The sequence below is a fragment of the Carcharodon carcharias genome, chromosome 16 (assembly GCF_017639515.1).
Source record: "Carcharodon carcharias isolate sCarCar2 chromosome 16, sCarCar2.pri, whole genome shotgun sequence".
NCBI lineage: Eukaryota > Metazoa > Chordata > Chondrichthyes > Lamniformes > Lamnidae > Carcharodon > Carcharodon carcharias.
This window is the reverse complement of record NC_054482.1, coordinates 39,272,067-39,560,424: the sequence shown is the minus strand read 5'-3', so window position 1 is coordinate 39,560,424 and position 288,358 is coordinate 39,272,067. Positions and strand designations below refer to the sequence as shown.

The window sequence follows — 288,358 nt, the reverse complement described above, 5'->3', positions numbered from 1 at the left end:
TCCCTATACCGGCCGTGAATCCCTATCACTGTCCCAGCAGCTAGTTCCTGTACCTGTACCTGTCCCGGCCCGGAGTCCTTGTCCCTTACCCAGTCCCAGCCGTGAGTCCCTGTCCCTGTCCAGGCTACAAGTCCCTGTCCCTGTGCTGGCCGCGAGTCCCTGTCTCTTTCCCGGCCGCAAATCCTATCCCTATCCCGGCCAAAAGACCCTGTTCCCTTTCCGGCCGTAATAATACATGTCTCTGTCCCAGCCCTGGGTCCCTGTCCGTGACCCGGACACGAGCCCATGTCCCTGTCCCTGAGACATCCATGAGTCCCTTTTGCTGGCCTGGCCGTGAGTCCTGTCACTGTCCCGGCCCCAAGTACCTGTCACTATCCCAGCCGTGACTCCCTGTCCCTGTCCCGGCTGCAAGTCCCTGTCACTGTCCCAGACCCATGACCCTGTCCCTGTCCTGGCCACAAGTCCCTGTCTCTCTCACGGCCACAAGTCTCTGTGTGTGTCCCGGACATGAGTCACTGTCTTTGTCTTGGCCGCGAGTCCCTGTCCCGACCATGAGTCCCTGTCCCTGTCCCGGCCGTGAGTCCATGTCCCTGTCCCTATCATAGCCCCGAGCACCTGTCCCTGGCCCAGCACCATGTCCCTGATCTCGTCCCGGCCGTGAGTCCCTTTCTTGTCCCGGCTTTGATTACCTGTCCTGGTCATGAGTCCCTGTCCCTGTCTGGCCCCTGAGTCCCTGTCTCTGTCCCTGTCCCGGCCCCGAGTCCTTGTTGCTGCCCCTAACATGGCCATGAGTCCCTGTCCCTGTGATGGCCACGAGTCATTGTTCCTGTCCCGGCCATGAATCGCTATCTCTGTCCTGGCCCCAAGACCCTGCTGCTGTCCTGGCCGCACGTTCCTTTCACTTCCCCAGCCACGAGTCCATGTCTCTGTCCCAGCCCTGGGTCCCTGTCCCTGTCCCTGTCCCGGACGTGAGTTCCTGTCCCTTTCACAGCCCCGAGTTCCTGTCCCTGACCTGGACAAGAGTCCATGTCCCTGTCCCTAAAACGTCCATGAGTCCCTGTCACTATCCCGGATGCAAGTCCCTGTCCCTTTCCTTCCCCAAGTCCCTATCCCTATTCCGGCCGTAGGTCCCTGTCCCTGTACCAGCCCCAAGTCCCTGTAGCTGTCCCAGACCTGTGTCCCAGACCCTGTCCTGGCGCCGAGTCCCTGTCCCTGTCCCAGCCATGAGTCCCTGTCTCTGTCCCAGCCACAAGTCTCTGTGTTTGTCCCGGCCATGAAACACTGTGCCTGTCTTAGCCACGAGTCCCTGCCCCTGTCCCTGTCCCTGTCCCGGCCATGAGTCCCTGTCCCTTTCCCTGTCTTGGCCCCGAGTCCCTGTCCCTGTCCCGGCACCATGTCCCTGTCCCTGTCCCAGACATGAGTTGCTGTCACCATCCCGGCCATGAGGCCCTGTCCCTGTCCCAGGCGGGAGACCCTGTCCCTGTCCAGGCTGAGAGTCCATGTAACAGTATTGGCCATGAATCCCTGTCCCTGTCCCAGCTGCGTGTCCCTGTTCCTGTCCTGGCCGCGAGTCCCTGCCTCTGTGCTGGCCGCAAATCCCTGTCCCTGTCCCGGCCAAAAGACCCTGTCCCTATACCGGCCGTGAATCCCTATCACTGTCCCAGCAGCTAGTTCCTGTCCCTGTCCCTGTCCCGGCCCAGAGTCCTTGTCCCTGACCCAGTCCCAGCCGCGAGTCCCTGTCCCTGTCCCGGCCGCAGTTCCCTGTCCCTTTCCTGGCCCCAAGACCCTGCCCCTGTTCCGGCCGCACTTTCCTGTCCCTTTCCTGCCGCGAGTCCATGTCTCTGTTCCAGCCTTGGGTCTCTGTCTCTGTCCTGGACGGGAGTTCCTGTCCCTTTCATGGCTCCAAGTCCCTGTCCCTGACCCAGACACGAGTCCATGTCCCTGTCCCTAAAATGTCCATGAGTCCCTGTCCCTGTCCCAGCCGCGAGTCCCTGTCCCTGTCCTGGCCCCGAGTCTCTGCCTCTGTGCTGGCCGCGAATCCCTGTCCCTGTCCCGGCCAAAAGACCCTGTCCCTATAACGGCCGTGAATCCCTAACACTGTCCCAGCAGCTAGTTCCTGTACCTGTACCTGTCCCGGCCCAGAGTCCTTGTCCCTGACCCAGTCCCAGCCGCGAGTCCCTGTCCCTGTCCCGGCCCCAAGTCCCCGTCTCTGTCCCGGACCCGAGTCCCGATAGCTTTCACGGCCCCGAGTCTCTCCCTCTCTCCCGGCCATGACTCCCTGTCCCTGTCCTGGCCCCGAGTCCCTGTCTTTCCCCAGCACTGAGTCCCTGTCCCTGTCCCGGCCATGAGTCACAGTCCCTGTCCCGCCCCTGAGTCCATGTCTCTCTTCAGGCCACGCACCTTGTCCCTTTCCAAGCCACAATTCCCTGTCCCTGTCTCGGCCCCGAGTCCATGTCAATGTCCCGGCCACGAGTCCCTGTCTCACTCCCGGCCCCGAGTGCGTGCCCCTGGTCCGGCTGTGAGTCCCTGTCCCTCTCCCAGCCGCAAGTCCCTGACTCTGTCCCGCCCATGAGTCCCTGTTACTGTCCCGACGCCGATTCCATGTCTCTGCCCCGGCCACGATTCCCTGTCCATGTCCCAGCCACGAGTCCATGTCCTGGTCGTGAGTCCCTTTCCCTGTCCAGGCCCCAAGTCCGTGTCCCCGTCCCTGTTCCAGACGCGATTCCCTGTCCATGTCATGAATCCATATCCCTTTCCGGGCCCCAATTCCCTGTCCCTGTCCATGTCCCTGTCCCGGCCATGAGTCCATGACACTGTCCCGGCCGTGAGTCCCTGTCTCTGTCCCGGCCATGAGTCACTGGCCCTGAAATGGCTGCAACTCCATGTCCCTCTCCTGTCCGCGATTCCCTGTCCTTTTCCCTGTCCCAGCCATGATTACCTGTTCCAGTCATTAGTCCCTGTCTCTGTCTGGGCCCTGAGTCCCTGTCCCTGTCCCTGTCCCTGTCCCGGCCATGAGTCTATGTCACTGCCACTAACATGGCCACGAGTCCCTGTCCCTGTCCCGGCTGCAGTTCCCTGTCCCTTTCCTGGCCCCAAGACCCTGCCGCTGTCCTGGCCGCACATTCCTGTCCCTTTCCAGCCGCGAGTCCATGTCTCTGTCCCAGCCTTGGGTCTCCGTCCCTGTCCTGGATGGGAGCTCCTGTCCCTTTCATGGCTCCAAGTCCCTGTCCTTAATCCAGACACGAGTCCATGTCCCTGTCCCTAAAATGTCCATGAGTCCCTGTCCCTGTCCTGACCGTGATCCCTGTCACTGTCCCGGACGCAAGTCCCTGTCCCTTTCCGGGCTCCAAGTCCATCTCCCTGTCCTGGCCACGAGTACCTGTCACTGTCCCAGCCGTTGGTCCCTGACCCTGTCCTGGCCATGAGGCCCTGAAACTATGCCGGCCGCGAGTCCCTGTCCCTGTCCCGGCCCCAAGTCCCTGTCACTGTCCCGGCCCCGTGTCCCTGTCCCTGTCCCGGCGTGAGTCCCTATCCCTGTCCTTGCCACGAGTCTCTGTGGGTCTCCCGGCCACGAGTCCCTGTCACTGTCCCAGCCCTCGGTCCCTGTCCCTGTCCCGGATGCGAGTTCCTGTCCCTTTCACAGACCCAAGTCCCTTTCCCTGACACAGATACGAGTCCATGAACCTGTCTCTAAAACTTCCATGCGTCCCTGTCACTCTCCTGGACATGGCTCCCTGTGACTGTCCAGGACACAAGTCTCTGTCCCTTTCCCAGCCCCAAGTCCCTTTCCCTATCCCGGCCGTGAGTCCCTGTCTCTGTCCCGGCCCCAAGTCCCTTTCGCTCTCCCAGACCTGTGTGCCTGTCCCTATCCTGGCGCTGAGTCCCTGTCCCTGTCCCGGCCACGACTACCTGTCTCTGTCCTGGCCACAAGTCTCTGTGTGTGTCCCGGCCATGAGTCACTGTCCTTGTCTTGGCCGCGAGTCCGTGTCCCTATCCCTGTCCCGACCGTGAGTCCCTGTCCCTGTCCCGGCCATGAGTACCTGGCACTGTCCCTGTCCCGGCCCCGAGTCCCTGCCCCTGTCCCGGCACCATGTCCCTGTCACTGTCCCGGACAAGAGTTGCTGTCACTATCCTGGCCATGAGGTACTTTACCTCTCCCAGCCGCGACTCCCTGTCCCTGTCCAGGCTACGAGTTCCTGTCCCTGTCCCGGCCATGAGTCCCTGTCTCTGTCCCGGCCATGAGTCACTGTCCCTGAAATGGCTGCGACTCCATGTCCCTCTCCTGCCCGCGATTCCCTGTCCTTTTCCCTGTCCCAGCCACGATTACCTGTTCCAGTCATTAGTCCCTGTCCCTGTCTGGGCCCTGAGTCCCTGTCCCTGTCCCTGTCCCAGCCATGAGTCCATGTCGCTGCCCCTAACACGGCCACGAGTCCCTGTCCCTGTCCCGGCCGCAGTTCCCTGTCCCTTTCCTGGCCCCAAGACCCTGCCGCTGTCCCGGCCACACATTCCTGTCCCTTTCCCGCCGCGAGTCCATGTCTCTGTCCCAGCCTTGGTTCTCTGTCCCTGTCCCGGACGGGAGTTCCTGTCCCTTTCATGTCCCCAAGTCCCTGTCCCTAACCCAGACACGAGTCCAGGTCCCTGTCCCTAAAATGTCCATGAGTCCCTGTCCCTGTCCTGGCCGTGAGTCCCTGTCACTGTCCCGGATGCAAGTCCCTGTCCATTTCCCGGCTCCAAGTCCATCTCCCTGTCCTGGCCACGAGTACCTGTCACTGTCCCAGCCGTGGGTCCCTGACCCTGTCCTGGCCACGAGGCCCTGAAACTATGCCGGCCGCGAGTCCCTGTCCCTGTCCCGGCCCTGCGTCCCTGTCACTGTCCCGGCCCCGCGTCCCTGTCCCTGTCCAGGCCCCGAGTCCATGTCCCTGTCCCGGCGTGAGTCCCTATCCCTGTCCTTGCCACGATTCTCTGTGGGTCTCCTAGCCACGAGTCCCTGTCACTGTCCCAGCCCTCGGTCCCTGTCCCTGTCCCGGACACAAGTTCCTGTCCCTTTCACAGCCCCAAGTCCCTGTCCCTGACCCAGATACGAGTCCATAAACCTGTCTCTAAAACTTCCATGCGTCCTTGTCACTCTCCTGGCCGTGACTCCCTGTCACTGTCCAGGACGCAAGTCTCTGTCCCTTTCCCAGCCCCAAGTCCCTTTCCCTATCACGGCCGTGAGTCCCTGTCTCTGTCCCGGCCCCAAGTCCCTTTCGCTCTCCCAGACCTGTGTGCCTGTCCCTATCCTGGCGCCGAGTCCCTGTCCCTGTTCCGGCCACGACTACCTGTCTCTGTCCTGGCCACAAGTCTCTGTGTGTGTCCCGGCCATGAGTCACTGTCCCTGTCTTGGCCGCGAGTCCGTTTCCCTATCCCTGTCCCGACCGTGAGTCCCTGTCCCTGTCCCGGCCATGAGTACCTGGCACTGTCCCTGTCCCGGCCCCGAGTCCCTGTCCCTGTCCCGGCACCATGTCCCTGTCACTATCCCGGACATGAGTTGCTGTCACTATCCTGGCCATGAGGTACTTTACCTCTCCCAGCCGCGAGTCCCTGTCCCTGTCCAGGCTACGAGTTCCTGTCCCTGTCCTGGCCGCGAGTCCCTGTCTCTTTCCCGTCCGCGGGTCCCTTTCCCTGTCCCGGCCATGATTATCTGTCCTGGTCATGGGTCCCTGTCCCTGTCCGTGCCCTGAGTCCCTGTCCCTGTTCCTGTCCCAGCCATGAGTCCATGTTGCTAAGCCTAACATGGCCACGTGTCCCTGTCCCTGTCCCGGCAATGATTCCCTGTCCCCGTCCTGGCCCCAAGACCCTGCTGCTGTCCCGGCCGTACGTTCCTTTCCCTTTGCCAGCCGCGAGTCCATGTCTCTGTCCCAGCCCTGGGTCCCTGTCCCCGTCTCTGCCCCGGACCCGAGTCCCTCTCTCTGTCCCGGCCGTGAGTCTCTGTCCCTGTCCTGTTACCGAGTGTCTGTCCCTCTCCCGGTGCTGAGTCCCTGTCCCTGTCCCTGTCCCGGCCATGAGTCACTCTACCTGTCCCACCCCCGAGTCCATGTCTCTCTCCAGGCCGTGCTCCTTGTCCCTGTCCAGGCCGCAAGTCCTTGTCCCTGTCTCGGCCCCGAGTCCATGTCTCTGTCCTGGCCACAAGTTGCTGTCCCTCTCCCGGCCCCGAGTGCGTTTCCCTTGTCCGGCTGTGAGTCCCTGTCCCTCTCCCAACCATGGGTCCCTGACTCCGTCCCACCCATGAGTCCCTGTTGCTGTCCCAGAGCCGCTTCCAAGTCTCTGCCCACGCTGCGATTCCCTGTCCCTATCCCGGCCACGAGTCCCTGTCTCGTCACAAATCCCTGTTCCTGTCCGGGTTCTGAATCCCTGTCCATGTCACTGTCCCGGCCGTGAGTCCCTGTCTGTGACCCGGCCATGAGTCAATGTCCCTGTCTTGGCTGCGACTCCATGTCCCTCTCCTGTCTGCAATTCCCTGTCCCTTTCCCTGTCCCAGCCGCGATTACCTGTCCCAGTTATTAGTCCCTGTCCCTGTCCTGGTCCTGGCCAGGAGTCCATGTCACTGCCCCTAACAAGGCCACAGGTCCCTATCCCTGTCCCAGCCACGATTCCCTGTCTCTGTTCCGGCCCCAAGACCCTGCCGCTGTCCCGGCCGCACGTTCCTGTCCCTTTCCTGGCCGCGAATCCATGTCTCTGTCCCAGCCCTGGGTTCCTGTCCCTGTCCCGGACGCGAGTTCCTGTTCCTATCATGACTCCGAGTCCCTGTCCCTGACCCGGACACGAGTCCATGTCCCTGTCCCTAAAACATCCATGAGTCTCTGTCCCTGTCCTGGCTGCGAGCCCCTGTCATTCTCCCTGATGCAAGACCCTGTCCTTTTCCCGGCCCCAAGTCCCTGTCCCTGTCCCGGCCATGAGTACCTTTCACTGTCCCGGCCCCGTGTCACTGTTGCTGTCCTGGCTCCGTGTCCCTGTCCCAGTCCCGGCCCCGAGTCCCTGTCCCTGTCCCGGCGTGAGTCCCTGTCCCTTTCCTGGCCACAGGTCTCTGTGTGTCCCCCAGCCACGAGACCCGGTCCCTGTCCTGGCCACGAGTCCCTGTCCCTGTCCCGACCGTGAGTCCCTGTCCCTATTTCAGCCGTGAGTCCCTGTATTTGTCCCTGTCCCTGTCCCGGCCCTGAGTCCCTGTCCCTGGCCCGGCACTATGTCCCTGACCTCGTCCCAGGCGTGAGTCCCTTTCATGTCCCGGCCGTGATTACATGTCCCGCTCATGACTCCCTGGCCCTGTCTAGCCCCTGAGTCCCTGTCTCTGTCCCTGTCCCGGCCACGAGTCCTTGTTGCTGCCCCTAACATGGCCACGATTCCCTGTACCTCTCTTGGCCGTGAGTCCCTGTCACTGTCCCGGACGCAAGTCCCTGTCCCTTTCTCAGCTCCAAGTCCCTCTCCCTGTCCCGGCCACGATTACCTGTCACTGTCCCAGCCGTGAGTCCCGGTCCCTGTCCCGGCCCCAAGTCCCTGTCACTGTCCCGGCCCCATGTCCCTGTCCCTGTCCCAGCCCCGAGTCCCTGTCCCTGTCCCGGCCAGACGTACCTTTCCCTCTCACAGCTGCATGTCCATGTCTCTGTCCCAGCCCTGGGTCCCTGTCCCTGTCCCGGACGCGAATTCCTGTCCCTTTCACAGCCACAGGTTCCTGTCCCTGACCCAGATACAAGTCCATGTCCCTGTCTCTAAAACGTCCATGCGTCCCTGTCCCTCTCCTGGCCGCGAGTCGCTGTCACTGTCCCGGACGCAAGTCTCTGTCCCTTTCCCAGACCCAAATCCCTTTCCCTATCCCGGCCGTGAGACCCTGTCTCTTTCCCGGCCCCAAGTCACTTTCACTATCCCAGACCTGTGTGCCTGTCCCTGTCCTGGTGAGGATTCCCTGTCCCTGTTACGGCCATGACTCCCTGTCTCTGTCCTGGCCACAAGTCTCTGTGTGTGTCCTGGCCATGAGTCACTGTCCCTGTCTTGGCCGCGAGACCCTCTCCATGTCCCTGTCCCGACCGTGAGTCCCTGTCCCTGTCCAGGCATTGAGTACCTGGCCCGGTCCCTGGCCAGGCCCTGAGTTCCTGTCCTTGTCCCGGCACCATGTCCCTGTCATTGTCCCAGACATGAGTTGCTGTCACTATCCCGGCCATGCGGCCCTGTCTATGTCCCAGCCGCAAGTCCCTGTCCCTGTCTTTGTCCCGACCCCAAGTCCCTGTCCCTGTCCTGGCACCATGTCCCTGTCAGAGTCCCGGACATGACCTGCTGTCACTATCCCTGCCATGAGGCCCTGTCCATGTCACAGCCCTGAGTCACTGTCCCTGTCCCTGTCTTGGCCCCATTCCCTCTCCCTGTCCCGGCACCATGTCCCTGTCACAGTCCCGGTCATGAGTTGCTGTCACTACCCTGGACATGAGGCCCTGTCCCTGTCCCAGCCGCGAGTCTCTGTCCTTGTCCAGGCTACAAGACCCTGTCCCTGTCCTGGCCGTGAGTCCCTGTCTCTTTCATGGCGGCGAATCCCTGTCCCTGTCCCGGACAAATGACACTGTCCCTGTCCCGGACGCGAGTTTCTGTCCCTTTCACGGTCCCGAGTCCCTGTCCGTGACCCGGACATGAGCCCATGTCCCTGTCCCTGACACATACATGAGTCCCTTTCGCTGGCCTGGCCGCGAGTCCTGTCACTATCCCGGCCCCAAGTCCCTCTCCCTATCCCGGCCGTGACTCCCTGTCCCTCTCCCAGCCGCAAGTCCCTGTCACTTTCCCAGACCCGGTTCCCTGTCCCTGTCCCGGCCACAAGTCCCTGTCTCTGTCACGGCCACATGTCTCTGTGTGTGTCCTGGACATGAGTCACTGTCTTTGTCTTGGCCGCGAGTCCCTGCCCCTGTCTGTACTGACCGTGAGTCCCAGTCCCTGTCCCGGCCGTGAGTCATTGTCCCTTTCCCTGTCCTGGCCCCGAGTCCCTGTCCCTGTCCTGGCACCATTTCCCTGTCCTTGTCCCAGACACGAGTTGCTGTCACTATCCCGGCCATGAGGCCCTGTCCCTGTCCCAGCCGCGAGTCCCTGTCCCTGTCCTGGCAGCGAGTCCCTGCCTCTGTGCTGGCTGCGAATCCCTGTCCCTGTCCCGGCCAAATGACCCTGTCCCTATACCGGCCGTGAATCCCTATCACTGTCCCAGCAGCTAGTTCCTGTACCTGTACCTGTCCGGGCCCATAGTCCTTGTCCCTGACCCAGTCCCAGCCGCGAGTCCCTGTCCCTGTCCCGGCCCCGAGTCCCCGTCTCTGTCCCGGACCTGAGTCCCGATAGCTTTCACGGCCCCGAGTCTCTGTCTCTCTCCCGGCCATGAGTCCCTGTCCCTGTCCTGGCCCCGAGTCCCTGTCTTTCCCCCAACACTGAGTCCCTGTCCCTGTCCCTGTCCCGGCCATGAGTCACAGTCCCTGTCCCGCCCCCGAGTCCATGTCTCTCTCCAGGCCACGCACCTTGTCCCTGAACAAGCCGCAATTCCCTGTCCCTGTCTCGGCCCCGAGTCCATGTCTCTGTCCCGGCCACAAGTCCCTGTATCACTCCCGGCCCCGAGTGCGTGTCCCTGGTCCGGCTGTGAGTCCCTGTCCTTCTCCCAGCCGCGAGTCCCTGACTCTGTCCCGCCCATGAGTCCCTGTTGCTGTCCCGGCGCCGATTCCATGTCTCTGCCCCGGCTGCGATTCCCTGTCAATGTCTGAGCCACGAGTCCATGTCCTGGTCACGAGTCCCTTTCCCTGTCCAGGCCCCGAGTCCATATCCCTGTCTGTGTCCCTGTCCCGGCCATGAGTCCATGTCACTGTCCCGGCCGTGAGTCCCTGTCTCTTACCGGCCATGAGTCACTCTCCCTGTTTTGGCTGCAACTCCATTTCCCTCTCCTGTCCGCGAGTCCCTGTCCCTGTCCCTGTCCCTGCCGCGATTACCTGTTCCAGTCATTAGTCCCTGTCCCTGACTGGGCCCTGCATCCCTGTCCCTGTCCCTGACCCGGACACAAGTCCATGTCCCTGTCCCTAAAACATCAATGAGTCTCTGTCCCTTTGCTGGCTTCGAGCCTCTGTCATTCTCCCTGAAGCTAGTTCCTGTACTTTTCCCGGCTCCAAGTCCCTGTCCCTTTCCCAGCCATGAGTACCTTTCACTGTCCTGGCTGCGAGTCCCTGTCCCTGTCCCGGCCCCGTGTCCCTGTCACTGTCCCGGGCCCGAATCCCTGTCCCTGTCCCGGCGCGAGTCCCTGTCCATTTCCTGGCCACGAGTCTCTGTGTGTCTCCCGGCCACGGGTCCTGGTCCCTGTCCTGGCCACAAGTCCCTGTCCCTGTCCTGGCCCCAAGACCCTGCCTCTGTCCCGGCCATACGTTCCTTTCCCTTTCCTGGCCACGACTCCATGTCTCTGTCCGAGCCCTGGGTCCCTGTCCCTGTCCCGAACGCGAATTCCTGTCCCTTTCACAGCCCCGAGTCCCTGTCTCTGACCCAGACATGAGTCCATGTCCCTGTTTCTAAAACATCCATGTGTCCCTGTCACTGTCCTGGCTGCAAGTCCCTGTCACTGTCCCGGAAGCAAGTCCCTGTCACTTTGCCGGCCCCAAGACCCTGTCCCTATCCCGGCCGTGAGTCCCTATCTCTGTCCCGGCCCCAAGTCCCTGTCGCTGTCCTTGACCCGTCTCCCTGTCCCGGCCCTGGCACTGAGTCCCTGTCCCTGTCCCGGCTGTGAGACCCTGTCTCTGTCCCAGCCACAAGTCTGTGTGTGTGTCCCGGCCATGAGTCACTGTCCCTGTCTTGGCCACGAGTCTCTGTCCCTGTCCCGACCGTGAGTCCCTGTCCCTATCCCAGCCATGAGTCCCTGTACTTGTCCCTGTCCCTGTCCCGTCCCCGAGTCCCTGTCCCTGTCCTGGCACCATGTTCCTGTCACTTTCCCGAACATGAGCTGCTGTCACTGTCCCGGCCATGAGGTCCTATACCTGTCCCAGCCGCGAGACCCTGTCCCTGTCCAGGCTACGAGTTCCTGTCCCTGTCCTGGCCGCGAGTCCCTGTCTCTTTCCCGTCCGCGGGTCCCTTTCCCTGTCCCGGCCATGATTATCTGTCCCGGTAATGCGTCCCTGTCCCTGTCTGTGCCCTGAGTCCCTGTCCCTGTCCCTGAACCAGCAATGAGTCCATGTTGCAGCCCCTAACATGGCCACGAGTCCCTGTCCCTGTCGCGGCAATGATTCCCTGTCGCTGTCCTGGCCCCAAGACCCTGCTGCTGTCCCGGCCGCACGTTCCTTTCCTTTTGCCAGCCGCGAGTCCATGTATCTGTCCCAGCCCTGGGTCCATGTCCCCGTCTCTGTCCCGGACCCGAGTCCCTCTCTCTGTCCCGGCCGTGAGTCTCTGTCCCCGTCCTTGTACCGAGTGTCTGGCTCTCTCCCGGTGCTGAGTCCCTGTCCCTGTCTCTGTCCCGGCTATGAGTCACTCTACCTGTCCCGCCCCCGAGTCCATGTCTCTGGAGGCCGTGCTCCTTGTCCGTGTCCAGGCCGCAAGTCCCTGTCCCTGTCTCGGCCCCGAGTCCATGTCTCTGTCCCGGCCACAAGTCGCTGTCCCTCTCCCAGCCCCGAGTGAGTGTCCCTGGTATGGCTGTGAGTCCCTGTCCCTCTCCCAGCCACGGGTCCCTGAGTCCGTCCCACCCATGAGTCCCTGTTGCTGTCCCAGCACCGATTCCATGTCTCTGCCCACGCCACGATTCCCTGTCCCTGTCCCGGCCATGAGTCCCTGTCTCGGTCGCGAGTCCCTTTCCCTCTCCGGACAACCAGTCCCTTTCCCGGCCGCGATTCCCTGTCTCAGTCACAAATCCCTGTTCCTCTCTGGTTTCTGAGTTCTTGTCCGTCTCCCTGTCCCGGCCATGAGTCCATGTCACTTTCCCGGCCGTGAGTCCCTGTCTGTGTCCCGGCCATGTGTCACTGTCCCTGTCTTGGCTGCGACTCCATGACCCTCTCCTGTCTGCGATTCCCGACCATTTCCCTATCCCAGCTGCGATTACCTCTCCCAGTTATTAGTCCCTGTCCCTCTCCCGGTCCTGGCCAGGAGTCCATGTCGCGGGCCCCTAACAGCCACGAGTCCCTCTCCCTGACCCAGCCACGATTCCCTGTCTCTGTCCTGCCCCCAAGACCCTGCCCCTGTCCCGGCCACACGTTCCTGTCTCTTTCCTGGCCGCGAGTCCATGTCTCTGTCCCAGACCTGGGTTCCTGTCCCTGTCCCGGACGCGAGTTCCTGTCCCTTTCACGACCCCGAGTCCCTGTCCCTGACCCGGACACAAGTCTATGTTCCTGTCTCTAAAACTTCCATGAGTCTCTGTCCCTGTCCTGGATGCAAGCCCCTGTCATTCTCCCGGACGCAAGTCCCTGTCTTTTTCCCGGCCCCAAGTCCCTGTCCCTGTCCCGGCAACGAGTACCTTTCACTGTCCTGATGGCGAGTCCCTCTCCTGTCCTGGCCCCAATTCATGTCACTGTCCCGGCCCCATGTCCCTGTCCCTGTCCCGGCGTGAGTCCCTGTCCCTGTCCTGGCCACGAGTCTCTGTGTGTCTCCCGGCCACGAGTCCCTGTCCCTGTCACAGCCACGATTCCCTGTCCCTGTCCTGGCCCCAAGACCCTGCCGCTGTCCCGGCCGCACGTTCCTTTCCCTCTTACAGCTGCATGTCCATGTCTCTGTCCCAGCCCTGGGTCCCTGTCCCTGTCCCGGACGCGAGTTCCTGTCCCTTTCACAGCCACAAGTTCCTGTCCCTGACCCAGATACAAGTCCATGTCCCTGTCTCTAAAACGTCCATGCGTCCCTGTCCCTCTCCTGGCCGCGAGTCGCTGTCACTGTCCCGGACGCAAGTCTCTGTCCCTTTCCCAGACCCAAGTCCCTTTCCCTATCACGGCCGTGAGTCTCTGTCTCTGTCCCGGCCCCAAGTCACTTTCGCTCTCCCAGACCTGTGTGCCTGTCCCTATCCTGGTGCTGAGTCCCTTACCCTGTCACGGCCATGACTACCTGTCTCTGTCCTGGCCACAAGTCTCTGTGTGTGTCCCGGCCATGAGTCACTGTCCCTGTCTTGGCTGTGAGACCCTGTCCATGTCCCTGTCCCGACCGTGAGTCCCTGTCCATGTCCAGGTATTGAGTACCTGGCCCTGTCCCTGTCCAGGCCCTGAGTCCCTGTCCCTGTCCCGGCACCATGTCCCTGTCATTGTCCCAGACATGAGTAGCTGTCACTATCCCAGCCATGAGGTCCTGTACCTGTCCCAGCCGCGAGTCCCTGTCGCTGTCCAGGCTACGAGTTCCTGTCCCTGTCCTGGCCGTGAGTCCCTGTCTCTTTCCCGGCCGCGAGTCCCTTTCCCTGTCCCGGCCATGATTATCTGTCCCGGTCACAAGTCCCTGTCCCTGTCTGTGCCCAGAGTCCCTGTCCCTGTCCCTGTCCCAGCCATGAGTCCATGTTGCTGCCCCTAACATGGCCACAAGTCCCTGTCTCTGTCCCGGCCACTAGTCTCTGTGTGTGTCTCAGCCATGAGTCCCTGTCCCTGTCTGTGCCCTGAGTCCCTGTCCCTGTCCCTGTCCGAGCCATGAGTCCATGTTGCTGCCCCTAACACGGCCACGAGTTCCTGTCTCTGTCCCGGCAATGATTCCCTGTCCCCTGTCCTGGCCCCAAGACCCTGCTGCTGTCCCGGCCGCACATTCATTTCCCTTTGCCAAACGCGAGTCCATTTCTCAGTCCCAGCCCTGTGTCCCTGTCCCCGTCTCTGTCCTGGACCCGAGACCCTCTCTCTGTCCCAGCCGTGAGTCTCTGTCCCTGTCCCTGTCCCGGCCATGAGTCCATGTCTCTCTCCAGGCCGTGCTCCTTGTCCCTGTCCAGGCCGCAAGTCCCTGTCCCTGTCTCGGCCCCGAGTCCATGTCTCTGTCCTGGCCACGTCGCTGTCCTTCTCCCAGCCCTGAGTGCGTGTCCCTGGTCCGGCTGTGAGACCCTGTCCCTCTCCCAGCCACGGGTCCCTGACTCCGTCCCACCCATGAGTCCCTGTTGCTGTCCCAGTGCAGATTCCATGTCTCTATCAAGGCCACGATTCCCTGTCCCTGTCCCGGCCACGAGTCCCTGTCCCAGCCGCGATTCCCTGTCTCAGTCATAAATCCCTGTTCGTGTGTGGGTTCTGAGTCCCTATCCCTGGCCCGATCCCGGCCAGGATTCCATGTCGCTGCCCCTAACACGGCCAAAAGACCCTGTCCCAGTCCCAGCCATGATTCCCTGTCGCTGTCCTGGCCCCAAGACCCTGCCGCTGTCCCGGCCGCACGTTCCTGTCCCTTTCCTGGCCGCGAGTCCATGTATCTGTCCCAGCCCTGGGTCCCTGTCCCCGTCTCTGTCCCGGAACCGAGTCCCTCTCTCTGTCCCTGCCGTGAGTCTCTGTCCCTGTCCTGTTACCGAGTGTCTGTCCCTCTCCCGGTGCTGAGTCCCTGTCCCTGTCCCTGTCCCGGCCATGAGTCACTCTACCTGTCCCACCCCCGAGTCCATGTCTCTGGAGGCCGTGCTCCTTGTCCGTGTCCAGGCCGCAAATCCCTGTCCCTGTCTCGGCCCCGAGTCCATGTCTCTGTCCCGGCCACAAGTCGCTGTCCCTCTCCCAGCCCCGAGTGAGTGTCCCTGGTCTGGCTGTGAGTCCCTGTCCCTCTCCCAGCCACGGGTCCCTGAGTCCGTCCCACCCATGAGCCCCTGTTCCTGTCCCAGCGCTGATTCCATGGCTCTGCCCACGCCACGATTCCCTGTCCCTGTCCCGGCCATGAGTCCCTGTCTCGGTCGCGAGTCCCTTTCCCTCTCCGGACAACCAGTCCCTTTCCTGGCCGCGATTCCCTGTCTCAGTCACAAATCCCTGTTCCTCTCCGGTTTCTGAGTTCTTGTCCGTCTCCCTGTCCCGGCCATGAGTCCATGTCACTTTCCCGGCCATGAGTCCCTGTCTGTGTCCCGGCCATGTGTCACTGTCCCTGTCTTGGCTGCGACTCCATGACCCTCTCCTGTCTGCGATTCCCGACCATTTCCCTATCCCAGCTGCGATTACCTCTCCCAGTTATTAGTCCCTGTCCCTCTCCCGGTCCTGGCCAGGAGTCCATGTCGCGGGCCCCTAACACAGCCACGAGTCCCTCTCCCTGTCCAAGCCACGATTCCCTGTCTCTGTCCTGCCTCCAAGACCCTGCCGCTGTCCCGGCCACACGTTCCTGTCCCTTTCCTGGCCGCGAGTCCATGTCTCTGTCCCAGACCTGGGTTCCTGTCCCTGTCCCGGACGCGAGTTCCTGTCCCTTTCACGACCCCGAGTCCCTGTCCCTGAACCGGACACAAGTCTATGTTCCTGTCCCTACAACTTCCATGAGTCTCTGTCCCTGTCCTGGCTGCGAGCCCCTGTCATTCTCCCGGACGCAAGTCCCTGTCTTTTTCCCGGCCCCAAGTCCCTGACCCTGTCCCGGCAACGAGTACCTTTCACTGTCCTGACGGCGAGTCACTGTCCTGTCCTGGCCCCAATTCATGTCACTGTCCCGGCCCCATGTCCCTGTCCCTGTCCTGGCCCCGAGTCCCTGTCCCTGTCCCGGCGTGAGTCCCTGTCCCTTTCCTGGCCACAATTCTCTGTGTGTCTCCCGGCCACGAGACACGGTCCCTGTCCTGTCTACGAGTCCCTGTCCCTGTCCTGGCCCCAAGACCCTGCCGCTGTCCTGGCCGCAAGTTCCTTTCCCTTTCCCTGCCACGACTCCATGTCTCTGTCCGAGCCCAGGGTCCCTGTCTCTGTCCCGAATGCGAGTTCCTGTCCCTTTCACAGCCGCGAGTCCCTGTCTCTGACCCAGACACGAGTCCATGTCCCTGTCTCTAAAACATCCACGTGTCCCTGTCGCTGTCCTGGCTGCAAGTCCCTGTCACTGTCCCGGACGCAAATCCCTGGCCCTTTGCCGGCCCCAAGACCCTGTCCCTATCCCAGCCGTGAGTCCCTATCTCTGTCCCGGCCCCAAGTCCCTGTCGCTGTCCCAGACCCGTCTCCCTGTCCCAGCCCTGGCCCTGAGTCCTTGTCCTTGTCCCGGCTGCGAGTCCCTGTCTCTTTCCCGGCCACAGGCCTCTGTGTGTGTCCCGGCCATGAGTCAATGTCCCTGTCTTGGCCGCGAGTCCCTGTCCCTGTCCCGACTGTGAGTCCCTGTCCCTATCCCAGCCGTGAGTCCCTGTACTTGTCCCTGTCCCTGTCCCGTCCCTGAGTCCCTGTCCCTGGCCCGGCACTATGTCCCTGACCTCGTCCCAGGAGTGAGTCCCTTTCATGTCCCGGCTGTGATTAAATGTCCCGGTCATGACTCCCTGTCCCTGTCTAGCCCCTGAGTCCCTGTCTCTGTCCCTGTCTCGGCCACGAGTTCTTGTTGCTGCCGCTAAAATGGCCACAAGTCCCTGCCCCTGTCCTGGCCGTGAGTCCCTGTCACTGTCCCGGACGCAAGTCACTGACCCTTTCCCAGCTCCAAGTCCCTCTCCCTGTCCCGGCCACGAGTACCTGTCAATGTCCCAGCCACGAGTCCCGGTCCCTGTCCTGGCCACGAGGCCCTGTCCCTATGCCGGCCGCGAGTCCCGGTCCCTGTCCCGGCCCCAAGTCCCTGTCACTGTCCCGGCCCCATGTCCCTGTCCCTGTCCCAGCCCCAAGTCCCTGTCCCTGTCCCGGCATGAGTCCCTGTCCTTGTCCTGGCCACGAGTCTCTGTGTGTCTCCCGGCCACGAGTCCCTGTCCCTGTCACAGCCATGATTCCCTGTCCCTGTCCTGGCCCCAATACCCTGCCACTGTCCCGGCCAGACATTCCTTTCCCACTTACGGCTGCATGTCCATGTCTCTGTCCCAGCCCTGGGTCCCTGTCCCTGTCCTGGACGCGAGTTCCTGTCCCTTTCACAGCCACATGTTCCTGACCCTGACCCAGATACGAGTCCATGTCCCTGTCTCTAAAACGTCCATGCATCCCTTTCCCTATCCCGGCCATGAGTCCCTGTCTCTGTCCCGGCCCCAAGTCACATTCGCTCTCCCAGACCTGTGTGCCTCTCCCTGTCCTGGTGCTGAGACCCTGTCCCTGTCACGGCCATGACTACCTGTCTCTGTCCTGGCCACAAGTCTCTGTGTGTGTCCCGGCCATGAGTCACTGTCCCTGTCTTGGCCGCGAGACCCTGTCCATGTCCCTGTCCCGACCGTGAGTCCCTGTCCCTGTCCAGGCATTGAGTACCTGGCCCTGTCCCTGGCCAGGCCCTGAGTCCCTGTCCCTGTCCCGGCACCATGTCCCTGTCATTGTCCCAGACATGAGTAGCTGTCACTATCCCAGCCATGAGGTCCTGTACCTGTCCCAGCCGCGAGTCCCTGTCGCTGTCCAGGCTACAAGTTCCTGTCCCTGTCCTGGCCACGAATCCCTGTCTCTTTCCCGACCGCGAGTCCCTTTCCCTGTCCCGGCCATGATTATCTGTCCCGGTCACAAGTCCCTGTCCCTGTCTGTGCCCAGAGTCCCTGTCCCTGTCCCTGTCCCAGCCATGAGTCCATGTTGCTGCCCCTAACACGGCCACGAGTTCCTGTCTCTGTCCCAGCAATGATTCCCTGTCCCCTGTCCTGGCCCCAAGACCCTGCCGCTCTCCCTGCCAGACATTCCTTTCCCTCTCCCGGCTGCATGTCCATTCCTCTGCCCCAGCCCTCGGTCCCTGTCCCTGTCCTGGACGCGAGTTCCTGTCCCTTTCACAGCCACAAGTTCCTGACCCTGACCCACATACGAGTCCATGTCCCTGTCTCTAAAACGTCCATGCATCCCTGTCCCTCTCCCGGCCGCGAGTCCCTGTCACTGTCCTGGACACAAGTCTCTGTCCCTTTCCCAGACCCAAGTCCCTTTCCCTATCACGACCGTGATTCCCTGTCTCTGTCCTGGCCCCAAGTCACATTCGCTCTCCCAGACCTGTGTGCCTCTCCCTGTCCTGGTGCAGAGTCCCTGTCGCTGTCGCGGCCATGACTACCTGTCTCTGTCCTGGCCACAAGTCTCTGTGTGTGTCTCGGCCATGAGTCACTGTCCCTGTCTTGGCCGCGAGACCCTGTCCATGTCCCTGTTCCGAATGCAAGTTCGTGTCCCTTTCATAGCCCCGAGACCCTGTCACTGACCCAGACATGCGTCCATGTCCCTGTCTCTAAAACGTCCATGTGTCCCTGTCGCTGTCCTGGTCGCAAGTCTCTGTCACTGTCCCGGACGCAAGTCCCTGTCCCTTTGCCGGCCCCAAGACCCTGTCCCTATCCAAGCCGTGAGTCCCTATCTCTGTCCCGGCCCCAAGTCCCTGTCCCTATCCCGGCCGTGACTCCCTGTCCCTCTCCCGGCCGCAAGTCCCTGTCGCTGTCCCAGACCTGGTTCCCTGTCCCTGTCCTGGCCCCGAGTCCCTGTCCATGTCCCGGCCACAAGTCCCTGTCTCTGTCACGGCCACATGTCTCTGTGTGTGTCCCGGACATGAGTCACTGTCTTTGTCTTGGCCGCGAGTCCCTGTCCCGACCATGAGTCCCTGTCCCTGTCCAGGCTGTGAGTCCCTGTCCCTGTCCCTCTCCCTGCCCTGAGTCCCTGTCCCTGGCCCAGCACCATGTCCCTGACCTCGTCGCGGCCGTGAGTCCCTTTCATGTCCCGGCCGTGATTACCTGTCCCGGTCATGAGTCCCTGTCACTGTCTGGCCCCTGAGTCTCTGTCTCTGTCCCTGTCCTGGCCACGAGTCCTTGTTGCTGCCCCTAACATGGCCATGAGTCCCTGTCCCTGTCCTGGCCACGAGTCATTGTCCCTGTCCAGGCCATGATTCCCTATCCCTGTCCTGGCCCCAAGACCCTGCCGCTGTACCAGCCGCACGTTCCTTTCACTTCCACAGCCGCGAGTCCATGTTTCTTCCCAGCCCTGGGTCCCTGTCCCTGTCCCTGTCCCGGACGTGAGTTCCTGTCCCTTTCACAGCACCGAGTTCCTGTCCCTGACCTGGACACGAGTCCATGTCCCTGTCCCTAAAATGTCCATGAGTCCCTGTCCCTTTCCCATCCCCTTGTCCCTGTCCCTGTCGCGGCACGAGTCCCTGTCCCTGTCCTGACCACGCGTCTCTGTTTGTCTCCCGGCCACGAGTCCTGGTCCCTGTCCTGTACTCAAGACCCTGCCGCTGTCCCGGCCACATTTTCCTTTCCCTTTCCCGGCCGCGACTCCATGTCTCTGTCCGAGCCCTGGGTCCCTGTCCCTGTCCCGAATGTGAGTTCCTGTCCCTTTCATAGCCCCGAGTCCCTGTCACTGACCCAGACATGAGTCCATGTCGCTGTCTCTAAAACGTCCATGTGTCCCTGTCGCTGTCCTGGCCACAAGTCCGTGTCACAGTCCCGGACGCAAGGCCCTGTCACTTTGCCGGCCCCAAGACCCTGTCCCTATCCAAGCCGTGAGTCCCTATCTCTGTCCCGGCCCCAAGTCCCTGTCCCTATCCCGGCCGTGACTCCCTGTCCCTCTCCCGGCCGCAAGTCCCTGTCGCTGTCCCAGACCTGGTTCCCTGTCCCTGTCCTGGCCCCGAGTCCCTGTCCCTGTCCCGGCCACAAGTCCCTGTCTCTGTCACGGCCACATGTCTCTGTGTGTGTTCCAGACATGAGTCACTGTCTTTGTCTTGGCCGCGAGTCCCTGTCCCGACCATGAGTCCCTGTCCCTGTCCAGGCTGTGAGTCCCTGTCCCTGTCCCTCTCCCTGCCCTGAGTCCCTGTCCCTGGCCCAGCACCATGTCCCTGACCTCGTCGCGGCCGTGAGTCCCTTTCATGTCCCGGCCGTGATTACCTGTCCCAGTCATGAGTCCCTGTCACTGTCTGGCCCCTGAGTCTCTGTCTCTGTCCCTGTCCTAGCCACGAGTCCTTGTTGCTGCCCCTAACATGGCCATGAGTCCCTGTCCCTGTCCTGGCCATGATTCCCTATCCCTGTCCTGGCCCCAAGACCCTGCCGCTGTACCGGCCGCAAGTTCCTTTCACTTCCCCAGCCGCGAGTCCATGTTTCTGTCCCAGCCCTGGGTCCCTGTCCCTGTCCCTGTCCCGGACGTGAGTTCCTGTCCCTTTCCCAGCCCCAAGTCCCTGTCCCTATCCCGGCCGTGAGTCCCTGTCCCTGTCCCGGCCCCAAGTCCCTGTCGCTGTCCAAGACCTGTGTCCCTGTCCCTGTCCTGGCGCCGAGTCCTTGTCCATGTCCCGGCCACGAGTCCCTGTCTCTGTCCCAGCCACAGGTCTCTGTGTGTGTCCTGGCCATTAGTCACTGTCCCTGTCTGGGCCGCGAGTCCCTGTCCCTGTCCCTGTACTGACCGTGAGTCCCAGACCCTGTCCCGGCCGTGAGTCATTGTCCCTTTCCCTGTCCCGGCCCCGAGTCCCTGTCCCTGTCCCGGCACCATGGCCCTGTCCTTGTCCCAGACACGAGTGGCTGTCACTATCCCGGCCATGAGGCCCTGTCCCTGTCCCAGTTGGGAGTCCCTGTCCCTGTCCCGGCTGCGAGACCCTGTAATATTCTTGGCCATGAGTCCCTGTCCCTGTCCCAGCCGCGAGTCCCTGTCCCTGTCCTGGCAGCGAGTCCCTGCCTCTGTGCTGGCTGCAAATCCCTGGCCCTGTCCCGGCCAAATGACCCTGTCCCTATACCGGCCGTGAATCCCTATCACTGTCCCAGCAGCTAGTTCCTGTACCTGTACCGACCGTGAGTCCCAGTCCCTGTCCCGGCCGTGAGTCATTGTCCCTTTCCCTGTCCCGGCCCCGAGTCCCTGTCCCTGTCCCGGCACCATGTCCCTGTCCTTGTCCCAGACACGAGTTGCTGTCACCATCCCGGCCACGAGTCCCTGTCCCTTTCCCAGCCGCGAGTCCCTGTCCCTGTCCAGGCGGCGAGTCCCTGCCTCTGTGCTGACTGCGAATCCCTGTCCCTGTCCCGGCCAAATGACCCTGTCCCTATAACGGCCGTGAATCCCTATCACTGTCCCAGCAGCTAGTTCCTGTACCTGTACCTGTCCGGGCCCAGAGTCCTTGTCCCTGACCCAGTCCCAGCCGCGAGTCCCTGTCCCTGTCCCGGCACCGAGTCCCTGTCTCTGTCCCAGACCCGAGTCCCGATAGCTTTCACGGCCCCGAGTCTCTCTCTCTCTCCCGGCCATGAGTCCCTATCCCTGTCCTGGCCCCGAGTCCCTGTCTTTCCCCCAGCACTGAGTCCCTGTCCCTGTCCCTGTCCCGGCTATGAGTCACAGTCCCTGGCCCGCCCCCGAGTCCATGTCTCTCTCCAGGCCACGCACCTTGTCCCTGAACAAGCCGCAATTCCCTGTACCTGTCTAGGCTCCGAGTCCATGTCTCGGCCCCGGCGTGAGTCCCTGTCCCTGTCCTGGCCACGAGTCTCTGTGTGTCTCCCGGCCACGAGTCCCTGTCCCTGCCACAGCCACGATTCCCTGTCCCTGTCCTGGCCCCAAGACCCTGTCGCTGTCCAGGCCAGACATTACTTTCCCTCTCACGGCTGCATGTCCATGACTCTGTCCCAGCCCTGTGTCCCTGTCCCTGTCCCGGACGCGAGTTCCTGTGCCTTTCACAGTCACAAGTTCCTGTCCCTGACCCAGACATGAGTCCATGTCGCTGTCTCTAAAACGTCCATGTGTCCCTGTCGCTGTCCTGGCCACAAGTCCGTGTCACAGTCCCGGACGCAAGGCCCTGTCACTTTGCCGGCCCCAAGACCCTGTCCCTATCCCGGCCGTGAGTCCCTATCTCTGTCCCGGCCCCAAGTCCCTGTCCCTATCCCGGCCGTGACTCCCTGTCCCTCTCCCGGCCGCAAGTCCCTGTCCCTGTCCTTGCCCCGAGTCCCTGTCCCTGTCCCGGCCACAAGTCCCTGTCTCTGTCACGGCCACATGTCTCTGTGTGTGTCCCGGACATGAGTCACTGTCTTTGTCTTGGCCGCGAGTCCCTGTCCCGACCATGAGTCCCTGTCCCTGTCCAGGCTGTGAGTCCCTGTCCCTGTCCCTATCATAGCCCCGAGCACCTGTCCCTGGCCCAGCACCATGTCCCTGACCTCGTCGCGGCCGTGAGTCCCTTTCATGTCCCGGCCGTGATTACCTGTCCCAGTCATGAGTCCCTGTCACTGTCTGGCCCCTGAGTCTCTGTCTCTGTCCCTGTCCTGGCCACGAGTCCTTGTTGCTGCTCCTAACATGGCCATGAGTCCCTGTCCCTGTCCTGGCCACGAGTCATTGTCCCTGTCCCGGCCATGATTCCCTATCCCTGTCCTGGCCCCAAGACCCTGCCGCTGTACCGGCCGCACGTTCCTTTCACTTCCCCAGCCGCGAGTCCATGCTTCTGTCCCAGCCCTGGGTCCCTGTCCCTGTCCCGGTCCGGGACGTGAGTTCCTGTCCCTTTCACAGTGCCGAGTTCCTGTCCCTGACCTGGACACGAGTCCATGTTCCTGTCCCTAAAACGTCCATGGTTCCCTATCCCTTTCCCAGCCCCAAGTCCCTGTCCCTATCCCGGCCGTGAGTCCCTGTCCCTTTCCCGGCCCCAAGTCCCTGTCGCTGTCCAAGACCTGTGTCCCTGTCCCTGTCCTGGCGCCGAATCCCTGTCCATGTCCCGGCCATGAGTCCCTGTCTCTGTCCCAGCCACAGGTCTCTGTGTGTGTCCTGGCCATTAGTCACTGTCCCTGTCCTGGCCCCGAGTCCCTGTCCCTGTCCCGGCCACAAGTCCCTGTCTCTGTCACGGCCACATGTCTCTGTGTGTGTCCCGGACATGAGTCACTGTCTTTGTCTTGGCCGCGAGTCCCTGTCCCGACCATGAGTCCCTGTCCCTATCATAGCCCCGAGCACCTGTCCCTGGCCCAGCACCATGTCCCTGACCTCGTCGCGGCCGTGAGTCCCTTTCATGTCCCGGCCGTGATTACCTGTCCCGGTCATGAGTCCCTGTCACTGTCTGGCCCCTGAGTCTCTGTCTCTGTCCCTGTCATGGCCACGAGTCCTTGTTGCTGCCCCTAACATGGCCATGAGTCCCTGTCCCTGTCCTGGCCACGAGTCATTGTCCCTGTCCCGGCCATGATTCCCTATCCCTGTCCTGGCCCCAAGACCCTGCCGCTGTACCAGCCGCACGTTCCTTTCACTTCCCCAGCCGCGAGTCCATGCTTCTGTCCCAGCCCTGTGTCCCTGTCCCTGTCCCGGTCCGGGACTTGAGTTCCTGTCCCTTTCACAGTGCCGAGTTCCTGTCCCTGACCTGGACACGAGTCCATGTCCCTGTCCCTAAAATGTCCATGTGTCCCTGTCCCTTTCCCAGCCGCAAGTCCCTCTCCCTATCCCGGCCGTGAGTCCCTGTCCCTGTCCCAGCCCCAAGTCCCTGTCGCTGTCCAAGACCTGTGTCCCTGTCCCTGTCCTGGCGCCGAGTCCCTGTCCATGTCCCAGCCACGAGTCCCTGTCTCTGTCCCAGCCACAGGTCTCTGTGTGTGTCCTGGCCATTAGTCACTGTCCCTGTCTTGGCCGCGAGTCCCTGTCCCTGTCCCTGTACTGACCGTGAGTCCCAGACCCTGTCCCGGCCGTGAGTCATTGTCCCTTTCCCTGTCCCGGCCCCGAGTCCCTGTCCCTGTCCCGGCACCATGGCCCTGTCCTTGTCCCAGACACGAGTTGCTGTCACTATCCCGGCCATGAGGCCCTGTCCCTGTCCCAGTTGGGAGTCCCTGTCACTGTCCCAGCTGCGAGACCCTGTAATATTCTTGGCCATGAGTCCCTGTCCATGTCCCAGCCGCGAGTCCCTGTCCCTGTCCTGGCAGCGAGTCCCTGCCTCTGTGCTGGCTGCAAATCCCTGGCCCTGTCCCGGCCAAATGACCCTGTCCCTATACCGGCCGTGAATCCCTATCACTGTCCCAGCAGCTAGTTCCTGTACCTGTACCGACCGTGAGTCCCAGTCCCTGTCCCGGCCGTGAGTCATTGTCCCTTTCCCTGTCCCGGCCCCGAGTCCCTGTCCCTGTCCCGGCACCATGTCCCTGTCCTTGTCCCAGACACGAGTTGCTGTCACCATCCCGGCCACGAGTCCCTGTCCCTTTCCCAGCCGCGAGTCCCTGTCCCTGTCCAGGCGGCGAGTCCCTGCCTCTGTGCTGGCTGCGAATCCCTGTCCCTGTCCCGGCCAAATGACCCTGTCCCTATAATGGCCGTGAATCCCTATCACTGTCCCATCAGCTAGTTCCTGTACCTGTACCTGTCCGGGCCCAGAGTCCTTGTCCCTGACCCAGTCCCAGCCACGAGTCCCTGTCCCTGTCCCGGCCCCGAGTCCCCGTCTCTGTCCCGGACCTGATTCCCGATAGCTTTCACGGCCCCGAGTCTCTCTCTCTCTCCCGGCCATGAGTCCCTGTCCCTGTCCTGGCCTCGAATCCCTGTCTTTCCCCCAGTACTGAGTCCCTGTCCCTGTCCCTGTCCCGGCCATGAGTCACACTTCCTGTCCCGCCCCCGAGTCCATGTCTCTCTCCAGGCCACGCACCTTGTCCCTGAACAAGCCGCAATTCCCTGTACCTGTCTCGGCCCCGAGTCCATGTCTCGGCCCCGGCGTGAGTCCCTGTCCCTGTCCTGGCCACGAGTCTCTGTGTGTCTCCCGGCCACAAGTCCCTGTCCCTGCCACAGCCACGATTCCCTGTCCCTGTCCTGGCCCCAAGACCCTGTCGCTGTCCAGGCCAGACGTTACTTTCCCTCTCACGGCTGCATGTCCATGACTCTGTCCCAGCCCTGTGTCCCTGTCCCTGTCCCGGACGCGAGTTCCTGTCCCTTTCACAGCCAAAAGTTCCTGTCCCTGACCCAGGTATGATTCCATGTCCCTTTCTCTAAAACGTCCACGTGTCCCTGTCACTGTCCTGGCCGCAAGTCCCTGTCACAGTCCCGGATGCAAGTCCCTGTCCCTTTGCCGGCCCCAATACCCTGTTCCTATCCCGGCCTTGAGTCCCTATCTCTGTCCCGGCCCCAAGTCCCTGTCGCTGTCCCAGACCCGTCTCCCTGTCCTGGCCCTGGCCCTGAGTCCCTGTCCCTGTCCCGGCTGCGAGTCCCTGTCTCTGTCCCAGCCACAAGTCTCTGTATGTGTACCGGACATGAGTCACTGTCCCTGTCTTGGCAGCAAGTCCCTGTCCCTGTCCCGACCGTGAATCCCTGTCCCTATTGCAGCCATGAGTCCCTGTACTTGTCACTGTCCCTCCCCCAGCCCCGAGTCCCTGTCCCTGGCCCGGCACCATGTCCCTGTCACTGTCCCGGACATGACCTGCTGTCACTATCCCGGCCATGAGGCCCTGTCCATGTCCCAGCCGTGAGTCCCTGTCCCTGTCTTGGCCCCATTCCCTCTCCCTGTCCCGGCACCATGTCCCTGTCACAGTCCTGGTCATGAGTTGCTGTCACTACCCTGGACATGAGGCCCTGTCCCTGTCCCAGCCGTGAGTCTTTGTCCTTGTCCAGGCTACAAGTCCCTGTCCCTGTCCTGGCCGTGAGTCCCTGTCTCTTTCATGGCGGCGAATCCCTGTCCCTGTCCCGGACGCGAGTTTCTGTCCCTTTCACAGTCCCGAGTCCCTGTCTGTGACCCGGACATGAGTCCATGTCCCTGTCCCTGACACATCCACGAGTCCCTTTCGCTGGCCTGGCCGCGAGTCCTGTCACTATCCCGGCCCCAAGTCCCTCTCCCTATCCCGGCCGTGACTCCCTGTCCCTCTCCCGGCTGCAAGTCCCTGTCGCTGTCCCAGACCCGGTTCCCTGTCCTTGTCCTGGCCCCGAGTCCCTGTCCTTGTCCCAGCCACAAGTCCCTGTCTCTGTCACGGCCACATGTCTCTGTGTGTGTCCCGGACATGAGTCACTGTCTTTGTCTTGGCCGCGAGTCCCTGTCCCGACCATGAGTCCCTGTCCCTGTCCAGGCTGTGAGTCCCTGTCCCTGTCCCTATCATAGCCCCGAGCACCTGTCCCTGGCCCAGCACCATGTCCCTGACCTCGTCGCGGCCGTGAGTCCCTTTCATGTCCCGGCCGTGATTACCTGTCCCAGTCATGAGTCCCTGTCACTGTCTGGCCCCTGAGTCTCTGTCTCTGTCCTTGTCCTGGCCACGAGTCCTTGTTGCTGCCCCTAACATGGCCATGAGTCCCTGTCCCTGTCCTGGCCACGAGTCATTGTCCCTGTCCAGGCCATGATTCCCTATCCCTGTCCTGGCCCCAAGACCCTGCCGCTGTACCGGCCGCACGTTCCTTTCACTTCCCCAGCCGCGAGTCCATGCTTCTGTCCCAGCCCTGGGTCCCTGTCCCTGTCCCGATCCGGGACGTGAGTTCCTGTCCCTTTCACAGTGCCGAGTTCCTGTCCCTGACCTGGACACGAGTCCATGTTCCTGTCCCTAAAACGTCCATGATTCCCTATCCCTTTCCCAGCCCCAAGTCCCTGTCCATATCCCGGCCGTGAGTCCCTGTCCCTTTCCCGGCCCCAAGTCCCTGTCGCTGTCCAAGACCTGTGTCCCTGTCCCTGTCCTGGCGCCGAGTCCCTGTCCATGTCCCGGCCATGAGTCCCTGTCTCTGTCCCAGCCACAGGTCTCTGTGTGTGTCCTGGCCATTAGTCCCAGTCCCTGTCCCGGCCGTGAGTCATTGTCCCTTTCCCTGTCCCGGCCCCGAGTCCCTGTCCCTGTCCCGGCACCATGTCCCTGTCCTTGTCCCAGTCACGAGTTGCTGTCACCATCCCGGCCACGAGTCCCTGTCCCTTTCCCAGCCGCGAGTCCCTGTCCCTGTCCAGGCGGCGAGTCCCTGCCTCTGTGCTGGCTGCGAATCCCTGTCCCTGTCCCGGCCAAATGACCCTGTCCCTATAACGGCCGTGAATCCCTATCACTGTCCTATCAGCTAGTTCCTGCACCTGGTCCTGTCCGGGCCCAGAGTCCTTGTCCCTGACCCAGTCCCAGCCGCGAGTCCCTGTCCCTGTCCTGGCCCCGAGTCCCCGTCTCTGTCCCGGACCTGAGTCCCGATAGCTTTCACGGCCCTGAGTCTCTCTCTCTCCCGGCCATGACTCCCTGTCCCTGTCCTGGCCCTGAGTCCCTGAACCCTCTCCCAGCACTGAGTCCCTGTCCCTGTCCCTGTCCCGGCCATGAGTCACACTCCCTGTCCCGCCCCCGAGTCCATGTCTCTCTCCAGGCCACGCACCTTGTCCCTGAACAAGCCGCAATTCCCTGTACCTGTCTCGGCCCCGAGTCCATGTCTCTGTCCCTGCCACGAGTCCCTGTCTCACTCATGGCCCCGAGTTCGTGTCCCTGGTCCAGCTCTGAGTCCCTGTCCTTCTCCCAGCCGCGAGTCCCTGACTCTGTCCCGCCCATGAGTCCCTGTTGCTGTCCCGGCGCCGATTCCATGTCTCTGCCCCGGCCACGAATCCCTGTCCATGTCTGAGCCACGAGTCCATGTCATGATACCCTTTCCCTGTCCAGGCCCCCAGTCCGTGTCCCTGTCCCTGTCCCTGTCCCGGCCATGAGTCCATGTCACTGTCCCTGCCGTGAGTCCCTGTCTCTTCCCGGCCATGAGTCACTGTCCCTGTCTTGGCTGCGACTCCATTTCCTTCACCGGTCCATGAGTCTCTGTCCCTGTCCCTGTCCTTGCCGCGATTCCCTTTCCATTTCCTGTCCCAGCCATGATTACCTGTTCCAGTCATTAGTCTCTGTCCCTGACTGGGCCCTGAGTCCCTGTCCCTGTACCTTTCCCGTCCATGAGTCCATGTCGCTGCCCCTAACACGGCCACAAGTCCCTGTCCCTGTCCCGGCCGCGATTCTCTGTCTCTGTCCTGGCCCCAAGACCCTGCCGCTGTCCCGGCCGCATGTTCCTGTCCCTTTCCCGCCACGATTCCATGTCTATGTCCCAGCCCTGGGTCTCCGTCCCTGTCCCGGACGGGAGTTCCTGTCCCTTTCATGTCCCCAAGTCGCTGTCCCTGACCCGGACACGAGTCCATGTCCCTGTCCCTAAAATGTCTATGAGTCCCTGTCCCTGTCCTGGCCATGAGTCCCTGTCACTCTCCCGGACGCAAGTCCCTGTCCTTTTCCCGGCTCCAAGTCCCTCTCCTGTCCCGGCCATGAGTACCTGTCACTGTCCCAGCCGCAAGTCCCTGTCCCTATGCCGGCCGCGAGTCCCTGTCACTGTCCCGGCCCCAAGTCCCTGTCACTGTCCCGGCCCCGTGTCCCTGTTGCTGTCCCGGCCCCGAGTCCCTGTCCCTGTCCCGGCGTGAGTCCCTGTACCTGTCCTGCCCACGAGTCTCTGTGTGTCTCCCGGCCACAATTCCCTGTCCCTGTTCTGGCCCCAAGACCCTGCCACTGTCCCGGCCAGATGTTCCTTTCCCTCTCCCAGCCGTGAGTCCATGTCTCTGTCCCAGCCCTGGGTCCCAGTTCCTGTCCCGGACGTTTGTTCCTGTCCCTTTCACAGCCCCAAGTCTGTGTCCCTGACCCAGATACGAGTCCATGTCCCTGTCTCCAAAACGTCCATGAGTTCCTGTCCCTCTGCTGGCCATGAGTCCCTGTCACTGTCCCGTACGCAAATCTCTGTCCCTTTCCCAGACCCAAGTCCCTGTCCCTATCCCAGCCTTGAATCCCTGTCTCTCCTGGCCCCAAGTCCCTTTCACTATCCCAGACCTGTGTGCCTGTCCCTGTCCAGGCGCCAAGTCCCTGTCCCTGTCCCGGCCATGACTCCCTGTCTCTGTCCTGGCCACAAGTCTCTGTGTGTGTCCCGGCCATGAGTCACTGTCCCTGTCTTGGCCGTGAGTCCCTGTCCCTGTCCCTGTCCCGGCACCGAGTCCCTGTCCCTCTCCCGCACCATGTCCCTGTCACTGTCCCGGACATGAGTTGCTGCCACTATCCCAGCCATGAGGTCCTGTACCTTTCCCAGCCTCGAGTTCCTGTCCCTGTCCAGGCTACAAGTTCCTGTCCCTGTCCTGGCCACGAGTCCCTGTCTCTTTCCCGGCCGCGAGTGCCTTTCCCTGTCCCGGCCAAGATTATCTGTCCCGGTCATGAGTCCCTGTTCCTGTCTGTGCCCTGATTCCCTGTCCCTGTCCCTGTCCCAGCCATGAGTCCATGTTGCTGCCCCTAACATGGCCACAAGTCCCTGTCTCTGTCCCGGCCACAAGTCTCTGTGTGTGTCTCAGCCATGAGTCACTATCCCTGTCTTGGCCGTGAGTCCCTGTCCCTGTTTGTGTCCCGACCGTGAGCCCTGTCCCTGTCCCGGCCATGAGTCCATGTCCCTGTCCCTGTCCCGGCACCATGTTCCTGTCCCTATCCCGGACATGAGTTGCTCTCACTATCCCGGCCATGAGACCCTGTCCCTGTCCCAGTCACGAGTCCCTGTCCCTGTCCAGGCTGTGAGTTCCTTTAACAGTCTCAGCCGCGAGTCCCTGTCCCTGTCCCAGCCGCGAGTCCCTTTCCCTGTCCCAGCCGCGAGTCCCTGTCCCTGTCCCAGTCCGTGTCCCTGTCCCTGTCCCTGCCCCAAGTACCTATCCCTGGCCCTGTCCCGGACCTGATTCCCAGTCCCTGTCCCGCCCCCGAGTCCATGTCTTTCTCCAGGCTGTGAGTCCTAGTCCCTGTTGTGGCCGAGAGTACCTGTCCCTGTTGTGGCCGAGAGTACCTGTCCCTGTCCTGGCTGCGAGTCCCTATCGCTGTCCATGTCCCACTCGCGAGTCCCTGTCCTAGCCATGATTCCCTGTTCCCACAGTGAGTCTCTTACCCTTTCCCTGTCCCGGCCGCGAGTCCCAGTCCCTGTGCCAGCCCTGAGTCCCTATCCCTGTCCCGGTCCTGAGTCCATGCCCCTGTCCCACCCGTGAGTCCCTTTCCTAGCCGTGAGCCCCTGTCCCTGTCCTGGCAGTGAGTCCCTGTCCCTGTACCAGTCACGAGTCCCTGTCTCGGCTGCAAATCCCTGTCCCTGTCACGACCACGATTCACTGTCTCCTTCCGCCCGCGTGTCCCTGTTCCTGTCACGGCCGTGAGACCCTGTCCCTGTCCTGGCCTTGAACCCCTGTCCCTGTCCCGGCCACGAGTCCCTGTCCCTGTCCCTGTCCCTGTCCCAGCCGCAATTCCCTGTCCCTGTCCTGGCCATGGCTCCCTGTCCCTGTCCCTGTCCCAGCCGCGAGGGCCTGTCCTTGTCCCGGCCGCGAGTCCCTATCCCTGTCCCTGTCTCTGTCCCGGCCATGAGACCCTTTCCCTATCCCAGCCACGAGTCCCTGTCCCTGTCCCAGAAGCGAGTCCGTGTTCCTGTCTCGGCAGTGAGTTGTTGTCCCTGTCCCTGTCTCTGTCCTGGCCCCAAGTCCTTGTCCCGGCCGAGAGTCCCTGTCCAGGCAGTGATCTCTGTCCCTTTCCTGGCCATGAGTCCCTGTCCCTGTCGGTGTCCTGCCCGCGAGGGCCTGTCCTAGCCTCAAGTCCCTGTCCCGGCAATGAGACCCTGTCCCTCCCTCTATCCCATCCCCGAGCCCCTGTCCCTGTCCTGGCCGTGAGCCCCTGCCCCTGTCCCGGCTGCAAGCCACTATCCCTGTCCCAGCCGTGAGTCCCGTTCCTTGTCCCGCCCCCGTGTCCGTGTCTTTCTCCAGGCTGCGAGTCCCTGTCCCTGTCCTGGCCGCGAATCCCTGTCCCAGCAGCGAACTCTGTCCCTGTCCTGGCCGTGAGTCCTTGTCTGTGTACCACCCATGTGTCCCTGTCCTAGCCACGAGTCCATGTCCCAGCAGTGTGTCCCTATCCCTGTCCCGGCTGCGAGTCACAGTTTGTGTCCCGGCCGCGAGTCCCTGTCCCTGTCCCAGCCCCGAGTCCCTATCGGTGTGCCTGCCCCGAGTCCCTGTCACTGTCTCTGCCCCGAGTCCCTGCCCCTGTCCCTGTAGCGCCATCGAGTCCCTTCCTAGCCGCGAGTCCCTGTCCCTGTTCCGGCAGTGAGTCCCTGTCCCTGTACCGGCCACAAGTCCCTGTCTCTCCCTGGGCCGTGAGTCCTTTTCCCTGTCCCGGCCGTGAGCCCCTGTCCCTATCCCAGCCTTGAGTCCTGATCCTTGTCCCGCCCCCAAGTCTGTGTCTCTCTCCAGGCTGTGAGTCCTTATCCCTGTCCTGGCTGTGAGTTGCTGTCCGTGTCCCACCCACGAGTCCCTGTCCTAGCCGTGAGTCCCTGCCCCGGCAGTGAGGCCCTGACCCTGCCTCTGTCCCAGCGGCGAGTCACTGTCTGTGCCCCGGCCGCGAGTCCCTGTCCCTGTCCCAGCTTCGAGTTCCTCTCCCTGTCCTGGCCCCGTGTTCCTGTCCCTGTCCCTGTGTCCGCCCCGAGTCCCTGTCACTTTCCTGGCCCCGAGACCCATTCCCTGTCCCGGCCGTGAGTCCCTGTCAGTGTCACGGCCACGGGTCCCTGTCACAGCCGTGAGTGTCTGTCCCTGCCCCGACCGCGATTCCATGTCCCTGTCCCAGCTGTGAGTCCCTGTCCGTGTCCCTGTCACAGGTTCGATTCCCTGTCACTTTCCCTGTTCCGGCCATGAGTCCCTGTTCCTGACCCGGCTGCAAATCCCTGTCCCTGTCCCTGTCACTGTCCCAGCCCCGATTCCCTGTCCCTGTCCCGGCCATTGGTCACTGTCCCTGTCCCTGTCCCGGCAGTGAGGGCCTGTCCCTGTCCCGGCCGTAAGTCCCTATCCCTGTCCCTCTCCCTATCCCAGCCCCGATTCCCTGTCCTTGTCCCAGCTGTGGGTCCCTGTCCCTGTCCCTGTCCCAGTCGCGAGTCCCTGTCCATGTCCTGGCCTCGAGACCTGGTCCCTATACTGGACATGTGTCCCTTTCCCTGTCCCAGCATCGAGTTCCTGTCCCTGTCCCTGTCCCGGCCACTAGACCATGTCCTTGATCCTGTCCGTGAGTCCCTGTCCCTGTACATTTCCCAGACCTGAGTCCCTGTCCCTGACCCTGTCCCGGTCCCTGTCCTGAGACGCTGTCACTGTCCTGGCCGTGAGTCCCTGTCCCTGTCCCTGTCCCGAGACTCTGTCCCTGTCATGGCTGTGAGTCCCTGTCCCTGTCCCAGCCCCAAGTCCCTATCCCTGTCGCGGCTGTGAGTCCCTGTCCCTGTACCTGTCCTGGCCCCGAGTCCATTTCCCTGTCCTGGCCACGAGTCCCAGTCCCTGTCCTGGCTGTGAGACCCTGTCCCTGTCCTGGACGCGATTCCCTTCCCTCTCCCGTCCGCGAATCCCGGTCCCTGTCCCGGACACGAGTCCGTGTCTTTGTCCCAGTTGCGAGTCCCTTTCACTGTGGAGGCCGCTTGTCCCTGTCAAAGTCCGGGCCACAAGTCCGTGTCCCTGTCCCGGACCCGTGTGCCTGTCGCTGTCCCGGCCATGAATCCCTGTCCCTGTCCCAGCCGCGAGTCCCTGTTGCTGCAGCAGCCACGAGTACCTGTCCCTCTTCTGGCCCCGAGAACCTATCCCTGTCTCGGCCCCGAGTCCCTGTCCCTGTCCTGGCAGCAACTCCCTTTCCCGGTCCCTGCCCCGGCCACTAGTCCCTGTGCCTGTCCATGTACTGGCCACGAGTCCCAGTCCCTGTCCCTGTCCCGGCCATGAGTCCCTGTCCCTGTCCCTGTCCCAGCCATGAGTCCGTGTTCCTGTCCCGGCCCCGAGTCCCTAACCCTTTCCTGGCCCTCAATCCCTCTCTGTTTCCCGGTTGTGTGTCCCTGTCCCTGTCGCTGTTCCTGTCCTCTCCCGGAGTCCCTGTCCCTGTCCCGGCCACGAGACCCTGTCCCTGTCCCAGCCGTGAGAACCTGCCCCTGACCTGGCTGCCATTCCCTTCCCTCTCCCGGCTGTGAATCCTGGTCACTGTCTCAGCCACGAGTCCGTGTCCTTGTCCCGGCTGCGGGTCCCTGTCACAATCCCGGCCGCGAGTCCCTGTCTCTGACACGGCCGTGTGTCCCTGTCCCAGTCATGGCTCCAAGTCCCTGTCACTGTATCGGTAACAAGACCCTGTCCCTGGCCCGGACCCAAGTACCTATCTTGGCAATGAGTCTCTGTCTCTGTCCCGGCCATGAGTCCCTGTCTCTGTCCCAGCAGCGAGTCACTTTCCCTGTCCCTGTCCCAGCCACGAATCCCGTTACCTGTCCCTCACCCGGCCACTAAGCCCTGTCCCTGTCACAGCTGCTAGTCCCTCTCCCAGTCTCGACGCGAGTTCCTGTCCCTGTCCCTGTCCCTGCCCCGAGTACTTGTCCCTGTCCCTGTCCCGCCCCCGAGTCCGTGTCTCTCTCCAGGCTGCGAATACCTGTCCCTGTCCCTGCCCTGAGTACCTATCCCTGTCCCTGTCCCGGACATGAGTCCCAGTCCCTGTCCTGCCCCCGAGTACATGTCTCTCTCCAGGCTGCGAGTCCTTGTCCCTGTCATGGCAGCGAGTACCTGTCCCTGTCCCGGCAGCGATCTCTGTCCCTGTTCTGGCCGTGAGTCCCTATCCCTGTCCGTGTCCCACTCGCAAGTCCCTGTCCTAGTCACGATTCCCTGTTCCCACCTTGAGTCCCTTTCCCTTTCCCTGTCCCGGCCATGAGTCCCAGTCCCTGTTCCAGTCCCGATTCCCTATCCCTGTCCCGGTCATGAGTCCATGCCCCTGTCCCACCAGTGAGTCCCTTTCCTAGCCGTGAGCCCCTGTCCCTGTCCTGGCAGTAAGTCCCTGTCCCTGTACCAGTCACGACCACGATTCACTGTCTCCTTCCACCCGCGTGTCCCTGTTCCTGTCACGGCCGTGAGACCCTGTCCCTTTCCCGGCCTTGAACACCTGTCCCTGTCCCGGCCACGAGTCCCTGTCCCTGTCCCTGTCCCAGCCGCGAGGGCCTGTCCCTGTCCCTGTCCCTGTCCCAGCCCCAATTCCCTGTCCCTGTCCCGGCCATGGGTCCCTGTTCCTGTCCCTGTCCCAGTCGCGAGGGCCTGTCCTTGTCCCGGCCGTGAGTCCCTGTCCCTATCCCAGCCACGCATCCCTGTCCCTGTCCCAGAAACGAGTCCGTGTCCCTGTCTCGGCAGCGAGTTGCTGTCCCTGTCCCTGTCTCTGTCCCGGCCCCGAGTCCTTGTCCCGGCCGCGAGTCCCTGTCCCGGCAGTGATCTCTGTCCCTGTCCTGGCCATGAGTCCCTGTCCCTGTCGGTGTCCTGCCCGCGAGGGCCTGTCCTAGCCGCGAGTCCCTGTCCCGGCAATGAGACCCTGTCCCTGCCCCTGTCCCATCCCAGAGCCTCTGTCCCTGTTTTGGCAGCGAGCCCCTGCCCCTGTCCCGGCTGCAAGCCCCTGTCCCTGTCCCAACCGTGAGTCCCTTTCCTTGTCCCGCCCCCGTGTCCGAGTCTTTCTCCAGGCTGCGAGTCCTTGCCCCTGTCACTTCCGCGAGTCCCTGTCCCTGTCCCGGCCGCGAATCCCTATCCCGGCAGCGAAACCTGTCCCTGTCCCGGCTGTGAGCCCCTGTCCCTGTCCCAGCCACGAGTCCCTCTCCTATTCTTGACCCAAGTTCCTGTTGAAATCCCTGTCGCTGTCCCAGCTGTGAGTCCCTGTCCCTGTCTCGGCCACGAGTCCCTGTTGCTGTACAAGCCACAAGTTCCTGTCCCTCTCCCGGCCCCAAGTACCTGTCCCAGTCCCGGCCCCGCACCCCTGGCCCTGTCCCGGCCATGAGTCATTTCCCTGTCCTGGCCCCTAGTCTCTTTCCCTGTCCCTGGCCCAAGTACCTGTCCCTGTCCCTGTCCCAGAAATGAGTCCCAGTCCCTGTCCCGCACCTGAGTCCGTGTCTCTCTGCAGGCTGCCAGTCCTTGTCCCTTTCCCAGCCGTGAGTCCCTGTTGCTGTACCAGCCACGAGTACCTGTCCCTCTCCCGGTCTCGAGTACCTGTCCCTGTCCCGGCCGCAAGCCCGTGACCCTGTCCCAGCTGCGAGTCCCTCTCCTAATCTCGACCCAAGTTCCTGTTCAAATCCCTGTCTCTGTCCTGGCTGTGAGTCCCTGTCCCTGTCCCACCCCCGAGTCCGTGTCTCTCTGCCGGCTGCGAGTCCTTGTCTCTGTCACGGCTGCGAGTACCTGTCCCTGTCCCGGCCACGAGTACCTCTCCCGGCAGCAATCTCTGTCCCTGTCCAGGCCATGAGCCCCTGTCCCTGTCCGTGTTCCACTCACGAGTCCCTGTCCTAGCCGCAAGTCCCTTTCCCGGCAGTGAGTCCCTTTCCCTGTCCCTGTCCCGGCCGCGAGTCACTCTGTGTCCCGGCCCCGAGTCCAAGTCTCTGTGCCAGCACCGAGATCCTATCGCTGTCCTGGTCCCGAGTCCACGCCCCTGTCCCGCCCGTGAGTCCCTTTCCTAGCCGCGAGTCCCTGTCCCTGTCCTGGCAGTGAGTCTTTGTCACTGTCCCTGTACCAGTCGCGAGACTCTGTCTCTATCTCAGCTGCGAGTCCCTGTCCCTGTCATGGCCGTGATACCCTGTCTCTGTCCCGGCCTTGAACCCCTGTCCCTGTCCCGGCCATGAGACCCTGTCCCTGTCCCCTTCCCTGTCACGAGGGCCTGTCCCTGTCCCTGTCCCAGCACTGAGCCCCTGCCCCGGACGCGAGTCCCTGTCCCGGCAGTGATCTCTGACCCTGTCCTGGCCATGAGTCCCTGTCCCTGTCCGTGTCCCGCCCGCGAGTCCCTGTCCTGGCAATGAGACCCTGTACCGGCCCCTGTCCCATCCCCAAGCCCCTGTCCCTGTCCCGGCTCTGAGTCCCTCTCCCTTTCCCGACCTCGAGTACCTGTCCCTGTCCTGGCTGCAAGCCCCTGTCCCTGACCCAGCCATGAGTCCTGGTCCTTGTCCCACCCCCAAGTCCATGTCTTTCTCCATGCTGTGAGTCCTTTTCCCTGTCACGTCCGTGAGTCCCTGTCCCTGTCCCGGCTGCGAGTCCCAGTCCCGGCAGCAAAACCCTGTCCCGGCAGCGATATCTGTCCCTGTCCTGGCCGTGAGTCCCTGTCCATGTCCCACCCGCGAGTCCCTGTCCTAGCCGCGAGTCCCTGTCCCGGCAGTGAGTCCCTGTCCCTGTCACATCCGCCAGTCACTGTTTGTGTCCCGGCCGCGATTCCCTGTCCCTGTCCCAGCCCCGAGTCCCTGTCGCTGTCCCAGCCCCGAGTCCCTGCCCCTGTCCCTGACCCGCCTACGAGTCCCTTTCCTAGCCTCGAGTCCCTGTCCCTGTCCCTGTACCGGCCGCGAGTCCCTGTCTCTGTCTGGGTCACGAGTCCTTTTCCCTGTCCCAGCCGTGAGCCCCTGTCCCTATCCCAGCTGTGAGTCCAGATGCTTGTCCTGCCCCCGAGTCCATGTCTCTCTCCAGGCTGCGAGTCCTTGTCCCTGTCCTGGCCGTTTGACGCTGTCTGTGTCCCACCCATGAGTCCCTCTCCTAGCCGTGATTCCCTGCCCCGGCAATGAGTCCCTGACCCTGTCCCTGTATCGGCCTCGACTCCCTCTCCCTGTCTCGGCCCCGAGTTCCTGTCACTTTCCTGGCCCCGAGACCCTTTCCCTGTCCAGGCCGGGAATCCTTTTCGGTGTCCAGGCCACGTGTCCCTGTCCCAGCCGTGAGTGCCTGTCCCTGGCCCGAATGCCATTCCATGTCCCTGTCCCAGCTGTGAGTCCCTGTTCCTGTCCCGGCCGTGAGCCCCAGCCCTTTTCCCTGTCCCGGCCGTGAGTCCCTGTTCTTGTCCCAGCCTCAAATCCCTGTCCCTGTCCCTGTCCCACACCCGATTCCCTGTCCCTGTCCCGGCCATTGGTCCCTGTCCCTGTCACGGTCCCAGCCACAAGGGCCTGTCCCTGTCCCATCCCGTGAGTCCCTATTCCTGTCCCTGTGCCAGCCTCGATTCCCTGTCCCTGTCCCAGCCGTGGGGCCCTGTCCCTGTCCCTGTTCCGGTCGCGAGTCCATGTCCATGTCCCGGCCACGAGACCCAGTCCCTGTACTGGACTTGAGTCCCTGTCCCTGTCCCAGCAGCGAGTTCCTTTCCCTGCCCCAGTCCCAGCCATGAGACCACGTCCTTGATCCTGAACCTGAGTCCCTGTCCCTGTCCCGAGAAGTTGTCCCTTTCCTGGCCTTGAATCCCTGTCCCTGTCCTTGCCCCAACTACCTGTCCCTGTCACTGTCCCGTCCATCAGTCCCGGTCCATGTCCCACCCCCGAGTCCGTGCCTCTCTCTAGGCTGCGAATCCATGTCTCTGTCACGGGCGCGAATCATTGTCCATTCAGCGATCTCTGTCCCTGTCCTGGCCGTGAGTCCCTGCCCCTGTCCGTGTCCCACCCGCGAGTCCCTGTCCTAGATGCGGGTCCCTGTCACGGCCGTGAGTCCCTGTCTCTGACCCGGCCGCAAGCACCTGTCCCTGTCCCAGCCTTGAGTCCCTCTCCCTGTCCCGGCCCCGAGTTCCTGTCCCTCTCCCTATCTCAGCCCCGAGTCCCTGTCACTTTCCTGGCAACGAGACCCTGTCCCTTTCCCGGCGGCATGTCCCTGTCATTCTGCTGGCCACAAGTCCCTGTCCACGTCACTGTCCTAGACCCGATTCCCTGGCCCTGTCCCGCCTGTGAGACATGTTTCCATTTCCCTGACCCATCCGTGAGTCCCTGTCCCTGTCCCAGCCGCGTGTCCCTGTCTATGTCCCGGTCGTGAGTCCCTGTCCATGTCCCAGCCTCGAGACCCACTCCCTATACTGGCCGTGAGTCCCAGTCCCTGGCCCAGCACGAGGTCCTGCCCTTGTCCTGTCCTGGACATGAGTCCATGTCCTTGATCCTGTCCCTTTCCCAGCCCTGGGTCCCTGTTACTGTCCCTGTCCCGGCCGTGAGTTCTGGTCCCTGTCCCGACCCTGCATCCCTGTCCATGTCCCGGACCCAAGTCTCTGTCGTTGTCCCATCCGTGAGTCCCAGTTGCTCTACCAGCCACGATTACCCTTCCCTCTTCCGGCACAGAGACCTTGTTCGTCTCCCGGCCCCGAAACCCTGTCCCTGTCCTGGCCGTGAGTCCCTTTCCTTGTCCCTGTCCCGGCCATGAGACCCTTTCCCTATCCCAGCCACGAGTCCCTGTCCCTATCACGGACACGAGTCCCTGTCCCTGTCCCAGAAACGAGTCTGTGTCCCTGTCTCGGCAGTGAGTGGCTGTTCCTGTCCCGGCCCCGCGAATCTGTCCCTGTCCCGACCGCGAGTCCCTGTCACTGGCCCGGCCAGAAGTCCCTGTGCCTGTACCTGTCCCAGCTGCGAATGCCTGTTCCTGTCACGGCCGAAAGTCCCTGTCCCTGTCCTAGCCCCAATTCCCTGGCCCTGTCCCGGCTGTGAGACACATTTCCATCTCGCTGTCCCGGCCGTGAGTCTTTGACCCTGTCCCGGTCCCGAGACCCTGTCCCTGTCCCTGTCCCAGTCCCTGTCCTGAGACACTGTCACTGTCCTGGCCGTGAGTCACTGCCCCTTTCCCTGTCCCGAGACTCTGTCCCTGTCACGGCCGTGAGTCCCTGTCCCTGTGCCGGCCCCAAGTCCCTATCCCTGTCGAGGCCGTGAGTCTCTGTCCTTGTCCCGGCCCCAAGTCCCTATCCCTGTCGCGGCCCTGAATCCCTGTCCCTGTCCCTGCCGCAAGTCCCTGTTGCTGCAGCAGCCACGAGTACCTGTCCCTCTTCTGGCCCTGAGAAGCTATCCCTGTCTCAGCCCTGATTCCCTGTCCATGTCCCAGCTGTGAGTTCCTTTCCCGGTCCCTGTCCCGGCCACTAGTCCTGTGCCTTTTCATTGTCCTGGCCAGGAGTCCTTGTCCTTGTCCCTGTCCCGGCCATGAGTCCCTGTCCCAGTCCCTCTCACAGCCGCGAGTGCCTATCCCTGTTCTGGCCGTGAGTCCCTGTCCCTTTCCCATCCCCGAGTACCTGTCCCTGTCCTGGCACTGAGTCCCTGCCCCTGTCCCTGTCCCGCCTGTGAGTCCCTTTCCTAGCCACGAGTCTCTGTCTCTGTCCTGGCAGTGAGTCCATGTCCCTGTCACTGTACCGTCCGCGAGTCCCTTTCTCTGTCTCGGCTGCGAGTCCCTGTCTCTGACCCGGCCATGAGCCCCTGTCCTTGTCCCAGCCCCGAGTCCCTGTCCTGTCCCAGCCCCGAGACCCTTTCCCTGCCCCGGCCGCGAGTCCCTGTCACTCTCCCGGCCACAAATCCCTGTCCCTGTCCCTATCCCAGACCCGATTCCCTGGCCCTGTTCTGGCTGTGAGACACGTTTCCATTTCCCTGACCCGGCCGTGAGTCCCTGTCCCTGTCCCGGCCACGAGTCCCTATCTCTGTCCCGGTCGTGAGTCCCTGTCCATGTCCTGGCCACGAGACCCGCTCCCTATCCTGGCCGTGAGTCCCTGTCCCTGTCCCAGCAGGGAGGTCCTGTCCCTGTCCTGTCCCGGCCATGAGTCCATGTCTTTGATCCTGTCCCGTTCCCAGCCCTGGGTCCCGGTCCCTGTCCCTGTCACGGCTGTGATTTCCGCTCCATGTCCCAGCCGTGAGTCCCTATCCCTATCCCGGACCCAAGTCCCTATCCCTCTCGCGGCCATGAGTCCCTGTCCCTGTCCCGGCACCAAGTCCCTATCCCTGTCGCAGCTGTGAGTCCCTGTACCTGTCCTGGCCCCCAGTCCCTTTCCCTGTCCTGGCCACGAGTCCCTGTCCCTGTCCCGGTTGTGAAATCCTGTCCCTGTCCTGGCCGCGATTCCTTTCCCTCTCCCGTCCCCGAATGCCAGTCCCTGTCCCGGACACGAGTCCGTGTCCTTGTCCCGGCTGTGAGTCCCTTTCACTGTGGAGGCCACTTGTCCCTGTCAAAGTCCCGGCCACAAGTCCCTGTCCCGGACCCGCGTGCCTGTCGCTGTCCCGGCCGTGAATCCCTGTCCCTGTCCCGGTCGCGAGTCCCTGTTGCTGCAGCAGCCATGAGTACCTGTCCCTCTTCTGGCCCCGAGAAGCTATCCCTGTCTACGGCCCTGAGTCCCTGTCCATGTCCCGGCTGTGAGTCCCTTTCCTGGTCCCTGTCCCGGCCACTAGTCCCTGTGCCTGTCCATGTACTGGCCACGAGTCGCTGTCCCTGTCATTGTCCTGGCCACGAGTCCCTGTCCTTTTCCCTGTCCCGGCCACGAGTCCCTGTCCCAGCCGCAAGTGCCTGTCCCTGTCCTGGCCGTGAGTCCCTGTCCCTTTCCCATCCCCGAGTCCCTGCCCCTGTCCCTGTCCCGCCTGTGAGTCCCTTTCCTAGCCACGAGTCTCTGTCTCTGTCCCAGCAGTGAGTCCATGTCCCTGTCACTGTACCGTCCGCGAGTCCCTTTCTCTGTCTCGGTTGAGAGTCCCTGTCTCTGACCCGGCCACGAGCCCCTGTCCCTGTCCCGGCCTTGAGTCCTTCTCCCTGTCCTGGCCCCGAGTTCCTGTCCCTGTCCCTGTCCCGGCCACGAGTCCCTTTCCCTGTCCCTGTCCAGGCAATGAATCCCTTTCCCTGTCCCAGGCCCGCCCATGAGTCCCTGTCCGTGTCCATGAACCGGCCACGAGACCCTCTCCCTTTCCCTATCCCAGCCACGAGACCCTTTCCCTATCCCAGAAGTGAGTTTGTGTCCCAGTCTCGGCAACGAGTTGCTGTCCCTGTCCCTGTCACTGTCCCGGCCCCGATTCCTTGTCCCAGTCGCGTGTCCCTGTTCCGGCAGTGATATCTGTCGCTGTCCTGGCCATGAGACCTGTCCCTGTCGGTGTCCTGCTCGCGAGTCCCTTACCTAGCCGCAAGTCCCTGTTCCGGCAATGAGACCCTGTCACTGCTCCTGTCCCGGCTGCGAGCCCCTGTGCCTGTCCCAGGCGCGAGCGCCTGTTCCTGTCCCTGTCCCAGCTGTGAGTCCCTGTCCCTATCCAAGCCTCGAGTCCCTGTCCCTGTCCCTGTCCCTGTCCCTGTCCCTGTCCCGGCCCTGAGTCCCTGCCCCTGTCGCACTTCTGCCCGCGAGTCCCTTTCCTAGCCATGAGTCCCTGTCCCTGTACCATCCACGAGTCCCTGTCTCTGACTGGGCCATGAGTCCTTTTCCCTGTCCCGGCCTCGAGTCCCTCTCCCTACCTCGGGCCCGTGTTCCTGTCCTTGTCCCAGTCTCGGCCACGAGCCCCTGTCCCTGCCCAGGCCGCGAGTTCCTGTCCCTGTCCTTGTCCCGGCCCGGTTTCCCTGTTACTGTCCCAGCCATGAGACCCTATCCCTGTCCCAGCTGCAAGTCCCTGTTACTGTCCCGGCTGCAAGTCCCTGTCACTGTCCCGGCCGCAAGTCCCTGTGCTTGTCCCTGTTCCAGCTGCGGGTGCCTGTTTCTGTCCCAGCCGAAAGCCCCTGTCCCTGTCCCAGCCACGATTCCCTGGCCCTGTCCCGGCTGTGAGACACAGTTCCATCTCCCTGTCCCGGCCGTGAGTCCTTGTCCCTGTCCCGGCCGCGAGTCCCTTTCTCTGTCCCGGTCGCGAGTCCCTGTCCATGGCTCGGCCTCGAGACCCGCTATCTATACTGGCCGTGAGTCCCTGTCCCTGTCCCAGCAGCAAGGTCCTATCCCTGTCCTGTCCCGGCCATGAGTCCATGTCCTTGATCCTATTCCTTTCCCAACCCCGGGACCCTATCCCTGTCCCTGTCCCGGCCGTGAGTTCCAGTCCATGTCCCGGCACTGAGTCCCGGTCTCAGTCCTGGCCGCAATTCCCTGTCCCTGTCCCGGTCGTGTGTCCCTGTCCTTGTCACGGCGCTGAGTCCCTTTCCCTATACGGGCCAGAAGCCACTGTCCCTGTCCTGGACCCAAGTCCCTGGCCCTGTCCCAGCCGTGAGTCCTAGTTGCTGTACCAGCCATGATTAGCTGTTCCTCTCCCGGCACAGAGACCTTGTTCATGTTCCGGCCCCGAGTCCCTGTCCCTGTCCCGGCCACGAGTCCCTTTCCTTGTCCCTGTCCCGGCCATGAATCCCTTTCCCTGTCCCTGTCCCGGCCACTAGACCCTGTCCCTATCCCAGCCTCGAGTCCCTGTCCCTGTCCCAGAAGCAAGTCCATCTCCCTGTCTCGGCAGTGAGTTGCTGTCCTTGTTCCTGTCTCTGTCCCGGCCCCGAGTCCTTGTCCCGGCCGCGAGACCCTGTCAGGGCAGTGATCTCTATCCCTGTCCTGGCCATGAGTCCCTGTTCCCGTCCGTGTCCCGCCCGCGAGTCCCTGTCCCAGCCATGAGTCCCGGCCCTTGTCCCGCCCCCAGTCCATGTCTTTCTCCAGGCTGCGAGTCCTTGTCCCTGTCACGGCCGTGAGTCCCTGTCCCTGTCAGTGTCCCAGGCTTTATTCCCTGTCCCTGTCCCAGCCGCGAGTACCTGTCTCTGACCCAGCCCCAAGTCCCTAACAATTTCGCGGACCTGAGACCCTCTCTATTTCCCGGCTGTGAGTCCCTGCCCCTGTCGCTCTCCCTGTCCCAGTCCCGGCCTTGTGTCCCTGTCCCTGTACCTGTCCCGGCCTCAAGTACCTGCCCCTGTCCTGCCCGCGATTCCCTGTCACTGTCCCGAACTTGAGTTCCTGTTCCTGTTCCTGTCCCTGTCCCAGCCCCGAGTCCCTGCCCCTGTCCCTTTCCCTGTCCCACCTGTGAGTCCCTTTCCTAGCCACGAGTCTCTGTCTCTGTCCCGGCAGTGAGTCCATGTCCCTGTCACTGTACCAGCCGTGAGTCCCTTTCTCTGTCTCGGCCGCGAGCCCCTGTCCCTGTCCCGGCCTTGAGTCCCTCTCCCTGTCCAGGCCCCGAGTTCCTGTCCCTGTCCTTTCCGGCCCCGAGACCCTGTCCCTGTCCCGGCCGCGAGTCTCTGTCACTGCCCCGGCCACAAGACCCTGTCCCTGTCCCTGTCCCAGGCCCGATTCCCTGGCCCTGTCCCGGCTGTGAGACTCTTTTCCATTTCCCTGACCCAGCCGTGATTCCCTATCTCTGTCCCGGTCGCGAGTCCCTGTCCATGTCCTGGCCACGAGACCCGCTGCCTATACTGGCCATGAGTCCATGTCCATGTCCCAGCAGCAAGGTCCTGTCCCTGTCCTGTCCCGGCCATGAGTCCATGTCCCTGATCCTGTCCCTTTCCCAGCCCCGGGTCCCTGTCCCTGTCCCTCTCCCGGCCGTGGGTCCCGGTCGCTGTCCCGGCCGTGAGTCAATGTCCCTTTCCCGGACCCAAGTCCCTGTCGCTGTCCTGTCTGTGAGTCCCAGTTGCTCTACCAGCCACGATTACCTGTCCCTCTTCCAGCACAGGGACCTTGTTCATGTCCCGGCCGTGAGTCCCTTTCCCTCCCCCTGTCCCAGCTGTGAGACCCTTTTCCTATCCCAGCCACAATTCCCTGTCCTTATCACGGCCATGAGTCCCTGTCCCTGTCCCAGAAGCGAGTCCGTGTCTCTGTCTCGGCAGTGAGTTGCTGTCCCTGTCCCTGTTCTGTCCCGGCCGAATGTCCCTGTCCCTGTCCCAGCCCCGATTCCCTGGCCCTGTCCCAGCTGTGAGACACATTTCCATCTCCCTGTCCCGGACGTGAGCCCTCTCCGTGTCCCGGCCGCGAGTTCCTGTCTCTGTCCCGGTCACGAGTCCCTGTCCATGTCCCGGCCTCGAGACCCGCTCCCTATACAGGCCAAGAGTCCCTGCCCCTGTCCCAGCAGCGAGGTCTTATCCCTGTCCTGTCCTGGCCATGGGACCATGTCCTTGATCCAGTCCCTTTCCCTACCACGGGTCCCTATCCCTGTCCCTGTCCCGGCCGTGAGTTCCGGTCCCAGTCCCGGCCCTGAGTCCCAGTCCCAGTCACGGCCCCAAGTCCCTTTCCCTATACTGGCCAGATGCCCCTGTCCCTGTCCCGGACCCAAGTCCCTGTCCCTGTCCCGGCCGCGAGTCCCTTTCCCTGTCCCTGTCCCGGCAATGAATCCCTTTCCCTGTCCCAGTCCCGGCCACTAGACCCTGTCCCTGTCCATGTACCGACCACGAGACCCAGTCCCGGTCCCTTACCATGTTCCGGCCATGAAGCCCTGTCCGTGTCCATGTACCGGCCACGAGACCCTGTCCGTTTCCCTATCCCAGCCACGAGTCCCTTTCCCTATCCCAGAAATGAGTTCGTGTCCCAGTCTCGGCAACGAGTTGCTGTCCCTATCTCTGTCACTGTCCCGGCCCCGATTCCTTGTCCCATTTCCGTGTCCCTGTTCCAGCAGTGATCTCTGTCCCTGTCCTGGCCATGAGCCCTGTCCCTGTTGGTGTCCTGCCAGCGAGTCCCTGACCTAGCCGCGAGTTCCTGTCCCGGCAATGAGACCCTGTTCCTGTCCCTGTCCCAGCTGTGAGTCCCTGTCCCTGTCCAAGCCCTGAGCCCCTGTCCCTGTCCCAGCCACGAGTCCCTGTCCCTGTCCCTGTCCCTGTCCCGGCCCTGAGTCCCTGCCCCTGTCGCTCTTCTGCCCGCGAGTCCCTTTCCTAGCCATGAGTCCCTGTCCCTGTCCCGGCAGTGAGTCCCTGTCCCTGTCCCTGTACCATCCACGAGTCCCTGTCTCTGACTGGGCCGCGAGTACTTTTCACTGTCCCGGCCTCGAGTTCCTCTCCCTGCCTTGGGCCCAAGTTCCTGTCCTTGTCCCAGACTCAGCCACGAGCCCCTGTCCCTGCCCCGGCCCCGAGATCCTGTCCCTGTCCTTGTCCCAGCCCGGTTTCCCTGTCCTGTCCTGGCCCCGAGACCCTATCCCTGTCCCGGCTGCAAGTCCCTGTTACTGTCCCAGCCACAAGTCCCTGTCGCTGTCCCGGCCGCAAGTCTCTGTCACTGTCACCGCCACAATCCCTGTCCCTGTCCCTGTCCCAGCCCCGATTCCCTGGCCCTGTCCCGGCTGCAAGACACGTTTCCATTTCTCTGACCCGGCCCCAATTCCCTGTCCTGTCCCGGCCGCGAGTCCCTTTCCTGGTCCCTGTCCCGGCCACGAGACCCTTTCCCTATCCCAGCCATGAGTCCCTGGCCCTATCACGGCCACGAGTCCCTGTCCCTGTCCCAGAAGTGAGTCCGTGTCCCTGTCTCGGCAGCAAGTTGCTGTCCCTGTCCCTGTCCTGTCCCAACCCCGAGACCCTGTCCCTGTCCCGGACGTGAGTCCCTGTCACTGGCCCGGCCACAAGTCCCTGTGCTTTTCCCTGTCCCAGCTGCGGGTGCCTGTTTCTGTCCCGGCCGAAAGTCCCTGTCCCTGTCCCAGCCACGATTCCCTGGCCCTGTCCCGTCTGTGAGACACATTTCCATCTCACTGTCCCGGCCGTGAGTCCTTGTCCCAGTCCCGGCCGCGAGTCCCTTTCTCTGTCTCGGTCGCGAGTCCCTGTCCATGTCCCGACCTCGAGACCCACTATCTATACTGGCCATGAGTCCCTGTCCCTGTCCCGGCAGTGAGGTCCTATCCCTGTCCTGTCCCGGCCATGAGTCCATGTCTTTGATCCTATTCCTTTCCAAACCCCGGGACCCTATCCCTGTTCCTGTCCCGGCCGTGAGTTCCAGTCCATGTCCCGGTCCTGAGTCCCGGTCCCAGTCCTGGCCGCAAGTCCCTGTCCCTGTCCCGGTCGTGTGTCCCTGTCCTTGTCACGGCGCTGAGTCCCTTTCCCTATACGGGCCAGAAGCCACTGTCCCTGTCCTGGACCCAAGTCCCTGGCCTGTCCCGGCCGTGAGTCCCCGTTGCTGTACCAGCCACGATTACCTGTTCCTCTCCCGGCACAGAGACTTTGTTCGTGTTCCGGCCCCGAGTCCCTGTCCCTGTCCCAAACACGAGTCCCTTTCCTTGTCCCTGTCCCGGCCATGAATCCCTTTCCCTGTCCCAGTCCCGGCCACTAGACCCTGTCCCTGTCCATGTACCGGCCACGAGACCCTTTCCCTATCCCAGCCACGAGTCCCTGTCCCTGTCCCAGAAGCAAGTCAATCTCCCTGTCTCAGCAGTGAGTTGCTGTCCTTGTTCCTGTCTCTGTCCCGGTCCCGAGTCCTTTTCCCGGCCGCGAGACCCTGTCCCGGCAGTGATCTCTATCCCTGTCCTGGCCATGAGTCCCTGTTCCCGTCCGTGTCCCGCCCGTGAGTCCCTGTCCTAGCCACGAGTCCCTGTGCTGGCAATGAGACCCTGTCCCTGCCCCTGTCCCATCCCAGAGTCCCTGCCCCTATCCCGACCTCGAGTATCTGTCCCAGTCCCGGCCACGAGCCCCTGTCCCTGTCCCAGCCGTGAGTCCCGGCCCTTGGCCCGCCCCCGAGTCCATGTCTTTCTCCAGGCCGCGAATCCCTGTCCCTGTCCCAGCCCCGAGTCCCTGTCCCTGTCCCAGCCATAAGTCCCTGTCCCTGTCCCTGTCCCTGTCCCGGCCGTGAGTCCCTGTCCCTGTCCCAGCAGCGAGTTCCTGTCCCTGACCCTGTCCCGGCCAGCAGTCCATGCCCTTGATCCTGACTCTTTCCCAGCCCCGGGTCGCTGTCCCTGTCCCTGTCCCAGCCGCGAGTACCTGTCTCTGACCCAGCCCCAAGTCCCTAACACTTTCGTGGACCTGAGACCCTCTCTATTTCCCGGCTGTGAGTCCCTGCCCCTGTCCCTGTCCCTGTCCCGGCCTTGTGTCCCTGTCCCTGTACCTGTCCCGGCCTCGAGTACCTGCCCCTGTCCTGCCCGCGATTCCCTGTCACTGTCCCGGACTTGAGTTCCTGTTCCTGTTCCTGTCCAAGCCCCGAGTCCCTGTCCCTGTCCTGGCCCTGAGTCCCTGTCCCTGTCCTGGCCCTGAGTCCCTGTCCGTGTCCCGGCCCTGAGTCCCTGCCCCTGTCCCTGTCCCGCCTGTGAATCCCTTTCCTAGCCACGAGTCTCTGTCTCTGTCCCGGCAGTGAGTCCATGTCCCTGTCACTGTACCGTCCGCGAGTCCCTTTCTCTGTCTCAGCTGTGAGTCCCTGTCTCTGACCCGGCTGTGAGACATATTTCCATATCCCTGTCCCGGCCGTGAGTCCTTGTCCCTGTCCCGGCCGCGAGTCCCTTTCTCTGTCTAGGTCGCGAGTCCCTGTCCATGTCCTGGCCACGAGACCCGATCCCTATACTGGCCGTGAGTCCCTGTCCCAGTCCCAGCAGCGAGGTCCTGTCCCTGTCCTGTCCCGGCCATGAGTCCATGTGCTTGAACCTGTCCCTTTCCCAGGTCTGGGTCCCTGTCCCTGTCCCTGTCCCGGCCATGAGTTCCGGTCCCTGTCCCGGCCGTGAGTCCCGGTAACTGTCCCGGCTGTGAGTCCCTGTCCCTTTCCCGGATCCAAGTCCCTGTCACTGTCCTGTCTGTGAGTCCCAGTTGCTCTACCAGCCACGATTACCTGTCCCTCTCCCGGCACAGAGACCTTGTTCGTCTCCCAGCCCCAAGTCCCTGTCCCTGTCCCAGCCGCGAGTCCTTTTCCCTGTCCCTGTCCCAGCCGTGAGTCCCTTTTCCTATTCCAGCCACGACTCCCTGTCCCTATTATGGCCACGAGACCCTGTCCTGTCCCAGAAGCGAGTCCTTGTCTCTGTCTCGGCAGCGAGTTGCTGTCCCTGTCCCTGTCCCAGCCCCGATTCCCTGGCCCTTCCCAGCTGTGAGACACATTTCCATCTCCCTGTCCCAGCCGTGAGTCCTTCTCCGTGTCCCGGCTGCGGGTTCCTGTCTCTGTCCCGGTCACGAGTCCCTGTCCATGTCCCGGCCTTGAGACCCGCTCCCTATACAGGCCAAGAGTCCCTGCCCCTGTCCCAGCAGCGAGGTCTTATCCCTGTCCTGTCCTGGCCATGGGACCATATCCTTGATCCAGTCCCTTTCCCAGCCCCGGGTCCCTATCCCTGTCCCTGTCCCGGCCGTGAGTTCCGGTCCCTGTCCCGGCCCTGAGTCCCAGTCCCAGTCCTGGCCATGAGTCCCTGTCCCTGTCCCAGCAGCGAGGTCTTATCCCTGTCCTGTCCCGGCCATGGGACCATGTCCTTGATCCAGTCCCTTTCCCAGCCCGGGTCCCTATCCCTGACCCTGTCCTGGCCGTCAGTTCCGGTCCCTGTCCCGGCCCTGAGTACCAGTCCCAGTCACGGCCCTGAGTCCCTTTCCCTATACTGGCCAGAAGCCCCTGACCCTGTCCCGGACCCAAGTCCCTGGCGCTGTCCCGGCCGTGAGACCCAGTTGCTGTACCAGCCATGATTTCCTGTTCCTCTCCCGGCACAGAGACCTTGTTCGTGTTCTGACCCCGAGTCCCTGTCCCTGTCCCGGCCACGAGTCCCTTTCCTTGTCCCTGTCCCAGCCATGAATCCCTTTCACTGTCCCAGTCCCGGCCCCTAGACCGTGTCCCTGTCCCTGTCCCAGCCACGAGACCCTTGTCCTATCCTAGACACGAGTCCCTGTCCCTGTCCCAGAAGCAAGTCCATCTCCCTGTCTCAGCAGCGAGTTGCTGTCCCTGTCCCTGTCTCTGTCCCGTCCCCGAGTCCCTGTCGTGGCAGTGATCTCTGTCCCTGTCCTGGCCATGAGGCCCTGTCCCCGTCTGTGTCCCGCCCTCGAGTCCCTGTCCTAGCCGCGAGTCCCTGTGCCGACAATGAGACCCTGTCCCTTCCCCTGTACCGTCCCCGAGTCCCTGTCCCTATCCCGACCTCGAGCATCTGTCCCCATCCCAGCCGCGAGCTCCTGTCCCTGTCCTAGCCGTGAGTCCCAGCCCTTGTCCCGCCCCCGAGTCCGTGTCTTTCTCCAGGCTGCGAGTCCTTGTCCCTGTCATGGCCGCGTGTCCCTGTCCCTGTCCCTGTCCCAGCCACGAGTCCCTGTCCCTGTCTCGGCCACGAGTCCCTGTTGCTGTACAAGCCACGAGTCCTTTTCCCTCTCCCGGCCGTGATCCCCTGTCCCTGTCCCGGCCTCGAGTCCCTCTCCCTGTCCCGGCCTCGAGTTCCTGACCCTGTCCCTGTCTCGGCCCCGAGTCCCTGTCACTTTCCTGGCCCCAAGACCCTTTCCCTGTCCTGGCCACGAATACCTATCGTTGTCGCGGACACGAGTCCCTGTCCCAGCCTTGAGTGCCTGTCCCTCTCCCGACCGCGATTCCCTGTCCCTGTCCCTGTCCTGGCCGTAAGCTCCTGTCCCTTTCCCTGTCCCGGCCGTGTGTCCCTGTTCCTGTCCCGGCTGCAAATCCCTGTCCCTGTCCCTGTTCCAGACCTGGTTCCCTGTCCCTGTCCCAGCCATGAGTCCCTGTCCCTGTCCCTGTCCCAGCCGTGAGTCCCTGTCCCTGTCCCTGTCCCAGCCGTGAGTCCCTGTCCCTGTCCCAGCTGCAAGTCCGGCAACCTGCCCCTGTCCCGGCCACGAGTCCCTGTCCCTCTCCCGGCCCCGACTCCGTGTCCCTTTTCTGGCCTCGGGTTCCTATCCCTAACCCAGCTGCGAGTCGCTATCCCTGTCCCAACCACGAGTCCCTGTCCCTGTCCCGCCCACGAGTCACTGTCGCTGTCCCGGTGCCGATACCATGTCTCTGCCCCGGCCACGATTCCCTGTACTTGTCGCGGCAAAGAGTCCCTGTCCCTGTCGCGAGTCACTGTCCCTGTCTGGGCTCCAATTCCCTGTCCCTGTCCCTGTCCCAGAGGCCTGTCCCTGTCCCAGCCCCGAGTCCCTGTCGCTGTCCTGGACCCGAGCCCCTGCCCCTGTCCCTCTCCCGCCAGCGAGTCCCTCTCCTAGCCGTGAGTATCTTACCTGTCCCGGAAACGAGTCACTGTTTGTGTCTCGGCCGCGAGACCCTGTCCCTGTCCCAGCCCCAAGTCCCTGTCGCTGTCGCGGCCCCGAGTCCCTGACCCTGTCCCTCTCCCGCCCACAAGTCCCTCTCCTGGCCGTGAGTATCTGTCCCTGTCCCGGCCGCGAGTCGATGTTTGTGTCTCAGCCGCGAGACCCTGTCCCTGTCCCAGCCCCAAGTCCCTGCCACTGTCCCTGCCCTGAGTCCCTGTCCCTGTCCCTGTCCCTGTACACGCCACACGTCCCTGTCTCTGTCTGGGCTGCAAGTCCTTTTCCCTGTCCCGGCCGTGAGCCCCTGTCCCTATCCCAGTCATGAGTCCCGATCCTTGTCCCGCCACCGAGTCCATGTCTCTCTCCAGCCTGTGACTCCTTGTCACTGTCCTGGCTGTGTGACGCTGTCCGTGTCCCACCCGTGAGTCCCTCTCCTAGCCGTGAGTCCCTGCCCCGGCAGTGAGACCTTGACTCTGTCCCTGTCCCGGCTGCGTGTCACTGTCTGTTTCCTGGCCTCGAGACCCTGTCCCTGTCCCGGCTGCGAGTCCCTGTCGGTGTCGCGGCCATGAGTCCCTGTCCCAGCCGTGAGTGCCTGTCCCTGTCCTGACCGCGATTCCCTGCCCCTGTCCCAGCCACGAGCCCGTATCCCTGTCCCTGTCCCAGACACGAGTGCCTGTCCCTTTCCCAACCCCGAGTACCTGTCCCTATCGCGGCCACCAGCCCCTGACCCTGTCCAGGCTGCGAGTCCCTCTCCCTGTCCCGGTCTCGATTTCGAGTTCCTGTCCCTGTCCCTGTCTCGGCCCCGAGTCCCTGTCACTTTCCTGGCCCCAAGACCCTTTCCCTGTCCTGGCCATGAATCCCTGTCGGTGTCCCGGACACGAGTCCCTGTCCCAGCCTTGAGTGCCTGTCCCTGTCCCGACCGTGATTCTCTGTCCCTGCCCCGGCCATGAGTCTCTGTCCCTGTCAGTGTCCCAGGCTCTATTCACGGCCATGAGCTCCTGTCCCTTTCCTTGTCCCGGCCTTGTGTCCTTGTTCCTGTCTGGGCTGCAAATCCCTGTCCCTGTTCCACACCTGGTTCCCTGTCCCTGTCCCAGCCATGATTCCCTGACCCTGTCCCTCTCCCGCCCACAATTCCCTCTCATAGCCGTATCTGTCCCTGTCCCGGCCGCGAGTCACTGTTTGTGTCTCAGCCGCGAGACCCTGTCCCTGTCCCAGCCCCAAGTCCCTGGCACTGCCCCTGCCCTGAGTCCCTGTCCCTGTCCCTGTACCAGCCACATGTCCCTGTCTCTGTCTGGGCCGCGAGTCCTTTTCCCTGTCCTGGCCACAATCCCCTGTCCCTATCCCAGCCATGAGTCCCGATCCTTGTCCCACCACTGAGTCCATATCTCTCTCCAGCCTGCGACTCCTTGTCCCTGTCCTGGCCGTGTGACGCTGTCCGTGTCCCACCCGTGAGTCCCTCTCCTAGCCGTGATTCCCTGCCCCGGCAGTGAGAACTTGACCCTGTCCCTGTCTCGGCTGCGTGTCACTGTCTGTTTCCCGGCCTCAAGACCCTGTCCCTGTCCTGGCCTCGAGTCCATCTCCCTGTCCCGGCCCCAAGTTCCTGTCCCTGTCCCTGTCTCGGCCCCGAGTCCCTGTCACTTTCCTGGCCCCGAAACCCTTTCCCTGTCCCGGCCACGAGTCCCTGTCGGTGTTACGGCCATGAGTCCCTGTCCCAGCTGTGAGTGCCTGTCCCTGTCCCGACCACGATTCCCTGTCCCTGTCCCAGCTACGAGCTCATATCCCTGTCCCTGTCCCAGCCACGAGCTCATATCCCTGTCCCTGTCCCAGACACGAGTGCCTGTCCCTTTCCCAACCCCGAGTACCTGTCCCTATCGCGGCCACCAGCCCCTGACCCTGTCCAGGCTGCGAGTCCCTCTCCCTGTCCTGGCCTCGATTTCGAGTTCCTGTCCCTGTCCCTGTCACTTTCCTGGCCCCAAGACACTTTCCCTGTCCTGGCCGCGAATCCCTGTTGGTGTCCCGGACACGAGTCCCTGTCCCAGCCGTGAGTGCCTGTCCCTGTCCCGACCATGATTCCCTGTCCCTGTCCCGGCCATGAGTCCCTGTCCCTGTCAGTGTCCCAGGCTCTATTCCCGGCCGTGAGCTCCTGTCCCTTTCCCTGTCCTGGCCGTGTGTCCCTGTTCCTGTTCCGGCTGCAAATCCCTGTCCCTGTCCCTTTTCCAGTCCTGGTTCCCTGTCCCTGTCCCGGCCGCGAGTCACTGTTTGTGTCTCAGCCGCGAGACCCTGTCCCTGTCCCAGCCCCAAGTCCCTGGCACAGTCCCTGCCCTGAGTCCCTGTCCTTGTCCCTGTACCAGCCTCGCGGCCCTGTCTCTGTCTGGGCTGCGAGTCCTTTTCCCTGTCCTGGCCGCGATCCCCTGTCCCTATCCCAGCCATGAGTCTCGATCCTTGTCCCACCACCGAGTCCATGTCTCTCTCCAGCCTGCGACTCCTTGTCCCTGTCCTGGCCGTGTGACGCTGTCCGTGTCCCACCCGTGAGTCCCTCTCCTAGCCGTGAGTCCCTGCCCCAGCAGTGAGACCTTGACCCTGTCCCTGTCCTGGCTGCTTGTCATTGTCTGTTTCCCGGCCTCGAGACCCTGTCCCTTTCCCGGCCTCGAGTCCATCTCCCTGTCCTGGCCCCAAGTTCCTGTCCCTGTCCCTGTCTCGGCCCCGAGTCCCTGTCACTTTCCTGGCCTGAAACCCTTTCCCTGTCCCGGCCGCGAGTCCCTGTCACTTTCCTGGCCCCAAGACCCTTTCCCTGTCCTGGCCGCGAATCCCTATCAGTGTCCCGGACCCGTGTCCCTGTCCCAGCCGTGAGTGCCTGTCCCTGTCCCGACCACGATTCCTTGTCCCTGTCCCGGCCATGACTCCCTGTCCCTGTCAGTGTCCCAGGCTCTATTCCCAGCCGTGAGCTCCTGTCCCTTTCCCTATTCTGGCCGTGTGTCCCTTTTCCTGTTCCGGCTGCAAATCCCTGTCCCTGTTCCTGTTCCAGACCTGGTTCCCTGTCCCTGTCCCAGCCATGAGATCCTGTCCCTGACCCTGTCCCGGCCAGCAGTCCATGTCCTTGTTCCTGTCCCTTTCCCAGCCCCAAGTCCCTGTCCCTGTCCCAGCCCCGAGTCCCTGTCCCTGTCCTGGCCGTGAGTCCCTGTCCTTGTCCCAGCCCCGAGTCCCTGTCCCTGTCCCTGTCCCGGCGGCGAGTCCCTGTCCCTGTCCCAGTCCCGAGTCCCTGTCCCTGTCCTGGCCGTGAGTACCTGTCCCTGTCCCGGCCATGAGTCCCTGTCCTTTCCCTGTCCCAGCCACGAGTGCATGTCCCTTTCCTGACCCCAAGTATCTGTCCCTGTCGCGGCCACGAGCCACTGTCCCTGTCCAGGCCACGAGTCCCTCTTCCTGTCCCGGCCCCCTGTTCCATTCCCTGTCCCTGTCCCGTCCCCGAATCCCTGTCCCTGTCCCGGCCCCGAGTCCCTGTCCCTGTCCCGGCCCCGAATCCCTGTCCCTGTCCCGGCCCCGAGTCCCTGTCCCTGTCCCGGCCCCGAATCCCTGTCCCTGTCCCGGCCCCGAGTCCCTGTCCCTGTCCCAGCCCCGAGTCCCTGTCCTGGCCGTGAGTCCCCGTCCTTGTCCCGGCCCCGAGTCCCTGACCCTGTCCCTGTCCCGGCCGCGAGTACCTGTCCCTGTCCTGGCCATTATTCCCTGTCCTTGTCCCGGCCCCTAGTCCCTGTCCCTTTCCCTGTCCTGGCCGCAAGTCCCTGTCCCTGTCCCAGCTCCGTGTTCCGTTCCCTGTCCCTGTCCTGTCCCCGAATCCCTGTCCCTGTCACGGCCCAGAGTCGCTATCCCTGCCCCGCCCACGAGTCACTGTCACTGTCACGGTGCCGATACCATGTCTCTGCCCCGGCCGTGATTCCCTGTACCTGTCGCGGCAATGAGTCCATGTCCCGGTCGTGAGTCACTGTCCCTGTCCCTGTCTGGGCTCCAAGTCCCTGTCCCTGTCCCTGTCCCTGTCCCTGTCCTGGCCATGAGTCCGTCAACCTGTCCCTGTCCTGGCCATGAGTCCATGTCCCTGTTCCTGCCGCAAGTCCCTGACTCTGTCCCAGCAACGAGTCTCAGTCTCTGTCCCGGCCGCGAGTCCCTGTCTATGTCCTGGCCGCGAGTCCTTGTCCCTGTCCCGGCCGCGATTCCCTCTCCCTTTTCCCGACCCCGCGTACCTGTCCCTGTCCTGGCCGCGAGCCCCTGTTCATGTCCCAGCCGCAAGTCCTTTTCACTGTGCCGGCCACGAGCCCCTGTCCCTCTCCCAGACCCAAGTCCATGCCCCTGTTCCGGCCGTGATCCCTATCCCTAACCCAGCTGCGAGTCGCTATCCCTGCCCTGCCCACGAGTCCCTGTCACTGTCCCAGCGCCGATTCCATGTCTCTGCCCCGGCCGCGAATCCCTGTACCTGTCCCGGCAACGAGTCCCTGTCCCGGTCGCGAGTCACTGTCCCTGTCTGGGTCCCAAGTCCCTGTCCCTGTCCCATTCGCGAGTCACTGTCCCTGTCCGGGCCCCGAATCCATGTCCCTGTCCCTTTCCCGGCCACGATTCCCTGTCCGGGCCCTGGGTCCATGTTCCTGTCTCTGTCCCAGCCACGAGTCTCCGTCTCTGTCCCGGCCACGAGTCACTGTCCCTGTCTTGACTGCAAGTCCTGTCCTTGTCCTGGCCACGAGACCCTGTCCCTGTCTCGGCCATGATTCCCTGCCCCTGTCCCTGTCCCGGCCCTGAGTCCCTGTCCTTGTCCCTGTGCCAGCCAGGAGTCCATGTCCCTGTCCCGGCCGTGGGTCTCTGTCTCTGTCCTGGCCACGAGTCCCTGTCCCTGTCCCTGCAATGAGTCCCTGTCCCGGTCGCGAGTCACTGTCCCTGTCCAGGCCCCAAGTCCCTGACCTGTCCTTGTCCCAGCCGCGAGTCCCTGTCTCTATCCCGGCCATGAGTCTCTGTCTCTGTCCCAGCCACGAGTCACTGTCCCTGTCTTGGCCGCGAGTCCCTGTCCTTGTCCTGGCCGTGAGACCCTGCCCCTGTCTCAGCCGTGATTCCCTGTCACTGTCCCTGTCCCAGCCCCTGAGTCCCTGTCCCTGTCGCAGCCGCGATTCCCTGTCCTGGGCACGAGTCACTGTCCCTGTCCGGGCCCCCAAGTCCCTGTCCCTGTCCCTGGCCCAGACATGAGTCCATGTCCCTGTCCCTAACACGGTCACAAGTCCCTGTCACTGTCCTGGGCGCGAGTCCCTGTCCCTGTCCTGGCCGCGAGTTCCTTTCCCTGTCCCTGTCCTGGCCCCAAGACCCTGTCACTGTAACGGCCGCAAGTCCCTGTCCCTGTCCATGTACTGGCCACGAGTTGCTGTCCCTGTCCTTGTCCCGGCCACGATTCCCTGTCCCTTTCTCTGTCGCTTTCTCGGCCATGATTGCCTGACCCCCATCCCAGCCACGAGTCCCTGTCCCTGTCCCGGCCATGAGTCCCTGTCCATGTCCCAGACGTGAGTGCCTGTGCCTGTCTTTGCAGCGAGTTCCTGTCCCTGTCGCTTTCCCTGTCCCGGCCCAGAGTCCCTGTTTCAGCCGCGAGTCCCTGTCCCGGCAGCGATCTCTGTCCCTGTCCTGGCAGTGAGTCCCTGTTCCTGTCCCTGTACCACCCGTAAGTCCCTGTTCTAGCCGGGAGTTCCTGTCCCAGCAGTGAGTCCATGTCCCTGTCCCTGTCCCTGCTCCGGCCCCGAGGCCCTGTCCCTGTCCCGGCAGCGAGTCCCTCTCCCTTTCCCTGAAACCACGTACCTGTCCCTGTCCTGGCCGCGAGCCCCTGTCCATGTACCAGCCGCAAGTCCCTTTCCCTGTGCCGGCCACGGGTCTGTATCCGTGCCCCTGTTCCAGCCATGATCCCTATCCCTAACCCAACTGCGAGTCGCTATCCCTGTCCCAGCCACGAGTCCCCGTTGCTGTCCCGGCGTCGATTCCCTGTACCTGTCCCGGCAATGAGTCCCTGTCCCATTCGCGAGTCACTGTCACTGTCCGGGCCCCGAATCCATGTCCCTGTCCCTTTCTCGGCCGCGATTCCCTGTCCGGGCCCTGGGTCCATGTCCCTGTCCCTGTCCCGGCCCCGAGTCCCTGTCTCTGTCCTCGCCGCGAGTCCCTGTCTCTGTCCCGGCCACAAGTCTCTGTCTCTATCCCGGCCATGAGTCACGGTCCCTGTCTTGGTTGCGTGTCCCTGTCATTGTCCTGGCCGCGAGTCCCTGTCCGTGTCTCGGCCCCGAGTCCCTGTCCCTGTCCCGGCCGCGAGTCTCTGTCCCCGTATCGGCCCCGAGTCCCTGTCCCTGTCCCGGCCGCGATTCCCTGTCCCGGGCACAAGTCCCTGTCCGGGCCCCAAGTCCCTGTCCCTGTCCCTGTCCCGGACACGAGTCCAGGTCCCTGTCCCTAACACGGTCATGAGTCCCTGTCCCTGTTCTGGGCGTGAGACCATTTCCCTGTCCCGGACGCGAGTCCCTTTCCCTTTCCCTGTCCTGGCCCCAAACCCTGACCCTGTATTGGCCACTAGTCCCTGTCCTTGTCCATGTACCGGCCACGAGTTGCTGTCCCTGTGGGTGTTCTGGCCGCGAGTCCCTGTCCCTTTCCCTGTCCCTTTCCAGGCCACGATTGCCTGACCCCCAATCCCAGCCATGAGTCCCTGTCCCTATCCCGGCCATGAGTCCCTGATGGTGTCCCAGATGCGAGTCTCTGTGCCTGTCTTGGCAGCAAGTTCCTGTCCCTGTCCCGGCCCCGAGTTCCTGTCCCAGCCTTGAGTCCCTGTACCAACAGCGATCTCTGTCCCTGTCCTGGCCTCGAGTCCATGTCCCTGTCCATGTCCCGCCCGTGAGTCCCTGTTCTAGCCGCCAGTTCCTGTCCCGGCAGTGAGTCCCTGTCCCTGTCCCTGTACCAGCCCCGAGTCCCTGTCTCTCCCGGCCATGAGTCCCTGTCCCTTTCCAGGCCGCGAGTTACTGTCCCTGTCCTGGCCCTGATTCCCTGTACTTGTAATGGCCCCAAGTCCCTGTCCTTGACACGGGCGCGAGTCCCTGTCCCTGTCCCAGCCATGAGTTCCTGTCCCTGTCCCGGCACCGAGTGCCTGTCCCTGTCCCAGCTGCGAGTCCCTGTCCCTGTCCCTGTCCCAGCCCCGATTCCCTGTCCCTGTCCCAGCCATGAGTTCCTGTCCCTGTCACGGCTGCGAGTCCCTTGTCTCTTTCCCGGCCATGAGTGCCTGTCCCTGTCCCAGCCATGAGTCCCTGTCCCTGTCCCGGCCGTGATTCCCTGTCCCTGTCCCTGTTTTGGCCCCGAGTTCCTTTCTCTGTCCTGGCCGTGAGTCCCTGTCCCTGCCTCAGCCAAGAGAGCCTGTCCATATATCAGCCGCGAGTCCCTGTCCCTGTCCCAGCAGCGAGTTTCTGTTCCTGTACCTGTTCTGGCCCCGAGTCCCCTTCTCTGTCCCGGACCTGAGTCCCTATCCCTTTCCCGGCCCCGAGTCATTCTCTCTGTCCCGGCCGTGAATCCCTGTCCCTGTCTCAGCCCCGAGTCCAGGTCCCTGTCCCTAACACGGTCATGAGTCCCTGTCCCTGTTCTGGGCGTGAGACCCTTTCCCTGTCCCGGACGCGAGTCCCTTTCCCTGTCCCTGTCCTGGCCCCAAGACCCTGACCCTGTATTGGCCATTAGTCCCTGTCCCTGTCCATGTACCGACCACAAGTTGCTGTCCCTGTCCTTGTCCTGGCCGCGAGTCCCTGTCCCTTTCCCTGTCCCTTTCCAGACCATGATTGCCTGACCCCCAATCCCAGCCATGAGTCCCTGTCCCTGTCCCGACCATGAGTCCCTGATGGTGTCCCAGATGCTAGTCCCTGTGCCTGTCTTGGCAGCAAGTTCCTGTCCCTGTCGCTGTCCCTGCCGCCGGTCCCTGTCCCACCCCCGAGTCCGTGTCTCTCTTCAGGCAACGAGTCTTTGTCCCTGTCCATGCCGTGAGTCCCTGTCCCTCTCCCAGCCCCAAGTCCCTGTCCCTGTCCTGGCCCCTTGTCCCTGTCTCTGTCCCTGCCCCGAGTCCCTGTCCCTGTCCCTGCCCCGGCCGCGAGTACCTCTCCCTGTCCCGGCTGCAAGACCCTGTCTCTTTCTGGGCCCTGAGTCCCTCTCCCTGTCCATCTCCCTGTCCCTGTCCCGGCCCCGAGTCCCTTTCCTTGTCTTAGCCCCTTATCCCTGTTCCTGACCCGGCTGCAATTTCCTCTCCCTGTCCCAGCAGCGAATAGCTGTCCCTGACCCTTTCCCAGCCATGAGTCCCTGTCCCTGTCCTGGCCAAGAGTCGATGTCCCTGTCCCAGCCGCAAAGCCCTGTCCCTGTACCAGCCACGAGTCCCTATCCCTGACATGGCCATGAGACCCTGTACCAGCCCAGAGTTCATGACACTGTCCCTGTACCTGTTCTTGTCCAGGCCATGAGTCCTTGTCCCTGTCCCGGCCACGAGTCCCTGTGCCTGTCCTGGCCACGAGTCCCTGTCCCTGTCCTTGTCTCTGTGCCGTCCGTTAGTCCCTGTCCCTGTCTCTGTGCCGGCTGTGAGTCCCTGTCCCTGTCCCAGCCACGAGTCCCTGTCCCTGTCCCTTTCCCGGCCCCAAGTTTCTGTCCCTGTCCCGGCCCCGAGTCCCTGTCCATGTCCCTTTCCCTGTCCCAGACGCGATTCCCTTTCCCTGTCCCGGCCAAAAGTCCCTGTCACCTTCACGGCCCTGAGTACCTGTCCCTGTCGTGGCCACGCTTCCCTGTCCAAGTCCCGGCCACAAGTCCCTGTCCCTGTCCTGGCCCCAAGTCCCTGTCAATGTCCCGGTCCTGAGTCCCTGTCCCAGCTGCGCGTCCCTGTACTTGTCCCGGCCCCGAGTCCCTGTCACTGACCCGGCCGCCAGTTAATCTCCCTTTCCCAGCCAAGAGTCCCTGTGCCGGCCATGAGTCCCTGTCTTGGTCGCGAGTACCTGTCCCTGTCACGGCACTGAGTCCCTGTCCCTGTCCCGGCCCCGAGTTCCTGTCCCTGTCCCTGTCCAGGACGCAAGTCCCTATCCCTGTCCCGGCCACAAGTCCTTATCCCTGTCCCTCTCCCTGTCCAGGCCGCGAGTACCGGTCCCTGTCCCGACCCGAATCCCTGTCCCTGTCCCGGCCATGAGTCCATGTCCCTGTCAGCTCCGTGAGTCCCTTTCCCTGTCCTGACAAGAGTCCCTGTCCTGGTCCCGGCCGCAAGTCCCTGTCCCCTTCACGGCCCCGAGTACCTGTCCCTGTCGTGAACATGTTTCCCTGTCCAAGTCCCAGTCCTGAGTCCCTGTCCCGGCCCTGAGTCCCTGTCCCTGTCCCTGTCCCGACCACAAGTCCTTGTCTCCTTCGCGGCCCTGAGTTCCTGTCCCTGTCGCGAACACGTTTCCCTGTCCAAGTCCCAGCCCTGAGTCCCTGTCCCAGCTGGGAGTACCTGTCCCTGTCCCTGTCACCATCTGTATCTCCTTCAGCACTCCCAGGTACCAGTCCACCACTGCAACTAGATGGCTGGTTAATAGAGACAAGGGCTGTTCATTAAGAGGTGGCTCATAATGTCGACCATTGGCAGATGGAGGGTACAGTCTGAGCCATGCTTCCAACAGGGGGACTGGAGATTCTGCTCCAAAAGAGATGCTTTTGGCCTGACTGATCAGGTGGCACAGTATAGTCTGCACAGGCTTGTGTCTCCCTGATCACTGCTGTTTGCTGTGTGCCCCACACCTTGCCCTCGCAGGTGGAGGAGGAACTGGCAGGTGAGGACATCATGGATTGCCATGAGGGTCCAGAGCAGCATGCCGAGCACTACAGTGGGCAGAGGGTGGTACCATGGAGGTGAGGGAGACCCTGATAATGATGCATTTGAGTTAACAGTTTGGAGGCCTCTTGAGGCAACGTATGGAGACACAATCTGATGCCCATCCACTCCATGGAATAAACACTTCCCAGATCCAAGAGGCTCATGACAACATACCTCTGTTTGTCAGGAATTCCATCAGGAAAGGTCATGTCATTGCCTTCCCCATTCCTATGCGGAGGCTTTGGAACCCCTCCTAATGGTGTCACAGTCAGAAAGGGTGACAATCATTTTGTAAAGTGTGAGAACAATGGAACAGTCAGGATTACACACCCAGTGATAACCTGTGTGTGTTGGGACTTCTCCATCTGTTCCTATGTGCTGCAGTGTGGCTCTCTCCCATCCCAGCCAGCTGTACTAGGAGCTGCCTGTTCACCTCCATGTCACAATGGCCCGGCTAAACTTGGCGTGGTCACAGCTTCACTTGAGCCCATGAGATGCCAGGCATTGTGCAGGACTCCTGCCCAATGTCCTGTCACTGTGGCACCCTGAGGCACTGATGCCACTAGCAGAGCAGTGGAAGAGACTCTGCCACCATTAAGGTTTCCCTGAGTGGAGCCGCCACACAGACAGCTGTGGCTCAGCCTCGGCCCTAAGGTCCAATTGGCCAGAATTGATCAAGGAGCTGGTATAGACTCCAGGGTCTTTGTCCATCTCTCGCATTGGCAGCTCCAACCTGAGGTCATTGACAATGTGATGGCTTTAGGTCTGAACATATAACTAGAAGCCGCTGGGGTGTTACTGTGTGAGTATAAGCCACTCTGTCAATGGAGGAAGCCATGCGAACAGGAGAGAGGGAGACAGAAAGGGCTTATGGTTTGGATGGACTACTTGGTCATTGCCAGGATGAGCACACTGTCTGCAATCTCCACCCGATCTTTACAGACCTCCCATTGAGCAACCAACTCCCACCCACCTCACTGCACTGTCCACTGTCTCACCCCTACCCTTCTCATCATCTTGCCCACGTCCTGCCCACTGTCTCGCCCCCACCCTGCCCACTGTCTTGCCCCTGCCCTGCCCACTGTCTCGCCTCCACCCTGCCCACAGTCTCAACCCCAACCTGCCCACTGTCTTGCCCCCGCCCTGCCCACTGTCTCACCCCCACCCTGCCCACAGTCTCAACCCCAACCTGCCCACTGTCTCACCTCCGCCCTGCCCACTGTCTCACCCCCACCGTGCCCACAGTCTCACCCTCAACCTGCCCACTGTCTCGCCCCATCTCCAACCTCACTCTTGCCCCGACTGCGGCCTTGGGTTTGTTTTTTTCTTGCTGGAAATATGGAAGAGTTTCACTGGGGATCAGATAGGGAAAGAATCGATGGGTAGTGGAGCTATCCTAGAAGAGATTCCATGGGAGTTATGAAACCATGCGGGTGTCTGTGACTGTGTCTGTGTTATTGCTGATGGTTGGATAGTCTGGTTGCCTTCCTGCTGCCCTTGTAGTTTGTTAAGATCGTTCTCCAGTGAGCAGTGTTTCTGGTCAGCTAAGGAGTACTAGGGTTGTCAGGATCCCAATAGCCCCTCTGCCAGCAGCTGACCAACTGGACTGCACTCTGCCCCTCTCCCCCAGACCCTTCCCTTGTGCAAACTGCTGATGTCCCTTTAACCCATTGCCAGCAGCAACTTCACCTGGACCCCCACTAGGCAGCCTGGCACTGAGACCACGGGACTGGGCAGGAGCAGACGAGCCTCCCACTTCCACTTGCACCCACGCCACCTGCCCCCACAACATAAAATCCAGCCCAGAAAGAGGAACATAGATGGACAGTGAGAAAGATCAGAATTAAACAGACTGTGAGAGGGAGACAGAGAAACAGAGACAGAGAGAGAGGAACGAAGAGAGTGAGTCCCTGTCCCTGTCCTGGCCAGGAGTCCCTGTATATGTCCCGGCCACGAGTCCCTGTACATGTCCCGGCCACAAATCCCTGTCCCTGTCCCTTTCCCGACCCCAAGTCCCTTTCTCTGTCTCGGCTGTGAGTCCCTGTCCCTGTCCCAGCCGCGAGTCCCTGTCCCTGTCCCGGCCGCGAGTCCCTGTCCCGGTCCCGGCCCCGAGTCCCTTTCCCTGTTCCGGCCGCGACTCCCTGTCCCAGTCCCAGCCCTGAGTCCATGTCCCTGTCCCGGCCATGAGTCCCTGTCCAGGCTTTGAGTCCCTATCCCCGTCCCAATCCGAATCCCTGTCCCTGTCCCGGCCGCGAGTCCATCTCCCTGTCACGGCCTCAAGTCCCTGTCCCTGTCCTGGCCACGAGTCCATGTCCCTGTCACGGTTGCGAGTCCCCTTCCCTGTCCCGACATGTGTCCCTGTCCCTTCCCGGCTGCAAGTCCCTATCTCCTTTGTGGGCCATACTCCCTGTCCATGTCGCGGCCACAATTCCCTGTCCCTGTTCCGGCCGTGAATCCATGTCCCTGTCAAGGCCGCGAGTTCCTTTCCCTGTCTCGACACGTGTCCCTGTCCCCTTGGTGGCCCCTAGTCACTGTTCATGTCATGGCCACGATTCCCTATCCCTGTCCCAGCCCTGAATCCCTGTCCTAGCCGGGGGTCCCTGTCCCTGTCCCTGTCCCTGTCCCAGCCATGAGCCCCTGTCCCTGTCCCGGCCACAAGTCCCTGTCCCAGCCCCGAGTCCCTGTCCCTCCCATTGGGCATCCAACTCCCGCCAATCTCACTGCCCTGCCTGCTGTCTCACCCCTACCCTTCTCACTGTTTCGCCCATGTCCTGCCCACTGTCTCGCCCCCGCCCTGCCTACTGTCTCACCCCCACCCTGCCCACAGTCTCACCCCCACTCTGCCCAATTGTGTCGCCTCCGCCCTGCCCACTCTCTCGCCCCTGCCCTGCCCACTGACTCGCCCCCACCCTGCACAATATCTTGCCCCCTCTCCGCCTTCACCCTTGCCCCGATCGCGGCCTTGGGTTTGTTTTTTCCTTGCTGGAAATATGGTAGAGTTTCACTGGGGATCAGATGGGGAAAGAATCGATGGGTAGTGGAGAAGAGATTCCATGGGAGTCATGAAACCATGCGGGTGTCTGTGACTATGTCTGTGTTATTGCTCATGGTTGGATAGTCTGGTTGCCTTCCTGCTGCCCTTGCAGTTTGTTAAGATCATTCTCCAATGAGCAGTGTATCTGGTCAGCTAAGGAGTACTAGGGTTGTCAGGATCCCAATAGCCTCTCTGCCAGCAGCTGACCAACTGGACTGCACTCTGCCCCTCTCCCCCAGACCCTTCCCTTGTGCAAACTGCTGATGTCCCTTTAACCCATTGCCAGCAGCAACTTCACCTGGACCCCCACCAGGTAGCCTGGCACTGAGACCACGGAACTGGGCAGGAGCAGGCGAGCCTCCCAATTCCACTTGCACCCATGTCACCTGCCCCTACAACATAAAATCCAGCGCTGAGAGAGAAACATAGATGGACAGTGAGAAAGATCAAAATTAAACAGACTGTGAGAGGGAAACAGAGAAACAGAGACAGAGAGAGAAGAACAATGAGAGTGAGTGAGATAGGGACACAGAGAAACAGAGGGCGAGAATAAATAGAGAGACACAGGGAACCAGTGTGACAGAGAGAGAGAGAGATGCAGAGAGAGACTAAATACAGAGAGAGTGAGAGAGGGATTGAGAGAGTGGGAGAGATTGGATGCTTTGGGCTTCGTGTTTGGAGCCCACCCTCAGAGAGTGCTGATGTTGTTTGGATTGAGGTGCTGGTGGTTTTAGAGAAATTCGGACCAGTTGCTGCTGACTGCAAATCCCAGCATGACTGATGGCGAGAAGTGAAGATGACACCTGAACAAGCAAGCTGCAGGATTATGTAAAATGTAAATTGGGTGGGGGATATGCTGCAGGAAGGGCAGTCACTCACCTTGGCCCAACCCAGCTGGACTGCTGTGGCCTGGCCTGGTCTGCTGTGGCCTGGCCTGGTCTGCTGTGGCCTGGCCTGGTCTGCTATGGCCCGGCCTGGTCTCTTTGGACTAGTCTGGGCTGCTTGGCCTAGCCTGGTCTGCTGTGGCCTGGCCTGGTCTCCTTGGCCTGGACTGGTCTGCTTGGCCTGGCCTGGTCTGCTTGGCCCGGCCTGGTCTGACTGGCCTGCTGTGGCCTGGCCTGGTCTCCTTGCCCTAGCCTGGTCTGCTGTGGCCTGGCCTGGCCTGCTGTCACCTCGTGTGGCCTGGCCTTGTCTTATGTGGCCTGGCCCGGCTTGGTCTGGTCTGCTGTGGCCTGACCTGGCTTGGTCTGGTCTGCTGTGGCCTGTCCTGGCCTGGTCTGGTCTGGTCCGCTGTGGCCTGGCCTGGCCTGCTCTGGTTTGGTCTGCTGTGGCCTGGCCTGGTCTGGTCTGGTCTGCTGTGGCCTGGCCTGGTCTGCTCTGGTTTGGTCTGCTGTGGCCTGGCCTGGCCTGCTCTGGTTTGGTCTGCTGTGGCCTGGCCTGGCCTGCTGTCACCTGGTGTGGCCTGGCCTTGTCTGCTGTGGCCTGACCTGGCTTGGTCTGGTTTGCTGTGACCTGGCCTGGCTTGGTCTATTCTGCTGTGGCGTGGCCTGGCCTGGCCTGGTCTGGTCTGCTGTGGCCTGTCCTGGCCTGGTCTGGTCTGGTCTGCTGTGGCCTGGCCTGGCCTGGTCTGGTTTGCCTTGGCCTGTCTGGTCTGGTCTGTTGTGTCCTGGCCTGGCCTGTACTGTTGTGGCCTGGCCTGGCCTGGCCTGCTGTGGCCTGGCCTGGTCTCCTTGCCCTAGCCTGGTCTGCTGTGGCCTGGCCTGGCCTGCTGTCACCTCGTGTGGCCTGGCCTTGTCTTCTGTGGCCTGGCCCGGCTTGATCTGGTTTGCTGTGGCCTGGCCTGGCCTGGTCTGGTCTGCTGTGGCCTGACGTAGCTTGGTCTGGTCGCTGTGGCCTGGCCGGCTCTGGTCTGGTCTGCTGTGGCCTGACGTAGCTTGGTCTGGTCTGCTGTGGCCTGTCCTGGCCTGCTCTGGCCTGGTCTGCTGTGGCCTGGCCTGGCCTGCTTTGGTTTGGTCTGCTGTGGCCTGGCCTGGCCTGCTATCACCTGGTGTGGCCTGGCCTTGTCTGCTGTGGCCTGACCTGGCTTGGTCTGGTTTGCTGTGACCTGGCCTGGCTTTTTCTGGTCTGCTGTGGCCTGGCTTGACCTGGTCTGGTCTGGTCTGCTGTGGCCTAGCCTGGTCTGGTCTGTTGTGTCCTGGCCTGGCCTCTACTGTTGTGGCCTGGCCTGGTCTGCTGTGGCCTGGCCTGGCCTGCTATCACCTGGTGTGGCCTGGCCTTGTCTGCTGTGGCCTGACCCGGCTTGGTCTGGTTTGCTGTGACCTGGCCTGGCTTTTTCTGGTCTGCTGTGGCCTGGCTTGACCTGGTCTGGTCTGGTCTGCTGTGGCCTAGCCTGGTCTGGTCTGTTGTGTCCTGGCCTGGCCTCTACTGCTGTGGCCTGGCCTGGTCTGCTGTGGCCTGGCCTGGTCTGCTGTGGCCTGGCTAAGTGGTTCCACTCCAGAATGAGCCAAGTGTAATGCTGTGCTCTGTAAACGGTGAAGCCAGGATGTGTGGGTGACCTGTGAATTCTCCCCATCTACATGTTCTGAAGATATTCCAAATGGCGTGAATTGAAAGTTGCAATAAGGACCTTTTTCTTGGCATGCTGAATGCCAGCTGTCCTGCAGGGGTTAACACAGGACGGGGAGTTAAAACTGCAGCCAAGAGAAACCAGAACACAGCACCTCCCAATCCCCAGAACAGGCAGGCTTCAACTCGTCAACTACTTGGTGTCTCACAACATACCAATACATCAGAAACTGGCACTCAGGACCTTAACCTCTAACGGAATGACACCATCAATACTCCAACAGAGACTTCAACAGATAATCCAGAAAGATGCTCTCAATAGATTATATAGTGTGCTGCACTGATGGAGGGCCACTACTGAAGGAGTGCTACACTGTCAGAGGGTCAGTACTGAGGGAGAGCTGTACTGTCGGTGGCTCAGTATTGAGGGATTGCTCAATTTCTGGTGATAGACTGTCCACCAACATTCATTACAAGCCTACCGACTCCCACAGCTACCTCGACTACAGCTCCTCACACCCCGCTTCCTGTAAGGACTCCATCCCATTCTCTCAGTTCCTTAACCTCCATCGCATCTGTTCCGATGATGCCACTTTCCAAAACAGTGCTTTTGACATGTCCTCCTTCATTCTTAAGTGATGTTTCCCACCCACGGTGGTTGACAGAGCCCTCTACCGTGTCTGACCCAACTCCCGTGCCTCTATCCTCACACCTTCCTCTTCCTCCCAGAACTATGATAGGGTCTCCCTTGTCCTCACCTTTCACCCCACCAGCCTCCACATTCAAAGGAACATCCTCTGCCATTTCCGCCAATTCCAGCATGATGCCACCACCAAACACAGCTTCCCTTCACCAGTCTTGTCGGCATTCCGCAGGCATCGTTCCCTCTGGGACACCTTGGTCCATTCCTCCATCACTCCTATACCTCAAACCCCTCCCATAGTACCTTCCTATGCAACCGCAGAAGGTGCAACACCTGCCCCTTTACTTCCCCCCTCCTCACTGTCCAAGGGCCCAAACATTCCTTTCAAGTGAAGCAGCATTTCATTTGCACTTCGCACAATTTAGTCTACTGCATTCGTTGCTCCCAAAGCGGTCTCCTCAACATTGGAGAGACCAAACACAGACTGGGTGACCACTTTGTGGAACACCTTCGGTCTGTTCGCAAGAATGACCCAAATCTCCCTGTCGCTTGCCATTTCAACACACCACCCTGCTCTCTTGCCCACATGTCTGTCCTTGGCTTGCTGCAGTGTTCCAGTAAAGCTCAACGCAAAATGGAGGAACAGTACCTCATCATCCCACTAGGCACTTTATAACCTTCTAGACTGAATACTGAATTCAACAACTTTAGAGCATGAACTCTCTCCTCCATCCTCACCCCATTTTGATCCCTTTTTTTCAAAAATTTATTTTTGAATTTTTATATATATATTAATTTTTTCCCACCTTTTTTTATCATTATTATTTTAAAAATGTATTTCCAGTCATCGTTTTATCCCCACCTTTTAACCTATTTTGATCTTTTCTCCCACACCGTACCCCCTCCCCAACCACCCTCCCCACCACCGCAGTGCCATCTGTCACTTGCTCATCCTGCTTTCTACTATTAATGTCACCATTAGCACCTCCTTTAGCCAGTATCACAACCATCAACACCCCTTTCACCTTTTGTTCATGAAGTCTTTGGCAATTTCTCCTTTGCCTCCACCTATCACTGGCCTTCCATCCAGCTTCACCTGTCCCAATGCCCCCACCTTAAACAGTATATATTTCACAACATTTCTACCTCTCTTTAGTTTGGAAGAAGAGTCATACCAGACTTGAAACGTTAACTCTGTCCTTCTCTCCACAGATGCTGTCAGATCTGCTGACTTTTTCCAGCAATCTTTGCTTTTGTTGTAGGGGGTGCTAGACTGTCAGAGGGTCAGTACTGAGAGAGTGCTGCACCATCAGAGGATCAGTGCTAAGGGAGTATTGCACTGTCAGAGGGTCAGTACTCAGGGAATGCTACACTGTCAGAGGGTCAGTACTGAGAGAGTGCTGCACTGGCAAAGCATCAGTACTGAGGGAGTGCTGCACTGTCAGAGGGTCAGTACTGAGGGAGTGCTGCACTGACAGAGGGCCAGTGCCGAGGGAGTGCTGCACTATCAGAGGGTCCTGCTGAGGGAGTGTTGCATTGTCGGAGGGTTAGTATTGAAGGAGTGCTGCATTGTCAGACAGTCAGTACTGAGGGATTGCTGCACTGTCAGAGGGTCAGTACTGAGGGAGTGCTGCACTGTCTGAGGGCCAGTACTGAAGGAGTACTGCACTGTTTGGGAGGGTCAGTACTAAGGGAGTGCTGCACTGTCGGAGGGTCTGTACTGAGTGAGTGCTGCACTATCAGAGGGTCGTCCTGAGGGAGTGTTGCACTGTTGGAGGGTTAGTACTGAGGGAGTGCTGCACTGTCAGAGGGTCAGTACTGAAGGATGGCTGCACTCTCAGAGGGTCAGTACTGAGGGAGTACTGCACTGTCGAATGGTCAGTGCTGAGGGAGTGCTGCACTGTCGGAGAGTCAGTACTGAGGTAGTGTTGCACTGTCGGAGGGTCAGTACTGAGGGAGTGCTGCACGGTGAGAGGGTCAGTACTGAGAGAGTGCTGCACTGTCAGAGCATCAGTACTGAGGGAGTGCTGCACTGTCAGAGGGTCAGTACTGAGGGAGTGCTGCACTGACAGAGGGCCAGTGCCGAGGGAGTGCTGCACTATCAGAGGGTCCTGATGAGGGAGTGTTGCACTGTCGGAGGGTTAGTATTGAGGGAGTGCTGCACTGTCAGACAGTCAGTACTGAGGGATTGCTGCACTGTCAGAGGGTCAGTATTGAGGGAGTGCTGCACTGTCAGACAGTCAGTACTGAGGGATTGCTGCACTGTCAGAGGGTCAGTATTGAGGGAGTGCTGCACTGTCAGACAGTCAGTACTGAGGGATTGCTGCACTGTCAGAGGGTCAGTACTGAGGGTTTGCTGCACTGTCAGAGGGTCAGTACTGAGAGAGTGCTGCACTGTCAGAGCATCAGTACTGAGGGAGTGCTGCACTGTCAGAGGGTCAGTACTGAGGGAGTGCTGCACTGACAGAGGGCCAGTGCCGAGGGAGTGCTGCACTATCAGAGGGTCCTGATGAGGGAGTGTTGCACTGTTGGAGAGTTAGTACTGAGGGAGTGCTGCACTGTCAGAGGGTTGGTACTGAGGGAGTGCTGCACTGTCAGAGGGTCAGTACTGAAGGATTACTGCACTGTCAGAGGGTCAGTACTGAGGGAGTGCTGCACTGTCGGAGGGTCAGTACTGAGGGAGTGCTGCACTGTGTCGGAGGGTCAGACCTGAGGGAGTGCTGCACTGTCAGAGGGTCAGTACTGAGGGAGTGCTGCACTGTCGGAGGGTCAGTATTGAGGGAGTGCTGCACTGTCAGACAGTCAGTACTGAGGGATTGCTGCACTGTCAGAGGGTCAGTACTGAGGGATTGCTGCACTGTCGGAGGGTCTGTACTGAGGGAGTGCTGCACTATCAGAGGGTCGTCCTGAGGGAGTGTTGCACTGTTGCAGGGTTAGTACTGAGGGAGTGCTGCACTGTTGGAGGGTCAGTACTGAAGGATTGCTAAACTGTCAGAGGGTCAGTACTGAGGGAGTGCTGCACTGTCGGCGGGTCAGTGCTGAGGGAGTGCTGCACTGTCGGAGGGTCAGTACTGAGGAAGTGCTGCACTGTCGGAGGGTCAGTACTGAGGGAGTGCTGCACTGTCAGAGGGTCAGTACTGAGGGAGTGCTGCACTGTCAGAGAGTCATGCTGGAGGAATGTTGCACTGTCGGAGGGTCAGTACTGAGGGAGTGCTGCACTGTCAGAGGGTCAGTACTGAAGGATTGCTGCAATGTGTCGGAGGGTCAGACCTGAGGGAGGGCTGCACTATCAGAGAGTTGTGCTAAGGGAGTGTTGCATTGTCGGACCGTCAGTACTGAGGAAGTGCTGCACTGTCAGAGGGTCAGTACTGAGAGAGTGCTGCACTGTCAGAGGGTCAGTACTGAGGGAGTGCTGCACTGACAGAGGGCCAGTGCCGAGGGAGTGCTGCACTATCAGAGAGTCCTGCTGAGGGAGTGTTGCACTGTCGGAGGGTTAGTATTGAGGGAGTGCTGCACTGTCAGACAGTCAGTACTGAGGGATTGCTGCACTGTCAGAGGGTCAGTATTGAGGGAGTGCTGCACTGTCAGACAGTCAGTACTGAGGGATTGCTGCACTTTCAGAGGGTCAGTACTGAGGGTTTGCTGCACTGTCAGAGGGTCAGTACTGAGTGAGTGCTGCACTGTCAGAGGGTCAGTACTGAAGGATTGCTGCACTGTCAGAGGGTCAGTACTGAGGGAGTGCTGCACTGTCAGAGGGTCAGTACTGAAGGATTGCTGCACTATCAGAGGGTCAGTGCTGAGGGAGTGCTGCACTGTCGGAGGGTCAGTGCTGAGGGAGTGCTGCACTGTCGGAGGGTCCTGCTGAGGGAGTGTTGCATTGTCGGAGGGTTAGTATTGAAGGAGTGCTGCATTGTCAGACAGTCAGTACTGAGGGATTGCTGCACTGTCAGAGGGTCAGTAATGAGGGAGTGCTGCACTGTCTGAGGGCCAGTACTGAAGGAGTACTGCACTGTTTGGGAGGGTCAGTACTAAGGGAGTGCTGCACTGTCGGAGGGTCTGTACTGAGTGAGTGCTGCACTATCAGAGGGTCGTCCTGAGGGAGTGTTGCACTGTTGGAGGGTTAGTACTGAGGGAGTGCTGCACTGTCAGAGGGTCAGTACTGAAGGATGGCTGCACTCTCAGAGGGTCAGTACTGAGGGAGTACTGCACTGTCGAATGGTCAGTGCTGAGGGAGTGCTGCACTGTCGGAGGGTCAGTACTGAGGTAGTGTTGCACTGTCGGAGGGTCAGTACTGAGGGAGTGCTGCACGGTGAGAGGGTCAGTACTGAGAGAGTGCTGCACTGTCAGAGCATCAGTACTGAGGGAGTGCTGCACTGTCAGAGGGTCAGTACTGAGGGAGTGCTGCACTGACAGAGGGCCAGTGCCGAGGGAGTGCTGCACTATCAGAGGGTCCTGATGAGGGAGTGTTGCACTGTTGGAGAGTTAGTACTGAGGGAGTGCTGCACTGTCAGAGGGTTGGTACTGAGGGAGTGCTGCACTGTCAGAGGGTCAGTACTGAAGGATTACTGCACTGTCAGAGGGTCAGTACTGAGGGAGTGCTGCACTGTCGGAGGGTCAGTACTGAGGGAGTGCTGCACTGTGTCGGAGGGTCAGACCTGAGGGAGTGCTGCACTGTCAGAGGGTCAGTACTGAGGGAGTGCTGCACTGTCGGAGGGTCAGTATTGAGGGAGTGCTGCACTGTCAGACAGTCAGTACTGAGGGATTGCTGCACTGTCAGAGGGTCAGTACTGAGGGATTGCTGCACTGTCGGAGGGTCTGTACTGAGGGAGTGCTGCACTATCAGAGGGTCGTCCTGAGGGAGTGTTGCACTGTTGCAGGGTTAGTACTGAGGGAGTGCTGCACTGTTGGAGGGTCAGTACTGAAGGATTGCTGCACTGTCAGAGGGTCAGTACTGAGGGAGTGCTGCACTGTCGGCGGGTCAGTGCTGAGGGAGTGCTGCACTGTCAGAGAGTCATGCTGGAGGAATGTTGCACTGTCGGAGGGTCAGTACTGAGGGAGTGCTGCACTGTCAGAGGGTCAGTACTGAAGGATTGCTGCAATGTGTCGGAGGGTCAGACCTGAGGGAGGGCTGCACTATCAGAGAGTTGTGCTAAGGGAGTGTTGCATTGTCGGACCGTCAGTACTGAGGAAGTGCTGCACTGTCAGAGGGTCAGTACTGAGAGAGTGCTGCACTGTCAGAGGGTCAGTACTGAGGGAGTGCTGCACTGACAGAGGGCCAGTGCCGAGGGAGTGCTGCACTATCAGAGAGTCCTGCTGAGGGAGTGTTGCACTGTCGGAGGGTTAGTATTGAGGGAGTGCTGCACTGTCAGACAGTCAGTACTGAGGGATTGCTGCACTGTCAGAGGGTCAGTATTGAGGGAGTGCTGCACTGTCAGACAGTCAGTACTGAGGGATTGCTGCACTGTCAGAGGGTCAGTACTGAGGGTTTGCTGCACTGTCAGAGGGTCAGTACTGAGTGAGTGCTGCACTGTCGGAGGGTCTGTACTGAGGGAGTGCTGCACTATCAGAGGGTCGTCCTGAGGGAGTGTTGCACTGTTGGAGGGTTAGTACTGAGAGAGTGCTGCACTGTCAGAGGGTCAGTACTGAAGGATTGCTGCACTGTCAGAGGGTCAGTACTGAGGGAGTGCTGCACTGTCAGAGGGTCAGTACTGAAGGATTGCTGCACTATCAGAGGGTCAGTGCTGAGAGAGTGCTGCACTGTCAGTGGGTCAGTACTGAAGGATTGCTGCACTGTCAGAGGGTCAGTACTGAGGGAGTGCTGCACTGTCAGAGGTTCAGTACTGATGGATTGCTGCACTATCAGAGGGTCAGTGCTGAGGGAGTGCTGCACTGTCGGAGGGTCAGTGCTGAGGGAGTGCTGCACTGTCGGAGGGTCAGTACTGAGGGAGTGCTGCACTGTCAGAGGGTCAGTACTGAGAGAGTGCTGCACTGTCAGAGGATCAGTACTGAGAGAGTGCTGCACTGTCCAGGCTCAGTACTGAGGGAGTGCTGCACTGTCAGAGGGTCAGTACTAAGGGAGTGCTGCACTGACAGAGGGCCAGTGCCGAGGGAGTGCTGCACTATCAGAGGCTCCTGCTGAGGGAGTGTTGCACTGTCGTAGGGTTAGTATTGAGGGAGTGCTGCACTGTCAGACAGTCAGTACTGAGGGATTGCTGCACTGTCGGAGGGTCAGTACTGAGGGAGTGCTGTACTGTCAGGGAGTCATGCTGAAGGAATGTTGCACTGTCGGATGGTCAGTACTGAGGGAGTGCTGCACTGTCAGATGGTCAGTACTGAAGGATTACTGCACTGTGTCGGAGGGTCAGACCTGAGGGAGGGCTGCACTATCAGAGGGTCGTGCTAAGGGTGTGTTGCATTGTCGGAGTGTCAGTACTGAGGAAGTGCTGCACTGTTGGAGGGTCAGTGCTGAGGGAGTGCTGCACTGTCGGAGGGTCAGTACTGAGGTAGTGTTGCACTGTCGGAGGGTCAGTACTGAGGGAGTGCTGCACTGTCAGAGGGTCAGTACTGATGGAGGGCTGCACTGTCAGAGAGTCAGCACTGTGGGATTGCTGCACTGTCAGAGGATCAGTACTGAGGGAGTGCTGCACTGTCAGAGGGTCAGTACTGAGGGAGTGCTGCACTGTCAGAGAGTCATGCTGGAGGAATGTTGCACTGTCGGAGGGTCAGTACTGAGGGAGTGCTGCACTGTCAGACGGTCAGTACTGAAGGATTGCTGCACTGTGTCGGAGGGTCAGACCTGAGGGAGGGCTGCACTATCAGAGGGTTGTGCTAAGGGAGTGTTGCATTGTCGGACCGTCAGTACTGAGGAAGTGCTGCACTGTCAGAGGGTCAGTACTGAGAGAGTGCTGCACTGTCAGAGGGTCAGTACTGAGGGAGTGCTGCACTGACAGAGGGCCAGTGCCGAGGGAGTGCTGCACTATCAGAGAATCCTGCTGAGGGAGTGTTGCACTGTCGGAGGGTTAGTATTGAGGGAGTGCTGCACTGTCAGACAGTCAGTACTGAGGGATTGCTGCACTGTCAGAGGGTCAGTATTGAGGGAGTGCTGCACTGTCAGACAGTCAGTACTGAGGGAGTGCTGCACTATCAGAGGGTCGTCCTGAGGGAGTGTTGCACTGTTGCAGGGTTAGTACTGAGGGAGTGCTGCACTGTTGGAGGGTCAGTACTGAAGGATTGCTGCACTGTCAGAGGGTCAGTACTGAGGGAGTGCTGCACTGTCGGCGGGTCAGTGCTGAGGGAGTGCTGCACTGTCGGAGGGTCAGTACTGAGGAAGTGCTGCACTGTCAGAGGGTCAGTACTGAGGGAGTGCTGCACTGTCGGAGGGTCAGTATTGAGGGAGTGCTGCACTGTCAGACAGTCAGTACTGAGGGATTGCTGCACTGTCAGAGGGTCAGTACTGAGGGATTGCTGCACTGTCGGAGGGTCTGTACTGAGGGAGTGCTGCACTATCAGAGGGTCGTCCTGAGGGAGTGTTGCACTGTTGCAGGGTTAGTACTGAGGGAGTGCTGCACTGTTGGAGGGTCAGTACTGAAGGATTGCTGCACTGTCAGAGGGTCAGTACTGAGGGAGTGCTGCACTGTCGGCGGGTCAGTGCTGAGGGAGTGCTGCACTGTCGGAGGGTCAGTACTGAGGAAGTGCTGCACTGTCGGAGGGTCAGTACTGAGGGAGTGCTGCACTGTCAGAGGGTCAGTACTGAGGGAGTGCTGCACTGTCAGAGAGTCATGCTGGAGGAATGTTGCACTGTCGGAGGGTCAGTACTGAGGGAGTGCTGCACTGTCAGAGGGTCAGTACTGAAGGATTGCTGCAATGTGTCGGAGGGTCAGACCTGAGGGAGGGCTGCACTATCAGAGAGTTGTGCTAAGGGAGTTTTGCATTGTCGGACCGTCAGTACTGAGGAAGTGCTGCACTGTCAGAGGGTCAGTACTGAGAGAGTGCTGCACTGTCAGAGGGTCAGTACTGAGGGAGTGCTGCACTGACAGAGGGCCAGTGCCGAGGGAGTGCTGCACTATCAGAGAGTCCTGCTGAGGGAGTGTTGCACTGTCGGAGGGTTAGTATTGAGGGAGTGCTGCACTGTCAGACAGTCAGTACTGAGGGATTGCTGCACTGTCAGAGGGTCAGTATTGAGGGAGTGCTGCACTGTCAGACAGTCAGTACTGAGGGATTGCTGCACTGTCAGAGGGTCAGTACTGAGGGTTTGCTGCACTGTCAGAGGGTCAGTACTGAGTGAGTGCTGCACTGTCGGAGGGTCTGTACTGAGGGAGTGCTGCACTATCAGAGGGTCGTCCTGAGGGAGTGTTGCACTGTTGGAGGGTTAGTACTGAGAGAGTGCTGCACTGTCAGAGGGTCAGTACTGAAGGATTGCTGCACTGTCAGAGGGTCAGTACTGAGGGAGTGCTGCACTGTCAGAGGGTCAGTACTGAAGGATTGCTGCACTATCAGAGGGTCAGTGCTGAGAGAGTGCTGCACTGTCAGTGGGTCAGTACTGAAGGATTGCTGCACTGTCAGAGGGTCAGTACTGAGGGAGTGCTGCACTGTCAGAGGGTCAGTACTGATGGATTGCTGCACTATCAGAGGGTCAGTGCTGAGGGAGTGCTGCACTGTCGGAGGGTCAGTGCTGAGGGAGTGCTGCACTGTCGGAGGGTCAGTACTGAGGGAGTGCTGCACTGTCAGAGGGTCAGTACTGAGAGAGTGCTGCACTGTCAGAGGATCAGTACTGAGAGAGTGCTGCACTGTCCAGGCTCAGTACTGAGGGAGTGCTGCACTGTCAGAGGGTCAGTACTAAGGGAGTGCTGCACTGACAGAGGGCCAGTGCCGAGGGAGTGCTGCACTATCAGAGGCTCCTGCTGAGGGAGTGTTGCACTGTCGGAGGGTTAGTATTGAGGGAGTGCTGCACTGTCAGACAGTCAGTACTGAGGGATTGCTGCACTGTCGGAGGGTCAGTACTGAGGGAGTGCTGTACTGTCAGGGAGTCATGCTGAAGGAATGTTGCACTGTCGGATGGTCAGTACTGAGGGAGTGCTGCACTGTCAGATGGTCAGTACTGAAGGATTACTGCACTGTGTCGGAGGGTCAGACCTGAGGGAGGGCTGCACTATCAGAGGGTCGTGCTAAGGGTGTGTTGCATTGTCGGAGTGTCAGTACTGAGGAAGTGCTGCACTGTTGGAGGGTCAGTGCTGAGGGAGTGCTGCACTGTCGGAGGGTCAGTACTGAGGTAGTGTTGCACTGTCGGAGGGTCAGTACTGAGGGAGTGCTGCACTGTCAGAGGGTCAGTACTGATGGAGGGCTGCACTGTCAGAGAGTCAGCACTGTGGGATTGCTGCACTGTCAGAGGATCAGTACTGAGGGAGTGCTGCACTGTCAGAGGGTCAGTACTGAGGGAGTGCTGCACTGTCAGAGAGTCATGCTGGAGGAATGTTGCACTGTCGGAGGGTCAGTACTGAGGGAGTGCTGCACTGTCAGACGGTCAGTACTGAAGGATTGCTGCACTGTGTCGGAGGGTCAGACCTGAGGGAGGGCTGCACTATCAGAGGGTTGTGCTAAGGGAGTGTTGCATTGTCGGACCGTCAGTACTGAGGAAGTGCTGCACTGTCAGAGGGTCAGTACTGAGAGAGTGCTGCACTGTCAGAGGGTCAGTACTGAAGGATTGCTGCAATGTGTCGGAGGGTCAGACCTGAGGGAGGGCTGCACTATCAGAGAGTTGTGCTAAGGGAGTGTTGCATTGTCGGACCGTCAGTACTGAGGAAGTGCTGCACTGTCAGAGGGTCAGTACTGAGAGAGTGCTGCACTGTCAGAGGGTCAGTACTGAGGGAGTGCTGCACTGACAGAGGGCCAGTGCCGAGGGAGTACTGCACTATCAGAGAGTCCTGCTGAGGGAGTGTTGCACTGTCGGAGGGTTAGTATTGAGGGAGTGCTGCACTGTCAGACAGTCAGTACTGAGGGATTGCTGCACTGTCAGAGGGTCAGTACTGAGGGTTTGCTGCACTGTCAGAGGGTCAGTACTGAGTGAGTGCTGCACTGTCGGAGGGTCTGTACTGAGGGAGTGCTGCACTGTCAGAGGGTCAGTACTGAAGGATTGCTGCACTATCAGAGGGTCAGTGCTGAGAGAGTGCTGCACTGTCAGAGGGTCAGTACTGAAGGATTGCTGCACTGTCAGAGGGTCAGTACTGAGGGAGTGCTGCACTGTCAGAGGTTCAGTACTGAAGGATTGCTGCACTATCAGAGGGTCAGTACTGAGGGAGTGCTGCACTGTCGGAGGGTCAGTGCTGAGGGAGTGCTGCACTGTCGGAGGGTCAGTACTGAGGGAGTGCTGCACTGTCAGAGGGTCAGTACTGAGAGAGTGCTGCACTGTCAGAGGATCAGTACTGAGAGAGTGCTGCACTGTCCAGGCTCAGTACTGAGGGAGTGCTGCACTGTCAGAGGGTCAGTACTGAGGGAGTGCTGCACTGACAGAGGGCCAGTGCCGAGGGAGTGCTGCACTATCAGAGGGTCCTGCTGAGGGAGTGTTGCACTGTCGGAGGGTTAGTATTGAGGGAGTGCTGCACTGTCAGACAGTCAGTACTGAGGGATTGCTGCACTGTCGGAGGGTCAGTACTGAGGGAGTGCTGTACTGTCAGGGAGTCATGCTGAAGGAATGTTGCACTGTCGGATGGTCAGTACTGAGGGAGTGCTGCACTGTCAGATGGTCAGTACTGAAGGATTACTGCACTGTGTCGGAGGGTCAGACCTGAGGGAGGGCTGCACTATCAGAGGGTCGTGCTAAGGGTGTGTTGCATTGTCGGAGTGTCAGTACTGAGGAAGTGCTGCACTGTTGGAGGGTCAGTGCTGAGGGAGTGCTGCACTGTCGGAGGGTCAGTACTGAGGTAGTGTTGCACTGTCGGAGGGTCAGTACTGAGGGAGTGCTGCACTGTCAGAGAGTCATGCTGGAGGAATGTTGCACTGTCGGAGGGTCAGTACTGAGGGAGTGCTGCACTGTCAGACGGTCAGTACTGAAGGATTGCTGCACTGTGTCGGAGGGTCAGACCTGAGGGAGGGCTGCACTATCAGAGGGTTGTGCTAAGGGAGTGTTGCATTGTCGGACCGTCAGTACTGAGGAAGTGCTGCACTGTCAGAGGGTCAGTACTGAGAGAGTGCTGCACTGTCAGAGGCTCAGTACTGAGGGAGTGCTGCACTGTCAGAGAGTCATGCTGGAGGAATGTTGCACTGTCGGAGGGTCAGTACTGAGGGAGTGCTGCACTGTCAGACGGTCAGTACTGAAGGATTGCTGCACTGTGTCGGAGGGTCAGACCTGAGGGAGGGCTGCACTATCAGAGGGTTGTGCTAAGGGAGTGTTGCATTGTCGGACCATCAGTACTGAGGAAGTGCTGCACTGTCAGAGGGTCAGTACTGAGAGAGTGCTGCACTGTCAGAGGGTCAGTACTGAGGGAGTGCTGCACTGACAGAGGGCCAGTGCCGAGGGAGTGCTGCACTATCAGAGGGTCCTGCTGAGGGAGTGTTGCACTGTCGGAGGGTTAGTATTGAGGGAGTGCTGCACTGTCAGACAGTCAGTACTGAGGGATTGCTGCACTGTCAGAGGGTCAGTATTGAGGGAGTGCTGCACTGTCAGACAATCAGTACTGAGGGATTGCTGCACTGTCAGAGGGTCAGTACTGAGGGATTGCTGCACTGTCAGAGGGTCAGTACTGAGGGAGTGCTGCACTGTCGGAGGGTCTGTACTGAGGGAGTGCTGCACTATCAGAGGGTCGTCCTGAGGGAGTGTTGCACTGTTGGAGGGTTAGTACTGAGAGAGTGCTGCACTGTCAGAGGGTCAGTACTGAAGGATTGCTGCACTGTCAGAGGGTCAGTACTGAGGGAGTGCTGCACTGTCGGAGGGTCAGTGCTGAGGGAGTGCTGCACTGTCGGAGGGTCTGTACTGAGGGAGTGCTGCACTATCAGAGTGTCGTCCTGAGGGAGTGTTGCACTGTTGGAGGGTTAGTACTGAGAGAGTGCTGCACTGTCAGAGGGTCAGTACTGAAGGATTGCTGCACTGTCAGAGGGTCAGTACTGAGGGAGTGCTGCACTGTCAGAGGGTCAGTACTGAAGGATTGCTGCACTATCAGAGGGTCAGTACTGAGGGAGTGCTGCACTGTCGGAGGGTCAGTGCTGAGGGAGTGCTGCACTGTCGGAGGGTCAGTACTGAGGGAGCGCTGCACTGTCGGAGGGTCTGTACTGAGGGAGTGCTGCACTATCAGAGGTCGTCCTGAGGGAGTGTTGCACTGTTGGAGGGTTGGTACCAAAGGAGTGCTGCACTGTCAGAGGGTCAGTACTGAAGGATTGCTGCACTGTCAGTGGGTCAGTACTGAGGGAGTGCTGCACTGTCGGAGGGTCAGTGCTGAGGGAGTGCTGCACTGTCGGAGGGTCAGTACTGAGGGAGTGCTGCACTGGCAAAGCATCAGTACTGAGGGAGTGCTGCACTGTCAGAGGGTCAGTACTGAGGGAGTGCTGCTCTGTCAGAGAGTCATGCTGCAGGAATGTTGCACTGTCGGAGGGTCAGTACTGAGGGAGTGCTGCACTGTCAGACGGTCAGTTCTGAAGGATTGCTGCACTGTGTCGGAGGGTCAGACCTGATGGAGGGCTGCACTATCAGAGGGTCGTGCTAAGGGAGTGTTGCATTGTCAAGTGTCAGTACTGAGGAAATGCTGTATTGTCGGAGGTTCAGTGCTGAGGGAGTGCTGCACTGTCAGAGGGTCAGTACTGAGGTAGTATTGCACTGTCGGAGGGTCAGTACTGAGGGAGTGCTGCACTGTCAGAGGTCAGTACTGAGAGAGTGCTGCACTGTCAGAGGATCAGTACTGAGAGAGTGCTGCACTGTCAGAGGCTCAGTACTGAGGGAGTGCTGCACTGTCAGAGGGTCAGTACTGAGGGAGTGCTGCACTGACAGAGGGCCAGTGCCGAGGGGGTGCTGCACTATCAGAGGGTCCTGCTGAGGGAGTGTTGCACTGTCGGAGGGTTAGTATTGAGGGAGTGCTGCACTGTCAGACAGTCAGTACTGAGGGATTGCTGCACTGTCGGAGGGTCAGTACTGAGGGAGTGCTGCACTGTCAGAGGGTCAGTACTGAGGGAGTGCTGTACTGTCAGGGAGTCATGCTGAAGGAATGTTGCACTGTCGGATGGTCAGTACTGAGGGAGTGCTGCACTGTCAGACGGTCAGTACTGAAGGATGACTGCACTGTGTCGGAGGGTCAGACCTGAGGGAGGGCTGCACTATCAGAGGGTTGTGCTAAGGGAGTGTTGCATTGTCGGACCGTCAGTACTGAGGAAGTGCTGCACTGTCAGAGGGTCAGTACTGAGAGAGTGCTGCACTGTCAGAGGGTCAGTACTGAGGGAGTGCTGCACTGACAGAGGGCCAGTGCCGAGGGAGTGCTGCACTATCAGAGGGTCCTGCTGAGGGAGTGTTGCACTGTCGGAGGGTTAGTATTGAGGGAGTGCTGCACTGTCAGACAGTCAGTACTGAGGTATTGCTGCACTGTCAGAGGGTCAGTATTGAGGGAGTGCTGCACTGTCAGACAATCAGTACTGAGGGATTGCTGCACTGTCAGAGGGTCAGTACTGAGGGATTGCTGCACTGTCAGAGGGTCAGTACTGAGTGAGTGCTGCACTGTCGGAGGGTCTGTACTGAGGGAGTGCTGCACTATCAGAGGGTCGTCCTGAGGGAGTGTTGCACTGTTGGAGGGTTAGTACTGAGAGAGTGCTGCACTGTCAGAGGGTCAGTACTGAAGGATTGCTGCACTGTCAGAGGGTCAGTACTGAGGGAGTGCTGCACTGTCAGAGGGTCAGTACTGAAGGATTGCTGCACTATCAGAGGGTCAGTACTGAGGGAGTGCTGCACTGTCGGAGGGTCTGTACTGAGGGAGTGCTGCACTATCAGAGTGTCGTCCTGAGGGAGTGTTGCACTGTTGGAGGGTTAGTACTGAGAGAGTGCTGCACTGTCAGTGGGTCAGTACTGAAGGATTGCTGCACTGTCAGAGGGTCAGTACTGAGGGAGTGCTGCACTGTCAGAGGGTCAGTACTGAAGGATTGCTGCACTATCAGAGGGTCAGTACTGAGGGAGTGCTGCACTGTCGGAGGGTCAGTGCTGAGGGAGTGCTGCACTGTCGGAGGGTCAGTACTGAGGGATCGCTGCACTGTCGGAGGGTCTGTACTGTGGTAGTGCTGCACTATCAGAGGTCGTCCTGAGGGAGTGTTGCACTGTTGGAGGGTTAGTACCAAAGGAGTGCTGCACTGTCAGAGGGTCAGTACTGAAGGATTGCTGCACTGTCAGTGGGTCAGTACTGAGGGAGTGCTGCACTGTCAGAGGGTCAGTACTGAGGGAGTGCTGCACTGTCAGAGGGTCAGTACTGAGGGAGTGCTGCTCTGTCAGAGAGTCATGCTGCAGGAATGTTGCACTGTCGGAGGGTCAGTACTGAGGGAGTGCTGCACTGTCAGACGGTCAGTTCTGAAGGATTGCTGCACTGTGTCGGAGGGTCAGACCTGATGGAGGGCTGCACTATCAGAGGGTCGTGCTAAGGGAGTGTTGCATTGTCGAAGTGTCAGTACTGAGGAAATGCTGTATTGTCGGAGGTTCAGTGCTGAGGGAGTGCTGCACTGTCAGAGGGTCAGTACTGAGGTAGTATTGCACTGTCGGAGGGTCAGTACTGAGGGAGTGCTGCACTGTCAGAGGTCAGTACTGAGAGAGTGCTGCACTGTCAGAGGATCAGTACTGAGAGAGTGCTGCACTGTCAGAGGCTCAGTACTGAGGGAGTGCTGCACTGTCAGAGGGTCAGTACTGAGGGAGTGCTGCACTGACAGAGGGCCAGTGCCGAGCGGGTGCTGCACTATCAGAGGGTCCTGCTGAGGGAGTGTTGCACTGTCGGAGGGTTAGTATTGAGGGAGTGCTGCACTGTCAGACAGTCAGTACTGAGGGATTGCTGCACTGTCGGAGGGTCAGTACTGAGGGAGTGCTGCACTGTCAGAGGGTCAGTACTGAGGGAGTGCTGTACTGTCAGGGAGTCATGCTGAAGGAATGTTGCACTGTCGGATGGTCAGTACTGAGGGAGTGCTGCACTGTCAGACGGTCAGTACTGAAGGATTACTGCACTGTGTCGGAGGGTCAGACCTGAGGGAGGGCTGCACTATCAGAGGGTTGTGCTAAGGGTGTGTTGCATTGTCGGAGTGTCAGTACTGAGGAAGTGCTGCACTGTTGGAGGGTCAGTGCTGAGGGAGTGCTGCACTGTCGGAGGGTCAGTACTGAGGTAGTGTTGCACTGTCGGAGGGTCAGTACTGAGGGAGTGCTGCACTGTCAGAGGGTCAGTACTTAGGGAGGGCTGCACTGTCAGAGAGTCAGCACTGTGGGAGTGCTGCACTGTCAGAGGATCAGTACTGAGGGAGTGCTGCACTGTCTGAGTGCCACTACTGAAGGAGTGCTGCACTGTGTCGGCGGGTCAGTACTGAGGCAGGGCTGCACTATCAGAGGGTCGTGCTAATGGAGTGTTGCATTGTCGGAGGGTCAGTACTGAGGTAGTGCTGCACTGTCGGAGGGTCAGTACTGAAGGATTGCTGCACTGTCAGAGGGTCAGTACTGAGGGAGTGCTGCACTGTCAGAGGGTCAGTACTGAAGGATTGCTGCACTATCAGAGGGTCAGTACTGAGGGAGTGCTGCACTGTCGGAGGGTCAGTGCTGAGGGAGTGCTGCACTGTCGGAGGGTCTGTACTGAGGGAGTGCTGCACTATCAGAGGGTCGTCCTGAGGGAGTGTTGCACTGTTGGAGGGTTAGTACTGAGAGAGTGCTGCACTGTCAGAGGGTCAGTACTGAAGGATTGCTGCACTGTCAGAGGGTCAGTACTGAGGGAGTGCTGCACTGTCAGAGGGTCAGTACTGAAGGATTGCTGCACTATCAGAGGGTCAGTACTGAGGGAGTGCTGCACTGTCGGAGGGTCAGTGCTGAGGGAGTGCTGCACTGTCGGAGGGTCAGTACTGAGGGAGCGCTGCACTGTCGGAGGTTCTAACTGAGGGAGTGCTGCACTATCAGAGGTCGTCCTGAGGGAGTGTTGCACTGTTGGAGGGTTAGTACCAAGGGAGTGTTGCACTGTCAGAGGGTCAGTACTGAAGGATTGCTGCACTGTCAGAGGGTCAGTACTGAGGGAGTGCTGCACTGTCGGAGGGTCAGTGCTGAGGGAGTGCTGCACTGTCGGAGGGTCAGTACTGAGGGAGTGCTGCACTGGCAAAGCATCAGTACTGAGGGAGTGCTGCACTGTCAGAGGGTCAGTACTGAGGGAGTGCTGCTCTGTCAGAGAGTCATGCTGCAGGAATGTTGCACTGTCGGAGGGTCAGTACTGAGGGAGTGCTGCACTGTCAGACGGTCAGTTCTGAAGGATTGCTGCACTGTGTCAGAGGGTCAGACCTGATGGAGGGCTGCACTATCAGAGGGTCGTGCTCAGGGAGTGTTGCATTGTCGAAGTGTCAGTTCTGAGGAAATGCTGTATTGTCGGAGGGTCAGTGCTGAGGGAGTGCTGCACTGTCAGAGGGTCAGTACTGAGGTAGTATTGCACTGTCGGAGGGTCAGACCTGAGGGAGTGCTGCACTGTCAGAGGGTCAGTACTGAGAGAGTACTGCACTGTCAGAGGATCAGTACTGAGAGAGTGCTGCACTGTCAGAGGCTCAGTACTGAGGGAGTGCTGCACTGTCAGAGGGTCAGTACTGAGGGAGTGCTGCACTGACAGAGGGCCAGTGCCGAGGGGGTGCTGCACTATCAGAGGGTCCTGCTGAGGGAGTGTTGCACTGTCGGAGGGTTAGTATTGAGGGAGTGCTGCACTGTCAGACAGTCAGTACTGAGGGATTGCTGCACTGTCGGAGGGTCAGTACTGAGGGAGTGCTGCACTGTCAGAGGGTCAGTACTGAGGGAGTGCTGTACTGTCAGGGAGTCATGCTGAAGGAATGTTGCACTGTCGGATGGTCAGTACTGAGGGAGTGCTGCACTGTCAGACGGTCAGTACTGAAGGATTACTGCACTGTGTCGGAGGGTCAGACCTGAGGGAGGGCTGCACTATCAGAGGGTTTTGCTAAGGGTGTGTTGCTTTGTCGGAGTGTCAGTACTGAGGAAGTGCTGCACTGTCAGAGGGTCAGTGCTGAGGGAGTGCTGCACTGTCGGAGGGCCAGTACTGATGTAGTGTTGCACTGTCGGAGGGTCAGCACTGTGGGAGTGCTGCACTGTCAGAGGATCAGTACTGAGGGAGTGCTGCACTGTCTGAGTGCCACTACTGAAGGAGTGCTGCACTGTGTCGGCGGGTCAGTACTGAGGCAGGGCTGCACTATCAGCGGGTCGTGCTAATGGAGTGTTGCATTGTCGGAGGGTCAGTACTGAGGTAGTGCTGCACTGTCGGAGGGTCAGTACTGAAGGAGTGCTGTACCGTCAGAGGGTCAGTACTGAGGGATTGCTGCACTGTGTCGGAGGGTCAGCACTGTGGGAGTGCTGCACCGTCAGAGGATCAGTACTGAGGGAGTGCTGCACTGTTAGAGAGTTAGTACTGAGGGAGTGCTGCACTGTCAGAGGGTCAGTACTGAAGGATTGCTGCACTATCAGAGGGTCAGTACTGAGGGAGTGCTGCACTGTCGGAGGGTCAGTGCTGAGGGAGTGCTGCACTGTCGGAGGGTCAGTACTGAGGGAGCGCTGCACTGTCGGAGGGTCTGTACTGTGGGAGTGCTGCACTATCAGAGGTCGTCCTGAGGGAGTGTTGCACTGTTGGAGGGTTAGTACCAAAGGAGTGCTGCACTGTCAGAGGGTCAGTACTGAAGGATTGCTGCACTGTCAGTGGGTCAGTACTGAGGGAGTGCTGCACTGTCAGAGGGTCAGTACTGAGGGAGTGCTGCACTGTCAGAGGGTCAGTACTGAGGGAGTGCTGCTCTGTCAGAGAGTCATGCTGCAGGAATGTTGCACTGTCGGAGGGTCAGTACTGAGGGAGTGCTGCACTGTCAGACGGTCAGTTCTGAAGGATTGCTGCACTGTGTCGGAGGGTCAGACCTGATGGAGGGCTGCACTATCAGAGGGTCGTGCTAAGGGAGTGTTGCATTGTCGAAGTGTCAGTACTGAGGAAATGCTGTATTGTCGGAGGTTCAGTGCTGAGGGAGTGCTGCACTGTCAGAGGGTCAGTACTGAGGTAGTATTGCACTGTCGGAGGGTCAGTACTGAGGGAGTGCTGCACTGTCAGAGGTCAGTACTGAGAGAGTGCTGCACTGTCAGAGGATCAGTACTGAGAGAGTGCTGCACTGTCAGAGGCTCAGTACTGAGGGAGTGCTGCACTGTCAGAGGGTCAGTACTGAGGGAGTGCTGCACTGACAGAGGGCCAGTGCCGAGCGGGTGCTGCACTATCAGAGGGTCCTGCTGAGGGAGTGTTGCACTGTCGGAGGGTTAGTATTGAGGGAGTGCTGCACTGTCAGACAGTCAGTACTGAGGGATTGCTGCACTGTCGGAGGGTCAGTACTGAGGGAGTGCTGCACTGTCAGAGGGTCAGTACTGAGGGAGTGCTGTACTGTCAGGGAGTCATGCTGAAGGAATGTTGCACTGTCGGATGGTCAGTACTGAGGGAGTGCTGCACTGTCAGACGGTCAGTACTGAAGGATTACTGCACTGTGTCGGAGGGTCAGACCTGAGGGAGGGCTGCACTATCAGAGGGTTGTGCTAAGGGTGTGTTGCATTGTCGGAGTGTCAGTACTGAGGAAGTGCTGCACTGTTGGAGGGTCAGTGCTGAGGGAGTGCTGCACTGTCGGAGGGTCAGTACTGAGGTAGTGTTGCACTGTCGGAGGGTCAGTACTGAGGGAGTGCTGCACTGTCAGAGGGTCAGTACTTAGGGAGGGCTGCACTGTCAGAGAGTCAGCACTGTGGGAGTGCTGCACTGTCAGAGGATCAGTACTGAGGGAGTGCTGCACTGTCTGAGTGCCACTACTGAAGGAGTGCTGCACTGTGTCGGCGGGTCAGTACTGAGGCAGGGCTGCACTATCAGAGGGTCGTGCTAATGGAGTGTTGCATTGTCGGAGGGTCAGTACTGAGGTAGTGCTGCACTGTCGGAGGGTCAGTACTGAAGGATTGCTGCACTGTCAGAGGGTCAGTACTGAGGGAGTGCTGCACTGTCAGAGGGTCAGTACTGAAGGATTGCTGCACTATCAGAGGGTCAGTACTGAGGGAGTGCTGCACTGTCGGAGGGTCAGTGCTGAGGGAGTGCTGCACTGTCGGAGGGTCTGTACTGAGGGAGTGCTGCACTATCAGAGGGTCGTCCTGAGGGAGTGTTGCACTGTTGGAGGGTTAGTACTGAGAGAGTGCTGCACTGTCAGAGGGTCAGTACTGAAGGATTGCTGCACTGTCAGAGGGTCAGTACTGAGGGAGTGCTGCACTGTCAGAGGGTCAGTACTGAAGGATTGCTGCACTATCAGAGGGTCAGTACTGAGGGAGTGCTGCACTGTCGGAGGGTCAGTGCTGAGGGAGTGCTGCACTGTCGGAGGGTCAGTACTGAGGGAGCGCTGCACTGTCGGAGGTTCTAACTGAGGGAGTGCTGCACTATCAGAGGTCGTCCTGAGGGAGTGTTGCACTGTTGGAGGGTTAGTACCAAGGGAGTGTTGCACTGTCAGAGGGTCAGTACTGAAGGATTGCTGCACTGTCAGAGGGTCAGTACTGAGGGAGTGCTGCACTGTCGGAGGGTCAGTGCTGAGGGAGTGCTGCACTGTCGGAGGGTCAGTACTGAGGGAGTGCTGCACTGGCAAAGCATCAGTACTGAGGGAGTGCTGCACTGTCAGAGGGTCAGTACTGAGGGAGTGCTGCTCTGTCAGAGAGTCATGCTGCAGGAATGTTGCACTGTCGGAGGGTCAGTACTGAGGGAGTGCTGCACTGTCAGACGGTCAGTTCTGAAGGATTGCTGCACTGTGTCAGAGGGTCAGACCTGATGGAGGGCTGCACTATCAGAGGGTCGTGCTCAGGGAGTGTTGCATTGTCGAAGTGTCAGTTCTGAGGAAATGCTGTATTGTCGGAGGGTCAGTGCTGAGGGAGTGCTGCACTGTCAGAGGGTCAGTACTGAGGTAGTATTGCACTGTCGGAGGGTCAGACCTGAGGGAGTGCTGCACTGTCAGAGGGTCAGTACTGAGAGAGTACTGCACTGTCAGAGGATCAGTACTGAGAGAGTGCTGCACTGTCAGAGGCTCAGTACTGAGGGAGTGCTGCACTGTCAGAGGGTCAGTACTGAGGGAGTGCTGCACTGACAGAGGGCCAGTGCCGAGGGGGTGCTGCACTATCAGAGGGTCCTGCTGAGGGAGTGTTGCACTGTCGGAGGGTTAGTATTGAGGGAGTGCTGCACTGTCAGACAGTCAGTACTGAGGGATTGCTGCACTGTCGGAGGGTCAGTACTGAGGGAGTGCTGCACTGTCAGAGGGTCAGTACTGAGGGAGTGCTGTACTGTCAGGGAGTCATGCTGAAGGAATGTTGCACTGTCGGATGGTCAGTACTGAGGGAGTGCTGCACTGTCAGACGGTCAGTACTGAAGGATTACTGCACTGTGTCGGAGGGTCAGACCTGAGGGAGGGCTGCACTATCAGAGGGTTTTGCTAAGGGTGTGTTGCTTTGTCGGAGTGTCAGTACTGAGGAAGTGCTGCACTGTTGGAGGGTCAGTGCTGAGGGAGTGCTGCACTGTCGGAGGGTCAGTACTGATGTAGTGTTGCACTGTCGGAGGGTCAGCACTGTGGGAGTGCTGCACTGTCAGAGGATCAGTACTGAGGGAGTGCTGCACTGTCTGAGTGCCACTACTGAAGGAGTGCTGCACTGTGTCGGCGGGTCAGTACTGAGGCAGGGCTGCACTATCAGCGGGTCGTGCTAATGGAGTGTTGCATTGTCGGAGGGTCAGTACTGAGGTAGTGCTGCACTGTCGGAGGGTCAGTACTGAGGGAGTGCTGTACCGTCAGAGGGTCAGTACTGAGGGATTGCTGCACTGTGTCGGAGGGTCAGCACTGTGGGAGTGCTGCACCGTCAGAGGATCAGTACTGAGGGAGTGCTGCACTGTTAGAGAGTTAGTACTGAGGGAGTGCTGCACTGTCAGAGGGTCAGTACTGAGGGAGTGCTGCACTCTGTCAGAGGGTCAGTGCTGAGGCAGTGCTGCACTATTAGAGGGTCGTACTGAGGGAGTGCTGCACTGTCGGAGGTTCAGTACTGAGGGATGCTGCACTGTCGGAGGGTCAGCAGTGAGGGAGTGCTGCACTGTCAGAAGGTCAGTACTGAGGGAGTGCTGCACTGTGTCGGAGGGTCAGGACTGAAGGAATGCTGCACTGTCAGAGGGTCGTGCTGAAGGAATGTTGCACTGTCGGTGGGTCAGTACTGAGGGAGCGCTGCACGGTTTGAACTTTCATTACCGAAAGTTAGATGGTCAGTTCCGATAGGGAAGTTCATTTTCAGAGAGACAGTACTGAGGCAATGCTGCACTACTGGAGAGGCTCTACTCTGTGAGTGCTGAGCTGTTGTAGGCCCAGTTTGAGGGTGTGCTCCACAGAAACAGGAAGTAGGATTTTCAGCTCCTTGAGTCTGGTCCACTGCCATTCATTAGCTGATATATATCTTGGCTCCACATTCTTTCCTACCCTTGCCTAACAAAACATGGCACAAAGATTGGAGTGTGTGAAATGTGTTTTGATTCATGGCTGACTGGCACGAACACTGGGGAAAGAGGCAGATGCACAATGGGCTGGGCTTAACTTAAACTATGCCAGGGCCAATTTACTCGTGAATTCTATATCTAGGACTGTGGAGAGGGCTTTAACCTATTTAGCACGTAGGATATTTCCAATCTAATTGATGCTGGCTATTCACCTCATCAAAGATGGACACGGACAGCAAATGCATGGAAACACCACCACCTGGAAGCTCCCCTCCTGACTTGGAAATATTTCACCGTCAAAATCCTGGAATTCCCTCCCTAACAGCACTGTGGGTTTAGCTACACTACATGGACTGCAGCGGTTCAAGAAAGCAGTTCACCATCACCTTCTCAAGGGGCAATTAGGGATGGGCAATAAATGCTGGCCCAGCCAGCGAAGCCCACATCCCACAAATGAATAAAAAATCTGCCCTCAGGTGTGAGTATAAACTATCACCTGGACAGAAAACTCTTTAACCTCAGTCGCCTCTGTGACAAAACAAAACTGAGCACTATAGATACACATGATCTATAGATTGGGGATGACTGCTGTGTTGTTTCCCACCCTGCACCACGTTTATGAGACACTCTCAATCTCTTCAATTCTCCATAGGAGAGCCTTGGCCTGTCCTGAATATTGTCAAAACAAAACTCATATCAACCCAAAGCTGGTCAGCCACATATTCCACCCCACACATATGTAGAAGGAGAGACCATGGAATATGTTGAGCACTTCCCACACCTGCTCACAGCATTTCTTACAAGATTGGTGAATTGAAAGCACAAATAGAATTCAAGGTGTGATGTGATAGTCATTACAGGGGCGTAGGGCGGAACTTTACAGCCCATCACAGTGAGGGCGGGGCCATAAATTGCGGTGAGCCATTCAAAAATGCCTTGCCTTTGATGGGAGCAGAAATCCTGCCGTGGCATGGCAACAACATCTGTTCTGTGCACCATGACTTCTGTTGACTTGTGGAGACTTTGCTACAGTTTGTGGAAGGCGGAGCTGGTGCAGCTGATCCGCTGTTGGGTCACCTCATCAATGGTGGCTTTTTGAGGGAGGTGACTGCCAAGTCATTTCTCCTGACAATGTGGGAGTCCTCTGGGAGCCTGCCAGCGCCCACGCCAGAGCTTAGGTGTAGCAGCTGCCTCGCTTGTACCAGAGATGGGGAGGCCGTGCACTCCTCACCCAGCACCTTCCCACCTGACAAAACACCCCCAACTCCAAACATGGCTAGGGGGAGGATATTAAATCGGCTCCAACAGTCTGCAAAGAGATTTAGATAGCCTGAGTAAGAGGGAAAACAGTTGGTAGATGGAGTGTAACCTGGGAAAATGTGAGACTGTCCACTCAGAAGGAGAATAGGAAAGCAGAATCATGTTTAAACAGAGAGAGATAGTGTCCTAACACCTACAGGCCAGTTAGTTTAACATCAGTGATGGGGATAGTTTTAGAAACATTCATCAGGACATGTTCACAGGTCAGTGAGGTGCATCTATTGTGTGGCTGAAGAGAATTAGCATATTTTCTGATTTTTGTGTGCTAGTTTTCTTCTCATTTTCAGCCTACACCGCTGGCCAGCAGCAATGTGAAGAGAGTGAAATGTGTAAACCGCTCCCTGTCAGTACACAGCCTCTTCATCGACAAGTACTCAGCTGGATCTCCTCATGGTGACACACTGAAACTGGGCCCACTGCAATCCCAGGCTAAAGCTTTAGAGGAACTCAGAGATGATTTGGCCCCAGACATGCCATGTGCAGTCCCACTAGCATGTGGACACACCCTAGTACTCATGAACGAAGCTCCCAGCTTTGCTTTCCTTTGGACTCAACAAGGGAATTTGAGAGGGTGATCCTGACCTTTGCACAGCCCAGGATCTCCATAAATTTTGTCTAAGTTTCCATCCTGATAGTCTATTATCACTGCAGAGTGTAAACACAACACAGAGACAGCAATCACAAGTGATATCAATTGGCACATGGAAGGGCAGTCTCCAGTGGGTGGTAACATGGTGTCCCACTGGCCAGTCACCACCCAACTCAAGTCAGGCAGCCCTTGCCTATTAAGATGCCGACCCACCACAGTCCATCTGCTTCAATGGGTGCTTGGAACTTAGAATGTCTGCTCAACAGGTGGACAAATCCATCGCATCAGACAAACAAAATAAACAAAAAGAAAGAAAATGGCAATTCTTTAAATGGTCAGGACCATGTGCACAGGATTGACAGGCCACTTGCAGCTAGTCAAAAATGTGTGCAAGACCACCGAAATCAATGTGGAACTTGATAGGTTGAACATTGACATGACTTTTCTACAGCTCAATAGAGGTGGGTCACAGAAAGAAAAACATCACATGCTCACCTGGCAAGGAAAGAGTTAAGAAGAAACACATGAGCAAGGCATCGGTTTCACTGTAAGGAACTCACTACTCTAGTACCACAACGGCCCACATATATGATTTGAGCTAGTTCTCTCCATCCACCTCCCAACTCAAACAGGACCAGTGAACCTGATGAGTATCTAAGCTCCAACATTGTACTCCACTACAGAGGTAAAAAACCAGCTCTGAAGAGCTCGACACTGCTATCAGCAGAATCCCTAAGTCAGAACATCTTAGCCTATTGGGGATTTCAGCATGAGAGTGGGTAAGGACCATGAGGCCTGCCTCTGCCATCATGGCCTAGGAAAGGTTAATGAGAACAGAGAGACAGACTACTTGAGCTTTGCTGCTACCACAAACTTTGTGTAACTAATACTTCCTTTCAGAAAAAAACACGCCATAAGGTGGCATCCAAGATCAGAGCATTGGGACCAGTTGACTTGACCGTCACCAGTCCCAACTCTCTCAATACTCACCACTACCATGGCGCTGGCTGTCATACAGATCACTCCCTGGTGAGCACTCCCTGGTGACAGGATACAGTCCTTGAAGATTTTTTCATTCAAAGCAGAAATGCCATTCTCATATCAATATCAACCATACTTCTTGCCTAGGTAAAAACCAACAGCTCTGTGACTCAACTGAACAGGTGCTCATGGGCATCCCCACCCAGAGTGTAAAAATGAAATGGAATGTACTTCGAAACACCATCTATAATCCTGCACTCTCAACATATAGAAAGCAGGAGCAGAAAAAATGCTGACTGGTTCCAGGCTAACAAAGCTGCAAAGGTGCCTGTCGTTGAAGCCAAGCAGTCCACTTTCATTAATCACAAGTGAGAAGACTCTGAGTGCACTGAGAGCTGCTCAAAGCAAAGTCCAGCAAACTGTGAGGCAGTACACTACTGGTTACAACTTTTCCAGAATATCCAGATATCGTTTGCCGTGGGTAACACTAGGAGCATATATGAAATGATCAAAAAGGCAACAGGTCCATCAGCAGAGAAAGGGGCTCCACTGAAAGCAAAGGCAGGGGAGGTCATCACCGACTGCAATAAACATTTGGAGAACACCACCTTGAGTTGTACTCGAGGAAGAACACTGTCACCGAGGAAGCTCTTGACACCACAGAAATTCTGCCTGGCATGGCAGAGCTAGAACTCAAACTCACAGTGGAAGAGCTTAGCAAAGCTATTGACTCACTTGCCATGGTCAAAGCTCCAGGTGCTGATGCTGTACCACCTGAATTCATCAAGCACAGAAAACCAACACTCCTACAGCACCTACATAATCTTCTCCATCTCTGTTGGAGGGAGGGCACAGTGGCCCAGGATATGTGTGATATAAAGATTGTAACCCTGTACATTAACAAGGGCAAGCGCAGTGGTTACAAAAACTATCAAGGCATCTACCTGCTGAGCATTGTGGGATAAGTATTTGCCTGTGTTGCCTCTGTGAGACTGCAGATCCTGGCTGAACACGTCAACCCCGAGTCCCAGTGTGGTTTCAGAACTGGAAGATTTACAATTGACATGACCTTCTCTGTCCATCAGCTGGAAGGGAAATGCTGTGATTGCTTGTTCTGGGAGAAAGCTGCACCATTTTGTGTGAAAGAATGTTCCCTACTGCCTCTCATGATTAGGCCGGCTCTGACTTTTTTGTTTTGTTTCCCTGTCCTAGACATTCTCAACACCTGTCCCCAAATGTTGATAGGAAGTGAAATGGTCAGCGTCCCATGTTTCAACACCAGTAATCTGTGGGCAGAGCTGTTCATAAATTGAGATTTTTGAGGACAGGTCTTGGGGTTTTTGTTAGGGTTGGGAAGTGACTGGGCTGAGGCACTGATGTGATGTTTCTATTGCACGCTCTTGCAGGAGCTGATCCTGGATGCAGAGGACATTTGGATTCAACTAGAGGGTCTGTCAGAGACTACTGAGTACACACTGAGACTGCAGTCAGCACATGGCGCCATGAGAAGCACAGCAGAACATGCCTCATTCACTACAGGTATGAGCGGAGTGAATGTGCAAACTGGTGAGCCCTCTTCTCCAGCCTGAGTACAGGGATCCATCTAAAACAAGGATAAATACAACTCTACTAAATATCAACTCACTAAACTAACCCTTAAGCTCTGAAAGTTTCTCCCCAGATTTCTCCAGCTCACTAACACACCCTCGAAAATGCTCCCTCAAACCTCCCTCTTTGACCAAAGGTAAAGGTGTCACATGTCTTCGTATCTCCTCATGTTGCTAGGTGTCAAACTTTATTTCATAATACTCCTGTGAAACACCTTCGGACATTGTATTGTGTTATTATAAACACAAGTTGTTATTGTAGTTGCTAAATGTATGACTGACATTTCTAATTGACATCAGTGGCCTGTCCTTTAATTCTAAGGAGCTAATTCGGGGGGATTTAAATAAATTGCTTGGCTTAAGTTATAAAGATCCCGTTTGGATCCTACCAACATTCAGAAAAGCCAGTGGAACTTGCAAAGTGGTAAAGAATTTAAGAAAATAAAGTTTGCATCTTCCAGATGTCAACTCAAAAGGAATGAAACACAAAAATGCACCAGTATCATTCCAATAAGAACTGGAATGTATCGCAATATCTTCAATTTCAAATTAGACTAAATCTTAATATCACACCACATCAACCACAGTAGAGCCCATAATTAGCAAATCACCAGATTTTGAGTCCCTATGTTAAAGGTATATTAATTGTGTTTAATTGCATGTAGGTGTTGGGTATTAAATGGAGGTTCACTTGAGCCCATATAAATGGACACCAAATGAAACCAGAGTTTTCAGGTTAGAAGGTACATGCTTGTAACTCTGTAAATAAATTACTATAAAAAGTGTATTAGGATTTGCTCCAATTTATCTGGCTTTCTGGAATTCAGCCATTCTAGCTCAAACAAAACCTAGTATTACCCCAGCAATAAAATCAAATAAACCCTAATATTACCTCATTAAAAATTCCAATATCTGCATTACAGATGAGTATAATCTCCCATTTCACCTAACACAAACCCTGATGTATGTACTATTAACTCTCATCAAACTCCATACCTTTCAAGTCCAAGCTTCCACAGAACTGCAGTCCTCACTCATTGGGAACAAAGGAACAAGAAGAGACTATTCAGCCCCTTGAGCCCATCATTCAAAGAGAAGATCATGGCTGGTCTGCATCCATATTCCATTGTCTAGACAAAAACTTATGAACCTCAGATTTTGGGTGAGGGAGTGTCGACTGTTTTTTTTGTGTGACACAATTCCACATCTGTATGATGATTGTTGCTGATAGCAATCCTGGGACCACCCCATCGCCACTGCCCTCAACCCCAGATGGATGTTGGGTGGGGCTGGGATTTGGGCTAAGGTGTGATTAAGTCGTAATCAACAAGCCTGTGACCCTTGCTGTTACAGCTCCGTGTGTAAATATTGGCCCCCTGGGTGAGGTACCAGAGAGCCCCGATTGGCACTGAGATTGCACCCAAGCAATGAGTCAGTGCCTTCAGGAGGGGAAAGCAGAAAGTTGGTGAGGAAATGTGTGTGTGTATATACTACACACTAACAGATCTGCCGGTGGCATTATTGGGCAGTACATACAACATAATGGATCACTTTAGAATCAAGGATTCAAAGTGGCTTAAGAAGACATATTCTTTTTTCACAACACGGTTCTCTGGGTTTGTTTTTCCTGTGCTTTAACAATCCAATTCTCTCTCTCAAGATCATTATTTCATTAAACCCATAAATCAGTGACTTTTGCATATATTTATTTTGCTCCATTATAAATAGTTTTCACTTCTAATTCTCACTGCTGAGAATTTACAACAAGATGTAATGCAAAGGTAGGCGTTGGAGATAGTTATCTGGTAATTCCTGGTAGTAAAGAGGGAGATGGAGGTTAAAGGGAGAAATGTTTCCTTACTTCTCTTCATAGCCTTGCTAATGTCCCCTTGTCCTAGACCACTCTACTAGGTTCTCTCTCTTCACCCTCTCCATTCAAAACTCCAATCAATCAAATCTCGCTTAACATCCTATATTCCAAGAAATACAAACCGAGTTTATGTAATGTGAGAGCCATCGGGTGACAGCCACTCCAAAAATGATTTGATCTCTTTGTTTTCTCATTACGAACACAGTAGACAAAATTGGGAGAGTTGTTAATGCACTGAGTGAACTGGGCAGGCAGAAGTAACCTCACAAGTCAACACAGATGAAGATAGAACACTAAATTTGCAGAGCTATTATTAAATTCAATTAGTTTTTGCCTCAGCACCTAATCCAGCAGTGAATCCCACAGCCTCATCACCGTCTGTAAAGAATTTCTTCTGCTTTCTTTTCCAAACCTCACCTTGTATCTTTGGCTTCTCATTCTTGACTTTCAATTAGTCTGCTTCTCTGTAGTCTATAACCACGCTTTCATATTTTAACAGCTTCTTTATAATCGCTCCATAATGTGCATAATTCTAACAACTTTTCATATTTGTTTGTTTTGGATTTTATACTCAGGTGCATGAACAATGCTCAGTGTTAAACCTGCTGAAAGCCATCCGCAGACATTTTCGGGCTTGCCAGCTGGGATGTCTCTTAATACACTGCGTATTTCAGCATGTTGCCCTCTGCAGTGATTTGTGGCGTGTATGAACAGGCTGAGAAAAAATGGAGCTCTTCAGCCAGTCAGGTTGAATAATTCTTACTGAGACACACAGGTTCCAAATGAGGAAGTGCAAAAACAATAAATAGAAATTAGATTTAAATAATGTACAGAAAGTAAAATAAAGAACAGGAGATACAGATGGATGGGATAAAGATAAAAGAGACAGACAGAACAATTAAAAATACTTGCTTTTATTTTTTTAAAAACTTCCATTTATTTACTCTGAGGGAATGAGACTCCACATTTAAAAATTAATTAATAATCCCACCATGGCAGATGGTGAAATTTGAATTCAATAAAAAATATCTGAAAATAAATGTCTGACCTCAAAACCATTACCGATTGTTGTAAAAAACCTGTCCTTTTAGGGAAGGAAACCTGCTGTCCTTACCTGGTCTGGCCTACATGTGACTCCAGGCCCACAGTAATGTGGTTGACTCTTTAATGCCCTCTGAACAAGGGCAAGTAGGGACGTACAAGAAATGCTTAGCCAGTAATGCCCACATCCCATAAACAAATATAAAAAAAAAATTGGAGCCAGAGAGGTTGTTCAGCATTAATTATCACTTATCACACCCATGAAATTCCACTTACTTCTGCATGCGCCAGCCCTAACTCTCCTGGCCATCTTTAGTTTAGAATGAATGGGCAAGTTCACTTCATTACAGTGCTGGGTCTATCAGTATGGACTATAACACAATCTGCAGAGGAGCAACGTATGTATGTCTCAGTTTAACTTTGCACGTGTATAATTCAGAAGTTTCTGTCAGATTTACTCAGTTACAACAGTGAGCACTGACAGCCTCAACATTAATCCCATCACAAATTCCAAGCCAAATTAATTCCCATATCCTGAGGTTAGGTCGGAATATTGTTGTAAATCTGCTCCTTGCATTTGCTACTGTTTAGCAATCTACTTATTGTTAATAATCTACTGGGTAGTTTGGAAACTAAGCTGCTGTCTGACAGAAAGTTTCTTCCATCATTTTCCAAAATCAAAATATTCATGTGGGTTCACTTGATTATACTAGGATCTCTTGGCTCAAACAGAAATCTATTCCATAACCTTTGGCTCAGACAACATGTCTTGTGTACGTCCATGAGGAGGTAAAGGAACAGTTTGTAGAGAGTGAATGCTCACGGGAGTGGATTTTGGCACTGAGCACAGTGCAAGAATCTGAGGAAGAAATCCAACTCACTCACTGTGATGTTAACAAAGAGTTAGGATTGGAATATCAAAGGCTGGTCCAAACTTTTACATTTAAAACAGCTGAGCAGGAGCAGTACTTTGAAATGCTTGAGAGGACTCAGTTAGGAGACAGAATTCAGCCATTATGTGACAAGATGATGGTGGAGGGGGTGGCAATTCTGGATTTAGTTTTAGGGAATGAATGCGGACAGGTGGAAGGGGTATCAGTAGGAGAGCACGTTTGTGGTAGTGATCATAATTCGGTGAGATTTAGCATAGTTATGAAAAAGGACAACGGCAAAATAGGAGTCACATTTTGAAACTGGGGGCAAAGGCCAATTTTACTAAGCTGAGGAGTGATTTAGCAAGCGTGGACCAGAAACAACCATTGGAGGAAACAGCTACTGGAAGGTAAATCAGTGTCGGAGCAGTCGGGGGAGAGGGGGGTATTCAAGGCGGAGATTCAAGAGGTTCAGGGTAAACATGTTCTGACAAAGAAAAAGGGTGACACAGCCAAATCTAGAGGCCCCTGGGTGATAGAAGGTGAGACAAATTAGGGAAGCTGAGGTCAGGCACTGAGAGCTTAATAATGGTGAAAACCCAGTAGACTATAGAAAGTGTAAGGACGAAATTAAAAGGGAAATTAGGAAAGCAAACAGAGGACATGAGAGAAATCCAGGCAACTAAAAGGTAATGAGCAGGATGACTAAGGGGAGAGTAGGGCCTCTTTAGGACCAAAAAGGAATGTAGGAGCGAGATTGGACCATTCAACCCCTCGAGTCTGCTTGCTATTTATCATCACTTATCTTTTACCTCATCATCTTCCTGCACTATCCCTGTATCCCTGAGATAATAGGAAACCTAAGTGTGGAGGCAGAGGATGTTGCTGGGGCTCTTAACGAATACTTTGGGACTGTCTTCACAAAAGATTGTGTTGTAGCTAAGGATGAGTGTGTGTGAAATATTGGGTGGAATAAATACTGCAGGAGAGGAAGAATGAAAGGGTATGATATCTTTGAAAGTAGATAAATCAGCAGGCCTGGATGAAATATGTCCCAGCTCGTTAAACAAAGCAAAGGAAGAAATTACAGAGGCTTTGACATCATATTTCAATCTTCTCTGGAAGATTGGAGTAGTGCCAGAAGACTGGAGAACACCTAACATTGTACCATTCTTTAAAAAGCAAGGCCAGTTAGCCTAACTTCAGATGTGGATACATTCTTGGAATCAATTCTAAGGGACAATATGCTTAGAGAGGCATAGATTAAAATCAACATAGAATTTTTAAGGGAAGGTCATATCTGACTAACTGGTTCTAACATTGTTGAAAGGCAGGAAGCAAAGGGTAATGTTTGACAGGTGTATTTGTGACTGGAAGGATGATTCCAGTGGGGTTCAGCAGGGCTGAGTACTGGGCCCTTTGTCTTTTGTATGAAAGCTTTAGATTTAAATGTCGGAGGTGTGATAAAGAAATGTGCAGATGATACCAATATTGGCTGTGTGTTTGACAGTGAGAAGGCAAGCTTTAGACTGCAGAAATATATAGATAGTCTGATCACTTCAACAGGAAAGTGGAAGATGGAATTCAATCCAGAGAAGTATGAGGGAGGTGAATAAGGCAAGAGAATACACAATAAATGGGAGGATACTGCATAATGTGGACGATCAGAGGGTCTGTGGAGTTTAGTGAATGTCCACAGATCCTTAAAGGTAGCAGGACAGGTCAATAAGGGGGTTAAAAAAGCACACGGCCTGCTGTCCTTTATTAGCCAATGGAGACATAGAACATGAGATTACAGAGATTATACTAGTTGGACAACAGTTTGAGCACTGCTTACATTCCTGGTCACCACATTACAGGAAACCATGTTTTCAATCTACCTAGAATTACAGGTATCCTCAGGGCATACAATATTCCTTGGACTGCTGTTCTCGCCGCATCCTGAGATCCACACTCAGTGCCATGCGCTGCCTTATGAACACACTCGACCTCTCCCTTCAGCAGCACCAACTCCTATCCCAATGCTGTCCTTGTATCCAGCTTCACTTTATTCTTTGCCTCATCTGACGCCTTAACAAGAAACTTTTTCCCTTCCTTTTAGGTGTTAAGGAATGCAAGCCCTAACAATTTATTTCAAATCACGCTTTCACAGATTGCTGACCCTTGTTCTGCTATTAACAGACTCTGCTATCTTCCCTTTATACCACTATCAGCACCTTCTTTACTCTTCACCACAACCATTAACACTCCCTTTGCCTTGTGTCCATGACATCGTCAATCTCTCCTTAGCTGTTGCCTATCCCTGACCTTCTATCTTGCTCCAATCCCTCTTAAACAGTATAAAATCCATCAAATTTCTACTTCTCTTGAGCTCTGAAGAAGAGTCATATGGACTCGAAATGTTAACTCTGTTTCTCTCACAACGAATGCTATCAGACCTGAGTTTTTCCAGTATTTTCTGTTTTTTTTTGAGATTTCCAGCATCCACAGTATTTTGCTTTCATTATACAGGAAAGATATTCCTGTGCTGGAGAGGATGCGGGAAGGCTCCCGAGGATGTTGCCAGGACTAGAGGATTTTAGCAATGAGGAGAGATTGAATTGGCTGGGGTTGTTCATGGAACAGAGGAGGCCGAGGGCCGATTTGATTGAAGTGTATAAAATGATGAGGGGCCAAGAGAGGTTAAATAGTGACAACAAAGGGGTCAAAAATTGGCACATAGATTTAAAGTACATGGTAGAAGGATTAGAGAGGAGATGAAGAAAATGTTTTTCACCCAGAGTGTGGTGAGGTTCTGGAACTCGTTGTCTGGAAGGGTGGGAGAGGCAGAAACTCTCAGCACATTTAAAAAACCCTTGGACATCCACTTGAAGAGCCATGATCTTCAGCATTAAGGAGCTCGTGCAGGATGATGGGATTCAGCTGGATAACTCATCGGTGACCAGCACAGACACAGTGGGCAGAACGGTCTCTTTCTTAAATTCCCATAATTTCCATGATAGAATTAACTCAATTTGTGGCAAAGGAGAGGAGTGAAACTGGAGGTAGAGATAGGTGGTGTGGATCTGAGGTATAGGATGTCTGCTTGGTGGAGAAGGATCTAGTGATGGTTGGTTTGGGAGGTGGGGGTTGGCCTGATCTACCCCCAGCTCTACATGGCCAAATACAGTCTAATTCAAATTTTCTATCGTTATTGAATCAGTTAGAAACAATAATATCACCCTCTTGGGCAGTATGAGATGTGCAAAAGAAACCTTGGAGGAGTAAGTCTCCTGATAATTATGCAATTCAATTCCTCCTCTGATTTTATGGCTGAGATCAAGAATCCAATTAATAACGGTGAATGCAAACCCACGTACAACAATAACAACTCAAGCATTGGTGAAAACTGCTCGAGTGAAACAAACGGCACTAGGGGATTGGTCCCAGCCAAGGGCCCTGTGTTATAGGTTCTAAGTGACACCCAATCACAGTATCATATGTTCCGTAGGTAACAGTGACCTCCACTAACACCAGCTTGAGCCTGTTTAAAGAGGTGGTGTCACAGCACCTTTCAGCAAACAGAGAAAATGCCAGAAATATTCGACAGGCCAGGCAGCATCTGTGGAGAGAGAAACAGAGTTAACATTTCAGCTTGAAAAATTTTAATCAGAACACTCACTGGTTCTCTCCAATCAGCTCAATTTTTTTCTAAATCTCAGTCACTCTGTCCCTAATTATAAATTATAATTATATCCAATAACTTCCCCTCATAGAAGTTAGACTAACAGGTTTGTAACTTCCTGGTTTCCCTCTAGCTTTGTTTAAATAATGGAGCTTTGTTTGCCATTTTCCACTTTAAAGGACAATTCCTGAATCCAGAATGTTCTGGAAAGGTTATGATTAAAGTGAGTGCAATTTCCTCACCTCCTCCCTTTTAAAACTCTGCAGGTGGTTTGGTAGGGAAATATCATCAGCTCCTGGGGATTTTAACTATAATGAACCCTGAAAAAAAAACAATTAACTTGACTATTACCTGCAAAAACATAGCCTTTTTGCACCTCAGCCCTAAACAAATGGCCTCTGTCCTTATGCCCAGACAGACCAAGTTCTTTCTTTCCAATACTACAATGGTTGGTTCCTCCTCTGGCTTTTCCCATGTACAACGCTAGTTGATCACTCCTTCATATTATCAAGCATTGCTGTGGATTTGGCCAGGTGCCCTTCCTGCCACTAATCCTCCCCATGTATCCAGGCTGGAGACTGGTACAAATGTATGCCTGCTTGCTTACGCCAGTGGCTGGAATAAACCAGTTATCACCACCAGCCTCCCCCATGCAAAATTCAGTAAGCTCCATTCTCAACAATTACAGAACTCTAGCGTAGGAATCTCTGTCTTTGTGAGAAGATTTGAGAACTGGATGAGTTCTTAGTAGGTCTGCTGCTTTTATTGGTGAATTGGTTCATTCGCTCGTTTTTTGGTTCAATGGTCCACAACTCATGTTTTGCGTTGGGGTCATTGATAGGTCATTTCAAAGCCCTTCATGGCTGCTATTGTTCCTAGAGTTTGAGGAGTGAAGTGAGGAGGCATTGATGAGTTGCTTCTCCTGGTGCTCTGTCTTCTCCCGAAGTCCTGATCCATTGTTTCTCACTGTAGTGGGCAGGGTCTACCCATACCCATGGGACTGCACTCAGCACCTACTTAATGGAGACACCATCAGCGGCATCTATACCATCTACATCAATGGAGAGCCACAGCAAAGCGTGCAAGTCTTCTGTGACATGACAACCGATGGAGGAGGCTGGACTGTGAGTAAAATTTCATTCTTTCTTCCTGCACTTATTGTTCAATAACAGACTTTGGGACTGCTTATCTCACAATCTCTTCCACAAGATCCTCACTCTCATGAGGTGAGGCTTGAGTCTCAAACTATTATGTTCTTGCTGAATCCACTTCAATGAAATCCCAGTTTGTGGTACTTTGCTAGCACGGAGAACCTGAGCTGAACAGCTAGGCATCAGAACATAGAATGCTGCTCAGGGTGGGGAGATAAGGACATGAAGTGAGGTCAGTTGATAAGCCATGGCAAGGCACAAGTTCACAAGAAGTATTAAATGTGTGTAGGTTGGAGGTGGGGGAGAAAACCATGGGAGATGCAGAAGGCCATGAGTCAAGGTCCTGGCAAATCAACTACTCATGATGCTGGCACTCAATACTGAGGATCAGACGTGGACCAAGGGTGCTTCAGGTTGGGGAAAGATGGAGGAACATTCAGAGGGCAATCCCATGCAGAATATTTCCTTCAGGCAAAACAGGGACTGCTAAAGCAGGAAGCAATCTGCACTCAGGTACAAGCCAGTCACAGTCAGCCAGATGAATGAATGTTGATGTAGTTGCTCGATTCTGTGTAAACAGGGGATGATGATCCAACAAAGCTGATCCCTTGGCCCAGATTCGAAGGTTAGAACCAGGCAAACTTTACAATTAGGTTTCCTCCATCCAGCGAGGAAATAGTTCACTTTGTATGGAATTGGCTCTTAAACACAGAGTAAGGACCGAACACTCCCAGGACAGGTACAACACTGGATTAGATACAGAGTAAAGCTCCCTCTACACTGTCCCCATCAAACACTCCCAGGACAGGGTTAGATATAGAGTAAAGCTCCCTCTACACTGTCTCCATCAAACACTCCCAGGACAGCTGCAGCACAGGGTTAGATACAGAGTAAAGCTCCCTCTACACTGTTCCCATCAAACACTCCCAGGCCAGGTACAGCAGGGGGTTAGGTACAGAGTAAAGCTCCCTCCACACTGTCCCCATCAAACACTCCCAGGGCAGGTACAGCGCGGGGTTAGATACTAAGTCGGACATTCTCTGTTACTGGTGCTGAGTTTTGTACATTCAGTTGATCCATGCCATTCCAACACCTCCATGCTGCCCTGGAATCTTCTCATGTTTGAAGATATAATCAGAATGTCAGAAATAATGATGATTACTTAGTGAACTAGAGAGTACAGTTAATGCACTGCCCTTTCCTGATACAGGTGTTCCAGAGACGACAGAATGGACTGACGGATTTTGCACGGACATGGGCGGATTACCGAGTGGGCTTTGGAAACCTGGAGGATGAATTCTGGCTGGGTAAATAAAACAAGATCACATTCCAAATCTGAGAAAAGGGGCAGATGTTCTGTCATCGGTTCCATGGTTTAAAATAAACATCCTAATTCACTCTACTTTTGACATTTATGGAGGTTGATTCTGCCTTTCACTGAAGGTTTGATCACTTAATGTCCCGCTTTCATTTGCCTCAACCGTCACATCCATTGTTTCTCAGCCGAGGTGGCAATTGTTCAATAATGGTGGCTCTCCCTAACCTCAATCCTCTACCTTGTAGAAACTACTCTATCCATTCAATGCTGTCCTCAAGTTTGGTGTGAGAATGACCAGAATGAAATGCCTAAAAAATGCCTTTGTCATTTTACTCCTGGATTTTGCCTGTAGGAGTGTCTGGCAAATTCATCTGTAATTCTGCGACACTTCAGAATATTCAGAGAGGATTAGCAGCCCTGAGTTCACTGATTGTGTCAGGAATTCAGACTATTATATTGGGATAGAGAAGGTGTTTCAGCTCCACAGTCCTTAACACAATCTCTCCATATTCACAGGCAAGAAGCCAGAACACTGGCACACTCTGTGTCTTTACTCTGAGTCACACTCACTCTGCAAACATAAAAGAACGTAAGAAATAGGAGCAGGAGTAGACCATACAGCTCCTCAAACCTGCTCTGCAATTCAATGTAATCTTAATCCTCTAGCACAACTCCACTTTGCCCACCACTTGCCATATTCCTCAATCCCTTTGTAGATCAAAAATCTAACTCAGCCTTGAGTATATTCAATGACCCAGCCTCCACGATCTCTGGGGGAAGAGAATTCCAAAGACTCAAGGCCCTCACTGAAAAGAAATCCCTCCTCATCTCAGTTTTAAATGGGAGGCCCTTTATTTTGAAATTGTGCCTCCTATTTCTGGATTCCCTCATGAGAGGAAACATCTGCTTAGCATCCACCCTATCAAGCCCCCTCAGCCTTATATTTTCAATAAGATCACTTCTCGTTCTTCTGAACTCTAATGAGTCTAGGCCCAACCTCTCCTCAGAAGACAAACTCCTCATCTCAGGAATCAGCCGAGTGAACCTTCTCTGAGCTGCTTCCAATACAAGTATATCCCTCCTTAAATAAAGAGACCAAAACTGCACACAGTATTCTAGGTGTGGCCTCACCACTGCCCTGTGCAGCTGTGGCAAGACTTCCCTTCTTTTACACTACAAACCCTTTGTAATAAAGGCCAACATTCCATTTGCCTTCCTAATTACTTGCTGTACCTGCATGTTAACATTCCTGTGATTCATGTACATGGACATCCAAATCCCCCTGTACTGCATAATTCTACAGTCTCTCTCCATTTAAATAATATCCTAATTTTCTGTTCTTCCTGTCAAAGTGGACAACCTCCATGTGCCAATTTCTTGCCCATTCACTTAACCTACCCCCCATGTCACTTTGCAGACTCTTTGTATCCTTGTCTTATTTGCTTTCCTGCCTTTCTTTGTATCATCAGCAAATTTGGCTACAATACTGTTGAACCCTGGTTACCAGTTTGTTGGGGTTATGGACCTGGGTTGCATGCTTGTTTCAGAATGGCCAAGATGGCAAACAACTCAGTGCACCAGTGTTTGCAATTTGATTTCCAGACCTATGGCCGTAAGTATACTTACATGCTGCCAGGATCAATGGTATTGTTTGTGTTTCTGTGTCATCTTTCAATGGGTTTTCTTCTTTTTGACACTGACTTTATTTCCAGCTTTCTTTTCGACTCCCATATTGACCAGACTACTCTCAGATGCAAGCTCTTCTCGAGTAAACTCAATGGTTGAGTTTCCCAGAATTTCATTATTTGTCTGCTTCATGGAAAATTCTGTCTCCAAAGCCTCTTTGGCTTCTTACAGCTTCTTCAGTTCTTCCATTGGCGGACTGCCTCCTGGAAAATGAAGCATTGTTGGGTCTTCTCTGCCAACTCATCCTTCTTTTACTCAGAGAAGTACAGAACTCTTTCTGTTTCTCCTCATACTCTTCCAGATGTACATACTTAGACAGGAGGGAAACTGGCAGTGTGTGAATCTCTTTTGGCAGGTTTTCACTTTTTTTTGGACGTTGTTCACCTCAACCTGGACTCTGTCCCTCAGGATGGCCTCTCCTAATTTTTTGGCTTTCCTACCGTGCTCTTGCTTGAAACATCCTGCATTTCTTTACGTTGATGGGTCTTCACACACACCTTTTCCAAAACAGGAACATTTTTCAGCTTCCTTTTGGAATCTCTGTGACATATCAAGGTTGATTTCCCTCAGCCTGTTTTGTCCTCCGTCTCTCAATACCAACATTTGTAGTTATGCTGATTGGCTTCCGTAATGGGCAGTAACTCTACTTAAGCCTCTGACTTGAATATCTTCTCCTGTGTGTGTTCTTAATTTACTATCAATTTCTTCCAAATTTAATTTATATTCACCATAATTCAGATATATGAAGGTGTGTTCACCAATCACTCTAGTGGAAGCTCCTGTGTCCATTTCCATTCTAATGGGTCTGCCATTTACCTTCGCTGTTACACGTATTGGTTTTGTTTTTCCAACCTCCAAATTAAATAACAAATAAATATCTGAATCTGTTATTTCAGGCTCTTCTACATTGTAGATCACAAATGTTTTTTTCTTTTGGTTGAAAGTCTGTCTGATTCTTTCCTTGCACTCTCTCATTAGGTGTCCATTTTGATGACAATAAAAACATTCAATTTTGTAAACTGCCAATCGTTATAAGGTTATCTTTCCACCTCTATTGGAATTATTCCTTGTTTTCTCTGCTAAGTCATTTCTTCTTATTTTTATGCTACTATTTCCCGCTTCTTGGCAGAGTCTTGCATTTTCATGCCCTTTTTGGCTGGGGCTTCCCACCCAATATGAAGGATGTCGCTGTTTTGCGCCACCCTGTATGGCTTTCTAATCCATTACTGCACTTTCCATGGCCAGTGCTATTGCTCGCGCCTTCTTAAAATCCAAATTTGTTTCAGACAGTAATCTCTGCTGAATCATGTCCTGAATCACACCGTACACTAAACAATCTCTGAGCATATTGTTTAAAGATGTACCAAACTCGCAATGTTCTGTTAGTTGTTTCAAACTTGCCAAATAACAAGCAACTGTCTCCCCCGGGGCTCTATTTCTTGAGTTAAACTTGAACCTTTGCATCATGACGGAGGGCTTTGACTAGGGTAATGACCCTTGACAACGTCTACCAATTCTTCAAAACTTTTCGAATCTGGGGCACTGGGTGGCGTCAAACTTCGAATCAAGCCATGGGTTTTACTCCCACACGTGGACAAGAAGACCGCTCACCTCTTCTCTACCCCCGCAATGTCGTTTGCTTGGAAAAAGAACACAAGGCATTCAATATAATGAGACCAATCATCCATGGCTGGATCGAAAGGATAAATTCTTCCAAATTGTGGCATTCTACGGGGGGATTGCTTTGACGATTAGGACAGAAATTCTACTTACAATTAGCGAGCAGGCTAGAGACTGATTTTGTTTCCCCTGATTTCTTTTGTTAACTTGTTTTATCCTTGAGGCCAGTTTACTTCATCTTCACTTTTTTTGTGCTTTTTCCTCATTGCCAGTTTGGTGGATCCTGGTCACCAGTTTGTTGGGACTTATGGATCCGAGTTGCATAGTTGCATGCTTGTTTTGGGATGGCCAAGTTGGTACTTTAGACAGTTCTTAGGTGAAACACATTCTGTTTATTTGCAAAGGTACTCAGCAGCTACACTTGTGTGCTTTCAACTCAAACCCTGTCTCCATACTTCTCCTTACCAACTCAGACTACTGACTACAGAGGTACCTCGCGCTACTCCTCTATTGGTTACATAAGATCATGTGATCTTCTTCTATAACATCCTTCTCAAAGGTATGTTACACATTACATAAAACCATAATTGCCACAAATACACTCAGCCCCTTCATCCAACTCATTAATGTAAATAGATGAGACCCCGGCACTGGTCCCTGTGGCCCCCCACTAAGTTACAATTTGCCAAGTTGAAAACAACCCATTTATCCTGACTCTGTCTCCTGTCAGTCAGCCAATCCTCTATCCATGCTAATATATCACCCCAACACCATGAGCACTTACCTTTTACGTATCACCTTATCGAATCCTTTTTGGAAATTCAAATATACTACATCTACTGGTTCCTCTTTATACATCCTGCTTGTTAGATCCTCAAAGAACTCTAATAAATTTGTCAAATGCGATTTCCCTTTCATAAAACCATGTTGACTCTTCCTAATTGTATTACAAATTTCTGTGTGTCCTGCTCCTCCTCCCTTAATAAAGGATCCTAACATTTTCCCAATGATTAATGGGTCTATAGTTTCCTGTTTTCTGTCTCCCTCATTCTTGAATAGAAGTGTTACATTTACAATCTGCTGGTACCTTTCCAGAAACTGGAGAATTTTGGAAGATTACAAGTAATGCACACACCACCTCTGCAGCCACTTCCTTTAAGACACTAGGATGCAGATCAACCTCAAGTCCCAATATCTCTTCCAGTACCTTTTCTCTACTGTGATGACATTTGAAATTTCCACTCTTTTGTCTCTTGATTTTCTGGGGATTCTTTTTGTGCCTTCTACCGAACCAGGTACAGAATACTGTTCCATCTCTCTGCTACTGTCTTGTTTTTAATATTAATTGCCCAGTGTCATCCTCTCAGGGACCTGAGCTCAGCTACTCTTTTCCTTTTTATAAACCAGTAGAAGGTTTTACTGTCATTTTTATTTATTTGCCAGTTTACTCCCATATGTTAATTTTTCCCCTTTTTTAGTCATCCTTTGCTGGTTTCTAATTCTTTTCCCAATCTTCTGGCCTACCACTATCCTTTGCTGCATCGTAAACCTTTTCTTTCAATATGATACCATCCTTAACTTCCTTAGTTAGCCATGGACGGTTCAACCTTCTCATATTCTTTCTCAATGGAATATATCTTTGTTGCGAGTTATGAAATATCTCTTTAAATGTTTGCTACTGTGATAGATTTTAAACTATTTTCATATTCCACTTGAGCCAATTCTGTCTTCACTCCCTTGTAATTGCCTTTATTTAAGTTGAAGATACTAGTTATGGACCGACCCATATTTCTCACCCTCAAACTGAATGTGAAATTCCATCATGTTATGATCGCTCTTGCCTAGAGGATCCTTTACTATGAGGTCTTTAATTAATCACATCTCATTACTCATAATAAAGCCTACTCCCTGGTTGGTTTCAGAATGAACTGTTCTAAGAATCTGTCTCAAATACATTCAATGAACTTATCTTCCTGGCGATGTTTGCCAATTTGATTTCTCCTGTTGATATGAAAATTAAAGTCACCCATGATTATTACAGTACCTATATTACAAGCCCCCATTTTATCTTGATTTGTACTCTGTTCTACAGTGTAACTACTGTCAGGGGGTCAATAAACTACACCCATCACTGATTTCCTTCCTTTGCTTGTTCTTATCTACACCCAAACTGATTCTAAATCTTAATCTTCCAAACCAAGATCATTTCCCATTACCCTCCTGATCTCATACTTTATTAACAGAGCTATCCCACCTCCTTTTCCTTTCATCCTGTCCTTCTGAAATTCCACATATTTGAATATTCAGGTCCCAGCCTTGGTCACCTTGTAACCATGTCTCTGTAATGGCCATCGTGTCATACTCAGTTATTTCTTTTTGTGCCATCAATTCACTCATCTTGTTATGAATGCTGTGTGCATTCAGGTAAAAAGGGTTTAATTCTGTCCTGGTACCAGTTTTGCCCACAGTGACATTATTTGTTGGTGGACTCTTGTCTACTTTAACCCTTCTTGTCACACTCTGGTTATCATCACTGTGTAACCACACTGCGCTAATACCTTGTACATTCTCTTGAACCTTGCAAGTCTCCCCTCATGTGAATCCTCCCTCCACTTACAGCTCACTCATAATGAGACTTTTTAAAGCCTTTCCTAGAGCCTTGGTTATACGATTTACCAGGACACTGGTCTCAGTGCAGTTCAGGTGATGATTGTCCGAATGGTTCACCACCCTCTTTCCCCAGTTCTGGTGCCAGTGCCCCATGAATGTCATTTCTCTTACACCAATCTTTAAGCCACAATGCTCTGATCTGATTTACTCAATGACAACTTGTCCATGGTTCAGGTATCATGCAGAGTTTATTACTTTTCGGATTCATCCATTTAATTTAGCACTTAGCGCCTCATGTTCCCTCATCAGAACCCTGTCTATGTTGTTGGTACCCCCGTGGATCATGACAGCTGAATCCTCCCCCCTTGCTCCAAGGTCCTCCCCAGCTCTGAGGAGATGTCCTTAACCCTGGCACAGGGCAGCCAACTCAGGCTTTGGGATTCACAGTCTTGACTGCAGAGAACAGTGTTTAGCCCCTTAACTATACAATCACCTGCTACAACTAAATTCCTTTCAGAACCCCAGAGCTGAAAGGTTCCCTTGTACCATGGAGCTGTTGTCAGCTTGCACATCCTCCCATCCCTACACACAGGCTGCAAGCACCACAAACCTGTTGGGCAAGTGCTCGGGCTGAGGATGCTCCAATGCTGCACTCTGGATCCTCATAGCTGCCTCACTCACGGTGTCCCGCTGATACTGATCAAATTTGGCTACACAGCCCATTGTCACAATAATATATTGCCTTTGGACCTCCTCTGTTCTTATACTCTGATTTATAAATTTCCAGTTATGGTCACTCCATCGAAATAGTTGCTTTCTCAGTTTCCAGTACAGAGAGGTAAGAGGAAAAATTAACTCACATACCTACTTCTCCCTCACATCACACTAAGATTTTATTCAGATGCTGGACTCATTCTGTTCTGCCTCTCAGCGCTGTCTCACATTCTTTAAGCACACTGTTACTCTGCCTCACTCTCTAAACACACTGTTAATCTGCCTCACTATCTAAACACACTGTTACTCTGCCTCACTATCTAAGCACACTGTTACTCTGCCTCACTATCTAAGCACACTGTTACTCTGCCTCACTCTCTAAACACACCGTTACAATGTCTCAGTCTCTAAACACACTGTTACCCTGCCTCATTCCCTAAACACACTGCAACTCTGCCTCACTCTCTAAACACATTGCTAATCTGCCCCACTCTCTAAAGACAATGTTAATCTGCCTCACTCTCTAAACACAGGGCTATTCTGTCACACTCTCTAAGCAAACTATTACTCTGCCTCACTCTCTAAACACACTGTTACTCTGCCTCACTTTCTAAACACACTCTTAATCTGCCTCACACTCTAAACACACTGTTGCTCTGCCACACTCTCTAAACACACAATTACTCTGCCTCACTCACTAAACACGTTGTTACTCTGCCTCACTCTCTAAACACATTGTTAAACTGCCTCACTCTCTAAATACAGTGGTAATCTGTCTCACTCTCTAAGCACAATATTAGTCTGCCTCACTCTCCAAACAAACTGTTACTCTGCCTCACTCTCTGAACAGTATTAACCTACCTCAATCTCTCTCAACACACTGTTACTCTGTCTTAATTTCTTTAAACATACTGCTAATCTGCCTCACTCTCTAAACACACAGTTACTCTGCCTCACTCTCTAAGCACACTGTCACTCAGACTCACTCTCTAAATACACTGTTACTGTGCCTCACTTTGTAAGCACACTGTTACTGTGCCTCACTCACTAAACACAAAGTTGAACTGCCTCACTCTCTAAACACACAGTTATTCTGCCTCACTCACTAAACACGTTGTTACTCTGCCTCACTCTCTAAACACATTGTTAAACTGCCTCACTCTGTAAATAGAGTGGTAATCTGTCTCACTCTCTAAGCACAATATTACTCTTCCTCACTCTCTAAACAAACTGTTACTCTGCCTCACTCTCTAAACAGTATTACCCTACCTCAATCTCTCACAACACACTGTTACTCTGTCTTAATTTCTTTAAACATACTGCTAATCTGCCTCACGCTCTAAACAAACTTTTCATCTGTTTCACTCTCTAAGCACACTGCTAATCTGCCACATGCTCTAAACACAATGCTACTCTGTCTCACTGTCTAAACAGACTGTTGCTCTGCCTCATTCTCTCAACACACTGTTACTCTGCCTAAATTTCTATAAGAATAATGCTAATCTGCCTCACTATCTAAACATACTGTTACTCGGCCTCACACTCTAAACACACAGTTACTCTGCCTCACTCTCTAAACACTCTGTTACTCTGCCTCACTGTCTACATAAACGGTTAATGTGCCTCACTCTATAAGCATACTATTACTCAGCCTCACTCTCTCTGCACACACTGTTATTCTGTCTAACGCTTTAAACAAACTGCTACTCTGCCTCACTAAATAAACACACAGTTGATCTGCCTCATTCTCTAAATACAGTGCTACTCTGTCTCACTCTCTAAGCACAATATTACTCTGCCTCTCTCTCTAAACACACTATTACTCTGCCTCACTCTCTAAATACACTCTTACTCTGCCTCACTCATGTAGCAAAGTGTTCCCCTACCTCAATTTATCTCAACAAACTGTTACTCTGTCTTAATTTCTTGAAACATACTGCTAATCTGCCTCACTCTCTAAACACACTGTTATTCTTTCTCACACTTTAAAGACACTGTTACTCTGCCTCACTCTCTAAACAAACTGTTACTCTGCCTCACTCTCTAAACACACTCTTACTGTGCCTCACTCTCTAAACACACAGTTGATCTGTCTCACTCTCTAAACACACTGGTACTCTGCCTCACACTCTAAACACACTGTTGCTCTGCCACACTCTCTAAACACACAGTTACTCTGCCTCACTCACTAAACACGTTGTTACTCTGCCTCACTATCTAAACACATTGTTAAACTGTCTCACTCTCTAAATACAGTGGTAATCTATCTCACTCTCTAAGCACAATATTACTCTACCTCAATCTCTAAACAAACTGTTACTCTGCCTCACTCTCTAAACAGTATTACCCTACCTCAATCTCTCTCAACACACTGTTACTCTGTCTTAATTTCTTTAAACATACTGCTAATCTGCCACACGCTCTAAACACACTGTTACTCTGTCTCACTCTCTAAGCACACTGTTACTCAGCCTCACTCTCTAAATACACTGTTACTCTGCCTCACTCTCTAAACACACAGTTACTCTGCCTCACTCTCTAAGCACACTGTTACTCAGACTCACTTTCTAAGTACACTGTTACTGTGCCTCACTTTGTAAGCACACTGTTACTGTGCCTCACTCACCAAACACACAGTTGAACTGCCTCACTCTCTAAACACACAGTTACTCTGCCCCACTCTCTAAACACATTGTTAAACTGCCTCACTCTCTAAATACAGTGGTAATCTGTCTCACTCTCTAAGCACAGGGCTATTCTGTCACACTCTCTAAGCAAACTATTACTCTGCCTCACTTTCTAAACACTGTGTTACCCTACCTCCTCCTCTCTCAACACACTGATACTCTGTCTTAATTTCTTTAAACATACTGCTAATCTGCCTCACTCTCTAAACACACTGTTACTTTGTCTCACTCTCTAAACATCTGTTGTTCTGCCTCATTCACTAAACACACTGTTATTCTGTCTCACGCTTTAAAAACACTGTTAAACTGCTTCACTCTCTAAATAAACTGTTACTCTGTCTCACATTTTCTAAACATACTGTTAATCTGCCTCATTCTCTGAACACAATTTTACCCTGACTAGCTCTTTAAACACACTGTTACACGTCCTCACTCTCTAAGGTCACTGTTACTCTGCCTCACTCACTAAACGCACTGTTACTCTGCCTCACTCTCTAAACACACTGTTATTCTGTCTCACACTTTAAACACACTGTTACTGTGCCTCAATATCTAAACACACTGTTACTCTGCCTCACTTTTTAAACAAACTGTTAATCTGCCTCACTCTCTAAACACACAGCTGATCTGCCTAACTCACTAAAAACAGGTTGTTACTCTGCCAAAGTCTCTAAACACATTGCTACTCTGCGCCACTCTCTGAACACAATGTTAATCTGCCTCACTCTCAAAACACAGTGCTACTCTTTCTCACTCTCTAAGCACAATATTACTCTGCCTCTCTCTCGAAACACACTGTTACTGTGCCTCACTCTCTAAATACACTGTTACTCTGCCTCACTTTCTAAACAAAGTGTTACCCTATTTATCTCAATTTATCTCAACACACTGTTACTCTGTCTTAATTCCTTGAAACATACTGATAATCTGCCTCACTCTCTAAACACACTGTTATTCTGTCTCACACTTTAAAGACACTGTTACTCTGCCTCACTCTCTAAACACACAGTTGATCTGCCTCACTATCTAAACACACTGGTACTCTGCCTCACACTCTAAACACACTGTTGCTCTGCCACACTCTCGAAACACACAGTTACTCTGCCTCACTCACTAAACACGTTGTTAATCTGCCTCACTCTCTAAACACAGTGTTACTCATTCTCACTCTCTAAACACACAGTTACTCTGCCTCACTCACTAAACACGTTGTTAATCTGCCTCACTCTCGAAACACAGTGTTACTCTTTCTCACTCTCTAAACACACTGTTACTCTGCCTCACTCTCTAAACACAGTGATACTCTGCGTCAATCTGAAAAGACACTTTTCATCTGCTTCACACTCTAAGCACACTGCTAATCTGCCACACGCTTTAATCACACTGTTACTCTTTCTCACTCTCTAAAAAAACTGTTGCTCTGCCTCATTCACTAAACACACTGTTACTCCGCCTTACTCTCTAAACACACCGTTACTCTGCCTCACTCTCTAAATACACATTTTCTCTGCCTCACTCTCTAAACACACAGTTACTCAGCCTCACTCTCTAAATACACATTTTCTCTGCCTCACTCTCTAAACACACAGTTACTCTGCCTCACTCTCTAAGCACACCGTTACTCAGCCTCACTCTTTAAATACACATTTTCTCTGCCTCACTCTCTAAACACACAGTTACTCTGGCTCACTCTCTAAGCACACTGTTACTCAGCGTCACTCTCTAAATACACTGTTACTCTACCTCACTCTACGAACACACTGTTACTCTGCCTCCCTCTCTACACAATCTGTTACTCTGCCTCACTCTCTAAACAAACTGTTACTGTGCCTCACTCTCTAAACACACAGTTGATCTGCCTCACTCACTAAACAAACTGTTACTCTGCCTCACTCACTAAACACGATGTTAATCTGCCTCACTCTCTAAACACATTGTTACTCTGTCTTACTCTCTAAAAACACAGTTACTCTGCCTCATTGTCTAAGCACACTGTTACTCTGCCACTCTCTTTAAACAAACTGTTACTCTGAATCACTCTCTAAACACACTGTTGATCTGCCTAACTCACTAAAAACAGGTTGTTACTCTGCCACTGTCTCTAAACACATTGCTACTCTGCGCCACTCTCTGAACACAACGTTAGTCTGCCTCACTCTCTAAACACAGTGCTACTCTGTCTCACTCTCTAAACACACTGTTTCTCTGCCTCACTCTCTAAACACACTGTTACTGTGCCTCACTCTCTAAACACACAGTTGATCAGCCTCACTATCTAAACAAACTGCTACTCTGCCTCACACTCTAAACACACTGTTGCTCTGCCACAATCTCTAAACACACAGTTACTCTGCCTCCCTCACTAAACACGTTGTTACTCTGCCTCACTCACTAAACGCACTGAAACTCTGACTCAATCTCAAAAGACACTTTTCATCTGCTTCATTCTCTAAGCACACTGTTAATCTGCCACACGCTTTAATCACACTGTTACTATTTCTCACTCTCTAAAAAAACTATTGCTCTGCCTCATTCACGAAACACTCTGTTACTCCGCCTTACTCTCTAAGCACACTGTTACTCTGCCTCACTCTCTAAATACACATTTTCTCTGCCTCACTCTCTAAACACAGTTACTCTGCCTCACTCTCTAAGCACACTGTTACTCAGAATCAGTCTCTAAATACACTATTACTCTACATCACTCTACGAACACACTGTTACTCTGCCTCACTCTCTACTCAATCTGTTACTCTGCCTCACTCTCTAAACAAACTGTTACTGTGCCTCACTCTCTAAACACACAGTTCATCTGCCTCACTCACTAAACAAACTGCTACTCTGCCTCACACTCTAAACACGCTGTTGCTCTGCCTCACTCTCTAAACACACAGTTACTCTGCCTCACTCACTAAACACGTTGTTAATCAGCCTCACTCTCTTAAACACACTGTTACTCTGTCTTACTCTATAAAAACACCGTTACACTGCCTCATTCTCTAAGCACACTGTTACTCAGCCTCACTCTCTAAATACACTGTCTCTCTGCCTCACTCTCTAAACAAAGTGTACCCTACCTCAATTTATCTCAACACACTATTACTCTGTCTTAATTTCTTGAAACATAATGCTCATCTGCCTCACTCTCAAAACTCACTGTTACTCTGTCTCACTCTCTAAACACACTGTTGCTCTGCCTCATTCACTGAACACAATGTTACTCTGCCTCACTCTCTCTAAACACACTTTTATTCTGTCTCACACTCTAAAGACACTGTTACTCTGCCTCACGCTATAAACAAACTGTTGCTCTGCCACGCTCTCTAAACACACAGTTACTCTGCCTCAGTCTCTAAACACATTGTTAAACTGCCTCACTCTCTAAATACAGTGGTAATCTGTCTCACTCTCTAAGCACAATATTACTCTGCCTCACTCTCTAAACAAACTGTTACTCTGCCTCACTCTCTAAACAGTATTACCCTACCTCAATCTCTCTCAACACACTGTTACTCTCTCTTAATTTCTTTAAACATACCGCTAATCTGCCTCACGCTCTAACAAACTGTTACTCTGTCTCACTCTCTAAGCATACTGTTACTCAGCCTCACTCTCTAAATACACCGTTACTCTGCCTCACTCTCTAAACACACAGTTACTCTGCCTCACTCTCTAAGCACACGGTTACTCAGACTCACTCTCTAAATACACGGTTACTGTGCCTCACTTTGTAAGCACACTGTTACTGTGCCTCACTCACTAAACACACAGTTGAACTGCCTCACTCTCTAAACACACTGTTACTCTGCCTCACTCACTAAACACGTTGTTACTCTGCCTCACTCTCTAAACACATTGTTAAACTGTCTCACTCTCTAAATACAGTGGTATTCTGTCTCACTCTCTAAGCACAATATTACTCTGCCTCACTCTCTAAACAAACTGTTACTCTGCTTCAATCTCTAAACAGTATTACCATACCTCAATCTCTCTCAACAGACTGTTACTCTGTCTTAATTTCTTTTAACATACTGCTAATCTGCCTCCGCTGTAAACACACTGTTACTCTGTCTCACTCTCTAAGCACACTGTTACTCAGTTTCACTGTCAAATACACTGTTACTCAGCCTCACTCTCTAAGCACACAGTTACTCTGCCTCACTCTCTAAGCACACTGTTACTCAGCCTCACTCTTTAAACAATCTGTTACTCTGCCTCACTCTCTAAACAAACTGTTACTGTGCCTCACTCTCTAAACACACAGTTCATCTGCCTTACTCTATAAACAAACTGCTACTCTGCCTCACACTCTAAACACACTGTTGCTGTGCCACAGTCTCTAAACACACAGTTACTCTGCCTCACTCACTAAACACGTTGTTAATCTGCCTCACTCTCTAAACACACTGTTACTCTGTCTTAATCTATAAAAACACCGTTACACTGCCTCATTCTCTAAGCACACTGTTACACAGCCTCAATCTCTAAATACACTGTTTCTCTGCCTCACTCTCTAAACACAGTGTACACTCCCTCAATTTATCTCAACACACTGTTACTCTGTCTTAATTTCTTGAAACATAATGCTCATCTGCCTCACTTTCTAAACTCACTGTTACTCTGTCTCACTCTCTAAACACACTGTTGCTCTGCCTCATTCACTGAATACAATGTTACTCTGCCTCACTCTCTCTGAACCCACTTTAATTCTGTCTCACACTCTAAAGACACTGTTACTCTGCCTCACTCTCTAAACAAACTGTTACTCTGCCTCACTCTCTAAACGCACTCTTACTGTGCCTCACTCTTTAAACACACAGTTGATCTGCCTCACTCTCTAAACACACTGGTACTCTGCCTCACTCACTGAACACGTTGTTAAACTGCCTCACTCTCTAAATACAGTGGTAATCTGTCTCACTCTCTAAGCACAATATTACTCTGCCTCACTCTCTAAACAAACTGTTACTCTGCCTCACTCTCTAAACAGTATTACCCTACCTCAATCTCTCTCAACACACTGTTACTCTGTCTTAATTTCTTTAAACATACTGCTAATCTGCCTTACGCTCTAACAAACTGTTACTCTGTCTCACTCTCTAAGCATACTGTTACTCAGCCTCACTCTCTAAATACACTGTTACTCTGCCTCACTCTCTAAACACACAGTTACTCTGCCTCACTCTCTAAGCACACTGTTACTCAGACTCACTCTCTAAATACACTGTTACTGTGCCTCACTTTGTAAGCACACTGTTACTGTGACTCACTCACTAAACACACAGTTGAACTGCCTCACTCTCTAAGCACACAGTTACTCTGCCTCACTCACTAAACACATTGGTAAACTATCTCACTCTCTAAATACAGTGGTAATCTGTCTCACTCTCTAAGCACAATATTACTCTGCCTCACTCTCTAAACAAACTGTTACTCTGCCTCAGTCTCTAAACAGTATTACCATACCTCAATCTCTCTCAACACACTGTTACTCTGTGTTAATTTTTTTTAACATACTGCTAATCTGCCTGACGCTGTAAACACACTGTTACTCTGTCTCACTCTCTAAGCACACTGTTACTCAGCCTCACTGTCAAATACACTGTTACTCAGCCTCACTCTCTAAGCACACAGTTACTCTGCCTCACTCTCTAAGCACACTGTTACTCAGCCTCACTCTTTAAACAAACTGTTACTCTGCCTCACTCTCTAAACACACTGTTACTGTGCCTCACTCTCTAAACACACAGTTGATCTGCCTAACTCACTAAAAACAGGTTGTTACTCTGCCACAGTCTCTAAACACATTTCTACTCTGCGCCACTCTCTGAACACACAGTTACTCTGCCTCACTCACTAAACACGTTGTTACTCTGCCTCACTCTCTAAACACATTGTTAAACAGCCTCACTCTCTAAACACAGTGTTAATCTGTCTCACTCTCTAAGCACAATATTACTCTGCCTCACTCTCTAAACAAACTGTTACTCTGCCTCACTCTCTAAACAGTATTAGCCTACCTCCATCTCTCTCAACACACTGTTACTCTGTCTTAATTTATTTAAACACTCTGCTAATCTGCCTCACGCTCTAAACACACTGTTACTCTGTCTCACTCTCTAAGCACACTGTTACTCAGCCTCACTCTCTAAATACAATGTTACTTTGCCTCACTTTGTAAGCACACAGTTACTCTGCCTCACTCTCTAAACACATTGCTACTCTGCCCCACTCTCTAAACACAATGTTAATCTGCCTCACTCTCTAAACACAGGGCTATTCTGTCACACTCTCTAAGCACACTATTACTCTGCCTCACTCTCTAAACACACCGTTACTTTGACTCACTCTCTAAACACACTGTTACTCTGCCTCACTTTCTAAACACTGTGTTACCCTTCCTCAACCTCTCTCAATACAATGATACTGTCTTAATTTCTTTAAACATACTGCTAATCTGCCTCACTCTCTAAACACACTGTTACTTCGTCTAACTCTCTTAACATCTGTTGTTCTGCCTCATTCACTAAACACACTGTTATTCTGTCTCACGCTTTAAAAACACTGTTAAACTGCTTCACTCTCTAAACAAACTGTTACTCTGTCTCACATTTTCTAAACATACTGTTAATCTGCCTCATTCTGTAAATACAATTTTACTCTGTTTAACTCTTTAAACACACTGTTACTGTGCCTCACTCTCTAAACACACTGTTACTCTGCCTCACTCTCTAAACACTGGGCTATTCTGTCACACTCTCTAAGCACACTATTACTCTGCCTCACTCTCTAAACACACCGTTACTTTGACTCACTCTCTAAACAAACTGTTACTCTGTCTCACATTTTCTAAACATACTGTTAATCTGCCTCATTCTGTAAACACAATTTTACTCTGTTTAACTCTTTAAACACACTGTTACTGTGCCTCACTCTCTAAACGCACTGTTAGTCTGTCTCACTCTCTAAGCACACTGTTCCGCTGCCTCACTCTCTAAGCACACCGTTACTGTGCCTAATTCTCTAAACACACAACTGATCTGCCTCACTATCTAAACAAAATGCTACTCTGCCTCACACTCTAAACACACTGTTGCTCTGCCACAATCTCTAAACACACAGTTATTCTGCCTCCCTCACTAAACATGTTGTTAATCTGCCTCACTCTCTAAACACAGTGCTACTCTTTCTCACTCTCTAAACACACTGTTACTCTGCCTCACTCTGTAAACGCACTGATACTCTTTCTCAATATCAAAAGACACTTTTCATCTGCTTCACTCTCTAAGCACACTGCTAATCTGCCACACGCTTAAAACACACTGTTACTATTTCTCAATCTCTAAAAAAACTGTTGCTCTGCCTCATTCACTAAACACACTGTTACTCCGCCTTACTCTCTAAACACAATGTTTCTCAGCCTCACTCTCTAAATACACATTTTCTCTGCCTCGCTCTCTAAACACACAGTTACTCTGCCTCACTCTCTAAGCACCCTGTTACTCAGCCTCACTCTCTAAATACACCTGTTACTCTACCTCACTCTACGAACACACTGTTACTCTGCCTCACTCTCTACACAATCTGTTACTCTGCCTCAATCTCTAAACAAACGGTTACTGTGCCTCACTCTCTAAACAAACAGTTCATCTGCCTCACTCACTAAACCATCTGCTACTCTGCCTCAAACTCTAAACACACTGTTGCTCTGCCACACTCACTAAACACGTTGTTAATCTGCCTCACTCTCTTAACACACTGTTACTCTGTCTTACTCTCTCAAAACACAGTTACTCTGCCTCATTCTCTAAGCACACTGTTACTCAGCCTCACTCTCTAAATACACTGTTACGCTGCCTCACTCTCTAAACACACAGTTGATCTGCCTAACTCAATAAAAACAGGTTTTTACTCTGCCACAGTTTCTAAACACAGTGCTACTCTGCGCCACTCTCTGAACACAATGTTAATCTGCCTCACTCTGTAAATGCACTGATCCTCTGCCTCACTTTCTGAACAAACTTTTCATCTGTTTCACTCTCTAAGCACACTGCTAATCTGCCACATGCTCAAAACACAATGTTACTCTGTCTCACTCTCTAAACAGACAGTTGCTCTGTCTCATTCTCTCAACACACTGTTACTCTGTCTAAATTTCTATAAAAATAATGCTAATCTGCCTCACTCTCTAAACTCACTGTTATTCGGTCTCACACTCTAAACACAATGTTACTCTGCCTCACTCTCTAAACGCTCTGTTAGTCTGCCTCACTCTCTAAACAAACTGTTACTCTGCCTCACACTCTAAACACACTGTTACTTTGCCTCACTCTCTAAACACACAGTTGATCTGCCTCACTATCTAAACAAACTGCTACTCTGCCTCACACTCCAAACACACTGTTGCTCTGCCACAATCTCTAAACACACAGTTACTCTGCCTCACTCTCTAAACGCACTGATACTCTGCCTCAATCTCAAAAGACACTTTTCATCTGCTTCACTCTCTAAGCACACTGCTAATCTGCCACACGCTCTAAACAGACTTTTACTCTGTCTCACTCTCTAAACACACTTTTTCTCTGCCTCACTCTCTAAACAAACTGTTACTCTGCCTCACTGTCTAAACACACTGTTATTGTGCCTCACTCTCTAAACACACAGTTGATCTGCCTCACGCACTAAACACGTTGTTAATCTGCCTCACTCTCTAAACGCACTGATACTCTGCCTCAATCTCAAAAGACACTTTTCATCTGCTTCACTCTCTAAGCACACTGCTAATCTGCCACACGCTTTAATCACACTGTTACTCTTTCTGACTCTCGAAAAAAAACTGTTGCTCTGCCTCATTCACTAAACACACTGTTAATCCGCCTTACTCTCTAGACACACTTTTACTCTGTCTCACTCTCTAAGCACACTGTTACTCAGCCTCACTCTCTAAATACACATTTTCTCTGCCTCACTCTCTAAACACACAGTTACTCTGCCTCACTCTCTAAGCGCACTGTTACTCAGCCTCACTCTCTAAATACACTGTTACTCTACCTCACACTACGAACACACTGTTACTTTGCCTCACTCTCTACACAATCTGTTACTCTGCCTCACTCTCTAAACAAACTGTGACTGTGCCTCACTCTCTAAACACACAGTTGATCTGCCTCACTCACTAAACACGTTGTTAATCTGCCTCACTCTCTAAACACACTGTTACTCTGTCTTACTCTCTAAAAACACCGTTACACTGCCTCATTCTCTATGCACACTGTTACTCAGCCTCCCTCTCTAAATACACTGTTTCTCTGTCTCACTCTCTAAACAAAGTGTTACCCTACCTCAATTTATCTCAACACACTGTTACTCTGTCTTAATTTCTTGAAACACACTGCTAATCTGCCTCACTGTCTAAACACACTGTTGCTCTGCCTCATTCACTGAACACAATGTTACTCTGCCTCACTCTCTCTAAAAACACTGGTACTCTGCCTCATTCACTGAACACAATGTTACTCTGCCTCACTCTCTCTAAGAACACTGTTATTCCGTCTCACACTTTAAAGACACTGTTACTGTGCCTCACTCTCTAAACAAACTGTTACTCTGCCTCACTCTCTAAACACACTCTTACTGTGCCTCACTCTCTAAACACACAGTTGATCTGCCTCACTCTCTAAACACACTGGTACTCTGCCTCACACTCTAAACACACTGTTGCTCTGCCACACTCTCTAAACACACAGTTACTCTGCCTCACTCACTAAACACGTTGTTACTCTGCCTCACTCTCTAAACACATTGTTAAACTGCCTCACTCTCTAAATACAGTGGTAATCTGTCTCACTCTCTAAGCACAATATTACTCTGCCTCACTCTCTAAACAAACTGTTACTCTGCCTCACTCTCTAAACAGTATTACCCTACCTCAATCTCTCTCAACACACTGTTACTCTGTCTTAATTTGTTTAAACATACTGCTAATCTGCCTCACGCTCTAAACACACTGTTACTCTGTCTCACTCTCTAAGCACACTGTTACTCAGCTTAACTCTCTAAATACACTGTTACTCTGCCTCACTCTCTAAACACAGTTACTCTGCCTCACTCACTAAACACGTTGTTACTCTGCCTCACTCTCTAAACACATTGTTAAACTGCCTCACTCTCTAAACACACTGTTACTCTGCCTCACTCTCTAAACGCACTGATACTCTGCCTCAATCTCAAAAGACACTTTTCATCTGCTTCACTCTCTAAGCACACTGCTAATCTGCCACACGCTTTAATCACACTGTTACTCTTTCTGACTCTCTAAAAAAACTGTTGCTCTGCCTCATTCACTAAACACACTGTTACTCCGCCTTACTCTCTAAATACACCGTTACTCTGCCACACTCTCTAAATACACATTTTCTCTGCCTCGCTCTCTAAACACACAGTTATCTGCCTCACTCTCTAAGGACACTGTTACTCAGCCTCACTCTCTAAATACACTGTTACTCTTCCTCACTCTACGAACACACTGTTACTTTGCTTCACTCTCTACACAATCTGTTACTCTGCCTCACTCTCTAAACAAACTGTGACTGTGCCTCACTCTCTAAACACACAGTTCCTCTGCCTCACTCACTAAACACGTTGTTAATCTGCCTCACTCTCTAAACACACTTTTACTCTGTCTTACTCTCTAAAAACACCGTTACTCTGCCTCATTCTCAGTGCACACTGTTATTCAGCCTCACTCTCTAAATACACTGTTACTCTGCCTCACTCTCTAAACTCACTGTTACTCTGCCTCACTCTCTAAACAAACAGTTACTGTGCCTCACTCTCTAAACACACAGTTGATCTGCCTCACTCACTAAACACACTGTTACTCAGCCTCAATCTCTAAATACACTGTTACTCAGCCTCACTCTCTAAATACATTGTTTCTCTGCCTCACTCTCTAAACAAAGTGTTACCCTACCTCAATTTATCTCAACACACTGTTACTCTTTCTTAATTTCTTGAAACATACTGCTAATCTGCCTCACTCTCTAAACACACTGTTGCTCTGCCTCATTCACTGAACACAATGTTACTCTGCCTCACTCTCTCTAAACACACTGTTATTCTGTCACACACTTTAAAGACACTGTTACTCTGCCTCAATCTCTAAACAAACTGTTACTCTGCCTCACTCTCTAAACACACAGTTGATCTGCCTCACTCTCTAAACAAACTGTTGCTCTGCCACAATCTCTAAACACACAGTTACTCTGCCTCACTCAGTAAACACGGTGTTAATCTGCCTCACTCTCCAAACACACTGTTACTCTGCCTCACTCTGTAAACGCACTGATACTCTGCCTCAATCTCAAAAGACACTTTTCATCTGCTTCACTTTCTAAGCACACTGCTAATCTGCCACACGCTTTAATCACACTGTTACTCTTTCTGACTCTTTAAAAAAACTGTTGCTCTGCCTCATTCACTAAACACACTGTTACTCTGCCTTACTCTCTAAACACACCGTTACTCTGCCTCACTCTCTAAGCACACTGTTATTCAGCCTCACTCTCTAAATAAACATTTTCTCTGCCTCACTCTCTAAACACAGGGCTATTCTGTCACACTCTCTAAGCACACTATTACTCTGCCTCACTCTCTAAACACACCGTTACTTTGACTCACTCTCTAAACACACTGTTACTCTGCCTCACTTTCTAAACACTGTGTTACCCTTCCTCAACCTCTCTCAATACAATGATACTGTCTTAATTTCTTTAAACATACTGCTAATCTGCCTCACTCTCTAAACACACTGTTACTTTGTCTAACTCTCTTAACATCTGTTGTTCTGCCTCATTCACTAAACACACTGTTATTCTGTCTCACGCTTTAAAAACACTGTTAAACTGCTTCACTCTCTAAACAAACTGTTACTCTGTCTCACATTTTCTAAACATACTGTTAATCTGCCTCATTCTGTAAATACAATTTTACTCTGTTTAACTCTTTAAACACACTGTTACTGTGCCTCACTCTCTAAACACACTGTTACTCTGCCTCACTCTCTAAACACTGGGCTATTCTGTCACACTCTCTAAGCACACTATTACTCTGCCTCACTCTCTAAACACACCGTTACTTTGACTCACTCTCTAAACAAACTGTTACTCTGTCTCACATTTTCTAAACATACTGTTAATCTGCCTCATTCTGTAAATACAATTTTACTCTGTTTAACTCTTTAAACACACTGTTACTGTGCCTCACTCTCTAATCACACTGTTACTCTGCCTCACTCTCTAAACACTGGGCTATTCTGTCACACTCTCTAAGCACACTATTACTCTGCCTCACTCTCTAAAGACACCGTTACTTTGACTCACTCTCTAAACAAACTGTTACTCTGTCTCACATTTTCTAAACATACTGTTAATCTGCCTCATTCTGTAAACACAATTTTACTCTGTTTAACTCTTTAAACACACTGTTACTGTGCCTCACTCTCTAAACGCACTGTTAGTCTGCCTCACTCTCTAAGCACACTGTTACTCAGACTCACTCTCTAAATACACTGTTACTGTGCCTCACTTTGTAAGCACACTGTTACTGTGACTCACTCACTAAACACACAGTTGAACTGCCTCACTCTCTAAGCACACAGTTACTCTGCCTCACTCACTAAACACATTGGTAAACTATCTCACTCTCTAAATACAGTGGTAATCTGTCTCACTCTCTAAGCACAATATTACTCTGCCTCACTCTCTAAACAAACTGTTACTCTGCCTCAGTCTCTAAACAGTATTACCATACCTCAATCTCTCTCAACACACTGTTACTCTGTGTTAATTTTTTTTAACATACTGCTAATCTGCCTGACGCTGTAAACACACTGTTACTCTGTCTCACTCTCTAAGCACACTGTTACTCAGCCTCACTGTCAAATACACTGTTACTCAGCCTCACTCTCTAAGCACACAGTTACTCTGCCTCACTCTCTAAGCACACTGTTACTCAGCCTCACTCTTTAAACAAACTGTTACTCTGCCTCACTCTCTAAACACACTGTTACTGTGCCTCACTCTCTAAACACACAGTTGATCTGCCTAACTCACTAAAAACAGGTTGTTACTCTGCCACAGTCTCTAAACACATTTCTACTCTGCGCCACTCTCTGAACACACAGTTACTCTGCCTCACTCACTAAACACGTTGTTACTCTGCCTCACTCTCTAAACACATTGTTAAACAGCCTCACTCTCTAAACACAGTGTTAATCTGTCTCACTCTCTAAGCACAATATTACTCTGCCTCACTCTCTAAACAAACTGTTACTCTGCCTCACTCTCTAAACAGTATTAGCCTACCTCCATCTCTCTCAACACACTGTTACTCTGTCTTAATTTATTTAAACACTCTGCTAATCTGCCTCACGCTCTAAACACACTGTTACTCTGTCTCACTCTCTAAGCACACTGTTACTCAGCCTCACTCTCTAAATACAATGTTACTTTGCCTCACTTTGTAAGCACACAGTTACTCTGCCTCACTCTCTAAACACATTGCTACTCTGCCCCACTCTCTAAACACAATGTTAATCTGCCTCACTCTCTAAACACAGGGCTATTCTGTCACACTCTCTAAGCACACTATTACTCTGCCTCACTCTCTAAACACACCGTTACTTTGACTCACTCTCTAAACACACTGTTACTCTGCCTCACTTTCTAAACACTGTGTTACCCTTCCTCAACCTCTCTCAATACAATGATACTGTCTTAATTTCTTTAAACATACTGCTAATCTGCCTCACTCTCTAAACACACTGTTACTTCGTCTAACTCTCTTAACATCTGTTGTTCTGCCTCATTCACTAAACACACTGTTATTCTGTCTCACGCTTTAAAAACACTGTTAAACTGCTTCACTCTCTAAACAAACTGTTACTCTGTCTCACATTTTCTAAACATACTGTTAATCTGCCTCATTCTGTAAATACAATTTTACTCTGTTTAACTCTTTAAACACACTGTTACTGTGCCTCACTCTCTAAACACACTGTTACTCTGCCTCACTCTCTAAACACTGGGCTATTCTGTCACACTCTCTAAGCACACTATTACTCTGCCTCACTCTCTAAACACACCGTTACTTTGACTCACTCTCTAAACAAACTGTTACTCTGTCTCACATTTTCTAAACATACTGTTAATCTGCCTCATTCTGTAAACACAATTTTACTCTGTTTAACTCTTTAAACACACTGTTACTGTGCCTCACTCTCTAAACGCACTGTTAGTCTGTCTCACTCTCTAAGCACACTGTTCCGCTGCCTCACTCTCTAAGCACACCGTTACTGTGCCTAATTCTCTAAACACACAACTGATCTGCCTCACTATCTAAACAAAATGCTACTCTGCCTCACACTCTAAACACACTGTTGCTCTGCCACAATCTCTAAACACACAGTTATTCTGCCTCCCTCACTAAACATGTTGTTAATCTGCCTCACTCTCTAAACACAGTGCTACTCTTTCTCACTCTCTAAACACACTGTTACTCTGCCTCACTCTGTAAACGCACTGATACTCTTTCTCAATATCAAAAGACACTTTTCATCTGCTTCACTCTCTAAGCACACTGCTAATCTGCCACACGCTTAAAACACACTGTTACTATTTCTCAATCTCTAAAAAAACTGTTGCTCTGCCTCATTCACTAAACACACTGTTACTCCGCCTTACTCTCTAAACACAATGTTTCTCAGCCTCACTCTCTAAATACACATTTTCTCTGCCTCGCTCTCTAAACACACAGTTACTCTGCCTCACTCTCTAAGCACCCTGTTACTCAGCCTCACTCTCTAAATACACCGTTACTCTACCTCACTCTACGAACACACTGTTACTCTGCCTCACTCTCTACACAATCTGTTACTCTGCCTCAATCTCTAAACAAACGGTTACTGTGCCTCACTCTCTAAACAAACAGTTCATCTGCCTCACTCACTAAACCATCTGCTACTCTGCCTCAAACTCTAAACACACTGTTGCTCTGCCACACTCACTAAACACGTTGTTAATCTGCCTCACTCTCTTAACACACTGTTACTCTGTCTTACTCTCTCAAAACACAGTTACTCTGCCTCATTCTCTAAGCACACTGTTACTCAGCCTCACTCTCTAAATACACTGTTACGCTGCCTCACTCTCTAAACACACAGTTGATCTGCCTAACTCAATAAAAACAGGTTTTTACTCTGCCACAGTTTCTAAACACAGTGCTACTCTGCGCCACTCTCTGAACACAATGTTAATCTGCCTCACTCTGTAAATGCACTGATCCTCTGCCTCACTTTCTGAACAAACTTTTCATCTGTTTCACTCTCTAAGCACACTGCTAATCTGCCACATGCTCAAAACACAATGTTACTCTGTCTCACTCTCTAAACAGACAGTTGCTCTGTCTCATTCTCTCAACACACTGTTACTCTGTCTAAATTTCTATAAAAATAATGCTAATCTGCCTCACTCTCTAAACTCACTTATTCGGTCTCACACTCTAAACACAATGTTACTCTGCCTCACTCTCTAAACGCTCTGTTAGTCTGCCTCACTCTCTAAACAAACTGTTACTCTGCCTCACACTCTAAACACACTGTTACTTTGCCTCACTCTCTAAACACACAGTTGATCTGCCTCACTATCTAAACAAACTGCTACTCTGCCTCACACTCCAAACACACTGTTGCTCTGCCACAATCTCTAAACACACAGTTACTCTGCCTCACTCTCTAAACGCACTGATACTCTGCCTTAATCTCAAAAGACACTTTTCATCTGCTTCACTCTCTAAGCACACTGCTAATCTGCCACACGCTCTAAACAGACTTTTACTCTGTCTCACTCTCTAAACACACTTTTTCTCTGCCTCACTCTCTAAACAAACTGTTACTCTGCCTCACTGTCTAAACACATTGTTATTGTGCCTCACTCTCTAAACACACAGTTGATCTGCCTCACGCACTAAACACGTTGTTAATCTGCCTCACTCTCTAAACGCACTGATACTCTGCCTCAATCTCAAAAGACACTTTTCATCTGCTTCACTCTCTAAGCACACTGCTAATCTGCCACACGCTTTAATCACACTGTTACTCTTTCTGACTCTCGAAAAAAAACTGTTGCTCTGCCTCATTCACTAAACACACTGTTAATCCGCCTTACTCTCTAGACACACTTTTACTCTGTCTCACTCTCTAAGCACACTGTTACTCAGCCTCACTCTCTAAATACACATTTTCTCTGCCTCACTCTCTAAACACACAGTTACTCTGCCTCACTCTCTAAGCGCACTGTTACTCAGCCTCACTCTCTAAATACACTGTTACTCTACCTCACACTACGAACACACTGTTACTTTGCCTCACTCTCTACACAATCTGTTACTCTGCCTCACTCTCTAAACAAACTGTGACTGTGCCTCACTCTCTAAACACACAGTTGATCTGCCTCACTCACTAAACACGTTGTTAATCTGCCTCACTCTCTAAACACACTGTTACTCTGTCTTACTCTCTAAAAACACCGTTACACTGCCTCATTCTCTATGCACACTGTTACTCAGCCTCCCTCTCTAAATACACTGTTTCTCTGTCTCACTCTCTAAACAAAGTGTTACCCTACCTCAATTTATCTCAACACACTGTTACTCTGTCTTAATTTCTTGAAACACACTGCTAATCTGCCTCACTGTCTAAACACACTGTTGCTCTGCCTCATTCACTGAACACAATGTTACTCTGCCTCACTCTCTCTAAAAACACTGGTACTCTGCCTCATTCACTGAACACAATGTTACTCTGCCTCACTCTCTCTAAGAACACTGTTATTCCGTCTCACACTTTAAAGACACTGTTACTGTGCCTCACTCTCTAAACAAACTGTTACTCTGCCTCACTCTCTAAACACACTCTTACTGTGCCTCACTCTCTAAACACACAGTTGATCTGCCTCACTCTCTAAACACACTGGTACTCTGCCTCACACTCTAAACACACTGTTGCTCTGCCACACTCTCTAAACACACAGTTACTCTGCCTCACTCACTAAACACGTTGTTACTCTGCCTCACTCTCTAAACACATTGTTAAACTGCCTCACTCTCTAAATACAGTGGTAATCTGTCTCACTCTCTAAGCACAATATTACTCTGCCTCACTCTCTAAACAAACTGTTACTCTGCCTCACTCTCTAAACAGTATTACCCTACCTCAATCTCTCTCAACACACTGTTACTCTGTCTTAATTTGTTTAAACATACTGCTAATCTGCCTCACGCTCTAAACACACTGTTACTCTGTCTCACTCTCTAAGCACACTGTTACTCAGCTTAACTCTCTAAATACACTGTTACTCTGCCTCACTCTCTAAACACAGTTACTCTGCCTCACTCACTAAACACGTTGTTACTCTGCCTCACTCTCTAAACACATTGTTAAACTGCCTCACTCTCTAAACACACTGTTACTCTGCCTCACTCTCTAAACGCACTGATACTCTGCCTCAATCTCAAAAGACACTTTTCATCTGCTTCACTCTCTAAGCACACTGCTAATCTGCCACACGCTTTAATCACACTGTTACTCTTTCTGACTCTCTAAAAAAACTGTTGCTCTGCCTCATTCACTAAACACACTGTTACTCCGCCTTACTCTCTAAATACACCGTTACTCTGCCACACTCTCTAAATACACATTTTCTCTGCCTCACTCTCTAAACACACAGTTATCTGCCTCACTCTCTAAGGACACTGTTACTCAGCCTCACTCTCTAAATACACTGTTACTCTTCCTCACTCTACGAACACACTGTTACTTTGCTTCACTCTCTACACAATCTGTTACTCTGCCTCACTCTCTAAACACACTGTTACTCTGCCTCACTCTCTAAACAAACTGTGACTGTGCCTCACTCTCTAAACACACAGTTCCTCTGCCTCACTCACTAAACACGTTGTTAATCTGCCTCACTCTCTAAACACACTTTTACTCTGTCTTACTCTCTAAAAACACCGTTACTCTGCCTCATTCTCAGTGCACACTGTTACTCAGCCTCACTCTCTAAATACACTGTTACTCTGCCTCACTCTCTAAACTCACTGTTACTCTGCCTCACTCTCTAAACAAACAGTTACTGTGCCTCACTCTCTAAACACACAGTTGATCTGCCTCACTCACTAAACACACTGTTACTCAGCCTCAATCTCTAAATACACTGTTACTCAGCCTCACTCTCTAAATACATTGTTTCTCTGCCTCACTCTCTAAACAAAGTGTTACCCTACCTCAATTTATCTCAACACACTGTTACTCTTTCTTAATTTCTTGAAACATACTGCTAATCTGCCTCACTCTCTAAACACACTGTTGCTCTGCCTCATTCACTGAACACAATGTTACTCTGCCTCACTCTCTCTAAACACACTGTTATTCTGTCACACACTTTAAAGACACTGTTACTCTGCCTCAATCTCTAAACAAACTGTTACTCTGCCTCACTCTCTAAACACACAGTTGATCTGCCTCACTCTCTAAACAAACTGTTGCTCTGCCACAATCTCTAAACACACAGTTACTCTGCCTCACTCAGTAAACACGGTGTTAATCTGCCTCACTCTCCAAACACACTGTTACTCTGCCTCACTCTGTAAACGCACTGATACTCTGCCTCAATCTCAAAAGACACTTTTCATCTGCTTCACTTTCTAAGCACACTGCTAATCTGCCACACGCTTTAATCACACTGTTACTCTTTCTGACTCTTTAAAAAAACTGTTGCTCTGCCTCATTCACTAAACACACTGTTACTCTGCCTTACTCTCTAAACACACCGTTACTCTGCCTCACTCTCTAAGCACACTGTTATTCAGCCTCACTCTCTAAATAAACATTTTCTCTGCCTCACTCTCTAAACACAGGGCTATTCTGTCACACTCTCTAAGCACACTATTACTCTGCCTCACTCTCTAAACACACCGTTACTTTGACTCACTCTCTAAACACACTGTTACTCTGCCTCACTTTCTAAACACTGTGTTACCCTTCCTCAACCTCTCTCAATACAATGATACTGTCTTAATTTCTTTAAACATACTGCTAATCTGCCTCACTCTCTAAACACACTGTTACTTTGTCTAACTCTCTTAACATCTGTTGTTCTGCCTCATTCACTAAACACACTGTTATTCTGTCTCACGCTTTAAAAACACTGTTAAACTGCTTCACTCTCTAAACAAACTGTTACTCTGTCTCACATTTTCTAAACATACTGTTAATCTGCCTCATTCTGTAAATACAATTTTACTCTGTTTAACTCTTTAAACACACTGTTACTGTGCCTCACTCTCTAAACACACTGTTACTCTGCCTCACTCTCTAAACACTGGGCTATTCTGTCACACTCTCTAAGCACACTATTACTCTGCCTCACTCTCTAAACACACCGTTACTTTGACTCACTCTCTAAACAAACTGTTACTCTGTCTCACATTTTCTAAACATACTGTTAATCTGCCTCATTCTGTAAATACAATTTTACTCTGTTTAACTCTTTAAACACACTGTTACTGTGCCTCACTCTCTAAACACACTGTTACTCTGCCTCACTCTCTAAACACTGGGCTATTCTGTCACACTCTCTAAGCACACTATTACTCTGCCTCACTCTCTAAACACACCGTTACTTTGACTCACTCTCTAAACAAACTGTTACTCTGTCTCACATTTTCTAAACATACTGTTAATCTGCCTCATTCTGTAAACACAATTTTACTCTGTTTAACTCTTTAAACACACTGTTACTGTGCCTCACTCTCTAAACGCACTGTTAGTCTGTCTCACTCTCTAAGCACACTGTTCCGCTGCCTCACTCTCTAAGCACACCGTTACTGTGCCTAATTCTCTAAACACACAACTGATCTGCCTCACTATCTAAACAAAATGCTACTCTGCCTCACACTCTAAACACACTGTTGCTCTGCCACAATCTCTAAACACACAGTTATTCTGCCTCCCTCACTAAACATGTTGTTAATCTGCCTCACTCTCTAAACACAGTGCTACTCTTTCTCACTCTCTAAACACACTGTTACTCTGCCTCACTCTGTAAACGCACTGATACTCTTTCTCAATATCAAAAGACACTTTTCATCTGCTTCACTCTCTAAGCACACTGCTAATCTGCCACACGCTTAAAATACACTGTTACTATTTCTCAATCTCTAAAAAAACTGTTGCTCTGCCTCATTCACTAAACACACTGTTACTCCGCCTTACTCTCTAAACACACTGTTACTCAGCCTCACTCTCTAAATACACATTTTCTCTGCCTCGCTCTCTAAACACACAGTTACTCTGCCTCACTCTCTAAGCACCCTGTTACTCAGCCTCACTCTCTAAATACACTGTTACTCTACCTCACTCTACGAACACACTGTTACTCTGCCTCACTCTCTACACAATCTGTTACTCTGCCTCAATCTCTAAACAAACGGTTACTGTGCCTCACTCTCTAAACACACAGTTCATCTGCCTCACTCACTAAACCATCTGCTACTCTGCCTCAAACTCTAAACACACTGTTGCTCTGCCACACTCACTAAACACGTTGTTAATCTGCCTCACTCTCTTAACACACTGTTACTCTGTCTTACTCTCTCAAAACACAGTTACTCTGCCTCATTCTCTAAGCACACTGTTACACTGCCTCACTCTCTAAACACACAGTTGATCTGCCTAACTCAATAAAAACAGGTTGTTACTCTGCCACAGTCTCTAAACACAGTGCTACTCTGCGCCACTCTCTGAACACAGCGTTAATCTGCCTCACTCTCTAAATGCACTGATCCTCTGCCTCACTCTCTAAACACACTTTTCATCTGTTTCACTCTCTAAGCACACTGCTAATCTGCCACATGCTCAAAACACAATGTTACTCTGTCTCACTATCTAAACAGACTGTTGCTCTGTCTCATTCTCTCAACACACTGTTACTCTGTCTAAATTTCTATAACAATACTGCTAATCTGCCTCACTCTCTAAACCCACTGTTATTCGGTCTCACACTCTAAACACAATGTTACTCTGCCTCACTCTCTAAGCGCACTGTTAGTCTGCCTCATTCTCTAAACAAACTGTTACTCTGCCTCACTCTCTAAACACACAGTTGATCTGCCTCACTATCTAACTAAACTGCTACTCTGCCTCACACTCCAAACACACTGTTGCTCTGCCACAATCTCTAAACACACAGTTACTCTGCCTCACTCTCTAAACGCACTGATACTCTGCCTCAATCTCAAAAGACACTTTTCATCTGCTTCACTCTCTAAGCACACTGCTAATCTGCCACAAGCTTTAATCACACTGTTACTCTTTCTGACTCTCGAAAAAAAACTGTTGCTCTGCCTCATTCACTAAACACACTGTTAATCTGCCTTACTCTCTAAACACACCGTTACTCTGCCTCACTCTCTAAGCACACTGTTACTCAGCCTCACTCTCTAAATACACATTTTCTCTGCCTCACTCTCTAAACACACAGTTACTCTGCCTCACTCTCTAACCACACTGTTACTCAGCCTCACTCTCTAAATACACTGTTACTCTACCTCACACTACGAACACACTGTTACTTTGCCTCACTCTCTACACAATCTGTTACTCTGCCTCACTCTCTAAACAAACTGTGACTGTGCCTCACTCTCTAAACACACAGTTGATCTGCCTCACTCACTAAACACGTTGTTAATCTGCCTCACTCTCTAAACACACTGTTACTCTGTCTTGCTCTCTAAAAACACCGTTACACTGCCTCATTCTCTATGCACACTGTTACTCAGCCTCACTCTCTAAATACACTGTTTCTCTGTCTCACTCTCTAAACAAAGTGTTACCCTACCTCAATTTATCTCAACACACTGTTACTCTGTCTTAATTTCTTGAAACACACTGCTAATCTGCCTCACTGTCTAAACACACTGTTGCTCTGCCTCATTCACTGAACACAATGTTACTCTGCCTCACTCTCTCTAAAAACACTGATACTCTGTCTCATTCACTGAACACAATGTTACTCTGCCTCACTCTCTCTAAAAACACTGTTATTCTGTCACACACTTTAAAGACACTGTTACTGTGCCTCACTCTCTAAACAAACTGTTATTCTGCCTCACTCTCTAAACACACTCTTACTGTGCCTCACTCTCTAAACACACAGTTGATCTGCCTCACACTCTAAACACACAGTTACTCTGCCTCACACTCTAAACACACTGTTACTCTGCCTCACTCACTAAACACGTTGTTACTCTGCCTCACTCTCTAAACACATTGTTAAACTGTCTCACTCTCTAAATACAGTGGTAATCTGTTCACTCTCTAAGCACAATATTACTCTGCCTCACTCTCTAAACAAACTGTTACTCTGCCTCACTCTCTGAACAGTATTACCCTACCTCAATCTCTCTCAACACAATGTTACTCTGTCTTAATTTGTTTAAACATACTGCTAATCTGCCTCACGCTCTAAACACACTGTTACTCTGTCTCACTCTCTAAGCACACTGTTACTCAGCCTCACTCTCTAAATACCCTGTTACTCTGCCTCACTCTCTAAACACACAGTTACTCTGCCTCACTCTCTAAATACACTGTTACTGTGCCTCACTTTGTAAGCACACTGTTACTGTGCCTCACTCACTAAACACACAGTTGAACTGCCTCACTCTCTAAACACACAGTTACTCTGCCTCACTCACTAAACACGTTGTTACTCTGCCTCACTCTCTAAACACATTGTTAAACTGCCTCACTCTCTAAACACACTGTTACTCTGCCTCACTCTCTAAACGCACTGATACTCTGCCTCAATCTCAAAAGACACTTTTCATCTGCTTCACTCTCTAAGCACACTGCTAATCTGCCACACGCTTTAATCACACTGTTACTCTTTCTGACTCTCTAAAAAAACTGTTGCTCTGCCTCATTCACTAAACACACTGTTACTCTGCCTTACTCTCTAAATACACCGTTACTCTGCCTCACTCTCTAAGCACACTGTTACTCAGCCTCACTCTCTAAATACACATTTTCTCTGCCTCACTCTCTAAACACACAGTTATCTGCCTCACTCTCTAAGCACACTGTTACTCAGCCTCACTCTCTAAATACACTGTTACTCTTCCTCACTCTACGAACACACTGTTACTTTGCTTCACTCTCTACACAATCTGTTACTCTGCCTCACTCTCTAAACACACTGTTACTCTGCCTCACTCTCTAAACAAACTGTGACTGTGCCTCACCCTCTAAACACACAGTTCATCTGCCTCACTCATTAAACAAACTGCTAATCTGCCTCACACTCTAAACACACTGTTCCTCTGCCTCACTCACTGAACACGTTGTTAATCTGCCTCACTCTCTAAACACACTTTTACTCTGTCTTACTCTCTAAAAACACCGTTACTCTGCCTCATTCTCTAAGCACACTGTTACTCAGCCTCAATCTCTAAATACACTGTTACTCAGCCTCACTCTCTAAATACACTGTTTCTCTGCCTCACTCTCTAAACAAAGTGTTACCCTACCTCAATTCATCTCAACACACTGTTACTCTTTCTTAATTTCTTGAAACATACTGCTAATCTGCCTCACTCTCTAAACACACTGTTGCTCTGCCTCATTCACTGAACACAACGTTACTCTGCCTCACTCTCTCTAAACACACTGTTATTCTGTCACACACTTTAAAGACACTGTTACTCTGCCTAAATCTCTAAACAAACTGTTACTCTGCCTCACTCTCTAAACACACAGTTGATCTGCCTCACTCAGTAAACACGTTGTTAATCTGCCTCACTCTCTAAACACACTGTTACTCTGCCTCACTCTGTAAACGCACTGATACTCAGCCTGAATCTCAAAAGACACTTTTCATCTGCTTCACTTCCTAAGCACACTGCTAATCTGCCACACGCTTTAATCACACTGTTACTCTTTCTGACTCTCTAAAAAAACTGTTGCTCTGCCTCATTCACTAAACACACTGTTACTCCGCCTTACTCTCTAAACACACTGTTACTCTGCCTTACTCTCTAAACACACTGTTATTCAGCCTCACTCTCTAAACATACTGTTACTCTGCCTCACTCACTAAACACACTTTTACTCTGTCTTACTCTCTAAAAACACCGTTACTCTGCCTCATTCTCAGTGCATACTGTTACTCAGCCTCACTCTCTAAATACACTGTTACTCTGCCTCACTCTCTAAACAAAGTGTTACCCTACCTCAATTTATCTCAACACACTGTTACTCTTTCTTAATTTCTTGAAACATACTGCCAATCTGCCTCACTCTCTAAACACACTGTTGCTCTGCCTCATTCACTGAACACAATGTTAATCTGCCTCACTCTCTCTAAACACACTGTTATTCTGTCTCACACTTTAAAGACACTGTTACTCTGCCTCACTCTCTAAACAAACTGTTACTCTGCCTCACTCACTAAACACACAGTTGCTCTGCCTCACTCACTAAACACGTTGTTACTGTGCCTCACTCTCTCTAAACACACTGTTATTCTGTCACACACTTTAAAGACACTGTTACTCTGCCTCACTCTCTAAAAAAACTGTTACTCTGCCTCACTCTCTAAGCACACAGTTGCTCTGCCACACTCTCTAAACACACAGTTGCTCTGCCTCACTCACTAAACACGTTGTTACTCTGCCTCACTCTCTAAACACACTGTTAAACTGTCTCACTCTGTAAATACAGTGGTAATCTGTCTCACTCTCTAAGCACAATATTACTCTGCCTCTCTCTCTAAACAAACTGTTACTCTGCCTCACTCTCTAAACAGTATTACCTTACCTCAATCTCTCTCAACACACTGTTACCCTGTCTTAATTTCTTTAAACATACTGCTAATCTGCCTCACGCTCTAAACACACTGTTACTCTGTCTCACTCTCTAAGCACACTGTTACTCAGCCTCACTCTCTAAATACACTGTTACTCTGCCTCACTCTCTAAACACACAGTTACTCTGCCTCACTCTCTAAATACACTGTTACTGTGCCTCACTTTGTAAGCACACTGTTACTGTGCCTCACTCACTAAACACACAGTTGAACTGCCTCACTCTCTAAACACACAGTTACTCTGCCTCACTCTCTAAATACACTGTTACTGTGCCTCACTTTGTAAGCACACTGTTACTGTGCCTCACTCACTAAACACACAGTTGAACTGCCTCACTCTCTAAACACACAGTTACTCTGCCTCACTCTCTAAACACATTGTTAAACTGCCTCACTCTCTAAACACACTGTTACTCTGCCTCACTCTCTAAACGCACTGATACTCTGCCTCAATCTCAAAAGACACTTTTCATCTGCTTCACTCTCTAAGCACACTGCTAATCTGCCACATGCTTTAAACACACTGTTACTATTTCTCACTCTCTAAAAAAACTGTTGCTCTGCCTCATTCACCAAACACACTGTTATTCCGCCTTTCTCTCTAAATACACCGTTACTCTGCCTCACTCTCTAAGCACACTGTTACTCAGCCTCACTCTCTAAATACACATTTTCTCTGCCTCACTCTCTAAACACACAGTTATCTGCCTCACTCTCTAAGCACACTGTTACTCAGCCTCACTCTCTAAATACACTGTTACTCTTCCTCACTCTACGAACACACTGTTACTTTGCTTCACTCTCTACACAATCTGTTACTCAGCCTCACTCTCTAAACACACTGTTACTCTGCCTCACTCTCTAAACAAACTGTGACTGTGCCTCACTCTCTAAACACACAGTTCATCTGCCTCACTCATTAAACAAACTGCTAATCTGCCTCACACTCTAAACACACTGTTCCTCTGCCCCACTCACTAAACACGTTGTTAATCTGCCTCACTCTCTAAACACACTTTTACTCTGTCTTACTCTCTAAAAACACCGTTACTCTGCCTCATTCTCAGTGCACACTGTTACTCAGCCTCACTCTCTAAATACACTGTTACTCTGCCTCACTCTCTAAACAAACTGTTACTGTGCCTCACTCTCTAAACACACAGTTGATCTGCCTCACTCACTAAACACAGTTACTCTGCCTCACTCTCTAAACAAACTGTTACTCTGCCTCACACTCTAAACACACTGTTACTCTGTCTTACTCTCTCAAAACACCGTTACTCAGCCTCATTCTCTAAGCACACTGTTACTCAGCCTCAATCTCTAAATACACTGTTACTCAGCCTCACTCTCTAAACACACAGTTGATCTGCCTCACTCTCTAAACACACTGTTGCTCTGCCACAATCTCTAAACACACAGTTACTCTGCCTCACTCAGTAAACACGTTGTTAATCTGCCTCACTCTCTAAACACACTGTTACTCTGCCTCAATCTGTAAACGCACTGATACTCAGCCTCAATCTCAAAAGACACTTTTCATCTGCTTCACTTTCTAAGCAGACTGCTAATCTGCCACACGCTTTAATCACACTGTTACTCTTTCTGACTCTCTAAAAAAACTGTTGCTCTGCCTCATTCACTAAACACACTGTTACTCCGCCTTACTCTCTAAACACACTGTTACTCTGCCTTACTCTCTAAACACACTGTTATTCAGCCTCACTCTCTAAACACACTGTTACTCTGCTTCACTCATTAAACACACTTTTACTCTGTCTTACTCTCTAAAAACACCGTTACTCTGCCTCATTCTCAGTGCATACTGTTACTCAGCCTCACTCTCTAAATACACTGTTACTCTGCCTCACTCTCTAAACAAAGTGTTACCCTACCTCAATTTATCTCAACACACTGTTACTCTTTCTTAATTTCTTGAAACATACTGCCAATCTGCCTCACTCTCTAAACACACTGTTGCTCTGCCTCATTCACTGAACACAATGTTAATCTGCCTCACTCTCTCTAAACACACTGTTATTCTGTCACACACTTTAAAGACACTGTTACTCTGCCTCACTCTCTAAAAAAACTGTTACTCTGCCTCACTCTCTAAGCACACAGTTGCTCTGCCACACTCTCTAAACACACAGTTGCTCTGCCTCACTCACTAAACACGTTGTTACTCTGCCTCACTCTCTAAACACACTGTTAAACTGTCTCTCTCTGTAAATACAGTGGTAATCTGTCTCACTCTCTAAGCACAATATTACTCTGCCTCTCTCTCTAAACAAACTGTTACTCTGCCTCACTCTTTAAACAGTATTACCCTACCTCAATCTCTCTCAACACACTGTTACCCTGTCTTAATTTCTTTAAACATACTGCTAATCTGCCTCACGCTCTAAACACACTGTTACTCTGTCTCACTCTCTAAGCACACTGTTACTCAGCCTCACTCTCTAAATACACTGTTACTCGGCCTCACTCTCTAAACACACAGTTACTCTGCCTCAAACACTAAGCACACTGTTACTCAGACTCACTCTCTAAATACACTGTTACTGTGCCTCACTTTTTAAGCACACTGTTACTGTGCCTCACTCACTAAACACACAGTTGAACTGCCTCACTCTCTAAACACACTGTTACTTTGTCTAACTCTCTTAACATCTGTTGTTCTGCCTCATTCACTAAACACACTGTTATTCTGTCTCACGCTTTAAAAACACTGTTAAGCTGCTTCACTCTATAAGCAAACTGTTACTCTGTCTCACATTTTCTAAACATACTGTTAATCTGCCTCATTCTGTAAACACAATTTTACCCTGTCTAACTCTTTAAACACACTGTTACTGTGCCTCACTCTTTAAACGCACTGTTAGTCTGTCTCACTCTCTAAACAAACTGTTACACTGCCTCACTCTCTAAACACACTGTTACTATGCCTAATTCTCTAAACACACAGTTGATCTGCCTCACTATCTAAACAAACTGTTACTCTGCCTCACACTCTAAACACACTGTTGCTCTGCCACAATCTCTAAACACACAGTTACTCTGCCTCCCTCACTAAACACGTTGTTAATCTGCCTCACTCCCTAAACACAGTGCTACTCTTTCTCACTCTCTAAACACATTGTTGCTCTGCCTCACTCTCTAAACGCACTGATACTCTGCCTCAATCTCTAAACACACAGTTGATCTGCCTCACTATCTAAACAAACTGCTACTCTGCCTCACACTCTAAACACACTGTTGCTCTGCCACACTCTCTAAACACACAATTACTCTGCCTCACTCACTAAACACGTTGTTACTCTGCCTCACTCTCTAAACACACTGTTAAACTGTCTCTCTCTGTAAATACAGTGGTAATCTGTCTCACTCTCTAAGCACAATATTACTCTGCCTCTCTCTCTAAACAAACTGTTACTCTGCCTCACTCTTTAAACAGTATTACCCTACCTCAATCTCTCTCAACACACTGTTACCCTGTCTTAATTTCTTTAAACATACTGCTAATCTGCCTCACGCTCTAAACACACTGTTACTCTGTCTCACTCTCTAAGCACACTGTTACTCAGCCTCACTCTCTAAATACACTGTTACTCGGCCTCACTCTCTAAACACACAGTTACTCTGCCTCAAACACTAAGCACACTGTTACTCAGACTCACTCTCTAAATACACTGTTACTGTGCCTCACTTTTTAAGCACACTGTTACTGTGCCTCACTCACTAAACACACAGTTGAACTGCCTCACTCTCTAAACACACTGTTACTTTGTCTAACTCTCTTAACATCTGTTGTTCTGCCTCATTCACTAAACACACTGTTATTCTGTCTCACGCTTTAAAAACACTGTTAAGCTGCTTCACTCTATAAGCAAACTGTTACTCTGTCTCACATTTTCTAAACATACTGTTAATCTGCCTCATTCTGTAAACACAATTTTACCCTGTCTAACTCTTTAAACACACTGTTACTGTGCCTCACTCTTTAAACGCACTGTTAGTCTGTCTCACTCTCTAAACAAACTGTTACACTGCCTCACTCTCTAAACACACTGTTACTATGCCTAATTCTCTAAACACACAGTTGATCTGCCTCACTATCTAAACAAACTGTTACTCTGCCTCACACTCTAAACACACTGTTGCTCTGCCACAATCTCTAAACACACAGTTACTCTGCCTCCCTCACTAAACACGTTGTTAATCTGCCTCACTCCCTAAACACAGTGCTACTCTTTCTCACTCTCTAAACACATTGTTGCTCTGCCTCACTCTCTAAACGCACTGATACTCTGCCTCAATCTCTAAACACACAGTTGATCTGCCTCACTATCTAAACAAACTGCTACTCTGCCTCACACTCTAAACACACTGTTGCTCTGCCACACTCTCTAAACACACAGTTACTCTGCCCCACTCACTAAACACGTTGTTAATCTGCCTCACTCTCTTAACACACTGTTACTCTGTCTTACTCTCTCAAAACACAGTTACTCTGCCTCATTCTCTAAGCACACTGTTACGCTGCTTCACTCTCTAAATACTCTGTTACTCTGCCTCACTCTCTAAACACACTGTTACTGTGCCTCAGTCTCTAAACACACAGTTGATCCGCCTAACTCACTAAAAACAAGTTGTTGCTCTGCCACAGTCTCTAAACACATCGCTACTCTGCGCCACTCTCTGAACACAACGTTAATCTGTCTCACTCTCTAAACACAGTGCTACTCTGTCTCACTCTCTAAACACACTGTTATTCTGCCTCACTCTCTAAATGCACTGATCCTCTGCCTCACTCTCTAAACAAACTTTTCATCTGTTTCACTCTCTAAGCACACTGCTAATCTGCCACACGCTCTAAACAAAGTGTTACTCTGTCTCACTATCTAAACAGACTGTTGCTCTGTCTCATTCTCTCAACACACTGTTACTCTGTCTAAATTTCTATAAAAATACTGCTAATCTGCCTCACTCTCTAAACCCACAGTTACTCTGCCTCATTCTCTAAGCACACTGTTACTCTGCCTCACTCTCTAAACGCACTGTTAGTCTGCCTCACTCTCTAAACAAACTGTTACGCTGCCTCACTCTCTAAACACACTGTTACTTTGCCTCACTCTCTAAACACACAGTTGCTCTGCCTCACTATCTAAACAAACTGCTACTCTGCCTCACACTCTAAACACACTGTTGCTCTGCCACAATCTCTAAACACACAGTTACTCTGCCTCCCTCACTAAACACCGTGTTAATCTGCCTCACTCCCTAAACACAGTGCTACTCTTTCTCACTCTCTAAACACATTGTTACTCTGCCTCACTCTCTAAACGCACTGATACTCTGCCTCAATATAAAAAGACACTTTTCATCTGCTTCACTCTCTAAGCTCACTGCTAATCTGCCACACGCTTTAAACACACTGTTACTATTTCTCAATCTCTAAAAAAAATGTTGCTCTGCCTCATTCACTAAACACACTGTTACTCCGCCTTACTCTCTAAACACACCGTTACTCTGCCTCACTCTCTAAGCACACTGTTACTCTACCTCACTCTACGAACACACTGTTACTCTGCCTCACTCTCTACACAATCTGTTTCTCTGCCTCACTCTCTAAACAAACTGTTACTGTGCCTCACTCTCTAAACACACAGTTCATCTGCCACACTCACTAAACAAACTGCTACTCTGCCTCACACTCTAAACACACTGTTGCTCTGCCACACTCTCTAAACACAGTTACTCTGCCCCACTCACTAAACACGTTGTTAATCTGCCTCACTCTCTTAACACACTGTTACTCTGTCTTACTCTCTCAAAACACAGTTACTCTGCCTCATTCTCTAAGCACACTGTTACGCTGCCTCACTCTCTAAATACACTGTTACTGTGCCTCTCTCTCTAAACACACAGTTGATCTGCCTAACTCACTAAAAACAAGTTGTTGCTCTGCCACAGTCTCTAAACACACAGTTACACTGCCTCCCTCACTAAACACGTTGTTAATCTGCCTCACTCTCTAAACACAGTGCTACTCTGTCTCACTCTCGAAACACACTGATACTCTGCCTCAATCTCAAAGGACACTTTTCATCTGCTTCACTCTCTAAGCACACTGCTAATCTGCAACACGCTTTAATCACACTGTTACTCTTTCTGACTCTCTAAAAAAACTGTTGCTCTGCCTCATTCACTAAACACACTGTTAATCCGCCTTACTCTCTAAACACACCGTTACTCTGCCTCACTCTCTAAGCACACTGTTACTCAGCCTCACTCTCTAAATACACATTTTCTCTGCCTCACTCTCTAAACACACAGTTACTCTGCCTCAGTCTCTAAGCACAATGTTACTCAGCCTCACTCTCTAAATACACTGTTACTCTACCTCACTCTACGAACACACTGTTACTTTGCCTCACTCTCTACACAATCTGTTACTCTGCCTGACTCTCTAAACAAACTGTGACTGTGCATCACACTCTAAACACACAGTTGATCTGCCTCACTCACTAAACAAACTGGTACTCTGCCTCACACTCTAAACACACTGTTGCTCTGCCACACTCTCTAAAAACACCGTTACTCTGCCTCATTCTCAATGCACACTGTTACTCAGCCTCCCTCTCTAAATACACTGTTACTCTGCCTCACTCTCTAAACACACTGTTAAGGTGCCTCAGTCTCTAAACACACAGTTACTCTGCCTCACTCAATAAACACGTTGTTAATCTGCCTCACTCTCTAAACACACTGTTAATGTGCCTCACTCTCTAAACACACAGGTACTCTGCCTCACTCAATAAACACGTTGTTAATCTGCCTCACTCTCTAAACACACTGTTACTCTGTCTTACTCTCTAAAAACACCGTTACTCTGCCTCATTCTCTAAGCACACTTTTACTCAGCCTCAATCTCTAAATACACTGTTTCTCTGCCTCACTCTCTAAACAAAGTGTTACTCAGACTCACTCTCTAAATACACTGTTACTGTGCCTCACTTTGTAAGCACACTGCTAGTCTGCCTCACTCTCTAAACACAATGTTAATCTGCCTCACTCTCTAAACACAGGGCTATTCTGTCACACTCTCTAAGCAAACTATTACTCTGCCTCACTCTCTAAACACACCGTTACTTTGCCTCACTTTCTAACCACACTGTTACTCTGCCTCACTTTCTAAACACTGTGTTACCCTACCTCAACCTCTCTCAATACAATGATACCCTGTTTAATTTCTTTAAACATACTGCTAATCTGCCTCACTCTCTAAACACACTTTTACTTTGTCTAACTCTCTTAACATCTGTTGTTCTGCCTCATTCACTAAACACACTGTTATTCTGTCTCACACTTTAAAAACACTGTCATACTGCTTCACTCTCTAAACAAACTGTTACTCTGTCTCACATTTTCTAAACATACTGTTAATCTGCCTCACTCTCTGAACACAATTTTACTCTGTCTAACTCTTTAAACACACTGTTACTGTGCCTCACTTTCTAAGTTCACTGTTACTGTGCCTCACTCTCTAAACACACTGTTACTTTGCCTCACTCTCTAAACACACTGTTATTCTGTCTCACGCACAAAACACACAACTGATCTGCCTAACTCACTAAAAACAGGTTGTTACTCTGCCACAGTCTCTAAACACATTGCTAATCTGCGCCACTCTCTGAACACAATGTTAATCTGCCTCACTCTCTAAACACAGTGCTACTCTGTCTCACTCTCTAAACACACTGTTATTCTGCCTCATTCTCTAAATGCAATGATACTCTGCCTCACTCTCTAAACAAACTTTTCATCTGTTTCACTCTCTAAGCACACTGCTAATCTGCCACATGCTCTAAACAAAATGTTACTCTGTCTCACTCTCTAAACAGACTGTTGCTCTGTCTCATTCCCTCAACACACTGTGTCTCTGTCTTAATTTCTGTAAACATACTGCTATTATGCCTCACACTCTAAACACACTGTTACTCTGTCTCACTCTCTAAGCACACTGTTACCCTGCCTCACTCTCTAAACACACAGTTACTCTGCCTCACTCTCTCAGCACACTGTTACTCAGACTCACTCTCTAAATACACTGTTACTGTGCCTCACTTTGTAAGCACACTGTAACTGTGCCTCACTCACTAAACACACAGTTACTCTGCCTCACTCTCTAAACACATTGCTACTCTGCCCCACTCTCTAAACACAATGTTAATCTGCCTCACTCTCTAAACACAGGACTATTCTGTCACACTCTCTAAGCAAACTATTACTCTGCCTCACTCTCTAAACACACCGTTACTTTGACTCACTCTCTAAACACACTGTTACTCTGCCTCACTTTCTAAACACTGTGTTACCCTACCTCAACCTCTCTCAATACAATGATACTCTGTCTTAATTTCTTTAAACATACTGCTAATCTGCCTCACACTCTAAACCCACTGTTACATTGTCTAACTCTCTTAACATCTGTTGTTCTGCCTCATTCACTAAACACACTGTTATTCTGTCTCACGCTTTAAAAACACTGTCAAACTGCTTCACTCTCTAAACAAACTGTTACTCTGTCTCACATTTTCTAAACATACTGTTAATCTGCCTCATTCTCTAAACACAATTTTACTCTGTCTAACTCTTTAAACACACTGTTACGCTGCCTCACTCTCTAAGTTCACTGTTACTCTGCCTCACTCTCTAAACACACTGTTATTCTGTCTCACACTTTAAACACACAGTTGATCTGCCTCACTCTCTAAACACACTGTTACTGTGCCTCACTCTCTAAACACACAGTTGATCTGCCTCACTCTCTAAACACACTGTTATTCTGTCTCACACTTTAAACACACTGTTACTCTGCCTCACTCTTCAAACAAACTCTTACTCAGCCTCACTCTCTAAACACACTGTTACTCTGCCTCACTCTCTAAACACACTGTTATTCTGTCTCACACTTTAAACACACAGTTGATCTGCCTCACTCTCTAAACACACTGTTACTGTGCCTCACTCTCTAAACACACAGTTGATCTGCCTCACTCTCTAAACACACTGTTATTCTGTCTCACACTTTAAACACACTGTTACTCTGCCTCACTCTTCAAACAAACTCTTACTCAGCCTCACTCTCTAAACACACTGTTACTCTGCCTCACTCTCTAAACAAACTGTTACTGTGCCTCACTCTCTAAACACACTGTTGATCTGCCTAACTCACTAAAAACAGGTTGTTACTCTGCCACAGTCTCGAAACACATTGCTACTCTGCGCCACTCTCTGAACACAATGTTAATCTGCCTCACGCTCTAAACACAGTGCTACTCTTTCTCACTCTCTAAAAACACTGTTATTCTGCATCACTCTCTAAACGCTCTGATACTCTGCCTCACTCTCTAAACAACCTTTTCATCTGTTTCACTCTCTAAGCACACTGCTAATCTGCCACATGCTCAAAACACAATGTTACTATTTCTCACTCTCTAAAAAAACTGTTGCTCTGCCTCATTCACTAAACACACTGTTACTCTGTCTAAATTTCTATAAAAATACTGCTCATCTGCCTCACTCTCTAAGCACACTGTTACTCAGCCTCACTCTCTAAATACACTGTTACTATACCTCACTCTACGAACACACTGTTACTCTGCCTCACTCTCTACACAATCTGTTACTCTGCCTCACTCTATAAACAAACTGTTACTGTGCCTCACTCTCTAAACACACAGTTCATCTGCCTCACTCACTAAACAAACTGCTACTCTGCCTCACACTCTAAACACACTGTTGCTCTGCCACACTCTCTAAACACACAGTTACTCTGCCTCACTCACTAAACACGTTGTTAATCTGCCTCACTCTCTAAACACACTGTTACTCTGTCTTACTCTCTAAAAACACCGTTACGCTGCCCCATTCTCTAAGCAGTTACTCTGCCTCACTCTCTAAATACACTGTTACTCTGCCTCACTCTCTAAACACACTGTTACTCTGCCTCACTTTTTAAACAAACTGTTACTGAGCCTCACTCTCTAAACACACAGTTCATCTGCCTCACTCACTAAACAAACTGCTACTCTTGCCTCACACTCTAAACACACTGTTGCTCTGCCACAATCTCTAAACACACAGTTACGCTGCCTCATTCTCTAAACACAGTTGCTCAGCCTCAATCTCTAAATACACTGTTTCTCTGGCTCACTCTCTAAACAAAGTGTTACCCTACCTCAATTAATCTCAACACACTGTTACTCTGTCTTAATTACTTGAAACATTCTGATAATCTGCCTCACTCTCTAAACAAACTGTTACTCTGCCTCACTCTCTAAGCACACTGTTACTCTGTCTCACTCTCTCTAAACACACTGTTACTCTGTCCTAATTTCTTGGAACATACTGCTAATCTGCCTCACTCTCTAAACACACTGTTGCTCTGCCTCATTCACTGAACACAATGTTACTCTGCCTCACTCTCTGTCAACACACTGTTATTCCGACTCAGACTTTAAAGACACTGTTACTCTGCCTCACACTCTAAACAAACTGTTACTCTGCCTCACTCTCTAAACACACTCTTACTGTGCCTCACTCTCTAAACACACAGTTGATCTGCGTCACTCTCTAAACACACTGTTGCTCTGCCACACTCTCTTAACACACAGTTACTCTGCCTCACTCACTAAACACGTTGTTACTCTGCCTCACTCTCTAAACACACAGTTGATCTGCGTCACTCTCTAAACACACTGTTGCTCTGCCACACTCTCTTAACACACAGTTACTCTGCCTCACTCACTAAACACGTTGTTACTCTGCCTCACTCTCTAAACACATTGTTAAACTGCCTCACTCATTAAATACAGTGGTAATCTGTCTCACTCTCTAAGCACAATATTACTCTGCCTCACTCTCTAAACAAACTGTTACTCTGCCTCACTCTCTAAACAATATTATCCTACCTCAATCTCTCTCAACACACTGTTACTCTGTCCTAAATTCTTTAAATATACTGCTAACCTGCCTCACGCTCTAAACACACTGTTACTCTGTCTCACTCTCTAAGCACACTGTTACTCAGCCTCACTCTCTAAATACACTGTTACTCTGCCTAACTCTCTTAACACACAGTTACTCTGCCTCACTCTCTAAGCACACTGTTACTCTGCCTCACTCTCTAAATACACTGTTACTGTGCCTCCCTTTTAAACACACTGTTACTGTGCCTCACTCACTAAACACACAATTGAACTGCCTCACTCTCTAAACACACAGTTACTCTGCCTCACTCACTAAACAAGTTGTTACTCTGCCTCACACTCTAAACACACTGTTAAACTGCCTCACTCTCTAAATACAGTGGTAATCTGTCTCACTCTCTAAGCACAATATTACTCTGCCTCACTCTCTAAACAAACTGTTACTCTGCCTCACTCTCTAAACAGTAATACCCTACCTCAATCTCTCTCAACACACTGTTACTCTGTCTTAATTTATTTAAACATACTGCTAATCTGCCTCATGCTCTAAACACACTGTTACTCTGTCTCACTCTCTAAGCACACTGTTACTCTGCCTCACTCTCTAAATACAATGTTACTCTGCCTCACTCTCTAAACACACAGTTACTCTGCCTCACTCACTAAGCACACTGTTACTCAGCCTCACTCTCTAAATACACTGTTACTGTGCCTCACTTTGTAAGCACATAGTTACTCTGCCTCACTCTCTAAACACATTGCTACTCTGCCCCACTCTCTAAACACAATGTTAATCTGCCTCACTCTCTAAACACCGGGCTATTCTGTCACACTCTCTAAGCAAACTATTACTCTGCCTCACTCTCTAAACATACCGTTACTTTGCCGCACTCTCTAAACACACTGTTACTCTGCCTCACTTTCTAAACACTGTGTTACCCTACCTCAACCTCTCTCAATACAAGGATACTCTGTCTTAATTTCTTTAAACATACTGCTAATCAGCCTCATTCTCTAAACACACTGTTACTTTGTCTAACTCTCTTAACATCTGTTGTTCTGCCTCATTCACTAAACACACTGTTATTCTGTCTCACGCTTTAAAAACACTGTTCAACTGCTTCACTCTCTAAACAAACTGTTACTCTGTCTCACATTTTCTAAACATACTGTTAATCTGCCTCATTCTCTAAACACAATTTTACTCTGTCTAACTCTTTAAACACACTGTTACTGTGCCTCACTCTCTAAGTTCACTGTTACTGTGCCTCACTCTCTAAACACACTGTTACCCTGCCTCACTCTCTAAACACACTGTTACTCTGCCTCACTCTTTAAACAAACTGTTGATCTGCCTAACTCACTAAAAACAGGTTGTTACTCTGCCACAGTCTCTAAACACATTGCTACTCTGCGATACTCTCTTAACACCATGTTAATCTGCCCCACTCTCTAAACACAGTGCTACTCTGTCTCACTCTCTAAACACACTGTTATTCTGCCTCACTCTCTAAATGCACTGATACTCTGCCTCACTCTCTAAACAAACATTTCATCTGTTTCACTCTCTAAGCACACTGCTAATCTGCCACATGCTCTAAACACAATGTTACTCTGTCTCACTCACTAAACAGACTGTTGCTCTGTCTCATTCTCTCAACACACTGTGGCTCTGTCTAAATTTCTATAAAAATACTGCTAATCTGCCTCACACTCTAAACACACTGTTACTGTGCCTCACTCTCTAAACGCACTGTTAGTCTGGCTCACTCTCTAAACAAACTGTTACTCTGCCTCACTCTCTAAACACACTGTTACTCTGCCTTACTCTCTAAAAACACTGTTCCGCTGCCTCATTCTCTAAGCACACTGTTACTCAGCCTCACTCTCTAAATACACTGTTTCTCGGCCTCACTCTCTAAACAATGTATTACCCTACCTCAATTTATCTCAACACACTGTTACTCTGTCTTAATTTCTTGAAACATACTGCTAACCTGCCTCACTATCTAAACACACTCTTGCTCTGCCTCATTCACTGAACACAATGTTACTCTGCCTCATTCTCTGTAAACACACTGCTATTCCGACTCAGACTTTAAAGACACTGTTACTCTGCCTCACTCTCTAAACACACTGTTACTCTGCCTCACTCTCTAAACACACTCTTACTGTGCCTCACTCTCTAAACACACTGTTGCTCTGCCACACTCTCTAAACACACTGTTGCTCTGCCACACTCTCTAAACACACAGTTACTCTGCCTCACTCACTAAACAAGTTGTTACTCTGCCTCACTCACTAAACACATTCTTAAACTGCCGCAATCTCTAAATACAGTGGTAATCTGTCTCACTCTCTAAGCACAATATTACTCTACCTCACTCTCTAAACAAACTGTTACTCTGCCTCACTCTCTAAACAGTATTACCCTACCTCAATCTCTCTCAACACACTGTTACTCTGTCTTAATTTCTTTAAACATACTGCTAATCTGCCTCACGCTCTAAACACACTGTTACTCTGTCTCACTCTCTAAGCACACAGTTACTCAGCCTCAATCTCTAAAAACACTGTTACTCTGCCTCACTATCTAAACACACAGTTACTCTGCCTCACTCTCTAAGCACACTGTTACTCAGACTCACTCTCTAAATACACTGTTACTGTGCCTCACTTTGTAAGCACACTGGCACTATGCCTCACTCACTAAACACGTTGTTACTCTGCCTCACTCTCTAAACACATTGTTAAACTGCCTCACTCTCTAAATACAGTGGTAATCTGTCTCACTCTCTAAGCACAATATTACTCTGCCTCACTCTCTAAACAAACTGTTACTCTGCCTCACTCTCTAAACAGTAATACCCTACCTCAATCTCTCTCAACACACTGTTACTCTGTATTAATTTATTTAAACATACTGCTAATCTGCCTCATGATCTAAACACACTGTTACTCTCTCTCACTCTCTAAGCACACTGTTACTCTGCCTCACTCTCTAAATACACTGTTACTCTGCCTCACAGTGTTCCGCTGCCTCATTCTCTAAGCACACATTTACTCAGCCTCACTCTCTACATACACTGTTACTGTGCCTCACTTTGTAAGCACACAGTTACTCTGCCTCACTCTCTAAACACATTGCTACTCTGCCCCACTCTCTAAACACACAGTTACTTTGACTCACTCTCTAAACACACTGTTACTCTGCCTCACTTTCTAAACACTGTGTTACCCTATCTCAACCTCTCTCAATACAATGATACTCTGTCTTAATTTCTTTAAACATACTGCTAATCTGCCTCACTCTCTAAACACTCAGTTACTTTGTCTAACTCTCTTAACATCTGTTGTTCTGCCTCATTCACTAAACACACTGTTATTCTGTCTCACGCTTTAAAAACACTGTCAAACTGCTTCAGTCTCTAAACAAACTGTTACTCTGTCTCACATTTTCTAAACATACTGTTAATCTGCCTCATTCTCTAAACACAATTTTACTCTGTCTAACTCTTTAAATAAACTGTTACGCTGCCTCACTCTCTAAGGTCACTGTTACTCTGCCTCACTCTCCAAACACACTGTTATTCTGTCTCACACTTTAAACACACTGTTACTGTGCCTCACTCTCTAAACACACTGTTACTGTGCCTCACTCTTTAAACAAACTGTTACTCTGCCTCACTCTCTAAACACACTGTTAATCTGCCTCACTCTTTAAACAAACTGTTACTGTGCCTCACTCTCTAAACACACAGTTGATCTGCCTAACTCACTAAAAACAGGTTGTCATTCTGCCACAGTCTCTAAACACATTGCTACTCTGCGATACTCTCTTAACACCATGTTAATCTGCCTCACTCTCTAAACACAGTGCTACTCTGTCTCACTCTCTAAACACAGTTATTCTGCGTCACTCTCTAAATGCACTGATATTCTGCCTCACTCTCTAAACAAACTTTTCATCTGTTTCACTCTCTAAGCACACTGCTAATCTGCCACATGCTCTAAACAAAATGTTACTCTGTCTCATTCTCTAAACAAACTGTTGCTCTGTCTCATTCTCTCAACACACTGTGGCTCTGCCTAAATTTCTATAAAAATACTGCTAATCTGCCTCACTCTCTAAACACACTGTTAATTTGCCTCACTCTCTAAACACACAGTTGATCTGCCTCACTCTCTAAACAAACTGCTACTCTGCCTCACACTCTAAACACACTATTACTCTGCCTCACTCACTAAACGCGTTGTTAATCTGCCTCACTCTCTGAACACACTGTTACTCTGTCTTACTATCTAAAAACAGTGTTACGCTGCCTCATTCTCTAAGCACACTTTTACTCAGCCTCACTCTCTAAATACACTGTTTCTCTGCCTCACTCTCTAAACAAAGTGTTACCCTACCTCAATTAATCTCAACACACTGTTACTCTGTCTTAATTACTTGAAACATACTGATAATCTGCCTCACTCTCTAAACACACTGTTGCTCTGCCTCATTCACTGAACACAATGTTACTCTGCCTCACTCTCTCTAAACACACTGTTATTCTCTCTCACACTTTAAAGACACTGTTATTCTGCCTCACTCTCTAAACAAACTGTTACTCTGCCTCACTCTCTAAACAGTATTACCCTACCTCAATCTCTCTCAACACACTGTTACTCTGTCTTAATTTCTTTAAACGTACTGCTAATCTGCCTCATGCTCTAAACACACAGTTACTCTGTCTCACTCTCTAAGCACACTGTTACTCTGCCTCACTCTCTAAACACACAGTTACTCTGCCTCACTAACTTAACACGTTGTTAATCTGCCTCACTCTCTAAACACACTGTTACTCTGTCTTACTCTCTAAAAATACCGTTACGCTGCCTCATTCCCTAAGCACACTGTTACTCAGCCTCACTCTCTAAATACACTGTTCCTCTGCCACACTCTCTAAACACACTGTTACTCTGCCTCACTCTCTAAACAAACTGTTACTGTGCCTCACTCTATAAACACACAGTTCATCTGCCTCACTCAATAAACAAACTGCTACTCTGCCTCACACTCTAAACACACTGTTGCTCTGCCACACTCTCTAAACACACAGTTACTCTGCCTCACTCACTAAACACGTTGTTAATCTGCCTCAATCTCTAAACACACTGTTACTCTGTCTTACTCTCTAAAAACACCGTTACTCTGCCTCATTCTCTAAGCACAATGTTACTCAGCCTCAATCTCTAAATACACTGTTTCTCTGCCTCACTCTCTAAACAAAGTGTTACCCTACCTCAATTAATCTCAACACACTGTTACTCTGTCTTAATTACTTGAAGCATACTGCTAATTTGCCTCACTCTCTAAATACACTGTTACTGTGCCTCACTTTGTAAGCACACTGTTACTGTGCCTCACTCACTAAAAACACATTTGAACTGCCTCACTCTCTAAACACACAGTTACTCTGCCTCACTCACTAAACACGTTGATAATCTGCCTCACTCTCTAAACACATTGTTAAACTGCCTCACTCTCTAAATACAGTGGTAATCTGTCTCACTCTCTAAGCACTCTATTACTCTGCCTCACTCTCTAAACAAACTGTTACTATGCCTCACTCTCTAAACAGTATTACCCTACATCAATCTCTCTCAACACACTGTTACTCTCTCTTAATTTCTTTAAACATACTGCTAATCTGCCTCACGCTCTAAACACACTGTTACTCTGTCTCAATCTCTAAGCACATTGTTACTCAGCCTCACTCTCTAAATACACTGTTACTCTGCCTCACTCTCTAAACACACAGGTACTCTGCCTCACTCTCTAAGCACACTGTTACTCAGCCTCACTCTCTAAATATACTGTTACTGTGCCTCACTTTGTAAGCACACAGTTACTCTGCCTCACTCTCTAAACACATTGCTACTCTGCCCCACTCTCTAAACACAATGTTAATCTGCCTCACTCTCTAAACACAGGGCTATTCTGTCACACTCTCTAAGCAAACTATTACTCTGCCTCACTCTCTAAACACACCGTTACTTTGACTCACTCTCTAAACACACTGTTACTCTGCCTCACTTTCTAAACACTGTGTTACCCTACCTCAACCTCTCTCAATACATTGATATTCTGTCTTAATTTCTTGAAACATACTGCTAATCTGCCTCACTCTCTAAACACACTGTTACTTTGTCTAACTCTCTTAACATCTGTTGTTCTGCCTCATTCACTAAACACACTGTTATTCTGTCTCACGCTTTTTAAACACTGTTAAACTGCTTCACTCTCTAAACAAACTGTTACTCTGTCTCACATTTTCTAAACATACTGTTAATCTGCCTCATTCTCTAAACACAATTTTACTCTGTCTAACTCTTTAAACACACTGTTACGCTGCCTCACTCTCTAAGTTCACTGTTACTCTGCCTCACTCACTAAAGGCACTGTTACTCTGCCTCACTCTCTAAACACACTGTTATTCTGTCTCACACTTTAAACACACAGTTACTGTGCCTCACTCTCTAAACACACTGTTACTCTCCCTTACTCTTTAAACAAACTGTTACTCTGCCTCACTCTCTAAACACACTGTTACTCAGCCTCACTCTTTAAACACACTGTTACTCTGCCTCACTCTTGAAAAAAACTGTTACTCTGCCTCACTCTTTAAACACACTGTTACTGTGCCTCACTCTCTAAACACACTGTTACTCTGCCTCACTCTCTAAACACACTGCTACTCTGCCTCACTCTCTAAACACACAGTTGATCTGCCTAACTCACTAAAAACAGGTTGTTTCTCTGCCACAGTCTCTAAGCACATTGCTACTCTGCGCCACTCTCTGAACACAATGTTAATCTGCCTCACTCTCTAAACACACTGTTACTGTGCCTTATTCTCTAAACACACAGTTGATCTGCCTCACTATCTAAACACGTTGTTAATCTGCCTCACTCTCTAAACACAGTGCTACTCTTTCCCACTCTCTAAACACACTGTTACTCTGCCTCACTCTCTAAACGCACTGATACTCTGCCTCAATCTCAAAAGACACTTTTCATCTGCTTCACTCTCTAAGCACACTGCTAATCTGCCACATGCTTTAAACACACTGTTACTATTTCTCACTCTCTAAAAAAACTGTTGCTCTGCCTCATTCACTAAACACACTGTTACTCCGCCTTTCTCTCTAAACACACCGTTACTCTGCCTCACTCTCTAAGCACACTGTTACTCAGCCTCACTCTCTAAATACACATTTTCTCTGCCTCACTCTCTAAACACACAATTACTCAGCCTCACTCTCTAAATACACAGTTACTCTACCTCACTCTACGAACACACTGTTACTCTGCCTCACTCTCTACACAATCTGTTACTCTGCCTCACACTCTAAACACACTGTTGCTGTGCCACACTCTCTAAACACACAGTTACTCTGCCTCATTCTCTAAGCACACTGTTACTCTGTCTCACTCTCTAAAAACAGTTACTCTGCCTCATTCTCTAAGCACACTGTTACTCTGTCTCACTCTCTAAACACACTGTTATTCTGCCTCATTCCCTAAATGCACTGATACTCTGCCTCACTCTCTAAACAAACTTTTCATCTGTTTCTCTCTCTAAGCACACTGCTAATCTGACACATATTCTAAACACAATGTTACTCTGTCTCACTCTCTAAACAGACTGTTGCTCTGTCTCATTCTCTCAACACATTGTGGCTGACGAAATTTCTATAAAAATACTGCTAATCTGCCTCACTCTCTAAACACACTGTTACTCTGTCTTACTCTCTAAAAACACCGTTACACTGCCTCATTCTCTAAGCACACTGTTACTCAGCCTCACTCTCTAAATACACTGTTACTCTGCCTCACTCTCTAAACACACTGTTACTCTGCCTCACTCTCTAAACAAACTGTTACTGTGCCTCACTCTCTAAACACACTGTTACTCTGCCTCACTCTCTAAACACACTGTTACTCTGCCTCACTCTCTAAACAAACTGTTACTGTGCCTCACTCTCTAAACACACAGTTCATCTGCCTCACTCACTAAACAAACTGCTACTCTGCCTCACACTCTAAACACACTGTTATTCTGCCTCATTCTCTAAATGCACTGATACTCTGCCTCACTCTCTAAACAAACTTTTCATCTGTTTCACTGTCTAAGCACACTGCTAATCTGACACATGCTCTAAACACAATGTTACTCTGTCTCACTCTCTAAACACACTGTTATTCTGTCTCACACTCTAAACACACTGTTACTGTGCCTCACTCTCTAGACACACAGTTGATCTGCCTCACTCTCTAAACACACTGTTACTGTGCCTCATTCTCTAGACACACAGTTGATCTGCCTCACTCTCTAAACACACTGTTACTGTGCCTCATTCTCTAGACACACAGTTGATCTGCCTCACTCTCTAAACACACTGTTACTGTGCCTCATTCTCTAGACACACAGTTGATTTGCCTCACTATCTAAACAAACTTCTACTCTACCTCACACTCTAAACACACTTTTGCTCTGGCACAATCTCTAAACACACAGTTACTCTGCCTCACTCACTAAACACGTTGTTAATCTGCCTCACTCTCTAAACACAGTGCTACTCTTTCTCACTCTCTAAACACACAGTTACACTGCCTCACTCACTAAACACGTTGTTAATCTGCCTCACTCTCTAAATACACTGTTACTCTGCCTCACTCTCTAAACGCACTGATACTCTGCTTCAATCTCAAAAGACACTTTTCATCTGCTTCACTCTCTAAGCACACTGGTAATCTGCCAAACGCTTTAAAAACACTGTTACTATTTCTCACTCTCTAAAAAAACTGTTGCTCTGCCTCATTCACTAAACACACTGTTATGCCACTTACTCTCTAAATACACAGTTACTCTGCCTCACTCTCTAAGCACACTGTTACTCAGCCTCACTCTCTAAATACACATTTTCCCTGCCTCACTCTCTAAAAACACAGTTACTCTGCCTCACCCTCAACACAATCTGTAACTCTGCCTCACTCTCTAAACTAACGGTTACTGTGCCTCACTCTCTAAACACACAGTTCATCTGCCTCACTCACTAAACAAACTGCTACTCTGCCTCACACTCTAAACAGACTGTTGCTCTGACACACTCTCTAAACACACAGTTACTCTGCCTCACTCACTAAACACGTTGTTAATCTGCCTCACTCTCTAAACACACTGTTACTCTGTCTTACTCTCTAAAAACACCGTTACTCTGCCTCATTCTCTAAGCACACTGTTACTCAGCCTCAATCTCTAAATACACTGTTTCTCTGCCTCACTCTCTAAACAAAGTGTTACCCTACCTCAATTTGTCTCAACACACTGTTACTCTGTCTTAATTTCTTGAAACATACTGCTAATCTGCCTCACTCTCTAAACACACTGTTGCTCTGCCTCATTCACTGAACACAATGTTACTCTGGCTCACTCTCTCTAAATACACTGTTATTCTGTCTCACACTTTAAAGACTCTGTTACTCTGCCTCACTCTCTAAACAAACTGTTACTCTGCCTCACTCTCTAAACACACAGTTGATCTGCCTCACTCTCTAAACACACTGTTGCTCTGCCACACTCTCTAAACACACAGTTGCTCTGCCTCACTCACTAAACACGTTGTTACTCTGCCTCACTCTCTAAACACATTGTTAAAATGCCTCACTCTCTAAATACAGTGGTAACTGTCTCACTGTCTAAGCACAATATAACTCTGCCTCACTCTCTAAACAAACTGTTACTCTGCCTCACTCTCTAAACAGTATTACCCTACCTCAATCTCTCTCAACACACTGTTACTCTCTCTTAATTTCTTTAAACATACTGCTAATCTGCCTCACGCTCTAAACACACTGTTACTCTGTCTCACTCTCTAAGCACACTGTTACTCAGCCTCACTCTCTAAATACACTGTTACTCTGCCTCACTCTCTAAACACACAGTTACTCTGCCTCACTCTCTAAGCAAACTGTTACGCAGCCTCACTCTCTAAATACACTGTTACTGTGCCTCACTTTGTAAGCACACTGTTACTGTGCCTCACTCACTAAACACACATTTGAACTGCCTCACTCTCTAAACACACAGTTACTCTGCATCACTCACTAAACACGTTGATAGTCTGCCTCACTCTCTAAACACATTGTTAAACTGCCTCACTCTCTAAATACAGTGGTAATCTGTCTCACTCTCTAAGCACACTATTACTCTGCCTCACTCTCTAAACAAACTGTTACTCTGCCTCACTCTCTAAACAGTATTACCCTACCTCAATCTCTCTCAACACACTGTTACTCTCTCTTAATTTCTTTAAACATACTGCTAATCTGCCTCACGCTCTAAACACACTGTTACTCTGTCTCACTCTCTAAGCACACTGTTACTCAGCCTCACTCTCTAAATACACTGTTACTCTGCCTCACTCTCTAAGCAAACTGTTACGCAGCCTCACTCTCTAAATACACTGTTACTCTGCCTCACTCTCTAAGCAAACTGTTACTCTGTCTCACTCTCTAAGCACACTGTTACTCTGCCTCACTCTCTAAATACACTGTTACTCTGCCTCACTCTCTAAACACACAGTTACTCTGCCTCACTCTAAGCAAACTGTTACGCAGCCTCACTCTCTAAATACACTGTTACTGTGCCTCAATTTGTAAGCACACTGTTACTGTGCCTCACTCACTAAAAACACATTTGAACTGCCTCACTCTCTAAACACACAGTTACTCTGCCTCACTCACTAAACACTTTGATAATCTGCCTCACTCTCTAAACACATTGTTAAAATGCCTCACTCTCTAAATACAGTGGTAATCTGTCTCACTCTCTAAGCACACTATTACTCTGCCTCACTCTCTAAATAAACTGTTACTATGCCTCACTCTCTAAACAGTATTACCCTACCTCAATCTCTCTCAACACACTGTTACTCTGTCTTAATTTATTTAAACATACTGCTAATCTGCCTCACGCTCTAAACACACTGTTACTCTGTCTCAATCTCTAAGCACACTGTTACTCAGCCTCACTCTCTAAATACACTGTTACTCTGCCTCACTCTCTAAACACACAGGTACTCTGCCTCACTCTCTAAGCACACTGTTACTCAGCCTCACTCTCTAAATATACTGTTACTGTGCCTCACTTTGTAAGCACACAGTTACTCTGCCTCACTCTCTAAACACATTGCTACTCTGCCCCACTCTCTAAACACAATGTTAATCTGCCTCACTCTCTAAACACAGGGCTATTCTGTCACACTCTCTAAGCAAACTATTACTCTGCCTCACTCTCTAAACACACCGTTACTTTGACTCACTCTCTAAACACACTGTTACTCTGCCTCACTTTCTAAACACTGTGTTACCCTACCTCAACCTCTCTCAATACATTGATATTCTGTCTTAATTTCTTGAAACATACTGCTAATCTGCCTCACTCTCTAAACACACTGTTACTTTGTCTAACTCTCTTAACATCTGTTGTTCTGCCTCATTCACTAAACACACTGTTATTCTGTCTCACGCTTTTTAAACACTGTTAAACTGCTTCACTCTCTAAACAAACTGTTACTCTGTCTCACATTTTCTAAACATACTGTTAATCTGCCTCATTCTCTAAACACAATTTTACTCTGCCTCACTCTCTAAATACACTGTTACTCTGCCTCACTCTCTAAATACACTGTTACTCTGCCTCACTCTCTAAACACACAGTTACTCTGCCTCACTCTCTAAGCAAACTGTTACGCAGCCTCACTCTCTAAATACACTGTTACTGTGCCTCACTTTGTAAGCACACTGTTACTGTGCCTCACTCACTAAACACACATTTGAACTGCCTCACTCTATAAACACACAGTTACTCTGCATCACTCACTAAACACGTTGATAGTCTGCCTCACTCTCTAAACACATTGTTAAACTGCCTCACTCTCTAAATACAGTGGTAATCTGTCTCACTCTCTAAGCACACTGTTACTCTGCCTCACTCTCTAAACAAACTGTTACTGTGCCTCACTCTCTAAACACACTGTTACTCTGCCTCACTCTCTAAACACACTGTTACTCTGCCTCACTCTCTAAACAAACTGTTACTGTGCCTCACTCTCTAAACACACAGTTCATCTGCCTCACTCACTAAACAAACTGCTACTCTGCCTCACACTCTAAACACACTGTTATTCTGCCGCATTCTCTAAATGCACTGATACTCTGCCTCACTCTCTAAACAAACTTTTCATCTGTTTCACTGTCTAAGCACACTGCTAATCTGACACATGCTCTAAACACAATGTTACTCTGTCTCACTCTCTAAACACACTGTTATTCTGTCTCACACTCTAAACACACTGTTACTGTGCCTCACTCTCTAGACACACAGTTGATCTGCCTCACTCTCTAAACACACTGTTACTGTGCCTCATTCTCTAGACACACAGTTGATCTGCCTCACTCTCTAAACACACTGTTACTGTGCCTCATTCTCTAGACACACAGTTGATCTGCCTCACTCTCTAAACACACTGTTACTGTGCCTCATTCTCTAGACACACAGTTGATTTGCCTCACTATCTAAACAAACTTCTACTCTACCTCACACTCTAAACACACTTTTGCTCTGGCACAATCTCTAAACACACAGTTACTCTGCCTCACTCACTAAACACGTTGTTAATCTGCCTCACTCTCTAAACACAGTGCTACTCTTTCTCACTCTCTAAACACACAGTTACACTGCCTCACTCACTAAACACGTTGTTAATCTGCCTCACTCTCTAAATACACTGTTACTCTGCCTCACTCTCTAAACGCACTGATACTCTGCTTCAATCTCAAAAGACACTTTTCATCTGCTTCACTCTCTAAGCACACTGGTAATCTGCCACACGCTTTAAACACACTGTTACTATTTCTCACTCTCTAAAAAAACTGTTGCTCTGCCTCATTCACTAAACACACTGTTATGCCACTTACTCTCTAAAGACACAGTTACTCTGCCTCACTCTCTAAGCACACTGTTACTCAGCCTCACTCTCTAAATACACATTTTCCCTGCCTCACTCTCTAAAAACACAGTTACTCTGCCTCACCCTCAACACAATCTGTAACTCTGCCTCACTCTCTAAACTAACGGTTACTGTGCCTCACTCTCTAAACACACAGTTCATCTGCCTCACTCAATAAACAAACTGCTACTCTGCCTCACACTCTAAACAGACTGTTGCTCTGACACACTCTCTAAACACACAGTTACTCTGCCTCACTCACTAAACTCGTTGTTAATCTGCCTCACTCTCTAAACACACTGTTACTCTGTCTTACTCTCTAAAAACACCGTTACTCTGCCTCATTCTCTAAGCACACTGTTACTCAGCCTCAATCTCTAAATACACTGTTTCTCTGCCTCACTCTCTAAACAAAGTGTTACCCTACCTCAATTTGTCTCAACACACTGTTACTCTGTCTTAATTTCTTGAAACATACTGCTAATCTGCCTCACTCTCTAAACACACTGTTGCTCTGCCTCATTCACTGAACACAATGTTACTCTGGCTCACTCTCTCTAAATACACTGTTATTCTGTCTCACACTTTAAAGACTCTGTTACTCTGCCTCACTCTCTAAACAAACTGTTACTCTGCCTCACTCTCTAAACACACAGTTGATCTGCCTCACTCTCTAAACACACTGTTGCTCTGCCACACTCACTAAACACACAGTTGCTCTGCCTCACTCACTAAACACGTTGTTACTCTGCCTCACTCTCTAAACACATTGTTAAAATGCCTCACTCTCTAAATACAGTGGTAACTGTCTCACTGTCTAAGCACAATATAACTCTGCCTCACTCTCTAAACAAACTGTTACTCTGCCTCACTCTTTAAACAGTATTACCCTACCTCAATCTCTCTCAACACACTGTTACTCTCTCTTAATTTCTTTAAACATACTGCTAATCTGCCTCACGCTCTAAACACACTGTTACTCTGTCTCACTCTCTAAGCACACTGTTACTCAGCCTCACTCTCTAAATACACTGTTACTCTGCCTCACTCTCTAAACACACAGTTACTCTGCCTCACTCTCTAAGCAAACTGTTACGCAGCCTCACTCTCTAAATACACTGTTACTGTGCCTCACTTTGTAAGCACACTGTTACTGTGCCTCACTCACTAAACACACATTTGAACTGCCTCACTCTCTAAACACACAGTTACTCTGCATCACTCACTAAACACGTTGATAGTCTGCCTCACTCTCTAAACACATTGTTAAACTGCCTCACTCTCTAAATACAGTGGTAATCTGTCTCACTCTCTAAGCACACTATTACTCTGCCTCACTCTCTAAACAAACTGTTACTCTGCCTCACTCTCTAAACAGTATTACCTTATCTCAATCTCTCTCAACACACTGTTACTCTCTCTTAATTTCTTTAAACATACTGCTAATCTGCCTCACGCTCTAAACACACTGTTACTCTGTCTCACTCTCTAAGCACACTGTTACTCTGCCTCACTCTCTAAATACACTGTTACTCTGCCTCACTCTCTAAACACACAGTTACTCTGCCTCACTCTCTAAGCAAACTGTTACGCAGCCTCACTCTCTAAATACACTGTTACTGTGCCTCACTTTGTAAGCACACTGTTACTGTGCCTCACTCACTAAACACACATTTGAACTGCCTCACTCTCTAAACATACAGTTACTCTGCATCACTCACTAAACACGTTGATAGTCTGCCTCACTCTCTAAACACATTGTTAAACTGCCTCACTCTCTAAATACAGTGGTAATCTGTCTCACTCTCTAAGCACACTATTACTCTGCCTCACTCTCTAAACAAACTGTTACTCTGCCTCACTCTCTAAACAGTATTACCCTACCTCAATCTCTCTCAACACACTGTTACACTGTCTTAATTTATTTAAACATACTGCTAATCTGCCTTACGCTCTAAACACACTGTTACTCTGTCTCACTCTCTAAGCACACTGTTACTCTGCCTCACTCTCCAAATACACTGTTACTCTGCCTCACTCTCTAAACACACATTTACTCTGCCTCACTCTAAGCAAACTGTTACGCAGCCTCACTCTCTAAATACACTGTTACTGTGCCTCACTTTGTAAGCAAACTGTTACTGTGCCTCACTCACTAAAAACACATTTGAACTGCCTCACTCTCTAAACACACAGTTACTCTGCCTCACTCACTAAACACGTTGATAATCTGCCTCACTCTCTAAACACATTGTTAAACTGCCTCACTCTCTAAGCATACTATTACTCAGCTACACTCTCTCTACACACACTGTTATTCTATCTCACACTTTAAACACATTGTTACTCTGCCTCACTCACTAAACACACAGTTGATCTGCCTCATTCTCTAAATACAGTGCTACTCTGTCTCACTCTCTAAGCACAATATTACTCTGCCTCTCTCTCTAAACACACTATTACTCTGCCTCACTCTCTAAACACACTGTTACTCTGCCTCACTCTCTAAACACAGTGTTACCCAGCTCAATTTCTCTCAACACACTGTTACTCTGTCTTAATTTCTTGAAACATACTGATAATCTGCCTCACGCTCTAAACACACTTTTACTCTGTCTCAGTCTCTAAACACACTGTTGCTCTGCCTCATTCACTAAACACACTGTTACTCTGCCTCACTCTCTACACAAACTGTTAATGTGCCTCACTCTCTAAGCCTAATATTACTCAGCGTCACCCTCTCTATACACACTGTTATTCTTTCTAACGCTTTAAACACACTGTTACTCTGCCTCACTCTCTAAACACACAGTTGATCTGCCTCACTCTCTAAACAAACTGCTACTCTGCCTCACACTCTAAACACAGTGTTACCCTACCTCAATTTCTCTCAACACACTGTTACTTTGTCTTAATTTCTTGAAACATACTGCTAATCTGCCTCACGCTCTAAACACACTGTTACTCTGTCTCACTTTCTAAACACACTGTTGTTCTGCCTCATTCACTAAAGACAATGTTACTCTGCCTCACTCTCTAAATACATTGCTACTCTGTCTCACTCTTTAAGCACAATATTACTCTACCTCTCTCTCTAAATACACTATTACTCTGACTCACTCTCTAAACACACTGTTACTCTGCCTCACTCTCTAAACACGCTGTTACTCTGCCTCACTCTCTAAACACATTGTTAACTTACCTCAATCTCTCTCAACACACTGTTACGCTGTCTTAACTTCTTTAAACATACTGCTAATCTGCCTCACTCTCTAAACCCACTGTTACTCTGTCTACTTTCTAAACACATTGTTGCTCTGCCTCATTCACTAAACACAATGTTACTCTGCCTTATCTCTAAACACACGGTTACTCTGCCTCACTCTCTAAGCACACTGTTACTCAACCTGATTCTCGAAATACACTGTTACTCTGCCTCACTCTCTAAAAACACTGTTAATCTGCCTCACTCTCTAAACACACTGTTACTCTGCCTCACTCTCTAAATAAATTGCTACTCTGTCTCACTCTCTAAGCACAATATTACTCTGCCTCTCTCTCTAAACACACTATTACTCTGCCTGACTCTCTAAACACGCTGTCACTCTGCCTCATTCACTAAACACACTGTTAGTCTGCCTTAATCTCTAAACACACTGTAACTCTGCCTCACTCTCCATGCACACTGTTACTCTGCCTCACTCTCTAAACACACTCTTACTCAGCCTCAATCTCTCTAAACACACTGTTACTCTGTCTCACATTCTTTAAACGTACTCTTAATCTGCTTCACTCTCTAAAAAAACTGTTACTCTGACGCACTCTCTAAACATACTGTTAATCTGTATCACATTTTCAAAACACACTGTTAATCTGCCTCATTCTCTAAACACAATTTTACTCTGTCTAACTCTTTAAAGACACTGTTATGCTGCCTCACTCTCTAAGCTCACTGATACTCTGCCTCACTCTCTAAACACACTGTTACTCTGCCTCACTCTCTAAGCTCACTGTTACTCTGCCTCACTGTCTAAACACACATGTTAATCTGCCTCACTCTCTAAATGCTCTGATACTCTGCCTCACTCTCTAAACACAATTTTCATCTTCCTCACTCTCTAAGCACACTTTTACACAGCCTCACTCTCTAAACAGAGTGTTACTCAGTCTCAATCTCTTAGCACACTGTTACTCAGCCTCACTCTCTAAATACACTGTTACTCTGCCTCACTCTCTAAACACACCGTTACTCTGCCTCACTCTCTAAACACACTGTTACTCTGCCTCACTCTCGAAACACACTGTTACTCAACCTCACTCTCTAAATACACCTTTACACTGCCTAAATCTCTAAACACACTGTTACTCTGCCTCACTCTCTACACAAACTGTTACTCTGCCTCACGGTTTAAACACACTGTTACTCATCCTCTTTTTCTCTAAACGCACTGTTACTCTCTCTCACGTTCTTTAAACACACTGTTAAACTGCTTCACTCTCTAAAAACACTGTTACTCTGCCTCACGACCTAAACACGTTGTTACTCTGTCTCACAATTTCTAAACACACTGTTAATCTACCTCATTATCTAAACACAATTTTACTCTGTCTAACTCTTTAAACACACTGTTACGCTGCCTCACTCTCTAAGTTCACTGTTACTCTGCCTCACTCTCTAAACACACTGTTATTTTGTCTCACACTTTAAACACACTGTTACTGTGCCTCACTCTCTAAACAAACTGTTACTCTGCCTCACTCTTTAAACAAACTGCTACTCTGCCTCACTCACTAAACACGTTGTTACTCTGCCACAGTCCCTAAACACATTGCTACTCTGTGCCACTCTCTGAGCATAATGTTAATCTGCCTCACTCTCTAAACACAGTGCTACTCTGTCTCACTCTCTAAACACACTGTTATTCTGCATCACTCTCTAAATGCACTGATACTCTGCTTCACTCTCTAAACACACTTTTCATCTGTTTCACTCTCTAAGCACACTGCTAATCTGCCACACGCTCTAAACGCAATGTTACTCTGTCTCACTCTCTAAGCAGACTGTTGCTCTGCCTCATTCTCTCAACACACTGTTACTCTGTCTAAATTTCTATAAAAATACTGCTAATCTGCCTCACTCTCTAAACACACTGTTACTCTGCCTCACTCTCTAAACATACTGTTATTCTGTCTCACACTCTCAACACACTGTTACTGTGCCTCACTCTCTAAACACACTGTTACTCCGCCTCACTCTCTAAACACACTGTTACTCTGCCTCACTCTCTAAACACACTGTTACTTGCCTCTCACTCTAAACACACTGTTGCTCTGCCACACTCTCTAAATTGCACTGATACTCTGCCTCAATCTCAAAAGACACTTTTCATCTGCTTCACTCTCTAAGCACACTGCTAATCTGCCACACGCTCTAAACAGACTTTTACTCTGTCTCACTCTCTAAACACACTTTTTCTCTGCCTCACTCTCTAAACAAACTGTTACTCTGCCTCACTGTCTAAACACACTGTTATTGTGCCTCACTCTCTAAACACACAGTTGATCTGCCTCACGCACTAAACACGTTGTTAATCTGCCTCACTCTCTAAACACACTGTTACTCTGCCTCACTCACTAAACACACAGTTGATCTGCCTCACACTCTAAACACACTGTTGCTCTGTCACACTTTCAAAACACACAACTACTTTGTCTCACTCACTAAACACGTTTTTACTCTGCCCCACTCTCTAAACACAATGTTAATCTGCCTCACTCTCTAAATACAGTGCTACTCTGTCTCACTCTCTAAACACACTGTTACCCTACCTCAATCTCTCTCAACACACTGTTACTCTGTGTAAATGTCTTTAAAAATACTGCTATTCTGCCTCACTCTCTAAGCACACAGTTACTCAGCCTCACTTCTAAATACACTGTTGCTCTGCCTCATTCACTAAAAACGCTGTTACTCTGCCTTACTCTTTAACACACTGTTACTCAGCCACACTCTCTAAATACACTGTTAATCTTCCTCACTTTCTAAACACATTGTTACTCTGCCTCACTCGCTAAACACATTGCTACTCTCCCCCACTCTCTAAAAACAATGTTAATCTGCCTCACTCTCTAAACACAGGGCTATTCTGTCACACTCTCTAAGCAAACTATTACTCTGCCTCACTCTCTAAATACACTGTTACTCTGCCTCACTCTCTAAACACACTGTTACTCTGCCTCACTCTCTACACAAACTGTTAATGTGCCTCACACTCTAAGCATAAAATTACTCAGCCTCACTCTCTCTACACACACTGTCATTCTGTCTAACGCTTTAAACACACTGTTACTCTGCCTCACTCACTAAACACACAGTTAATCGGCCTCATTCTCTAAATACAGTGCTACTCTATCACACTCTCTAAGCACAATATTACTCTGCCTCACTCTCTAAACACACTGTTACTCTGCCTCACTCTCTAAATACAGTGTTACCCTACCTCAATTTCTCTCAACACACTGTTACTCTGTCTTAATTCCTGGAAACATACTGCTAATCTGCCTCACTCTTTAAACAAACTGTTACTCTGCCTCACTCTCTAAACACACAGTTACTCTGCCTCACTCACTAAACACGTTGTAACTCTGCCACAGTCTCTAAACACATTGCTACTCTGTGCCACTCTCTGAGCACAATGTTAATCTGCCTCACTCTCTAAACACAGTGCTACTCTGTCTCACTCTCTAAACACACTGTTATTCTGCATCACTCTCTAAATGCACTGATACTCTGCTTCACTCTCTAAACACACTTTTCATCTGTTTCAATCTCTAAGCACACTGCTAATCTGCCACACGCTCTAAACGCAATGTTACTCTGTCTCACTCTCTAAGCAGACTGTTGCTCTGCCTCATTCTCTCAACACACTGTTACTCTGTCTAAATTTCTGTAAAAATACTGCTAATCTGCCTCACTCTCTAAACACACTGTTACTCTGCCTCACTCTCTAAACATGCTGTTATTCTGTCTCACACTCTCAACACACTGTTACTGTGCCTCACTCTCTAAACACACTGTTACTCCGCCTCACTCTCTAAACACACTGTTACTCTGCCTCACTCACTAAACACACAGTTGATCGGCCGCATTCTCTAAATACAGTGCTACTCTGTCACACTCTCTAAGCAAAATATTACTCTGCCTCACTCTCTAAACACACTGTTACTCTGCCTCACTCTCTAAATACAGTGTTACCCTACCTCAATTTCTCTCAACACACTGTTACTCTGTCTCATTCTCTAAACACACTGTTGCTCTGCCTCATTCACGAAACACACAGTTACTCTGCCTCACTCTCTAAGCACACTGTTACTCAGCCTCACTCTCTAAATACACTGTTACTCTGCCTCACTCTCTAAACACACTGTTACTCTGCCTCACTCTCTACACAAACTGTTAATGTGCCTCACTCTCTAAGCATACTATTACTCAGCTACACTCTCTCTACACACACTGTTATTCTGTCTCACACTTTAAACACATTGTTACTCTGCCTCACTCTCTAAACACAGTGTTACCCTACCTCAATTTCTCTCAACACACTGTTACTCTGTCTTAATTTCTTGAAACATACTGCTAATCTGCCTCACGCTCTAAACACACTTTTACTCTGTCTCAGTCTCTAAACACACTGTTGCTCTGTCTCATTCACTAAACACACTGTTACTCTGTCTTACTCTCTAAAAACACCGTTACTCTGCTTCACTTTCTAAGCACACTGTTACTCTGCCTCACTCTCTAAATACACTGTTACTCTGCCTCAATCTCTAAACACACTGTTACTCTGCCTCACTCTCTACACAAACTGTTAATGTGCCTCATTCTCTAAGCCTACTATTACTCAGCGTCACCCTCTCTATACACACTGTTATTCTTTCTAACGCTTTAAACACACTGTTACTCTTCCTCACACTCTAAACACAGTGTTACCCTACCTCAATTTCTCTCAACACACTGTTACTTTGTCTTAATTTCTTGAAACATACTGCTAATCTGCCTCACGCTCTAAACACACTGTTACTCTGTCTCACTTTCTAAACACACTGTTGCTCTGCCTCATTCACTAAACACAATGTTACTCTGCCTTACTCTCTAAACACACGGTTACTCTGCCTCAATCTCTAAGCACACTGTTTCTCAGCCTCACTCTCGAAATACACTGTTACTCTGCCTCACTCTCTAAACACACTGTTAATCTGCCTCACTCACTAAATACATTGCTACTCTGTCTCACTCTCTAAGCACAATATTACTCTGCCTCTCTCTCTAAACACACTATTACTCTGCCTCACTCTCTAAACACACTATTACTCTGCCTCACTCTCTAAACACACTGTTAATCTGCCTCACTCTCTAAACACACTGTTATTCTGCCTCACTCACTAAATACATTGCTACTCTGTCTCACTCTCTAAGTACAATATTACTCTGCCTCTCTCTCGAAACACACTATTACTCTGCCTCACTCTCTAAACACACTGTTACTCTGCCTCACTCTCTAAACACGCTGTTACTCTGCCTCACTCTCTAAACACATTGTTAACCTACCTCAATCTCTCTCAACACACTGTTACGCTGTCTTAACTTCTTTAAACATACTGCTAATCTGCCTCACTCTCTAAACCCACTGTTACTCTGTCTACTTTCTAAACACACTGTTGCTCTGCCTCATTCACTAAACACAATGTTACTCTGCCTTACTCTCAAAACACACGGTTACTCTGCCTCAGTCTCTAAGCACACTGTTACTCAACCTGATTCTCGAAATACACTGTTACTCTGCCTCACTCTCTAAACACACTTTTAATCTGCCTCACTCTCTAAACACAAAGTTACTCTGCCTCACTCTCTAAATAAATTGCTACTTTGTCACACTCTCTAATCACAATATTACTCTTCCTCTCTCTCTAAACACACTATTACTCTGCCTGACTCTCTAAACACGCTGTTACTCTGCCTCACTCTCTAAACACGCTGTTACTGTCTCACTCTCTAAACACACTGTAACTCTGCCTCATTCTCCATGCACACTGTTACTCTGCCTCACTCTCTAAACACACTCTTACTCAGCCTCAATCTCTCTAAACACACTGTTACTCTGTCTCACATTCTTTAAACATACTCTTAATCTGCTTCACTCTCTAAAAAAACTGTTACTCTGACGCACTCTCTAAACATACTGTTACTCTGTATCACATTTTCGAAACACACTGTTAATCTGCCTCATTCTCTAAACACAATTTTACTCTGTCTAACTCTTTAAAGACACTGTTATGCTGCCTCACTCTCTAAGCTCACTGTTTCTCTGCCTCACTGTCTAAACACACATGTTAATCTGCCTCATTCTCTAAACACAATTTTCATCTTCCTCACACTCTAAGCAAACTTTTACACTGCCTCACTCTCTAAACAGAGTGTTATTCAGCCTCACTCTCTAAATACACTGTTACTCTGCCTCACTCTCTAAACACACTGTTACTCTGCCTCACTCTCTAAACACACTGTTACTCTGCCTCACTCTCAAAGCACACTGTTACTCAACCTCAATCTCTAAATACACTTTTACACTGCCTAAATCTCTAAACACACTGTTACTCTGCCTCACTCTCTACACAACCTGTTACTCTGCCTCACGGTTTAAACACACTGTTACTCATCCTCTTTTTCTCTAAACGCACTGTTACTGTCTCTCACATTCTTTAAACACACTGTTAAACTGCTTCACTCTCTAAAAACACTGTTACTCTGCCTCACGACCTAAACACGTTGTTACTCTGTCTCACAATTTCTAAACACACTGTTAATCTACCTCATTATCTAAACACAATTTTACTCTGTCTAACTCTTTAAACACACTGTTACGCTGCCTCACTCTCTAAGTTCACTGTTACTCTGCCTCACTCACTAAACACACTGTTACTCTGCCTCACTCTCTAAACACACTGTTATTCTGTCTCACACTTTAAACACACTGTTACTGTGCCTCACTCTCTAAACACACTGTTACTTTGCCTCACTCTTTAAACAAACTGTTACTCTGCCTCACTCTCTAAACACACAGTTACTCTGCCTCACTCACTAAACACGTTGTTACTCTGCCACAGTCTCTAAACACATTGCTACTCTGTGCTACTCTCTGAGCACAATGTTAATCTGCCTCACTCTCTAAACACAGTGCTACTCTGTCTCACTCTCTAAACACACTGTTATTCTGCATCACTCTCTAAACACACAGTTGATCTGCCTCACGCACTAAACACGTTGTTAATCTGCCTCACTCTCTAAACACACTGTTACTCAGCCTCACTCTCTCTAAACAAACTGTTATTCTGTCTCACACTTTATACACACTGTTACTCTGCCTCACTCACTAAACACACAGTTGATCTGCCTCACTCTCTAAACACACTGGCATCTGCCTCACACTCTAAACACACTGTTGCTCTGTCTCACTTTCTCTAAACACACTGTTACTCTGTCTCACATTCTTTAAACACACTATTAAACTGCTTCACTCTCTAAAAAACACTGTTACTCTGCCTCACTCTCTAAGTTCACTGTTACTCTGCCTCACTCTCTAAACACACTGTTACTCTGCCTCACTCTTTAACACAGTGTTACTCTATCTCACTCTCTAAACACACTATTACACAGCCTCACTCTCTAAACACAGTGTTAATCTGCCACACTCTCTAAACACACTGATACTCTGTCTCATGTTCTTTAAACACACTGTTACTCGACCTCACTCTCTAAATACTCTTTTACTCTGCCTCAACTCTAAACACTCTGCTACGCTGCCTCACTCTCTAAACACACTTTTAATCTGCCTCAATATTACTAAACACACTGTAACTCTGCCTGGCTCTCTAAAAACACTGTAAATCTGCCGCACTCTCTGAACTCACTGTTACTCAGCCTCATTCTCTCAACACACTGTTCCTCTGCCTCATTCTCTAAATACACTGTTAATCTGCCTCAATATTGCTAAGCAAACTGTTAATCTGTGTCACACTCTTTAAACACACTGTTAATCTGAGTCACTCTCTAAACATACTTTTAATCTGTCTCACTCTTTAAACTAACTTTTAATCTGCCTGTCTCTAAACACAGTGTTACTCTGTCTCACTCTCGATGCACACTGTGACTCTGCCTCACTCTCTAAACCCATGCTACTCTGCCTCAGTCTCTAAACACACTGTTACTCTGCCTCACAATCTAAACACACTGTTACCCTGTCTCACACTCTTTAAACACCTGTTAATCTGCCTCACTGTCTAAACACACAGTTGATCTGCCGCACTCTCTAAAAAAACTGCTACTCTGCCTCACACTCTAAACACACTGTTGCTCTGCCTCACACTCTAAACACACTGTTGCTCTGCCGCACTCACTAAACACGTTGTTCCTCTGCCTCACTCTCTAAACACCCTGTTACTCTGCCTCAATCTCCAAACATATTTTACAGTGTCTCACTCTCTAAACACATTGTTACTCTGCCTCACTCACTAAACATAACGTTACTCTGCATCACTCTCTAAGCATGCTGTTAGTCTGCCTGTCTCTAAACAAAGTGTTACTCTGTCTCACTTCTAAGCACACAGTTATTCTGCCTCACTCTCTAAGCACACTGCTCCTCTGCCTCACTCTCTAAACACACTGTAGCTCTGCCTCACTCTGCAAATACATTGTTAACTCTGCCTCACTCTCTAAATGCACTATTGCTCTGCCTCAACCTCCAACACACTGTTTCTCTGCATCATTCTCTGAACACACTGTTACTCTGTCTCAGTCTCTAAACACAGTGTTACTCTCTCTCACTTCTAAACACACTTTTACTCTGTCCCACTCTTCAAACTCACTGTTACTCTGCCACACGCTCGAAACACACTGTTAAATTGCCTCGCTCTCTAAGCACTCTGTTACACTGTCTCATCTTCTAAATAAACCATTACGCCGTCTCACATTCTTTAAACTCACTGATACTCTGCCTCACTCTCTAAACACACTGTTACTCAGCCTCACTCTCTAAACACACTGTTGCTCTGCCTCACTCTCTAAACCCACTGTTACTCTGCCTCACTCTCTACACGCTCTGCTAATCTGCCTCACTCTCTAAACAAACTGTTGCTCTGCCTCACACTCTAAACACACTTTAACTCTGTCCCACTCTTCACACTCACTGTTACTCTGCCACACGCTCGAAACACACTGTTACTCTGCCTCGCTCTCTAAGCACTCTGTTACCCTGCCTCATTCTCTAAACAAACTGTTGCGCCGTCTCACATTCCTTAAACACACTGTTACTCTGCCGCATTCCCTAAACACACTGTTAATCCCTGTCACTCGCTCTAAACACACTGTAAAGCTGTCTCACTCTTTTAAAACATTGTTACTCTACCATGCTCTCTAAGCACATGGTTTCTATGCCTCACTCTCTTATCACACTGTGGCACTGACACACTCTCTAAACACACTGGTAATCTGCCTCACTTTCTAAACACACTGTTACTCTGCCTCACTCTCTAACACACTGTTACTCTGTCTCGCTCACTAAACACACTGCTACTCTGCCTCACTCTCTAAACACTCTATTACTCTGCCTCACACTCTAAGCACACTGCTACTATGACTCACTCTCTAAACACACTGTTACTCTGCCTCACTCTCTAAACACACTGTTACTCTGTCTCACTCTCTATAAAAAAACTGTTACTCTGCCTCAATCTCTAAACACGCTGTTACTCTGTGGCAATCTCTAAACACACTGTTAATCTGCCTCACTCCCTAAACACACTGTTGCTCTGCCTCACTCTCTAAACAAACTGTTGCCCTGCCTCAATATCGCTAAACAAACTGTTAATCTGTGTCACATTCTTTAAAAACACTGTTAATCTGCCTCACTCACTAAACACGCTGTTACTCTGCGTCACTCTCTAAACACACTGTTACTCTGCCTCAATATCTCTAAAAAACTGTTAATCTCCCTCACTCTCTAAACACACTGTTACTCAGCCTCACTCTCTCTAAACACACTGTTGCTCTGCCTCACTCTCTAACAACACTGTTACTCACCCTTACTCCCTAAACACACTGCTACACTTCCTCACTCTCTAAACACACTGTTACTTTTCCTCAGTCTCTAAACACAATGTTACAATGTCACACTCTCTAAAAACACTGTTACTCTGCCTCACTCTCTAAACACACTGTTACCCAGTCTCACATTCTTTAAACTCACTGTTACTCTGCCGCACTCTCTAAGCTCACTGTTATGCAGCCTCACGCTCTCTAAACACACTGTTAGCTCTGCCTCACTCTCTAAATACACTGCTACTGTGCCTCACTCTCTATACACACTTTTGTTCTGCCTCACTCTCACTAAATACACTATTAATCTGTCTCACATTCTTTAAACACAGTGTTAATCAGACCCACACCCGAAACACACTGTTACTCTGCCTCACTCTCTAAACACACAGTTACTCTGCCTCACTCTCTAAACACACAGTTACTCTGTCTCATATTCTTTAAAAACACTGATACTCTGCCTCACTCACCAAGCACACTGCTACTCAGCCTCACTCTCTAAATGCACTGTTGTTCTGCCTCACTCTCTAAACACAGTGTTACTCTGCCTCATTCTCTAAACTCTTTGTTAATCAGCCACATTCTCCGAACACACTGCTCCTCTGCCTCACTCCCAAAATACACTGCTAATCTGCCTCAAACTCTAAGCACACTGTTGCTCTGCCTCACTGTCTAGACACACTGTTGCTCTGCCTCACTCTAAACAGTTTGTTACTCTGCCTCACTCTCTAAGTACATTGCTGCTCTGACTCACTCTCTGAACACACTGTTACTCTGCCTCACTCTCTAAACACACTTTTACTCTGCCTCAATCCCGAAACACACCGTTAATCTCCCTCACTCTCTAAACTCACTGTTACTCAGCCTCATTCTCCCAACACACTGTTCCTCTTCCTCACTCTCTAAATATACTGCTAATCTGCCTCACTCTCTAAACACACTATTGGTCTGCCTCACACTCTAAAAACACTGTTTCTCTGTCTCACTATCTAAACCCACTGTTCCTCTGCCTCATTCTGCAAATACACTGTTTATCTGCATCACTCTCTAAACACACTGTTGCTCTGCCTCACTCTCTAAATACACTGTTACTCTGCTTCATTCTCTAGACACACTGTTGCTCTGCCTCACTCTCTAAACAAACTGTTACTCTGCCACAATATCGCTAAACAAACTGTTAATCTGTGTCACATTCTTTAAACACACTGTTAATCTGCCTCACTCTCTAAACACAATGTTACTCAGCCTCATTCTCTCAACACACTGTTCCTCTGCCTCAATATTGCTAAATAAACTGTTAATCTGCCTCACTCTCTAAACACACTGTTACTCTGCTTCATTCTCTAGACACGCTGTTGCTCTGTCTCAATTTCTAAACACTCTGTTAATCTGCCTCACTATCTAAATTCACTGTTACTCAGCCTCACTCTCTCTAAACACACAGTTCCTCTGCCTCATTCTGTAAATGCACTGCTAATCTGCCTCACTCTCTAAACACACTGTTGCTCTACCTCACTCTCTAAACAAACTGTTACTCTGCCTGAATATTGCTAAACAAACTGTTAATCTGCCTCACTCTCTAAACACACTGTTAATCTGCCTCACTCTCTAAACACACTGTTGCTCTACCTCACTCTCTAAACAAACTCTTACTCTGCCTGAATATTGCTAAACAAACTGTTGCTCTGCCTCACTCTCTAAACACACAGTTACTCTGCCTCACTCTCTAAACACACTGTTGCTCTGCCTCACTCTCTAAACGCTCTGTTACTCTGCCTCACTCTCTAAACACACTGTTGCTCTGCCTCACGATCTAAACACACTGTTAATCTGCCTCACTCTCTAAAAACACTGCTAATCTGCCTCATTCTCTAAACATACTGTTGCTCTACCTCACTCTCTAAACACACTGTTGCTCTACCTCACTCTCTAAACACACTGTTACACTGCCTCACTCTCTAAACACACTGTTGCTCTACCTCACTCTCTAAACACACTGTTGCTCTGCCTCAATATTGCTAAACAAACTTTTAATCTGTGTCACATTCTTTAAACACACTGTTAATCTGCCTCACTATAAACACACTGTTGCTCTACCTCACTCTCTAAACAAACTGTTACTCTGCCTCAATATTGCTAAACAAACTGTTAATCTGCCTCACTCTCTAAACATACTGTTACTCTGCCTCACTCTCTTATCACACTGTTGCTCTGCCTCACTCTCTAAACACACTGCTAATCTGCCTGACTCTCTAAAAACACTGTTACTCTGCCTCATTCTCTAAACACGCTGTTGCTCTGTCTCACTTTCTAAACACACTGTTAATCTGCCTCACTCTCTAAACTCACTGTTACTCAGCCTCACTCTCTCTAAACACAATGTTGCTCTGCCTCACTCTCTAAACTCACTGTTACTCAGCCTCATTCTCTAAAAATACTGTTACTCTGCCTCAATATCGCTAAACAATCTGTTAATCTGTGTCACATTCTTTAAACACACTGTTAATCGGCCTCACCCACTAAACATACTGTTACTTAGCCTCACTCTCTCTCAACACACTGCTACTCTGCCTCACTCTCTAAACACACTGTTGATCTGCCTCACGATCTAAACACACTGTTAATCTGCCTCACTCTCTAAAAACACTGCTAATCTGCCTCACTGTCTAAAAACACTGCTAATCTGCCTCACTCTCTAAACACACTGCTACTCTGCCTCACTCTCTAAACACACTGCTACTCTGCCTCACTCTCTAAACAGTTTGTTACTCTCTATCACTCTCTAAACACATTGATACTCTGTGGCACTCTCTAAACTCACTGTTACTCAGCCTCACTCTCTCTCAACACACTGTTGCTCTGGCTCACTCTCTAGACACAACGTTGCTCTGTCTCACTCACTAAACACACTCTTAATCTGCCTCACTCTCTAAACACACTGTTGCTTTGCCTCACTCTCTAAACTCACTGTTTCTCTGCCTCACTCTCTAGACACACCATTGCTCTGTCTCACTTTCAAAACACACTGTTTATCTGCCTCACTCTCTAAACACACTGTTACTCTGCCTCACTCTCTAAACAGTCTGTTATTCTGCCTCACCCTCTAAACACACTGTAACTCTGATGCACTCTTTAAACTCACTGTTACTCAGCCTCATTCTCTCAACATACTGTTCCTCTGCCTCACTCCAACAATACACTGCAAATTTGACTCACTCTCTAAGCACACTGTTGCTCTGCCTCACTCTCTAAACACACTGTTACTCAGCCTCATTCTCTCAACACACTGTTCCTCTGCCTCATTCTGCAAACACATTGTTACTCTGCCTCACTCTCTAAATGCACTGTTGCTATGCCTCAATATTGCTAAACAAACTGTTAATCTGTGTCATATTCTTTAAACACACTGTTAATCTGCCTCACTCTCTATACACACTGTAACTATGTCTCAATCTCTAAACACACTGTTGCTCTGTCTTACTCTCTAAACAAACTGTTACTCTGCCTCAATGTTGCTAAACAAACTGTTACTCTGCCTCACTCTCTTATCACACTGTTGCTCTGCCTCACTCTCTAAACACACTGTTACTCTGCCTCAGTATCGCTAAACACACTGTTACTCTTCCTGTCTCTAAACATAGTGTTAGTCTGTCTCACTCTCTATGCACATGGTAATTCTGCCTCATTCTCTAAACACACTGTTACTCTGCCTCACTCTCTAAACACATTTTACACTGCCTCACTATCTAAACACACTGTCACTCTACCGCATTCTCTAAACAAACTGTCACTCTGTCTCACTCTCTCTAAACACACTTTTGCTCTGTCTCAAACGCTAAACACACTGTTACTCTTCCACACTCTCTAATCACATTGTTACTCTGCCTCACGCTCTAAACACATTTTACACTGTCTCACTCTCTAAGCACGTGGTTACTCTGCCTCACTCACTAAACATAATGTTACTCTGCATCACTCACTAAATAAACTGTTACTCTGCCTCACTCTCTCTAAACACACTGTTACTTTGCTGCACTCTCTAAACACACTGTTGCTCTGCCTTTCTCTCTAAACACACTGTTAGTCTGCCTCACTCTATAGACATACTGTTGCCCCGTCTCACTCTCTAAACACACTGTTAATCTGCCTCACTCTCTAAACACATAGTAATTCTGCCTCATTCTCTAAACACACTATTAATCTGCCTCACTCTCTAAACACATTTTACATTGTCTCACTCTCTAAACTCATTGTTACTCTGCCTCACTCTCTAGACAATACTGTTACTCTGTCTCACATTCTTTAAACACACTGTTAATCTGCCTCACTATCTAAACACACTGTCACTCTACTGCATTCTCTAAACAAACTGTCACTCTGTCTCAGTCTCGCTAAACACACTTTTGCTCTGTCTCAAACGTTAAACACACTGTTACTCTTCCACACTTTCTAAGCACATTGTTACTCTGCCTCACGCTCTAAACACGTTTTACACTGTCTCACTCTCTAAGCACATGGTTACTCTGCCTCACTCACTAAACACAACGTTACTCTGCATCACTCTCTAAGCATGCTGTTAGTCTGCCTGTCTCTAAACAAAGTGTTACTCTGTCGCACTTCTAAGCACACGCTTATTCTTCCTCACTCTCTAAGCACACTGCTACTCTGCCTCAGTCTCTAAACACATTGCTCTTCTGCCTCACTCTCAAAACACACTGTTGCTCTGCCTCACTCTGCAAACACATTGTTACTCTGCCTCACTCTCTCAACACACTGTTGCCCTGTCACAGACTCTTCAAACACACTGTTAACCTGCCTCACCCTCTAAACACACTTTTACTCTGTTCCACACTTCAAACTCACTGTTACTCTGCCACACGCTCGAAACACACTGTTACTCTGCCTCGCTCTCTGAGCACCTGTTACCCAGCCTCATCTTCTAAACAAACTGCTGCACCGTCTCACATTCTTCAAAATCACTGTTACTCTGCCGCTCTCCCTAAACTCACTGTTAATCCCTGTCAATGTCTATAAACACACTGTTACGCTGTCTCACTCTTTTAACACACAGTTACTCTGCCTCACTCTCTAAACAAACTGCTACTCTGTCTCGCTTTCTAAACACACTGCTACTCTGCTTCACTCTCTAAACCCTCTCCTACTCTGCTTCACTCTCTAAGCACACTGCTACTCTGCCTTAATGTCTAAACACACTCTTACTCTGTCTCACTCTCTAAACACACTGTTGCTCTGCATCACTATCTAAACACACTGTTACTCTGTCTCATTCTCTAAACACACTGTTACTCTGCCTCACTCTCTAAACACAATGTTACTCTGCCTCACTCTCTCTGAACACACTGTAACTCTGTCTAACCCTTTAAACAACCTGTTACTCTGCCTCACTCTCTAAATTCACTGTTGGTCTGCCTCACTCTCTAAACACACTGTTGCTCTGCCTCACTCTCTAAACACACTGTTACTCTGCATTACTATCTAAACACACTGTAACTCTGCCTCGCTCTCTAAATACAAAGTTACTCTCTCTCACATTCTTCAAACACACTGCTATTCTGGCTCACTCTCTAAACAGAATTTTACTCTGTCTCACTCTTTAAACACACTGTTACTCTGCCTCCCTCTCCAAACACACTGCTACTCTGCCTCCCTCTCCAAACACACTGTTACTCGGCCTCAGTCTCTAAACACACTGTTACTCAGCCTCACTCTCTCTAAACACACCGTAACACTGTCTCACAATAAACACCCTGTTACCCTGCCTCACTCTCTAAATTCACTACTGTTCTGCCTCACTCACTAAAGACACTGTTACTCTGCCTCACTCTCTAAACCCTCTGCTACTCTGCTTCAATCTCTAAGTACACTGCTACTCTGCCTTAATGTCTAAACACACTGTTAATATTTCTCACATTCTGTAAACACACTGTTAATCTGTCTCACTCTCTAAAAACACATTTACTCTGTCCCACTCGTTAAACTCACTGTTACTGTGCCGCAATCTCGAAACACAAGGTCACTGTGCCTCAATCTCTAAACACACAGTTACTCTGAATCATTCTCTCTAAACACACAGTTACTCTGTCTCACATTCTTTAAACACACTGTAAATATGGCTCACTCTCTAAACTGAATTTTACTCTGTCTCACTCTTGAAACACACTGTTACTCTGCCTCAATCTCTAAACACACTGCTAATATGCCGCACTCGCTAAACACACTGTTACACTGCCTCACTCTCTAAACACAGTGCTACTCAGCCTCACTCTCTAAATAAACTGTTACTCTGATTCACTCCCTTACCACACTGTTGCTCTGCCTCACTCTCTAAACACACTGTTATTCTGCCTCGCTCTCTAAACACACTGTTACTCTGTCTCACTCACTAAAAACACTGCTACCCTGCATCACTCTCTAAACACTCTGTTACTCTGCCCCACTCTCTAAGCACACTGCTACTCTGACTCATTCTCTAAACACACTGTTACTCTGCTTCACTCTCTCTAAACACACTGTTACTCTGCTGCACTCTCTAAACACACTTTTGCTCTGCCTCTCTGTCTAAACACACTGTTAGTCTGCCGCACTCTATAGACAGACTGTTGCTCTGTCTCACTCTCTAAGCACACTGTTAATCTGCCTCACTCTCTAAACACACTGTTATTCTGCGTCACTCTCTGAAAGAATTTTACTCTGTCTCACTCTTGAAACACAATGTTACTCTGTCTCACTCTCTAAACACTGCTTCTCTGCCTCACTCTCTAAATACACTGTTACTCTGCCTCACTCCCAAAACACACTGCTACACAGCCTCACTCTCTAAACACACTGTTACTTTTCCTCAGTCTCTAAACACAATGTTACAATGTAACACTCTCTAAAAACACTGTTACTCTGCCGCACGCTCAAAACAAACTGTTACCCAGTGTCACATTCTTTAAACTCACTGTTACTCTACCGCACTCTCTAAGCTCACTGTTACTCAGCCTCACTCTCTCTAAACACACTGTTAGCTCTGCCTCACTCTCCAGACACACTGTTATTCTGCCTAACTCTCTTATCACACTGTAGCTGTGCCTCACTCTCTAAACAAACTGTTACTCTGCCTCGCTCTTTAAACACACTCTTACTCAGCAGCACGCTCTAAACTCAATGTTACTCAGCCTCATTCTCTAAACCTACTGTTACTCTGCCTCACTCTCTAAAAACAATGTTACTCTAACTCACTCTCTAAACAAACTGTATCTCTGCTGCACTCTCTAAGCTCACTGTTAATCAGCCTCACTCTCTCAACACAATGTTCCTCTGCCTCACTCTCTAAATACACTGCTAATCTGCCTCACTCTCTAAGCACGCTGTTGCTCTGCCTCACTCTCTAAAAAAACTGTTACTCACCCTTACTCCCTAAACACACTGTTACTCTGAATCATTCTCTAAACACACTGTTACTTTTCCTCAGTCTCTAAACAGAAAGTTACAATGTCACACTCTCTAAACAAACTGTGTCTCTGCCACAATCTCTCTAAACACACTATTATTCTGTCTCACATTCTTTAAACACACTGTTAATCAGCCCCACTCTCTAAACACACTGTCACTCTGCCTCACTCTCTAAACACACTGTTACTCTGCCTCACTCTCTAAACAAACTGCTACTCTGTCTCGCTTTCTAAACATACTGCTACTCTGCTTCACTCTCTAAACCCTCTCCTACTCTGCTTCACTCTCTAAGCACACTGCATCTCTGGTTAATGTCTAAACACACTGTTACTCTGTCTTACTCTCTAAACACACTGTTGCTCTTCATCACTATCTAGACACACTGTTACTCTGCCTCATTCTCTAAACACACTGTTAGTCTACCTCACTCTCTCTAAACACACTGTAACTCTGTCTCACTCTTTCAACAATCTGTAACTATGCCTCACTCTCTAAACACACTGTTACTCTGCCTCACACTCTAAACTCACTGTTACTCTGCATAACTATCTAAACACACTGTTAATCTGCCTCACATTCTTTAAACACACTGTTAATCTGGCTCAATCTCTAAACAGAATTTTACTCCGTCTCACTCTTTAAAAACTCGGCCTCGCTCTCGAAACACACTTTTACTCTGTCCCACTCGTTACACTCACTGTTACTCTTCCGCAATCTCGAAACACAATGTCACTCTGCCTCAATCACTAAACACACTGTTACTCTGAATCATTCTCTCTAAACACAGTGTTAATCTGTCTCACATTCTTTAAACACACTGCAAATCTGGCTCAATCTCTAAACAGAATTTTACTCTGTCTCACTCTTGAAACACTCTGTTACTCTGTCTCACTCTCTAAACACTGCTTCTCTGCCTCACTCTCTAAATACTCTGTTACTCTGTCTCACTCCCAAAACACACTGCTACACTGCCTCACTCTATAAACACACTCTTACTTTTCCTGAGACTCTAAAAACAATGTTACAATATCACAATCTCTAAAAACACTGTTACTCTGCCGCACGCTCTAAACACAATGTTACCCAGTCTCACATTCTTTCAAATCACTGTTACTCTGCCGCACTCTCTAAGCTCAATCTTATTCAGCCTCACTCTCTCTAACCACACTGTAAAATTTGCCTCACTCTCTAAATACACTGCAACTGTGCCTCACTCTCTATACACACTGTTGTTCTGCCTCACTCTCTAAACACACAGTTACTCTGTCTCACATTCTTTAAACACACTGTAAATATGGCTCACTCTCTAAACAGAATTTTACTCTGTCTCACTCTTGAAACACACTGTTACTCTGCCTCACTCTCTAAACACTGCTTCTCTGCCTCACTCTCTAAATACACTGTTACTCTGCCTCACTCACTAAACACACTGCTAATATGCCGCACTCGCTAAACACACTGTTACACTGCCTCACTCTCTAAACACAGTGCTACTCAGCCTCACTCTCTAAATAAACTGTTACTCTGACTCACTCTCTAAACACACTGGTACTCTGCCTCACTCTCTAACACACTGTTACTCTGTCTCACTCACTAAAAACACTGCTACTCTGCATCACTCTCTAAACACTCTGTTACTCTGCCTCACTCTCTAAGCACACTGCTACTCTCACTCATTCTCTAAATACACTGTTACTCTGCCTCGCTCTCTAAACACACTGTTACTCTGTCTCATCTCTCTAAACACACTGTTACTCTGCCTCACTCTCTCTAAACACACTGTTACTCTGCTGCACGCTCTAAACACACTGTTAGTCTGCCTCACTCTCTAGACAGACTGTTGCTCTGTGTCACTCTCTAAACACACTGTAAATCTGCCTCACTCTCTAAACACACTGTTATTCTGCCTCACTCTCTGAACAGAATTTTACTCTGTCTCACTCTTGAAACACACTGTTACACTGCCTCACTCTCTGAACACACTGTTACTCTGCCTCACTCTCTAACACACTGTTACTCTGTCTCACTCACTAAAAACTCTGCTACTCTGCATCACTCTCTAAATACACTGTTACTGTGCGTCACTCTCAAAGCACAGTGCTACTCAGCCTCACTCTCTAAATAAACTGTTACTCTGACTCACTCCCTTATCACAATGTTGCTCTGCCTCACTCTCTAAACACACTGTTACTCTGCCTCACTCTCTAAACACACTGTTACTCTGTCTCACTCACTAAAAACACTGCTACTCTGCATCACTCTCTAAACACTCTGTTACTCTGCCTCACGCACTAAACACACTGCTAATATGACACACTCGCTAAACACACTGTTACACTGCCTCACTCTCTAAACACAGTGCTGCTCAGCCTCACTCTCTAAATAAACTGTTACTCTGACTCACTCCCTTATCACACTGTTGCTCTGCCATACTCGCTAAACACACTGTTACTCAGCCTCACTCTCTAAACACACTGTTACTCTGCCTCACTCTCTAAACAAACTGCTACTCTGTCTTGCTTTCTAAACATACTGCTATTCTGCTTCACTCTCTAAACCCTCTCCTACTCTGCTTCACTCTCTAAGCACACTGCAACTCTGCCTTAAAGTCTAAACACACTGTTACTCTGTCTCAATCTCTAAACACACTGTTGCTCTTCATCACTATCTAAACACACTGTTACTCTACCTCACTCTCTCTAAACACACTGTAACTCTGTCTCACTCTTTCAACAATCTGTTACTCTGCCTCACTCTCTAAACACACTGTTACTCTGCATAACTATCTAAAGACACTGTTACTCTGCCTCGCTCTCTAAACACACAGTTACTCTGTCTCACATTTTTTAAACAAACTGCAAATCTGTCTCAATCTCTAAATAGAATTTTACTCTGTCTCACTCTTGAAACACTCTGTTACTGTCTCACTCTCTAAACACTGCTTCTCTGCCTCACTCTCTAAATACTCTGTTACTCTGACTCACTCCCAAAACGCATTGCTACACTGCCATACTCTCTAAACACAGTCTTACTTTTCCTGAGTCTCTAAACACAATGTTACAATATCACACTCTCTAAAAACACTGTTACTCTGCCGCACGCTCTAAACACAATGTTACCCAGTCTCACATTCTTTAAAATCACTGTTACTCTGCCGCACTCTCTAAGCTCAATGTTATTCAGCATCACTCTCTCTAACCACACTGTAAGCTCTGCCTCACTCTCTAAATAAACTGCAACTGTGCCTCACTCTCTATACACACTGTTGTTCTGCCTCACTCCCTAAACACTGTTACTCTGCATCAATCTCTCTAAACACTCTATTAATCTTTCTCATATTCTTTAAACAAACTGTTAATCAGCCCCACTCTCTAAACACACAGTTGCTCTGCCTCGCTCTCTAAACACACAGTTACTCTGTCTCACATTCTTTAAACACACTGTAAATATGACTCACTCTCTAAACAGAATTGTACTCTGTCTCACTCTTGAAACACACTGTTACTCTGCCTCACTCTCTAAACACTGATTCTCTGCCTCACTCACTAAACACACTGCTAATATGCCGCACTCGCTAAACACACTGATACACTGCCTCACTCTCTAAACACAGTGCTACTCAGCCTCACTCTCTAAATAAACTGTTACTCTGACTCACTCCCTTATCACACTGTTGCTCTGCCTCACTCTCTAAACACACTGTTACTCTGCATAACTATCTAAAGACACTGTTACTCTGTCTCACTCACTAAAAACTCTGCTACTCTGCATCACTCTCTAAATACACTGTTACTCTGCCTCACTCTCTAAGCACACTGCTACTCTGACTCATTCTCTAAACACACTGTTACTCTGCCTCACTCTCTAAACAAAGTGTTACCCTACCTCAATTTGTCTCAACACACTGTTACTCTGTCTTAATTTCTTGAAACATACTGCTACTCTGCATCACTCTCTAAACACTCTGTTACTCTGCCTCACTCTCTCTAAACACACTGTTACTCTGCCTCACTCTCTCTAAACACACTGTTACTCTGCTGCACTCTCTAAAAACAATGTTGCTCTGCCTCTCTCTCTAAACACACTGTTAGTATGCCTCACTCTCTAGACAGACTGTGTCTCTGCCTCAATCTCTCTAAACACACTATTATTCCGTCTCACATTCTTTAAACACACTGTTAATCAGCCCCACTCTCTAAACACACTGACACTCTGCCTCACTCTCTAAACACACTGTTACTCTGCCTCACTCTCTAAACAAACTGCTACTCTGTCTCGCTTTCTAAACATACTGCTATTCTGCTTCACTCTCTAAACCCTCTCCTACTCTGCTTCACTCTCTAAGCACACTGCAACTCTGCCTTAATGTCTAAACACACTGTTACTCTGTCTCAATCTCTAAACACACTGTTGCTCTTCATCACTATCTAAACACACTGTTACTCTGCCTCATTCTCTAAACACACTGTTACTCTGCCTCATTCTCTAAACACACTGTTACTCTGCCTCACTCTCTCTAAACACACTGTAACTCTGCCTCATTCTCTAAACACACTGTTACTCTGCCTCACTCTCTCTAAACACACTGTAACTCTGTCTCACTCTTTCGACAATCTGTTACTCTGCCTCACACTCTAAACACACTGTTACTCTGCATAACTATCTAAACACACAGTTACTCTGCCTCGCTCTCTAAACACACAGTTACTCTGTCTCACATTCTTTAAACACACTGCAAATCTTTCTCAATCTCTAAACAGAATTTTACTCTGTCTCACTCTTGAAACACTCTGTTACTCTGTCTCACTGTCTAAACACTGCTTCTCTGCATCACTCTCTAAACACTCTGTTACTCTGCCTCACTCTCTCTAAACACACTGTTACTCTGCCTCACTCTCTCTAAACACACTGTTACTCTGCTGCACTCTCTAAAAACAATGTTGCTCTGCCTCTCTCTCTAAACACACTGTTAGTATGCCTCACTCTCTAGACAGACTGTGTCTCTGCCTCAATCTCTCTAAACACACTATTATTCCGTCTCACATTCTTTAAACACACTGTTAATCAGCCCCACTCTCTAAACACACTGACACTCTGCCTCACTCTCTAAACACACTGTAAATCTGCCTCACTCTCTAAACACACTGTTATTCTGCCTCACTCTCTGAACAGAATTTTACTCTGTCTCACTCTTGAAACACACTGTTACACTGCCTCACTCTCTGAACACACTGTTACTCTGCCTCACTCTCTAACACACTGTTACTCTGTCTCACTCACTAAAAACTCTGCTACTCTGCATCACTCTCTAAATACACTGTTACTGTGCGTCACTCTCAAAGCACAGTGCTACTCAGCCTCACTCTCTAAATAAACTGTTACTCTGACTCACTCCCTTATCACAATGTTGCTCTGCCTCACTCTCTAAACACACTGTTACTCTGCCTCACTCTCTAAACACACTGTTACTCTGTCTCACTCACTAAAAACACTGCTACTCTGCATCACTCTCTAAACACTCTGTTACTCTGCCTCACGCACTAAACACACTGCTAATATGACACACTCGCTAAACACACTGTTACACTGCCTCACTCTCTAAACACAGTGCTGCTCAGCCTCACTCTCTAAATAAACTGTTACTCTGACTCACTCCCTTATCACACTGTTGCTCTGCCATACTCGCTAAACACACTGTTACTCAGCCTCACTCTCTAAACACACTGTTACTCTGCCTCACTCTCTAAACAAACTGCTACTCTGTCTTGCTTTCTAAACATACTGCTATTCTGCTTCACTCTCTAAACCCTCTCCTACTCTGCTTCACTCTCTAAGCACACTGCAACTCTGCCTTAAAGTCTAAACACACTGTTACTCTGTCTCAATCTCTAAACACACTGTTGCTCTTCATCACTATCTAAACACACTGTTACTCTACCTCACTCTCTCTAAACACACTGTAACTCTGTCTCACTCTTTCAACAATCTGTTACTCTGCCTCACTCTCTAAACACACTGTTACTCTGCATAACTATCTAAAGACACTGTTACTCTGCCTCGCTCTCTAAACACACAGTTACTCTGTCTCACATTTTTTAAACAAACTGCAAATCTGTCTCAATCTCTAAATAGAATTTTACTCTGTCTCACTCTTGAAACACTCTGTTACTGTCTCACTCTCTAAACACTGCTTCTCTGCCTCACTCTCTAAATACTCTGTTACTCTGACTCACTCCCAAAACGCATTGCTACACTGCCATACTCTCTAAACACAGTCTTACTTTTCCTGAGTCTCTAAACACAATGTTACAATATCACACTCTCTAAAAACACTGTTACTCTGCCGCACGCTCTAAACACAATGTTACCCAGTCTCACATTCTTTAAAATCACTGTTACTCTGCCGCACTCTCTAAGCTCAATGTTATTCAGCATCACTCTCTCTAACCACACTGTAAGCTCTGCCTCACTCTCTAAATAAACTGCAACTGTGCCTCACTCTCTATACACACTGTTGTTCTGCCTCACTCCCTAAACACTGTTACTCTGCATCAATCTCTCTAAACACTCTATTAATCTTTCTCATATTCTTTAAACAAACTGTTAATCAGCCCCACTCTCTAAACACACAGTTGCTCTGCCTCGCTCTCTAAACACACAGTTACTCTGTCTCACATTCTTTAAACACACTGTAAATATGACTCACTCTCTAAACAGAATTGTACTCTGTCTCACTCTTGAAACACACTGTTACTCTGCCTCACTCTCTAAACACTGATTCTCTGCCTCACTCACTAAACACACTGCTAATATGCCGCACTCGCTAAACACACTGATACACTGCCTCACTCTCTAAACACAGTGCTACTCAGCCTCACTCTCTAAATAAACTGTTACTCTGACTCACTCCCTTATCACACTGTTGCTCTGCCTCACTCTCTAAACACACTGTTACTCTGCATAACTATCTAAAGACACTGTTACTCTGTCTCACTCACTAAAAACTCTGCTACTCTGCATCACTCTCTAAATACACTGTTACTCTGCCTCACTCTCTAAGCACACTGCTACTCTGACTCATTCTCTAAACACACTGTTACTCTGCCTCACTCTCTAAACAAAGTGTTACCCTACCTCAATTTGTCTCAACACACTGTTACTCTGTCTTAATTTCTTGAAACATACTGCTACTCTGCATCACTCTCTAAACACTCTGTTACTCTGCCTCACTCTCTCTAAACACACTGTTACTCTGCCTCACTCTCTCTAAACACACTGTTACTCTGCTGCACTCTCTAAAAACAATGTTGCTCTGCCTCTCTCTCTAAACACACTGTTAGTATGCCTCACTCTCTAGACAGACTGTGTCTCTGCCTCAATCTCTCTAAACACACTATTATTCCGTCTCACATTCTTTAAACACACTGTTAATCAGCCCCACTCTCTAAACACACTGACACTCTGCCTCACTCTCTAAACACACTGTTACTCTGCCTCACTCTCTAAACAAACTGCTACTCTGTCTCGCTTTCTAAACATACTGCTATTCTGCTTCACTCTCTAAACCCTCTCCTACTCTGCTTCACTCTCTAAGCACACTGCAACTCTGCCTTAATGTCTAAACACACTGTTACTCTGTCTCAATCTCTAAACACACTGTTGCTCTTCATCACTATCTAAACACACTGTTACTCTGCCTCATTCTCTAAACACACTGTTACTCTGCCTCATTCTCTAAACACACTGTTACTCTGCCTCACTCTCTCTAAACACACTGTAACTCTGCCTCATTCTCTAAACACACTGTTACTCTGCCTCACTCTCTCTAAACACACTGTAACTCTGTCTCACTCTTTCGACAATCTGTTACTCTGCCTCACACTCTAAACACACTGTTACTCTGCATAACTATCTAAACACACAGTTACTCTGCCTCGCTCTCTAAACACACAGTTACTCTGTCTCACATTCTTTAAACACACTGCAAATCTTTCTCAATCTCTAAACAGAATTTTACTCTGTCTCACTCTTGAAACACTCTGTTACTCTGTCTCACTGTCTAAACACTGCTTCTCTGCCTCACTCTCTAAACACTCTGTTACTCTGTCTCACTCCCAAAACACACTACTACACTGCCACACTCTCTAAACACAGTCTTACTTTTCCTGAGTCTCTAAACACAATGTTACAATATCACACTCTCTAAAAACACTGTTACTCTGCCGCATGCTCTAAACACAATGTTACCCAGTCTCACATTCTTTAAAATCACTGTTACTCTGCCGCACTCTCTAAGCGCAATCTTATTCAGCCTCACTCTCTCTAACCACACTGTAAGCTCTGCCTCACTCTCTAAATAAACTGCAACTGTGCCTCACTCTCTATACACACTGTTGTTCTGCCTCACTCCCTAAACACTGTTACTCTGCATCAATCTCTCTAAACACACTATTAATCTTTCTCATATTCTTTAAACAAACTGTTAATCAGCCCCACTCTCTAAACACACAGTTACTCTGCCTCACTCTCTAAACACACAGTTACTATGTCTCACATTCTTTAAACACACTGTAAATATGGCTCACTCTCTAAACAGAATTTTACTCTGTCTCACTCTTGAAACACACTGTTACTCTGCCTCACTCTCTAAACACTGCTTCTCTGCCTCACTCTCTAAATACATTGTTACTCTGCCTCACTCACTAAACACACCGCTAATATGCCGCACTCGCTAAACGCACTGATAAACTGCCTCACTCTCTAAACACAGTGCTACTCAGCCTCACTCTCTAAATAAACTGTTACTCTGACTCACTCCCTTATCACTCTGTTGCTCTGCCTCACTCTCTAAACACACTGTTACTCTGCCTCACTCTCTAACACACTGTTACTCTGTCACACTCACTAAAAACACTGCTATTCTGCATCACTCTCTAAACACTCTGTTACTCTGCCTCACTCTCTAAGCACACTGCTTCTCTCACTCATTCTCTAAACACAATGTTACTCTGCCTCACTCTCTCTGAACACACTGTAACTCTGTCTAACCCTTTAAACAACCTGTTACTCTGCCTCACTCTCTAAATTCACTATTGGTCTGCCTCACTCCCTAAACACACAGTTACTCTGCCTCACTCTCTAAACAAACTGCTACTCTGTCTCGCTTTCTAAACACACTGCTACTCTGCTTCACTCTCTAAACCCTCTGCTACTCTGCTTCACTCTCTAAGCACACTGCTACTCTGCCAAAATGTCTAAACACACTGTTACTCTGTCTCACTCTCTCTAAACACACTGTTACTCAACCTCGCTCTCTAAACACAATGTTACTCTGCCTCACTCTCTCTGAACACACTGTAACTCTGTCTAACCCTTTAAACAACCTATTACACACTGTTACTCTGTCTCATTTTCTAAACACACTGTTACTCTGTCTCACTGTCTCTAAACACAGTGTTATTCTGCCTCACTCTCTAAACACACTGTTGTTCTGCCTCACTCTCTAAACACACTGTTACTCTGCATTACAATCTAAACACACTGTAACTCTGCCTCGCTCTCTAAATGCACAGTTACTCTCTCTCACATTCTTCAAACACACTGTTATTCTGGCTCACTCTCTAAACAGAATTTTACTCCGTCTCACTCTTTAAACACATTGTTACTCTGCCTTACTCTCTAAACACACTTTTACTCTGTCCCGCACGTTACACTCACTGTTACTCTGCCGCAATCTCGAAACGAAATTTCACTCTGCCTCAATCTCTAAATACACTGTTACTCTGAATCATTCTCTCTAAACACACTGTTAATCTGTCTCACACTGTTTAAACACACTGCAAATCTGGCTCAATCTCTAAACAGAATTTTACTCTGTCTCACTCTTGAAACACTGTGTTACTCTGTCTCACTCTCTAAACATGCTACATTGCCTCACTCTCTAAACACATTCTTACTTTTCCTCACTCTCTAACACGCTGTTACACTGTCTCACTCACTAAAAACACTGCTACTCTGCATCACTCTCTAAACACTCTGTTACTCTGCCTCATTCTCTAAGCACACTTTTACTCTGTCTCACATTCTTTAAACAAACTGCAAATCTGTCTCAATCTCTAAACAGAATTTTACTCTGTCTCACTCTTGAAACACACTGTTGCTCTGCCTCAATCCCTAAATAAACTGCCAATCTGCCTTACTCTCTAAGCAAACTGCTACTCTGCCTCAATATCGCGAAACCATCGGTTAATCTGTGTCACATTCTTTAAACACACTATTACTCTGCCTCGCTCTCTAAACAGACTGCTGCTCGGTCTCACCCTCTAAACACACTGTTACTCTGCCTCAGTCTCGCTATACACACTGTAAATCTGTCTCTCATTCGTTATGCACACTGTGAATCTGTCTCACATTCGTTATACACACTCTGAATCTGCCTCGCTCTCTAAATACACGGCTAATCTGCCTCACTCTATCAGCACTATGTTTCTCTGCCTCAATCTCTAAAAACACTGTTACTCTGTCTCACTCCCTAAACAAACTGTTACTCTGTCTCACTCCCTAAACACACTGCTACTCTGCCTCGCTCTCTAAACACACTGTTGCTCTGCCTCACTCTCTAAACACACTGTTACTCTGCTTCACTATCTAAACAAACTGTTACTCTGCCTCGCTCTCTAAATACAATGTTACTCTGTCTCGCATTCTTTAAACACACTGCTATTCTGGCTCACTCTCTAAACAGAATTTTACTCTGTCTCACTCATTAAACACATTGTTACTCTGCCTCGCTCTCTAAATACACTTATACTTGTCCAACTCGTTAAACTAACTGTTATTCTGCCGCAATTTCAAAACACAATGTCACTCTGCCTCAATCTCTAAACAAACTGTAACTCTGAATCATTCTCTCTAAACAAACTGTTAATCTGTCTCACATTCCTTCAACATACTGTAAATCTGTCTCACTCTCTAAACAGAATTTTACTCTGTCTCACTCTTGAAACACACTGTTACTCTGCCTTACTCTCTAAACACTGTTACTCTGCCTCACTCACTAAACACACCGCTAATATGCCACACTCTCTAAACACACTGTTACTCTGCCCCTCTTTCTAAACACAGTGCTACTCAACCTCACTCTCTAAACACAGTGCTACTCAACCTCACTCTCTAAATACACTGTTGCTCTGCCTCACTCTCTAAGTTCATTACTGGCCTGACTCACTCTCTAAACACACAGTTAATCTGTCTCACATTCTTTAAACACACCGTTAATCTGGCTCAATCTCTAAACAGAATTTTACTCTGTCTCACTCGTTAAACTCACTGCTACTCTGCCGCTATCTCAGATCACAATGTTACTCTGCCTCACTATCTAAACACACTGTTACTCTGCGGCACTCGCTAGACACACTGTTACTCTGCCTCAATATCGCTAAACAAGCTGTTAATCTGCCTCAATGTCTAAACACACCGTTAATCTGCCTCACTCTCTCTAAACACACTGTTGCTCTGCCTCACTCTCTCTAAACACACTGTTAATCTGCCTCACTCTCTCTAAACACACTTTAACTCTGTCTAACCCTTTAAACAACCTGTTACTTTGCCTCACTCTCTAAATTCACTATTGGTCTGCCTCACTCCCTAAACACACAGTTACTCTGCCTCACTCTCTAAATTCACTATTGGTCTGCCTCACTCCCTAAACACACAGTTACTCTGCCTCACTCTCTAAACAAACTGCTACTCTGTCTCGCTTTCTAAACACACTGCTACTCTGCTTCACTCTCTAAACCCTCTGCTACTCTGCTTCACTCTCTAAGCACACTGCTACTCTGCCTAAATGTCTAAACACACTGTTACTCTGTCTCACTCTCTAAACACACTGTTGCTCTGCATCACTATCTAAACACACTGTTACTCTGTCTCATATTCATTAAACACACTGTCACTCTGCCTTATTCTCTAAACACACTGTTACTCTGCCTCACTCTCTCTAAACACACTGTAACTCTGTTTCACTCTTTAAGCACTGTGTTACTCTGCCTCACTCTCTAAACACACTGTTATTCTGCCTCACTCTCTAAACACACTGTTGCTCTGCCTCACTCTCTAAACACACTGTTATTCTGGCTCACTCTTTAAACACATTGTTACTCTGCCTCAATCTCTCTAAACACACTGTTGCTCTGCCTCACTCTCTAAACACACTGTTACTCTGCATTAGTATCTAAACACACTGTAACTCTGCCTCGTTCTCTAAACACACAGTTACTCTGTCTCACATTCTTCAAACACATTGTTACTCTGCCTTACTCTCGAAACACACTTTTACTCTGTCCCACTCGTTACACTCACTGTTACTCTGCTGCAATCTCGAAACGCAATGTCACTCTGCCTCAATCTCTAAATACACTGTTACTCTGAATCATTCTCTCTAAACACACTGTTACTCTGTCTCACATTCTTTAAACAAACTGCAAATCTGGCTCAATCTCTAACATAATTTTACTCTGTCTCACACTTGAAACACAGTGTTACTCTTTCTCACTCTCTAAACACTGCTTCTCTGCCTCACTCTCTAAATACACTGTTACTCACCCTCACTCCCTAAACACACTGCTACACTGCCTCACTCTCTAAACACACTCTTACTTTTGCTCAGTCTCTAAACACAATGTTACAATATGACACTCTCTAAAAACACTGTTACTCTGCCGCATGCTCTAAACACACTGTTACCCCGTCTCACATTCTTTAAAATCACTGTTACTCTGCTGCACTCTCTAAGCTCAATCTTATTCAGCCTCACTCTCTCTAAACACACTGTTAACTCTGCCTCACTCTCTAAATACACTGCAACTATGCCTCACTCTCTATACACACTGTTCTGCCTCACTCCCTAAACACACTGTTACTCTGCATCAATCTCTCTAAACACACTATTAATCTTTCTCACATTCTTTAAACAAACTGTTAATCAGCCCCACTCTCTAAACACACAGTTACTCTGCCTCACTCTCTAAACACACTGCTACTCTGCCTCACTCTCTAAACAGACTGTTGCTCTGCGCGGCTTTCTAAACACACTGTTGCTCTGCCTCACTCTCTAAATTCATTACAGGTCTGACTCACTCTCTAAACACACTTTTACTCTGCTTCATTCTCTAAACACACCGTTACTCTGTCTCACATTCTTTAAACACACTGTTAATCTGGCTCAATCTCTAAACAGAATCTTACTCTGTCTCACTCTTTAAGCACACTTTTACTCTGTCCCACTCGTTAAACTCACTGTTACTCTGCCGCTATTTCAGATCACAACGTCACTCTGCCTCACTATCTAAACACACTGTTACTCTGCGGCACTCTCTAGACACACTGTTGCTCTGTATCACTCTCTAAACACACTGTTAATCTGCCTCAATATCGCTAAGCAATCTGTTAATCGGCCTCAATCTCTAAACACACCGTTACTCTGCCTCACTCTCTCTAAACACACTGTTGCTCTGCCTCACTCTCTTATCACAATGTTGCTAGGCCTCACTCTCTAAACAAACTGTTAATCTGCCTCAATATCGCTAAACAAACTGTTAATCTGCCTCACTCTCTAAACACACTGTTGCTCTGCCTCACTCTCTAAATAATCTGCTACTCTGCCTCACTCTCTAAGCAACCTGTTACTCTACCTCGCTCTCTAAACACACTGCTATTCTGCGGGACTCTCAAAACTCACTGTTACTCAGCCTCATTCTCTAAACATACTGTTACTCTGCCTCACTCTCTAAAATCACTGTTATTCTGCCTCACTCTCTAAACACACTGTTCCTCTGCCTTACTCTCTAAACACACGGTTACTCTGCCTCAATATCGCTAAACAATCTGGGAATCTGTGTCACATTCTTTAAACAAACTCTTAAGCTGCCTCAAACTCTTAACACACGGTTACTCTGCCTCACTCTCTAAACACACTGTTACTCTGCCTCACTCTCTAAAATCATTGTTACTCACCCTCACTCCCTAAACACACTGGTACACTGCCTCACTCTCTAAACACACTGTTACTCTGCCTCACTCTCTAAACACACTGTTGCTCTGCCTCACTCTCTAAACACACTGTTAAACTCCCTCACTCTCTAAACACACTGTTACTCTGCCTCAATCTCGCTATACACACTGTTAATTGGTCTCACATTCGTTATACACACTCTGAATCTGCCTCACTCTCTAAACACACTGCTAATCGGCCTCAATCTATCAGCACTATGTTATTCTGCCTCAATCTCTAAAAATACTTTTACTCTGTCTCACTCCCTAAACAAACTGTTACTCTGTCTCACTCTCTAAACACACTATTACTCTGCGTCACTCTCTAAACAAACAGTTGCTCGCCTAACTCTCTAAACACACTGCTACTCTGCCTCACTCTCTAAACACACTGTTACTGTGCCTCACTCTCTAAACACACTATTACTCTTCATCACTATCTAAACACACTGTAACTCTGCCTCGCTCTCTAAACACACAGTTACTCTGTCTCACATTTTTAAACACACTGTTAATCTGGCTCACACTCTAAACAGAATTTTACTCTGTCTCACTCATTAAACACATTGTTACTCAGCCTCACTCTCTCAACACACTTTTACTTGTCCAACTCATTAAACTCACTGTTACTCTGCCGCAATTTTGAAACACAATGTCACTCTGCCTCAATCTCTAAACACACTGTAACTCTGATTCATTCTCTCTAAACACACTGTTACTATGTCTCACATTCCTTAAACACACTGTAAATCTTTCTCACTCTCTAAACAGAATTTTACTCTGTCTCACTCTTGAAACACACTGTTGTTCTGCCTCACTCTCTAAACACTGCTTCTCTGCCTCACTCTCTAAATAGACTGATACTCTGCCTCACTCACTAAACACACCGCTAATATGCCGCACTCTCTAAACACACTGTTAATCTGCCTCACTTTCTAAACACAGTGCTACTCAACCTCACTCTCTAAACACACTGCTACTCTGCCTCACTCTCTAATCAGACTGTTGCTCTGACTCACTCTCTAAGCACACGGAAATTCTGCCTCACTCTCTAAACACACTGTTGCTCTGCCCGGCTGTCTAAACACACTGTTGCTCTGCCTCACTCTCTAAATTCATTTCTGGTCTGACTCACTCTCTCAACACACTGTTACTCTGCCTCACTTTCTAAACACACTGTTACTCTGCCTCACTTTCTAAACACACTGTTACTCTGCATCACTATCTAAACACACTGTTACTCTGCCTCACTTTCTAAACACACTGTTACTCTGCCTCACTTTCTAAACACACTGTTACTCTGCCTCACTTTCTAAACACACTGTTACTCTGCATCACTATCTAAACACACTGTTACTCTGCCTCACTTTCTAAACACACTGTTACTCTGCCTCACTTTCTAAACACACTGTTACTCTGCCTCGCTCTCTAAACACACCGTTACTCTGTCTCACATTCTTTAAACACACCGTTAATCTGGCTCAATCTCTAAACAGAATTTTACTCTGTCTCACTCGTTAAACTCACTGTTAATCTGCCGCTATCTCGGATCACAATGTCACTCTGCCTCACTGTCTAAACACACTGTTACTCTGCGGCACTCTCTAGACACACTGTTGCTCTGTCTCACTCTCTAAACACACGGTTAATCTGCCTCACTCTCTCTAAACACACTGTTGCTCTGCCTCACTCTCTAAACATACTATTACTCTGCATCACTATCTAAACACACTTTTACTCTGCCTCGCTCTCTAAACACACAGTTACTCTGTCTCACATTCTTTAAACACACTGTTAATCTGGCTCACTCTCTAAACAGAATTTTGCTCTGTCTCACTCATTAAACACATTGTTACTCTGCCTCACTCTCTCAACACACTTTTACTTGTCCAACTCATTAAACTCACTGTTATTCTGCCGCAATTTTGAAACATAATGTCACTCTGCCTCAAACTCTAAACACACTGTAACTCTGATTCATTCTCTCTAAACACACTGTTACTCTGAATCATTCTCTTTAAACACATTGTTACTCTGTCTAACATTCTTTCAACACACTGTAAATCTGGCTCACTCTCTGAACAGAATTTCACTCTGTCTCACTCTTGAAACACACTGTTACTCTGTCTCAAATTCTCTGCCTCACTCTCCAAATACTCTGTAACTCTGCCTCACTCAATAAACACACTGCTAATATGCTGCACTCTCTAAGCACACTGTTACTCTGCCTAACTCTCTAAACACAGTGCTACTCAGCCTCACTTTCTAAATAAACTGTTACTCTGACTCACTCTCTAAAAAGATTATTGTTCTGACTCACTCTCTAAGCACACGGTTATCCTGCCTCACTCTCTAAAAACACTTCTACACTGTCCCACTCGTTAAACTCACTGTTACTCTGCTGCAATCTCGAAACCCAATTTCACTCTGCCTCAATCTCTAATCACACTGTTACTCTGAATCATTCTCTCTAAACACACTGTTAATCTGTCTCATATTCTTTAAAAACACTGTAAATCTGGCTCACTCTCTAAACAGAATTTTACTCTGTCTAACTCCCTTGACTGTTACTCTGCCTCAATCTCTAAATATAGTGTTACTCTTTCTCTCTCCCAAAACACATTGTTACTCTGCCTTACTATCTAAACACACTGTTACTCTGCCTCACTCTTTAAACACACTGTTACTCTGCCTCACTCTCGAAACATGCTATTACCAGGCCTCACTCTCTAAATGCACAGTTGCTCTGCCTCACTCTCTAAACACACTGTTGCTCTGCCTCACTCTCTATACACACTGTTGCTCTGCCTCACTCTCTAAACACACTGTTGCTCCGCCTCACTCTCTAAACACACTGTTAAACTGCCTCACTCTCTAAACAAAATGTTACTCAGCCTCACTCTCCAAACGCAATGTTAGTCTGCCTCACTCTTTGAACACACTGTTGCTCTGACTCACTCTCTAAACACACTGTTGCTCCGCCTCACTCTCTAAACACACTGTTAAACTGCCTCACTCTCTAAACAAAATGTTACTCAGCCTCACTCTCCAAACACAATGTTACTCTGCCTCACTCTTTGAAAACACTGTTGCTCTGTCTCACTCTCTAAACACACTGTAACTCTGCCGCACTCTCTAAGATCACTGTTACTCAGCCTCATTTTCTCTCAACTCACTGTTCCTCTGCCTCAATCGCTAAATAAACTGCCAATCTGCCTCACTCACTTAACAAAATTCTACTGTGCCTCAATATCGTGAAACAAACTGTTAATCTGTGTCACATTCTTTAAACACACTATTACTCTGCCTCACTCTCTAAACACACTGTTACTCTGCCTCAATCTCGCTATACATACTGTGAATCTGTCTCACATTTGTTATACACAGTGCTAATCTGCCTCACTCTATCAGCACTATGTTACGCTGCCTCAATCTCTAAAATCACTGCTACTCTGTCTCACTCCCTAAACAAACTGTTACTCTGTCTCACTCTCTAAACACACTTTTACTCTGTCCTACTCGTTAAACTCACAGTTACTCTGCCGCTATCTCGAAACAAAATGTCACTCTGCCTCACTCTCTAAACATACTGTTGCTCTGCCTCTCTCTCGAAAAACATTGTTACTCTGCATCACTATCGAAACACATGGTTACTCTGCCTCACATTCTTTAAACACACTGTTAATTTGTCTCACCCTCTAAACAGAATTTTACTCTGTCTCACTTTTTAAACACACTGTTACTCTGCCTCATTCTCTAAACACACTTTTACTCCGTCCCACTCGTTAAACTAACAGTTACTCTGCCGCTATCTCGAAACACAATGTCCCTCTGCCTCACTCTCTAACTATACTGTTGCTCTGTCGCTCTCACTAAACACATTGTTAGTCTGCATCACTATCTAAACACACTGTTATTCTGCCTCACATTCTTTAAACACACTGTTAATCTGTGTCACTCTCTTAACACACGGTTACTCTGCCTCACCCTTGAAATGCACAGTTACTCTGCCTCACTTTCTAAACGCACTGCTACTCTGCCTCACTCTCTAAACACACTGTTACTTTTCCTCAGTCTCTAAGCACAATGTTACAATGTTACACTCTCTAAAAACACTGTTACTCTGCCGCACTCTCTAAACACACTGTTACCCAGTCTCACATTCTTTAAACTCACTGTTACTCTGCCGCACTCTCTAAGCTCACTGTTACTCAGCCTCACTCTCTCCAAACAAACTTTTAGCTCAGCCTCACTCTCTAAATACACTGCTACTGTGCCTCACTCTCTATACACACTGTCGTTCTGCCTCATTCTCTAAACAAACTGTTACTCTGCCTCAATCTCTCTAAACACACAATTAATCTGTCTCACATTCATTAAACACACTGTTAATCAGCCCCACTCTCTAAATACACTGCTACTCTGCCTCACTCTCTATACACACTGTCGTTCTGCCTCATTCTCTAAACAAACTGTTACTCTGCCTCAATCTCTCTAAACACACAATTAATCTGTCTCACATTCTTTAAACACACTGTTAATCAGACCCACTCTCTAAACACAGAGTTACTCGGTCTCATATTCTTAAAACACACTGTTAATCTGGCTCACTCACCAAACACACTGCTACTCTGCCTCACGCCCTAAACACACTGTTATTTTGCCTCCCTCTCTAAACACACCTTTACTCTGCCTCACTCTCTAAACACACTTTACCCTTTCTCATAATCTTTAAACACACTGTTAATTTGTATCACTCTCTAAACAGAATTTTACTCTGTCTCACTCTTTAAACATACTGTTACTCTGCCTCACTATCTAAACACAGTTTTACTCTGTCCCACTCGTTAAATTCACTGTTAGCCGGCCCCTATCTCTAAACACACTGTTACTCTGCCTCACTCTCTAAACACACTGTTACTCTGCCTCACTCTCTAAACACACTGTTACACTGCCTCACTCTCTAAACAAACAGTTACTCTGACTTGCTTTCTAAATACACTGTTACTCTGCCTCACTCTCTTATCAAACTGTTGCTCTGCCTCACTCTCTAAATAAACTATTACTCTGCCTCACTCTCGAAACAGAGTGTTACTCTGCAGCAGTCTCTAAAATCACTGTTACTAAGCCTCATTCTCTAAACTCACTGTTACTCTGCCTCACTCTCTAAACACACTGTTACTCTGCCTCAATATCGCTAAACAAACTGTTAATCTGTGTCACATTCTTTAAACACACTGTTAATCTGCCTCAATCTCTTAACACACGGTTACTCTGCCTCTCCCTCGAAATGCACAGTTACTCTGCCTCACTTTCTAAACGCACTGTTACTCTGCCTCACTCTCTAAACACACTGTTGCTCTGCCTCACTCTCTAAAAGCAATGTTAATCACCATCACTCCCTGAACACACTGCTACACTGCCTCACTCTCTAAACACACTTTTCCTCAGTCTCTAAACACTATGTTACAATGTCACACTCTCTAAAAGCACTGTTACTCTGCCTCTCTCTCTAAACACACTGTTACCCAGTCTCAGATTCTTTAAACTCACTGTTACTCTGCCGCACTCTCTAAACACACTGTTATTCTGCCTCAATATCGCTAAACAAACTGTTAATCAGTGTCACATTCTTTGAACACACTGTTAATCTGCCTCACTCTCTCTAAACACACTGTTACTCTGCCTCACTTTCTGAACACACTGTTACTCTATCTCCCTCACTAAACACACTGCTACTCTGCCTTACTCTATAAACACACTGTTGCTCTACCTCAATCTATAAACAAACTGTTACTCTGCCTCAATATCGCTAATCAAACTGTTACTCTGCCTCATTCTCTAAACACACTGTTACTCAGCCTCACTCTCTCTAAACACACTGTTGCTCTTGCTCACTCTCTAAACATTCTGCTACTCTGCCTCACTCTCTAAACACACTTTTACTCTGTCCCACTCGTTAAAATCACTGTTAGCCAGCCGCTATCTCTAAACACAATGTCACTCTGCCTCACTCTCTAAACACACTGTTACTCTGCGGGACTCTCTAAACACACTGTTGCTTTGACTCTCTCTCCAAACACACTGTTACTCTGCCCCACTCTCTAGACACACTTTTTCTCTGCTCACTCACTAAACACACTGTTGCTGTGCCCCGCTGTCGAAACACACTGTTACTCTGCCTCACTCTCTACGTTCATTATTGGTCTGCCTCACTCTCTAAACACACTGTTACTCTGCCTTACTCTCTGAACACACTGTTACTCTGCCTCACTCTCTAATCACGCTGTTTCTCTGCTTCACTCTCTAAACACACAGTTACTCTGCGACACTATCTCAACACAGTGTTATTCTTTTCCACTATCTATGCACAATTACTCTGCCTCACTCTCTAAATACACTGTTACTCTGCCTCACTCTCTCAACACACCATTACTCTGCCTTCCTCTCTCTAAACACACTGTTACTCTGTCTCACTCTGTAAACACACTGTTACTCTGCCTCACTCTCTAAACACACTGTTACTCTGCCTCACTCTTTTAACACACTGTTACACTTCCTCATCCTCTAAATACACTGTTAATCTGTCTCACATTCTTTAAACACACTGTTACAATGCCTCACCCTCTAAACACACTGTTACTCTTTCTCATATTCTTTAAACACATTGTTAATCTGTCTCACTCTTTAAATACACTGCTACACTGCCTCAATCTCTAAACACACTGTTGGTCTGCCTCACTCTCTAAGCACACTTTTACTCTGCCTCACTCTCTAAACACTCTTTTACTCTGCCTTCCTCTCTAAACACACTATTACTCTGCAACATTCTGTCAACACAGTGTTATTCTATTTCACTGTCTAAGCAAAATTACTCTGCCTCACTCTCTAAACAATCTGTTACTCTGACTCACTCTCTAAACACACTGTTACACTGCCTCACTCTCTAAACAGTCTGTTACACTGCCTCACTCTCTAAACACTCTGTTATACTGCCTCACTCGCTAAACACTGTTATTCTGCCTCACTAGCTAAACACACTGTTACTCTGACTCAATCTTTAAGCACATTGTTAATTTGCCTCACTCTCTCAACACACCACTACTCTGCCTTCCTCTCTCTAAACACACTGATACTCTGTCTCACTCTGTAAACAAATTGTTACTCTGCCTCACTCTCTGACACAGTGTTAATCTTATTCACTCTCTAAACAAACTGTTAGTCTCTCTCACTCTCTATAGACACTGTTACTCTCCCTCATTCTCAAAACACACTGTTGCTCTGCTTGCTCTCTAAACACACTGTTACTCTGCCCCACTGTCTAAACACACTGCTATTCTGCCTCACTCTCTAAACACAATGTTAACCTGCCTCACTCTCTAAACACAATGTTACACTATCTCACTCTCTAAGCACACTGTTACTCTGCCTCACTCTCTAAGCTCACTGTTACACTGCCTCCATCTCTCTAAACACACTGTTACTCTGTCTCACATCCTTTAAATGCACTGTTACAATGCCTCACCCTCTAAACACACTGTTACGCTGTCTCACATTCTTTAAACACACAGTTACACTGCCTCACTCTTTAAACACATTCTTACTCTGCCTCACTCTCTCCAAACACACTGTTAATCTGTCTCACTCTTTAAATACGCTGATACACTGCCTCAATCTCTAAAAACACTGTTGGTCTGCCTCACTTTCTAAGCACACTTTTACTCTGCCTCAATCTCTAAACACACTGTTGCTCTGTCTCACTCTGTAAACAAATTGTTACTCTGCCTCACTCTGTAACAGAGTGTTAATCTGACTCACTCGCTAAAAAAAACTGTTAGTCTCTCTCACTCTCTATAGACACTGTTACTCTCCCTCATTCTCTAAACACACTGTCGCTCTGATCGCTCTCTAAACACACTGTTACGCTGTCTCACTCTCTAAACACACTGTTACTCTGTCTCACTCTCTAAACACTCTGTTACTCTGAATCATTCTCTGAACACACTGTTACACTGCCTCACTCTCTAAACACACTGTTACTCTGCCTCACTCTCTTAACACACTGTTAATCTTCCTCATCCTCTAAATACACTGTTAATCTGTCTCACATTCTTTAAACACACTGTTACAATGCCTCACCCTCTAAACACACTGTTACTCTGTCTCACATTCTTTAAACACATTGTTAATCTGTCTCACTCTTTAAATACACTGCTACACTGCCTCAATCTCTAAACACTCTGTTATACTGCCTCACTCGCTAAACACACTGTTATTCTGCCTCACTATCTAAACACACTGTTACTCTACCTCACTCTTTAAGCACATTGTTAATTTGCCTCACTCTCTCAACACACCACTACTCTGCCTTCCTCTCTCTAAACACACTGTTACTCTGTCTCACTCTGTAAACAAATTGTTACTCTGTCTCACTCTCTGACACAGTGTTAATCTGACTCACTCTCTAAACAAACTGTTAGTCTCTCTCACTCTCTATAGACACTGTTACTCTCCCTCATTCTCAAAACACACTGTTGCTCTGCTTGCTCTCTAAACATACTGTTACTCTGCCCCACTGTCTAAACACACTGCTACTCTACCTCACTCTCTAAACACAATGTTAACCTGCTTCACTCTCTAAACACAATGTTACACTATCTCACTCTCTAAGCACACTGTTACTCTGCCTCACTCTCTAAACTCACTGTTACACTGCCTCCATCTCTCTAAACACACTTTTACTCTGTCTCACATCCTTTAAATGCACTGTTACAATGCCTCACCCTCTAAACACACTGTTACGCTGTCTCACATTCTTTAAACACACAGTTACACTGCCTCACTCTTTAAACACATTCTTACTCTGACTCACTCTCTCCAAACACACTGTTAATCTGTCTCACTCTTTAAATACGCTGATACACTGCCTCAATCTCTAAAAACACTGTTGGTCTGCCTCACTTTTTAAGCACACTTTTACTCTGCCTCAATCTCTAAACACACTGTTACTCTGCGACATTCTGTCAACACAGTGTTATTCTATTTCACTGTCTAAGCAAAATTACTCTGCCTCACTCTCTAAACAATCTGTTACTCTGACTCAATCTCTAAACACACTGTTACACTGCCTCACTCTCTAAACACTCTGTTATACTGCCTCACTCGCTAAACACACTGTTATTCTGCCTCACTATCTAAACACACTGTTACTCTGCCTCACTCTTTAAGCACACTGTTAATCTGCCTCACTCTCTCAACACACCATTACTCTGCCTTCCTCTCTCTAAACACACTGTTACTCTGTCTCACTCTCTAAACAAATTGTTACTCTGCCTCACTCTCTAACACAGTGTTAATCTGACTCAATCTCTAAACAAACTGTTAGTCTCTCTCACTCTCTATAGACACTGTTACTCTCCCTCATTCTCTAAATACACTGTTGCTCCGCTTGCTCTCTAAACACACTGTTACTCTGCCTCACTGTCTAAACACAATGCTACTCTACCTCACTCTCTAAGCACAATGTTACCCTGCCTCACTCTCTAAACACAATGTTACACTGTCTCACTCTCTAAACACTCTGTTATACTGCCTCACTCGCTAAACACACTGTTATTCTGCCTCACTATCTAAACACACTGTTACTCTACCTCACTCTTTAAGCACATTGTTAATTTGCCTCACTTTCTCAACACACCACTACTCTGCCTTCCTCTCTCTAAACACACTGTTACTCTGTCTCACTCTGTAAACAAATTGTTACTCTGCCTCACTCTCTGACACAGTGTTAATCTGACTCACTCTCTAAACAAACTGTTAGTCTCTCTCACTCTCTATAGACACTGTTACTCTCCCTCATTCGCAAAACACACTGTTGCTCTGCTTGCTCTCTAAACAAACTGCTACTCTGCCCCACTGTCTAAACACACTGCTACTCTGCCTCACTCTCTAAACACAATGTTAACCTGCCTCACTCTCTAAACACAATGTTACACTATCTCACTCTCTAAGCACATTGTTACTCTGCCTCACTCTCTAAACTCACTGTTACACTGCCTCCATCTCTCTAAACACACTTTTACTCTGTCTCACATCCTTTAAATGCACTGTTACAATGCCTCACCCTCTAAACACACTGTTACGCTGTCTCACATTCTTTAAACACACAGTTACACTGCCTCACTCTTTAAACACATTCTTACTCTGCCTCACTCTCTCCAAACACACTGTTAATCTGTCTCACTCTTTAAATACGCTGATACACTGCCTCAATCTCTAAAAACACTGTTGGTCTACCTCACTTTCTAAGCACACTTTTACTCTGCCTCAATCTCTAAACACACTGTTACTCTGCAACATTCTGTCAACACAGTGTTATTCTATTTCACTGTCTAAGCAAAATTACTCTGCCTCACTCTCTAAACAATCTGTTACTCTGACTCAATCTCTAAACACACTGTTACACTGCCTCACTCTCTAAACACTCTGTTATACTGCCTCACTCGCTAAACACACTGTTATTCTGCCTCACTATCTAAACACACTGTTACTCTGCCTCACTCTTTAAGCACACTGTTAATCTGCCTCACTCTCTCAACACACCATTACTCTGCCTTCCTCTCTCTAAACACGCTGTTACTCTGTCTCACTCTGTAAACAAATTGTTACTCTGCCTCACTCTCTAACACAGTGTTAATCTGACTCACTCTCTAAACAAACTGTTAGTCTCTCTCACTCTCTATAGACACTGTTACTCTCCATCATTCTCTAAATACACTGTTGCTCCGCTTGCTCTCTAAACACACTGTTACGCTGCCTCACTGTCTAAACACACTGCTACTCTACCTCACTCTCTAAGCACAATGTTACCCTGCCTCACTCTCTAAACACAATGTTACACTGTCTCACTCTCTAAGCACACTGTTACTCTGCCTCACTCTCTAAACTCAGTGTTACACTGCCTCCATCTCTCTAAACACACTGTTACTCTGCCTCACTCAGCATACAGACTGTTACTCTGCCTCACTCTCTTAACACACTGTTACACTTCCTCACCCTCTAAACACACTTTTACTCTGTCTCACATCCTTTAAACGCACTGTTACAATGCCTCACCCTCTAAACACACTGTTACTCTGTCTCACATTCTTTAAACACACTCTTACTCTGCCTCCCTCTCTCCAAACACACTGTTAATCTGTCTCACTCTTTAAATACACTGCAACACTGCGCCAATCTCTAAACACACTGTTGGTCTGCCTCACTCTCTAAACACACTGTTACTCTGCCTCACTCTCTAAACACACTATTACTCTGCCTCACATCTAAGCACACTGCTACTCTGCCTCAATCTCTAAACACACTGTTACTCTGCGACACTCTCTCAACACAGTGTTACTCTGTTTCACTGTTTAAGCGCAATTTCTCTGGCTCACTCTCTAAACGCTCTGTTACTGTGACTCACTCTCTAAACACATTGTTACACTGCCTCCATCTCTGAACACAATGTTATTCTGCCTCACTCTCTAAATACACCGTTACTCTGCCTCCCACTCTCTAAACACACTGTTAGTCTGCCGCACTCTTTAAACAAATTGTAACTTTGCCTTAATCTCTAAGCACAGTGTTAATCTGAATCACTCTCTAAACAATCTTTTATTCTCTCCTAGACTCTCTGATTCCCTACAGACACTGTTACTCTGCATCATTCTCTAAACACACTGGTAAAAGGTCTCACTCTCTAAACACATTGCTACTTTGCCTCACTCTTTAAATACACAGATACTCTGCCTCACTCTCTAAACACACTCTTACTTTGCCTCACTCTCTAAACACACTGTTACTCTGCGACACTCTCAACACAGTGATACTCTGTTTCAATGTTTAAGAGCAATTACTCTGGCTCACTGTCTACACACATTGTTACATGGCCTCACTCTCTGAACACACTGTTATTCTGCTTCACTCTCTAAACACACTGTTACTCTGCCTCACTCTCTAAACACACTGTTACTCTGCCTGACTGTCTGAGCACAATGTTACTCTGCCTTACTCTCTGAACACACTGTTGCTCTGCCTCACTCTCTAAACACACAGTTACTCTGCGACACTATCTCAACACAATGTTATTCTTTTCCACTCTCTGAGTACAATTACGCTGCCTCACTCTCTAAACACTCTGTTACTCTGACTCACACTCTAAACACATTGTTACTCTGACTCACTCTCTAAACACACTGTTACTCTGCCTCACTCTCTAAACACACTGTTACTCTGCCTCACTCTTTCAACACACCATTACTCTGCCTTCCTCTCTCTAAACACACTGTTACTCTGTCTCACTCTCTAAACAAATTGTTACTCTGCCTCACTCTCTAACTCAGTGTTAATCTGACTCACTCTCTAAACAAACTGTTAGTCTCTCTCACTCTCTATAGACACTGTTACTCTCCCTCAATCTCTAAACACACTGTTGCTCTGATCGCTCTCTAAACACACTGTTACGCTGCCTCACTCTCTAAACACACTGCTACTCTGCCTCACTCTCTAAACACACTGTTACTCTGTGACACTCTCTCAACACAGTTACTCTGTTTCACTGTTTAAGCGCAATTTCTCTGGCTCACTCTCTAAACACTCTGTTACTCTGCCTCACTCTCTAAACTCAGTGTTACACTGCCTCCATCTCTCTAAACACACTGTTACTCTCCTCACTCAGCAAACATACTGTTACTCTGCCTCACTCTCTTAACACACTGTTACACTTCCTCACCCTCTAAACACACTTTTACTCTGTCTCCCATCCTTTAAACGCACTGTTACAATGCCTCACCCTCTAAACACACTGTTACTCTATCTCACATTCTTTAAACACCCTGTTACACTGCCTCACTCTTTAAACACACTCTTACTCTGCCTCACTCTCTCCAAACACACTGTTAATCTGTCTCACTCTTTAAATACACTGCAACACTGTGTCAATCTCTAAACACACTTTTGGTCTGCCTCAGTCTCTAAACACACTGTTACTCTGCCTCATTCTCTAAACACACTGTTACTCTGTGACACTCTCTCAACACAGTGTTACTCTGTTTCACTGTTTAAGCGCAATTTCTCTGGCTCACTCTCTAAACGCTCTGTTACTGTGACTCACTCTCTAAACACATTGTTACACTGCCTCCATCTCTGAACACACTGTTATTCTGCCTCACTCTCTAAACACACTGTTACTCTGCCTCACACTTTAAAAACACTGTTTTTCTGCCTCACTCTCTAAACACACCGTTACTCTGCCTCCCACTCTCTAAACACAATGTTACTCTGCCGCACTCTTTAAACAAATTGTAACTTTGCCTCACTCTCTAAGCACAGTGTTAATCTGATTCACTCTCTAAACAAACTTTTATTCTCTCCTAGACTCTCTGACTCCCTACAGACACTGTTACTCTGCATCATTCTCTAAACACACTGGTAAAAGGTCTCACTCTTTAAACACATTGCTACTTTGCCTCACTCTTTAAATACACAAATACTCTGCCTCACTCTCTAAACACACTGCTACTTTGCCTCATTCTCTAAACACACTGTTACTCTGCGACACTCTCAACACAGTGATACTCTGTTTCAATGCTTAAGAGCAATTAATCTGGCTCACTCTCTAAACACATTGTTACATGGCCTCACTCTCTGAACACACTGTTATTCTGCTTCACTCTCTAAACACACTGCTACTCTGCCTCACTCTCTAAACACAATGTTAACCTGCCTCACTCTCTAAACACACTGTTACTCTGAATCATTCTCTGAACACATTGTTAGACTGCCTCACTCTCTAAACACAATGTTAACCTGCCTCACTCTCTAAACACAATGTTACACTATCTCACTCTCTAAGCACACTGTTACTCTGCCTCACTCTCTAAACTCACTGTTACACTGCCTCCATCTCTCTAAACACACTTTTACTCTGTCTCACATCCTTTAAATGCACTGTTACAATGCCTCACCCTCTAAACACACTGTTACGCTGTCTCACATTCTTTAAACACACAGTTACACTGCCTCACTCTTTAAACACATTCTTACTCTGCCTCACTCTCTCCAAACACACTGTTAATCTGTCTCACTCTTTAAATACGCTGATACACTGCCTCAATCTCTAAAAACACTGTTGGTCTGCCTCACTTTCTAAGCACGCTTTTACTCTGCCTCAATCTCTAAACACACTGTTGCTCTGCGACATTCTGTCAACACAGTGTTATTCTCTTTCACTGTCTAAGCAAAATTACTCTGCCTCACTCTCTAAACAATCTGTTACTCTGACTCAATCTCTAAACACACTGTTACACTGCTTCACTCTCTAAACACTCTGTTTTACTGCCTCACTCTCTAAACACTCTGTTATACTGCCTCACTCGCTAAACACACTGTTATTCTGCCTCACTATCTAAACACACTGTTACTCTGCCTCACTCTTAAAGCACACTGTTAATCTGCCTCACTCTCTCAACACACCATTACTCTGCCTTCCTCTCTCTAAACACACTGTTACTCTGTCTCACTCTGTAAACAAATTGTTACTCTGACTCACCCTCTAAACAAACTGTTAGTATCTCTCACTCTCTATAGACACTGTTACTCTCCCTCATTCTCTAAATACACTGTTGCTCCGCTTGCTCTCTAAACACACTGTTACTCTGCCTCACTCTCTAAACTCAGTGTTACACTGCCTCCATCTCTCTAAACTCACTGTTACTCTGCCTCACTCAGCAAAAAGACTGTTACTCTGCCTCACTCTCTTAACACACTGTTACACTTCCTCACCCTCTAAACACACTGTTACTCTGCCTCACTCTTTAAACATACTGTTAATGTGCCGCACTCTCTGAACACACCATTACTCTGCCTCCCTCTCTAAACACACTGTTACTCTGTCTCATTCTTTAAATAAATTGTTACTCTGTCTCACTCTCTAAACTCACTGTTACTCTCTCTCACTCTCTAAGCACACTGTTATTCTGCCTCACTCTCCAAACACACTGTTACACTGCCGCACCCTTTAAACACACTGTTACTCTACCTCACTCTTTAAGCACATTGTTAATTTGCCTCACTCTCTCAACACACCACTACTCTGCCTTCCTCTCTCTAAACACACTGTTACTCTGTCTCACTCTGTAAACAAATTGTTACTCTGTCTCACTCTCTGACACAGTGTTAATCTGACTCACTCTCTAAACAAACTGTTAGTCTCTCTCACTCTCTATAGACACTGTTACTCTCCCTCATTCTCAAAACACACTGTTGCTCTGCTTGCTCTCTAAACATACTGTTACTCTGCCCCACTGTCTAAACACACTGCTACTCTACCTCACTCTCTAAACACAATGTTAACCTGCTTCACTCTCTAAACACAATGTTACACTATCTCACTCTCTAAGCACACTGTTACTCTGCCTCACTCTCTAAACTCACTGTTACACTGCCTCCATCTCTCTAAACACACTTTTACTCTGTCTCACATCCTTTAAATGCACTGTTACAATGCCTCACCCTCTAAACACACTGTTACGCTGTCTCACATTCTTTAAACACACAGTTACACTGCCTCACTCTTTAAACACATTCTTACTCTGACTCACTCTCTCCAAACACACTGTTAATCTGTCTCACTCTTTAAATACGCTGATACACTGCCTCAATCTCTAAAAACACTGTTGGTCTGCCTCACTTTTTAAGCACACTTTTACTCTGCCTCAATCTCTAAACACACTGTTACTCTGCGACATTCTGTCAACACAGTGTTATTCTATTTCACTGTCTAAGCAAAATTACTCTGCCTCACTCTCTAAACAATCTGTTACTCTGACTCAATCTCTAAACACACTGTTACACTGCCTCACTCTCTAAACACTCTGTTATACTGCCTCACTCGCTAAACACACTGTTATTCTGCCTCACTATCTAAACACACTGTTACTCTGCCTCACTCTTTAAGCACACTGTTAATCTGCCTCACTCTCTCAACACACCATTACTCTGCCTTCCTCTCTCTAAACACACTGTTACTCTGTCTCACTCTCTAAACAAATTGTTACTCTGCCTCACTCTCTAACACAGTGTTAATCTGACTCAATCTCTAAACAAACTGTTAGTCTCTCTCACTCTCTATAGACACTGTTACTCTCCCTCATTCTCTAAATACACTGTTGCTCCGCTTGCTCTCTAAACACACTGTTACTCTGCCTCACTGTCTAAACACAATGCTACTCTACCTCACTCTCTAAGCACAATGTTACCCTGCCTCACTCTCTAAACACAATGTTACACTGTCTCACTCTCTAAACACTCTGTTATACTGCCTCACTCGCTAAACACACTGTTATTCTGCCTCACTATCTAAACACACTGTTACTCTACCTCACTCTTTAAGCACATTGTTAATTTGCCTCACTTTCTCAACACACCACTACTCTGCCTTCCTCTCTCTAAACACACTGTTACTCTGTCTCACTCTGTAAACAAATTGTTACTCTGCCTCACTCTCTGACACAGTGTTAATCTGACTCACTCTCTAAACAAACTGTTAGTCTCTCTCACTCTCTATAGACACTGTTACTCTCCCTCATTCGCAAAACACACTGTTGCTCTGCTTGCTCTCTAAACAAACTGCTACTCTGCCCCACTGTCTAAACACACTGCTACTCTGCCTCACTCTCTAAACACAATGTTAACCTGCCTCACTCTCTAAACACAATGTTACACTATCTCACTCTCTAAGCACATTGTTACTCTGCCTCACTCTCTAAACTCACTGTTACACTGCCTCCATCTCTCTAAACACACTTTTACTCTGTCTCACATCCTTTAAATGCACTGTTACAATGCCTCACCCTCTAAACACACTGTTACGCTGTCTCACATTCTTTAAACACACAGTTACACTGCCTCACTCTTTAAACACATTCTTACTCTGCCTCACTCTCTCCAAACACACTGTTAATCTGTCTCACTCTTTAAATACGCTGATACACTGCCTCAATCTCTAAAAACACTGTTGGTCTACCTCACTTTCTAAGCACACTTTTACTCTGCCTCAATCTCTAAACACACTGTTACTCTGCAACATTCTGTCAACACAGTGTTATTCTATTTCACTGTCTAAGCAAAATTACTCTGCCTCACTCTCTAAACAATCTGTTACTCTGACTCAATCTCTAAACACACTGTTACACTGCCTCACTCTCTAAACACTCTGTTATACTGCCTCACTCGCTAAACACACTGTTATTCTGCCTCACTATCTAAACACACTGTTACTCTGCCTCACTCTTTAAGCACACTGTTAATCTGCCTCACTCTCTCAACACACCATTACTCTGCCTTCCTCTCTCTAAACACGCTGTTACTCTGTCTCACTCTGTAAACAAATTGTTACTCTGCCTCACTCTCTAACACAGTGTTAATCTGACTCACTCTCTAAACAAACTGTTAGTCTCTCTCACTCTCTATAGACACTGTTACTCTCCATCATTCTCTAAATACACTGTTGCTCCGCTTGCTCTCTAAACACACTGTTACGCTGCCTCACTGTCTAAACACACTGCTACTCTACCTCACTCTCTAAGCACAATGTTACCCTGCCTCACTCTCTAAACACAATGTTACACTGTCTCACTCTCTAAGCACACTGTTACTCTGCCTCACTCTCTAAACTCAGTGTTACACTGCCTCCATCTCTCTAAACACACTGTTACTCTGCCTCACTCAGCATACAGACTGTTACTCTGCCTCACTCTCTTAACACACTGTTACACTTCCTCACCCTCTAAACACACTTTTACTCTGTCTCACATCCTTTAAACGCACTGTTACAATGCCTCACCCTCTAAACACACTGTTACTCTGTCTCACATTCTTTAAACACACTCTTACTCTGCCTCCCTCTCTCCAAACACACTGTTAATCTGTCTCACTCTTTAAATACACTGCAACACTGCGCCAATCTCTAAACACACTGTTGGTCTGCCTCACTCTCTAAACACACTGTTACTCTGCCTCACTCTCTAAACACACTATTACTCTGCCTCACATCTAAGCACACTGCTACTCTGCCTCAATCTCTAAACACACTGTTACTCTGCGACACTCTCTCAACACAGTGTTACTCTGTTTCACTGTTTAAGCGCAATTTCTCTGGCTCACTCTCTAAACGCTCTGTTACTGTGACTCACTCTCTAAACACATTGTTACACTGCCTCCATCTCTGAACACAATGTTATTCTGCCTCACTCTCTAAATACACCGTTACTCTGCCTCCCACTCTCTAAACACACTGTTAGTCTGCCGCACTCTTTAAACAAATTGTAACTTTGCCTTAATCTCTAAGCACAGTGTTAATCTGAATCACTCTCTAAACAATCTTTTATTCTCTCCTAGACTCTCTGATTCCCTACAGACACTGTTACTCTGCATCATTCTCTAAACACACTGGTAAAAGGTCTCACTCTCTAAACACATTGCTACTTTGCCTCACTCTTTAAATACACAGATACTCTGCCTCACTCTCTAAACACACTCTTACTTTGCCTCACTCTCTAAACACACTGTTACTCTGCGACACTCTCAACACAGTGATACTCTGTTTCAATGTTTAAGAGCAATTACTCTGGCTCACTGTCTACACACATTGTTACATGGCCTCACTCTCTGAACACACTGTTATTCTGCTTCACTCTCTAAACACACTGTTACTCTGCCTCACTCTCTAAACACACTGTTACTCTGCCTGACTGTCTGAGCACAATGTTACTCTGCCTTACTCTCTGAACACACTGTTGCTCTGCCTCACTCTCTAAACACACAGTTACTCTGCGACACTATCTCAACACAATGTTATTCTTTTCCACTCTCTGAGTACAATTACGCTGCCTCACTCTCTAAACACTCTGTTACTCTGACTCACACTCTAAACACATTGTTACTCTGACTCACTCTCTAAACACACTGTTACTCTGCCTCACTCTCTAAACACACTGTTACTCTGCCTCACTCTTTCAACACACCATTACTCTGCCTTCCTCTCTCTAAACACACTGTTACTCTGTCTCACTCTCTAAACAAATTGTTACTCTGCCTCACTCTCTAACTCAGTGTTAATCTGACTCACTCTCTAAACAAACTGTTAGTCTCTCTCACTCTCTATAGACACTGTTACTCTCCCTCAATCTCTAAACACACTGTTGCTCTGATCGCTCTCTAAACACACTGTTACGCTGCCTCACTCTCTAAACACACTGCTACTCTGCCTCACTCTCTAAACACACTGTTACTCTGTGACACTCTCTCAACACAGTTACTCTGTTTCACTGTTTAAGCGCAATTTCTCTGGCTCACTCTCTAAACACTCTGTTACTCTGCCTCACTCTCTAAACTCAGTGTTACACTGCCTCCATCTCTCTAAACACACTGTTACTCTCCTCACTCAGCAAACATACTGTTACTCTGCCTCACTCTCTTAACACACTGTTACACTTCCTCACCCTCTAAACACACTTTTACTCTGTCTCCCATCCTTTAAACGCACTGTTACAATGCCTCACCCTCTAAACACACTGTTACTCTATCTCACATTCTTTAAACACCCTGTTACACTGCCTCACTCTTTAAACACACTCTTACTCTGCCTCACTCTCTCCAAACACACTGTTAATCTGTCTCACTCTTTAAATACACTGCAACACTGTGTCAATCTCTAAACACACTTTTGGTCTGCCTCAGTCTCTAAACACACTGTTACTCTGCCTCATTCTCTAAACACACTGTTACTCTGTGACACTCTCTCAACACAGTGTTACTCTGTTTCACTGTTTAAGCGCAATTTCTCTGGCTCACTCTCTAAACGCTCTGTTACTGTGACTCACTCTCTAAACACATTGTTACACTGCCTCCATCTCTGAACACACTGTTATTCTGCCTCACTCTCTAAACACACTGTTACTCTGCCTCACACTTTAAAAACACTGTTTTTCTGCCTCACTCTCTAAACACACCGTTACTCTGCCTCCCACTCTCTAAACACAATGTTACTCTGCCGCACTCTTTAAACAAATTGTAACTTTGCCTCACTCTCTAAGCACAGTGTTAATCTGATTCACTCTCTAAACAAACTTTTATTCTCTCCTAGACTCTCTGACTCCCTACAGACACTGTTACTCTGCATCATTCTCTAAACACACTGGTAAAAGGTCTCACTCTTTAAACACATTGCTACTTTGCCTCACTCTTTAAATACACAAATACTCTGCCTCACTCTCTAAACACACTGCTACTTTGCCTCATTCTCTAAACACACTGTTACTCTGCGACACTCTCAACACAGTGATACTCTGTTTCAATGCTTAAGAGCAATTAATCTGGCTCACTCTCTAAACACATTGTTACATGGCCTCACTCTCTGAACACACTGTTATTCTGCTTCACTCTCTAAACACACTGCTACTCTGCCTCACTCTCTAAACACAATGTTAACCTGCCTCACTCTCTAAACACACTGTTACTCTGAATCATTCTCTGAACACATTGTTAGACTGCCTCACTCTCTAAACACAATGTTAACCTGCCTCACTCTCTAAACACAATGTTACACTATCTCACTCTCTAAGCACACTGTTACTCTGCCTCACTCTCTAAACTCACTGTTACACTGCCTCCATCTCTCTAAACACACTTTTACTCTGTCTCACATCCTTTAAATGCACTGTTACAATGCCTCACCCTCTAAACACACTGTTACGCTGTCTCACATTCTTTAAACACACAGTTACACTGCCTCACTCTTTAAACACATTCTTACTCTGCCTCACTCTCTCCAAACACACTGTTAATCTGTCTCACTCTTTAAATACGCTGATACACTGCCTCAATCTCTAAAAACACTGTTGGTCTGCCTCACTTTCTAAGCACGCTTTTACTCTGCCTCAATCTCTAAACACACTGTTGCTCTGCGACATTCTGTCAACACAGTGTTATTCTCTTTCACTGTCTAAGCAAAATTACTCTGCCTCACTCTCTAAACAATCTGTTACTCTGACTCAATCTCTAAACACACTGTTACACTGCTTCACTCTCTAAACACTCTGTTTTACTGCCTCACTCTCTAAACACTCTGTTATACTGCCTCACTCGCTAAACACACTGTTATTCTGCCTCACTATCTAAACACACTGTTACTCTGCCTCACTCTTAAAGCACACTGTTAATCTGCCTCACTCTCTCAACACACCATTACTCTGCCTTCCTCTCTCTAAACACACTGTTACTCTGTCTCACTCTGTAAACAAATTGTTACTCTGACTCACCCTCTAAACAAACTGTTAGTATCTCTCACTCTCTATAGACACTGTTACTCTCCCTCATTCTCTAAATACACTGTTGCTCCGCTTGCTCTCTAAACACACTGTTACTCTGCCTCACTCTCTAAACTCAGTGTTACACTGCCTCCATCTCTCTAAACTCACTGTTACTCTGCCTCACTCAGCAAAAAGACTGTTACTCTGCCTCACTCTCTTAACACACTGTTACACTTCCTCACCCTCTAAACACACTGTTACTCTGCCTCACTCTTTAAACATACTGTTAATGTGCCGCACTCTCTGAACACACCATTACTCTGCCTCCCTCTCTAAACACACTGTTACTCTGTCTCATTCTTTAAATAAATTGTTACTCTGTCTCACTCTCTAAACTCACTGTTACTCTCTCTCACTCTCTAAGCACACTGTTATTCTGCCTCACTCTCCAAACACACTGTTACACTGCCGCACCCTTTAAACACACTGTTACTCTGCTCACTCCCTCTAAACAAACTGTTAATCTGTATCATTCTTTAAATACACTGCTATACTGCCTAACTCTCTAAACACACTGTTGGTCTGCCTCACTCTCTAAGCACACTGTTACTCTGCTTCACTCTCTAAACATACTGTTGCTCTGCCTCACTCTGTAAACACACTGTTGCTCTGTCTCACTCTCAAAAGATACCGTTACACTGCCTCACTCTCCAAGCACACTGTTACTCTGCCTCACTTTCAAAACTCATGATTACTCTCTCAGTCTCTAAGCTCTATGTTACTCTGCCTCACTCTCCAAACACACTGTTACTCTGCCTTACTCTCTATACACACTGTTAATCTGTCTCACTCTTTAAATACACTGCTACACTGCCTCACTCTCTAAACAAACTTTTGGTCTGCCTCACTCTCTAAACACATTGTCACTCTGTCTCAATCTCTAAACACAATGTTACTCTGCCTCAATCTCTAAACACACTGCTACTCTGCTTCACTCTCTAAACACACTGCTACTCTGCCTCACTCTCTAAACACACTGTTATTCTCCCTTACTCTTTAAACATACTGTTAATGTTCCACACTCTCTAAACACACCATTACTCTGCCTCACTCTCTAAACACACTGCTACTCTGCCTCACTCTTTTAACACACTGTTACTACGCGACACTCTCTCAACACAGTGTTACTCGGTTTCACTGAACAAACACAATTACTCTGCCTCAGTCTCTAAACACTCTGTTACTCTGAGTCACTCTCTAAATACACTGATACACTGCCTCACTCTCTAAACACACTGTTAATCTGCCTCACTCTTTAAACACATTGTTAATCTGCCTCACTCTTTAAACACACTGTTAATCTGCCTCACTCTCTAAACACACCGTTACTCTGCCTCCCACTCTCTAAACACACTGTTACTCTGTCTCATATTCTTTAAAAACTCAGCTAATCTGCCTCACTCTCTAATTACACTGTTGCTTTGCCTCAATCTCTTATCACAATGTTACTCTGACTCACTCTCTTTACACAGTGTTACTCTGTCTCAATCTCTAATCACACTGTTACTATGCTTCACTCTCTAAACACATTGTCACTCTGTCTCAATCTCTAAATACAATGTTACCCTGCCTCACTCTCTAGAACACACTGCTACTCTGCCTCACTCTCTAAACACACTGCTACTCTGCCTCACACTCTAAGCACATTGTTACCCTGCCTCACTCTCTATACACTCTGTTACACTTCCTCACCCTCTAAACACAGTGTTACTCTGCCTCACTCTCCAAATATACTGTTACTCTGCCTCACTCTCCAAACGTACTGTTACTCTGCCTCACTCTCCAAACATACTGTTACTCTGCCTCACTCTCCAAACATACTGTTACTCTGCCTCACTCTCCAAACATACTGTTACTCTGCCTCACTCTCTTAACACACTGTTACACTTCCTCACCCTCTAAACACTCTGTTACTCTGTCTCACATTCTTTAAACACACTGTTACTCTGCCTAACTTCTAAGCACACTGCTAATCTGCATCACTCTCTAAACACTATGTTACTATGAGACACTCTCTCAACACAGTGTTACTCTGTTTCACTGTCTAAACACAATTACGCTGCCTCACTCTCTAAACACTCTGTTACCCTGACTCTCTAAATACACTGTTAAACTGCCTCACTCTCTGAACACACCGTTACTCTGCCTCCCTCTTTAAACACACTGTTAATCTGCCTCACTCTCTAAACACACCGTTACTCTGCCTCCCACCCTCTAAACACACAGTTAATCTGTCTCACTCAGTAAACAAATTGTTACTCTGCCTCACTCTGTAACACAGTGTTAATCTGACTCACTCCGTAAACAAACTGTTAGCCTCTCTCACTCTCTATAGACACTGTTACTCTCCCTCAATCTCTAAACACACTGCTGCTCTGATTGCTCTCTAAACACACTGTTATGCTGCCTCACTCTCTAAACACACTGTTACTCTGTCTCACTCTCTAAACACTCTGTTACTCTGAATCATTCTCTGAACACACTGTTACACTGCCTCACTCTCTAAACACACTGTTACTCTGCCTCACTCTCTAAACACACTGTTACACTGCCTCACTCTCTAAACACACTGTTACTCTGCCTCACTCTCTAAACACACTGTTACACTGCCTCACTCTCTACACACTCTGTTATACTGCCTAACTCGCTAAACACACTGTTATTCTGCCACACTATCTAAACACACTGTTACTCTGTCTCACTCTGTAAACAAATTGTTACTCTGCCTCACTCTCTAACACAGTGTTAATCTGACTCACTCTCTAAACAAACTGTTAGTCTCTCTCACTCTCTATAGGCACTGTTACTCTCCATCATTCTCTAAATACACTGTTGCTCCGCTTGCTCTCTAAACACACTGTTACTCTGCCACACTGTCTAAACACACTGCTACTCTACCTCACTCTCTAAGCACAATGTTACCCTGCCTCACTCTCTAAACACAATGTTACACTACGTCCATCTCTCTAAACACACTGTTACTCTGCCTCACTCAGCAAACAGACTGTTACTCTGCCTCACTCTCTTAACACACTATTACACTTCCTCACCCTCTAAACACACTTTTACTCTGTCTCACATCCTTTAAACGCACTGTTACAATGCCTCACCCTCTAAAAACACTGTTACTCTGTCTCACATTCTTTAAACACACTGTTACACGACCTCACTCTTTTAAAACACTCTTACTCTGCCTCACTCTCTCCAAACACACTGTTACTCTGCCGCACTCTTTAAACAAATTGTAACTTTGCCTCACTCTCTAAGCACAGTGTTAATCTGAATCACTCTCTAAACAATCTTTTATTCTCTCCTAGACTCTCTGATTCCCTACAGACACGGTTACTCTGCATCATTCTCTAAACACACTGGTAAAAGGTCTCACTCTCTAAACACATTGCTACTTAACCTCACTCTTTAAATACACAGATACTCTGCCTCACTCTCTAAACACACTCTTACTTTGCCTCACTCTCTAAACACACAGTTACTCTGCGACACTCTCAACACAGTGATACTCTGTTTCAATGTTTAAGAGCAATTACTCTGGCTCACTGTCTACACACATTGTTACATGGCCTCACTCTCTGAACACACTGTTATTCTGCTTCACTCTCTAAACACAATGTTACTCTGCCTGACTCTCTAAACACACTGTTACTCTGCCTTACTCTCTGAACACACTGTTGCTCTGCCTCACTCTCTAAACACACAGTTACTCTGCGACACTATCTCAACACAGTGTTATTCTTTTCCACTGTCTGAGCACAATTACGCTGCCTCACTCTCTAAACGCTCTGTTACTCTGACTCACACTCTAAACACACTGTTACTCTGACTCACTCTCTAAACACAGTTAGTCTGCCTCACTCTTTCAACACACCATTACTCTGCCTTCCTCTCTCTAAACACACTGTTACTCTGTCTCACTCTCTAAACAAATTGTTACTCTGCCTCACTCTCTAACTCAGTGTTAATCTGACTCACTCTCTAAACAAACTGTTAGTCTCTCTCACTCTCTATAGACACTGTTACTCTCCCTCATTCTCTAAACACACTGTTGCTCTGATCACTCTCTAAACACACTGTTACGCTGCCTTACTCTCTAAACACACTGCTACTCTGCCTCACTCTCTAAACACACTGTTACTCTGTGACACTCTCTCAACACAGTGTTACTCTGTTTCACTGTTTAAGCGCAATTTCTCTGGCTCACTCTCTAAACACACTGTTACTCTGCCTCACTCTCTAAACTCAGTGTTACACTGCCTCCAACTCTCTAAACACACTGTTACTCTCCTCACTCAGCAAACATACTGTTACTCTGCCTCACTCTCTAAACACACTGTTACACTGCCTCACTCTCTACACACTCTGTTATACTGCCTAACTCGCTAAACACACTGTTATTCTGCCACACTATCTAAACACACTGTTACTCTGTCTCACTCTGTAAACAAATTGTTACTCTGCCTCACTCTCTAACACAGTGTTAATCTGACTCACTCTCTAAACAAACTGTTAGTCTCTCTCACTCTCTATAGACACTGTTACTCTCCCTCAATCTCTAAACACACTGTTGCTCTGATCGCTCTCTAAACACACTGTTATGCTGCCTCCATCTCTGAACACACTGTTATTCTGCCTCACTCTCTAACCACACTGTTAATCTGCCTCACTCTCTAAACACACTGGTAAAAGGTCTCACTCTCTAAACACATTGCCACTTTGCCTCACTCTTTAAATACACAGATACTCTGCCTCACTCTCTAAACACACTGCTACTTTGCCTCACTCTCTTAACACACTGTTACTCTGCGACACACTCTCAACACAGTGTTACTTTGTTTCCATGTTTAAGCGCAATTTCTCTGGCTCACTCTCTAAACACTCTGTTAATCTGACTCACTCTCTAAACAAATTGTTACACAGCCTCCATTTCTGAACACACTGTTATTCTGCCTCACTCTTTAAATACCCTGATACTCTGCCTCACTCTCTAAACAAACTGTTACTCTGCGACACTCTCTCAACACAGTTTTGCTCTGTTTCACTGTTTAAGAGCAATTACTCTGGCTCACTCTCTAAACACATTGTTACACGGCCTCACTCTCTGAACACACTGTTATTCTGCTTCACTCTCTGAACACACTGTTACACTGCCTCACTCTCTAAACGCAATGTTACTCTGCCTCACTCTCTGAACAAACTGTTACTCTGCGACACTCTCTCAACACAGTGTTGCTCTGTTTCACTGTTTAAGAGCAATTACTCTGGCTCACTCTCTAAACACATTGTTACACGGCCTCACTCTCTGAACACACTGTTATTCTGCTTCACTCTCTAAACACACTGCTACTCTGCCTCACTCTCTAAACGCAATGTAACTCTGCCTCACTCTCTGAACACACTGTTACTCTGCCTCACTTTCTAACACAGTGTTACTCTGCCTCACTCTCTGAGCACACTGTTACTCTGCCTCACTCTCTGAGCACACTGTTACTCTGCCTTACTCTCTGAACACACTGTTACTCTGCCTCACTCTCTAATCACGCTGTTTCTCTGCTTCACTCTCTAAACACACAGTTACTCTGCGACACTATCTCAACACAGTGTTATTCTTTTCCACTATCTATGCACAATTACTCTGCCTCACTCTCTAAATACACTGTTACTCTGCCTCACTCTCTCAACACACCATTACTCTGCCTTCCTCTCTCTAAACACACTGTTACTCTGTCTCACTCTCTAAACAAATTGTTACTCTGCCTCACTCTCTAACACAGTGTTAATCTGACTCACTCTGTAAACAAACTTTTAGTCTCTCTCACTCTCTATAGACTCTGTTACTCTCCCTCAATCTCTAAACACACTGTTGCTCTGATTGCTCTCTAAACACACTGTTAAGCTGCCTCACTCTCTAAACACACTGTTACTCTGAATCATTCTCTGAACACATTGTTAGACTGCCTCACTCTCTAAACACACTGCTACTTTGCCTCACTCTCTAAACACAATGTTAACCTGCCTCACTCTCTAAACACAATGTTACACAGTCTCACTCTCTCAGCACACTGTTACTTTGCCTCACTCTCTAAACACACTGTTACTCTGCGACACTCTCTCAACACAGCGTTACTCTGTTTCACTGTTTAAGCGCAATTTCTCTGGCTCACCCTCTAAACACACTGTTACTGTGACTCACTCTCTAAACACATTGTTACACTGCCTCCATCTGTGAACACACTGTTATTCTGCCTCACTCTCTAAACACACTGTTACTCTGCCTCACTCTTTAAAAACACTGTTAATCTGCCTCACTCTCTAAACACACCGTAACTCTGCCTCCCACTCTCTAAATACACGGTTACTCTGCAGCACTTTTTAAACAAATTGTAACTTTGCCTCACTCTCTAAGCACAGTGTTAATCTGATTCACTCTCTAAACAATCTTTTATTCTCTCCTAGAATCTCTGACTCCCTACAGACACTGTTACTCTGCATCACTCTCTAAACACACTGGTAAAAGGTCTCACTCTCTAAACACATTGCCACTTTGCCTCACTCTTTAAATACACAGATACTCTGCCTCACTCTCTAAACACACTGCTACTTTGCCTCACTCTCTTAACACACTGTTACTCTGCGACACTCTCTCAACACAGTGTTACTCTGTTTCACTGTCTAAACACAATTACTTGCTTCCCTCTCTAAACACTCTGTTACCCTGACTCACTCGCTAAATACACTGTTAAACTGCCTCACTCTCTGAACACACTGTTAATCTGCCTCACTCTCTAAACACACTGTTACACTGCGTCCATCTCTCTAAACACACTGTTACTCTGCCTCACTCTCTAAACACACTGTTACACTGCGTCCATCTCTCTAAACACACTGTTACTCTGCCTCACTCTCCAACTATACTGTTACTCTGCCTCACTCTCTTAACACACTGTTACACTTCCTCACCCTCTAAATACACTGTTACTCTGTCTCACGTTCTTTAAACGCACTGTTACAATGCCTCACCCTCTAAACACACTGTTTCTCTGTCTCACATTCTTTAAACACACTGTTACTCTGCCTAACTTCTAAGCACACTGCTACTCTGCCTCACTCTTTAAATACCCTGATACTCTGCCTCACTCTCTAAACAAACTGTTACTCTGCGACGCTCTCTCAACACAGTGTTGCTCTGTTTCACTGTTTAAGAGCAATTACTCTGGCTCACTCTCTAAACACATTGTTACATGGCCTCACTCTCTGAACACACTGTTATTCTGCTTCACTCTCTAAACACACTGTTACTCTGCCGCACTCTTTAAACAAATTGTAACTTTGCCTCACTCTCTAAGCACAGTGTTAATCTGATTCACTCTCTAAACAATCTTTTATTCTCTCCTAGACTCTCTGACTCCCTACAGACACTGTTACTCTGCATCATTCTCTAAACACACAGGTAAAAGGTCTCAATCTCTAAACACACTGCTACTTTGCCTCACTCTCTAAACACACTGCTACTCTGCGACACTCTCTAAACATACTGTTACTCTGCCTCACTCTTTCAACACACCATTACTCTGCCTTCCTCTCTCTAAACACACTGTTATTCTGTCTCACTCTCTAAGCAAATTGTTACTCTGCCTCACTCTCTGAACACACTGTTATTCTGCTTCACTCTCTGAACACACTGTTACTCTGCCTCACTCTCTAAACACACTGTTACACTGCCTCACTCTCTACACACTCTGTTATACTGCCTAACTCGCTAAACACACTGTTATTCTGCCACACTGTCTAAACACACTGTTACTCTGTCTCACTCTGTAAACAAATTGTTACTCTGCCTCACTCTCTAACACAGTGTTAATCTGACTCACTCTCTAAACAAACTGTTAGTCTCTCTCACTCTCTATAGACACTGTCACTCTCCCTCAATCTCTAAACACACTGTTGCTCTGATCGCTCTCTAAACACACTGTTATGCTGCCTCCATCTCTGAACACACTGTTATTCTGCCTCACTCTCTAAACACACTGTTAATCTGCCTCACTCTCTAAACACACTGGTAAAAGGTCTCACTCTCTAAACACATTGCCACTTTGCCTCACTCTTTAAATACACAGATACTCTGCCTCACTCTCTAAACACACTGCTACTTTGCCTCACTCTCTTAACACACTGTTACTCTGCGACACACTCTCAACACAGTGTTACTTTGTTTCCATGTTTAAGCGCAATTTCTCTGGCTCACTCTCTAAACACTCTGTTAATCTGACTCACTCTCTAAACAAATTGTTACACAGCCTCCATTTCTGAACACACTGTTATTCTGCCTCACTCTTTAAATACCCTGATACTCTGCCTCACTCTCTAAACAAACTGTTACTCTGCGACACTCTCTCAACACAGCGTTGCTCTGTTTCACTGTTTAAGAGCAATTACTCTGGCTCACTCTCTAAACACATTGTTACAAGGCCTCACTCTCTGAACACACTGTTATTCTGCTTCACTCTCTAAACACACTGCTACTCTGCCTCACTCTCTAAACGCAATGTTACTCTGCCTCACTCTCTGAACAAACTGTTACTCTGCCTCACTTTCTAACACAGTGTTACTCTGCCTCACTCTCTGAGCACACTGTTACTCTGCCTCACTCTCTGAGCACACTGTTACTCTGCCTTACTCTCTGAACACACTGTTACTCTGCCTCACTCTCTAATCACACTGTTACTCTGCCTCACTCTCTAAACACACATTTTCTCTGCGACACTATCTCAACACAGTGTTATTCTTTTCCACTATCTATGCACAATTACTCTGCCTCACTCTCTAAATACACTGTTACTCTGCCTCACTCTCTCAACACACCATTACTCTGCCTTCCTCTCTCTAAACACACTGTTACTCTGTCTCACTCTCTAAACAAATTGTTACTCTGCCTCACTCTCTAACACAGTGTTAATCTGACTCACTCTGTAAACAAACTTTTAGTCTCTCTCACTCTCTATAGACTCTGTTACTCTCCCTCAATCTCTAAACACACTGTTGCTCTGATTGCTCTCTAAACACACTGTTAAGCTGCCTCACTCTCTAAACACACTGTTACTCTGAATCATTCTCTGAACACATTGTTAGACTGCCTCACTCTCTAAACACACTGCTACTTTGCCTCACTCTCTAAACACAATGTTAACCTGCCTCACTCTCTAAACACAATGTTACACAGTCTCACTCTCTCAGCACACTGTTACTTTGCCTCACTCTCTAAACACACTGTTACTCTGCGACACTCTCTCAACACAGCGTTACTCTGTTTCACTGTTTAAGCGCAATTTCTCTGGCTCACCCTCTAAACACACTGTTACTGTGACTCACTCTCTAAACACATTGTTACACTGCCTCCATCTCTGAACACACTGTTATTCTGCCTCACTCTCTAAACACACTGTTACTCTGCCTCACTCTTTAAAAACACTGTTAATCTGCCTCACTCTCTAAACACACCGTAACTCTGCCTCCCACTCTCTAAATACACGGTTACTCTGCAGCACTTTTTAAACAAATTGTAACTTTGCCTCACTCTCTAAGCACAGTGTTAATCTGATTCACTCTCTAAACAATCTTTTATTCTCTCCTAGAATCTCTGACTCCCTACAGACACTGTTACTCTGCATCACTCTCTAAACACACTGGTAAAAGGTCTCACTCTCTAAACACATTGCCACTTTGCCTCACTCCTTAAATACACAGATACTCTGCCTCACTCTCTAAACACACTGCTACTTTGCCTCACTCTCTTAACACACTGTTACTCTGCGACACTCTCTCAACACAGTGTTACTCTGTTTCACTGTCTAAACACAATTACTTGCTTCCCTCTCTAAACACTCTGTTACCCTGACTCACTCTCTAAATACACTGTTAAACTGCCTCACTCTCTGAACACACTGTTAATCTGCCTCACTCTCTAAACACACTGTTACACTGCGTCCATCTCTCTAAACACACTGTTACTCTGCCTCACTCTCTAAACACACTGTTACACTGCGTCCATCTCTCTAAACACACTGTTACTCTGCCTCACTCTCTAAACACACTGTTACACTGCGTCCATCTCTCTAAACACACTGTTACTCTGCCTCACTCTCCAACCATACTGTTACTCTGCCTCACTCTCTTAACACACTGTTACACTTCCTCACCCTCTAAATACACTGTTACTCTGTCTCACGTTCTTTAAACACACTGTTACAATGCCTCACCCTCTAAACACACTGTTTCTCTGTCTCACATTCTTTAAACACACTGTTACTCTGCCTAACTTCTAAGCACACTGCTACTCTGCCTCACTCTTTAAATACCCTGATACTCTGCCTCACTCTCTAAACAAACTGTTACTCTGCGACACTCTCTCAACACAGTGTTGCTCTGTTTCATTGTTTAAGAGCAATTATTCTGGCTCACTCTCTAAACACATTGTTACATGGCCTCACTCTCTGAACACACTGTTATTCTGCTTCACTCTCTAAACACACTGCTACTCTGCCTCACTCTCTAAACACTCTGTTACTCTGCGACACTCTTTCAACACAGTGTTACTCTGTTTCACTTTTTAAGCACAATTACTCTGGCTCACTCTCTAAACACTCTGTTACTCTGACTCACTCTCTAAACACATTGTTACACTGCCTCATTCTCTGAACACACTGTTACTATGTGACACTCTCTCAACACAGTGTTACTCTGTTTCACTGTCTAAACACAATTACTTGCTTCCCTCTCTAGACACTCTGTTACCCTGACTCACTCTCTAAATACACTGTTAAACTGCCTCACTCTCTGAACACACTGTTAATCTGCCTCACTCTCTAAACACACCGCTACTCTGCCTCCCTCCCACTAAACACATAGTTACTCTGTCTCATATTCTTTAAACACATAGCTAATCTGCCTCACTCTCTAATCACACTGTTGCTTTGCCTCACTCTCTAAACACACTGTTATTCTGCCTTACTCTCTAATCACTCTGTTACTCTGCCTCACTCTTTAAACACACTGTTACTCTGCCTCACTCTCGTAACACACTGTTACACTTCCTCACCCTCTAAACACACTGTTACTCTGTCTCACATTCTTTAAACACACTGTTACTCTGCCTCACTCTATGAACACACTGTTATTCTGCCTCACTCTCTAAACACACTGTTACTCTGCCTCACTCTCGTAACACACTGTTACACTTCCTCACCCTCTAAACACACTGTTACTCTGTCTCACATTCTTTAACCACACTGTTACTCTGCCTCACTCTATGAACACACTGTTACTCTGCCTCACTCTCTAATCACACTGTTACTCTGCCTCACTCTCTGAACACACTGTTTCTTTATCTCACATTCTTTAAACACACTTGTATTCTGCCTCACTCTCACTTTCTAAACTCACTTACTCTCTTTCACCCTCACAGTCTAAATGCAATCATATCCTCTCACACTCACTGTCCAAACACATTCTTACTCTCTCACATGCTCACTGTCTAAACACACTGTTACTGTCTCATACTCGCTCTCTAAACTCACTCTTATCTCTCACACACTCACTGTCTAAACACACTCTTATTCTGTCTCACGCTCACTCCATGAATGCACTGTTACTCTCTCACACACTCACTCTCTGAACACACTGCTAATCTCTCTCATACATTCTCTCAAGAGACTGTTACTCTTTCTCATGCTCACTCGCTAAACATGCTCTTACTCACCCACACACTCACTGTCTAAACACACAGTTACTCTCACACTCACTTTCTAAACACACTCTTACTCTCTGACACTCACAGTCTAAACACTCTGTTACTCTGTCATGCTCACTTTCTAAACATACACTTACTCTGTCTCTGACACACTCTCTAAACACACTTAATCTCTCACACACTCATTCTCTAACACACACTCACTGTCTCACACACTCTTACCTTGTGTCAGCCCCTCTGTAACTTGTAGATCTCTTTGTTCTGTGCATTTAGGTTTGGACAACCTTCACAAGCTCTCTGCCCAAACCAGATATGAGCTTCGCGTCGACCTCCGTGATGGCCGTGAATCAGTCTACGCAGCCTATGATCGATTTTACCTGAGTGATGCCAGGAACCTGTACAAACTGAGGCTGGGGGATTACAATGGGACAGCTGGTGAGCTTTCTTTACACTCTTATGTGGAGAGGAAATGTATTAACAGGTAATGTTAGAAAGGGGGAAAAATCCATTCAATCCAAGGTTTCATTCTTGTCAAATGTAATGGATCCTTAAGCAAAAATGTGATGTCACTGGCTAGGCCAGCATTTATTGCCCATCCCCAGTTGCCCTTGAGAAGGTGGTGGTGAGCTGCTTTCTTGAAACGCAGCAGTCCATGTGGTGTAGGTACACCCACAGTGTGTTTTTCTGTTGTGGATTGTAAGCCATGTTCTGATGTCAGATTGGGTAAGGACAGCAGATTTCCTCTTGGGCAGGACATGACTGAACAAGATGGGTTTTTATAGCAATCCAGTAATTTCAACGTCATTATTATTGAGACTGGCTTTTCATTCCAGATTTATCCATTCGACTTAAACTCCCCCAGCTACCGAGGTGGGATTTGAACTCACATCTCTGGAACATTAGATAAGATCATAAAAATTAGAACCACGAGGTGGCTATTTGGCCCCTCGTGCCTGCTTCACCATTCAATAAAACCATGGCTAATCTGGTGTGGCTTTAACTGCACTTTGCTGTCCATCTGACCCAGCCTCCAGTGCTCCCTCAGGAGGGGGATTCCAAACACCAACCAGCCTCTGAGAGAAGAAATTCCTCCTCAGCTCCCTGTTAAATGGGAGACCCCTTATTCTGAAACTGTGTCCCCGAGTCCCAGATCCAGGCGGGGAACATCTGCTCAGCATCCACCTTTTCAAGCTCCCCTCAGAATCTTGTGTTTCTATAAGATGACCCCTCATTCTTCTAAACTCCACTGAGTACAGGCCCAGCTTGCTCAACCTTTCCTTGAAGACAAACCCCCTTCGCCCCAGGATGCCCATTCTTGAGTTGCTAGGTCTGTTCAAAATCTATCCCATTTAGCAGCACGGTGGTAATGCCACACAACACAATGGAGGGTATCCTCAATGTGGAGACAGGACTTCATTTCCACACTGCCTGTGCAGTGCTGTGGTAACTGAAAGTGTAGTATTCCTACTGCCTATCTGGGGTCACGTGATTTTTCTTGGAGGCTCCGACCAATGAGCCCTAAGCCCGGGTAATCCGGCTGGGTGGCGTAGGGGGAGCTTCTTGTCAAGGACCTGGTTCAAGCATGTAGCATCTAAAAAGCTCTTTGTAATAAAGATTGTTTCTTGTTGAAACCTATCCGCTCCCTTGAGTCATTATATTTGGTGACGAGGGAGACTCTGCACCTCACCTTGTTAACGTGTGTACATCGAATCTTAAGAAAAAAAGGTTACTCACAGTCATGCCACCCTTCGGCAGAATCGATCCTTACGATGCGACTATGGAAGACTGCAGCCAGTATAGGGCCCCTCGGATTTTATTTCATAGTGAACGAGATTACTGCAGAGAAGAAGCAGAAAGCCATCCTTCTGAGTATATGTTTCAGAAAAACATACAACCTCATCCGCAGCCGGACAGCCCAATTCTAAGTCCTTAATGAATTAGTGGACCTCGTGTAAACGCATTTCCAGATGAAACCACCTGTAATAATGCAGAGTTTTAAATTTAATTCCAGAGTGAGGGCCCCAGGAGAGTCCATCACAACCTATGTAATGAACCTGATGCAGTTAACAGAACGCTGCGACTTCAGGGGAATGTTAAATGATAAGCTGCAGGACCGATTGGTGTGTGGAGTTTAGGACGACGCTGTACAGCGCTGTTTACTCACATTGGTTTTAAGTTCACCCTAGGAATCTCCCTCACTGTGGAAAATGCTGTGAGAGATTCACAGGCTTTACAACACACACAGCCTGGAACCGTTCTTCATGTGGTGGGGTGGGAAACCTATCGCTGAGCGTGGAGTGAAAACCAAACCCACAGCGTCAAAGCGAGAGGCAATGTCCGCTGTTAGAAACATGGAAAGGCCAAGTAGAAACACTTCAGCAGTGACTCCAAGATTAAACTGTTATAGATGTGGAGGTGACCATGGACCAGACACCTGCACATTCAAGGAGGCAGAATGTAATTACTGCTATAAGTAAGGCCACGTAATAAAGCAATGCAGGGTGAAGTCAAAACAGCCCATAAAGCAGCAAACCAATATGATTAATTTGAATAATATAATAGAAGTTGAAGCTGTCGATACCAACATTCATTCCCTGTATAACATCACAGTGGTAAAAACTGAACCTATCACTGTCTCAATCTAAGTGAATAGGAAGCCAGTAGTAATGGAGGTAAATACGGGAGCTTTAACCACAGTGGTGCAAGAGCACACATTTAAATAACTAAATGATGAAGGTACCCAGTCGCTGAATCTGGAGCAGACAATGGCTCAGTTGAAGACCTATACAGTTGAAGAATCTATACAGATAAAGGGCATTGCCACAATACCTGTGCACTATAGGCGGCAGACTGCCCAGGGTCTGTAATCATAGTGACAGGAGAAAGACCTAATCTTCTGGGCCAAGACTGGTTACAAAAAATCCAGCTCAATTGGTCTGAAATATTATCACTTGAGAACAGGAGTTCCTGAGTTGCTAAGGGAACATGACCGTGTATTTCGGAATTAGTTAGGAGAATTGAAGGACCATCACATGCTGCAAGGACCCCTCAGGTTCTCCTGGAAAATCATGAAGAGAAACAAAATGAATTTAGTACCACTCTGAACAAACTGAAGAAACAGTTGGAAGAGAAGACTCAACAATGTTCAATATTCCAGGAGGAAGCCAAAAGATACAATGAGATCGAAAAGCTGAAAAATCAGCTGAATGAAACAAAAGAGACATTAGCAGGAAAAGTTGTAGAACTTTCCAGGAAGCGAGTAGATAATGAAGCCAGTGGGTGGCTCAATTACTGAACTGAGCCAAGTTAAGGTTTCACCAGAGAGAGATTTGGCCGACTGTGAAATCAAAATGGAGGACATAACAAAACCCTGCGGCAAACAGAAGAAGAAAAGACAGAAATCAGATCTGAAAGGCCCATTGGCTGTCTCCAGAACCCTCTCCACAGCCGAGAAGGGTTATTCCCAGCTGGAAAAGGAAGGCGTATCAGTGATATTCAGAGTGAAGAAATTCCACCAATATCTGAATGGACGCCATTTCCCCATTGTGTCAGACCATAAACCATTAATGGGTTAATTCAATGAGGATAAGGCCATTCCGCCAGTAGCATCAGCAAGAATACAACGTTGTGCTCTGATATTATCTGCATATGAGTACACCTTTATGTACCTTACATATTGCAAATGTGAAAGCACTCAGTCATCTCCCGATCCCAGATAGCATTGTACATGCTCCTGCTCCACAAGAAATTGTGTTACTATTGAATTTATTGGATTCTTCGCCTGTGTGTGTGAATCAAATTAGAAATTGGACGGACAGAGATCCAATTTTGTTGAGAGTCAGAGACCTTGTATTGCAAGGGTGATCAAATTCACCAGTGTCTGAAGAGATGAGACCATTCCATGCCCAAAACAGTTAATTGTCAGGATGGAATCTTGTTGTGGGGATTGACAGCTATCATCCCTTTGCAAGGAAGATAACCACTCTTGACACAGCCTCACAGTGCACATCTAGGCATATCGAAGATGAAAATGCTTGAACGAAGCTATATCTGTGGCCAGGCATTGACAGAGACATTGAAAGCACTGTCTCCAGTGTCAGCAACAGCAGAAGTTGCCTGTTTCAGCTCCATTGTATCCAAGGGAGTGGCCTGGTCGACCCTGGGTTAGACTACACATCGATTATGTAGGACCGTTCTTAGGTACCATGTATTTATCTATCATAGATGTGCATTCTAAGTGGATGGATGTGTAAGAAGTTAAATCATTGACATTGTCTGCAACCATTGAAAAGCCGTGTCAATGATTTAGTATACATGGCCTACCGGAAGTCATCATTTCGGGTAACAGTACAGACTTCACTAATACAGAGATTCAGAGATTCATGAATTTAAATGGAATCATTCATATTAAAAAGCCCTATACCATCACTCATCAAATGGTTTAGCTGAAAGAGCTGTGGCAAACTTCCAAATCTGGAATGAAGAGGTTATCAGAAGGTACACTCGAAACTCAACTTTCCCACTTTCTTCTCAATCATCATACAGTGCCTCATTCAACTATGGGTTCGACGCCGTACGAATTATTGATGAAACATCACCTACGTACAAGGTTTAAGTCTGGTGTTTCCAAACTTAGAGGGGAAGTTAGAGAAGAATCAGAGTAGTCAAAAATTGAATCACGATATTCATAGCAAAGCTCAAAGGTTTACTGTGGGAGATACAGTTTTTGTGTGGAATTTTGGAAGTAGACTTTGTTGGGTTCCTGGTATAATTGTCTCTGAAACTGGGCTCTTGTCCTTCTAGGTGGTAGTGGAAGGCCAAATTATTCAAAACTATGTGGATCATTTTAGGTCTAGAGAGACATTCCAACAACCTTCTGTGATTCCTTCTTTGGTTAACATTGAACCATTAATCCCTGAGGTAACAGATCGACCTAGAATAGACATGCCTGATGTCTCTGTACAGTTGCCTAACCCTGAACTGTCACTTTCTAATGATGTATCTGGTGCTGCAATTCCTGATTATGTCGATCCAGTGGAAGAACCTCAACTGGTACAGCTGTGCCACTCTAAATGAATAAGGAAACCACCTCAGAAACTTAATCTTTAATCACCTAAGTTGTATATATTTTTATGTTGTGGGATATGCAAATGTTCTCTGTAAATAGAAAAGGTAAAAAAAACTAAAGGGGGAGGAAATGTAGTGATTGAAGGTATAGCCTTTTACTACTGCCTACCAGGGCTCACGTGATTTTTCTTGCAGACTCTGACAAATGAGCCCTAAGCACGGGTAATCCAGGAGGTGGGGCTTCTTGTTGAGGGCCTGCTTCAAACATGTGGCATATGAAAAGCTCTTTGTAATAAAGTTAACTGTTTCTAGTTGAAACCAGTCCGGTATATCAAGTCATTACAGGTGGTCACTCCTACCGATACTGTCATGGACAGGTGCATCTGCAGCAGGCAGGTTGGTGAGGATGAGGTGAAGTATGTTTTTCCCTCATGTTGGTTCCTTCACCACCTGCTGCAGACCCAGTCTAGCAGCTATGTCCTTTAGGACTCGGCCAGCTCGGTCAGTAGTGGTGCTACCAAGTGGCACTTGGTGATGGATATTGAAGTCACCCAGCCAAGGTGCCCTTTCCACCCTCAGTGCTTCCTCCAAGTGGTGTTCAACATGGAGGAGCACTGATTCATCAGCTGAGGGAGGGCGGTACGTGATAATCAGCAGGAAGTTTCCTTGCCCATGTTTGACCTGATGCCATGAGGTCCGGAGTCAATATTGAGGACTCCCAGGGCAACTCCCTCCCAACTGTATACCACTGTGCCACCACCTCTGCTGAGCTTGTCCTGCCGGTGGGACAGGACATACCCAGGGATGGTGATGGTGGTTACATTATTTGTAAGGTATGAGTCCGTGATGATGACTATGTCAGGCTGTTGCTTGACTAGTCTGTGAGACAATTCTCCCAATTTTGGCACTAGCCCCCGTATGTTAGTAAGGAGAACTTTGCAGGGTCAACAAGGCTGAGTTTGCTGTTGGTGTTTCCGGTGCCCAGGTCGATGCCGGGTGGTCCGTCCGGTTTCATTCTTTTTTAATGACTTTTTAGCAATTTGGAGGGCAGTTAAGTGTCAACCACATTGCTGTGGGTCTGAAATCACAGGTAGGCCAGAACAGGTAAGAACGACAGATTTCCTTCCCTAAAGGACATTAGGGAACCAAATGGGTTTTTAAAACAATCGGCAATGGTTTCATGGTCATCATTAGACTTTTAATTCCAGATTTTTATTGAATTCAAATTCCACAATCTGATGTGGCAGGATTCAAACCTGGGTCCCCAGAGCTTTACCCTGGGTCCCTGGATTACAATATCATTACCCAGGAATATAAATGAAACTGGACTGAGAAAATGTCAGATGTCCAAAACAATTGGATCCATAGCCAGTGAGTCAGTCATCCATTAGTCAAAACCTATCCCTGAACTCTGTGCCCTTTTGTGTTTCTTAGAGGGGATTCTGTAATCAACGAGACAGATAGGCATTTCTGTCAACGTCACCGTGGGTTCCACATGGTTTGTTGCTTCCCCTTGTAAAGGACATCATGAAGAGGGTGTGGAGCATTCTGCAGGGGGAAGGCAGTGAGCTAAAATGTGTGGCACACATTGGTATCAACGCCACTGAGAGACCAGGTATTGAGGTTAAATGGTCAGATTTTCAGGAGCTGGGGAGGAAGTTAAAAGGTAGAACCTCAAGGGCAGTAACTCTGGATTACTCTGAGTGCCACATGCTAGTGAGATTAAAAATAGAGCAGTAGAGAGGATTGATGTGCGGCTTGAAGCACAATGCAGGAGGGAGGGCTTCAGATTCTCAGGAACTGGGGACTAGTTCTGGGACAGGAGGCATCTATTTAAAAGGGACTGGTTGTATTGGAGAAATTAATGGGACTGAAGGTTAATAAATCCCCTGGACCTGATATTCTGCATCCCAGTGTTAAAAGAGGTAGCTATAGAGATAGTGGATGTATTGGTGATCATCTTTCAAAATGTTATATATTCTGGAACGGTTCCTGCAGATTGGAATGTAGCAGATGTCACCCCAGTATTTAAGAAAGGAGGGAGAGAGAAAACAGGGAACTACAGGCCTGTTAGCCTGATATCAGTAGTAGGAAAAATGCTACAATCTATTCTAAAGAATGTGATAAATGGACACTTGGATAATAATGGTCTGATTGGGCAGAGTCAACATGGATTTATGAATGGGAAATCATGTTTGACAAACCTGTTTCAGTTTTTTGAGGATGTTACTCACAGAGTTGATAAAGCAGAGTCAATGGATGTAGTATACTTCAATTTCCATAAGGTTTTTGATAAAGTCCCCCACAGGAGGTTGGTGAGCAAAATAAAAGCACACAGGACAGGAGGTAACATACTGGCATGGATTAAGGATTGGTTAACAGGCAGAAAACAGAGAGTAGGAATAAATGGATCATTCTCGCGTTGGCAGGCTGTGACTAGTGGGGTGCTGCAAGGATTAGTGCTTGGGTCCCGGCTGTTCACAATATATATCAACGATTTGGATTTGGGGACCAAATGTAACATTTCCAAGTTCACAGATAGCAGAAAGCTAGGTGGCAATGTGTGTTGTGAGGAAGGTGTAAAGTGGCTTCAAGAAGATTTGGACAGACTTAGTGAGTGGGCAAGAACTTGGCAAATGGAATATAATGTGGAAAAATGTGAGGTTATCCACTTTGGTAGAAGGAACAGATGTGTGGAGTATTTCCTAAATGGTAAGAGATTAGAAAGTGTAGATGTACAAAGGGACCTGGGTGTCCTCGTCCATAAGTCACTGAAGGCTAACATGCAGGTGCAGCAAGCAATTATGAAGGTAAATGAAATGTTAGCCTTTATCAGAAGAGGATTTGAGTGCAGAAGCTGTGAAGTCTTGCTTCAATTGTATAGAAGCTTGGTTAGGCCGCACCTGGAGTACTGTGTACAGTTTTGGTCCCCTTAGGAAGGATATTATTACCATAAAGGGAGCGCAATGAAGGCTCATCAGATTTTTTCTGGGGATTACGGGACTGTCCTAGGAAGAGGGACTGGGGAAACTGGGCCTGTGTTCTCTAGGGTTTTGAAGAATCAGAGGTATCTCATTGAAACCTACAAAATACTTAAAGGAATAGACAGGGTGGATGGGGAGTCTGGAACCAGGAGAGACGATTTCAAAATAAGGGGGAAGCCACTTAGGACCAAAATGAGGAAAAATGTTTTTACTCAGAGGGTTGTGAATCTTTGGACTTCTGTACTCCAGAGGTCCGTGGGTGATCAGCCAAGATCATATTGGAAGGCAGAGCAGACTCAATGAGCTGAATAGCTGACTCCTGTTCCTATGTTCCAATGTACCTCAACAGGACTGGGACCAATATCCTTTGTGGGGAGATTCACTAGTGTGGTTAGGGGTGAGTTTAAACTAAACTGGCGGGAACGGGCACCGGCATATAGAAGAAGGAAAGAAGAATAAGGTGCAGGAAGGAGTGAGGGTGTTGGACAGCACTAGAGAGCGAATTTTAGATAAGAGGGAACTTAGAAGAACTATGAGAAATACAAAGACAGTGTTCAACTGCATGTATGTCAACTCACACGGTATGGTGAATAAGGTTTCTGAGCTATAAACACAAACAGCCGTGTGGGAATATGATGTGGTGCCAATAATAGAAATGTGGTGAAAATGGTGAGGACTGTGTGCTTAATATTTAAGGATATAAAGTGTTCAGAAAAGAAAGGGAGGGAGAAAAGGGAGCTGAGGTGACAGTACTGATTGGGGAAGAGATTGTCATGTTGGAAAGAGGGGATGTCCATGAGGGGGAAAAGACAGAATCTATTTGGTTAGATACAGAAACACAAAGGGATGATCACATGACTGGGAGTATTCTATAGACTCTAAATAGTGAGAGAGAGAGATAGAGGAACAAATCTGCTGGGAAATGACAGAGATGGGCAAAAACTACAGAGTGGTGAAATTGGGTGGGTGGGGGGGTGGACTTTAATTACCCAAATATCGATTGGGATAATGTTAGAGTAAAGGGTAAAGAGGGAGATGAATTTATGAAATGTGTTCAGGAGAACTTCCTTGATCAGTATGTTCTCAGTCCAACTACAAAGGAGGTATTGCTGGACCTGGTGTTGGGAATGAGGTAGGCCACGGGGCCAAGTGTCTGTGGGGAAGCATTTGGGTAACAGTGATCATTGTATCTTAAGGTTTAGATTAGTAATGGAGAAGATCGAGCAACAATCTAAGGTAAGTAGTTTAAATGGTAAAAGGACTAATTTCAATAAGAAGGGATAAAGCCAGAGTAAAATAGAACCAAAGACTGACAGAAAAATCAATAACAAAGAACAAAGAAAAGTACAGCTCAGGAACAGGCCCTTCGGCCCTCCAAGCCTGCGCCAATCATTTTGCCTGTCAAACTAAAACATTTTGCACTTCCGGGGTCCGTATCCCTCTATTCCCATCCTATTCATGTATTTGTCAAGCTGCCTCTTAAACACCACTATCGTACCTGCTTCCACCATCTCCCCTGGCAGCGAATTCCAGATACTCACCACCCTCTGTGTAAAAAACTTGCCCCGCACATCTCCTCTAAAGTTTTCTCCTCTCACCTTAAATCTATGTCCCCTAGAAATTGACTCTTCCACCCTGGGAAAAGTTTCTGACTATCTACTCTGTCCATGCCACTCATAATTTTGTAAACTTCTATCAAGTCGCCCCTCAATCTCCATCACTCTAGTGAGAACAATCCGAGTTTCTCCAACCTCTCCTCATGGCTAATAACCTCCAGACCAGGCAGCATCCTGGTAAACCTCCTCTGCACCCTCTCAAATGCCTCCATATCCTTCTGGTAATGTGGCGACCATAATTGCACGCAATATTCCAAGTGTGGCCTAACCAAGGTTCTATACAGCTGCAGCATGACTTCCCAGCTTTTATACTCAATACCCCTGCCAATGAAGGCAAGCATGCCATATGCCTTTCTGACTACCTTATCCACCTGCATTGCCACTTTCAGTGACCTGTGGACCTGTACACCCAGATCCCTCTGCCCGTCGATGCACGGAAGGATGGGGGCCCTTTACAGGGGAGATGTTTCAGTTGCAGGCTAGGTAAATTCCAAAAATGCTGAAAGGGAAGGGAACCAAAGTCTTGGATGTTGAGGGAGAGAGAGAATATGATGAAACAATAAAAGGAGTGTGTGTGAGAAACTTGTCAGGGGAATTCTTCAAGTGAGAACAAGGTCAAATACAATAGTTAGAGAGGGGAAGTGAAGGGGAAATAAGCCTGGCGAACAGAGACTGTCTGAGAATACAATGGCAGTCAACATAAAAGGGAATCTAAGAATTCTTCCACTGGCATGTATATAGTAAATGAGTAGTAAAAGGTAGAGTGAGTCTGATGATGGACAGAGATGGTGAGATATGCCTAGAGGTGCAGGGCGAGGCTAGATGAGTTCTTTGTATCAGTGTTTACTAATGAAGAGGAATCTGACACAGAATCAGTAGAAGTGGAGATGGTAGAGGGAATGGATGGGGTGAACATTGAAAGGCAGGGTGTACTGGAAAGGCTGGATATGCTGAGAGCAGATAGTTCACCTGTTCCAGATGGTTTACATCCCAGTTTGTTAAAGGAAGTGGGAGTGGAGACAGTGGGAGGGTTTGTTATAATCTTCCAGTCTTCCCGAGATACCGGGGAGGCACAGAGGGTTGGAGAGTGGAATGTGACACCCTGATTTAAGAAAAGGTGTAAGGACAATCCTAGCAACTACAGGCATCTGGTCCAACATCAGTGCTGGGTAAGGTTTTAGAAGCAATAATCAGGGGGAAAATATTAACTGCACTTGGAGAGGTTTGAGCTAATTAAGGAGAGTCAGGGATGGATTCGTTAAAGGTAGATTGTGTTTGACTAATCAGATTGAATTTTTAGATGAAGTAACAGGGAAGGTTGATGTAGGAAATGTGGTGGATGTTGTCTATATGGATTTTAAGAAAGTATTTGACAAAGTACCACATAAAAGGCTGATTAACAACATTGAGGCTTATGATTAGGCTGCTCAGTGTCCGTTTGAATAAAAAATTGCCTTAAGGACAGAAAGCAGTGAATGGCGGTAAATGGATATTTTTCAGGCTGGAGGACGGTGATCATTGGTGTTCCCAAGAGTCAGTGCTAGGACCACTGTGTTTTTACTGTATATACATGATTTGGAAATGAGAACAGAGGGTAAAATTTCTAAATCTGCCTACGATACCAAACCTGATGACAGTGAGTGACAAACAGTGAAGATGATGCCAATTGACTACAACAGGACATGGATAGCCCAGCAGAATGGGTAAACATGGAATTTAATACAGGGAAGTGAAGCTGATGCATTTCAGCAGTAAGGATAGAGAGAAGCAAATAGACCAAATGACACAATCGTAAAGAGTGTGTGGGGCAGAGGGACCTGGGGGTTCACAGAACCATAGAACCATAGAACACTGCAGCACAGAAAACAGGTCATTCAGCCCTTCTAGTTTGTGCTGAAATATTATTCCACTAGTCCTATTGACCTGCACCTAGTCCCTAACCCTCCAGACCTCCCCCATCCATGTATCTATCCAATTTATTCTTAAAACTTAAGAGTGAGCCCACATTTACCATGTCAGATGGCAGCTCATTCCATACTCTCACCACTCTCTGAGTGAAGAAGTTCCCCCAAACCTTTCCCTTTCACCCTAAAGCCATGTCTTCTTGTGTTTATCTCTCTTAATCTAAGTGGAAAGAGCCTACTCGCATTTAATCTGAGTATACCCCTCATAATTTTGTAAACTTCTATCAAATCTCCCCTCATTCTTCTACGCTTCAAGGAATTAAGTCCTAACCTGTTTAATCTTTCCCTGTAACTCAACTCCTTAAGATCCGGCAACATCCTAATAAATCTTCTCTGCACTCTCTCAATCCTACTGATATCCTTCCTGTAGTTAGGCGACCAGAACTGCACACAATACTCCAAAGTTGGCCTCACCAATGTCTTATACAACCTCACCATAACATCCCAACTCCTATACTCAATACTTTGATTTATGAAGGCCAGTATGCCAAAAGCTTTCTTTACAACCCTGTCTACCTGTGATGCCACTTTCAGGGAATTATGTATCTGAGCTCCCAGATCCCTTTGTTCCTCTGCACTCCTCAGTGCCCTAACATTTACTGTGTATGTCCTACCTTGGTTTGACCTTCCAAAATGCAACACCTCACACTTTTCCGTATTAAATTCCATCTGCCATTTTCTGGTCCATTTTTCCAGTTGGTCCAGATCTCTCTGCAAACTTTGAAAGCCTTCCTCAACACCTCACCAATGTCTTATACAACCTCACCATAACATCTCAACTCCCATACACAATACTTTGATTTATGAAGGCCAGTATGCCAAAAGCTTTCTTTACAACCCTGTCTACCTGTGATGCCACTTTCAGGGAATTATGTATCTGAACTCCCAGATCCCTTTGTTCCTCTGCACTCCTCAATGCCTCCAATCTTAGTGTCATCAGCAAACATGCTGATCCAATTACCACATTATCATCCAAATCATTGATATAGACAACAAACAACAATGGTCCCAGCACAGATCCCTGAGGCACACCACTAGTCACAGATCTCCAGTCTGAGAAGCAATCATCCACTACCACTCTCTGTTTTCTCCCACACAGCCAATTTTGAATCCAGTTTACAACCTCTCCATGGATACCAAGTGTCTGAACCTTCTGAACTAACCTCCCATGTGGGACCTTGTCAAAGGCCTTACTAAAGTCCATGTAGACAACATCCACAGCCTTTCCTTCATCTACTTTCTTGGTAACCTCCTCGAAAAACTCTACAAGGTTCGTTAAACACGACCTGCCATGCACAAAGCCATGCTGACTATCCTTAATCATCCCTTGGCTGTCCAAATAATTATATATCCGATCTCTCAGAACACCTTCTAATAATTTACCCACTACTGACGTCAGGCTCACTGGCCTGTAATTACCTGGTTTACTTTTGGAGCCTTTTTTAAACAACGGAACAACATGAGCTACCCGCCAATCCTCCGGCACCTCACCCATGGCTAAGGACATTTTAAATATTTCTGCCAGGGCCCCTGCAATTTCTATACTAGTCTCCTTCAAGGTCCGAGGGAATATCATGTGAGGCTCAGGGGATTTATCTACCTTTATTCGCTGTAAGGCAGCAAGCACCTCCTCCTCTTTAATCTCTATATGTTCCATGACACTACTGCTTGTTTCCTTTCCTTCCTTATACATTATGACAGTTTCCCGAGTAAATACTGATGCAAAAAAACTGTTTAAGATCTCCCCCATCTCGTGAGGCTCCACACATTGACGACCACTCTGATCTTCAAGGGGACCAATTGTGTCCCTTACTATCCTTTTGCTCTTAATATACTTGTAGAAACCCTTCGGGTTTACCTTCACATTATCTGCCAAAGCAATCTCATGTCTTCTTTTTGCCTTCCTGATTTCCTTTTTTAGTATTTTCTTACATTTTCTATACTCTACAAGTACCTCATTTGCTCCTTGTTGCCTATACCTGCTATACACATCTCTCTTCTTCTTAACTAGATCGCCAATATCCCTTGAAAACCAAGATTCCCTATGCCTGTTAACTTTGCCTTTAATCCTGACAGGAACATGCAAACTCTGCACTCTCAAAATTTCGCCTTTGAATGCCTTCCACTTACTGAACACATTCTTGCCAGGAAACAACTTTTCCCAATCCACTCTTCCTAGATCCTTTCTCATTTCCACAAAGTTCATGTACATCAATGTTTGAAGGTAACAGAACATATCGAGAGAGCGGTTAGTAAAGCAGATGGGATTGGGCTTCATAAACAGAGGTATTGGGGACAAAAACAGGGGAGTTATGCTAGCCTTTATAAAGCTCTGGTTAGGCCCCAACTAGAAAATTGAGTCCAGTTCTGGTCACCACACTTTAGGAAGGATGTGAGGGTTCTTCAGAGGGTGCAGAGGAGATTTACCGGAATGGTTCCAGGGATGAGGGATTTTGGTTACAAGGTTAGGTTGGAGAAGCTGGGGTTGTTCTCCTTAGAGCAAAGGAGATTGAGGGGAGATTTGATAGAGGGGTACGAGATTAGGAGAGGTTTAGATAAAGTAGACAAAGAAAAACTGTTCCCATTGGCTGATGGAACAAGGACTGGAGGACCCAGATTTAAGGTTTTGAACAAGAGATATAGGGGGAATGTGAGGAAGAACTTGTTTACACAGCGAGTGGTGATGACCTGGAACTCGCCGCCTACGAGGGGGGTGGAAGCAGAGATGATGAATAATTTCAACAGGAAATTCGATGGGCACTTGAGAGAAGTAAACTACCAGGGACACAGGGATAGAGTGGGGGGATGGGACTGAATGGATTACCCTACAAAGAGCCAGCATTTACTCAATGGGACAAGTAGCCTCCGTCTGTGCCTATAATGACTCTATGAATCTAAATCCACAGGGGACTCACTCTCTTATCATCAGGGGCGACCATTTTCCACCAAGGATCGAGACAATGATGTGGCTATCACGAACTGTGCCTTGTCTTACAAGGGAGCCTGGTGGTATAAGAATTGTCACCGTGCTAATCTCAATGGAAAATATGGAGAGAGTCGACACAGTCAGGTGAGGAAAAAACAAATAAAACAGACCAGAGGGAGCAAACACAATGTCCCAATGTCAGACTGCCTGTTCTCTGACTGGGTCACTGATTCGCTAATTCGCACCAGCTTGTCTCTGATTGGGTCACTGCTTCTCCAATCCCCACCAGCCTGTCTCTGATTGGATCACGGATTCTCAATCCCCACCAGTCTGTCTCTGATTGGTCACTGATTCCCAATTCCTATTAGCTTGTCTCTATTAAATTTTAACACTTTGACTGGCAGGCAAAGAGCGGGGAGTCCAATCATTGGGTGAAATTTCCTGAAGTTTTAACAGAACCATGGGTAGTGTCTGCAGCCCAACCATCTTAGCTACTTCATTAATGACCTTCCCTCCATCATAAGACCAGAAGTGGGGATGTTCGTTGATGATTCCACAATGTTCAGCACCATTCGCGACTCCTCAGATACTGAAGCAGCCCATGTCCAAATGCAGTAAGACCTGGACAATATCCAGGCTTGGGCTGACAAGTGAAAAGTAACATTCATACCACACAAGTGTGAGGTAATGACCATCTCCAATAAGAGAGAAGCCAACCATCGCCCCTTGGTAATGGCATTACAATCACCAAATCCCCATTATCAACATCCTGGGGGTTATCATTGACCAGAAAATGAACTGGACTAGCCATATAAATTCTGTGGCTATAAGAGCAGGTCAGAGGCTAGGAATCCTGGGGCGAGTAACTCACCTCCTGACTCCCCAAAGCCTGTCCACCATCTACAATGCACAAGTCAGGAGTGTGATGGAATACTCCCCAACTCCCACAACACTCAAGAATAGTCATTTGGTAGCACAGAGCTTGAGCATTGCTGAAAAATAAGACATTTTTGTTGAAGCTTTTCATCTTGCTCTCATCAGAATAATTCACAAGAATACCAAAGGTAAAGGGAAGAACAATTTATACTCAGAGAAAAGGGTGCTGGTTGGTTGGCAAATTAAATCTGGAAGTGGCATTGCCATAGAGAATGCACCAGTTGATGGTGTCTGACAGTTACCAGCCAAGCATTGATTGAAATTTAAACTCGGCAGCTTGACTCTGACTGTTTAAGGCATTTCCCTGGGGAATGAACCTACGAATGGCTGTCACTTATTTTGTTTAGCTGAAACAGGTGCAATGTGTGTACATGTTCTTTCTGTCTGCGAAGAATAGGATCCTGTGTATTAATATCTGTGGCTTCCAGTACATATAAATGGACCACACTGTGAGTACGACTGACAATCTTAAATTGGTTCAGCGTAATTCTTAGCAAACTGAGGATTATTTAGCAAATGTTGTCCAATCGCGGAATCACATCTAATGTTGGATAATGTGTTTGAGTTTTGCAAGCACGGGCTGGTTGGATACGGTCTGTACCCTGCCCATTGTGAACAGCGGCTGGGATGTGCTGTTTAATACGATCCGCCAGTCTTTGGGACGTACGGCCTACATACCCAGCATCACACTGGCTCTGAAATTCATACACTACATTGCTCATTTGTGTGAGAGGCAGAACATCTTTTTGGCTTAACAGCAGCATCCTGTTAGTGATGAATACCACTCATGTTGCTACTGCATAGTAACAACATGAAACAGCTTCAGCTGTTGCTCATATTTTTGAGATACCTACCCTTCCAAGGTAATCTGAGCTAGACTGAGCACTTTTCAGGGCCAAAAGTGATGACCTTAGGGCCGTTCATGAGCTTGTGTGATATACAGTGTGAAATGATCTGATCAGGGTAGTCATTATCTTGTAGGATGCCTTTGATGTGCCTATTTCAGCACCAAGCTTGCAGTGGCTCGGGCCCTATTTTCAAGGTTACCAATAAGACTAATCTTATTGTGCGTGGAACTATAAGAATCCCAACGCGTTTATTGACCAGTGAAGGTTGGCTTGCGGTAGACGGTGGTGGAGATGGCAGATTTCTCAACTAGTACGTCAAGGAAGGAGAGCTCATTTGACTGCTCCATTTAAAAAGTGAATTTGAGCGCAGGATGGAGCCTATTAAGACATGTAAGGAAATTATTACATGCAACTGCAGATTTAAATATAGTAAAGAGCAGAAATATATGAGGGTTAAGAAGTTAGGTGTCATTCCATCGAAGACATGATTCACATGGAACCCAACAAAAATGTTTGCGAGAGCTGGGCCTGGAGGGGATCCCATGGCAACACCATCTATTTGGGCATACGTGGTGACATTAAAACTGAACTCGACTTTGCAAGTTGCTGAGTTCATAAGTTCAATGAATATTGATTCACGCAATGCTCTAAGATTGCCATGATATTGTGCTGCAATGCAAATATCTATGGCTGTCTTAGGTGGAACATTGGTGAATAGGCTCGCAATGTTAAAGAGCACATGGACACAGCATTGCTATTGCAAATGTGAAGGAGTCCTTCACCGTGTATGTGGAAAATTTGGTCAAGACTGGTTGTAACAACTCACCCAACCATTTGGTCAGTTCATATTGTGCAGAACTGGTCATAGATAAGATAGGGTGTAAAGGGACATCACTTTTGTGTGTCTTGGGCAGTACATACAGACGCAGATGCGGCGAGCTGTGAATATGGATCCTGTCATATAAATCACACGGCAGCTCATCACTCTTACACAAGTCAAGCAAGTGTTTTTTTTAAAAACAAAAACAGAATTACCTGGAAAAACTCAGCAGGTCTGGCAGCATCGGCGGAGAAGAAAAGAGTTGACGTTTCGAGTCCTCATGACCCTTCGACAGAACTAGGTGAATCCAAGGAAGGGGTGAAATATAAGCTGGTTTAAGGTGGGGGGGGGGGGGGTGGGTTGGGTAGGGGGAGAGAAGTGGAGGGGGGTGGTGTGGTTGTAGGGAAAAACAAGCAGTGATAGAAGCAGATCATCAAAAGATGTCACAGACAACAGAACAAAAGAACACATAGGTGTCGAAGTTGGTGATATTATCTAAACGAATGTGCTAATTAAGAATGGATGGTAGGGCACTCAAGGTATAGCTCTAGTGGGGGTGGGGGGAGCATAAAAGATTTAAAAATATTTAAAAATAATGGAAATAGGTGGGAAAAAGAAAAATCTATATAATTTATTGGAAAAAAACAAAAGGAAGGGGGAAGAAACAGAAAGGGGGTGGGGATAGAGGGGGGAGGTCAAGACCTAAAGTTGTTGAATTCAATATTCAGTCCAGAAGGCTGTAAAGTGCCTAGTCGGAAGATGAGGTGTTGTTCCTCCAGTTTGCGTTGGGCTTCACTGGAGCAATGCAGCAAGCCAAGGACAGACATGTGGGCAAGAGAGCAGGGTGGAGTGTTGAAATGGCAAGCGACAGGGAGGTTTGGGTCATCCTTGAGGACAGACCGCAGGTGTTCTGCAAAGCGGTCGCCCAGTTTACGTTTGGTCTCTCCAATGTAGAGGAGACCGCATTGGGAGCAACGAATGCAGTAGACTAATTTGGGGGAAATGCAAGTGAAATATTGCTTCACTTGAAAGGAATGTTTGGGCCCTTGGACGGTGAGGAGAGAAGACAGGTGTTACATCTTTTGCGTGGGCATGGGCTGGTGCCATAGGTGGGGGTTGAGGAGTAGGGGGTGATGGAGGAGTGGACCAGGGTGTCCCGGAGGGAACGATCCCTACCAAAGTGTTTTTTTTAGCTTACTTTTGAGCAAGGCTGTCTGGTCAGAGGTCAGCTGCTGGAAACAGGACTCAGTGACCCCATTAGAGACTGGCTGATTTAAACAGCAATCAATGATACAATCAGAGACCGGCTGGTATGAACAGGTATCAGTGATCCAATTAGAGACCGACTGATTTGAACAGGAATCAGTGATCCAATCAGAGAATTCCTGATTTGAACAGGAATTAGTGGTTCAACCAGAGGCTGTCTGGTGGGAACAGGAATCAGTCATCCAATCCAAGACTGGCTGGTGGGAAGAGAAATCAGTGATCCAATCAGAGACTGGTTGATTTGAGCTGGCATCAGTGATCCAATCAGAGACTGGGTCTGGGGATTGGAAATCAGTGATCCAATCTGAGACCGGCGGCGGGAGGAGGAAGGGAATTGGGAAAAAGTGATCCAATCTGAACCTGACTGATGAGAACAGGATCAGTGATCTAATCAGAGACCAACTAATTTAAACAGGAATCAGTGATCCAATCAGAGACCAGGTGATTTGTGTTCATTCAGACTCGACTATTTCTATACACCCCGGGCTGACCTCTCACCTTGAAGCATGATGATCTACAAATTAACAAAAACTTTGCTGACCGTATCTTAACTTGTGCAAATGTTGCTCAACCATCCCACACAATCCTGACTCACTATGGTCCAGTCGACTTGGGTTCTAGTTGTGCCATGTCTCGATTTAAAATGCTCAGCATTGTTTTTAAATCCATCTATGGCTATGTCCCAGCATATCTCTGTGGGATCTCCCAGCACCATCACCTCTTGGATTTCTGCACTAATCCAATTCCAGCCCCTTGCTCATCCCCAGTGTTAATCACTCCAACATTGGTGGCCGTGCCTTCAGCTGCCACTTTCCAAAGCCCTGGGTGCCCCTCCCTAAACTTCTGCACCTCCCTCCATGTTTCTGCACTTGTTCAAATGTCTCCTGATGTGCCTCAGTTTCAAATTCTATCTGATTGAATTCCTACAATAGCCACGTGGTTTGTTTTATTATAGTAATGTTGCTATATGAATGCAAGTTGCTTCTATTGTTATAATTTGATGTTTGGAGTGGGGTCGATACTAAGAAGGACTAGGAGGAATACAAAGACAGGATTAAAGAGCGCATGTAAACTCACAATGTGTGATGAATAAGGTTAATGAGCAACAGGCACAAATACCCATGTAGGAATATGATGTGGTGGGAATGATGAAAATGTGGTGAAAATGATGAGGACTGTGTGCTTAATAGTCAAGGATATAAATTGTTCTGAAAAGATAGGGAGGGAGAAAAGGGAGCTGGGGTGACAGTGCTGACTGGGGAAGAGATTGTCATGTTGGAAAGAGGGGATGTCCATAAGGGGGAAAAGACAAAATCCATTTGGTTAGAGTTCGGAAGCAAAAAGGGGATGATCACATGACAGTGGGTGTTCTATAGAATCAAAATAGTGAGAGAGAGAGGAACAAATCTGCAGGGAAATGACAGAGATGGGCTTAAACTACAGAGTGGTGATATTGGGGGGGGGGACTTTAATTACCCAAATATCAATTGGGATAATATGAGAGTAAAGCGTAAAGAGGGAGATGAATTTCTGTAATGTGTTCAGGAGAACTTCCTTGATCAGTATGTTCTCAGTGCAATTAGAAAGGAGGTCTTGCTGGACCTGGTGCTGGGACTGAGGTGGGCCAAGGGACCAAGTGTCTGTTGGGGAGCATTTGGGTAAAAGTGATCATTGTATCATCAGGTTTAGATTAGCAATGGAGAAGAACAAGCAACAATCTAAAGTAGATGGTCTAAATGGTGAAAGGGATAATTTCAATGGGAGAAGAAGAGATAAAGCCAGAGTAAAATAGAACCAAAGACTGGCAGAAAAATCTGTAATGGAATGATGAGGGATCTTTAAGGAGGTGATGTTTCAGGTACAGACTTGGTACATTCCAAAAAGGGTGAAAGGGAAGGGAACCAAAGTCCTTGGATGCCAAGGGAGAGAGAAAACATGATGAAACAGAAAAAGGTGTGTGTGTGATACATGTCAGGGGAATTCTTCAAGTGAGAACCAGGTCGAATACAATAGGTAGAGAGGGGAAGTGAAGAGGACATAAGCCTGGCGAAGAGAGAGAGTCTGAGAATAGAATGGCAGTCAACATAAAAGGGAATCTAAAAATGTTCCGCTGGCATTTATATAGTAAGTGGGTATAAGAGGTGGAATAGGTCTGATGAGGGTGACATATGCTAAGAGGTGCAGGGCGAGGCTAAAATTATTAATGAGCTCTTTGTATCAGTGTTTACTAAGGAAAAGGAATCTGACACAATATCAGTAGAAGTGGAGATGGTAGAGGGAATGGATGGGGTGAACATTGAGAGGCAGGGTGTACTGGAAAGGCTGGATATGCTGAGAGCAGATAGGTCACCTGGTCCAGATGGTTTACATCCCAGGTTGTTAAAGGAAGGGGGAGTGGAGATAATGGGAGGGTTTGTTATAATCTTCCAGTCTTCCCGAAATACAGGGGAGATGCAGAGGATTGGAGAGTGGCAAATGTAATGTCCTTACTCAAGGAGGGGTGTAAGGACTGCCCCAGCTACTACAGGCCAGTTAGTCTAACATCAGTGCTGGGTAAGGTTTTCAAATCCACTTGGAGAGGTTTGAGGTAATTAAGGAGAGCCAGCACAGATTTGTAAAAGGCAGATTGTGTTTGACTAATCGAATTGAATTTTTAGATGAAGTAACAGAGGAGGTTCATGGAGGGAATGTGATCGACGTTGTCTATATGGATTTTAAGAAAGTGTTTGACAAAGTACCACATAAAAGGCTGAGTAACAACATTGAGGCTTATGATTAGGCTGCTCAGCGTCCACTTGGATAAAAAATTGCCTAAAGGACAGAAAGCAGTGAATGGTGGTAAATGGATATTTTTCAGACTGGAGGACGGCGATGAGTGCTGTTCCCAAGGGTCAGTGCAAGGACCACTGTGTTTTTACTGGATATAAATGAATTGGATATTAGAACAGAGGGTAAAATTTCAAAAGTTGCCCATGATACCAAACTTGGAGCAGTGGCAAACAGTACAGCTGATTCAAATTATCTGCGAAAGGACAGAGATAGGCTGCCAGAATGAACAAAGATGGGGCAGATGGAATTTTATAAAGAGAAGTGGGAGGGTGTTGCATTTTGGGAGAAGGGATATAGAGAAGCAAATAGACCTAATGGCACAATTGTAAAGTGTGTGTAGGACAGGGGACCTGAAGGTTCATGTACATTGATCTTTGAAGGTAACAGGACATATTGAGAGAGTGGTTAGTAAAGCAGATGGGACTGGGCTTCATAAACAGAGGTATTGGGTACAAAAGCAGGGGAGTTATGCTGAACCTTTATAAAGCTCTGGTTAAGCCCCAGCTAGAAAATTGTGTCCAATTCTGGTCACCACACTTTAGGAAGGAGGTGAGGGTCCTTGAGAGGGTGCAGAGGAGATTTACTGGAATGGTTCCAGGGATGAGGGATTTTAGTTACAACGTTAGGTTGGAGAAGCTGGGGTTGTTCTCCTTGGAGCAAAGAAGATTGAGAGGAGATTTGATAGAGGGGGATGAGATTAGGACAGGTTTATATAAGCTAGACAAAGAAAAACTGTTCCCATTGGCTGATGGAACAAGGACAGGGGGACACAGATTTAAGGTTTTGATCAAGAGATACAGGGGGAATGTGAGGAAGAACTTGTTTACACAGCGAGTGGTGATGACCTGGAACTCGCTGCCCACAAGGGGAGTGAAAGCAGAGATGATGAATGATTTCAACAGGAAACTGGATGGGGACATGAGAGAAATAAACTTCCAGGGACACAGGGATAGAGCGGTGGGAGGTAGGATGGAAGAGAGAGACCTCAGAGTGTATGTCCATAGGTTCCTGAACGTGGCAGGACAGGTGGATAAGGTGGTAAAGAAAACATATGGAATGTTTTCCTTTATTGGACACAAAAGCAGGGATTTAATGATGAAACTATATAAAATGCTGGTTAGGCCACAGCTGAAATTTTGTGTGCAGTTCTGATCACCGCATTACAGGAAGGACAAAAATGCTCTGAAGAATTTTGCCACAGCTTAAAAATTGCAGCTAGGAGAAGAGATTGGATAGGATAGGGTTGTTTTCTTCAGAACAGAGGAGACTAAGGAGTGGCCTAATTGAGGTGTTCAAAATTATGAGGGGCCTAAATAGAGTAGACAGGAAAGACCTGTTTCCCCTAGCTGAGGGGTCAATTACCAGGGATCATAGATTTAAGGTGATTGGCAGAAGGATTAGAGGAGACATGAGGGAAAACTTTTTTACCCAGGGGGTGGTGGGTGCCTGGAATTTATTACCTAATGTGATGATTGAGGCTGAAATGCTCAACTCATTTAAACGATATCTGGACCTGCATCTGAAGTGCTGGAACCTGCAAGGCTACGGGCCAGGGGCTGGAGTGTGGGATTAAAATGACCAGCTAGTTTCCTTTTCTTCTTTTTTTGGCCAGCAGACATAATGGGCTGAATGGCCTCTTTCTGCGCCGTAACCTTTCTATGGTTCTAATGGGACTGTATGGATTGGTCAACAGAAAGCCAGCCTGGACTTGATAGGCTGAAGGGCTTTGTTCTGTAATGAGTGTATGGCTCTATGATGCTGTGTTTGATGATTGTAGTTGAATATTTGAAGGTTGGTTTGCTTTGGCACTCTGTCTGATTTTCCACTCTTCACTTCCCAGGGTATAAACTGGTACCACTGGAAAGGTCATGAAATCTCTATTCCATTCGTGGAGATGAAGGTGCGACCATATAATTTTGGAGCGGTGGTGCAGAGACACAGGCGCTCACTGGTTTTATAATGAGCTGGCTCTGATTCTGACTGCAGTCTGGGCAGGAGGTGGTAGTGCTGCATAATTAGACAACTATCGATTACATTTAGAGTCGCTTTTCATCCGAAGAATGACAAGACATGAAAGCCCATCTCTTCTTATTTCCTGGCAACCACCAATTCCAGACCAAAGATTTACTGACAAGTTTCCCTCCTGATGAGCTGAACTCGTTCTGCTGGCGGCTCTATACTGAACTGTTACCATTTCTGTTCTGGGTGAAATGTTTCTGTATGGCTGATGCCTTTTGATTTTCAGGAGTTCTGTTCAGTGTGTCTTTCTCTCAGTCTGCGCAGTGCACACAGTTCACACATCATCCCCACCATACCTGTACAAGCAGCTTTCCTTTCCTGCCTTTTGATGTTTTATTTTTGTTTCTGGTGCATTTCACCATCCAATAGAACAAACCCAGGAAGCTGGGTGCATCAGTGGTGAGGGATTGAGGACATTCCCTGCTTGTCAAGGTGCTACATGATTACCACAAATTAGTTTTGCATGAATCCCTGCCGGAAACAGCACCTGGGACCCTCCTCATGACAGTGCGAGAGCGGACACCAGGTTGAGTGGGAACAACAGGATTTATCACAGGTTTGTGTTTCATTTAAGAATGACAGGAAGCTGGGGGAGAGGAGGTGGAAGGAAAGAATCTCATAGTTAACTAATGAAAAAAACCGATTGGAAGAGTCCAGGACATGGATTTGTAGATAAAAAAATTCAAAAGCAAAATGTAATCAACTGGAATATGAAAGGGTTCAGGAAAGCAGGCTGTATCTAGAATGGGGCAGAATCTTACACTGATGGGGCGGATGCGCTTCCATCTCAATCGGACGTGACATCGTGTGAGATATTTCAGTCGGCTGGCACGTGCAGAAGTTGGAAGCGTACCCACCGACAAGTAAGAGGCCAATTAAAGTTAGAAGAGGTGCCATTGTCACCGATTCTTCATGGCTCATCCAACCTTATAGTTGCCAGATAGGCGAATCGGCCAGGCGGCCGTTACATTTTTCATCAAACCTCATCCAAGGGCGGGATGAGGTTTCCATTATTAAATAAAAATAAATAAAATCTACGGATAGCATTTTTATCATGTATATGTTCAGGTGACTGATTGTGATGCTTGGACATTTTTTCCCTGATTTTAAAAACTTAATATAATGCCTCTCAGGTCTGTAATTCCCCATGCCAGCTCTCTGCCTTCAGCAAGCTCTCTGTCAGCGCTCGCCCTGTGCCCGCGCCCACCCTCCTCCCACACCCACGGGGGCAGCGCTGAGCATTTCAGCATGTGCTTCAGGTAGGGTGGCCGTTAATCGGCCATCCAGCATGAAATTGTGGTTGGGGGCCAATCGCTGTCGGCGGCCCATCCCTCGCCTGATCCTGGATCTGCCGATTGCACCCACATGCCAACCTAAAAATTCTGCCCAGCGTGTTCTTATCTTTGCTGGCAAGACCAGCATTTGTTGCCCATCCCCAATTACTCTTGAAAGCAGTTAGGAGTCAACCAAATTGTTGTTGGTCTGGAGTCTCATGTAACACATTGTTCAGTAAACACAGCTCTCTCTGTGTAACACACTGTTCATTATGCACAGTTCTCTCTGTGTAACACACTTTTCAGTGTGCACAGCTCTCCCTGAGTAACACCCTAGTACACACAGCTCTCCCTGTGTAACACACTGCTCAGTACACACAGCTTTCTCTGTGTAACACACTGTTCAGTACACACTTCTCCCTGTGTAACACACTGTTCAGTATGCACAGATCTCCCTGTGTAACACACTGTTCAATACACAAAGCTCTCTCTGTGTAACACGCTAGTACCCATAGCTCTCTCTGTGCAACACACTGTTCAGTATGCACAGTTCTCTCGTGTAACAAACCGTTCGGTATGCACAGCTCTCCCTGTGTTACACACTGTTCAATACACAAAGCTCTCTCTGTGCAACACACTGTTCAGTACACACAGCTCTCTGTATAACACACTGTTCAGTACATACATTCTCACTGTGTAACACACTGTTCAGTACACAAAGCTCTCCCTATGTAACACACTGTTCAGTACACAAATCACTCTCTGAGTAACACCCTAGTACACACAGCTCTTCCTGTGTAACACACTGCTCAGTACACACAGCTTTCTCTGTGTAACACACTGTTCAGTACACACAGTTCTCTCTGTGTACCACACTGTTCAGTGTGCACAGCTCTCTCTGTGTAACACACTGCTCAGTACACAAATCACTCTCTGAGTAACACCCTAGTACACACAGCTCTCCCTGTGTAACACACTGCTCAGTACACACAGCTTTCTCTGTGTAACACACTGTTCAGTACACACAGTTCTCTCTGTGTAACACACTGTTCAGTATGCACAGTTCTCTCTGTGTAACACACTGTTCAGTACACACAGTTCTCTCTGTGTAACACACTGTTCAGTACACACAGCTCTCCCTGCGTAACACACTGTTCAATACACAAAGCTCTCTCTGTATAACACACTGTTCAGTACACACAGCTCTCTCTGTGTAGCACACTGTTCAGTACACACAGTTCTCTCTGTGTAACACGCTGTTCAGTACACAAAGCTCTCCCTATGTAACACAATGTTCAGTACACAAAGCTCTCTCTGTATAACACACTGTTCAGTACACAAAGCTCTCTCTGTGTAACACACTGTCCAGTACACAAATCACTCTCTGTGTAACATCCTAGTACACACAGCTCTCCCTGTGTAACTCACTGTTCAATACACAGCTCTCTCTGTATAACACACTGTTCAGTACACACAGCTCTTTCTGTGTAACACACTGTTCAGTACATACAGCTCTCTCTGTGTAACACCCTAGTACACACAGCTCTTCCTGCTTAACACACTGTTCAGTACACATAGCTCTCCCTGTGTAACATACTGTTCAGTACGCAAAGCTCTCTCTCTATAACACACTGTTCAGTACACAAATTACTCTCTGAGTAACACCCTAGTACACACAGCTCTCCCTGTGTAACACACTAACACACTGTTCAGTACACATAGCTCTCCCTGTGTAACACACTGTTCAGTACACAAATCACTCTCTGAGTAACACCCTAGTACACACAGCTCTCCCTGTGTAACACACTGTTCAATACACATCTCTCTCTGTGTAATGCACTGTTGAGTATACACAGCTCTCTGTGTAACACACTGTTCAGTACACACAGCTCTTTCTGTGTAACATCCTAGTACACACAGCTTTCTGTATAACATACTGTTCAGTACTTACAGCTCTCCCTGTGTAACACACTGTTCAATACATAAAGCACTCTCTGTGTAACACCCTAGTACACATAGCTCTCTCTGTGCAACACATTGTTCAGTACACACAGGTCTCTCTGTGTAACACACTGTTCAGTACACAAAGCTCTCCCTATGTAACACACTGTTCAGTACACACAGCTCTCTCTGTGTAACACACTGTTCAGTACTCACAGCTCTATCTGTGTAACACACTGTTCAGTACACACAGTTCTCTGTGTAGCATCCTAGTACACACAGCTCTCTCTGTGTAACACACTGTTCAGTACACACAGATCTCTCTGTGTAACACTGTTCAGTACACACAGCTGTCTGTGTAACAACCTCGTACACACAGCTTTCTCTCTAAAACTATACCTATTGTTTAGCCTGTGTGTTGATGATGTGGTGCATGTTGGAGCACTGTCATTAAAGAATGGGTTTTAACTGCCGTCATCCTCCCCAATCCGAGAATCTGTTTTTGAACCTGTTCAGAATTGAATTGGGTAATTTTTTTCTGGGTAAATCTCATGAGAGGCTATCCCAGCTTACTCATCCTGTCAATCACTGCGCAGTCTGAAGTGAAAGGAAGCGGGTAAATTGGGCATTATATTCGATGATGATATTCTATTTCTCAGTCTGTGTATCTCATTAATGTTGCTGCAATCTGTATGCAGATGAAGCAGACCCATCCTTTCCCATTGATTGTAGGTTTGAGTTAGAATTTCCAAGAAACATCAATGTTTCCTGCAGTTTAACCCTCCCCATGCTGTAACAACTTGTGAATGCACGTGTGTCTCCCCATCACTCAGAACTTGAATTTTTTCCGCGATGATGCACGACTGATCCTCACCAAACAGCTTCAGAATCCCCTTCCATTTTATATTGTTTGGAATAGAACTGTAATATAAACCACTGCCTCTGTCATTGCTGCTTCCTGAACATTGTATTACTGAATGCATTCCAGCCAGGAGCACATGGTTAAGATGGAAGTCTGTTTTCAGGGTGATGTGCCCAGTCAATGGAACATTCAAATCAGTTATCAACAAATTTGGTTCAATGCTCAGAATACTGCCTGATGAAGGAAACAGTGAAGTAACACACTGTGAGTGAATTAATAACACTGTGAATGAGTAACACACAGTGAGTAATACACTGTAAAATAATAACGTTGAATGAATAACACACTGAGTGAATAATACACTGATTTAATAACACATCGAGTAACTAACACACTGAATTAATAACACATTGTGAACGATAATACACTGTGGGTGAATAATACACTGTGAATTAATAACACTGAGTGAATCACACACTGTGAGTGAATAATGCACTGAACTAATAACACAATGAATAACACTGAATAATACACTGTGAATTAATAACATTGTGAGTGAATAATACACTGAGTGAATAATACGCTGTGAGTGAATAACACACTGTGAATGAATAACACTGAGTGAATTACATACTGTGAGTGAATAATACACAATTAATAACATACTGTGAGTGAATAATGCACTGAGCTAATAACACAATGAATAACACTGGATAATACACTGTGAATTAATAACACACTGAGTGAATAACACACTGAGTGAATAACACACTGTGAATTAATAACACACTGAGTAAATAAAACACTGAGTGAATAACACACTGTGAATTAATAACACACTGAGTGAATAACACACTGTGAATTAATAACACACTGAGTGAATAACACACTGTGAATTAATAACACACTGAGTGAATAACACACTGAGTGAATAACACACTGTGAATTAATAACACACTGACTGAATAACACACTGTGAATTAATAACACACTGAGTGAATAACACACTGAGTGAATAACACACTGTGAATTAATAACACACTGTGAGTGAACAGTACACTGAGTGAATAATACGCTGTGAATGAATAACACACGGTGAGTGAATAATATGTTGTGAATGAATAACACACGGTGAGTGAATAACAGAGTGAATAATACACTTAATTAATAACACTGTGAGTGAATAATATGCTGTGAATGAATAACATGGTGAGTGAATAATACACTGCGAATTAATAAGTGAATTAATAATACACGGTGAATTAACAGTACACTGAGTGAATAATACACTGTGAATGAATAACACACGGTGAGTGAATAATATGTTGTGAATGAATAACACACGGTGAGTGAATAACAGAGTGAATAATACACTTAATTAATAACACTGTGAGTGAATAATACGCTGTGAATGAATAACATGGTGAGTGAATAATACACTGCGAATTAATAAGTGAATTAATAATACACGGTGAATTAACAGTACACTGAATTAATAATGCACTGATTAATAACACTGCGAACTAATAACATTGAATGATCATCACTGAATTAATAATACTGTGAATTAATAATACACTGTGAATTAATAATACACTGTGAAATAATAACACTGAATTAATAACACGGTGTCTTAATAACACGAGGTGAATTAATATCACACTGTGAGTTAATAACATTGAACTAATAACATTGAATTAATAACACTGAATTAATAGCACACTGAATTAACAATAAACAATGAATTAATAATACATGATGAATTAATAATACACGATGAATTAATGACACTGTGAATAAATAACTGAGTTAATAACAACGTGAATTAATAATACACCATGAATTAATAACACAGTGAATTAATAAGTGAATTAATAACATTGTGAATGAACAACACTGAACTAATTACACACTGAATTAATAACTGTGAATTAATAACAGTGAATTAATGATATACTGTGAATGAATAACAATGTGAATTAATAATACACTTAATAACACATTTAATTGATAACACAATAACATGGAATGAATAGCATTGTGAATTATCAACATGGTGAATTAATAACACAGAGAATTAATATCACTGAATTAAAAACATATTGAATTTATAACACAGGGTGAATTAATAACATTGTGAATTAATAACACTGAATTAATAACACTGAGAAGTAATAACACTGTGAATTAGTAATGGGAATGAATCACACACTGTGGGCGGAATTGTCCCAGATTTGCACTAAGCACAATAGCAGGTGGGTAAAATGATGTTTTACTCACCAGCCACAATGTTGGGTTTTCACACGGTATCATCCCAGACTTGCCGTTTTATTTATCCATTTGCGGGAAACATGCCATTTCCATGGTGGGCGGGTGTTTGATGAGGACAGTGTAGAAGAAGCTTTACTCTGCATCTAACCCTGTGCTGTACCTGCCCTGGGAGTGTTTGATGGGGACAGTGTAAAGGGAGCTTTACTCTGTATCCAACCCCGTGCAGTACCTGCTCTGGCAGTGTTTGATGGGGACAGTGCATAGCGAACTTTATTCGATATCTTACCCCGTGCTGTACCTGTCCTGGGAGTGTTTGATGTGACAGTGTAGAGGGAGCTTTACTCTGTATCTAACCCCGTGCTGTACCTGCACTGGGAGTGTTTGATTGGTCAGTGTAGAGGGAGCTTTACTCTGTATCTAACCCTGTGCTGTAATTTATAACTCACCATTTTGAATGTATTAATTCACACAATAAATGGCACTCTAACGGAAATAAGCTAACTCCTGCTGCACCGGTGCTCTGTGCACCATGTAAGAAACTGGAATTGAAGCTGGGAGTTAGGTGATGTGTAGTATCCAGCAGCCCTGCCATGTGAAGCTCTCGCTGTGCTCACTGTCAGTAGAACAGAGTTACTGAGGTTGACAGTGTTTATAGTGGACATATTGCCTTTGTTCTCTGCTCCAAACTGCTGCCCCAGGGTCAGACTGAAGACTAAGACAAAGCCACAGATTGTGAAAAAGATTTGCTTTCACTTGGATCAAAGACACAGGGTCAAGACTAAGAATGGCTGTGGTCCAAGAACGAATTGAGTGTAAGCTTCTAGCTGTAGACTGTTGGAATCACAACCCCAAGGTTAGTTAAACACCAACAATGGAGATAAAGGGGATAGAGAGGGGGTGCGGAGGATAGAGAGATAGTGCAGAGGATAGAGAGAGAGTGCAGAGGATAGAGAGAGAGTGCAGAGGATAGAGAGAGAGTGCGGAGGATAGAGAGATAGTGCAGAGGATAGAGAGAGAGCAGATGTTAGACAGAGAGCATGCACAGAGGATAGAGAGAACATAGAGAGAGAGTGCAGAGGATAGAGAGAGAGCACATAGGATAGGGAAAGAGTGCAGAGCATAGAGAGAGAGCAGATGTTAGACAGAGAGCATGCACAGAGGATAGAGAGAACATAGAGAGAGAGTGCAGAGGATAAACAGAGAGCACAGAGAGCAGGGACAGAATGTAGGAGATAACGAGAGTGCAGAGGATAGAGAAAGAGCACAGAAGATAGAGACAGAGTACAGAGGAGAGATTAAGTGGTATAGAGGCACTGCTAGAGAGAGAGTTTACAGGAGATAGAGAGCACAGAGGATAGAGAGCACATAGGATAGAGAAAGCACAGAGGACAGAGAGAGAATGCAGAGCATAGAGAGACACATCAGAGGTTAGAGAGAGAGCTCAGAGGATAGAGAGAGAGCACATAGGATAGGGAAAGAATACAGAACATAGAGAGAGAGAGCACAGAGGATAGAGAGAGAAAGCAAAGAATTGATAGAGAGAGAGTAAAGAGGAGAGAGTAAGTAGTGTAGAGACAGTATTGGAGAAAGTGTACAGGGGACAGAGAGAGTGCAAATGATAGAGAGAGAGCACATAGGATAGGGAAAGAATACAGAACATAGAGAGAGAGAGCAGAGGTTATAGAGAGAGCACAGAGGATAAAGAGAGAGCACAGAGGATAGAGAGAGCGTGCAGGGGATAGAGATAGAGCATAGAGCAGAGAACAAAAGCACCTAGAATAGAGAGAGCACAGTGGAAAAGAGAGAGTGCAGAGCATAGAGCAAAAGAGAGCAGAGGTTAGACAGAGAGCATGTAGGATAGAGAGAGAGTACAGGATAGAGAGAGAGATTGGAGGATAGAGAAAGTGACAGCACAGAGGCTACAGAGGGAGAGCAAAGGATAGAGATACAATGTAATCAAAAGACCAGCAGCACAGAGGATAGAGAGGGAACACAGCAGATAGACAGAGAGCACAGAGGATTGAGGGAGAAAATGCGGTGGATAGACCGAATGCACAGAGGACAGAGGCAGAGTGAAGAGGAGAAGAAGGGGTTGCAAAAGATAAAGAAAACACATAGAGGATAGAGAGATAGCACAGAGGAAGGAGAGGGAGCACAGATGATAGAGAGAGAGAGAGTGCAGAGTGTGGCGAATGACAGCACAAAGTATTGAGAGAAAGCACTTTGGATGGAGAGAGAACAGAGGACAGAAAGTGAGTGTGGAGCAAGGGAGAGAGAGAGAGCAGATGTTAGACAGAGAGCGCAAAGGATAGGGAGACAGTGCAGGGTATAGAGAAAGTATGCACAGGAAAGCTTAAGGAATATAGAGACAGTACTAGAGATTGTGTACAGGGGTAGATAGAGTGCAGACAATAGAGATAGAGCACATAGGATAGAGGGAGCACAGAGGATAAAGTTGGAGAGCACAGAGGATAGAGAGAGGGAATAGAGCATAGCGAGAGAGAGAGCAGATATTAGACAGAGAGGTCAGTGGATAGGAAGAGAGCACAGAGTATAGGGAGATAGCACAGAGGACAGAGAGAGCACAGAGTATAGAAAGAGAGTGGAGAGCAAAGAGAGGGAGAGCAGAGGTTAGACAGAGAGCTCAGAGGATAAAGAGAGAGCGCAGATGATAGAGAGAGAGTGCAGGGGATAGAGATAGAGCATAGAGGATAGAACAAAAGGATGTAGAATAGAGAGAGCACAGTGGAAGAGAGACAGTGCAGAGCATAGAGGGAAAGAGAGCAGAGGTTAGACAGAGAGCATGGAGGATAGAGAGTGAGTACAGGATACAGAGAGAGCTTGGAGGATAGAGAGAAAAAATGTGGTGGATAGACAGAGTGCACAGAGGACAGAGGCTGAGTGAAGTAGACCTGAAAAGGTTTCAAAAGATAGAGAGAACACATAGAGGATAGAGAGAGAGCACAGAGGATAGAGAAGGAGCACAGAGGACAGACAGAGAGCACAGAGGAAGGAGAGAGAGTGCAGGGGACAGAGAGAGCACAGAGTATAGAAATACAGTGGTGAGCAGAGAGAGAGAGAGCAGAGGTTAGACAGAGAGCACAGAGGATCGGGAGAGAGCACAGAGTGGAGCAAAATAGCACAGAAGATAGAGAGAGAGCACAGAGGTCTGAGAGTGAGTGCAGATCATAGAGAGAGAGAGCAGAGGTTGGACAGAGAGCACAGAGGATAGGGAGAGAGAATAGAGTAGAGCAAAATAACACAGAGGATAGAAAGAGAGCACAGAGGACAGAGATAGCACAGAGTACAGAAATACAGTGGTGAGCAGAGAGAGAGAGAGAGTAGAGGTTAGACAGAGAGCACACAGGATAACAACAGAGCACAGAGGATAGAGAGAGAGTGCACTGGATAGAGATAGAGCATAGAGGATAGAACAAAAGCACATAGAATAGAGAGAGCACAGTGGAAGAGAGAGAGTGCAGAGCATAGAAGGAAAGAGAGCAGAGGAATGAGAGAGAATGCAGTGAATAGGGAGAGATGACAACAGAGGATAGAGTGCAGAGAACAGGTAGGGAGAGAGAGTACAGAGGAGAGATTAAGGATTATAGGGACAGGACTGGAGAGAGTGAACAATGGATAGGCAGAGAATTCACAGGGTAGCGAGAGAGTTCAGAGCATAGAGAGTGAGAGCAGATGTTAGAGAGAGAGTGCAAAATATAGAGAGAGAGCACAGAGGATAGAAAAAGCACAGAGGGAGAGTGCAGAGCAGAGATTAAGGGGTATAGAGACAGTACTAGAGAGTGTACAGGGGATAAAGAGAGAACATAGAGGATAGAGATACAGCACAGAGGATAGAGAGAGCACAGAAGTTAGAGGGAGAGTTTAGAGGATAGAGAAAGATTGCAGAGGTAAGAGAGACAACACAAAGGATTGAGAGAGAGCACAGAGGATTGAGGGAGAGTACAGAGCAGAGACAAAGCGGTATAGAGGCAGTACTAGTGAGAGTTTTTAGGGGATAGATAGAGAACACAGAGGATAGAGGAAGAGAGCAGAGGATAGAGACAGATTTCAGATGGTAGAGAGAGAGCACAGAGGAATGATAGAGTGCGCAGATGATAGAGAGAGAGCACAGAAGTTAGAGGGAGAGCAGAGGACAGAGAGACAGCACAGAGGTCAGAGAGAGAGTGTAGAAATAGAGGGAGGGCACAAAGGACAGGGAGAATGCAGAGGACAGAGAGAGTGCAGAGGATAGAGAGAGAGCACAGAGGTAATAGAGAGAGTGCAGAGGATGGAGAGAGATTAAAAGGGATGAAGAATATGGGTAGTGGATATAGAGAGATGTGGTGCAGAGGATAGAGAGTGTGGAGGGTTATGTTCCCAGCTGGTGTTAACACTGGACAAGCCAGCTAATAGAAAAACATGCCTTGAGGCTTGATAGAACTAACTTTTATTTTAGAAACAGTGGAGGAAAGTTGCTGAACAAATTCACAGGAGTCTGCTGATGAACCTTTAACACAAAACATAAAATATTTATTCAACAGGAAAAATGAACTATATTATACCAGAAAAAAAGGTTGCAAAGATCTCAATACCTACACAAGAAAATGATTCTGATCACACTCTTCCTCTGCCCAACAATATCTTTACAGGCACATACAAATTCAGACAGATAAACAATTTACTATATCTATCATGTACTCTAATGTTCAAGGTAAGTATGAGATACATGTGAACTAATTGGTCAGACACGCCACTGTTCAAAATAAATGACAGATGCAACCAAAGCAGGTTCCATGACTTTCTCAATAACCCAGTCATAGATTTGTCACAGTGTGAGCCATCCAGTCTCACGCAAACTCTGTCTTTCTCTAGAGATTTTCCATTCTCCACATTTGAAGAACTCACATTGGAATTCTCTCCAAACATCGCTCCCACTCAGACTGGTGCAATAATGGCCCATCTCGCAGGGTCTCAATATCACCTTCCGAGATTCCTTTTCACTGGATCTCCGAGTGCACTCAAACTTCCCCTTCAAAGCACGAGTTTAGATCCTCAGCCATGCCAAGTAGAACACCACTGCTCCAAACGCCTGCAATAAGGCGTCACCAAACTTCACTGCCACCTCGGATCTTCAGGGCTTCTCTCAAGCCCACTTCACTTCAAGTCTTCCCCTTGCAGCTCCTCCTTGAATTCCGAGCCTATTGCTCTGCTCCTTTCTTTTAACTTTACTTCTGGGACCTCTCCCCAACCCCTGTCTTTGCCCCTGCCTGGTACATCTCTCTGTCCCAGTCCTGATGTCCTGCTCCTTCGATATCTTTCTATGGAATGGCACTCAGGTGGAGGTCACCTGAACTTTGGTTTCACTTCCTTGCTTCTGCATCGGGGTGCAGGGCCAGTTCCTGGCCTACAATTGGTAAAAGACACCAAATGCACATGTGTGGTCACTTCCTAGCTGGGGCATGTGCAGGAGACCTGAGTTCCTGACCTAGGATTTCTGATTGAAAATTAAGGCAAGTGTCTGAGCTTCTTCACACCATTCCCCTTGGAAGAAAGAAAGCTTCACTACAGTGAAGGTTTCTTTACAATGCCTTAGCACTTTCTCTACAAGAAATTAACTTCGTAACCTTCTAATATATATAGCTTGTTACATATCTTACAGGTAAACTTTCTATTTTGTTTCACAACTACACATGTTGCATTGTACAATTAGAAAGGTTTAACCAAAACATAAATCAATACATTGTAGAAAGTATGATTAGCAGAATTTAAACATCATAGAATTATCATAACTCAGTGCTTGTATTTCTTTTTTCTCTTAGTCCTGGTCTTTAACTCAGCAATGTGTCTCATTTAAGCCCACAGCCCAAATGTCATCCTTTTCATAAGCTATAGATGTAATTCCATCCTCAAGCTCATTTTCTGAACTCAAATGTGGTAGATTCTGAAGGGTCATACAAACCCAAAATGTTAACTTTGTTTCTCTCCCCAAAGATGGTGTCAGACCTGCTGAGTTTTTCCAGCATTTTCTGTTTTGTTTCAAATGTGATAGATTCTCATTTCAAGACAATAAGGTCAAAATGGTGACTTTGTGCATTAACAAGTCATTTCCCCTTGAACCAAAATCTCTTTCTTCTGTTTCAAGGATGTTATTGATTTGCTTTTGATGTGCACACAAAAGGGTTTCATACTCTTGCTTGGTTTTATCTTTGAACCTTTTAAGATCTTGTAGTTTCTTCTGATCCCAATCAAACGAGTCTTACACAATTCTCTTTGAGCAACATCAACCACTTGCTCACTCTCGGGTGTTATGGCTCGTTCCAATAATTAAACACATTTACATATTTCACAACTCATATTGTTCCATTCCTCTGCGAGATTTTAAATGATCTTGTTCAAACTATTCACTTGCCTGGATTCCAGCTGACTCTATGTGTCAACTCTGGCAAGCATTGTAAATCCTTGCCTTTGCTCATTCACCTTTCCAGGCCATTTTGTGGTTCCAGCCCTTTCCCTTTCTTAATTCTCAATTCTGCAGGTGCTCTGGTTGCTTCTATACTGCCGATTGTATCATTCCCCAGAAAATACAATCTACACATTCAACAGGTGACCTCCGAATTATTCCCATGCTGGCAATTCAACTAAGTCACCTTGAAAATTGACTTTACACAAAGGGATAGGTTTATAAACCCCATGAACATCAACTATTGATAGCTTTCCCTCACTAAACTGTCTAAAATACAAATTGTATCATCAGCCACCATCGATGAATGACATACCCCAAGGAACACTTACAAAACATCCAGAACTCCAGTAGCCTGACTCTCTTTAGCAGTAGAAATAGAATAATTGTCTGGATTATCCTGAGCCATATCCCTGTGTCCAGGAGGCTGAGGGAATATGTTTCACCTGCACCACTGCTACAACTGTACACTCATTCCTTTTGTGGCACAGCATTTTCTTACGATTTCATAAGCGTTCCTATGATTGCCACTGGTTTACCGTTCAGCTTCCAAAAATGGGTTTTGAGATGCCCTGTCTTATGTCAATGAGAGACAGTACAGAGGGTAGAGAGAGTGAGAGTACAGAGGATAGAGAGAGCGAGAGTGCAGAGGGTAGAGAGAGCGAGAATGCAGAGGGTAGAGAGAGCGATAGTGTAGAGGGTAGAAAGAACGAGTGTGCAGAGGATAGAGAGAGTGAGAGTGCAGAGGATAGAGAGATCGAGAGTGCAGAGGGTAGAGAGAGCAAGAGTGCAGAGGATAGAGAGGGAGAGATTACAGAGGATAGAGAAAATGAGAGTGCAGAGGGTAGAGAGAGCATGAGTGCAGAGAATAGAGAGAGCAAGAGTGCAGAAGGTAGAGAGAGCGAGAGTGCAGAGGGTAGAAAGTGCAGGGTTAGAGACAAAGAGAGGGTAGGGGACAAAGAGAGAGAATAGAGGATAAAGAGAGATAGAGTATGGAGGATAAAGAGCGATAGAGTGTGCAGCAGATAGAAAGAGGAAGTGCAGAGGATAGAGAGAGGGTGCGGAGGATAGAGAGAGAGTAGAGCATAAAATGTGCAGAGACAGAGAGTGAGAGCAGAGGATAGAGAGCGTAGAGGGGATAGAGAGTGATTGCAGAGGATAGAGAGAGAGATTACAGAGAATAAAGAGAGAGAGAGTACAGGTGAGGGAGACAGTGCAGGGGATAGATAGAGGATTAAGAGAGAGGGGGTAAGGGATAGAGAAAGAATGCAAGGGCTAGAGAGAGACAGAGTACAGGCGATGGAGAAAGAGAGTGCAGGGGATAGAAAGAGTACCCAAGATAAAGAGAGAGAGAGCATAGAGGAGTGAGATAGAGATAAAGTGAGGGTAGTGAGAGGGGAAGAGCAGGAGATAGAGAAAGAGAGAGTACAGTGGATAAAGAGAGAGAGAAACAGTATGGAGAATAAAGAGAGAATGCAGAGGATAAAGATACAGGGAGCAGGGGATAGAGACAGAAAGTGCAGATGACAGAAAGTGTGCAGAGGATAAAGAGAGAGCACAGAGGATAGAGAGAGAGGTAGATTGCAGGGGATAGAGAGAGGGTACAGGGGATCGAGAGACAGAGGGTAGAGAGAGTACAAAAAATACATAGAGTACAGAGGATGAAAAACAATGCATGGGATTGAGACAGAATGTGCAGGGGATAGAGAGGCAGAGGGTAGAGTGCAAATGATAGAGAGAAGGAGTAGGGGGTAGAGAGGGGGTGCATCAGATAGTTAGAGAGAGAATGTAGGGAATAGAGCGTGAGTTCAGAGGATTCAGATTGATTACATAGGATAGAGACAGCGCCCGGGATAGAAAGACAGTATAGGGGGTAGAGAGAGTACAGAGGAATAAAGAGAGTACAGGGGATAGCGAGAGAGAGGACAGAGGATAGAGAGGGAGTACTGGGGATAGAGGGAGAGGAGGCAGGCGATAGAGAGAGAGAACTGGTAATAGAGAGAGTATACAGGGAATAAAGAGTGCATACAGGGGATACAGTGAGAGTACAGGGGATGAAGGGAGAGAACAGAGGATAGGGAGAGAGTACAGGTGATAGAAAGAGGGTATAGGGATAGAGAGATAGTCCAGGGGATAGAAAGAGAGAGTACAGGGATAGACAGATAATACAGGGGATAAAGAGAGAGAGGGAAGAGGATGGAGACATCCTGTAGGGAATGGAAACTGTGCAGAAGATAGAGAGAGAGTGCAATGGATAGAGAGAGCGTACAGGGGATGGAGAGAGAATGCAGAGGATGGAGAGAGAGGACAGGGGATACAGAGAGAGTACAGGGATATAGAAAGAGTGCAGGGGGTTCAGAAAGCCTACAGGGAATAGTGAGATAGTACAGGGGACAGAGAAAGTACATGGGATAGAGACAGTGCAGGGGATAGAGAGAGAGTACAGGGATAGAGAGAGGGTCCAGGGGATGGAGAGAAAGTACAGGCACTAGAGAGAGAGAGTACAGGTGAAAGAGGGAGAGTATAAGTGATGGAGAGAGAGAGAGAATATTGGTGATAGAGAATACAGGTGATAGAGCAAGAGTACAGGGATTGACAGAGAGTGCAGGGGATAGAGAAAGCATACAGGAGATAGAGTGAGCATACAGGGGATGGAGAGAGAGTACAGGGGATAGAGAGGGAGTATGGGGATAGAGAGAGAATGCAGGGGATTGAGAATGCCTACAGGGAATAGAGAGATAGTACAATGCAAACAGTAAGAGTACCAGGATGGAGAGAGAGTATAGGTGATAGAGAGAGAGTACAGGGATTGAGAGAGAGAATGCAGGGGATAGAGGGAGAGTACAGGAGATAGAGAGAGAGTACAGAGGATAGAGAGAGAATACAGGTGATAGAGAGAGAGAGACTATGGGGAGAGAGAGAGAGCATAAGAGATAGAGAGAGCATACAGGTGATAGGGGGAGACTGCCAAGGATAGAGAAAGAGTAGAGGGAAAGCATAGAATGAGTACAGGTGATAGAGAATACAGGGGATAGAGTGAGAGAATACAGGTGATAGAGAGGGGCTACAGGGATAGAGAGAATGTGCAGGAGATAGATAGAGTACAGACGGAATAGAGAGAGCATACAGGGGATAGAGGGAGAGTAAAGGTGATGGAGACATTGTGCACAGAATAGAGACTGTGCAGAAGATAGAGAAAGTGTGCAGAGGACTAAGAGAGAGTACGGGGATAGAGAGAGAGCACAGGTGATATGGAGAGAGTGCCAAGGAGAAAGAAAGACTACAGTGAAACGATAAAAAGAGTACAGGTGATAGAGAGTACAAGGGATAGAGAGAGAGTTCAGGGGGTAGAGAGAGGGTACAGAAATAGAGAGAGCTTACAGGAGATGGAGCAAGTGTAGAGGGAATAGAGGGACCATACAGGGGATGGAGAGAGTGTACAGGTGATAGGGAGGGGGTACAGGGATAGAGAGAGAGTGCAGGAGATAGAGAGAGAGAGTACAGGTGATTGAGAGAGAGAGTACAGCTGATAGAGAGAGAGTACAGGAATAGAGAGGGCATACAGGAGATAGTGAGAGTGTAGAGGGAATAGAGAGAGCGGAAAGCGGATAGAGAGAGAGCGCAGGAGATAGAGTGAATGTACAGGGTATAGAGAGAGCATACAGGGCATAGAGAGAGAGAGAATGTGATGGAGACATTGTGCACAGAATAGAGACTGTGCAAAAGATAGAGACAGTGTGTAGTGGAGAGAGAGAATTCAGGTGATATAGAGAGAGTACAGGGATAGGGAGACAGAGTACAGGGGATAGAGAGTACAATGGATAGAGAAAGAGTACAGGTGATAGGGAGAGAGTGCCAAGGATAGAGAAAGAGTACAGTGAAAGGATAGGAAGAGTACAAGTGATAGAGAGTGCAAGGGATAGAGAGGGAGTACATGGGATAGCGAAAGAGATTTCAGGTGATAGAAAAAGGGTACAGGGATAGAGAGAGAGTTCAGGAGATAGAGTGTAGCGGGAATAGAGGGAGCATACAGGGGATAGAGGGAGAGTGCAGGTGATAAAGAGGGGGGCATGGGGATAGAGAGAGAGTGCAGGAGATAGAGAATATAGGAATAGAGAGAAAATATAGGGGATAGAGAGGGAGAGTGAAGAGGTTGGGGGCACTTTGCAGGCAACAGAAACTGTGCAGAAGATAGAGAGTGCGAGCAGCAGGTAGGGAGAGAGGGTGCAGAGGATAGAGTGAGTGTATAGGTGATAGAGGGAGAGTACAGAGATAGAGAGAGTACAGGAATAGAGATAGAGTATAGGAGATAGAGATAGAGTACAGGGGATAGAGAGAGAATACAGATGTTAGAGGGAGAGTACACATGATACAGAGAGAATACAGGTGATAAAGAGGGAGTACTGTTGATAGAGAGAATACGGAGGATAGAGAGAGAGTGCAGGTGATGGCGACATTGTTCAGGGAATAGAGAATTGGAGAAAATAGAGAGTGTGCAATGGATAGTAAGAGAGTACAGGGGAAAGAGAGAGAGTACAGTGCTGAGATAGAGAGTACAGGGACAGAGAGAGAGTGCAGGAGATAGAGAGAGTGTACAGGGAATAGAAAGTGCATACAAGGGAGAGATTGAGAGTGCAGGGGATGGTGGAGAGGACAGAGGATAGGGAAAGAGTACAAGTGATAGAGAGAGGGTATTGGGATATTGAGAGCAGACAGAGGATAGAGAGATAGTCCAGGGGATAGAGAGAGTACAGGGATAGATAGAGAATACAGGGGATAGAGAGAAAGTGAAGAGGATGGAGACATCATGCAGGGAATGGAGAATGTGCAGAAGATAGAGAGAGTGTGCAGTGGATAGAGAGAGTACAGAGGATAGAGTGATGGTACAGGGATCGAGAAAGAGTACAGAGGATGGAGGAAGAGAACAAGGATGGAGAAACAGTATAGATGATAGAGGAAGAGTACAAGTGATAGAGAGAGAGTATAGGTGATAGAGAAGAGTACAGGTCATAGAGAGAGAGTACTGGGATTGAGAGAGACTGCAGGGGATAGAGAGAGCATATAGGTGATCGAGTGAGCATACAGGGGATGGAGAGAATACAGGGGATGGTGATTGAGTACAGGGGATGGAGACAGCATATGGGGATATAGAGAGAGTGCAGGGGATTGAGAAAGTCTTCTGGGAATGGAGAGAGAGTACAGGGGACAGAGTAAGAGTACAGGAATGGAGGGAGAGTATGAGGTGTACAGAGAGAGTACAGGGGATAGAGAGAGAGTACGGGTGGAGAGAGAGAAAGTGCAGGGGGGAGAAAGAGTACAGGTGACAGAGGGAGAGTACAAGTGATAGAGAGAGAGTACAGGGGACGGAGGGAGAGTACAGGTGATAGAGAAGAGTACAGGTGATAGAGAGAGAGTACAGCGATTGAGAGTGAGTGCAGGGGATAGTGAGAGCATACATCAGATAGAGTGAGCATACGGGGATAGAGAGAGAAAATACAGGGGATGGAGAGACAGTACAGGGGATAGAATGAGAGTATAGTGATTGAAAGAGAGTGCAGGGGATTGAGAGAGTGTATAGATGATAGAGTGAGGATACAGGGGATAGAGAGAGAATACAGGGGATGGAGAGAGAGTACAGGGATGGAGAGCGTGTATGGGGATAGAGAGAGAGTGCAGGGGATTGAGAGCTTACAAGGAAGAGAGAGAAAGTACAGGGGATAGAGTAAGTGTACAGGGATGGAGAGAGATTATGAAGGATAGAGAAAGAGTACAGGGATAGAGTGAGAGTACAGGGGTGGAGAGAGAGAGTACAGGGGATAAAGAGAGATTACAGGTGATAGAGGGAGAGTACAAGTGATAGAGAGAGAGAATACAGATGATAGAGAGAGAGTGCAGCTGATAGGGAGAGAGTACAGGGATTGAGAGAGAATGCAGGGGATAGTGGGAGCATAGAGGGTATAGAGGGAGCATACAGGGGATAGAGAGATAATACAGGTGATGGAGAGAGAGTACAGGGATAGGGAGAGAGAGAGTACAGGTGATAGAGCGAGTGCAGGGATTGAGAGAGAGTGCATGGGATAGAGAGAGTGTATAGATGATAGAGTGAGGATACAGGAGATAGAGAGAAAATATAGGGGATGGAGAGAGAGTACAGGGAACGGAGAGTGTGCATGGGGATAGGGAGACAGTGCAGGGGATTGAGATCGTGTGTGGGGATAGGGAGAGAGTGCAGAGGATAGAGAGAGTACAGGTATTGAGAAATAATGCATGGGATAGAGAGAGCGTAAAGGGGATAGAGTGAGCATACAAGGATTAGAGAGGGAATACAAGGGATGGAGAGAGGGTAAAGGGGATAGAGAGAGTATGGGGTTAGAGAGAGAGTGCAGGAGATTGAGAGAACCTACAGGGAATAGAGAGATAATACAGTGGATAGAGTAAGAGTACAGGGCTGGAGAGGGAGTACAGGGGATGGAGAGACAGTACAGGGGATAGAGAGAGATTACAGGGGATAGAGAGAGTACAGGGGATCAAGAGAGAGTACAGAGGATGGAGACGTAGTACAAATGATAGAGAGAGAGAATACAGGTAATAGGGAGAGAATACAGGTGATGGAGAGAGATTACAGGTGATAGAGAGAGAGTACAGGAGATAGAGAAGGGGTACAAGGGATAGAGTGAGCCTACAAAGGATAGCGAAAGTACAGGGGATAGAGAGAGAGTAAAGGGGATAGAGAGAGTCAGGTGATAGAGAGTGCACAGAGGATAGTGAGAGAGTACAGAGGATGGAGAGGTAGTACAAGTGATAGAGAAAGAGAATACAGGGATTGAGACAGAGTGCATTGGGTAGAGAGAGTGTACAGGGGATAGAGTGAGCATACAGGGGATAGGGAGAGAATAGGTGATGGAGAGGGAGTACAGGGGATAGAGAGAGGCTGCAGGAGATTGAGAGAGTGCATGGGGATCCAGAGAGAGTGCATGGGATTGAGAGAGCCCACAGGGAATAGAGAGATAGTACAGGGGATAGACAGAGCCTACTTGGAATAGAGAGGTAGTGCAGGGGATAGGGTAAGAGTACAAGGATGGAGAGAGAGTATGGGGGATAGAGAGAGAGTACAGGGAATAGAGGATACAGGGGATAGAGAGAGAGTGAGTGATAGAGGGAGAGTACAAGTGATACAGAGAGTATAGGTGATAGAGAGAGAGCAGAGCAATTGAGAGTGAGTGCAGGGGATGGTGAGAGCATACATCAGATAGAGTGAGCATACAGGGGATAGAGAGAGAGAATACAGGGGATGGAGACAGAGTAAATGGGATACAGAGTGAGTGTGGGGATAGAGAAACAGTGCAGGGGATTGAGAGAGAGAGTGTGGGGATAGAGAGAAAGTGCAGGAGATTGAGAGAGCCTACAGGGAATCGAGAGATAGTACAGTGAATAGAGTAAGAGTACAGGGATGGAGAGAGAGTACAAGGGGTAGAGAGAGAGTACCGGGGTAGAGAGAGAGAGTACAGGGGATGGAGAGAGAGTACAGGAGATAGAGGGAGAGTACAAATGATAGAGAGAAAGAATACAGGTGATAGACAGTACAGGGGATAGGGAGATTGCAGGGGATAGGGAGAGAGTACAGATGATAGAGAGAGAGTACATGGGATAGAGAGAGAGAGTACAGTGGATGGAGAGATAGTAGGGAGGCAGAGAGAGAATCCAGGTGATAGAGAGAGAGTACAGGTGATAGAGAGAGAGTACAAGTGATAGAGAGTAAAGGGATTGAGAGAGTGCAGGGGATAGACTGAGCATGCAGGCGATAGAGAGAGAATACAGGCAATGAAGAGGGAGTACAGGGGATAGAGAGAGCCTACAGGGAATAAAGAGATAATGCAGGGGAAAGGGTAAGCATGTAGGGATGGTGAGAGAGTTCAAGGGATAGAGAGAGAGAGAGAGTACAGGGGATAGAGAGAGTACAGGGGATAGAGGGTACAAGGGATAGAGAAAATACATCAGATAGAGAGTACCGTGGATAGAGAGTACAGATGATAGAGTACAAGTTATAAAGAGAGAGTACAAGTTATAGAGAGAAAGATTACTGGTGATAGAGAGAGAATACAGGTGATAGAGAGAGAGAGTACAGGTGATAGAGAATACAAGTGATAGAGAGAGAGAGTACAGGGATTGACAGAGAGTGCAGGTGATAGAGAGAGCATACAAGGGATAGAGTGAGCATACAGGGGGTAGAGAGAGAATAGAGGGGATGGAGAGTACAGGGATTAGAGAGAGAGTATGGAGATAGAAAGAGAGAGAGAGTGCAGGGGATTGAGAGACAGAATGGGGATAGAGAGAGAGTGCAGACAATTGAGAGAGTCTGCAGGGATTAGAGAGATAGTACAGCAGATAGAGTAAGAGTATGAGGGATAGAGAGACAGTACAGGGATAAAGAGAGAGTACAGGGGGTGGAGAGAGAGTACAGGGGATAAAGAGAGATTACAGGTGATAGAGGGAGAGTACAAGTGATAGAGAATACAGGTGATATAGAGTACAGGTGATAGAGAGAGAGTACAGGGATTGAGAAAGCGTATAGTGGATAGAGAGACCCTACAGGGGATAGAGAGAGTACAGGGGATAGAAGAAAGCACAGGGATAGTGAGAGAGTACAGTGGATGGAGGTAGAGAGGAAATCCAGGTGATAGAGAGAAAGTACAGGTGATGGAGAGAGAGTACAGGGATTGAGAGAGAATACAGGGGATAGAGAGAGAGTACAGGAATTGAAGGAGAGTGCATGGGATAGAGAGAGCATACAGAGGATGGGCAGGGGATGGAGAGAGAATACAGGGGATGGAGAGAGTGTACAGGGGATAGAAAGTATGGGGATAGAGAGAGAGTGCAGGGGATTGAGAGAGCCTACAGGAAATAGTGAGATAGTACAGTGGATAGAGTAAGAGTACAGGGATGGAGAGTACGAGGGATAGAGAGAGTATGAGGGATAAAGAGAGAATACAGGTGATAGAGGGAGAGAATACAGGTGATATAGAGAGTAAATATGATAGAGAGAGAGTACAGGGATTGAGAGAGTGTACAGGGGATAGAGAGAGCCTACAGAGGATAGAGAGAGTACAGGGGAAAGAGAGAGAGAGTACAGAGGATAGAGAGAGTCGGGTGATAGAGAGAAAGTGTGGGGTAAAGAGAGTACAGGGATAGAGAGAGAGTACAGAGGATAAAGAGAGTACGGGGATAGAGAGAGAGTACAGGGTATGGAGACATTGTTCAGGGAATTGAGACTGCAGTAGATAGAAAAAATGTACAGCGGATAGAGAGAGTACAGAGGATAAAAAGAGCGCACAGAGGATAGAAAGAGAGTACAGTGGATAGAGGGTACAGGGGATATAGAGAGGGAGAGTACAGGGACAGGGAGATAGTACAGGGGAAAGAGAGAAATTACAGGTGATAGAGAGAGAGTACAGGTGATAGAGAGAGTTCAGGTGATAGAGAGAGCATACAAGGGATAGAGTGAGCATACAGGGGATAGAGAGAGAACACAGGGGATGGAGAGAGAGTATGGGGATAGAAAGAGAGTACAGAGATAGGGAGAGAGTACAGAGGGTGGAGAGAGAGAGTGCAGGGGATAAAGAGAAATTACAGGTGATAGAGGGAGAATGCAAGTGATAGGGAGAATACAGATGATAGAAAGAGACAGTACAGGTGATATAAAGAGAGTATAGGGATTGAGAGAGCATACAGGGGATAGAGAGAACTTACAGGGGATAGAGAGAGTACAGGGGAAAGAAAGAGAGTACAGGGGATAGAGAGAGTCTGGTGATAGAGAGAGAGTGCAGGGGAAAGAGAGAGAGAGTACAGGGATAGAAAGAGAGTACAAGGGATGGAGACATTGTTCAGAGAATTGAGACTGTGCAGTAGATAAAGTTTACAGCAGATAGAGAGAGAGTACAGAGGATAGAAACAGAGTACAGTGGATAAAGGGTACAGGGGATAGAGAAAAATAGAAAAATAGAGTACAGGGACAGGAAATAGTACAGGGGATAGAGAGAGAATGCAAGTGAGAGACAGAGAGGATACAGGGGATAGAAAGAGATTTCAGGGTTTGGAGAGAGTATACTCATGATAAAGAGTGTGTGCAGAGGATAGAGAGAGAGTACGGAGGATAGAGAGTGTGCAGATGATAGAGAGAGGGTATGGGGGTAGACAGTGAGTGCTTCAGATTGAGAGAGTGCAGGGGATAGAGCAAGAGTTTAGAGGATTCAGAGTGATTACATAGGATAGAGACAGTGCTTGGGATAGAGGGACAGTACAGGGGATAGAGAGGTGATAGACATAGAGTCCAGGAGATAGAGAAAATACAGGGGATAGAGAGAGAGTACAGGTGATAGAGGAAGAGTACAGATGATGAAGAGAGAATACAGTGGATAAAGAGAGAGAGTATTGGTGATAGAGAGAGAGCATACAGAGGATATAGAGACAGTGCACATGATGGAGACATTGTTTTGGGAGTAGAGGCTTTGCAAAAATAGAGAGAATGCTCAGTGGATTGAGAGAGAGTACAGAGGATATAGCGAGTGTGCAGATGATAGAGAAAGTATATAGAGGGTAGAGAGGGAGTGCATCAGATCGAGAGAGAGTGAATGCATGGGACAGAGCGAGCGTTCAGAGGATGCAGAGTGATTATGTAAGATGGAAACAGTGCTTGGGATAGAGATACTGTATAGGGGATAGAGAGAGAGTGCAGGCGATAGTGTAACAGTGCAGGGGATACAGAGTGCAGGGGATAGAGTACAGGAGATAGTGTTCAGGGGATACAGGATGGAAATATTAATGTAGGAACAAGAGTGGACATTTGGTTACTCAACTCTGCTTTTCCCTTCAATGAGATACTGACTAGCCTACATAAACGTAGCCTAATAAGTGAAGGGGGCACTTATTAGAGTGCATATCTCCACCACACTGTGCTAACTCAATGTTCTTACAGTTACACAACTCTTCCTTGGGTTTTTCCAAGCATAGTTAATGTTCTGTAACCACAAAGCTGAAAATGGAAATATTTTAAATCCAAGCTTCCATCTCACTGAGGAGGCTTAAATCAATCCACATCCTACAACCTGCTCTGAAAACTCTGCTCGCATTTTAACAGCCGAGACAATCCATAACATTCTAAAACAATTAAAAACATTCTAAAGCAAACAACCCACAACATTCTAGAAAAGTCAATTCACCCAATCTCCCAATGTTAAACGATTCCTACAGAAAGAAATTCTAGGGTCTGGATCAAGATCTGAATCTTCACCAAAAACTAATCAGTTCCTTTTTTAAAATTCTTTCATGGGATGTGGGCATTGCTGGCTAGGTCAAAATGAATTGCCCATCTCTAATTGCCCTTGAGAAGGTTGTGCTGCCTTCTTGAACCGCTGCAGTCCATGTGGTGTAGGTACACCCACAGTGCTGCTAGGGAGGGCGTTCCAGGATTTTGACCCAGCGACAGTGAAGGAACAGCCTCTGAACTCACTGGTGGCTGATCTGTCTGTGGTGTCAACTCTACTTTCCTGCCTGTCCCCATGACCCTGATTCCCTCGTAGATCAATTGTCTGTCTAGCTCAGCCTCAAATATATTCAATGCTCGCTGGATTTCCAAAGGTTAATTTTCTAATGAGGTCAATAATTATTTATTTGATTGCAAGAGTTTCAACTTTAGTTAACAGTCTCTTCAGGCAGGCTTTCTCAAATCCCCTCTGGAAGTTCATATAAATAACATCTAGAGACATTCCTGTCACCTCTTTAAAATGTTCACTCAGATTGGTCCTGCGTGACCTAACCTTTCCATGCTGGCTCTCTCTGATCTAATGAAAACTCTCACACTGTTCATTCATCCTTTCCTTAACTCTCGCCTTGGTGATATTAGGCTAACTGGTCTGCTTCCCCTCCCAAACATTTCTGGGAATGATATGGACAATTTTCCAGTCTGATGGAACCTTCTTGAATTGAAAGCACTTTGGAAGATTTTATTCAGGGCATCTACAGAGTTCTTATTGACTACCTTTGAACTCCCATGGTAGAAACCATCGAGTGCTGAGGATTTATCAGTCTTTCGTGATATTATTCTCCTCATTGCTGTCATTTTGCAAATGTTAAATTTGGAGAACACAAGAAATCGGTGGAGTGGACCATTTGGTCCATCGAGCCTGCTTCGTCATTCAATATGATCATGTTTTGGGCTTTGGCTCCATTTGCCCGCTCACTCCCCATATCCTTTAATTCCCGGAGAGACCAAAAATCCGCCTATCCCAGCTTTAGATGTATTGAGCGTTGGAGAATCCAGAGCCCTCTGGGGTAGATTCACAACCCATTGAGTTAAGTAATTTCCCCTCCTCTCAGTCCTAAATGATTGTCCCCTTGTCCTGAGACTGTATCCCCGTGTTTTAGATTCCCCCGACTTGCGTAAACGATCTCGCAGTGCCCATCCTGCCAAGCCCCTTCAGAGCTCTGTATATTTCACTGAGATCACCTCTCATTCTTCGAAGCTCCATAAAGGGCTAATTTACTCAGCCTCTCATGCAGGGTGATTAACTGTATGATATTTTAAGGGATTGCCCCTTATTTTGACTGTTTTCCTGGCTTGCCTTTTTTCTTCTGAACACCACCAGGGGAGTTATGGTCACCAGTGCTTCCCCAACCCTGTCCCTCGCCCCAAGGCTGAAGTTTTGCTTATTTTAATTTGGAAGAGTTGGTCATAACCCCCACCTCTCAGCATAGTTCTTGTCCCCCTCATCCCAGGGACCAATCCAATGCACCTTGGCTGTCCCGCCTCCAATGCAAGTATATCCTCTCTTTAAATATGGGGGGTCTTCCTCTTCGGGGTCTGAGATTGGAGATGGGGGCAGAAGTTGGAGTGATTTCCTCTGGGGGAGTTGGCAGGCCACGCGTGATCTTGTGCTGGTCAGCTCATCACGTAAACGTCCATGCGGTGCACAGCGAATCCCGTGGCAGGGGTAGGCAGCGAGTTACCGTTTCCACCATTACCTCGTGGGGATCAAAGGTCCAGATGCCATAGTTAAATGGCTCTCTCACAGCCACTGCAGGCCAAGAGCTCCAGACTGGCAATCATTCAACACTGAATGACAGTGTCCCAGAAAAGAAAGCAACGTGTGGCCCCACGTTTCAGCAATTCCTTCCTGGAGCCTCTCCTCCAGGCCACATGGGAAAGGAGGGAGGTGTTGTTTCCCCCAGCTGACCCTGGCGGTCTGGGCAGGGGGATCTTAGCGGTGGCCCGCACTGTGGGGCGCAGCACAGAAAGACCTAGCAGTGTCAGAAGGGGTGACTGATCTGCTGCACTCCGCCAGGGTAAGTGGCACCATCCACTCTGCTAAGGTTGTACAACAGGAGTTTGGGTGACAGCGCTCACCAGCAGATGGGACATGTGCACTCAATGTGTGCTAACCACTTCATGCTCTCAATCTTCTATCAGTTGTCGAACATCCTGCTTATTGATCACTGACTGGGGAGGGCTCAGCAGCTGCCACAGGCATGCATGCTCCCAAACTGCTTACATAACCATCACTCAATTCCTTTGTCTTTCTGCAGGAGAAGAACAGCCACAAACAAGTGGAAGCAACTCCCAGTCCGGAGGCAGAATCCTGGACATTCACATCCTTTCAAAAGGCAGGTCGCTGGGATAGCCATGGAGGAGCAGGACCGTGCCTGTACTGAGGGGGAGAGAGACTCCCCCAGGGAGACAGTGGGGGTGCCTCCAATCTGCAGTTGTCAGCTGTGTCCATGGAGCAAGAGATTGCTTTAATTAAGGAGCCTGTTTTATCAAACGCTAAATCTCTCTTTTCTCTATTCCAGGTAGCAGCAAGAAAAGGAGCAGGCCAATGTGGGAAACCAGCCACAGCTCTGAGTCCAACCCCACCTCTGAGGAGGATGCCTCAGGATCCTCGGAGGATGCACCATCACAGCATTCACCAGCGCAGGTACACTCACCTTGGTGGGTTCACATTCTAGTGTAGACTCAGCGTCACAATCTGGAGGGCAGATCACTGACACAGGAAGACACAGGAATGGCAGCCAAGGTCTCTGACACTTGGAGGAGGACTGCTGGAGACCAGGCCCCTGCTCAGCCCCAGGCAGATCACAAGCCTCTGGGCTCAGCTATAAGAGACTTGATGGAAATGCAGAGACAGGCAGAGGAACATCAGACCTTTAGGCCTCAGGCTGCCAGGCGACGCTGGCCAAAGTCCTCACACACAACAGAGCATAGCAGTCAGCAGCTTGCCTCCACCTCAGCTGTGGGTGTTGGAGACATTTATGTTTTGTTATCAGGTTCATTTTGTCCAGCAAGCGCTAGCTGCACCCTTGATATTAACACATTAGTTGGTGCTTGAAACAATATAGGCAGAGAGACCGATTAACTGAACAAACACTGGTGGTTTATTGGGACTAAGAACAGGACACCAACACCATGTGTGCTTCTTCAATCACCTCCAGCTCCAGACTTCCTGTTACCCAAGAAACCCACGCTGTGTAGTGATTGGTCAATACAGTCACATGGACAACTGACTACATTCTCTTAAAGGTACATAGCAATCCACTTTACCACATCCCTCCCCTTTTACTTGAAAGTACAATTGACAATCTTCACAACATCTCGATTATTTACATGATTAACTATTTACAAATCAAGTCTCTAGGCGGCTTCCTCGGACATGTTGAGCGTCGCAGCTCAACAGCCTCGGCTGGTTTCTCCAAGACCCCCTCCTCAGGGGTCAGCTGTCCACCAGGCTCCTCGGTGGAAGTGGGTAAGTTTGTGTCTTCGACCCTCTCGGGTCCAACAGGCCCCACTGGTACTTCCAAATCCTGTGACATTTCTTCCACATGCGGCACAGACTCAAATGCAAATGATGATGGCCTTTCTTCTAGTGGGACTGTCGCTCTTCTCCAGAGATGATCCACATGTTGTCTAATTATTCAGCCATTTCCTGACACTTTATAGGAGAGAGGTCCTGTCCCGGCACTCGCTTCACCCAATAGCCAATAGGGCCCATCTCCAAAGTTCTTTGCGAGAATTGTGTCTCCCACCGTGAAATTTCTTTCATAATTATGGCCATCATGTCTGGTCTTCTGAGCCTCTTGGCTTTTCTCCACCCTCCCCGGTAAACTCAGTCTGATAAGAGGTAGACGGGTGCGGAGACATCTCCTCATTAGTAATTTAGCGGGGCAATACCGGTGATCGTGTGCGGCGCTGTCTGGTATGTGAACAGGAACCGTGACAATCTGGTGCTGATGGAGTCCCTGTCCAGCTTTTTCATCCCGGACTTAAAAGTTTGGACCGCCCTCTCAGCCAAACCGTTAGAGGCGGGGTGGGTAAGATGAGGTTTTGATATGAGTTAATCTGTTTAGGGTTATAAGCCTGTGGGACTCCCCACTGGTAACTGCAGTGCCGTTGTCAGACACGAGCACCTCTGCTAACGTGTGCACTGCAAAACTCTGTCGCAAACAGTGGCAGCAGACGTGGGTGACCGGACTTCATAGACATCTATCCACTTGGAGTGGGCATCTATTCCTAAAAGGAAAATCGTGCCCAAGAAAGGCCCCAGGTAGTCGATGTGGAGGCATATCCATGGCCGCCTGGCCATTCCCGAGGGTGCAATGGAGCTAAGGGGGTAGCTTTTGTTCCTGCTGGCACTGAAGACAACTTTTGACTAGAGTTTCGATGCCTGCGTCCATCCCTGGCCACCACAAGTAGCTGCACACGAGCATCTTCATCCTACTAATGCCAGGGTAAGCGTTATGTAATTCGACCTTCACCCTCTTGGGGACACGATAACCCTTTCTCCCCAGAGCAATTTGCTGTCCTAGCAGGTGAGTTCATGTCTGCGATTGAAATAAGGCTTCATGTCACCAGACCTTGGCTCGCCTGACCATCCATTCAAGACCTCCTCCCAGACGCGAGATAAAAGTGGATCTCAGCTTGTCCACTCACGGATTTGTTTGGCCAGGGCAAGGGAGGAATTCAAACATTTAGCGCTAAGACAAGTTCCTGGGGAATTGGAACTTTCATGTTGTTATCTGGCAGGTGGAGGCGGCTCAGAGCGTCAGCATGTGTGATCTGGCTTCCCGATCGGTGAATAAAAGTGTATTCGTAAGCAGCCAATATTAGTGCCCACCTCTGGGTGTGAGCAGATGCAATGGGGTGGGTATCGCCTTATCCTCTCCAGATAATCCCAGCAGAGGTTTGTGGTCGGATATAATGTGAAAATGGCGACCGTGAGGTACTGATGGAAATTCCGAACACCAGACAGAACAGACAAACCCTCCCTCTCAACTTAAGAATATTGTCACTCTGCAACACTGAGCGTGCGAGATGTATAACCAATGGGTCATTCAGAGCCATCCGCCATCCGATGTGAAAGTACAGCCCCTACTCCATAAGGCTACAATTTCGAAGTTGCATCACAGCCTATGTTCATCTTGCTGACTTTGTGGCACTAGCAGAGTTCCTGTCACAGTGCTCAGCATTGAGGCAACTCCAGTCTGGGCACTCGAATTCTGCCAAACCGGTGGGTTTTTGTTTCGCTTCTCGTGTGAAACTATCCAGAATTGACATTTTATAAAGGGATGAGTCGCAAGTTAAAATCAATTCTTTCTCTGGGATGAAGTGGACCAGTAGGGCTGATGATCTTAACAATTGCTTTACCTTCAGAAACACATCCTGGTGCGGAGCTTGCCAAATCCATTTATGTTTTTTTTTAAGCAATGTGTATAATGGAGCCAGTACGGTTGATAGGTTTGGGAGAATTCGCCCATAGTAGCTTATCATGCCTTTAGTTCTGTAGTGTTTCTCGGTCTTGACCTTTTCTTCACTGGGATGCAACCCCTGTGCATCGACCTTATGGCCCAAGTAAATGACCTCTTTGGCTTGGAAAAGACATTTTTCTCACTTCAAACCCACCTCCGCTTGTGAGAAGCGTTTCAGCACCTCCTCCAAATTAGCTGTGCTCTTTGTTGAAGAGTCATACAGACTCGAAACGTTAACTGTGTTCCTCTCCGCAGATGTTGTCAGACCTGCTGAGTTTTTCCAGGTATTTTTATTTTTGTTTTGGATTTCCAGTGTCTGCAGTTATTTGCTTTTAGCTAAGTGTTCTTGATCAGTTTGTCCAGTGACTAAGGCATCATCCAGATAAACCACAACATGGGGCAGGCCCTGAAGCAGATTTTCCCTGGTACACTGGAAAATAGCATAGGCCAATGAGACCCCAAAGGGTAGTTGAGTATATTGTTAGAATCCTAGATGTGTATTGATGGTCACGAATTCCCTGGAGCCTTCTTCCAACTCTACCTGCTGGTAGATGCGGCTCATATCGAGTTTTGAATATGTGATGCCCCCTGCCAATTTCAAATTTAATTCGTCAGTCTTCAATTTAGGGTGTCTATCAAGTTTGTCCACTCTGTTTACAGTTAACTTATAGTCACCGCATAAACGAACAGATTGGTCTAGCTTCAGTACGAGTACTGTGGGTGCTACCCACTCAGAAAATTGCACCGGTTGTAAGATACCCAACTTTTCCAGCCTGTTTATTTCAGTCTCAACCTTGTCCCATAGAGGATAAGGGACTGGTGTGGCTCTGATAAATCTGGGCGTTGCGTTAGGGTCTACGTGGATTTTGGCTTGTAGCCCACGAATCCTTCTTAGCTCGTCACTGAAAATGGAAGTATACTTTTGTAACAATTCCTGTAAGTTTCTCATTCTGATTTGAAAAATCTCAGACCCTTGCAATTTAATCTTTTTGAGTTGTTGCAACCAATTAAACTGGGGTCTGCCCCAGCTACTACTATAAGGAGCAAATTTGCAGACTGATCCCCATACTGCACCAGGACTGGACATATCCCTTTCACTCTTATTCTTTGGCCTGCACATGTTTTTAATTTAGTGCCCGATTCTTCCAAGCTTAAAGGATGGACTCCTTCATTCAAGTGTCTGAATGTATTTTCTCTATGACAGACATTGATGCCCCAGTATTGACCTCCATCTTGATGGGTTGTTCATTGACTCTGATGGCTACCTGGATTGGCTCAGTTCTACCCACTTTCCGGTTGTGTAATGAATAGATGTCAGATTCTGTTTCCTCTGGTACTTTAACAAGACAGATTTCGCGATTCCTACCCTTGTTTTAAAAATGCTGTCTCAGTCTATCTTTACAGTGCCAAATTTTGTGAAAAAGCATTCGATATTTCTGAACTGTCGATCACCTGCAGGCTACCTGGTTGCATTTCTCTCATTAATGTTATGGGTTTTCACTGTGGTTCTGCTGTTCTTCAATGGTCTGTACATAGTGGGCGTTCCCGGTTTCTACAGAGTCTGACATTTCTGTGCCTTTTGTTACCGGCCCTTCCTGCCCTACAAGATGGACATTTTGTGTATCTTTTATTGCTCCCAAGTCTCTAACAGCCTCTCCATGGCTGCTGCCAATTGTAATACAAAAACAGAATTACCTGGAAAAACTCAGCAGGTCTGGCAGCATCGGCGGAGAAGAAAAGAGTTGACGTTTCGAGTCCTCATGACCCTTCGCTTCTGTCGAAGGGTCATGAGGACTCGAAACGTCAACTCTTTTCTTCTCCGCCGATGCTGCCAGACCTGCTGAGTTTTTCCAGGTAATTCTGTTTTTGTTTTGGATTTCCAGCATCCGCAGTTTTTTTGTTTTTAGCCAAATGTAATACCTGACTGAAGTCTAGATTATACTGAGATAGCAATCGCTTTTGAATAGCATCGTCCCCGATTCCGCACATCAATCGGTCTCTCCACATGTCATTAATTGAAGGTCTGAACTCACAGTACTCCATTAATTCCTTTAAGGCAGCTACATGGCCAGTGATTGTCTCTCCTGGAAGCCTATTTCTTGGATTGAATTTAAAACTCTGCACAGTGACTGAGGGCTTTGCCTTCAGGTGGTTTTTTACAATGTTTACTAACTCATCGAAAGTCTTCATATCGGGGGTGTGAGGTGATGTGAGGCTGCGGATCAGCCCATGCGTTTTGCTCCCACATGTGGACAAAAGAATCGCTCCCTTCTTGTCCCCCCAATGATGTCGTTGGTGGCAAAGAAAAAAGCTAAGTATTCGACATAATGAGACCAGTCATTGGAAACAGGGTATGCCTCTCATACGGACTCGAAACGTTAACTTTTCTCTCCACAGACACTGTCAGACCTGCTGAGTTTTTCCAGCATTTTCTGTTTTTGTTTCAGATTTCGGCAACATTTTGCTTTTATTTCAGCAAGTCACGTAGCTGGCTCACTGCGGCTTTCTTGACTACCGACAATGGATCTGGTTTATCCTCATCACCGGTTTTATGTTTTCAGGTTCACTTTGTCCGGTGAACACTAGCTGTGCCCTTGATATTAACACGTTAGTTGGTGCTTGAAATAATATAGGCAGAGAGACTAATTAACTGAACAAACATGGGTGGTTTATTGGGACTAAGAACAGAACACTAACATCATGTGTGCTTCTTCAATCACCTCCAGCTCAAGACTTCCTGTTACCCAAGAAACCCGTGCTGTGTAGTGATTGGTCAATACAGTCACATGGACACCTAACTACATTCTCTTAAAGGTACATATCATTCCACTTTTACCACAGGAATAGACCTAGACTTTATCAGAAAAAGAAAGACAAAGAATTTTTGAAGCCACACAGGTGGTGCGGGTGTACAACCATTGCATACACTTTCAAAACTTATAAATATATTTTTACTTGTACAGTTTGGAAGTCTCCTGGATTCCATCTTGCTGCTAATTGCGTCAGTGGTCATGGGTATTTAAGGGCCCAGAATGTGGGCCTCCATCAGAGTCTGATATGAACTCCTACACTTCACAGAATATTAATGGCACAGAAGGAGGCCATTTGGCCCATCGTGTCTGCACCAGCTCTCCAAATAAGCATTATGACCTATTACCATTGCCCTGTCTTTTCCCTGTACATTGTTTCTATCCAAATAATCATCTAATGCCCTCTTAAATGCCTCGATTGAACCTGCCTCCACCACATTTCCAGGCAGCGCATTCCAAACTTGAACCACTCGCTGTGTGAAAAAGTTTTTCTCACATCACATTTGCTTCTTTTGCAAATCACTTTCAATCTGTGCCCTCTGGTTCTTGATCTTTTTATGAGTGGGAACAGCTTCTCCCTATCTACTCCGTCCAGCTCCCTCATGATTTTGAACATCTCTATCAACCTCCTCTTAGCCTTCTTCTCTCCAAGGAGAACAGTCCCAACCTCACCAATCTATCCGCATAGCTGAAGTTTCTCATCCCTGGAACCATTCTTGTAAACCTCTTCTGCACTCTCTCCAATGTGTTCACATCCTTCCTATAATGTGGCGCCCAGAACTGTACACAATAGTCCAGCTGAGCTCTAACCAGTGTTATAAATTCAGTGTAGCTTCCCTGCTCCCGTACTCTATGCCCCATTAATAAAGCCCAGGATACTATATGTTTTATTAACTGCTCTCTCTGTCTGTCCTGCCACCTTCAATGATCTATGCAATTATACACCCAAATGTTTCTGCTCCTGTACACCCTTCAAAATGTCATCCCTTATTTTATACTGTCTCTCCATGTTCTTCCTACCAAAATGCATCACCTCACACTTCTCCACATTGAACTTCATCTGCCACCTATCTGTCCACTCCACCAAGTTGTCTAGGTCCTTTTGAAGTTCTACACTGTTCTCCTCACAATTTACATCACTCCCAAGTTTCTCTTACGTTATCCACTTAATAATCCCACATGTACATGGTTAGGCACTGGCCATCATTAGTGTGTGTGCTGCCTGGGCATGCAGCATGTAATCCAATACTTGCAGCTCACCATGTCCTGACTTCTGAAAATGTAGCTCCTCTTGTTGTTGCCCTGATGTGAGATGTGGGAGGATGCAAGGAGGACTCAGGGGGAGTTAAATCTATTACGTGAGTGGCAAGGAACACTGTAGGTGCAGCTTCAGGGTTGAGAGGGTGAAGCTCCACACTGTCTCCTTAACAGTAGAAAACCAGAGGCTGCCCTACATGACTGGAGGAAGCTGTGGTGGGCACAACAAATCATTACTGGCCATCCTTGGTGATTGCTCATTTTGAGCTAACATGCAGGTGAAGGCTGCAAGTAAGGAGGCAATAGGCAAGTTATCCTTGACTGCAAGAGGGATTGAGTTTAGGATTAAAGAGGTGTGTGTGCATTTGACTGAAGCCTTTGTGAGACCTCACATGGAGATTTGTTTGGCCTGCTCGTCTCCTTATCAAGGGTTGCAATGGGCCTCTCATAAAGGGTTTGCAACCAAAGTGCATCGGACATTATTGAAGGACCAGGGTCTTAATCCATGAGGTGAGAGGAGTAGAAAGGGTCTGTGTGCTGGACCATACCGAGGACTGTGAGACTCTCCTGGCGAACCATCAGCAGCTCTAATAGGCCTCTGCAGGGTCCATGCAGGAAAGATTGGCCAGAGTGTCCACAATGACGGATCACAGTCTCACACTAACACTACGGCCATCTAGGACTGAGGCTTGTAGGAGTCTCTGCGCTTGAAGGGTCTGGACTGGTTGCATCTCAACAACCCATAGTGCCGGTGAGGCACTCTCAATGAGTGGAGTACAAAGTTAGCTCGAAATTTCTCGGCATGATAAAGATGTCAGGGGATATGGGTTTACAATGGGCGAGTGGTGATTGGGGAGCAGGAACACAATCTTCCCTGACCAATCTGTGTGGAGGAGTGATCTCGAGGGGCCAATGGTGTTCCCATGCTGCTCCTCCCTGTGGACCCATCTATCTGGTTCTGTCTGAAAGGCCAGGTCTGCCCCCCTCCCCCCACTGGGAGCAGGTGTGGGGCTGACATGAGTGCATCCCTGCCGAGATTAGATTTGAGATTGCTTCCAAGCTGCCATGCACATGGACTTTGTGACAGCGTGGGTAAAATCCCAATTCTACTTCCAGGTGCCCGAGGTCACAGGGGAATGGATCGCTGTGCAGATTCTAATGTGGGCATTTAGTGCCAGGGTACTGTATATCAGCACAGTTTGGCACATGTAAGGGACCAAACTACCAGCAGGGTGGATGTTCAATGGTACAATTTAATTCATCTGTCATAAATCAAGGTACATTCAAGCGAAGTATAATGTCTAAAACCAAGAAGGAGTTGGGGGTTTCCAATCAGCAGAGGATAAAAATCCAAGAAGTGAAGGAAATGTCTCAGCAGCTTACTCTGCCTGGAATCTCTTAGATATCAGATTGTCACTGGCCTGTCTGCCATGTCGTTCCCCTGCAATGATCTCTGCATGTGGCTCCTGGTCCTCGTCAGCACCATCACCCCCTCACCATCCTCATTGTCAGGGGAGACATCTCGCTCCTCCATGTCTCCCTCGGCCAAGAAACCCCCTCCTTGCACCGTTAGGTTGTGCAAAGAGAAGAGAAGAGAACAAAGAGAACAAAGAAAAGTACAAGACAGGAACAGGCCCTTCGGCCCTCCAAGCCTGTGCTGATCATATTGCCTGTCAAACTAAAACATTTTGCACTTCCGGGGTCCGTATCCCTCTATTCCCATCCTATTCATGTATTTGTCAAGCTGCCTTTTAAACACCACTATCGCACCTGCTTCCACCACCTCCTCTGGCAGCGAATTCCAGACACTCACTACCCTCTGCGTAAAAAACATGCCCCGCACATCACCTCTATAGTTTTCTCCTCTCACCTTAAATCTATGTCCCCTAGTAATTGACCCTTCCACCCTGGGAAAAAGCTTCTGACTATCTACTCTGTCCATGCCACTCATAATTTTGTAAACTTCTATCAAGTCGCCCCTCAATCTCTGTCACTCTAGTGAGAATAATCTGAGTTTCTCCAACCTCCCCTCATAGCTAATAACCTCCAGGTCAGGTAGCATCCTGGTAAACCTCCTCTGCACCCTCTCCAATGCGTCCATATCCTTCTGGTAATGTGGTGACCAGAATTCACGCAATATTCCAAGTGTGGCCTAACCAAGGTTCTATACAGCTGCAGCATGACTTCCCAGGTTTTATACTCAATACCCCTGCCAATGAAGGTAAGCATGCCATATGCCTTCCTGACTACCTTATCCACCTGCGTTGCCACTTTCACTGACCTGTGGACCTGTACACCCAGATCCCTCTGCCCATCGATGCACTTAAGGGTTCTGCCATTTAATGTGTAATTCCTGCCTGTATTAGACCTTCCAAAATGCATTACCTCGCATTTGTCTGGATTAAACTCCATCTGTCATTTCTCTGCTCAAGTCTCCAACTGATCTATATTCCGTTGTATCCTTTGAAAATCCTCTTCACTATCTGCAAACCCCTCTAACCTTAGTGTCATCTGCTAAACTTGCTAATTAGCCCAGTTACATTTTCCTCCAAATCATTTACGTATACTACAAACAGCAAAGGTCCCAGCACTGATCCCTGCGGAACACTACTAGTCACAGCTTTCCATTCAGAAAAGCACCCTTCCACTGCTACCCTCTATCTTCTATGACCAAGCCAATTCTGTATCCATCTTGCCAGCTCACCTCTGATCCTATGCGACTTTACCTTCTGTACCAGTCTGCCATGAGGGACCTTGTCAAAGGCCTTACTGAAATCCATGTAGATAACACCCACTACCCTTCCGTCATCGATCATCTTTCTCACTTCCTCGAAAAACTCAATCAAATTAGTGAGACACCACCTCCACTTCACAAAACCGTGCTGCTTCTCACTAATACGTCCATTTGCTTCCAAATGGTAGTAAATCCTGTCACGAAGAATCTTCTCCAATAATTTCCCTCCCACTGACGTAAGGCTCACTGGCCTGTAATTTCCTGGATTATCCCTGCTACCCTTCTTAAACAATGGAACAACATTGGCCATTCTCCAGTCCTCTGGGACCTCACCCGTAGCCCGTGAGGATACAAAGATTTCTGTCAATGCCCCAGCAATCTACTCTCTTGCCTCCCTCAGTTCTGTGGGGTAGATCCCATCTGGCCCTGGGGACTTATCCACCTTAATATTCTTCAAGATGCCTAACACCTCTTTTTTGATCTCAACATGATCCAGGCCATCTACCCATTCTTCTCTAGACAAATCGACTGCTAAGTCCTTCACTGTGGTGAATACTGATGAGAAGTATTCATTCAGTATCTCTCCCATTTCTTCCGGCTCCACACACAGATTCCTTATATATACACACAGAGTAGCAGACAATGATGGTCTGGGACACCCTCTGTGCTGAGTGCCCTTGTGGAGGCATGTGCTTCATTCTACCTCTCCTAGAGCACTGTG

The 288,358-nt window shown here is 48.1% G+C and overlaps 1 protein-coding gene across 1 annotated transcript; it reads left to right on the top strand.

The window, feature by feature from the left end:
- The first annotated feature begins 90,544 nt into the window (after positions 1–90,544).
- LOC121288932 (tenascin-R-like) lies at positions 90,545–251,178 on the top strand. Its single transcript, XM_041207800.1, has 7 exons — positions 90,545–90,736; positions 91,662–91,794; positions 100,282–100,433; positions 101,671–101,767; positions 228,236–228,397; positions 242,500–242,663; positions 251,059–251,178. Exons 1-7 carry the CDS (start codon positions 90,545–90,547, stop codon positions 251,176–251,178), a joined length of 1,020 nt encoding a protein of 339 aa, XP_041063734.1.
- Positions 251,179–288,358: the final 37,180 nt, after the last annotated feature.

Excerpts from the sequence above, each read along its gene's own strand:
- LOC121288932 (XM_041207800.1), top strand. The coding sequence starts at position 90,545 with ATGCTGACTGGTTCCAGGCTAACAAAGCTGCAAAGGTGCCTGTCGTTG. Across the intron at positions 228,398-242,499 it reads GGATTACAATGGGACAGCTG|GGGACTCACTCTCTTATCAT; the intron begins GTGAGCTTTCTT and ends CTAAATCCACAG. Across the intron at positions 242,664-251,058 it reads GAGAGAGTCGACACAGTCAG|GGTATAAACTGGTACCACTG; the intron begins GTGAGGAAAAAA and ends TTCACTTCCCAG.